The sequence below is a fragment of the Pelophylax lessonae genome (genome assembly GCF_965119305.1).
Source record: "Pelophylax lessonae genome assembly, chromosome: 3".
In the NCBI taxonomy this organism is placed as follows: Eukaryota; Metazoa; Chordata; class Amphibia; order Anura; family Ranidae; genus Pelophylax; species Pelophylax lessonae.
This window is the reverse complement of record NC_138770.1, coordinates 316,317,950-316,606,307: the sequence shown is the minus strand read 5'-3', so window position 1 is coordinate 316,606,307 and position 288,358 is coordinate 316,317,950. Positions and strand designations below refer to the sequence as shown.

Below are 288,358 nucleotides of genomic sequence, written 5' to 3'. Positions count from 1 at the left end.
TTTCTTAAAGACTTTTTTATAAATTTTATGCAGACAAATATAAAGCAGGGAAAGTTTTTCTGTTTCCATGGTAACCTCCGGGCTGATGTGAGGAAGAGAGATAGAGAGACTAGAACTAGAGGTTGCTATGGAAACAAGGCAGAGATTTGTCCTGAACACCCTTCCCCCAAACACCGCTAGCCCTCATACTCTACACACCATACTTCTCACACTTGTCACACTGCTTACACTCTGGCCATTACGTCATAATGCCATTTCCATGATCTAAATACTGCTATAACAATCATCCTGTGTCATTCTAGTGTAAGTCACAATACATTACTTCTTTATTTCCTTGCACAGTGATTGTCATACAAAATATTCTGTCTTCAACACCTTAGCAAATTAACACTACTAGCTCTACATATAGCGTTAGTGACACGCCTCCAGTCCACCCACTTACTGTCACCCTCCTCTAAGCTGTCTGTTATCACACACAGACTAACACCTTATCCAGTGCATGTTACAATGCTCACCTTTACTCCCTCTTCAGGTCAATTTGCTTGTACAGTAGATCTTTCAATTCTGGCAATCAGCAGCAGAAATCTTTCAGATTTGATGAAATTGTAAGGATTTAGCCTGCATCTTATACTATATACAAATATATGTAATTTGATCTGCAACTGGATAAAAGGCTTGGTTCACCTTTACCAAAAATTTACTTATGCAGGTAAGGGGCACCTGCAGATGAAAACAAATGGCACTTTTCCACTGCAAGTACCGGCTCGGCTCCACTCGGCCCTGCTTAGCCCTGCTTGGCTCTGTTTGGTTTTCCACTGCATGGTACGGTGTTGGAACAGTTTGGTACGGTTTGCTATTCCACTAAAGTAAAGTGGGTGGGATAACAATGACTCTCTGACCAATCAGTGGCTAGTAGTGACAAACAGTCAAGGCTGCATGCAAAGGATTGTGGGAACCACCTCTTGGAACCACAACTGAGGTGGTACTGTTTAAGCGAGCCGTACCGTTAGGTTCCATGTAGTGGAAAAGCCCTGCCGTACCGTACCGGACCGTTTCAGTACCGTACCATGCGGTACCATGCAGTGGAAAAGCGCAAAAGGGAGCCGAACCGTTTGGTTCCATGCAGTGGAAAAGCACCAAAACTGTGCGGCTTTGACTAAAGTTAGATAATGTCCTGCTATAGGTGTAGCCACCATTTAATTACCTCCTGAAACCTGGCTGAAAAACTCCCAGAGATTGCATCATCCCATCCTGTGACCAGTCAACAAATAGCGGGTGCTGCTCATTCTCCAGCCAGGTCCTCTCCTGTAGTACACCACTAGGAGTGCTGGAAAGGACAGAGCTCATCCCAGCTCCAATGATATAACAAACAAAAAAAGTCCTATGCAATGCACATCACTGCAATACCCTGTGGATATGTGAAATGACAGCCTCAGCCCGGGCTCCAGCCAGGCCACACACCCCAACTCATTTCACTCTGCCCCGGAGCTTAATCACGGGGATCCCCATCATTAAGCTCCGGGAGTGGAGAAAAATATTAGGGGCATGGCTTGGCTGGAGCCCAGGCTGAGGCTGTCATTTCACATATCCAGAGGGCCTTGCAGTGATGTGCGGCGCATAGAACCTTTTTTGTCTGTTGTGTCATCCCATCCTGTTTTGTTGCTAGGATTTGCTAAGACACCCACAACTGTTACTGCTCACCCCCACCATCACAGGAGTGAGATCTCAAACCCCATGATTAAGCTCTGGAGGCCCAGTGAAACATGTTGGGGGCATGGCTTCCCTGGAGCCCGGGCTGAGGCTGTCATTTCACACATCCTCAGGGTCATGCAGTGATGTGCGGCGCATAAAACCTTTTTTGTCTGTTGTATCATTCCATCCTGTCTTGTTACTTGGATGTTGCTAGGACACAACTGTTTTTGCTCACCCCACCATCACAGGAGTGAGATCTCAAACCCCACACATGTGTGGTCCACTATCTCCTCCATCGCAACATTGCTAAACTCAAAGTTACTGCAACAGAAGTTAGAGAACACAAGCGGTGTCTTAGTAACAAGGCAGGACAGGATGATGTCATCTTTGGGAGTTTTTCAGACAGTCTACAGGAGTAACATAAATACCCACCTGCATAAGTAGTTTTTTAGTAAAGGCGGACTAAACTTTTAGGAAAGAATCAAAAAAAATTTGACCCAATGTAACCAATTTGGTTTTAGCTAACATTTGTTTTATCTGAACTGGGAAAATGAAGAAGGGTGTATTTTTGGTTGATGAGGACAACCCCTCCCCATTCACACTGGAGCATTTTTTGTAATCCTTCCCTAAGTTTGACTAGGCTCAAAATGCAGAACTCTATTTTTTCTAATTGTCCCCGTTCATCTTTTTAATACTCATCCTACAATATATACTCTATGTTCACAAAAGTACAGGGGTTAACTTTGAGTGTATTCAGACTTTTATGCCTCCATAGAGGGTGTACCTGTAAAGCAATTCTAGAGGTGGAAGGGAATTTTTCAGGTGCAAAAACACAAGCTTGTTGCACATTTAAAGACACTGCACAAAAGGTGACCTCTACCCATGCCACATCCCGAAATATACAATATAGACAAAATAACGCAGAACCTAGTCCTGCAATAGATGGACTTTACTGACAATAGCATGAGACCAACTTAATTTTTTCTATAAAAGTATCACAATACTTTACCTATACGTATTTTTTAAAATACATTTCCTCTCCTTGCCTAATCCATGAAACAAATGTCTGAAGCTTGATACATGTGCAAAAACACCTGCACAAAGCTTGTAAAACACCCCCCAAAATGCTGCAAAATCACTTGGAATACACTATGCCTCAGGTGTAAATGTAGGCCAAGTCCAACAAAATGTTTGGACAGATGAACATTCCTGCAAAGAAGGTCCTGTAAAGCAGCGCGGTCCCCAAGCTTCCCTTCACCAGGGACCAGCATCGTCAGCGCAAATCCCTCCACAAACCGGGGGGGGGGGGGACAAGGTCATGGGGGCTTATAGGGGGTTGATACAGCCTGTCATCTCGCTTGTAGCTCAAATGCGCAGCTTCATATATATATAAAAATTTAAATTAATATGTGCAATTCATAATTACCATCACCATCAATTGTAAATAGTGAAAATAAAAACAAGAATAAAAATGTATAGAAATAAATAAAAATAGAAAGTGTCCATGTGCACCAAGAACAAAAAATCTTCTGCTCCTAGTGAAAGTAATGTCCAAGTCAGCTTCATCTCCATGCACACAAGAGGCTCTTACCAGAATGATGTGACCATCAGATTGTAAATGGTCTAATGCGCATGAAGGGTTTGTTTTGTCACATTTTTGGAGTTAATGATCCAGGTCGCTGTTATATCTGCCAGCTATCACCATAGAAAAGTGCACGGCCTGTTACCTCAGGGGGAATTTGGGGTTTGTGTACAGCCTGTCAACCAGTGCTGTATGACCCTGGCCTGGTTCTCCTTCCTCCCCTTCTTCTCCCTCTTATTCTCCATAGGTAACGTGACCACAGAGACGGAAGAGAGTAGTGGTGCTCAGAGAAGGGGAGTGGGCTCTGGTGGTGACAGGGTGGCGGTGCATGTTCTAGTTCGCTCTGACGCCGCCAACCACCTGTTGTGTGGCCTGGCCTCCAGCAGCCAACAGGCCAGAACCAGTCCGCGACCTGGGGGTTGAGGACCCCTGCTGTAAAGGACCTAAACAAAAAGTGCAGAACTTCATGAAGCTATGAAGAACCATGCATGGGAGAGTGATATATTACACTAGTTAGCTCTGATGGCACCAACCACCTGTCACGTGGCCTTGCCTCCAATAGGCCATGGACCAGCACTGACCTGCAGCCTGGGGGTTGGGGATCCCTTTTGTAAAGGACCTGAACAAAAAGTGCAGAACTTGATGGAGCTATGATAAACCATGTATGGGAGGGTGATATATTACACTAGTTAGCTCTGATGCCACCAACCACCTGTCACTTGGCCTGGCCTCAAATAGGCCATGGACCAGCACTGGCCTGCAGCCTGGGGGTTGGGGACCCCTGTTGTAAAGGACCTGAACAAAAAGTGCAAAACTTGATGGAGCTATAACGAACCATGCAGGGGAGGGTGAAATATTACACTAGTTCGCTCTGATGTATCATAGGTGCTCTTGTGGGGCAACGTTGAAACTATTTACTGCTGACCACCTGTCACGTGGCCTGGCCTTCAATAGGCCACAGACCGTCACCAGCCTGAGCCCCTTTGGTTTGAGACCCTTGCTGTAAAGGACCGAAACAAAAAGTGCAGAACTTTATGGGGCTATGACAAACCATGCATGGGAGGGTGATATGATACAGGCAAATAGGCTGTTCATTTTGAAGGATAATTTTCCCTTAGCTTAGTGAATGATGTGAAGCTCTGCTGACTTCCATCGTGTACAGACAAAATTGGTGTTTTTTTTGTATGATTTCCATTACACGTTACTGGGTATTTTATGCAAAGTGAATTTTCACCACATTTACTAAGCTAAAGGGATAACCAGGCTATTTGCCTTTAGAAGATCTATTCCATAGCGTGCAGCAAAAAAGAGCTATATTGCTGAAGCCATTCTCGGGATTATTTTCTGCACCTATGTATTATAGGTGCTCTTGTGGGGCAACGTTGAACCTATTTACTGCATTTATGTAATTCCTTTTTATGTTTTTATGACTCTATTATTCTTTTTCTGACTGTATGTATCGTGAATTCTTTCTCTGCATACCATTTCTAAACCCTCCTTACAACTCACCTTCTCATCTCACTCTCCTCTCTCCCTTTCTCAGTCTTCCTTTTTTTCCCCTCACAACGCCCACGCTCTCACATTCCCATAGATTCGCAGTCTCCTCCCTTTTAGATATCTTTTTTCTACCTACATTTCTGCTTATTTTTTTTTCTTCTATATTGCATCTTAAAGCTTCTTTCATATATCCCCCACCGTTAAATATTTAGTTCCCGGTAACGTATGCATAGCTGCACTATCTGCTCCAAAATCCATGTGCAGCACAACTGCATGTTCCCTGGCCAGATGCCTGGAAGTTATAAAGAATCCTAATGAGTTCCACATATACATGGATGATTTAGAGAAAGGATAGCCATGTAGTTAGAAAGACAGTGGGCTTTACTATCTCTCTGGGTCCAGGTCTTCTCTGCATTATAAGCAGCCTCTGCAGTGTGCTGTGAGGGTGGAGGGAAAGAAAAGCAAAAGGGAGGACAGAAGGAAAGACTAGCTGGGGGAGGGAACATTGAGGTGCTGTTCACTGATAACATAATTAGTCAATGACCGATCCCTGCGATGTGCAGTGTGAATACGTGTAATGCATTTCTTTATCTATATACCACGTCAAATCACAAACAATGCTGGAGGCACCCAGTGACGCATGCACGAGTAAGGGAGATTGCAGACTAGCGAAACAGACACTAACCAATATGTACATAATATAATAGAGAACCTGTGGCATGCATGTTTTTCCATGCAGCATACAAAAATGGCATTAGCATGACCCTTTTGAGATTGGGTCCAAGTGTTTGCATTGCCTGTATACTTTAGTTGACAGTACCCATATTGATTACAAACACCAAATCTATTCCTGAGTTTTGTATGTTCTATGGTGTGTGAGCAACTGGTTCATTCTGTCAGCCTAGAAAATGATTATTTTTATAATCATCCTTTATTCATAAACTACCAATGTGTTATACAGCACTAAGTCATTAATAAAATGGTAAACATTAGATCTTAGATAAAACAAAAACAGTGATATGGCACATACTGAGAGAAGAAGCAGAATATATCAAAATTTGCCACTTGCTATATTAAACTAAAGAAGTGCATATATTTTGTATAATATACTATACTAGAGTTCCTCAACCAGGGTTCCATGGAACTCTAGGGTTCCTCCAGGGGTTATATAAAACAGTTGTATCTAGAAGAGTCCCCACACCAAATGCAGTGAATCCTAGAAGCGCACGTCACCACTGTGAAAAAGGAGGGGGTCCTGCTTACCAGATTGTGTTGACCCTCAAATTATAGAAAAGTCAACACATGTAGAAAGCCTCTTATGACGTCTATTGATGATGAAACGTGTAAGGCGGAACTACATGACGAAAGCACGCAACGCAGTGGCCATCATTGTTTACAAGTCCTGTCCTGGACCATCCCATTTGGGTGTGTTCATGAGTCTGGCCGTCCATCCCCTCTCTGACATACTGGCGCATTGCCCGCCATTGGCCGCGGCATCTGCCAGTCACTTCGGAGATACCTGGACTTGCCAGTCTGTGCGCATGCCAGTGGCGGCCGTGCATAGGGGGCGCCAGGGCGCCGCCCCCCCTAAAAAAAGGGGGAAAAAAATGACAAAAAGAACAATAAAGTTATGAAGAAAAAAAAATTGGTTCGCCGGCCTATGTGGTAGCTAAAGGGGGGGGGGGTGGGGTTTACGACCCAGAAGAGGCGCCGATTGGCTGCCTTCTGGGGGCGTAACCTGGGCGCAGGAAAGAGCGCTTGGCCACCCCCACCTTCGTGATATCCTGGCTGTGATTGGTCCAGTCTCCAGCCTGGACCAATCATCATCCAGGACATCCGATTGCTGACGTCGCAATGGGGGCGGTGCCGATGCGTGCGTCAGTCACGCACCGTCACCGCTTCCTGCCGCCCGGACCGATCGGAAGACAGAAGACTGAAGAGGACGAGACGAGCAGCGCCGTGGACGGTTCCCAGAATCCCGCCGCCGTCAGAAGGTAAGTGATTGAAGCCGACCTGTGCCATGCCTGTGCCATCACCTGTGCCATCCCTATACCATCACCTGTGCCATGCCTATGCCATCACCTGTGCCATGCCTATACCATCACCTGTGCCATGCCTATACCATCACCTGTGCCATCACCTGCGCCATGCCTATACCATCACCTGTGCCATGCCTGTACCATCACCTGTACCATGCCTGTACCATCACCTGTGCCATGCTTGTACCATCACCTGTGCCATGCCTATACCATCACCTGTGCCATGCCTATACCATCACCTGTGCCATGCCTGTACCATCCCCTGTGCCATGCCTGTACCATCACCTGTGCCATGCCTATACCATCACCTTTGCCATGCCTGTGCCATGCCTATACCATCACCTGTGCCATGCCTGTACCATCACCTGTGCCATGCCTATACCATCGCCTGTGCCATGCCTATACCGTCACCTGTGCCATGCCTATACCATCACCTGTGCCATGCCTATACCATCACCTGTGCCATGCCTATGCCATCACCTGTGCCATCACCTGTGCCATGCCTGTACCATCACCTGTGCCATGCCTATACCATCACCTGTGCCTTGCCTGTGCCATGCCTATACCATCACCTGTGCCATGCCTATACCATCACCTGTGCCATGCCTGTACCATCACCTGTGCCATGCCTATACCATCACCTGTGCCATGCCTGTACCATGACCTCAAAGTCACACAATTTTTTTACCGCGTTTTTTGCCGCGAAGCAATACCTATTACATTTTTCTTTTTGCGCCCCCCCCCCCCCCCAAAAATTTTGAGCACCAGCCGCCACTGGCGCATGAGTGTAGTTTCCCGTGCGCATGCTCTATGCGCCTTGGTCTTCTGCACGTGTGCATACGGGACATCGGCCCCAGGCACGTCATTTGACGCAATCGTCACATGTGGCACTGGGGTGGAGCTTTCCCCGATAACAGGCTGCACACTTCCTTCCGTTACTCACTCGGGGATGGGACACACCGCCGTGCTGATCATCAGGTATCTTTTGAACCATATTGAATCTCCTTTACCATTTACTTATCTATACCATACCTGTACCCTCTTACCGACATACCTTCCTTCCCTTCTTTTATTGACAGCATAAGCCTACTTTCATCTATTTCCGCTACCCAACCCTCATACTCCCTTATACACCTCTACATCCACCTTCAAGTCACTAATCCTAAAATATAATCCTACAATAATATGCTTGTGCACATATGGATAATTATAGTTTTTCCTTATATACGACATGTTTGGTGTTTACCAATATATTTCACACACGTTTTGCCATGTATGCACATCCTATTGTTATCTTAGATATTCCTATATACATTTTGTTTATTATTGCATCTTTACCCCCTTTTTTTATTCATTTTTGATTTTTCCATGTATGCTATATATGTACGGTATGAACACTACTGTTGCCATTTTTCTATGGCAACATACATGTTACCGTGCATGGATATACATCTCTCACAACTCTCTCCTTAGTATTGATTTCCACTCTTCCTATATACATTTCAAGATATTTTGACTATTTCCTGAGTCATTACCTCTTGATCTCTCACTCGGCTAAGGATTGTTATCTCCCACCCGTCCACCTTGTCATTAGAACTGTTTGGATGGAGCTTTGGGTAAGATCCCCCTATATATACATGAATATTTTATTATCTCTATACCAATATCTTTACGATCTAACAATTACTTATAGATATATATTTATGCACTTATACCTGAATCATTATACAGATTTATCTTTCACATTACCCCATCTAGACCCTATGTATGGGACCTCCAACTCCCTGAGCATTAATATATTTTATGGCCTGTGTTCGATGATTTGCTCCCGTGCTCGCCCTGGGGGAGTACCTACCTTATGATCCGCGGCCCATCTACCGACCTGTGATTTACACGCTATCCAGGTGTGTTATATATGGTCCAGGCTCCTCTGTATGACCTTTTTGTACTTTATATGTAAATATTTCTTCATGTATGATATCTATATATATATATATATATATATATATATATATTTATGTATAATTTATCGATTATATTATTTTATATCTTATTCTGACATATATATGTTTTACTTTTCTTGTTTAGTAGCATTTTGATGTTCATACAACCCCTCAACTGTCCCTAAGGAAGCGGTTATTCCACGAAACATGTCGGGCTAGGTTTTGGGCATCTTCGTCTACTACATTGAAACTAACCAGTATTATTGTCATCTGGTTAGCTTAGGGTCTGTATAGATTTTCTATCACCCCCTCCATATAGGAAACGATTTTGTTATTATTGTTCTGCTACTTTTTGGTTTCTGTTCTTGTGTTTTACTATTCATCTGTAATACTGATATTAATACTAAAACTGATATCTGTGAGACCAGAAATACAGTATACATTTTTAATCTATGTTGTTTAAATTCAATAAAAATTATATTTTTTATATTTCATGTCTATATATACATATTAGTCTCATGACGGTACCCCTCTAAAAAGTCTCCCCCTCGCCCACCCCTCTTGTCTTCTCTATTCATTGTTTACAAGTGGATACGCTTTTATCCTTTTATATACATGTGAGTGTATATCTTTGTTTTATTCAAATAAAAATTGTTTAGATCTACTACACCATGTCAGTATTTTCACATTTCTGAGGTGTGTCTGTTTACCTCCCGGCTGGGAGTGCAATAAGGATTTGGAGAGGAGGTGAACTATTGCTTCAACTCAGATGGCACGGTGGATTTCTGGTCCAGCCATGGATCGAACACATTGGCTACATATTTGTGGTGACTTCTCTGTCAATCTGGTAAGCAGGACCCCCTTCCTTTTTCACAGTGGTGACGTGTGCTTCTAGGATTCACGGCATTTGGTGTGTGGACTCTTCCAGATACAACTGTTTTTTATATATGGACATTCCTTTATTGGACTGATCATTGTTTATAGTGGCGCTGCACCCTGCTGTTGATATATTGTTATGGGTGTACAATCTTTCCTATTGGTGCTGGCTGCCTATGTATATTCATCCATTTAGTTTTAATACTGAGCGCAGATATTATTTGTTCATTTTTGCTCCAGAGTTTCCCTGGAGCCTCCTTTCCCAGTTGACGCCTGTTATGGGGAAACGCATTGGGAGGATCCAATTCTATGATGTTGTTCCGCACGAGCAGGCTGGTGCCAATCGCCGTTGTGCTTGGTAGTGTTTTTGCTTTGCTGGTTTTAAACTTTGTAAATGTAAGTGCAATTTTTTCTTTTAATAAATGTTTTTTAAAACGTATTACACTATGAAGTCTTCTTTTCTATGGACATGTGGGGAGTGATTACCAGTCAGCTTTCATTTGCCTGATACTATTGGATTACCATATTTATGAACAGTGGAATGGAATGAGTCTCCCTTTTGCTGCTGAATCCTTAGGATGCACCTCAAGGGAGTGAGATCTCTGTAATATAAGATCATATATGTCTGGTATTATATGTGGTGAAGGCATTCATCTGAGCACCGTTTGTCACATCCTGTTTATGACAGCAATACGCACTGGATATTCATCATAGGGATTAAGTCCTTTTGTTTGGATGCATACACATTTTACTTTTGGATCACATTAACAATATTGATTTATTATATTGGTTATTTCAGTTTATTCACTTATGGTTTTGATTATTAGAAGAGTGTACCAGTTTACTTGTTTATACTTATATTGATCCAGAAGTTGCTAGGGGTTCCTTGAGCAATGAGCAATTTCTGCCTCTCAGATAAGTTCCTACTGACACCATTGATCTTTTTTGCTGTCTGTAAGGGGGTAATTTTTCCCCAGTGACCACAAGTGTAAGGAGAATTCTTCCCACTGACCATCACACTAATTTATCTTGAGTTGTAGATATAGTCATTTGTAGCAGGGGTTCCCTTAGACTGGAAAATTATTTCAAGTAGAGACGTACTAGAACCTTCAGGGCCCCAGTGAAAGAAATCATGAAGGGCCCACTGATCCCAGGGCCCTTTACCCTTTTCCAGTGTTATCAACCCCCGATTACTTTTTTAAATCTTTTACTGACAAAGCATGAATAATTTACTGACAGAGCACATTTTTTACTGACAACCTAAAATATGACAGAAACTCCTATTAAAACTAGGACAATCAATATTAATCCACTTCAATACAGGGCACTTTTACCCCCTTGCTGCCCAGGACAATTTTCAGCTTTTACAGCTGTCGCACTTTGAATGAGAATTGCACATTCATACAAATCTGTACCCAAGCAAAATGTTTATCATTTTTTTGAGAAAGATTATCAGTGCAGATACCTCGTCAGGAAAGTCCCTTATCGGCTCTCCTCTACTCACATGCTGTCAGCGTGAGTAGAGGAATGCCGATAACCAGCACTTCCTAGTTACACTGTGATCACCTTTGATTGGTTACAGCTTATCACATGGTAAAGAGCCTATGTCATTGGCTCTTTACAATGATCAGAGATGCAGTGTGTCCAAGCGACACACTGCACCACCGATCTCCGTGCTGCAAGTGCCATGCTCTGAGGGATGTCATATGACGTCCAGTCTGAACGGAAAATCTACCGCCCGGCCGTCATTTTGCTATAGGCTGGGTGGGATATGGTAAAAAACTAAATTCACCATTAAGGAAAATATAATATATGCACATATTTTTGCATTTATTTTTTTACCCACAGGAGCCTGCAAAGCATTACACCTGCGCTCAGTAGATGAGTGGCTGGCAGGTGCAATGTCAAGCTCCTGCAGACACTTCCTTTTTCAGGTAGAAAGATGGAGAAAGTTTCAAAGCACTATGCTGATCATCGGGTGAGGGGTTTGGGGTGCTTAGCAACATATTACACCTTAAATACGGCTGTAACATATAATATGTCCGAAAAGGTAAAATTAGACTTTAAACCATACAAACAATATGTAAACACTAACGATACTCATTACAGGTAGACTGCAGGCTTTGCAATGAAAAATCAAAATGTGAGCAAGACTAAGATTATGAAAGACTTGAGACCTAATGTATAGAATGCAGGGTCAGGAGTAGCTAACAAACAAAACAACATATGGAGTGCAGCAGTCAGAATGAGCGCTACATTCACATTAGAGTTCTCCCTTACATCAAAGTCCCCAGCATTCCCCCTATAAATTGATTTCCCCCCTTACATCCTTGTCCTCAGAGTGCCACCTTACATCAGAGCCCCCAGAGTCCAACCTTACATCAGAGCCCCCTTACATCCTCCAGAGTGCCTCCAAAGTGCCCCCTACATCAATTCCCCCCTATATCAGTGCCTTCTTATATCAGTGTCCCCAAAGTGCCCACTTACATCTATGCCTCCAGAGTCGTCCCTTACATCCTCCAGATTGACCCCTTACATCCTCCAGTGCACCCTTAGTAGAATTAAGAGGGTACTTTGGAGTATGAAAGGTGGCTGTAACAGACCATCCAGCACCCACCTTGGGTGCTTCCGTCAGTATATAGCTTCCTCCAGTCTGGAACCAGGAATCAGGTATTATAGCTCAGCACTGCAAACTGGAAGTGGAACTCTGTGTTGCTGCCAGCCCTTTAGCTGGGTGATCGTTACCATTCCGATGCTTGGTCTGATGCTGGGGGGGGGAGGGGCCGACTGCCCCGGCTCCCTAGAGCCGTGGAGACGCTGTAGGTGCTAGGAAGGGGCCAGGCATGCTGCCCTGTTGCCATCGCTTTAGCTGAGAGTAGGAGCTTCACTACATCAACCTGTCACTGGGGAGAGGGGCCACCTGCCCTGGCTCTCTGGAGCTCTGGAGTTGTTGCTGGTGCTTGCAGAGGTTGGTAGCACTCTGCCCTGATGCCAGCACTTCTGCTGGGGACCCCATATCATCTGCTGATGCTAGCACTTCTGCTGGGGACCCCATATCATCTGCTCCGGCTAACTGTTGGGTCTGCTGTTGGGGAGGGAGGATGATCACTTCCTCTCCCAGGCTGTGGATCTGCCTTTTGAGACGAAGGACGGCTTCCTCCTCTCCTGAGTTCTTAAACTGCCACTGGGAAGATGAGCCGGCTGCTCCATCTACTCTCCTCTCATCCAGCTGCAGGGATACCATTTCTCTAGTACTGTTTCCCAGACTGTGGATCTGCTGTTACATAGTTACATAGTTAGTGAGGTTGAAAAAAGACATCAGTCCATCCAGTTCAACCTATGATGTGTGTGTGTGTTTGCTTTTAACCGTACATTGTATACCCCTGTATGTTGTGGTCTTTAAGGTGCCCATCTAATAGTTTTTTGAAACTATCAATGCTCCCTGCTGATACGACTGCTTGTGGAAGAGAATTCCACATCCTTACCGCCCTTACAGTGAAGAACCCCTTACGCATTTTAAGGTTAAACCGCCTTTCCTCTAGTTTTAGTGAGTGGCCACGTGTCTTATTGTATTTCCTTACTCTGAATAGTTTGTTCCTTATGCTAGGGTCGCCAGTACAGTATTTGTACATTGATATCATATCCCCCCTCAAACGTCTCTTCTCTAGAGAGAATAGGTTCAGTGCTTGTAGTCTTTCCTCATAGCTGATGTCCTCCATTCCCCTAATTATTTTTGTTGCCCTTCTCTGGACTCTTTCCAATTCCAGCACATCCTTCCTGAGAACCGGTGCCCAGAACTGGACAGCATACTCCAGATGTGGCCGGACCAGAGTCTTGTAGAGCGGGAGAATAATCTCTTTATTTCTGGAGTGAATCCCCTTTTTTATACATCCCAGTATTCTGTTGGCTTTGCTTGCAGCGGCTTGGCATTGCATGCCACTGCCAAGCCTGTTGTCTACCAGTACCCCCAAGTCTTTTTCCATCCTAGACTCCCCCAGAGGTTCCCCCCCTAGTGAGTAGCTTGCTTTCTGGTTTCTGGCCCCCAAGTACATTACTTTACATTTATCAACATTAAACCTCATCTGCCATGTAGTTGCCCACCCCGTTATTTTGTTCAGGTCCGCTTGTAAGGTTTCCACATCCTGCATAGAAGATATTGGCATGCTTAGTATAGTATCATCCGCAAATACTGAGATTGTACAAGATATCCCCTCCTCTAGATCATTTATGAATAAATTAAACAGGATTGGTCCCAGGACCGAACCCTGGGGGACCCCACTTTCCACACCCGCCCAATCCGAGTATTCCCCATTAATCATCACCCTCTGGACTCTCCCCTGGAGCCAGTTCTCTATCCAGGTACTCACCTTATGGTCCATACCTACCTTCCTTAGTTTGTACAGTAAGCGTTTGTGGGGAACGGTGTCAAAGGCCTTTGCAAAGTCCAGATACACCACATCCACAGGCTTACCTTTATCTAGGTGGCAGCTCACTTCATCGTAGAAGGTTAATAGATTGGTTTGGCAAGAACGATTTTTCATAAATCCATGCTGATTACTACTAATTATATTGTTTTCATTACTAAAGTCTTGTATGTGGTCCCTTAACATCCCCTCCAAAATCTTGCAGACTACAGATGTTAGGCTGACAGGTCTATAGTTACCCGGGATACACCTCGGCCCCTTTTTAAATATAGGTACTACGTTGGCCTTTTTCCAATCTGCTGGCACCATACCCGTCTGTAAACTATCCTTAAAGATCAAGAATAATGGTCTGGCAATCACCTGGCTGAGCTCTTTAAGAACCCTCGGGTGCAAGCCATCCGGTCCCGGTGATTTATTTATGTTAAGTTTCTCAAGTTTAGTTCTAAGTCTATCTTCTGTTAGCCATGGGGGTACTTCCTGAGGTGTGTTGTTTAGTTTGGCCTTACAAGCTGGGTTCGTGTAGCCCCCCGATTCTTTTGTGAAGACTGAAGAGAAGAAATTACTTAACACTTCCGCCTTTTCCCTGTCCTCAGTGGCCATATTTCCTTTGTCATCTTTTATGGGGCCAATGTGTTCTGACCTCGCTTTCTTACTGTTTATATACTTAAAGAACTTCTTGGGGTTCTTTTTACTCTCTTCCGCTATATGTCTCTCGTGTTCTATTTTAGCCGCCCTGATTTCATCTTTACATTTCTTATTACACTCTTTGTAATGCTTAAATGCTGCCAATGACCCCTCAGCCTTGTATTTTTTGAAAGCCTTTCCTTTAGCACTAATATGCATTTTTATGTTGGAGTTTAGCCACCCAGGGTTTAATTTTGCTCTTTTAAATTTATTTCCCTTTGAAATGCACTGGTCAATCCCCTTGTTAAGTATGCTCTTGAAGCACTCCCATTTTTCCTCCGTGTTCTTTGTTCCCAGGGTTCTATCCCATTTGATATTTTCTAGCAGCGAGCGCAGTTTTGGGAAATTGGCTCTTTTGAAATTCAGCGTCCTTATATTACCCCTCTGTTTCCTATTACTGTAATTAATACTTAAACTTATTGACCTATGGTCACTGTTTCCTAAGTTCTCCCGTATTTCTATATCCATGAGCAGGTCTGTATTGTTGGTAATCAGTAGGTCAAGTACCGCACTGTTTCTTGTCGGTGCATTCACCATCTGACCCATGAAATTGTCCTGCAAAACATTTAGGAACTGCCTAGCCTTGGCTGAATGCGTGGTTCCATCTGCCCAGTCTATATCTGGATAATTAAAGTCCCCCATTATAATGAGATTTCCCATCCTAGCTGCCAATCCTATCTGTAAAATGAGGTCCGCCTCCCCCTCCTCCCTCAGGTTGGGGGGCCTATAGCATACGCCCAATATTACCTTCCCCACTGTGCCTTCCCTTTGAAGCTCTACCCATAGGGATTCTGCCTCGTCCTTAGCTCCATTATTAATATCATCCCTCATATTTACCTGTATACTGTTCTTAATATACAGACATACCCCTCCCCCTTTTTTACCTTCTCTATCTCTGCGATAAAGGGAATACCCCTAAATGGTCGCCATCCAGTCATGAGAGCTGTCAAACCAAGTCTCAGTTATCCCCACAAGTAATTTGAGGAATGATTCAGTATTGGGCCCCCTTTTACCTCCCCAGCCTCAGGTTATTTACAGGGGTGTCCCTCCCTTAAGGTTGCAGATTGCCCCCAACATTAGGGATCCCCCCAAAAAGGTCTCCTTTTTTCAGCAAATGGGAGGCTTTTATAAATGTAGGAGGTGCACTACCTGCCACCTTAATGTGGAAAAAAAGAGACGTGTGGATACCTTTCAATCTGGCTCCACTGGAAAGGTTTTTAAAATCAAACCATTTATATCCTGCACCACCAGGTACGTGGTTTACTTGGTGAGATGTCCTTGTGGCCTGGACTATGTTGGCCGCACTATCCGAGAGCTTCATGTGAGGCTCAAGGAGCATGTGGCCAACATAGTTAAGGGCTTTCCCAAACACAGCCTTTCTAGGCATTATGCTGAGTGCCACAATAGTGATCCCAGTGGCACCCTATTTTTGGGCATTGACAAATTTTCAGGACATTGGAGGGGAAGTAATTTAACAAGAGGGGTTTCCAAACTCGAAACGAGCTGGATTTATAGACTCAAATCCTATACCCCCCTGGGCCTGAATATTGAATGGGATTTAAATGCCCATATCAGTAATTCCTAGATTGCCCCTTATTTTTCCTTTATTTTCTCTTTTTATTTTTCTTTGTTTGCTGTGCTATTAATGGATATTTTTATGCATAAGAATTTAAATGTTTTTTAACATACTAATTCATTTTATTGTGTAGCATTTTAAACGTTTCTATGTGTGTCATTTTGTTGTATTATTTTTGTATATGTATGTGCTTTTTGAGACCTCCTTGTGCTTGGGCTGCTCTGAACTTGGGGCACCACAAGATGGCGCTGTCTCCCCCGGAGTCACGGCTTAACATATGCGATCTCTATGTGCCTTTTGGTATATGGAGTATTTCCCCTCTTTCTGGTTCATTCCATATATTGGGTTTTGTTTTCACAAAGGTAGCGGAGATTTAATATGGTGAGTCTCTTTTGGATGTTTTTTTCCTTTCTCTTCTCACTGTGTGGTTCTCCCCTTCCTTCCTTCCGGTCTGAGCATTGTTTCCGGTCGTGTGGAGCGCATACCTCACTTCCGGCTGCTCAGTTCCGGTGGGCGGCTCTCTCCTCCACTATAGAAGGCATTGGTGCACCCTGTAGCCACACCCCATGACGACGTCCAATCGGAGGAAACGTACGTCGGGTGGCGTGCTGGGTAGCGCGTGCCGGAATCCCTGGAGGAGACAGGACGGCCATAGGTTTGGTGGTCCACGGACAGAACGCCCTATAGATATCTGGAGGTCTCTATGCTCAATACTACATGCGAGATACATCATGATGTTTGTGAGTACCATACCTCTTTTTAGAATAAAGCATTTTTAAACAGTCTACGCTATGAGATGTTCCTTCTCTCTCTGCATATTGCATTCTACTGTGAGCATATCAGGAACACACTGGAGAAGCCTTCACCTACCACTGGTTATGCGCAATTTTTGATCTCTGTCATGGGGATCAACAGCTTCTGGTAAGAAGTTAGAATTACTGGTGTTGGAGTGCTGTCTGGTGGCGGTTTTCTATCCTAGAAATCACTTTTTGAATGAGGAGTTGGATTCATATGGACTGTCATCATATTGTTTTATTCACATCTTCAAGTGGGACTGTCATGACCAAGGGTTTTTAGCGCTACAGTTTTGCTTTTATTTTATTTTAATCTGCTACAATTCGGATTAGTGTGGCTGCTGGACCCAACTATATTTGCTGTTTTTACAGTTATTTCATTTTTTCTTTAGCGCAGCAATTTTATTATTTTGTTTATCCCCACAAAAATCTAAATCCTCCTCAAACATCAGCAGCTCCAGCTCTCCCATCTTGTTGGCCAGGCTTCTGGCATTGGTATACAAACCTCTTAATTTTGAGCGGCTACATATATCCTCATTTGATGTTTTTAGGCTGCTCTCATGATTTTTCCCCATACCCATCCTGGGTATAGGAGCTCCGTACATCCTACATCTGTACCCTCCCCCCCATCACCTAGTGTAAAAGCCCCTCTAGCTTTTTGGCCATCCTCGCACCCAGTACGGCTGCACCCTCCCCATTTAGGTGCAATCCGTCCCTACAAAAGAGCCGGTGGCCGACTGAGAAGTCAGCCCAGTTCTCCAGGAACCCGAAACCCTCCTTACTACACCAGCACCACTGTTGAGGAGGGAGGATGACCACCTTCTCTCCCGAACTGCGGATCTGCCGCTGGGGACGGAGGGCAACCTCCTCCTCTCCCTGGTCCTTGGTCTGCTGCTGGGGAAGAGGACTGGATTCCTCCCCTCCCTGCATCTCGGACTACTGCTGGGGAGTGAGACCCATCACCTCCTCCCCCTGGGGAGGAAGAACTGGGGAGGAAGAACTGCCGCCTTCTCACTCTGGGCCCCTGGAACTGCTGCCGGTATGGGGCAGAAGTCTTGGCCCCTCTGTCCCATTGCCAGCACTTCAATTGGATTTGCAGACAAGGGTGGACAGGGCTGGGTAGCACTCCCGTGGCAGCAGCCTCAGCTGGAGAAGTTTCTTGTAACTCCACAGATGCTGCTGGCATGAAATCCCACATCCTTCCCAGTGGTATGGTAGAAAGGCTGCCTCTTCTCTCAGGAAGGCTGAAGCTGTTGTTGGTGCTAGGCAGAGCTCAGTGATGTTCTGCCTTGATGCCAGCTCTTCTGCTGGGAAGTTAAAATTCAGTGGCCTCGCACAAATTTTCTAGGGCTACGGATAGTTGTATGCAGAGGTCAGCAGTGCTATGCCTTGATGCCAGCTCTTCTGCTGGAGGTTCGCCGAGTTGTTCCTCCTTATCAGAAAAGTCTTTTAAATCCCCAGTCTTTGGAATTGTTAAAAATCCAGAGCACGGGCTGGCAGCACTTGGGCTCAGTGGCAGCACTTCGGGTGCAGGGGCATACTGTTGAGCTTCGTCGAACAGTCTTTAATATGCTTGTTCCAGCTCCAATTCTTGTGTAACTATAAAGTCAAAGTCACTTCTCAATCCGAGCCCACTGGGAACTTCCAGCTCCCTAAGATCTCGGATGTCCTCCTATATCCATTTTGATGCACTACCGAAATGTGGATCCTCCTGAAGCATCTCAAATATCAATCCAGGACTGCCGTAGTCATAGCCTTCTATGGGATTGCTGTTCTTCAGCCACGGACACACTTGGGTAGCATACCATTGCAGCGCCCGATACCTATCGTCCAGCACCATTTCCGTCTAGACCAGCCTATCCAGCTCTGTCAGCTATTCCTCCTGAGGATGCTCTCCTAGGAATGGTAAAAGCAAGTCCAACTGCAGCAAGTAAAACTCCATGGACGTAGGAAGGACCTTTCCATTATAGTCTTTCTCCACCTGAAGAGCCAGCCAGAGCTCTCGGCGGATCGCATCTCTCAATTCCAGGACATTCTGGGCAGAACCAGGCTCCCCGACCGGCTCCTGGAACACTTCTTCCGATATCACCTGACACTGGGTCCCGGTGGTGGTTTGGACTGCACATAGAGAGGAAGCAGATCCCATCACTGCCAACAAATGTGACAGACCGGCCATCACCCAGCTTAGGTGCTCCTGTCAGTATACAGCTTTCTCCAGTTTGGAACCAGGTAATATAGCTGAGCACCCATGAACTAGATGACACTAGCTTAGGTGCAAACTGCAACTGGAACTAACTTTATAGTAAATTCACACATAATATTTACAGTACCATGCAAGATCAGATGGGAGATTGATCACATTATTTTAGACAATTAGCATATCTAAGGAACAGCAACCATAAATGTACACAGTACGCTAATTAACAACAAATCTTGATTAGTCAGGGGATGCCCAGACAATCTAACAACAAGCCCACAACCCTTAATTTTACATGCATTTTTCATGTGCTTTCCATGCCTCCAATTAAAGTCCATGGGGCCAGAAATGCAATGAGTCACACCAAAGAAGCACTTGCACCTTTTTCAAAATCAAGCTACACCATTTTGCATTGATGCAGCATACTAAATAATGTGATTTCTATTGTGGTGCATGGCAGCACAATGGCAGACACAGGAGAAATTGCACTAATGTGAGCAATGCCCAATTAATTTATATAAAACCTTTATCCCCCTAAAAACTGCTGTAACTGCCTAAAATGTGTTAGCTGGACTTTAATTTGTTAGTATATCAAAACCTGCTAGTGCATCTAACACTACCCTCTCGATATGCTGACAATGCTGTTGTATAAAGGTCTCCCCTTTGCTCCTCAATCCAGAGTGTTAATACCCTAATACAGGAAATGTGTTGCTGGCCGGATCGCCAGGTGAAAAGAAAAAAAAAAGCTTAAGGCCCCTTTCACACTAGCGGACCGTTCAGATCTGACTGTCAGTTTTTCAGGCGGATCGGAACGGATGCCCCAGACATGTCCGCTGACATCCGATCTGGTCCGTCAAATCTGGATGCATGGAAACCCTATTTTCCATCGGTCCAGCGGATTGGATCGGATCAGATGAGAATGGACAGGTGGTCCGTTCTCATCCGCTTCCCCCATAGAGAACAGCGGGAACCTGACAGCTCTGTCTCCGCACGCAGCGCGGAGACAGAGTTGCCATCCGCCTGCTCATCCGCTGAGAAAAGCAGAGTCCGCCGGCAGACTCCACTGTGTGAAAGGGGCCTTAGAGTTCCCTCACACTGGTGGACTGTGCCAGCATATCCACCTGCTTGTCTCTCAGCTGATCCCCACTGAGCAGGCAGATGACACCTCTGTGTACACTCTGTTTATGCAGAGTGGACACAGCCGCTTTACTCTATGGGCGATCAAATGTAAACGGACTGCCTGTCTGTTTACATCTGACTGTCATCCAATCTGATCCCCCAGGCGGAGGGGGAACAAATCACCATCCGTCTGTTTTTGGCGGATAGGATCAGATGTCGGTGGGTAATTTTAGACACATGTCCAATTACATCTGCTGCTCCATAGAGGGCAGTGGATGGTCCGATCGGGTCTGCCTAAAAAACTGAGAGGCAGACCCGATTGGTCCACCTGTGTGAAAGGGGCCTAAAAGAAGAAAATTAATGCACTTACCACAGTTAAGTATTGCTAAGATGCAAAATGGTACTGTACATTTTTTCCTTCGGATGCTAATATCATGCAACATAAAAAAAACTGCAGTTACCATCATTTTATTTTATAGCCCCTCTGCTTTCAGAAAATAGGTAATGTTTGAGGGTTTAACCACTTAAGCCCCGGAAGATTTTACCCCCTTCCTGACCAGGGCCTATTTTGCGATTCGGCACTGCGTGACTTTAACGGACAATTGCGCGGTCGTGCGACGCTGTACCTAAACAAATTTGATGTCCTTTTTTTTCCCCACAAACAGAGCTTTCTTTTGGTGGTATTTGATCACCTGTGCGATTTTTTGATCATGTGCTCTACAAAAAAAGAGCGTAAATTTTGAAAAAATAACAATATTTTTCACATTTTTTTATATGAAATTCTCAAAAAAATGTAAAAATCTAAATGTTTTAACATTTTTGGCCAATTTGTTTTCTTCTACATACGTTTGGTAAAAAAAAATCGCAATAACCGTATTTTGATTGGTTTGCGCAAAAGTTATTGCGTTTACTAACTACGGGAAAGATTTTTGTCATTTTTGTTGTTTTTTTTTTAACGAGTAATGGCGGCGATCTGCGATTTTTTTGCGGAACTGCGACTTTGCGGCGGACAGATCGGACCCTTGACTGACATTTTTGACACTTTTGGGGGTACCAGTGACATTACTGCAGTAATCAGTGCTATACATATGCACTGTTACTGTAAAAATGACACTGGCAGGGAAGGGGTTAACTTTATTGGAGAGGGAGGGGTTAAGTGTGTCCCTAGGGGCGTGTTTCTAACTGTGCAGGGATGTGGCTGTGTGTGTAACAGCACAGATCATTGGTCCTACATAGCAGGACCGTTTGATCTCTGCTGTTACTCAAGGGAGAATGACAGGCGGCTTTGTTTACATTAGCCGCCTGCCTTTCTCCCTCTGTAACTGACGATCGCGAGTGACCGGTGGACATCGGGTCCGTCGGTCACTCGCACGGAGGTGTCCGTGAATGAGCGGGGGCAGGAGCGCGCCTCCGGCGGTGTGCGCTCGCCCCCTATTGGCTTACAGGCTAGTGATGTACCGGTACGTCACTTTGCCTGCACGGGGCTGACCGCCGCAGTATATGTACTTGCGGCGGTCGGCAAGTGGTTAAAGCTTTTTTTCAGGCCAAAAATATGCATTTAAACCAGTGTACAACAATTAAAAAGGCTTTGGCAGCAAAAGGGTAAATCAATTATATGTGTAGGGCTGCCCCCAGAAAAACTGCTGAATTGTTTTGTGACTTCTTTGTACACCTGAACATGACACGCCTCGCTAACCCATCATTTACCGACACACCTTGAGGTATTTAAAAGAAGTTACTCGCAGTGATAGCAAACCTTGGCACTCCAGATGTTTTGGAACTACATTTTTCATGATGCTTAACTACACTGCAGAGTGCATGAGCATTATGGGAAATGTAGTTCCAAAACATCTGGGGTGTCAAGGTTCGCCATCACTAGCCTATAGGAAGAGAGAATTAGCAAGTGCAGTTATATTATTTTTTTTTTTTTACAAAAGGTGAACTTATCCTTTTATAGATGGCCGCTGCACTTCTACATTAATGAATATTCAGTTTAACCAGAGGCGTAACTAGAACCTTAAGGGCCCTGATGCAAGAAACCATGAAGGGCCCCCCAGACCCCTGGCCGGGGCCCTTACCTTCAAGCCCAGGGCTCTTCCCACTAATCCTGGGGCTCTTTACACTCGTTGCATGGCCTTTTATTACGGTCCCGCAGCAGGATTCTTTCACAAGTTCTGCAGTGGGCCCCCTTCCTGCAATCTTGTGGGCCCACTTCCTGCAATCTTGGGGCCTCCCCACAGTGGTGCAATGCCAGGGTCCGGTCGCAAGTGTGACCTTTGCGATCCTGGAAGTTCACCCACTGGTTTGCTACCGGGCCCCCTGGAGCATGGGGCCCGGTAGCGATTGCAACCCCTGCAACCCCTGCAACCCCTGTAGTTACGCCCCTGAGTTTAACCCTGCTCACACTGCACAAGGATAATACAACAGTAAAAAAGGAAGTTCCTCAGCAGTTATCAGCTGCAGTACAGGTTACAAAAGCCAGCTTAGGAAAAAGAAAAAATACATTAAAATAGATGCTCCAAGCAGGACACACACTGAAGATCATGGAGGAACAGGAACAGGTAAATGTGAAATTTGGGGAGGGAGGGGCAATTAAAGAATAACTATATCAAATATAGTTAATAACAGAACAGAATAACTTTAACAAATAATATTTCAAGTCCTCAGTTGGAACTGAAGTCTTTTAATATATACTACAAGCAGACAGACAGGCTATTTTTGCAGAAGAGACATGGAAAATCTTGTCTGTGATAAAATCTGTCTACCTGCCTGCTCGCAGTGTTCTGTGGGATGTACACTGAGCTGTGCATAAGCAGCTCAGTTTGCATCACCAGCACGGTCCCTGTGTGCCAGCATGATTGCCTCTTGTGCATGCACAGGAATAACGTCATTTCGTACCAGCCAATGCAGATGCCTGAAGACAGCACCTGGGGAGAAGATGCTGGCGAGGGACCTGGCCCACTTGAGAGGAGGTGAGTATGTTGTGTTTTTAGTTCTGCTTTAGGCAAACAATACATTTATTATTGGCCAAAATATTTTAGAACCTAAAAAAAGCTCTTGCTGCAATACTCATCTTATCTCCCATGATGTTGCATGTGGAAGCCTGGGCCAAACCTAGTCTTAAACCTGCTCCCACCCCTATTCTAAATTATATACTAACAAGTCTGTAGAGAAAACATGTGTATATTTACCTAAGGGCGCTCCAGGCCAGTCACATGATCTCTCCAGCTGCCGGTGTTCCGTGAGAATTACCTACCCGTGAGAAAAACCTACCCTCGTCACTTCCGGTTTACGGCAGTGTGTGTAACGCGAGCAGTTACATTAAAACAGCTGTGCTGCACTATGAGTCATCTCCGCTTCTGTCCCTGTCACTTCCCTGATCTTGGCTAATAAATATAAAAGCGGCGGCGGCTGTATGAAAAGATAAATTACGGAGCCGCCAGCCGCTTTTATATTTACTAGCCAAGATCAGGGAAGTGACAGGGACAGGAGCGGAGATGACTCATAGTGCAGCACAGCTGTTTTATGTCACCGACGCGTCGGTAGGTTTTTTTCACGGACACCGAGATCAATTCAGACTAGTGCGCATGCGCACTAGTCTGATCTTCAGCTCTTCCATTAGGTCTCCGGGGCTGTGAGCATGCGCACTGCTGCGCTACTCAGCTGTTCCTGGCCGGAAGTGACGAGGGTAGGTTTTTCTCACGGGGTAGGTAATTCTCACGTTACACCGGTTTCAGGGGAGACCAGGTACAGATGCCCCATAGTAAGCTTATGAGTGATGCCATGGCACAGGCATTGCAGCTGTTGTTGGTGATCTCTTCTCTGCCCTGAAGCTGGCTCTGGGAGCCAATCACATGACTGCACCCGTCTGCCCTTAGAAGAGTTAAAGTATAACTAAAGGCAAAACTTTCTTTTTAGTTTTGGGTAGAGTGAAGAGGGATTACAATACCAATCAGTTTTTATTGCTGTCTGCCCCCCCCCCCCCCCCATTTGAGGGGATTCCCCCTCTCTATTTGTCCTGTTTTCATTTTGGGTTGTCCCCAGAAAAGTAATAGAGAAGAAATCTTCCAATGGGAACACTAGTTCTGATGACCTGGGGGTTCCCAAGAAATTTCCTTAATTTGCAGGGATTTCTTCTCATTTCCTATTTGGCTATGGGACACGAAGTAAAGGGAAATCTCCCAATGGGACATAAATGGCGAAAAAAAAATCTGAGAGGGGTTATAACCCTTTATTACTCTGTCCAAAAAAATAAATAAAAGTTTTGCCTATAGTTCTACTTTAAGTATAAACATCTTTCCTCTACAACAGGGGTCGGCAACCTACGGCACGCCGCCGCTTAATGTTCGGCCCGTCAGTTCACATGATGAATTAATGTGCATCCAGCCTGCGGACATTTTAACCACTTTACCACCGGAGGATTTTGCTGTCTTAAGTCCAGGCCATTTTTTGCGATTCGGCACTGTGCAACTTTAACTGACAATTGTGCGGTCATGCAAAGCCGTACCCAAACGAAATTTACGTCCTTTTTTCCCCACAAACAGAGCTTTCTTTTGGTGGTATTTGATCACCTGTGCGATTTTTATTTTTTGCGCTATGAACAAAAAAGAGCAACAATTTTGAAAAAATAACAATATTTTTGAGATTTTTTTATATGAAATTCCCCAAAAAAAATTTAAAAATCAAAATTTTTTAACATTTTAGGCCAGTTTGTTTTCTGCTACATATTTTTGGTAAAAAAATCGCAAAAAGCGTATTTTGATTGGTTTGCGCAAAAGTTATTGGGTTTACTAACTACGGGAAAGATTTATGTCATTTTTTTTTTTTAAACTAGTAATGGCGGCGATCTGCGATTTTTTTTTTGCGGAACTGCGACATTGCGGCGGACAGATCAGACCCTTGACTGCCATTTTTTACACTTTTGGGGGTACCAGTGACATTACTACAGTAATCAGTGCTATACATATGCACTGCTACTGTAAAAATGACACTGGCAGGGAAGGGGTTAAAGCAGTAGTATACCGCTTTTTGTGACTTTCAACTACAGGTAAGCCTATAATAAGGCTTACCTGTAGGTACAATTAATATCTCCTAAACCTGCACGGCGTTCCATGCCGGGAAGTACCGGAAAATTACTCCCGTGCACATGCACGGGAGTGACATCATCGCAGCGCCGGCCACTCACAGCGCCGGAGCCGCCGAACCCGGAAGAGACGCCGAGGGATCATGTCAGCTCCCACAGCAGTGTCCGGGGGTCTGTGTCGGGGCTTCATTCTAAGGTAAGTATTTCATAATGAGCTAGTATGCGATGCATACTAGCTCATTATGCCTTTGTCTTGCAGGGTTTTTTTTTTTTTTAGTATACTACCGCTTAAACACCTCTGCGCTTTTTATTTTTTGCGATATTAATAAAAAAAATGCGAAAATTTTGAAAAAATAACAATATTTTTTTACTTTGACAGTTAAAAAATATCCAATACAGTATATTCAATTTTTGTCATATATTTAGGCCAAAATGTATTTAGCTACATGTCTTTGACAAAAAAATTCTCAATGAGCGTATTTTTAACCACTTTAAGACCGGAAGATTTTACCCCTTTCCTGACCAGGCCATATTTTGTGATTCGGCACTGCGTAACTTTAACGGACAATTGCGCGGTCGTGCGATGATGTACCCAAATTAAATTTATTTCCTTTTATCCCCACAAATACAGCTTTCTTTTGGTGGTATTTGATCACCTGTGCGATTTTTACTTTTTGCGCTATAAACAAAACAAGAGCGACAATTTCGAAAAAATAACAATATTTTTCAAATTTTTTATATGAAATTCCCCCCCAAAAAATGTAAAAATCTAAATTTTTTTACATTTTAGGCCAATTTGTTTTCTGCTACATATTTTTGGTAAAAAAAAAATCGCAATTAGCGTATTTTGATAGATTTGCGCAAAAGTTATCGCAGCTACTAACTACGGGAAATTAACGTCATTTTTATTGTTTTTTTTTAACTAGTAATGGCGGCAATTTGGCGGCGATCTGCGATTTTTTTGTGGGACTGCGACATTGCGGTGGACAAATCGGACCCTTGACTGACATTTTTGACACTTTTGGGGGTACCAGTGACATTACTACAGTGATCAGTGCTATAAATATGCACTGTTACTGTAAAAATGACACTAGCAGGGAAGGGGTTAACTTTTATTGGTGATCAAGGGGTTAAAGCGGAGTTCCACCCTGGGAATACATTTTTTAATAAAAATACCCCCGGGACAGTCAGGGCTAGTACATTCCACAATGGCTAGCCTCTGATCTGTCCCGGGTTGCACTTACCTTTTAGGAGAAATACTCACCTTGAAAATGTATTGTCCAGCGCTGCCATCTCAGGTGTGGGCAGCTTGAAGCCAGCGCGATCCTCTTCTGTGTCCTCTTCCGTCTTCTTCGGTCCCACGATGCACTGTACCGGCCCCGCCGTCACTTCCGGTGCACGCGCGTCATCCCTCCACAGCTTCTGGGCATGCCCAGAAGCTGTTTAGAAGGGAATGACGCGCGCGCACCGGAAGTGATGGCGGGGCCGCTGCAGGCGCATTGATTCCTGGGAGAGATGACGTTCAGCTCCCAGGAATCATTGCAAAGCCAGGAAGTGACGAATCGCCGTGGCCGCCGAGGGGAGGAAGAAGGAAGTAAGGTAAGTATATTTTCTTCTATACGAGGTAGGTAAAAAAAAAAAAAAAAATTGCGATTATCCATTTGTTTTTCAGGTGACCCGGAGCGAGAAGATGGAGGTAAGTATAAATTTAGTGAAAGAAAATAGGTGCGCAGTCCTGAAGTGATGAGAAGTGAAGTGAAAGCAGCACTGAAATTTAAATTAGACGTGAGAAGATGGCAATATGGAAAACATTACCAAAGTGCGCTAACAAATAATGAACCAAGTGTTCAAAAGGTACATGGATGGTAACCGGATTTAAAAATCATGTGCATTCAGTCCAAAACAAAAGTGCAAAAACTGTGAAAAAGTCTTTCTTTTCAAATTGGAGTGAAGGTAAGGGAGTGTTGGGAGGTGGGTGGGGCCTCGTCCCAAAAAATGATCCAGAGTGATTCTCAGTGGCCTGATATACACATGTGGACACCCAGTGTTAGGAGTGGACTCTTACCACAATGTGGAGAGATGTGAGCATGTACTTGGTTGTATCTAGAAGTCCTCAACTGATCAAGCTGGCAGGGATGGCTCTCGGAATGGACCGGAACAATCAGCTGCTTCCGAAGTGGGGGGGGAATCTGTAGGCTTCCAAGCAGGGGGAGATGCCAAGACAGAGCAACCTATTTGTTGTGCCCTCCTGGCACTGGGCAATTCGGCAGTACAAAATCGTTTTTTTGGGTCTTAGGAAGATATTCTCCGGGGATCTGCAGCACCCTGTATCTCCTTTCCCCCTTTCTTTGTATTGCAGCAGTGGATGTGCATCCCAGCCTCTGTTCCGAATGCCTCTGTGTGTTACTTCCGGGTTAGCATTGACCACAATGCATTTCGCTTAACGAGCGTCCTCAGGCCAGACTGCCTGAGGACGCTCGTTAAGCGAAATGCATTGTGGTCAATGCTAACCCGGAAGTAACACACAGAGGCATTCGGAACAGAGGCTGGGATGCACATCCACTGCTGCAATACAAAGAAAGGGGGAAAGGAGATACAGGGTGCTGCAGATCCCCGGAGAATATCTTCCTAAGACCCAAAAAAACGATTTTGTACTGCCGAATTGCCCAGTGCCAGGAGGGCACAACAAATAGGTTGCTCTGTCTTGGCATCTCCCCCTGCTTGGAAGCCTACAGATTCCCCCCCCACTTCGGAAGCAGCTGATTGTTCCGGTCCATTCCGAGAGCCATCCCTGCCAGCTTGATCAGTTGAGGACTTCTAGATACAACCAAGTACATGCTCACATCTCTCCACATTGTGGTAAGAGTCCACTCCTAACACTGGGTGTCCACATGTGTATATCAGGCCACTGAGAATCACTCTGGATCATTTTTTGGGACGAGGCCCCACCCACCTCCCAACACTCCCTTACCTTCACTCCAATTTGAAAAGAAAGACTTTTTCACAGTTTTTGCACTTTTGTTTTGGACTGAATGCACATGATTTTTAAATCCGGTTACCATCCATGTACCTTTTGAACACTTGGTTCATTATTTGTTAGCGCACTTTGGTAATGTTTTCCATATTGCCATCTTCTCAAGTATAAATTTAGGGTGGAACTCCGCTTTAATGTATGCCTGGTGCTTACTAACGTGTGTGGGGGGAGGGGACTGAGTGACACAGGCACAGATCGCAGGTTCAGCTATGCTGAATCCTGTAATCTGTCCCTGCCTGTCACATAGGAGATCCGCCTGCTTTGTTTACACAAGCGGGCGGATTTCCACACTCGATCCCCAACGATCGGGGAAGAGCGGCGGTGACTCCCGCTGTGACTGAATACAGCGGGAGCGAGCCTCCGGCGGCGCACGCGTGCCACCCACAAGTGGAGGAGTCTACGTCGCTGGACGATATCGAGCCACTTTGCCGCAGTACGGTCAACGTGACCGGTCGGCAAGTGGTTAAGTAAGATCAGAGAGCAGGAAGCTGAACGAGAACACAGGAGAGACACACAGCAGCGCTGATAAGACAGCGGGAGCTTCCAGAGTTAACTTTTCAGGTGATTGGTTGCTAGGTGGTCCTAGCAACCAATCACCAGCTTGTTAATATGAAAAATTATCTCCGGAAGCTCCTGCTGTCTTATCAGCGCTGTTGTGTGTCGCCCCTGTGTTCTCATTCAGCTTCCTGCTCCCTGCTTTGTTCTGCTCTGTCTCCCTCTCTGCATGGGGCAAATTAGGAAAGGGCAGAGCTATGGGGGGGGGGGGGTCTGTGTAATAATTAGGGTGTGTGTATGTAGGGGGGCTGTGTAATATGCAGGGGGGCTGCGTAATATGTACTCACACCACTCTCCTGCACTTAGAGGTGGGCCCCGCAAAGGTATGGCTCTAGGCTCTTAGTCTTGTCAAATCCGGACAACTGCTACCTTGCTGCCCTCTTAAGACTGGGCATGTCTGGAAACACTAGAATTGAAAGATAGACAGAGGGTGCACCGGCCTAGTGCATTATCCTCAATAAAACTAACTTTATTCAATAAAAATTCATACTCACAAACATATGCTTGACAAAGGCACATCTACTCTATACAACTATAGCATCCACAGTCTTGCATACCAGATGTAACGTCCTCCAAAGGAGGATGTCCAAATGAGGACATCACATCTGTTATAAGAGACTCTGGATGTCATAGTTGTATAGAGTTGATGTGCCTTTTGTCAAGCATATGTTTGTGAGTATGAATTTTTATCGAATAAAGTTGGTTTTATTGAGAATAATGCACTAGGCCGGTGCACCCTCTGCGTATTTTTCAATTCTATTTTTTAATTCTAGGGAAAGTGTAATATGCGGTGGAAGGGGGGGGGCTGTGTAATATGCAGGGGGGCTGTGTGATGTGCAGGGGGGCTGTGTAATGTAAAGGGGTCCAGATTATATATATATAATATATATATTTAGGGGTGGAAGACCCTGCAGCGATGCCAGAACCACGAGGGAGTAAACCTGCATGCTCTCTCAGGGTGAACTGGCTTTGTATTAGTGAAGCACCTTAAAGTGAGGTAAACCTGTACTGTTGTTATTACTATGTTAGGATTATCATTATCTTCAATAATTAGCAGGTGCATGCGGCCATCCATGCATTCACACACATTGAATTCGGCCCTTATGTGGAAAAAAGGTTGCTGACCCTTGCTCTACAAGCTAGTTAGTATAGGACTTAGAATGGGGTAGGGAGCAGGTTTAAGATTAGAAAGGCTTAGCCCGGACTTCCACTTTAGTTCCATATAGAAACTACTGAATATGTCCTCAAAGGCAGTGTAGTATAGGTCAACATTCCTGAGCAAACTGCAAGGCAATGTACAGATCAATGTGATAAATATTTTATTACAGATACCCATGATTCTGCACTGCCCCACTTTCCTTGGTATTTGTAGTTTTAAATCTTCATATGTAACATTTCCCTACCAACTAGTTGACAATATGATTTTTGTAAGAACTTGATAAACAGAGAATTTGGGGCCCTAATGCATTCAAAATAAAACTCTGTAGAGCTCCCCAAATGTTTCATCACAAATTTGCTGACAGACCTCAGAAGCAGATGCACAGAGATCTCTTTTGAGAGGCTGCCCTTGTAAGTTTGTATTAGGGTAGCTATACAAGTGTTCTAGGGGTTTTATTCAAAAAGGCACCTATCATTTAAAATTATGGCTCAAAAATTTTAAATGGAAGAATCAGTGGCTGAAAATGTACTGAAAATCAGTTTGACTGCCAGGCAACACGCATTTCCAGCTGAAGGAGATCAGAAATTGTAGCCTTTGTATTTATTTCAGCAAAAGCTTCCATTAATCATACTTTTAGCCTGATCTAAGATGAACTACAGTATATAGCTCTTATGAAAATAATTAATGATAGTAGACATACATTCATACAGTATAATAGTAATTATACCCAGAAACAGTACAGCTAAACTAGGCACAGTAAAATAAGAGAAATCCTACAAATTGGTGCAAAAGAAGCAGCCCCACAGGGGTACCACCTAAATTAAATTCCCACAAGAGACATTATTTCTGTGTAGCCAGATCTCCATAATATAAAGTATGACCTTATGGGGGTATATACCGTGTTTCCCCGAAAATAAGATCGGGTCTTATATTCATTTTGGCTACAAAAAAACACACTAGGGCTTATTTTCAGGGGATGTCTTATTTATTTACGGTATGTACAAGGACAATCCTAAAGTGGTTGCAACCCTAAAAAAAAAAAAAAAAAGAAAAAATAGAATATCCTGATCCTTTAACCACTTGCCGACCGCCGCACGACTATCTACGGCGGCGGTCAGCCCCTCACAGGCAAAGTGACGTAGGGCTACGTCACTAGCTTGTGAGGGTCTAGGGAGCGAGCGCGCGCTGCCGGAGGCGCGCTCCCGCTCCCGCGTGGTCACGGACCCCCCCGCGCGTGTGACCGGTGGACCCGATGTCCGCCGGCCACTCTGCGATCGGCGGGGGAGAGGGAGAAAGTCAGGCAGCTTGTGTAAACAAGCTGCCTGTCATTCTCCCCTCTGTATGAGAGATGATCATATGGATCTACTATGTCGCTTCTCGGCCTTTTGGCTAAGATCAAGTGTAGTATCTGTTCTTATCAGTCGGTATGGACCCTGAGGGTTAGTATCGGCAGGGGCTGAAATGAACCGGGGCGCTCTGGACGTAACTGGAGGACCGGGAAGTAGGCACTGTCAGAGAAAGCCGGATGGGTCCGTTGCCTTCTGATTTGAATAGGTCCGACCCTATCAGTTTGAAGGGAGCAAGAAAGCTGGGAAAAGACAGTTAGTATTGCTCCTGGATGTAATTGGTGAGGAACGTGGATGGCGGTGGGCAGGCCTTTCCTCCTGGGTTGAATCTGGCCTTGCAAAAGGCTTGTCCCCAGTTGTAGGCAGGCTCTCCCTAAGCTGTACATGTTCCAAACCTCCTGGTAGGTTAGGGCTACGCTCGGTCTGGCCATTGGGCCGGGGTAGAGAAAGCCCGTAGTGTATGTGCCCCTGGGGTGGCAGCCCAGGGGTGCCTTAATTCTCACTGGTGAGGGGCAGCTCGCCTTGAGTTTTTCGGCACCATGGTCACTGCACCTACGCACACTTTTTTAAGCACCTGCCTCTTGGGCAAGGCCTTTTGGCTTCGACCAGAGGAATTTTTATTCCGGCCGGAAGGCCTGCCTTTGTTTTTCACTTAGGCACTAATTCACCTCTCCACTTCCCCTCCCCCACCTTTTTGTTTGTGTGTGCCTTTTCTTTGTGGTTTGTCACTTTTCTATCACCTTTTTTCACTTGGCACGACTTGTAGGGTGTGGGTCCTCGGGCCCTACCTTGAGTCTTGGGAGGGGGTGGATATGGCCTTTTGGCTTGGTCCGCCCTCTCTCATGGGGTCTCCCTTCGGGGGAGCCCCACTTAGTACTCGGTGGGGGCTGTTTCGGCAGTCCCCCTGAAGAACGGGGTCAGTCTGGTTCCGGCCAGACAGACCATGAGTACCTCAAATCCCTGTCAGGAGTCTTGCGCCCCGGGGGATCGAGGTTCGGGTCCTACCTCTTCGGAGGGAAGACCATTTGTTCGCACACCCTGTGCACTTTTTGTGTTCCTCACGTTTGTGTGTGTGCACTTTTTTATGCACCGGGTGAAGTCTTTTGAGTGTGTTTCACACGCTACGGGCTTAAAAAGATATACTATGTAGATCCGTTGATCACTCTGCATACAGCTGAAGCCACAGCCAATCACAGTTAGAATCACGCCCCTAGGGACACACACAGCCCCTCCCTCTCAAATAAAGTTAACCCCTTCACTACCAGTGTATTTTTACAGTAACAGTGCATATATATAGCACTGATTACTGTAGAAATGTCACTGGTAACCCCAAAAGTGTCAAAAATGTCAGTCAAGGGTCCGATCTGTCCGCCGCAATGTCGCAGTACCGCAAAAAAAATCGCAGATCGCCGCCATTACGCGTTAAAAAAAAAAACAACAAAAATGACAAAAATCTTTCCCTTAGTTAGTAAACGCAATAACTTTTGCGCAAACCAATCAAAATACGCTTTTTGCAATTTTTTTTACCAAACATAGGTAGCATAAAACAAATTGGCCGAAAATGTTAAAAAATTTTGATTTTTACATTTTTTTGGGGGGGAATTTCATATAAAAAAAAGGGAAAAATATTGCTATTTTTGCAAAATTTACGCTCTTTTTTTGTTTATAGCACGTGATCAAAAAATCGCACAGGTGATCAAATACCGCCAAAAGAAAGCTCTGTTTGTGGGAAAAAAAGGACGCCAAATTCGTTTAGGTACAGCGTCGCACGACCGCGCAATTGTCCGTTAAAGTCACGCAGTGCCGAATCGCAAAATACCCCCTGGTCAGGAAGGGGGTAAAATCTTCCGGGGCTTAAGTGGTTAAACATGGGTGTCCAACCTTTTGGCTTCTCTGGGCCACATTGAGTGTAGAGAAATTTTCTTGGGCCGCATATAAAATATACACTATAGTTAACGTATATAAGTAATAAAACTCTGCCGTGCCCTTCCCGCGCTGCCGCGCCCCTTCCCCCAGCACTAATTTAAGACAACTAGAGGACGATCAAATGAAATGGAATCAGTATACAGAGTTTTACTTCTTCTGAGAGATATTAAAGGAACACTCTAACCACCATGACCAATTCAGTGATTTGAAGTGGTCATGGTGGTAGAAGTCAGAAACACGGCACATGTTGGGATATTTACAGTTATATGCTGGGGGATAGTTGCACCCCTAGCACATATGACTTAGGCAGCCAGAAAATTTAATGTCCTTATTCATACATGTATGAACAAGGACATGACATATTTTGACAAAACACAACTAGTTATTAAAAACAACAGTTTACACACACTAATGCACATACTTTTTCTGCTTATTTTGTAGACTGCTGGTGGGTAATGCTGGCAGGCACTGCTGGTGCGGTTACTGCTGTCGGTAATACTGGTCATGCGAGTACTGCTGGAGGAAGCAGCGGCTGCAGTAGAAAACGTCTCCCGCAGCAGCCGGGAGATCACACGGTGTGTGTCCATCCAATGCAGCCTAAACAGTGCCCATTCAATGCAGCTTCACCATTGCGTGCCCATCCAATGCAGTCTGATCAGTGCCCATCCAATGCAGCCTCACCAGTGCAAGCCCATCCAATGCAGCCTCACCAGTCCGTGCCCATCCAATGCAGAATGCAATGAAGAGAGAGAAGAGCCGCAGAATTTCACAGAGCGGGGAACTCCCGCTGTCATATGAAGCCCCGCCTCCTGGACCAGCTCCTATGATAGACGTCACCAATATGCTGTCTATCATAGGAGCCGGTCCAGGAGGCGGGGCTTCGTATGACAGTGGCCGCTGGGTAAGCAGGAGATCCCCGCTCTGTTTGTAATCCGGCTGCGCTCGCCCCCCCTCCTCCCCTCCCCTCCCATCCAAGGCAGCCTCTGCTTTCAGTTAGTTGAAAGCTGCTGAGGCCGTGCCCCCGACTCGACTTCCTTCCTCCCAGGCAAGAAGAAAAAAAAAATTGTCAGGGGGCAGTGGGCCGCACTGCCTGCGGTTCCGGGCCGCAGGTTGGACATGCCTGCTTTAAAGCATGATAGACAACACAGTCCTTGTGCTTTCTCTTCTACCCCTCTCTGTTTTAAAAAAACCTGGAATAAAACCATAAAAAAATTTAAAAAGTCGCTGTGTCCCCTGTCTTCTCTTCCCCTCCCCCCTGTCAGCTCAGGAGTCAGCATTATGACATTCTGTAATCCCCAAAGGTTAAAGTCATTGTAAAAGTATGTGATCTGTTTTTGTAAAAAGATTATATAATATCCAGTGAGTCTCCATTTGTATGCGGCGCTGTAAATAAGGTATTTTCCACAATAAAGTTACAAAAGGAGACACACTGCACATTATATAATCTTTTTACAAAACGGATTACATGTTTATACAAGGGTTTTAACTAGGGGTTATTTTCGGGGTAGGGCTTATATTGCAGCTAAGCCCAAAAATCACGCTAGGTCTTATTTTTGGGGGTAGAGGTTATTTTCGGGGGAAACACGGTACAGTGTTTTGTTTGAATTCATTTTGAATGATTGTATTCATGACTAAGCTGTTTGATAAGAATAACGTGGTTATTTACAATTTGATTTTCCCCATTTGGCAAAAAGGCACATTGTAAAATGTACACATATTTGTTACTTTAAGTGTTACTAAACCCAGGCGCCTGCATTCACTATATCTGGTCTCCTACAGTACACAGAACATGGATAAGCAATAATTTTAGTAAATATAAACTGCTAAACACCTTTTCTTATTAGCAGTATACAGCAGTCTTGTGACTTCTATCAGTGTCTGCTTAATGCGTGTAGGAGGAGTTTCATTCTACTCTGACTATCCTGTGAGGCTGCAGGACCCCTGACCCTCTGCCTGGACAGAGCTGATTGGCCCCATGCTGATCACATGCACTCTCCCAAGAAAAAAAGAAAAAAACTCTAGCAATACACACCAAACTGAGCATGTGCAGAGTGACTCCAAAGGCTCTGTCGTATCAGGAGATGAATTGGGGACTGTGAAAGGTGAGGATCAGAGAAGACAGGATCAAACAGCCTTATTACACAATGCAGAGAATAAACCCCTTAAGTTCTACAGTGAGTATAATAAACATGCTTTACTGCATATACAGACTGATTTTACTGTTGTGGGTTTAGTAACACTTTAATACAGTTTTATCCTTTAGATTTAGTAGGAATGTTCTAGTCATGTTGTGTTTTTGTGTGCTATGTATTATTTTAGTGTATTTGTATAAAAAAAAAAAAAAATTGTTTTAAAAAACATTTTTGCAACTATCAAGCAATATTTAAAATCAGCAACACCAGCTTTTTCTCTGTGGGTCCTGTACTTTCAGAACGTGTATTGGGGTATTTTACAAATTGTCAATGACCAATAAAAAAATTTGGGGAACCTGATAAAAATGTGTAAAAAAATGGACTGGACATTTCGGGTTAAAATGGAAGAGCATGGCCTGGCAGTGAAAGGTTTAATCCAAATCTCCATCAACGCCTATACTTACAATCCTTTTTCTTCTTCAACTTGCACCATTCACCTGCTGGGAGTGAAAGCAAATCCCTTATGCAAGCTTCATAATGCTAGAGTCATAGACTACATGTTCCATTAACTTTTATGGACGAACTTGACAGGCAGTGAGTGATGCGGGTCAAGTTAATTTTGCTGTAGATGCGACATGTGTACAGCCGTCTCCAGTTGTATAGTATTTTTTTAGGGGGGTGGAAAAACCATGGCTCAAACGCCTGTTTTTACTGCCCCTTCCTGCCTGTCTAAACGAGCCTTAAAAAGGAAGTAAACTCTGCCCCTCGAGCGCTCCTTATCAATGCAGCCAGTATGTTCACACCTTCTATTACATTCTTCCAAGCTAGTAACCCCTTGTAATGTTTCTTACTTGTATTTAGTGCAGTTTGTGCGTTCCAGGCAAGGTACCACAACAAGGCTACGTGCGTTCCAGCTTGACACGTTTCGTCATCGGAAGTGACACCTTTCTTGCCATATGGCATTAGAGATCAACAACATCTGGTGAGTGTGCATTCTTCCCATATTCCTATCCCACGGAGGGTGTCACCATCACTACTCTTGTTTGGCCTACAGCACCTTATACCTTTGCACTTGTGAAAAGGACTCATGCACTGCTGCACCTTGAAGAGACTTTAAGCTGCTGGCAATCATCATTTCTCTATCGCTCATTGACAGACGTAGTCTTCTTGATTCTCAAGAGCTGGGTTATGTTGTCTCCGCAGGAGTAGGACTAGGCAGAAAGACAAAACGTTCTGGCTCCACCTTAGGGGCAGTCCCTGAGGGTATATCCTCCCTCTCTCTGCTACAGGGAATCAGTTTTTTTCTGTCTAGTCAGGAGTAAGGACCTAAGTTCCTTGCTGGGATCTTTTGGTCCTGGCAAGAATTTTTTTTCTTTAGAAAAAACATTTTTTAGGTAGTTTTTCTCCAGTGTTTTTTTCCTGTGAGATCTTCAAGCAAAAACGCCGGACTGGGCGACACTTGTGGTCACCCCAGCCGGCCTACGAGCGCGCGCAGACCATTGCATTGCGCTTGGTCGGCCGCGACACATTCAAGTAAGTATGCGGGGCCGGGCGACGGGCTGGATGTTGAGATCCAGTGGTCACCCCGGTTTCTGCCTACGAGCGCGTGCAGACCAGAGCTCCGCGCTGGGTCGGCCGCGACGGAGTCCCAGTGGAGGGACTGACCTTGCGAGTTAAAAGTCTCGCTTGGACGCCAGGAACCAGAGAGTCGAGGCGTCCGGAGTGGTCCACAACCCCCCACCCCGGTGGAGAGGGTATTGTGAAGAGAGGGTGCCTGTCGGTTTGGTATGGTGAGTAAACGTTCCCTTTTTTCTTTCCTCGTTATGAGGCAGTATGAATTATGGGCCCCTCCATACATGGTCAGTATATATCTGACACTAAAAAGTCCCCCTTGTAAATACAGTATGTGTTTGTGGGAAGTGGACTTGGTTTGAGAGCTAACACTCTACCCAGCAGACTGTAACATTACAGCAGACATAGGAGGTATAATCCTACCTTATTTGTAGTGTATCTCCTGTAGATCCATATATCGCCACTTAGCAGAGATGCAGGTGGATGTGCTGGGAAAACGATTTCGGCGGTCCGCCGCCATTTTGCCGTAGACCAAGTGCATGTATGTCCTCAGGTCACGCCGGCCGCCATGTTTTTGGAGTCTTATGTCTCTTGTATGGGGGCGGCCATGTTTCATGAGCCCAGCTACCTCGTGGAGAGCTGGGAACGCCGGAAGGCGTACACAGGGGGCGGAGCCACGTCCTTCTACCCGGGAAAAAGCAACAGCTCCTTCCAGTCTGTAAAAGACAGACGCTGACTGCAGTTGGTTGGAAACTTCACTGCATCGGTTGGTGAGCCTTGGGGGTCCCTCTCTCTCTCTGTGGGGATCGAGAAGCAGGTACTCTGAGGGGCGCTATTGCGCTAGGGGGAGACACATAAAAAAAAAAAAAAAAAAAAAAAAAGTTTTTTTGTTTTTTATGGCAAAGGTGTCCTGAATTAACATGGACCCTGCCACTCATGTATCTCCTCCGGATCCCCTCGAGGGGTCTGCAGGATCCTCCAGCACCCCACTGACGATTGAATCATTGTCAGCTATTATGGAAACTTTTGTGTCCCGGGTGGAAGTGGCTTGTCAGGGACAGGGCGCAAGAAAGCGACCCCCGCCTAACCCCTTATTATCTGAAACCTCGGATTCAGACTCTGAGCCTATTTCTGCAGTTGCAGGTACTTCATCTGGGATTGGTGTCTCGGGTACTGTCTCTTCAGACAGTGAGGAGGATGTTTCGGCATCAGCCATAGCCAGAGAGGAAGCGTTGGTAAACGCACTCATTGTATCTGTTCAAGAAACCTTAAGATTACAGGGTATTCCGTCGGAAATAGCTGAAACTGAAATCCCTTTTGGGAATAAAAAACGCATCAAAGTGGCAAAGGTTTTTCCATTGCCCAAATGTTTTGGCAATCCAATCGAAGAAGAATGGCGTCTGCCAAAACGCACTTTTACTATTTCTAAACGCATTAACAGGCGTTATCCGTTTGAGGAAACCCTCATTAAGAAATGGACAGAACCACCTGTGGTGGATTCACCAATTGCTAGATTGAATAAAGCCACGGTTATCCCTCTAGAAGACGCTCCGTCTTTTAAAGATCCAGCTATGTCTCGCACCATGTTTTCCTTGATTGGATCAGCTTTCAGACCTATAATAGCTATTGGTCTGGTTTCGCAGGCTGTAACTGAATGGACCAAGTGGTTACGCCGGGACTTAGAAGAGGTCCCTCAGGCGGTATCAGATTTGTTGGAACAAATGATACAGGGGTTACAGTTTGTGTGTGATGCGGCGTTAGACGCCACTCCATTATTGGCGTGAGCATCAGTCTCAGCAGTGGTTCTCAGGCGTACACTGTGGCTAAAAGGTTGGTTAGCCGACCAAGGTTCCAAAAAAGCATTGGCTAATATCCCCTTTTTTAGGAGAGCGTCTATTTGGAGCCAACTTAGTTGAGATCATTAAGGATCTTACGGGTGGAAAGAGCACCTTTTTACCGCAAAATTTTAAAGGTAAAGGAACTCGTCAAAGACGAGGGCCTTCTTTTTCTGCTCACAAGAGGTTTTTTCGTCCCGCGGGTGAAAAAATTAAGTCCGCCAAAGCTCCTTCAGGAGGCTACAGGGGTCGTTGGTCGGGCAAGCAAAAGCCCGCCCCCTCCAGACCTGAAGATAAATCGTCCAAAGCCTGAAGGTGCGCCCCCACCCATAACTGGGGTGGGGGGACGTCTTCGTCGGTTCCCGGATCCATGGCTTTCCAGAATCCCGGACAAGTGGGTTTGCGAAGTCATAAGGTCAGGGTACAAGATCGAGTTTCGATCTCTCCCACTGGCGCGATTCTTCCCTTCCAATATTCGACTATCCCCGGATCGTTTAGAAGATCTGCGGAGAGCAGTCACGGATTTACTACAACAAGGAGTGGTAGTCCACGTTCCTCGGACAGAACGTTTTCAGGGGTTTTATTCAAACCTATTTACAATACCCAGGAAAGAGGGCAAAGTGCGTCCAATTCTGGACTTAAGGGCACTCAATTCTTTTGTCAACATAAGAAAATTCAGAATGGAGTCCATTCGCACAGTAGCAGCCTTCCTGCATCCAGGGGATGTCCTAGCGTCCATAGACATCAAGGACGCATATCTTCACATTCCCATTTTCGCAGGACATCAGCGGTTTCTACGCTTTTCCGTAGAAGAGAACCACTATCAGTTTGTGGCGTTACCTTTCGGTCTCGCCACGGCTCCTCGGGTCTTCACGAAGGTGTTGGCCCCAATGTTGGCACTACTGCGCCAAAGAGGCATATCGATTCTTGGTTACCTAGACGATCTTCTGCTTCATGCAGAGTCTCCTCAGACCTTGCTACAAAACATAGAAATTACTATGATTTCTTTACAGGAATTCGGGTGGCTGGTGAACCAGCAAAAGTCATTTCTGGTTCCCACCCAGAGGCTCGAATATCTGGGTCTAATTCTAGACACAGTCAGGACAAGAGTTTTCCTTCCGGTAGGGAAACTCTGAAAGATTCAATCAGCAGTCCAGTTGTTACTATCCAACAGCTGGTCTTCCCTTCGGACTTGCATGAGGGTTCTGGGGTTGATGGTGGCTTCCTTCGAAGCAGTCCCATTTGCCCAGTCCCATACCCGAATTCTTTAGCAAGAGATTCTTCTCAGATGGAATCGGAATCCGGAATCCCTGGACAATCAGATCCGATTGAGCAAACAGACCAGAGAGTCTCTGGTCTGGTGGCTTCGGTCTCCGATGCTCAGCCAGGGAAAGTCATTTCTGCCAATATATTGGACGATAGTGACCACGGATGCCAGTCTATCCGGATGGGGAGGAATTCTTGGTCAGTTATCTGTCCAGGGACTTTGGTCCCCGGAAGAATCCAGGTTGCCGATAAATGTATTGGAACTGAGAGCGATCAGACTTTGTCTGATTCACTGGACCGAGCAGCTCCAGGGCAGCCCGGTTCGGATCCAGTCGGACAATGCCACGGCCGTGGCTTATGTCAATCACCAGGGGGGCACCAAGAGTGTCCGAGCGGCCAAAGAAGTGGCTTGCATTCTTCGCTGGGCGGAACGATTTGTTCGTTCCGGTGTTCATTCCGGGGGTGGAGAATTGGCAGGCAGATTATCTCAGCCGTCAGACTCTGGATCAGGGGGAATGGTCCCTCCATCCAGACGTTTTCCACCAGTTGTGCCTACGGTGGGGCACCCCGGATGTGGATCTGTTGGCATCACGATTCAACAGGAAAGTACAGAGATTCGTGGCTCGCTCCCGCGATCCTCTAGCAGAGACCGCAGACGCACTGATCGCCCCGTGGGGGCAATACCAGCTAATGTATGCCTTCCCTCCTCTCGCGTTACTGCCAAGACTTCTTCGCAGGATAGAGGAGGAAGGAATTCCAGTAATTCTGGTAGCTCCGGACTGGCCTCGTCGAGCTTGGTACGCCGACGTGGTCAGACTGGTGGCGGACGTCCCGTGGAGACTTCCTCTGAGGGAGGACCTACTGTCTCAGGGACCGATCTTCCATCCTGCTTTACGATCGCTGGCTTTAACGGCCTGGATATTGAGACCCAGGTGCTGAAGGACAAGGGATTGTCAGCTTCAGTTATTCCTACTCTAGTTGAAGCAAGGAAAGCGACTTCCAGAATGATTTATCATCGTACATGGAAGTCCTACATTGCATGGTGTGAACCTCTGGGGTTCCGTCCACGGTCTTATTCGGTTAGTCGAATATTAGCTTTTCTGCAACAAGGGGTTGAGCAGAAACTGGCCTTGAGTACTATCAAGGGTCAGGTCTCAGCATTAGCTATCTTCTTTCAGAAGCCTTTGGCTACTCATTCCTTGGTGCGGAATTTCATCCAGGGGGTGCGACATTTGGCTCCGCCAGTGCGCGCGCCGTTACCACCCTGGGATCTTAATTTAGTATTGTCGGTTCTTCAGAAACCTCCCTTTGAAGATATTAGGGAGATTCCTCTACCTACGTTGTCCCAGAAGGTGGCCTTCTTGGTGGCTATCACTTCTGCACGCAGGGTGTCAGAACTGGCCGCTTTATCTTGTCGTTCCCCATATCTGGTGGTTCATAGAGATAAGGTGGTTCTTCGTCCGAATCCATCCTTCCTACCAAAAGTGGTTTCAGAATTTCATCTGAATGAAGAAATTGTATTACCTTCCCTGTGTCCTAAGCCCAGTCATCCTCGGGAGTTTGCTTTACACTCCTTGGATGTGGTCCGGGCGATCAGGGTATACTTAAAAACGACAGACTCGTTTCGCAAGACGGATTCACTTTTTGTGATCCCGGATGGACCCAAAAAGGGGTTGCCTGCATCTGCCGCGACCATTTCCAAATGGATCAGACAGACGGTGGTACAGGCTTATTCTATTAAGGGTCGGGAGCCCCCGTTCCCTGTTAAGACGCACTCCACTCGGGCACTTAGTGCGTCATGGGCCTTTCGCCATCAGGCGTCAGTGGTCCAGGTGTGCAAGGCGGCTACCTGGTCGTCGGTGCATACCTTTACAAAACATTATAAAGTTGATGTAATGGCATCATCTGATGCCGTGTTTGGCCGCAAGGTTTTGCAGGCCGCCATTTGAGGAGACCAGTGGTCTGCCTCTAGGGTTTTTTCCGTTGGAAATTTTTCTTTTGAGTCTCATTCTTTGTTTATAATGAGCCTTTAAAAATTTTAGTTTGGCACCGGTTGGGCCTTCTAGATTGGATTTTGATTTTTGTCAATCCCACCCCTCATTTGTGGCACTACTTCTGGATGTCCCAGCTCTTGAGAATCAAGAAGACTACGTCTGTCAATGAGCGATAGAGAAAAATGGATTTTTGTAAGATCTTACCGTAAAATCCTTTTCTCTTAAGCTCATTGACAGACGTAGTACCCGCCCCTCTATCATTGAGTTGGGTTGGGTTAAATTCTCTGTTACTGCTTTAGAACAGAACTGATTCCCTGTAGCAGAGAGAGGGAGGATATACCCTCAGGGACTGCCCCTAAGGTGGAGCCAGAACGTTTTGTCTTTCTGCCTAGTCCTACTCCTGCGGAGACAACATAACCCAGCTCTTGAGAATCAAGAAGACTACGTCTGTCAATGAGCTTAAGAGAAAAGGATTTTACGGTAAGATCTTACAAAAATCCATTTTTATTCTGATACACTTTATAAGCATTTGGACAATTTTAGCATTTTATATATATTTGGACAATTTTTGCACTACCAACTGTTGCACTTTATTTTATGGTATATTTTACACACATATATAGGTATCATTAATTACAAAATTGGGGAAAGCCCCTTAATAGAAGAGAGGCGAGACCGGGTGACAAGGGCTGTCCTACTCAAGATAAAGGGGGAAGAAATCTTCCCAGAAATAGATACAGCAGAAAAAGAGAGAAATAGAACGTGTGAGGGCAAATGGGATTTTTAATTGGTATTTAGCTCTGATTGATAGGATGATATATGAAATGGTAGGAAATGTATAAAAACTTTATAAATTTTATTCCAAAATTTAAAATACCAGACAATAAGGATATTAGACATACAATAAACAGCATAAATAATATCAATACAGGAGTACATGTGAAGGATCTTGTGCATTTAATATATCTGAAAGCAAGGTCCATAAAGACATGGATGAGCAAGTTTGGGGTGAAGGAGTGGAGACTGCAAACCAGGCCTTCTAGTCCACATCAGTGCCTGACCTCACAAATGCGCTTCTGGAAAAATGGTAAAACATTCCCATAGACACACTCCTAAACCATGTGGACAGTCTTCCCAGAAGAGACAGTCTTCCCTACGGACTAAGTCTGGAATGCCATTAAAGTTCATGTGAGTGTAAAGGCAGGCGTCTGTTAGATATTTATTCCAAATTCATAATTCGGCACTTATTGGAATTATATTATATTCACAGCAAGCGTGCTAAATATATTTGATTTTATGATTAATCATAATAATAATATGTGTGAATGACCTTGATCTGGTGATTAACAATAAGGTTCTTCATCTGAGCTGAGGCAGTAAAATGTCAGATAATTCTGGGGTATGTAGCTAGTTGGAAGATGACATATAAGGTATCTGGTATAGTATGTCATGGAAGTCAAGAATAGGAGCCATGTAATACTAGGAATATACATATATTAGTTTAAATAATGTTAGGATTAGTGTAATCCCAGTCATAATTAATCGTATTTGTATGTATTTCCTTAATGTTATACAAGTCGTATAAGTTGGTTATATATGTTACTTTTGTGTAAGATAAATAGTGGTTATATGGTTTAACATGACATCAGCCACATTAGACGTTACAAGAATAGGGTGTTACACGTGGGCTTGTCAATCAAAGTCCATATATGACTTTGAGTTTAGTACATAGAATAACTGAAGTTAGCAGAAATAATGTATGCCATACAAGGTTTGGAGTATTGAAAGTTCATGACGTCTACATGTAAGATAAATTGCCAGGAGATTGGGAGGACTGGCCAGAGGCACACAGACACAGACTAGGGAAGATCACACACATCACTTCTTCTCCACACAAATCTATTCATAGACTTTTTTGACAACTTAAGCAGGTGTTTTGCTCTCTGAAACCTAGAAACGTCATTTCCTGCTTCTAACTGTACTTGAGATTTTCACTGAAGAAGGACACAGAATAACACACATGTCTATACAACCATGATTTCAAGCTGGACACATTTTTATCAGAAGTATTGTTTTTTTTCCTCATATTTTTACCTACACTGAACTGAACTGTTATACCTTTTACATTGTATTGTTGATGCCTAGTGTGTTTGAATAAACTCACACTTTGTTTTTAAGTCAGTCTGGCTATCAATGCTATTCAAAACGAAACGCCTAAAGATATTAGAATATTAGAGATATTCTATATTTTACAGTGTCCCAATACTTTTGATAATATAGTGTATGTTCCCTTTCTTCTTTTACTTCCTCTCTTGTCACCTGTAGCCCCCCCCCCTTTTTTTTTTTTTCTTCTCCTCCTTTTCGTTCTTGTGTGTTCAGTTTAGGTTTTGTTTATCCAAATTTTAGTGGACTAGTCTACACCCCAGCACTTGAGCCCTAAGGATCAGACCCTGTGTTGACCCCCGGCCCTGGTCTAGGGGTTATTGTTGTTTGACAGTTTACATCCTAAAGCACATTCTATGTGTGCGTTTTTATGTTGTGCCTCCTGCTCATATCCCCTACATGGGAATATTACAGCTGTCATTTTTCTTATATTTCAATAAAAATATTGTACCAAAAAAGACTATACATTCCCATAAAGAAAATCTACCATTTTATGGTATAGGGGCTGCCATTGTTGACCTTCTTACTATGTGCCTGACTATTATACTGTATGGCTTGAATTCTGAGACACTGACCTGGAACAATTCCACATATCAGAAAAGTCAGAGTAAAGTCATCACAAGGCCTCATTTGCATACTTGCCATTAAACAGACAGCATTAAAAAGGCTCACGGTGACAGCCAGGCCAGTTGACATTATCACAAGGCAGCCTCCATTTTTTTCTTTAAGAAAAAGCTACTGTCTACTTGTATTCTGATTCTAAAGTGTCCATGACATCAGTGTACTGAGTTCACTAACAAGGTGATGACCCAACCTACGAATAAAGATACTGTACATTTTTACAGATCATACATTTTGCAATGCAAATAATCATGTACAATTGCCTAAGTATTTGGGGAGCTATCTTTTTATTACTGTAATGCAGTCAAGCTGCATAAGCAGTAAGTGATGTGTTGTGTTTTTTTTTCCAACTAGTGCTCTGCAGTCTTTGTTAAAATTGCTTTTGCTGGCAGTACCCTGGAGATCCAGACTCAGCACAGAGTGAAGCTGTCCTGCATGCCCACTTCAGTGATCCAATTAACATCACTGCTCAGGAAGCATGAGTGCTGCTGATTGGAGCACTATGCAGGGGTCATGTCCAATTGCTGGAGAACCGGGCCATTGAGCAGCAGTCCGAATCTTCAGCATTTTTGCCTATTTAGCAATTTAGCCTAATTGGGCAATCATATTAGGAATTTTCATTGCCCAGTCCAATACAGGTAAAAGCCATAACCTTCAAAGCAGGAGAACCAAAGTAGGAGCAGAGGTTTATCTTATTAAAAAAAAAAAACAATTTGTCATTACAATAAGATATGTTTATTAAAATTTAAAGATCTCCATAGTTACCGTAAATGTAGCATACTAGCTGTGCAGTTTGAGGCATCTGAGAGTCAGGAGCCTAACTACAGGGGTTGCAATTACAACCCAACCCCATGTTCCAGGGGGTCCATGTGGCTCCCCTGTACAGGGCTGCTGATAAGGCAGTACAACCTGTCCTGTTGTACTGGGCCCAGGCCCCATCAGCTAAACGGGGGTCCAAGGGCAGCTTTATTGGTGATTTATCCCTAAATTATTAAATAGATTTTACTAGACCACACCCCCACTCCTACTAGCTTACCAGAGCCTAAAATACATTTCCCCCGGGCCCCATCAGCTCAACAGAGGGGCCCAGGAGATGGGAATAGAACAGGGACTTTTCTCATTTGTTGGGTGTAGGCGAATAAAGTCAGTGCTGCTGCTCCACTGCACCCCGGGTTGGGGGTGGGGGGTGTAGGTGAGGTTGGGGGGCCCTTGTCAGGAAGGCTGTACAGGGCTCCATGATTTCTAGCAGGGTCCCTGCCCCTGCACACCAGGATAGCAGGGGTGGTGAAGGTGTCATATAAAGAAACCGATTCCCTCCATTTTCCTCCTGCAGCTGCTGAAAGCCTGCCTCTCCTCTGTCCCTACATCATGTATTCTGCGGCTGCAGGAGGAAAATGGAGCAGATCAGTTCCTCCATATGCCACCTCGGCTGCCTTCCCTATCCAAATTCTGCTGTCCTCAGGCCCCTGTGTGCCCCCCCCCCCCTGCAGCGCTGCCAGCAACCTCCTTCTTCTCTCCCCCCAGCTGCTGCTAGGGACGTGTCAGGTTTGAGAGCCGGGAAGGGGCCGGTAAATATGTAATTTACCAGACCCTTCTTTTTCTAAATGGACAGATTCAGTGATCACTACCAATCACTGACTCTGTACATTCATAACTGAAGCATAGTAAACTGTGTTGAATGAATGGGAAACTCTGTACAGAGCTTTTCCTGTCCATTCATTCTGTGCAGCTGATACTGCAGAGATGGAGATTGAGGGCTGGGCAGCAGAGCCCTGGGGATCCTAGTTAAGTCTCTAATATGAGTTGTAATTTTTTTGTATGACGCAACAAGCATTGCTAGCTTTTACAAATGTAACATGCTATAGCCCAGCTGAAATCAAAGTAAAAACTATAATTGTTGGCGATGTAGCCAATAGAGCAAGTGGTTGGAATTTATGGATTACAACTGTCTGGCAGTGCTAAGATGTATTAGTTTGGGAAAGTAAAGTCGTTACTCTTACTCCTACTCTTATTTTTGTTTACTGTCTGGCAGACTCCCAAGTCTATTGCCAGGACAAGCCAATTTCAATTGTAAAATAAAAGGCAGCTGTACCTGATTGTAAGTTCTGACCAACATGGCTGCTGCATATCTTGTATACAAAGGATATGCCCATAGGTGCAAGACAGTACACTACCCTCTTATAACTCCCAATGGAGTGCCTCTCAACAGCGTGATGTGCAACACGGCATCACAGCAAGTGTTAGAAAGAGGATATAAACCCCAGTCCATCTAATTGCTCACTGGTCCTGACAGGTATGTGGGTGTGGCCTAATGCAAAAATTGAATCTGTATTATAGTTTGCCTTCCCTGATTATTCCCTCCAGGACACAACTTTGAGAACCTCATAGTGTGCAGTAAAAGCAGAGTAAGCAATTGGTTGGATGACATTTGCTGTGGTATCATAAAGAAACCCAATCTTTTTTCTTTTAGAAAATATAGTTTTTACAGTTTTTCATCCTTTATTGCATCCAGTGTTCTTGATCTCCTACAACCTCTCTGCAGCCACTTCCTATCTATGTGCCCCAGCAGTGGCTAAATATGATTGATAAAGGTGTTTCAGGGTGGTGACAATAGGGTACTATTCCTACAAAAAGAGCATTGGCCCACCTGCTTATAGTCAGTACCAGGTGCAGGGCTTTTTTTCAGCTGGAACTTGGTGGAACTCCGTTCCACCACCTTTGGCTCAGGCCCTTTGCTCCCTGCTCATCACTATCACTCATAAACACAGAGGTCTGACTTTCTATGTTTTCCAAGTGCAGTATGGAGACAAGGAGATGACGGTGCCTGGGATGCAGTGCGAATCCTGAAGCCCCCACTGGATGATCTCCTTGCAAGTGATGATATAGGTGAAGCCATCTACAGTGTGAGGGGAAGTACTAGAGAAGAAGAGGGGTAAAAGAGAGATGTCGATGGGGATGCAGAGCTAAGCATCTGTGGAAGAGGGTTGCACTCTGCACTCTGTGTGTTGCCCACCCCTGAACTCTGTACGCGGCACACCCCTGAACTCTGCACTATGTACGTAGCACACCCCTGAACTCTGCACTATGTTGGTAGCACAATCCTAAACTCTGCACTATGTACTTAGCACACTCCCGAACTCTGTACGTAGCACACCCCTGAACTCTGCTCTATGTGCTTAGCACACTCCCGAACTCTGTACGTAGCACACCCCTGAACTCTGTACTATGTACTTAGCACACTACCGAACTCTGCACGTAGCACACCCTTGAACTCTGCACTATGTGCTTAGCACACTCCCGAACTCTGCATGTAGCACACTCCTGAACTCTGCACTATGTACGTAGCATACTCCCGAACTCTGCACGTAGCACACTCCTGAACTCTGCACTATGTACGTAACCCACTCCCGAACTCTGCACTATGTACTTAGCACGCTCCCGAACTCTGCACGTAGCACACTCCCGAACTCTGCACGTAGCACAATCCCGAACTCTGTACGTAGCACACCCCTGAACTCTGTACTATGTACTTAGCACACTACCAAACTCTGCACGTAGCACACCCTTGAACTCTGCACTATGTGCTTAGCACACTCCCGAACTCTGCATGTAGCACACTCCTGAACTCTGCACTATGTTCGTAGCATACTCCCGAACTCTGCACGTAGCACACTCCTGAACTCTGCACTATGTACGTAACCCACTCCCGAACTCTGCACTATGTACTTAGCACACTCCCGAACTCTGCACGTAGCACACTCCCGAACTCTGCACGTAGCACGTAGCACACTCCCGAACTCTGCACGTAGCACACCCCTGAACTCTGCACTGTATATGTAGCACACTCTCGAACTCTGCAGGCAGCACACCCCTGACCTCTGCACTGTATACGTAGCACACTCCCAAACTCTGCACGTAGCACACCCCTTAACTCTGCACTGTATACATAGCACACTCCCGAACTCTTCAAGTAGCACACCCCTGAATTCTGCACTCTGTACATAATACATTCCAGGTCATGCTCCTGTCAGATACTGTATACTGGCAGGTTCAAACACTGCTGCTGGGTGTGGATTCACTGATAATGGGATCCAAAAAGGTGCATTTCTAAGAATGTATAGAAAGACAGAGAACAATTTGATCATAAAGCGGAGTTCCAGTCGTTTTGTGTTTACTACAAAAAGTGTAGCTGCTGACTTTTAATAAACACACACTCACCTGTCCCACGATCCAGCGCTGTGAGGGTTACACTCGAACCCTCAGTTCTCTCTCTCGCCTGTTCCCAGCACCGGCATCACAAGTGTGGGCACCAGGCTTTGACAGCCTGCGACTTCACAGCCGGGGGTGCGCTGCACACGTGCGAGTTGCGATGCACCTCCTTAATGTCTGGGCAATCTTCTGGGACGTGTCCCAGAAGATTGCAGGGAGGGAAGGGGAGAGGAGAACTTCCACTTGAGTCGCCTAGGTGGCCTGAGCGGAAGTGGGCGCTGCGTACCTGTCAAAACTAGATACCCCTTCCCCCCTCCACTTCCAAAAACAATAACATGCCAAATGTGGCATGTAAGGGAGTCCTTAAAGCGGAACTTCCACTTTGGGGTGGAACACCGCTTTAAGTACATTAATTTTGCCTCAATGATTTCCAAGATTCAAATCTGGATTTATCCAATGTTAAAAGGTGAGTAAAATTCAACAGGATAAAGTTAGCCAGATCATTGGTGACCAGCATCATTCCTAAGGTACTTAATTTGGTTCACCCATTGGAGAGGTAGGGTAACATCATGATCCAATTGTAAGATAGGGTGAATCAGGAGGATCTGCTCTAATTTACTTTTAGCCCCAAAAAACCTATTCAGCCCAGAAAGGTATCTGGAATGGTCAAGACAGCATGAAAAGATAAATAGGGGTCTTGCAAAAAAAGGAGCCTGTCATCAGTGCATAACGCTACTTTTTCTTCAAGATTATGGAGATGGAGCCCTTTGACTGTACAGTAATTTTGGATAGCCATAGCTATAGGCTCCATCAGCAGGGACAAAAATTGTTGGGGACAGCGGGCAACCCTGATATGTACCCCATATTGTCAGTGCAATATTTAATAAGAGAAACCTGGCTCTAAAACATCTCACTGAGATTTGTGATCATTGATTTATAGTGTATATGATTTGAGGTTTTAAGTGGGGTACCAGAGGGTTCAGTCCGAAAACCACTGTGTTTAGATAATTACGAGTTTTGCATCATAAGGTCCATTCCCTGTGTGCAGATGTTGCAAAGCTATGTAAAAGTTTCAAAACTATGTAGATTAAAACAGTCTATGTAAGATGTCTGTAGTTTACAGATTGATGGGTGATTGGGCAGCTACATGATGAATGAATTTCAGCATGGATAAATGTAACATTAGCCATCTGGAAGATGATATGTAAGGACACATACTGTATAATCTAAAAGGGTATAACTGGTTGAAATAATGTATTTTGAGATCACAGATTTATTTCCTTACAGAGGTTCTTCAGCCTTGTTAAAAAAAAAAAAACGAAAAGTCAGCAGCTAAAAATACTGTAGCTGGTGACTTTTTAATAAAAAGACACTTACCTGTCCAAGGATCTTGCGCTGTCATTACTTGGACCAGTTCTTTGCCATTCTTCAGGTCCCAGACGCCGCCATGTTTACTGTGGGAAGCCAGCTGTAACTCCTTGCGGCTTTACAACCGGCTCCCCGCTGCATATGTAAGCGTAAAGCTGCGGCTTGTGAATGGCCCAGCACCCTTCTGGGGACCTGTGATATACTGTATACCAGAAGTTTGCAGGCGGTGGTGGGGAGATGAACTTTGCCTAGGCGATTTGAATGGAAATGGGAGCAGGTACCTGTCAAAACTCCCTAAAAAACCTACAAAAGTGAGAAAGGAGGGGTGGAGGAGGAGATAAAGTGGAACTTCCCTTTCTAGTTTCACTTTAACTGCCTACAGATGGAAAATGGGTCCTGGCAGGCCCAGGCTGATAATTTAAAGGCAGCACCATTTGCCAGGAGGTCTGTTCTGTGATAAAGGACTATGTCGAGCAGTCCTAGTCAAAACCATTTATTTTAAAATGTAAATCCAATCACTAAAATATCATATACACTTTAACATGTTAATATTAACCAGTTCTGGACCAGAAGGATTTGCCCCCTTAATGACCAGGCTATTTTTTGCGATCGTTAACTTAATTGAAAATTGCGCAGTCGTGCGACGCTGTACCAAAATAAAATTGATGTCCTTTCCCACAAACAGAGCTTTCTTTTGGTGGTATTTGATCACCTGTGCGATTTTTAATTTTTTGCGCTATAAACAAAAAAAAGAGTGACAATTCTGAAAAAAAAGAAAAAACAATATTTTTTACGTTCTGCTATATAACATTCCCAATAAAAAAAAATTTAAAAATCTACTTTTTTCATCCTTTTAGGCCAATTTGTATTCTGCTACATATTTTTGGTAAAAGAAAATCGCAATAAGCGTATTTTGATTGGTTTGCACAAAAGTTATCGCGTCTACAAACTATGGGAAAGATTGATGTCATTTTTATTTATTTATTTATTTTTTACTAGTAATGACGGCGATCTGCGGTTTTTAGCGGGACTGCGACATTGCGGCGGACTGGCATTTTTGACACTTTTGAGAGGACCAGTGACATTACTACAGTAATCAGTGCTAAAAATATTTACCGTTACTGTAATAATGACAACTGGCAGGGAAGGGGTTAACCTAGTGGCCTAGGGGAGTGGCTTGTAAAATTACTATAGAGACCTGTGATCCTATATAGAAGGATCACAGGCACTCTGTGATCATTTCAGAGAGAAGAACGGTCGGCTGTGTTTCCTCTCTCAGCGGGGAGCAATCGGTGCCACCAGCCCCGTGTATTGGCATCCCTGCTGCCAGCACCACGTAAGCACCCGACATAGTACTACGTCGGATCACGCAGCCAAGCCATCCTGCCACAGTAAAAATGCGGCGGGCAGTCTGCAAGTGGTTAAAAAATAACTTTGTTACATTCTTAAATCTTAATTCTTTTAAAAATATAACCTGTTGACACTTGTTTTGTCATTTAGGGCTTGTTTACATTTGTGGCAGCCCTTACCAGCTCTCTGAAAAGCAATCTGCAGTGGATAACTTTTCAAAGTTCTTTTGACAGGTGGATAGGAGACATCCTTACTGTTGGCTTTAACTCTGTAAGCCTTTGCCACTGCATTGCATGCATTTGCAGCGTGACAGGTAAATAATGTTTGCCATGGCATGTGTACAACCCCCTTGGGCCGCTGTGTTGGGTTAAGAGTGGGTGTGCATGCATGTAGACAGGAAGTCACTCTAAGGCCCCTTTCATATGGGCACCTCTATGGAACGGATTCCACTTGATCAGCGGGGTATCGTTCCATTGATCTCCGCTGAGCAAGCGGATAACAGATCCTGTCCGCTCCACTGTGCAGAGCAGACACAGACACAGTCCCACTCTCCTATATGGGGAGATCGGATGGAGATAGACCGCCTGTCTGTTTTTATTCAATCCTATCCAATCTGCCAGACCACCATCCGTCTGAATTTCGTGGACAAGATCAGATCGGATAGTGGCAGATGTCAGCGGACATGTCACTGCTGACATCCTCTGCTCCACAGCAAAGATTGGAGGGTCAGATCAGCTCCGCCTGAAAAACTGAGGCGGGCCTGATCAAACAGCCCCTATGAAAGAGCCCTTAAAGTGGAGTTCCGACCTATTTTGCAACTTTAGTGATTCCTGGAGTGCTCGCTATGCTGATCAACAATTGGGCATTTTCAATTTTTTTCGGGGGTCCCTTACCTTATTTTCAGGGCATTTTTTATAGTACTTCCTCCTTCTCCCCCCTCTGTGGCCACAGCCACCGACATCACTTGTTTGTCATCACTCCCAGGAGGCTGGAATCAGGAAGAACTCCCAGAACACTCCCTGGAATCAGGAAGAAGGACACAGCAGATTACACTGCGGCTTCAGATGCCCACGTCTAAGATGGCCGCGCCCAGACAGCGTTTTTAAAAGTAAGATTTTGACTAAAATCCAATACTATACACCTTGTAAGTATGAGAATAGGGGTTCTGTAAAGGGCGATGGATTAGTATTATAAGGGTATTTTTAGTTAAAAAAGGTATTTGAGGCCGGAACTCCGCTTTAAGCAACTGCAGGAGATTATCAATGCCGTGGAACAAAGGATGAAAAAGGTGAAAACAAATGTCTTACTTTTTTTATGACACACAAGCATTTTAGCAGATTAAATTTCCTTTAGGCCCTGTTCACACCTGAGCGTATTTCAGCTCGTAAAACGCTCATCTCTGAAGTCTCTAAATGCCCAGAATCCTCTTAATTTCAATGGCCCCTGTTCACATCTGAGCGTTTGTCACCTGAAGCGAAACGCCTGAAGCTCAAAAAAGTACATGAGCTTCTTTTTGGCAGATTACAAGCGTTTTTGTTAGATGTCAATGCCTGCCTCCAAACACCTGCAAAAAAACGCTTGAAAAAAGCCTGAAAAAATGCCAGAAAAAAGCCCAAAAAAATGCCTGAAAATGGTACGCTCAGGTGTGAATGGATTAATTAGAAACAGAAAAGTGACAGCAGAAAAAGACTGAGTAGTCCATCGAGTCTGACGATTTTTTTCTTTTGTTTTTTTTGTTTCGTTTTTTTCATTAACTTTACAGTCTGAGCATAGATCTATGTTTATCCCAAGCATGTTTGAAGCTTTTTACTGTTTTCTTGGCTTAAATGAAACGACTGTGTTTACCTGAAACTTTGACTGCCTTGACTAGGCTCCAAAGCAGTTAGTATAGCGGTATAGGGTAGTATAAAAGTGGTGTGAGTGCCTGTCTATTATCTTTGCCGTGGGCACAAATGGATGTAATGCTGCCTCTTGACTTTTGTCCTTTTATGCATTTGAACAGTGGTATTCCTCCAAAGAGTGAATGCCTGCTTCTGTGAAGCGTGTACCAAATTGAATAGCTCAGTTGTGATCTACTGTATAAGCACAATAGATATTCTCCTGATACAGAAATGCTTCTTTCATTTCTTGTGTGTATTCATATTCAGTATGGGGCATTTAGTTACTGTGGTGAATGAATCTCACTTTTCAGTAAATGTTTTTATCACATTTGGTTTTATGGTTTTATTCTACAGTATCATTTTTTTTCCATTTTCAGTTATTTACTTTTCATTGTAGCTGTATTTACGGTGCACTCGTGTATCACTGTTATAATGGCCGGGTCTGGCATTTTAAAAGAAAGGAAGAAAAAAAAGACGTCCCTGCAAAGCAAGCAGTTATTACGTGTCCTACTGCCCCATGCTAGCGAATTCCCCTGTGTTCAGGATCCAAGCCTGCTGAAAGATCTTCAGGACTGTGTCCGGTAGTGACATAGAGGCCATTGGAGGAAACCACAGGGGGAATGCTGAACATTCTTACGTAAGCTTACATTTTCAATACAGAGGAGTCCTGCGGTGTGGGCAGTGGAATAGGCAAGTATTAATTGTTTTCTTTCTTTGCAGAGATGTCTTTTTCTCTTTTTTTTTATTCTTTCTTTTTCTCTTTTTTTTTTTTAAAAAAAAAAAAAAAATAGAGACAGTCACATTGAAGAATTGGAACTAATGCCGTTAAGTCGTGACCAAATTTTTTTTTATCATTTTGAAACGAACACACTGAAATCTCTGGAGGTCAAAGGGGCACAGTGTAATAAGTTGTCTGTAGCATTTGAAACACCTTTTTTGTCCCTTTAATCACTTCTGGACCGAAAGGTTTTACCCCCCTTAATGACAAGGCCATTTTTTTGCGATACGGCACTGATACGGAACTGACAATTGCGCAGTAGTGCAAATAAAATTGATGTCCTTTTTTTCCTCACAGACAGAGCTTTATTTTGGTGGTATTTGATCACCTCTGTGGTTTTTATTTTTTGCGCTATAAACAAAAAAAGAGCGACAATTTTGAAAAAAAAAAATGTATATATTTTTTACTTTCTGCTACAAAACACAGCGAAAAAAAAATTAAGAAATCATTTTTTTTCCATCAATTTAGGCCAATATGTATTCTACTACATATTTTTGGTAAAAAAAAATCCCAATAAGTGCATATTGATTGGTTTGCACATAAGTTATCGCGTCTACAAACGATGCAATATTTTTATAGCATTTATATTTACATATATATATTTTTTTTTTACCAGTAATGGCGGCTATCAGTGATTTTTAGCAGGACTGCGACATTGCGGCAGACAAATCAGACATCTAACTGACACTTTTGACACTTTTTGGGGACCAGTGATCAGTGCTAAAAAAAAAAAATGCACTGACACTGCACTAATGACACTGGCAGGGAAGGGGTTAACATCAGGGGCAATCAAAGGGTTAAGTGTGTCCCTAGGGGGTGCTCACTAACTGTGGCGGGGGGTTCTCTGACTGGAGGAAGACAGAAATTGAGCTTAGCAGGAACACAAAATCGCTGTCTTCCTCCCTGTCAGAACAGCGATCTGTCGTGTTTACATGGGGCAGATCATCGTTCTTCCTCTCACGGGAACAATCGCAAGTGGCCGGCGTTGAGTGACATCCTCGCTAGCCAATCACGGTCTTCGACAGTGCGATCGCACCATCTAGTGTCTAGCGAACGAAACGTACATGTAAATTGTTTTGCGCAATAGAGCCACACTGCCGCACTACACACACGGTGGGTGGCCGGCCGGCAAGTGGTTAAGTGTGATTATGAGATGTGACCCTAACACAGAATGACAACATCAATTCTATATCATAAATTCATGTGGAATTGTGTACATAGTATTTAATGCTACAAATTACTGATAGAGAAGTGTCACTGCTCTCATGTATATGAAAATACCATGTCATCCAAGTCAGATTTCATTACTCCGGGTATATATGGGTGGGGCTTACTGCGCTCATGTGGGGAATAGAGAGAGCGCTAGCTAGTGCCCCCAAACAAGGGCTGAGGCTGCCGTTTAACGCAAGGCTGCCATTTAACACAAGGCTGCCATTTAACACAAGGCTGCCATTTAAGACAGCACTCCAACTTAAAAGCGATGCTTGTCCAAAAGCACACAGTTAACACCTTTTAATGCATGGCCCAACTTCTACACTCTTCACATTGTTCACTACTTACATCAAATCCTCATTACACTCTATGCACTAAAGATAACAGTCATCAATACACTTCTTAACTCTTTATATTGTGCAGCATTTCTGAACCGGTACCACTGAGCCTTTACTGAACTCCTCTAGCCCAGTTATTAGTCACCTCGCTCCCAGTGACATTGATTCAAATGTTTCACATAAATACTAAGAAGGAAGTTTCACTCTGTACATACCCCATGCTTACTCCTGAAGCTGCAGTTTATCTTCTGTGACCCTCAGACTGGGTCCTTAGGATTCCCCCTACTGCCAGTTCGGACCCAATATTAGGGAAGGAGCCTATGCACAAAAGCTTCTTCACTACACGGCCCTCCATCACCTTTGCCAAGTCACCTCTTATTGTCACTCAGTATAAATACAACTGTTCTGTGAAGTCCTCAGAGGTTTGTTAGAGAACCTTAGTGAACAAACAGCATCATGAAGGCCAAGGAACACACCAGACAGGTCAGGGATAATGTTGTGGAGAAGTTTAAAACAGGGTTAGATATACAAAAATATCCCAAATTTTGAACATCTCACGGAGCACTGTTCAATCCATCATCCGAAAATGGAAAGAGTATGGCACAACTGCAAACCTACCAAGACATGGCCATCCACCTAAACTTGTCTGAAATCCAAACTTGGGTGTGACCGCTCTAGGTGAGGCAGTATCAGGTGCTGGTCGGATCCGTCATCCGGTAACTAGATATAATAAGGAAAAAGTTACCGCACACCGAAGGTTGAAATCAAAAAGGAGTGATTTATTCTTCATCAAAAAAACATCAAGAAATCAAACTGTGAGACATGGGACAAAAAGGTAGACTCGTTTCACGACTAAGAAGGTCTCTTAAGTGACTTGGTAATGAGTAAGCGACCTTCTTAGTCGTGAAACAATGGGGGAAGGTCCCTTCCCCCATTGAATAGATCCGATCCCCTTAGTGAGTGACTTGACTTCAAGACAGTTCTTACTTCTCCTACCTTAGGCTGTCTCGAGTCCTCCAGCCTCTCTCTCCACAGTCCCCAGTCCAGTCCCCCCTGCAGAAAAAAGAATATATTCCTACCTCCATCCAGTTCTACCGCGCTGCACAGTGCCCAGAGTCTAGTAGTCTAGACTCTAGTAACTCACAGTCCCTCCCCTAGCCAGGGCCCAGAGAGATCACTCCGCGGGCAGGTGTCTCTCCTCTCTCGCCACCACCACTTCACTTGAGAGCCGAGCGGGAGGCGGGAATCGGGCCGAGCCGAGGGAGGGCAGAGGCGGCAAGGCTCTGCCCCTGAGCCATCGCATCGGGTCGGGAATTGGTCGTGACTTGTGAGTCTCAGAGACAGTGAGACTCGAGTAAAAAAAGTCAGCGGAGGTGCGGGTTTGGAATGGAATGATTTGTAACATTTTTATAATTGTAACTAGTAACTATGCAGCACATAAAACAAAATATCGGAGTAAAAGTATTAAACACTTCAAAAATATGTACTGAAGTAAAAGTGGAAGTAGGAGAAAAAAAATTATACTCTAGTAAAGTACAAATACCGCCTTTTAGTACTTAAAGCGGAGTTCCACCCAAAAGTGGAACTTCCGCTTTAGGGAGTCCTGACCCCCCGACATGCCACATTTGGCATGTCATTTTTTGGGGGGGGGAGCGGGTACCTAGTTTTGACAGGTACCCGCTCCCACTTCCGCTCGGAGCGCCGCGGCGCCCTGAGCGGAAGTTCTCCTCTCCCCCTCCCTCCCTGCAATCTTCTGGGACACGTCAGAGGTCCCAGAAGATTGCCGGCCAATCACGGCGCGCAGCGCGACTCGCGCATGCGCAGTGGGTACCCGGCTGTGAAGCCGCAAACTGTAACAGCCGGGTGCCCACAGCAGTGATGCCGGCGCCGAGGGAGAGGATCGAGGCTTCCGCCGGCCGCATCGCTGGACCGTTGGACAGGTGAGTAAATGGCTGGAACTCCGCTTTAAGTACAGTAGTTCTACTTTGTTACTATACATCTCTGGTGGCGCCATTGGCTCCTGTTGCTGTCAATCAGTTATCTAGCCAATCAGGGGAGAGGAGGGCGGGGTCGGGTTGGGACTCAGTGTCTAAATGGACCCAGGGAGCTGTGACTCAGCTCGGGTGCCCCCATAGCAAGCTGCTTGCTGTGGGGGACCTGAACAAGAGGGAGGGGCCAGGAGCGCAGAAGAGGGGCCCGAGAAGAGGAGGATCCGGGCTGCTCTGTGCAAATCCACTGCAACAGAGCAGATAAGTATAACATGATTGTTATTTTTATATGAAAACAAAGGAGACTTTACAATTACTTTAAGGTTCTGTCTCCCACCTCCACCCCCTCCCTCATACATAATTGCAAAAGAAAAAAGTAAATCCAGGGGATCCGATCCATATGTGCAGACATGCCGCAGGGTTCTGCCAGGTCCCATTGACCACGCAAAGATCCCCAAGGCATGTCTGTGCATGCACCTGCACCAGATCTCGAATCAAGATGGTGGCGCTTGAAAATATCAGTGTAGGAAGAACTTTGCCTGCAAGCAAGACAACGATTAATAGATTCTATGCACTAGTATGTTTTTTATTATATATACAGTGTTAGAGATATAAAATGTTGTCTTTGATAGGGAGGGTGTAGGTCATCTTTAAATGTAGTGGCTGCATTTGTTTTCTTTTTTTTCTCTCTCTCTCTTATTTTCACCAGTAATCTGGTCAGTAAGTCTGTTATTTCTCAACATCCTTTAGCAGACCAAGCTGTCCAGTAAAAAGTGTCATCAAGTGGGTTGAGACAAACCGTTTACCAATGACAGGGGTGCTTACAATGGTCAGTTTATGTTATTTACACTATATTATCAAAAGTATTGGGACGCCTGCCTTTCCACGCACATGAACTTTTATAGAATCCCAGTCTTAGTCTGTAGGGTTCAATATTGAGTTGGCCCGCTCTTTGCAGCTATAAAAGTTTCAACTCTTCTGGGTAAACCCCCCACTGATCAGTGCTTGCAGCCAATGACTGAAAGCTTTGATTAGATGCAGATCATCTGCTTGTGAGACTGGCTTCTGTTTAGTCGAGGAGCTGCACAAATGGGCTGAAAGTTGGCTTGTAACTACTGAGCCGCCCATTTTCAAAAGATTGTCGGCCCGTGTGTACCTAGCATTAGAGCCAGTTTACTCACTGACCAACAATGAATTGGTTTTAACTAGGGATTCACCAATACCAGTTTTTGTACAAGAACCGACATTATTTCTCAAGTATTCCCCGATACCAATTACTGATACCTATTTTAGTGTCAGTTGTTTTGGACCATGGGTCTCCAAGCATTCTAAACAAAGAGCCAGTTTGCTGTCCTCCAGACTTTAGGGGGCCGAACTGTGGCCAGAGGGAGTAGAAAAGGGAGTAGAAATTGTCCCGGCATCAGTGGTAAAGGAGTTGTAAAGGCAGAAAGTTTTTTTTATCTTAATGTATTCTAAGCCTTCTGTGTGCAGCAGCCCCCTTCATACTTAGCAGAGGTTCCTCTCTGTCCAGCGATGTCCAGCCGTCCAAGATTCTCCCTCCTGATTGGCTTAGACACAGCAGCGGCACCATTGGCACCGCCCTAAATTTATCCCAAAGGTGTTCTTTTGGGTTGAGGTCAGGACTTTGTGAAGGTCAGTCAAGTTCCTCCTCCCCAAACTCACTCACCCATGTCTTTACTGACCTTGTTTGTGCACTGGTGTGCACTCATGTTGGAACAGGAAGAGGCCATCCCCAAACTGTTCCCAAAAGTTGGTGGCATGAAATTGTCCAAAATGTCTTGGTATGCTGACGCCTTAAGAGTTCCCCTTACTGGAACTAAGGGGCCAAGCCCAACCCCTGAAAAAAAACACACACCATAATCCCCTTTACCCAAATGATTTGGACCAGTGCACAAAGCAAGGTCCATAAAGACATAGATGAGCGAGTTTGGGGTTGAGGAACTTGACTCGCCTCAACCCAATAGAACACCTTTAGGGTTAATTAGAGCGGAGACTGTGAGCCAGGCCTTCTTGTCCAAATCAGTGCCTGACCTCACAAATGTGCTTCTGGAAGAATGGTCAAACATTTCTATCGACACACTCCTAAACCTTGTGGACAGCCTTCCCAGAAGACTTGAGGCTGTTATAGCTGCAAAGGGTGAGCCCACTCAATATTGAACCCCACGGACTAAGACTGGGATGCCATTAATGGTCATGTGCGTGTAAAAGCAGGCGTTCTAATACTTTTGGTAAAAAAGTGTATGTGTGGTCCCATTTTGACAGCAGGATTTCAGATCTCATCAGGTGAAATTCAGGTGCCAATTGTCAAAGTACAATGGAAATTGCACCTGAACCAAAAATATCAGTAGTCCCAGTTCACACATATGCGATGTGGGAGCCCTGAATCCACTGCCGCATCGCATTCAACTTGCAGGCAGTTCACACTGCTATATGCGAATTGCTGGGGGTGTCAATACAAAGTTAACGACACCCCCAGATCAGTTCACATATCGCAGTGCAAACTGTCAGTTTGGACCAGGGCTGTCTTACCGAATAGGCACGCTGGGCAGTTGCTCGGGGGCCCCACCTTCCCAGGGGGCCCCACTTGCCCAGCGCCCCAGCCAAGCATTAGTCCCGAATCCCGCCGGAACTTAGCAGGTGGCAAGCACCTGTCGGCCCTGTGCTGCTGTCAGGCCACTTGGGCCGTGGAGGGGGAGCCCACGACTGCAGGAATGCCTGTCCACCTCCACAGGAACAGGCACACACAGGACAGTAGAGTCTGTCTGTGTTTGTTCACTGGACCCAGCCGCTGAACTTGGAAGCGGTCATTAGCCTGGCACTGCTGTACCAATAAATATCGCCTTATCGATAATTTGCATTTTTATTCTCGTGGGTGATTGTTTAGGCAGGGCCCCAGTGCACTGCATTGCCCGGGGGCCTCTAATGCTCTTAAGATGGCACTGGTTCGCACATGAATCGGATCGCATAGATGTGAACACCCATGAGATCCGAGGGTCCTGTACAAGTTGTGTCCGAATCTGATGCCAATTCAGCCATACAATCTGTATGGCTGAATTTGCATCGCACAGACATCGCCCGTGATTTGCGCTCCGAATCACATGCGATATCTGTCATCGCACTTATGTGAACTGTTGCTCAGTATGAAAGCATTTGCACCAGTGCTTAGTATGGACACTGAAACTGGTATTGGTGCAATGCTAGTTTTAGCAGGGGTTTCCCCATACCTGATCATTGTTTCAAGGGCTCCTCTAGCAAGGGATTTCTAGAGACGGTGCACAGGGCTTGCATCCAATCAAGTGTCACCTTTAACTAATTTACAGCAGGACAAGCAGAGAAAGGCGATTCCTGATTGGCTAATAACTGCTAAGGATTCCTGTGATCATGTCATATTCATATATAGTATATATTCTATGTTGACATGTCATTGTGAGGGGATAAAGGTGATGGAATAGAAATGAGAGGTGTGGATCATGTGTTCTATGACGATGTATGCAAATGATCTCGGTGCCCGTCCATCAGAGCCCAGCTAAGTAGGAAGTCCCCGGACCCCAGCCTAGGATATTCTCCTCCCCGCCCGCCCGGTCCTCTTCTCTGGGGTTTGTTTCTGTGAAGTTGATTCCTTGTTTGCTGCAGTGTCATTGTTATTCCGCACTCGCTTCCTGATGTCACACACCCCCCTCCCATGACGTCACCTGCTTCCCTTTATGATGTAGAATCTCTTAGAGTCTCCTCAGACGCCTAGAGAAGGAGCTGGAGGAGCGCAGCTAACAGCGATCTCACCGTGCCCACTGCCCATCTCTGCCATCCATCCGCATCTGCAGGATCTACACTAGGATCCCTCATCGCTGTGTACATCCACATCTCTGTGCTGCAAGACTTGGAGCTGGTGCTGCCAACATGTCTGAGATTCTCCCCTACAGTGAGGATAAGATGGGGCACTATGGCTCAGACACCGAGGTGGGGCAGATCTCCTTCAGCTGTCGTCTTCAGGACACCAGCGCCTTTTTTGGGGGCAACCAGCAGAAAAGACCCCCAAAACTGGGACAGATCGGAAGAGCAAAGAGAGGTAAGAGGATGAGGTGTTCAGAGCCCTATCAGACCCATACATCTACTCCACTGGATTTACATCCCAACATTTACCTTCATTCCAGCCTTTCTTTTATCTTCTAACTGCTCAATAATCTATAATCATCTCTCACTTCCCTGGTGTGCTTCTTCAACTCCCTGCTCACCTCATTATTCTCCATTTATGGTCCCCTCAATCCCCTATCATCCATCTGTGTTCCCCAAAATCTGGCAACCCCCCATGGCTTTTTCTAGATCCCCATCTTTCATGGATGTTCACATCTGCCAACCTCCATCAGTCTTCCATCCTTTATCTATGCACCATTCAATATTCTCTCTGCCATCTATGATCCCCACAATCTTCCACCCTCAATCAGTCTCCCATTCTCCATATATGTTCTCTTTAATGATCTCTTGTCCTTCTATGATCCCCACAATCTCCTACCCTCAATCAGTTTCTCATTCTCAATAAATGCTCCCTTTAATGTTCTCTCATCCTTCTATGATCCCTACAATCTACCATCCTTCATCAGTCTCCCATTCTCAATATATGCTCCCTTTAATGCTCTCCTCCTTTCCATGATTCCTACAATCTACCATCCTTCATCAGTCTCCCATTCTCAATATATGCTCCCTTTAATGCTCTCCTCCTTTCCATGATTCCTACAATCTACCATCCTCAATCAGTCTCCCATTCTCAATACATGCACCATTTAATACTCTCACTTCCATCTATGATCCCTACCATCTACCATCCTTCATCAGTCTTCCAATCTCTGTATATGCTCCATTTAATCCATTCTTTTCCATCTATGATCCCCACAATCCACCATCCTCAGTTAGTCTTGCATATTCTATTTATTCTCACTTCAATCCTTTCTCCTCTGTTTATGAACCCCACAATCTACCATCCTGCATCAGTCTTCCTTCCTATATCAATGCACCCTTTAATATGCTCTCTTCCATCTATGATCCCCACAATCTACCATTATCTATCAGTCTCCTATGCTCTATATATGCACATTTTAATCTATTCTCATTCTCTTCCATATGTGAACCCCACAGCCTGCCATCCTCCATCATTCTTCCATCCACTATAAATGCTCCCCTTAAACCTTTGTTTTTCATTTATAATCCTGACAATCTGATTCTTTCTATCTCTCTCTCTCTCTCTCTCTCTCTATATATATATATATATATATATATATATATATATATATGCTTCCCTGAGCCCTCTCTCTTCCAATTATGATACCCGTAATCTATAGTCCCCATCAGTCTCTTCAGTCTCCCATCATCTATGTATGCTCCCATCAAACCATCTATGATCTCCTCAATCTACTTTCCTTTATTCATACCCCCCCCCCCCCCCACACCTTCCCCGAGTCTCCCATTCTCTACATAGGCTTCCCCCAATATTCTTCCATTTATATTACTAACAATTTACCATCTTCCATCAGTCCCTCCAGCCTGTGATCTTCTATATATGTTTACCCCAATATTCCCTGTTCCTTCTTTATTCCAAGAACCAACCATTGGCTGTATATGCTCCCCTGATTATTCTATGTTCCATCTGTAATCCCATAACCTTCCATCCTCTATAAATCCCTTTAGACTTCTATCCTGTAAATATGCTCCCATCAATATTTTTATGATCTCATAACCTTCCTATTTCTATCTGGACCGCCAACCTCCTATCCCCTATATATACTCCCCTCATTATTCTCTGTTTTATCAATAATTTCTCATATTCTCTGTTCTATCTCAGATCCTAAAACCTACCATCCTCCATCAGTCTCCCCTGCCTCCCATCACCTAAATATACAATACTTCATTCAATCTCCTTTCTTTTTTTCTAAAAGCCCCACAGTTTACTATCCTCCAATAATGCCTGTAGTTTCCCATCTATCATCTATTCTCCCCCAAATCTTCCATACTTTGTCTTTCCCTGTCAATCCCCATTCTTATTTATCTTCTCATTGTCCATTCTTTCAGTTCTTCAATCACCCTTCTTATCTTCAATGATTCATCTATGCTTCCTCCTGCCCCCCATCCTCCAACTATGCCCCCATGTTAATCCCCATGTCTACTCCCCTCAATCCCCATACTTCCATAAACCACTCATTGGATCTCTCTCCATGTCTCTCCCCAACATCTTCTTTAATTAATTTATTTTTTTTGTGTTCCTGTTTCTTTGTAAAACCCTCCCACCCCCCCCCCCCCCCCAAAATGAAATGTTGCATATTTTCCAGTTGATATGTATGTGTGGTTATTTTTCTGTTCATCTTCCTGGCTGCATGAAGCAGGCTGGTCTGTCCACTTGTGTCTGTGGGTGTAAGTGATTTCATTATGTAGAGTGTGTGACTTCATTAAAGAAGCTCTGCTACTTTTCTCTGGACAGATTAGATATATTTACAGAGGAAATCTATATTTAGATGAAACCTGCCTGTGTTAGAGAGGTATTTCCACACATTTACACGTGTAAAGGAGAAAAGAGTACATGATTCAGTATGTGTGTCTAGCTAGAATCTATAGACTCCATACAAGTTTATGGGTCTGTAGGTGCAAACTGCATTAATCAGAGAGGAACATAGGCACACAGAACATTGGGACAGGCTAGCCAGATAAATGCAAAGAGATATTCCAAAATATTGAGCTGGATGAGATAGGTAAGCAGACATATTTTTTATGGAAATGTACCTAAAGTATACTGGGCATGCTGGTGCCATCTATTGCTCCCACCTGGAGGTAGATTTCCATTCATCTTTAGAAGAATTTCCATAAACTGCTATCCCCTTTTTGTAGAAGCCTTCTAATGTTAATAGATTCTATAATTACTAGAAGGTACAGGATTTAGAATGTGCACTTTGAGTTTATACATCTATGCATATACTACATATATTTGTAAAGATCTTGATAGATCAATGCCAGACCCATTTTATTTAATGACATGCAAATTTCTCTATTTACTCTGAATCATCATGATGTCATAGAACTGTTACAGGGTCTCTCAGTCCAGATCCTCAGACTGCATGGTTTCTGGCAGGTCACACGGGGTTGATCAGCATCAGGCACTATGAATGGTGTGACTTGTGACCATAGCTATAACAACATTCTGCTGTCAGCTAGATACTACTAGAGCAACCTATTCTTTTCCAAGTCCCAGCACTCCAGGCTGATGCATATATTCTGCTGTCAGCTAGATACTTCTAGAGCAACCTATTATTTTCCAAGTCCCAGCATTCCAGGCTGATGCATACATTCTGCTGTCAGCTAGATACTTCTAGAGCAACCTATTCTTTTCCAAGTCCCAGCACTCCAGGATGATGCATACATTCTGCTGTCAGCTAGATACTTCTAGAGCAACCTATTCTTTTCCAAGTCCCAGCACTCCAGGATGATGCATACATTCTGCTGTCAGCTAGATACTACTAGAGCAACCTATTCTTTTCCAAGTCCCAGCACTCCAGGATGATGCATATATTTTGCTGTCAGCTAGATACTTCTAGAGCAACCTATTCTTTTCCAAGTCCCAGCACTCCAGGATGATGCATACATTCTGCTGTCAGCTAGATACTTCTAGAGCAACCTATTCTTTTCCAAGTCCCAGCACTCCAGGATGATGCATATATTTTGCTGTCAGCTAGATACTTCTAGAGCAACCTATTCTTTTCCAAGTCCCAGCACTCCAGGATGATGCATACATTCTGCTGTCAGCTAGATACTTCTAGAGCAACCTATTCTTTTCCAAGTCCCAGCACTCCAGGATGATGCATACATTCTGCTGTCAGCTAGATACTTCTAGAGCAACCTATTCTTTTCCAAGTCCCAGCACTCCAGGCTGATGCATACATTCTGCTGTCAGCTAGATACTTCTAGAGCAACCTATTCTTTTCCAAGTCCCAGCACCCCAGGCTGATGCATACATTCTGCTGTCAGCTAGATACTACTAGAGCAACCTATTCTTTTCCAAGTCCCAGCACTCCAGGCTGATGCATATATTCTGCTGTCAGCTAGATACTTCTAGAGCAACCTATTCTTTTCCAAGTCCCAGCACTCCAGGCTGATGCATATATTCTGCTGTCAGCTAGATACTTCTAGAGCAACCTATTCTTTTCCAAGTCCCAGCACTCCAGGCTGATGCATACATTCTGCTGTCAGCTAGATACTTCTAGAGCAACCTATTCTTTTCCAAGTCCCAGCACTCCAGGCTGATGCATACAGGTACATTCACATGTTGAGCCTGCTACAGGAAGATCTCCATCCCTCCTGCTGAGATATTCCCTGTGTTACATCTTGGCTGCTGGACATGCTGCTGTCCAAGGTGCTGATCTTACTGCTGCAGCATACATGTGCGTAGGGTTCTATCCAACCCTTGTGTGAGTCAACGCTTGCATTGATCTGTTTATTTGGGCTGGGGAGATGTTTATTTTCAAATGCAATTTAGTAAAGCTATTTCCTTCTCTGTTTTGCAGTTTGATAAAACAGAGACAAATTAAAAAACGTAAGGGAAAACATTTATTTTTTATCATAAATATAGTGTATGGATTAGGTGGTAATACTGTCTCATGTATCATTGTTTATAACAAATGTAGAACATTTATTTAGGGGATTAGAATTAAGAACACAGCAGTTCAATTTGTGAGAAATACCATGTTAAGCTACAGTTTTTTTGAAGCAGTGGCAAAGCTTTTACATTTTGTGGCAAAATTAAGGCCAGATTTTGATGTAAATGTTTTATAACAAAATTAAGATTGTTTTTTTTTTTTTTTTTAATACCAAATATATAAAAGGGAGCTTAAATCCAAAAACAAAGTTGCAATGCTCTAGTGAAATTCCTGCTTTTCCCCAGAACATGAGCATTAAAGTGAGGGAAAAGTTGCAGCGCTGACATTATTTTATGTTAAATGATAATGATGTAACACAGGTAATCAATCCATTTTTAATAATATTTGTGTACAATTATTTTGCCCCCAGCTCAAAATATCTTACTTTGAAAGGAATTATTGCAGTAGCTTTAAAGCAGTATTAAACCCAAAAACATAAATTTAATTTATTGCAGATTACTAATTCTTAGATGTGGTGGCTGCATTTGTTTCCTTTTCTGGGCTTACAATCTTTTATTTTCACCTGGCGATCCAGCCAGTAAGTTTGTTATTTTTCAACTTCATTTAACAGACCAACCTGACCAGTTAAAGTGGCAGTTAGAAGGTTGAGACATTTAGCGCTGTCAGGAGTGGCTACAATAAGCAGCTTTTATTAATTTAAAAGAGAAGTATGGGGTTTGGTGTTTTTCCCCTCTAAGTGGATGTAGCATCGGTTCGATGCTACATCTGTCCCCTGGCGCCTCTGCACTGAGAACCGAGCAATCAAACACTGTTAATCGCTCGGTTCTGACAGCTCCCTAAGCAGATTGGAGCACTAAGCTGTGGAGGGGCGGGGAGTGGCCGGCTCAGGCTCTCAGTGGTTCGCTGAGAGGCTTAGTGGGGTGTCGGTCCAGGCATCTGGCAGGTCCCAACTCTGTGGTCGTGATGATGCGGCGCCTGGACTGACATCTGTGACGCTCGGTTCTGACAGCTCCCTAAGCAGATTGGAGCACTAAGCTGTGGAGGGGCGGGGAGTGGCCGGCTCAGGCTCTCAGTGGTTCGCTGAGAGGCTTAGTGGGGTGTCGGTCCAGGCATCTGGCAGGTCCCAACTCTGTGGTCGTGATGATGCGGCGCCTGGACTGACATCTGTGACGCTCGGTTCTGACAGCTCCCTAAGCAGATTGGAGCACTAAGCTGTGGAGGGGCGGGGAGTGGCCGGCTCAGGCTCTCAGTGGCTCACTGAGAGGCTGAGCCGGGTGTCGGTCCAGGCATCTGTTGGATCCCGACTCTGTGGTCGTGATGATGCGGCGCCTGGACTGACATCTGTGACGTCAGCAGAGAGCGGACTTCAGACCGCTCTCTGCTGAAAACTGGTCACTGGAGTGCAGAACGATCTGCACTCCTGTGACCAATAGGAGATGTACAGCCAAACAAGCTTTGGCTGTACATCTCCTTTAAGTAAATCCTTTATCCCAAAAGGGAAAGGGAAAAAAAACTGTTGCTGTAACTACTTAAAAAGTGTTAGTTGGAGTTTGGCTGTAATTTGTTTGACAAATCCAACTAAATCTGCTAGTAAATCTAACACTATCCTCTTCTCTGACTGATGATGTTGCTTTCTAAGGGCGGCTCCATTGCTGCTCTATCCAGAATGGAGACAACCTTAGGGCTCGTTCACACGTGTGGCTCACATAGCATTTGCCAGGCGGTGAAGAGGAAAAATATTGCCTCCTCATCTCCTGTTTTAAACCTCAAAATGCTGCAAAGCTATGCCACAACCATATGCATTGCAGGCAGTGGCTGAACAACCCCATTCTCTTGCATGGGTCACATTCAGTGGCAGCACCACCTGCCAAGTGCAACAGGCCACTACTGCAAAGTATCATGACTGCAGCACTAAGTGGCTACATTGTTTTATTTAGTTGGGTGGTGGGGGGGGGGGGGGGTGATAAAACCTGCTGCTCAACTATTTGTTTGATTTTATGCCGCCCAGGTGAACTAGCCCAATGACAAAATGGGGAAGATTTACTAAAAGTGGTGCACACAGAATCTGGTGCAGCCATGCCTAGTAACCAACCAGCTTTTGTGTTTTATTGTAAAAGCTTCATTGACTAAGCTGAAGTTAGAAGCTGATTGGTTACTATGCACAGCTGCATCAGATTCTGTGTGCACCAGTTTTAGTAAATCTCTCCTAAGTGTGTTACTGGCTGGATCACCATGTGAAAATAAAGGGTAAGAAAAAAGAAAAACAAATGCAGCCACCACAAGAACTGGTAAGCTGCATTATATTACATTTTTGTTTTTGGGTTTGATGCTTCAATCAAATAGTTTTAGTGATCTGGATGACCATTTGTCTTTTCACCTTACCCATGTTAGTTTTTAGACCTACTCTTACTGTCTAGAAGGCTTTAAAAAAAACATACTAAATATATGACATATACAGTATCTCACAAAAGTAAGTACACCCCTCACAGTTTTGTAAATATTTTATTATATCTTTTCATGTGACAACACTGAAGAAATGACACTTTGCTACAATGTAAAGTAGTGAGTGTACATCTTGTATAACAGTGTAAATTTGCTGTCCCCTCAAAATAACTCAACAAACAGCCATTAATGTCTAAACCGCTGGCAACAAAAGTGAGTACACCCCTAAGTTAAAGCATCCAAATTGGGCCCAAAGTGTCAATATTTTGTGTGGCCACCATTTTTTCGAGCACTGCCTTAACCCTCTTGGGCATGAAGTTCACCTGAGCTTCACAGGTTGCCACTCCTCCATGATGACATCACGGAGCTGGTGGATGATAGAGACCTTGCCCTCCTCCACCGTCCGTTTGAGGATGCCCCACAAATGCTCAATAGGGTTTAGGTCTGGAGACATGCTTGGCCAGTCCATCACCTTTACCCTCAGCTTCTTTAGCAAGACAGTTGTCATCTTGGGGGTGTGTTTGGGGTTGGTATTATGTTGGAAAACTGCCCTACGGCCCCAAGGGAGGGGGATCATGCTCTGCGTCAGTATGTCTCAGTACATGTTGGCATTCATGGTTCCCTGAATGAACTGTACCTCCCCAGTGCCGGCAGCACTCATGCAGCCCCAGACCATGACATTCCCACCACCATGCTTGACTGTAGGCAAGACACACTTGTCTTTGTACTCCTCACCTGGTTGCCGACACACACGCTTGACACCATCTGACCAAATAAGTGTATCTTGGTCTCATCAGACCATGGGACATGGTTCCAGTAATCTATGTCCTTATTGTGCTTGTGTTCAGCAAACTGTCTGTGGGCTTTCTTGTGCATCATCTTTGGAAAAGGCTTCTTTCTGGGACGACAGCGATGCAGACCAATTTGATGCGGCGTATGGTCTGAGCACTGACAGGTTGACCTCCTCCACCCCTTCAACCTCTGCAGCAATGCGGGCAGCACTCATACGTCTATTTCTCAAAGACAACCTCTGGATATGACGCTGAGCACGTGCACTTAACTTCTTTGGTCGACCATAGCGAAGCCTGTTCTGAATGGAACCTGTCCTGTATGGTCTTGGCCACCATGCTGCAGCTCTGTTTCAGGGTCTTGCCAATCTTCTTATAGCCTAGACCATCTTTATGTAGAGCAACAATTCTTTTTTTCAGATCCTCAGAGAGTTCTTTGCCATGAGGTTATGTTGAACTTCCAGTGACCAGTATGAGAGAGTGAGAGCGATAACACCAAATTTAACACATCTGCTCCCCATTCACACCTGAGACCTTGTAAAACTAACGAGTCACATGACACGGGGGAGGGAAAATAGCTAATTGGTCCCAATTTGGGCATTTTCACTTAGGGTGTACTCACTTTTGTTGCCAGCGGTTTAGACATTAATGGCTGTGTGTTGAGTTATTTTGAGGGGACAGCAAATTTACACTGTTATACAAGCTGTACACTCACTACTTTACATTGTAGTAAAGTGTCATTTCTTCAGTGTTGTCACATGAAAAGATATAATAAAAGATTTACAAAAATGTGAGGGGTGTATCCTATTCAAAGAGTTTTGCCTAAGTCAGTTTGTAAATCCTTAACATGAACATTTTAAATATAGTTTTAAATATACATTTTAGGCCTGATTTATGAAACATGAAGCAGCTAAAACTATTTTCCATAGGAAGTAATCAGGTTGTTCCAACGTACCATTAAAAATGAAGAACGGTGATTTCTCTGCTACAGTGGCTTCATGTTTTTTTTGTTCCAGTTTTCATATATCGAGTTCTATGTGTACGTAGTTAGGAAGATATGTCTGTTTACACGTGTATGCATCATCATGTTATGTGTGTGTGCATCGCTAGACTACGGCCAGCTGCAGTGTGGGAGTGAATGCACATGTTGTTTTGCTTGCTTTCCTAGGCCTCGCCTCCTCCACATCTTGCAACTCCTTGCATCTCATTTCTCACTTTAGTCTCCTGTGATTTTGTTATCCCTCCCTCCCTCCCTCCCTCACCTCTCTTGGTGCTCTAGTGTTCTGATCCCCAACCCAATGTCTCTCCCTCTCCTCAGTTGTTATTGAAGATGACAGAATAGACGAGGTGCTGAAGGGGGTGTCGGACAAGTCTCCCTCCGGAGTATAAGGTGTGGAAGTGGTTGCTCTCCAGCGCTCACTCTCCTCCCTGATTTGTAAGCACTTTTGGCTGTGCATGTTTGTGGACATGGAGAAGAAGGAAAGGCTTTGAGGCTGCTGGCAAATCTCCACCCTCCACCTTGATCCAGACCCTCTGCAGGTCTCCTGATGGTGCCATCCGGCTCCCCACTCCACTCAGTCCTCGCCAATGACCTCCAATGTGGAGATATCCATTTCAGCACCTTCCTATTTCCCTTGTCACTGTCCCTCACCCTGGGCTCTGGGGGCAGTGATGAGTCTCAACTCATGTTAAAGCCAACCCTACAGTGCACTGGCTGCTGTTGTCCTTAGTACCTGCCTGTGTACCAAGAAGGTGCTTGTTGACTGGAGCACCATGGAGTTTGTGCCTATCAACTCCAACCCTTGCCAGGTGCTGCCTCCTCCTCCTGCCTCACAGTGTACACCCCAGGGGCTGTAGGTTGTTAGAAATGCACTTTATTCTGACAATATGTGTCTCTAGTGAAGTAATAATCTTTAGCTGTGTGTGTATTTGTGGACCCACAGGGAACCCACCTGCGCAGCTGTGTTTATATATCTATATATATATATTCATGTATGTCATGTATATATAGGTATATATAGGTTGAATTGTGATTATTAATGCCATATCCCCTCCAGTTCATCAATAAACCAGGATCAGAACAATAATAGACTGGACAACCATCCATTCTTCCCCATTTTGCCCCTCATGATCAAGATACCAGCAGGTCGGAAGCAGAGCAGCTGGAGGGCGCAGAGCAGGCACAGGCCGTCCTTTTGCTGTCCAAACCCAAGCAAGACTAAGACTTTATTTGCTCCATCTCTTGCATGAGCTTCCGAATTCATCCTGGACCCCCTCCCCAGCACGCTCCTTTTTAAGAGGAACCCTTTACATTTGTATTTTTTATAAACAACTCTTTGTTAATAATCTGAATTCTGATATATGCTGGTGATTGTGCAATGTCACATCAGAGACACAGCCACCTTCTGGATGCAGAATGATTGTCAGCCGGCTGGATGGCAGTTTAAGGCAGTCACTGGGGGGGTGCCCTTATCAGGCATTTATGTAACATACTGCTGCCACCACCACGAATGTGTGAAAACTGACCCAGGTGACAGTGACATGCGTACAATCAGTATGTGCTGACAAGATTCACATCAATACGCTGCTTGCTACAAGATGCCTGTTCCATGTCAGCTCTTTCTCCCTAACTAATGTATTATACAGTACATGTTTAAATACAAAAAATGCTTTATATCCAGCTAAAATTGTTATATATAGATATAAAAAAAATATATATTATATATGTGCTAGCTTTACTTTAGTGCACATGTAGAAATATGCTGCACATTTCATGTATAATAAAAAGTTTACATTCGTACTCCTTTCTGTAAATATTTGCATTCTGCATATGTAGCAATTTTCATTTTTTACATTCAGAATTTCAAACCAGAGATATGGAATGTTTGCACATATTTCTACCTTGCGCAAGATATTTCATTTCTATATAATCTACCCTTGTTTATCACCCCCTTCTACTGACTAATGTCTGAACTGGCACCTCTGTAGATCTATTACACCACTCTTCTTCCAGGCGGGGTTCGTTTATAGGCAGAGCCTACTGCATTGAGTGTCGTTGGGCTAAACACTTGCTATCCACCATGTTTTAGGAACATTCTGTGAATGCTGATCTAGACATCACCCAGTAGTTGGTAATATTCAAATCCTTATGTTTCCTAAAGCTGCTTCCAGAAACTGATGGAACAGGGCATTTTTTTTACAGTAGATCTGCAGCAGTAATGTGTGTTTTGACGACTATATGCTCATTTGAGTTAGGGCTTTATTTAGAATTATTTTATATGTATAACCCTATTAACCTTGATTGCATTTTACCAGCAAAAAACAGTTACTTGTGAATAATTTTACATCTTTAAAAAAGTAAACTTAATGAGACAAAGGCAAACTGGGAACATGTATCTGTTACCATATTTTTTATAATCGTTGATAAATGTCGGTTCTTTAGACCAGCTAGCTGTCTGCTCACGTAATTTTACCATACTTACCTATGCTAGATAAAGCAATGATATCCTATTGATAAATCTTTCAATACAGCTCTGGTGCTTCATCAAAGGAAATCAAAATACACTTGACTGCTGCAGATACCCCAAACTGAATGTTGTTAAGATATATATATGCAGTGGGGTAAATTTACTAAGACTGGAGCAGACGGAATCTGCAACAGCTGTGCATGGCAACCAATCAGCGACTAGCTTTCATTTTCAAAGCTTAACTGAACAAGCTGAAGGTAGATGCTGATTGGTTACCATCCACAGCTGCTCCAAATATTGTCTGTGCTAGTTTTGCTAAATGGCCCTAATAAATAATATATTATGGGTACAAAATTGCTCCAAGAATTTACACACTGGGGTATTTACAGTGTTATAGCCTCTGTACAGATACATTAAGGAGATACTTATCAAGTATAGTCACTTGATAAAGGTATGCATATGTCACATATTCTGGTGGTGGCACCTCCATTCTCTGTCTAGAACTGCTGGTGACCATGAAAGTTAACAAACTAAACAGTTTGGTTGAAGAATGTTTTACTGATATTTGCAACCAAGGGATGGTTTCAGGAATCCTTGCAGTCTCTGAATGTGAGATAACAGCTGTTAACCGCCTCTTTCAAGGGACGTAAATAGTTGTGTTTTTAATTTTGTACCTTTTTTAATTTCTTTTGTTCTTTTTCTTCTTGTTTTTTTTATTTATTTATTTATTAAAGCTTCTTGAAACCTTTGCATGGACTTAGGACTTAGTAATAATACACCATTTTCTGAATCCAATAAGGCAATGCTGTGCCATTCTGAGAATGACTCATTGTACATTACTACCATTACAATTGTATTTGGTGAATAAATAAAATAAATAAACAAACTAACTGATCACCAGCAGGGTGCAGATTTGTGTGTTTCTCTTGGGTTTTATGTTGAATTGTTAGTTATGGTAAATAAATAGTTTGATTAAAAAAAAAAAAAAAAAAAAACGCTTTCTATACAGTCAAAGAAGCGCATTCAATATTACTTTTTAAGCATCAATACATCTAGCAAAAATACGTTGTTGAGAGGGCAGGTAGCGGGGCTTCCCCTGGGTTTTTAATAAGCTTTGTTAGTGCTGTAACATTATCTACAAAGATTGGGTTTTCATTGTGTGCCTGATACGTGATATGTTGTAGGTATGATACATGATCTATGTATGACGCTCATGTACATGATCATAAGGGGAAATTAAAGGCTATAGTAGAGGATGGCTTGGAAAGAAATGTGTTAAATGGCTCCAAAAAATAGATTTGGACTTCATATTTATAAGGCACACTGGACGTTTTTACAGCTGCTGTTTTTGGCGTCAGACATTTTTTTTCTGCAGCCAATAAACTCCCCAGCATTTTATCCTATGTGTCCATGCACACATAGGCTGTTATCAGCAGTTTTTGGCGTCAGACCTTTTTTTTCTGCAGCCAGTAAACTCCCCAGCATGTTATCCTATGTGTCCATGCACACATAGGCTGCCATCAGCAGTTTTTGGAAGGGGCGTTTTCTGGCTGTAAAAACACCTGAAAACTAGTGGGTTTTGAGTGACGAAATGCTCTAACGTCAATAAACGCAGATAAATGCTGATAAACGCCAAGAAAACGCTGCTAACTGGCGTTTTTTGACTTTTTTGATTCCATTGCTTTTTTTAAGCCTTCGGTTTCAAAAACGTACAGCATTCCTGTGCACATCACATGTGATGTCTGTGCGATGCGATTTGAACCATATATTTTGTATGGTTCAAATTGCATCACATTTGCAGCAAAATGTTTATAAAGCTGGATACACACTATACAATTTTCTTTAGATTTTTTCCTTTAGACTTACCAAAACCATATAATATGAGGTCAGACCTAAACACTTTCAATTTGTATGCAATCAGGCAGGCCCTTGCACTACATAGAAAAGGTAAATCTGAAGGAAATCTACCAACGAAAGTTGTATAGTGCGTATCCAGCTTAAGACCCTTTTTTCGCCACAGCTTAATCGCATTGCATGGGCGTGAACACCTATGCGATGCGATTCTGGCAAGCACATTTTGCAATCTGTTCATTGAACATGAAGCCTCCGTTGACATTGTGCAGATTTGGCATGCGATTTGTCATGTCGAATCGCATGTCAAATCGGAGCCTATTGCCAGCAAGCAGCACCGGTTCACTCTGATGGCGGATTTGAAATCATTCAGCTGAACGCACACAATTTCAAACTCACATGTCAATACGATTTCGTGGGCGATTTGACAGACATCTGTACGGGTTCATGCACAGATGTCTATTGAAATCGCTCTGAAGTCACCAAAAGTAGCTCAGAAACTCTTGGGAATCGGTGTGGCACCGCAAAGTCACGGTTGCACCAATTCGGACAGTGACGTTGCCGACAATAGGCTTTGATTTGGCATGCGATTTGACATGTCAAATCTGCCCAATTTGAAGGCGGGCTTAATGTTCCATGAACAACACCCAGAAAAAGATTGCAAAATGCAGTGAGCTTGACAGAATCGCATCGCATGGGTGTGCGATTTTGATGCGGGGGAAAAAAGGTTCCACATTTGCACCAAAATGTTGAAGGACCTTTTTTTCCCCGCTCCTAAATCTTATCGCATGGGTGTGAACAATTCTGGCAAGCATTGTCTGGCAAGAATTGCATTGTGGGAAAGTGGGAGCTACTAAAATAGCAGAGAGGTGATTTTTAGCTAAAAACGCCAAAAAACGCTGAAAAACGCCAATGCAATAAAGCTGAAAATGCTGAAAAACTCACTACAAAGTTACTGGCGTTTTTATAACGTCCAGTGTGCATGAGGCCTTACTTTTGTTAACTAAACAAAAATGTATAAATTGCTGCGCAACACTTTTGCCTCTCAAATTTATTACCCCTGCTTGGCTCTTGTGAGTTCTCCAATAATGAATTAAATAATAAGTAAATAAGACTACTATAAATCAATCAAAATGCTCAAAACAATCAGTTGCATTCATCTAATAATACATGCACTAATTTACATTGATAAGTAATAATAACACTTATTATCTTTGAAGTGACAAGAATAATATAAATCACATAAACATGTCCATCACGTAAGTTCCTTCAATTGTGCCTTCTCCAAAGTGATGAAAATACTTCTTCTTTAATCCTGTTCTAGACCTGTTTATGTGGTTTGTATTATTTTGTTCGCTTTAAGTATAATAAGTGTTATTGTGACTCATCAATGTAAATGGGTGTACATATCATTATTTGATGAATGCAACAGTGAGATTGGTTGTTTTGAGCATTTTTGTTGATTTATAGTATTGTTATTTACTTATTTTTTAATGTATTATTGGAGCACTCACAGTAGCCAAGTGTAGGGGTAATAACTTTAAGGCTACATTCACACCTGAGCATAGCGTTTTCGCGCGTTTTTTTACAGCGATTTTTACCGCGATTTACAGGCGTTTTTTGTGCAGGCGTTTTTAGATTGAATAGGGACCAATGGAAAACGCCTGTAATCTGCCCAAAAAGAAGCTCATGTACTTTTTTGAGCGTTGGGCGTTTTGCTCACAGCGTCAAAACGCTCAGATGTGAACAGGGGCCATTGAAATGAATAGGATTTGTCTTGTTGGGCGTTTTGAGAGCTGATCCTAGAGCAGAAAAATTCTCCAAAAACGCCCCAAAATGCCTAGATGTGAACGGAGCCTAAGACACAAAGGTGTTGTGCTGCAATTTTTATTTTTCGTTTAGTTCATATTGATGTGTGAACACATTATAGTGCAAGCAGCAACAACTTAGCAGAGGTCAAATCTTTAATAGTAGGTGTGTGCAGAGAATAATTCTACTTATCGTCTCTATTATTATTGTTAAATGAAACTCCAGCCAAACCTTTTTTAGTTTTGGAGAGTGGAAAAGAGCTAGAACTTTTTCAGATTTCTTTTTATCTCTCCTTATTGGGAAGAATGGAGGGATACAGTTATTTCCCATTTTATACAATAACTTATGGATAATATAACAATCTGGAATACCTTCACACACACATTAGTATGTAACGAATTTATTACATTATTATTATTACAATGCTTTTCTGGCCCAAAAAGTTATGGGTTTCCATATGTTTGTTTCATAGGACTGTATTTTTTAGATATGCACCAAGTTTTTTAGCTTTAGTTGTGTTTTTCCTTACACGCATGCAAAAAAAGCATCCGGAGTGCATCCGAACTGTGTTTCTATGGTGTGAACTGTCCCTTGAGCAGACACAAAACTGGATGGGACTGAAAAAAGGTTTTGGTATAAACTAAATGGACTTGTGTCTTTTTTTCAACCAGACTATCTAGGTATTTATGTGAGTTAAGGAGCCTATGTAAAGGCTTTTTCCCAGTGCCTTTTAATATTTTAGTCTGCGGTGCAGGTAAAACACTAAATTGGGGATTTATACTATGTCAATAGTAATACAGCAGATACATTTATAGAGGAGTCTAGAAAATATAAAGCCCCGTACACACGTACCGACTGTTGGCCGTAAATATTCGGCCAACGTCCGATCGGCCGATTGTCGGCTTGTTAGTATGATGCTTCCAACAACCGACTGCGACTTTTCGGCCGAACAAAATCTGGTGTGCAGGCTATAAAATTTTTGTAGGCCAACAAAGAACGGCCGATTGTTCGTCAGTCAGTACAGATTTCGGCTGACAAAAAGCAGATGAGCAAGACTGGGCATGCTCAGAGAAGAAAAAAAAAACACGGAAAGTTAACCATCACATGACATCACTTCTGAAGTTGGTTTTTGTTGGCCGAAAAAATTCGTGTGCAGTCTTGAGCACTTTTCAACCAACAAAACAGCACCGGACAAAAGACGGCCGATCGTTCGGCCGACAATCGGTACGTGTGTACGGGGCTTAAGCTAGCACAGTCTTGCCTATCATTGGTGGTGCTGCTTCTTCCTTTCACAAATACTATGGTTTGTTGCTCGGTTTTAGGGGCCTATCTTGCAGATCCAAGTTTTGTTTGCCTGTGATTGTAAACTTGGGTTTTGCTGAACATTTGCCTTTGATGTTTTAAAGCAGGGGTCTTCAAACTATGGCCCTCCAGTTGTTCAGGAACTATAATTCCCATCATGCCTAGTCATGTATGTGAATGTCAGAGTTTTACAATGCCTCATGGGATGTGTAGTTCTGCAACAGCTGGAGGGCCGTAGTTTGAGGATCCCTGTTTTAAAGGAATCATTTTGCTAGCATTGGCACAAACTGCTTAAGCCACTAACTTCAGCAAATAGGAATGTTCCCTTAAAGGAATGTTCATTATGGGACTTTCTGGATATATTCTGTAAACACAAGTCAGGCTATATTCCACCCATTAGGCCTTATGATTGCACAATTGACTTGATTCTGAGATCCAGCATCCCTAAAGGTCAAGTTTAGTCTTCCTGAAACCCAGGTGATGTCAGAGTACATTACAGAAAATCTTTTAAAGGGATTCATCAATAAGTTCTCATCTCCTGCTGGAGTGGTGTTCTTGTTTGTAGAAAAAAAAAGACAGTTCACTCTGTCCATGCATGTATTTCGCGGGCTGAATGCTATCATGGTTCAAAACCAATACCCACTGCTGGTAGTTACTGAGTTGCTTGATCATTTCCCAGGGGAAAAAATAAATAAATCACAAACCTTTGTGGTATCTACAATAAGATTTTTAGAAAAAATAAAAGAGAAATGAGTGAAAAACTTCATTCAACGCCAGGAACAGACACTATGAATAGATAGTGACACCCATTGGTCTTTGTTTTTCCCCACCAATTTTCCAATATATTGTCCATAAAGTCTTCTATGGCCTTCTTTATGTCCATGTAGTCATCTACCTTGATAAAATAATCTTTCCCCTGGATCTTCTTACTGACCGACATCAGACACTTTGAATACATGGTAATGCCCATTGGCTTTTGTTATGCCCCACCAGTTTTCCAATTTTTTGTTCATAAGATCTTACATGACCTCCTTTATGTCTTTGTACTGTTGTAATATACCTTGACATACTAATCTTTCCCCTGGATCTTCCCATTGAACAACATAATTTCTGCACAGTCCTTTAACATTTTTGTAACAATGGGCTGTACACCAAAGAGAAAAAAAAATGCCCCTTCAAGTGGCCACAAGTACCTTTCCTACGCTACATGTTTTTCTAGGATGGTCTTTTGATAGACCCTGAGAAGGGCACTGTGATCTCCAACTAGCCCTTGCCTACTGATCTTAGGACTACTGAGCACATTCTAGGCTTCATGAATTATCAGTAATTACTAAACAACTTCTCTGTACTTGTTGCATCAGTTGCCAGGATGCTAATCCCAAGATCACTAGTCTTCCTTTCTGGTCCTGCTCTCATAAGACTGGACATTTCCAAGTCCTTCTCCATTGAAGTTGATGCTTCTTCTGTTGGCTATTCTTTTCCAGCCACCCAGTGGGGATAACAAAAACAAAAAAGGAATGGCGCACACAAGAAAAATGGCACCACCAAAGGAATATATTATTACAATAATATGGAAGAGTCCAGCATAAAATATCTAAAGTCCAAACTCAAAAGTCCATAAAACTAATGGCAGGTGGCCCAAAAGTTGAAGCAATCTCTGGAAAAGTAAAAAGAAAGAGAAGAGGGGAGCAACTACTGAGTATAGTATTAGGATGTGTTTTATTATAAAATCACAAATGACAGCTTACATAATAATAAAATAGAAAAACTCACTCTCTCTGAAAATGGTCTCCATATGGTGTGTGTGACTCCTGCGCCAACAGATAGTATACTTGTTCAGGGATCACGCTAGAACACACTGGTCTCTTTAGGCAGGGAAGATGTCACGATAGAAGGACAGCAGGGTGTGGCTTTGCATTTTGGAGCTTGTACAACCCCTTTCTCAAGCAATAGCAGGAACAGGAAGAGCCTCCATTTTATCGTAGCTGGGGAACGTGGAACAGCAAGGTACAGCAATAATCAAAACAAGGCTTACTAATCCAAAGCTCCAACCTTATAAAAAACACCATGACAATATAAAAAAAAAAAAACTACAAACAAGTAAAATAAGAGCTGACTATAGATGTTGAGTACTTACTATGCAGTATATCTATTGTTTTTCCTTTTAACCAATTATTGACCATAATGGTCCACCAAATAATTGATGTAACGTGTTAGCAATAAATAGTGGAACAAAACTTGATATACAATATAAATGCATGCTATTCAATTCATGTGCCTAGTAAATAAAGATATAAAAATTAATTAATTAATAAAATATTAACTAAATAGCTTGTGTATGCAAATTAACTTTACATAATCATGAAGATATAATGATTTGGAGTGTGTATTATGAACTACTGTACAGGTATCCTGTCATCCCTACTGATAATCAATGGAAGGGGTTTATAAAAGCATGTTGATTCCAGAGGATAGAAATGCAATGTTATAATATAGCGCTTACTTCAATTTCCTCATTTAAACCCCCAGGGGATAATGTGTCCAAAGTGTATATCCAAAAAGTCTTCTGTTGGCAAAGCTTCTTAAAATGTTTGGCCCGGGTGGAGACTTCTTCCAATAGCTTTTATGACCCACACCCAATTGGATTCTTTCTAGGATCCCCTAGTCCCTCTAATATGACTCTCATTTCTTGGGAACTAAAAGGTTCCATTTTATTTGAGACTTGCTGTCAATAGAATTTCCTTAAAAAAGGAATTGGGTTCAGACAGGATAAACTGCAGTAGGTTACTCTGTGACCGAGACAGAAGAGGTGCCTTTTCCCTTCTTCTCACTTCATCTTGCTGCCACAATTTGGAAATTATGGTTTGCTCCAGAAGTTCAGACTCTAAATCTCTTTCTTTGGCCAAAGCTTTAAGTTCAGAGAGATCTAGCTTTGCATATGTGCCTTTTGGTTTATGCCAATCATCGGTTTCTAAGATATGAGCCAAATCCCTTTTTGTAGGTTAATATTGGGCTGTTCTTTTGTGTGCTCCATGTAATTTGGTTCATATGCTTTTGTGAAAGGATCTCTTAAAGCCAAACTGGCAACCACAAGGTGGGGGGTCCTCCTCTAAAGAGTAACTGTAGTAAATTTGGCAGTACTATTTTTAAACATCTCCGTCAAGCCAATTACATTTGCTAATTTAGCTTCTGTCTCCCATATGCAAGCCTTTACTGCACAGTGAGGGGGCCATAATCATGCAGAAAAGTTTGCCATAGTTGTAAATCAAAAGTCCCTTCAAATTTTAAAGGTTTAGCTGTTCCTTTTGTCCATTCTACCCATTTATCTAGGGACTCAGTATAGGCGGAACCGTACCTTCGATAATACTACACTCAGAAGGCAGCCCCCCATTCTCTTTTTTTGTACCCAGTGGGGATAGATTAGTCCTATCTATCATCTCAAAGCAAATTTTCCCCGGCAGAGAAAAACTATTCTATTGGAGATCGTGAGCTTCTCACCATTGCCTTGAAAAGAGTGGTGATACCTTGTAGAAGTCGACTCAATGGATTTACAGACATTAAGAACTGCGCGTGCTTGAATCCCAGAGAAGTTTGGTGGCTTTTTGTTCTTTTACAAATGTAATTGAGTACAGCCAATTCAAGAGCAGATGATCTGCCCCCTTCATTTGATTAGCAAGACTCAAAAAGTTCTCGCTTACATCTGTGAGTCATTTACCCTTCGGAGTAGAACTTTCATACCTGTGTACTCAAAAAATAAAATAATATGCTGGGCCCATAATTCCAAGTTTTCTGGACACTCAGGAGTTCACAAAACCTACTTGTTTGTTTCCTGTCTTAATTGGTTACTGGGCCTTCACGAGAATGTGGAGGAGTGCTATAGGTCTGCCTTTTCTGTCCCCTATTCCCAAAGAACTCTGGTACCATATCTCTATGGATTTTATCACTGACATCCCTCCATCAAAGGGTCTACGGTAGTATGGGTAGCAGTAGACAGATTTTCATACCTCTCTCTACAGTGCCTTCAGCAGCAGGTTTGGTACTGTTTTTTATTAGGGAGATCTTCCAACTCCATGATATACCAGCCAGCATAGGGGTTGATTTACTAAAGGCAAATAGACTATGCACTCATTTTCCCTAGATCTTAGTGAATTGTAAAGAATATCCAATCAGGTGCAAGAAAAAAAAAACAGCATTTTTGCTTTCACTTGATTGTATGATGGAAATCCGCTGAGCTTCACCACATGTACTAAGCTCTTGGAAAAATTAGCACAACTGCATTTACAAAATGCACAATCTATTTGCCTTTAGCAAATCAGCCCTTGGTGTCTTACTGCAGGATCCAGTGTACATTATGGTACTGCATGGGCCTCTATAATTCCTTGAACAGATCTTTATAGTTCCCTTTAGACTACCATCCACAATCCAACAAGCAAACAGAGAAATAATAAGTCTTTTGAGCATTTCCCTTGAGCCTGGACAACTGGGTTGCCCTTCTCTCTTAGGAAGAGTTTAATTGTACAAATCACCATGATGTCAATATCCAAGAATCTCAGTTTTATGTTTTTTGGCAAGCAACCTCGACAGCCCTTGCCCATGCCATGTACTCCTGAGATTCTGGCACTAGATGCCATGCAGAAGAAAATAAACCATATCTGGTTCTATTTCCTGAATAAGCTCAAGAGATCTGCAGTTAGACACAAGAAACTTGCTGACTGGCATTGGCAAAAGGCACTAATTCTTCTACATGGGTACAGGGTTTGGCTAGCTATGAAGAATATACATCTCAAAGTCCCCTCTATGAAATTTGACCTACATTACATTGGGGCTTCACCGAATGAATCAACCCAGTTTGCTACAGACTTTCCTTTTCTTAACTCCTTCCATATGTCTCTAACCAAGCCACATGTTTTGAACATTCTTCATCCTTAGCTACTCCCTCTGCCAACCCATCTCAGGAATATGAGGTCCGTCCAAAACCAACTGTGATAAACTCCAACAGCTGATTAATTGGAGGGGCTTTGGTCCTGGGATACTGCTTTGAATGTGTCAGCTTCTCACCTGGAGAGCAGATTTCATCTTCACTACCTGTTGAAGCCAGGACCTAGGTAAGTGGGGAGGCCCTTACAAGAAGAAAGGGCCTCACACTCACTGATGCCTCATTCTAGTACCTGATCTTTCCCACTGTACAAAGCTACTGGCATTCAGCCTATCAGAGGCCGGTGGTGTCACAGCCAGTCTTGAGCCTTGTACTGTCCTAGAGGGCTAGCTCAGGTGTCGATTTGTGTCAGTATGCCAGGGGCCAAGCCCACCCTGTGTCTCCAGAGAAAATATCTTATATAAACTTCGTAATACAGGCTATGAGTGAGAACCAACTAGGCAGGTGTTCCCTCATCACCAGCAGGTATGTTCCAGGATCACCATAATATAGACAAAAGGACTGGGGGGGCAGTACAGCAATGTATGAATGTATAAACCAACTAGTCATCAGTTAGGATATGTTCCCTACACATCAAGATTTCATTTTCAGCTTTGACAGGGATGTACTTTTAAAGTCTATTCTCCCTAAACACATAATTGCTAGGCCAATTTAGGCAAATGTTAACATAAACGGGGGAACTCCCATTATTGTATCCAGCTAGATTCAGAGTGGGGCTAAACACCCAGAAACCTAGTACTAAAAGGCAGCACTGCTTACCATTACATCATCAATCGGCACCATGCATAAAAATTTTACTAAATTAATGGTTGTTTTAATGGATGAAGAGTTTACTATGATGCAAATCACTATAACCAAAGTAAAAATACATTTTAAAATTGGTAGTGCATGTATTTTACTTCTGTTCTTTTTAACAAAACAAAAAAAAATATTTTTATTGCCAAGCTCGATGTAAAAACGCTCACCTGTAAAACTTTGTATTTATCACTATTTCTGTAAAACGTTTAAAGATCTGGTTTGGAAAAACTAAAGACACAACGGGGGGAGATTTACACAAACTGGTGCACACAGAATCAGGTGTAGCTGTGCATAATTATCAGCTTCTACGTTTAATTGTCAAAGCCTCCGCTGATCCCCACTGAGCAGTCCTGCTCTCCCCTATGGGAAAATCGGGTGAAAACGGACCGTCTGTCCTCCAGACGGATGGAAAATAGGTTCACTGTCTGTCTGGATTTGGTGGACAGGATCGGATCAGATAGCGGTGGGTGTCAGAGGACCTGATCGGACCGCCCCTGTGAAAAAGGACCCTTAGAAGCTGTTTGGTTATTATGCGCAGCTGCAGCAAAATCTGTATGCACCAGTTTTTGTGAATCTCCCCCAGTATTTCCCAGGTAGATCCAATCAACAACAGGGATTCGCTCTTCATTTTGGTCAATGGATTAGACCTAAACCAGAATGAGGTTTAGCGTTTGTACTTCCTCACTGCTCTTTGGCTTCTTCAGTGTGTTCTTTGGCTGATGGTTTACCTGATGCAGGTTCTCCAATGACATATTTTAGTATTGACTCTGGTAGGTAATACCATCTCATTTAAAAGCATTAGTTAATGATTATACACTTGCTCAAACACAGTGCACACATGAGCTGACCAATTTTTTTCCATAAAAAAAAAAAAAAACAGTATAATAAATAATTTGTTAATACATACAGTATTCTGATATACTAGGGGTAAATTCTAAATATGTGCAGGTGCCTATTGCCTCAAACTTTTTCAATCCTTTGAAACAAGCAAAAGTCCTAATGATAAATATTTCACTATATAAATGACCAAACAGATCTTCTCCTTAAAATCTTGTAACTTATTATTGTTGCCTGTTGTAGGCCATACACACAAGAGTTTTTTTAGAGTAACACAAACTTTTGATTAATGGTAATGCATAGCAAGCGAGTGAAATTTTGTTTTCATGCACAATTCTTTTTTTTTTTTTTACAATGTTTTTAATATCTGCGTTTAATTTGAAACCTGGTTTAGAAGAGTGCTGCTATATTAATTTGTTTTTAAAAGTAGGTTCCAAAAATCATTAAAGAAGTGCATTTATGACCTCCTTCCTATATGTGAAAAAAAAAAGGAAATTTTACTGATCACCGATAAAACTCTGATTCAACATGTAGTAGCCCACCAATGACAGGTTTTGGCCAAGTCCCTTGGAATCTAGGTGATTTACAACATGATAAAAAAATTCCTTCTTGAAAAATACAGGCTGTATGATGGTGCAGTGTTAGACATTCTGCTGTTAGGCACCTTCTATTCACCTTTCTGCATTTGAGATTACTAATGATTGAAATAAAAGGAGCCCATAATTGCTCAGTTCAAATGCAATAGCAGCTTGAAGTTCAAAAGTAATTGCAATTTCTGTATTGTATTTTTTCTGCTATACAGCCTTATGATATTGCCTAAAGTGTTACTAAACCCAGGAGCCTGCATTTACTATATCTGGTCTCCCAAAGCACACAGAACATGGAAATGCAACTATTTTGTAAATATTAACTGCTAAATACCTTTTCTCATCAGCAGTATATAGCAGTCGTGTGACTTCTATCAGTGCCTGGTTAAAGCTTGTAGGAGGAGTTTTCATACTGCACTGGCTGTCCTATCAGGATGTAGGACCCCTGACCCTCTGTCTGGACAGTGCTGATTGGCCCTATACTAATCACATGCACTCTCCCAAGAAAAAAAAAAACTCTCTAGCAATACACACCAAACTTAGCATGTGCAGGCTAACTCCAGTGACTCTCTCTTATCCGAACATGTTATGAGGACAATGCAAGAAGAGGAGGATCTGTGCATACAGGATCAAACAGCCTTTTTACACAATGCAGAGGAGTAACCCCTTAGGTTCCACAGTGAGTATAACAAGCATACTTTACTGCATATACAGACTGATTTTACTGTTGTGGGTTTAGTAATACTTTAAGTCTAGTACATATTATACCTTTTTTTTTCGTTCAACTCTGTGGACTGAATGGAAAAAGAAACTGAAGAGCTTGGTAGGAGATTCTGTACTAACTATCTGATACATACAGTGATCTCCCCACTGAGCTATTGTGTTCCGACAGGGGGACGATCCCCCCACGATCCCCCCCCCCCGCTTGAACACTCTGGTCAGCGCTCTCAGGCATTTGGCTGAAAGCACTGATTGGCTGCTGCGATTGGCAGACCTTTTTCAGTCATATCCCTTCGACAGAAGCTGGACATGCTTCTGTCGGAAAGGCTAGCATACACAGGAGCCAAAAGTCGGCCGTTTTACATTGAACCGGCAGATACCGTCCAATATTCGGCCCATGTGTGCGGGCCTTTACATAGGGCAAAAGTATTAATATTTGATGTGGTGTATACCTATATCACTCTAGCAATTTAGCATTATGAGTGACTGATACATTGTTGATTCTGTATCCCTGATATATAACTAGTTTATAGACAGGAAAAACTCAAACACATAAAAATTTATAGTGGATACTGACAAATTATTGGGAATGAGCCTTATCTATAGAGAATCTGTAAGAAAAATTGTGAGGGATCCCAAGCTTTTAACCAATGGCATCCTCATTTTCTGCTGGTAGGGCAGTTTATAAAATTAAAGAGGGAAGCAGCTGAATGATTCCTTAGGTTGACAGGGTTAGCAGATTTTCTTTAAACATTTTCTTAATTAAAAACCATGCAGTAAAAAAGCAATGCATTTCCTAAAGCCCAACTATAGTTAGAGCACCACTCCATTCCTGCACCTATTTTTGAACCATATTTAGTGGTATACTTGTTCAAGGTGTCTTCTGTGTGTTCAGGAACTTCTTCCTCCCTTCTCCAATGGTGTGTGGTTCTAAACAGCGACGGTCATGTAATAAAGTAAGTGACATTCTCCGCAGCATTCTCCTGTGAGCCCAGGTGGGCAGAATGATGCTTCCCTAGGGATTGTGTCCCTAAAGCGGAGTTCCGGCCCAAAATTTTTTATTTTTTTTATAAAAATACCCCTAGGACAGTCAGGTCTTGTGCATTTAAGCAACGATAACCTCTGAACTGTCCCCTGCTTAGTGTACCTGTAAGAAGAAAAAAACTTACCTTCAAAATTTCTTGTCCAGCGCTGCCATCTGCGGTGTGGGCAGCTGAAGCCGTAGCGTCCCTCTTTGTGTCCCTCATCCTGGATGTCGAAGTCCCAGAATGCCATGCTTGTCACTTCCGGTGCAGGCACGTCATACCGCAGCTGGTTCTGCGCATGCCCAGAAGCTGTTCTAATTCATTCAGCAGGGAATGACGCCCCTGCACCAGAAGTGAAAAGGGACACCGGTGCAGGCGCTCATTGATGGCGCTCATCTCCCAGGAGTCAATGCAAAGGTGGAAGTGACATCGGGGGCTGCAGCCGCATAAAGAGGAAGAGGTAAGTGAAACAAAAAAAAAAAAAAATTATCCAATTCTTTTTCAGGATGTTTTCATCAAACTGACGGTGTAAAGTTCAAAAAATAGGGTGGAACTCCGCTTTAAAGCCTTGGGCTTACACGGAGTGTGTTGAGTAACATTGAGCCTTAATCCACCTGGAAAACACTAACATTAAATAACTGAGCAAAGTATCTGTAGAGGACAAAGCCGAGATAAAGTATTTATTGCAGCCCAAGTAACATATTTTTCTGACAGTTAAGCCTCGTACACACGCACCGATTGTTGGCTGACCGATCGGCCGTCTTTTGTCCAGTGTTGTTGTGTTGGTTGAAATGCGCTCTAGACTGCACACAAATTTTCTCGGCCAACAACAACCAACTTCAGAAGTGATGTCATGTTCTGGTTTACTTTCCGTGTGTTTTTCTTCTCTGAGCATGCCCAGTCTTGCTCATCTGATGTTTGTCTGCCGAAATCTGTACTGACTGACGGAAAATCGGCCGTTATGTTGACGGCCAACAAAAATTTTATAGCCTGCACACCAGATTTTGTTCGGCCGAAAAGTCGCAGTCGGTTGTCGGAAGCATCATACTAACAAGCCGACAATGGGCCAATCAGACGTTGGCTGAACATTCACGGCCAACAATCGGTGCGTGTGTACGAGGCATTAGATAAATGTGGCACACAAAACATGCAAAAATGTCTACTGCAAATAAGTCTTTGTAAAACATGGACTACAAATGCCAGCATTTCACTTTTCACAAGGACTTATTCTTTCACAATTGTGGTTGCAGTGGACGTTTCTACATGTTTTGTGTGGCACATACACATTCATTCTATTGTGTATTACAATATTCACTATTTGTTCATATTATTTAAAGAGACAGCACACCCTTTTTTTTTTTATATATAATTGTTTTATGTTATCTATACAGACATTTAGGTGTGCAATGTCTTTTGTCTTGAAAGACTGTTTAATAATTGATTTTCACGTTTCATTTATTTGTTTAATTGCACACTAAGCGGGGAGATGTTATTTTACTTAAATAACTATAAAGTGTTACAGCAAATAAGGCTCCTATTGTTGTCAGTTGTACAGTAAAATTCATACAATTCCAAAAAATTATGGGATATTGTGTAAAATCTAGATTAAAAACAGAATGCAATGTTATAATAACAAATAGTGCTGTGTTATCAATTATTAATACTCTATACGAAATGAATAAAATAAATTTATAGAATGTGTAAAATTATAACATAACATAAAAATAAATATTTTGGACCACAAATTCAAAGTGTAGATGTAAGTGAAATGTGAAACCACTGTGCACTTTCAATATTCTATCAGTTACGGTATTCAACAGTCATTAAACCACTGTCAAATTACACAAATAAGTCTCCAACTATCACTTAGGATACCTAGGATACCAGTCAGCACCGACCCACGCTAGTCAGAGGGGGTTCAGGGAAGGCATATGTCAACCATGGCTCCCAGACTTGAAGGAACTTAGCATGTGTGTCGTTAAGAATACTAGAAATTTGTTTATTGACCATCATGGCCGTCAAACCTTTTTTCACTTCCTGAAAAGGGGCTATGGGTTTCTTTCATGCCTGAGCAATCGTCCTTTTAGCCGCTATAAACAGGTTGCCAATTTTTGCCAACAAGTGAATAAACCTGGGATAGGGCAATGTAACAGCGCGGATTTAGCCTCTTTACGAACATTCAAATGGAACAGAGAGTACAACAAACCAAACACTCTGGACTAGAATCTCACCAATCGCGGGCAGGTCCACTAAGTATGTATAACATCCCCATGATGGCAGAGCAGCTTTAGGTTTCTTCAGGGATGCCTTGACAAAATGCCTAAATATTGCCCAAAAAGTTTATACAAGCCAGCAGATGGGTCAAGCCTGCCTTTTAGTTGCACAAAGCCAGGGTGCACTGTTACAACCTTCCAGCTGTCGGTGTCTTAACAACCAATGATGTCATCAGTTTATAAGTTCATAAATAACGTGTGTTCAGACTGGTCAGGTGGGGTAAGTGGGGTCCCCAAGGCTCTGTCCTGGGACTAATTCTCTTTAATGTTTTCATAAATGATATAGAAGGTTGATATAAATAGCTCAATCCCAGGTTTTGCTTACGACACAAAAATAAGCAGGGCAATAACTTCACATCAGGATATAACAGACTTTAAAAAAAGACCTAAAAAAATAATGGGGTGGGCAAATACATGGCAAAGGAGATTTAGTGTTGAAAAATGTAAAGTAATACACTTGGAGGCTAAAAATATAAATGCAAAATTACTCACTAGGGGGAGAAGCCTCGGGTGAATCCAGGATGGAGACAGACCTGGGGGTTTAGGTAAAAGACAGACTGAGCAAAAGCATGCAATGCCAGGATGCAGCAAGCAAAGCCAGCAGACTATTAGCATGCATAAAAAAGGGAATTTACTCCAGAAATAAAACAATAATCCTGCCACTTTATAAAATCCTGGTTCGGCCACATCTAGAGTATTTCTTCTAGTTCTAGTCACCAATCCTCAGGAAGGATGTGCTGAAATTGGAAAGAGTCCAGAGAAGGACAATAAAATCAATAGGTGGACTGGAGGACCTCAATTATAAAGAACGACTACAAGCACTAATCTTATTCTCTCTGGAGAAGAGACACTTGCGAGGGGATATGATAGCAATATAGAAATACCTCAATGGTGATCCCAGCATAGGATGAAAACTATTCAGTCTCAGGGAGTGTAAGAGGACACAGGGCCACAAAATGAGACTGGAGGAGAAGCAGTTTAACCTTATGCTTTGTAAGGAGTTTTTCACTGTCAGGGTGGTAAGGATGTGGATTTCTCTTCCACAATTGGTGGTGTCAGTGGGGAGTATTGATAGTTTTTAAAGACTCTTGGACATGCATCTTAGTGAACACAACATATAGGGATATGAAAAATTATTATCAATATTGATACAAATACACCTACACAGGTTTAACTGTATGAACCAGCATCAATATTCAACCTTACGAACTATAAGGAGATAAGGAGGATGTCAGGCACCTTCTTAGCATCCTTTTTTTTCCCACTCTACATCAGCACTGGGGTTATGTTAGCTGATTGAGGAAGAGAAAATGAGGGAGAAGAGAATGCTAGAATACTAGTTAGTACAAGGGTGTACAGGTGTATCTTCTATGGAAGACCAATGCAGCCCATAGATAAGCGGTTTAAACACAAAAAACTGACCTGATTCCCCCATCTACACATTCAAGGTGGATGGGGGAATGCTTCCTGCTGTGTCATTGTATTCTGAGAGCAGAGAGACCTCCTCATTGTCAAAATACACTGATCAGCATTGCCGGCATTACTGATCAAGTGGAGAAAATCCAACAGGGCGGTTGTACATAAGTTGATCGGTAAACCAACTTATGTACAACTACAGTGCCTCGACATGGATTGAAATTTGGCTGATTCCTACTGAACCAGACATATTTCAATCCATAGGAAAAGAGGGGGTAGGGGGAATGGCGCTGCCTATTGGTGAGGTATATAGACTGTCGAATGACAGGTGAATGTGGCAATAGATAAAATATGGTAAGTGTATATATAGGTGTATAAAGTGGGTATATAAGAAATATCAGTAGGTCAAGATGGCATATGCGTAAACGTCCACTATAAAGTGACGTGTGCAAAGATGATGGATGTAGTATGGATTATAGATACCACAAAATATGTATAAAATGTAAACAGTGATAGAGTAAGTATATAGGTGGGCCAAAGTGACAAATGCATAGACGTCTCTATAAAGTGACGTGTACAAATATGATCATAAATATAGACTCCACAGAATATAAAATATATAAACTATAAAAACAAGTGAATAAGTGCAAGTGGCTCAAAGTGGATCAGTGAATCCAAGTGACATGTGAAAAAATGTCCAAATAAAGTGGCAAGTGCAAATATGACCATAAATGAATAAAGATTCTACCAATAATGGATGAGCCAATATAAATAAATATAAGAGTGCCAATAAATCAAATGAATATGTGCAAAACGTGGCCACAAGTGATGAAAAATACAAAATATACAATGATACGATATAAATATAAAGTGACTGGTGCATGAATGTCCAAAAACTGGGGTGCACCAGTACCAACCAGGGTAATGGTGTACCTAAAGAAAAAGTCCAGTAATAGGTATGAAATAGTCAATGATAAATAAATAAATCGTGATAAGCGATTAAAAACTTCAAAAAAGTGATTCAAGTGACAATCTTCGTGTAACTATACACAATAGGTGACCCCGTGGTGGGTGGTGAGGTGCTCAGTTACCCCTCAGGTAAACAGCACATTCACCAGAGATACCCACCCCACACAGGGGTATAGAGCGGGTATATGTATGGGTGGTAGATCCTGACTTCCTCTCCAGGTCTTGGATGGAACGTCTGGGGAGATCCCTAGAAGGTCCAGGTGCAGAGGATCCCAGGGGTATGGTGATAGGGGTCTAATGGGGTCCGTGATATGGGGTGTCCGCTCCAGATATCCACAATGTATTATAGGGCAAGTGTTTAAAAGATGGAGGAAAGGCACATAGTGTAAATCTATTGATACTGTTTATTTCAAAAGACAGGGTAAAGGGTACTCACATAGACACAATGAAAAACGAGCAGGGAAACCGAGCGACTGAAGCGCAGTGCGGTCCACGACTCAATACAGGAACCGGAAGGGATGCGACACGCTGTACGCGTTTCGTAATTATACGTCCTCAGCATATTTCAATCCATGTATGGCTAGCCTAAATCACCTCTAAGGCTAAGCGTCCTACATGTGTGAATTTTTGCTGCATTATGTAAATCTATTTGTTTAGTTTTTTACATTTTAGAATGAGGGGTCTCTAGATTGTGAAAAATTTAAAAGGGTGTCTTGAGAGAGAAGAGGTTGAGAAACACTGACAAAGAACAGCCAGAGGAGCCAAAGTAGCCAGCAGAGCACAATTTATTTAACACACCTTGAAGTGTCGGTTAGCAGCGGCACATGGAGCGCTGGAAGAGAGTGAATATTAAAGTCGTCACCTGCCGGTAAGGTATTAATCTTCTTCTTTAGCACAGTTATTTCAGTTCACCACTTGTTTACTCGGGCTATTCTTTTTTTTTTTTTTCAATAAAAGCTTTATTGAACAACTGTAATAAACATGTACAGCATTAACAATAGCAATAAGACAAATGGTATAACTGTACAACATGTACATAAATTATGACATCAAGTAATGTTGAATCAAAAATTAGTGCAACAACATTAAATATCTACATCAGCTCAAGAGGTACAATGAGGGTATTCGAACACGATACCCTCTCTCAGAAGAGGCAGGACCGAAAGATAAGTGCCTGCCTCAATGAGGGCCACTAGGGGGCCGTGAAGGAAGCGAAGATAAGAATTATAGAAGAAGAAGAATAAAGGGAAAGAAAAAGGAAATGGAAAAAAGAGAGGGGGGAGGGGGAGGGGGAGGTGATGGAGTATTATTGACAGGTGGTACTTGATCAGATAGCTAATTTTAGAAATGTAAACAGAAGGTCCTGGTGGGGTATGAAAGTTGGTTATGAGATTACTAATCCTCAATCAGTTTTTTGAAATCCGGGGAAAGAGTGAATATCAACCATGGTCTCCACATGTTATGGAAAGGTCCACTATTTTCTTTTTTGATGGCCAGAGTTTCCTCCATCTCATATGTGGAAGTTACCTTGTCTACCCAGTTTTTAGTCGTGGGAACGGATTTGGAGTTCCAATATACAGGTATAAGAGATTTGGCCGCGTTGAGTAGATGTCTCGTTAGGGACTTTTTGTATGACCTATATGAGAGTTTGTTGATGTGTAATAGGCAACTGGCTGCATTAAATTCTAGGGTGGAACCAGTGACAAGTTTGATCAAAAGCACAATTTTATTCCAAAAAGTTTTGATTAGGTCACAGTTCCACCAAATATGTAGAAAAGTGCCTGTGTGAGCTAGACACCTCCAACATCTTCCAGAATACTGTGGAGACCATGCCTTCATCTTCGCAGGGGTTATGTACCATTGCGTGCGGATTTTATATGATGTTTCTTGAGTTTTTGTGCTCAAAGAGCATTTGTGTGTAAATACACAGGCTTTCTCCCATTCCCCGTCAGAAATTTTGCGTGATAACTCGTGTTCCCATAATTTCTTATATTTATCGACAAAATTAGACGACGGGGCTATAAGCCACTGATAGGTCATCGATGTCGTTTTCGATATTGGGGTCTGTCTCTCACATATCCTCTCAAAAGCAGTTAGTTGTCTAGCCCACGGAGTTTTCTTTTTAATATTTTGAACAAAGCTATGCAGCTGGATATAATTCCATTGGTTCATAAAGATGTTTTGGGGTTTTAGGTTGTTTAGGTCATGAAGAGATAGGATTTTTTGATCACGAATGCAGTGTTTAATGAGCAAGGGATGGTCAGCAGAGCATGTTATATTAAGACCCGGAACAAAGTCTGGATTGTGGGAAACCGGGGTTAGAGGGCTCGGGTTAGTGGATATATTGTGTGACTTCGCCAGCTTGTGATAAATGGTGAGGGTGGTGTTAATTAGGGGATGGTGTCTCACTTCAGGAGGGAAGTTGTGTGGGTCCGTCCATAGCAGGAATTGAGTAAGGTACCGAGAGCAATGCCTCTCCAAGGCCACCCAATCCTTTTGACTTGAATGGCAGTGCCAGTCGATCGCTCTAGTGAGGTGAGTGGCTTGGTAATATTTATAATAATCCGGTACCCCCATACCCTCATTGAACTTGGGTAGTTGCAAGTATTTCAGTTGTATCCTAGGCCTTTTGTTGGCCCATATAAATTTCCTTTGAATAGTCGTCAGTTTCCTGAAAAAGGAGGAAGGTATTGTGATGGGTAAAGCATGAAAAAGATAAAGTAGTCTAGGCAGGATGACCATCTTTAAGATGGCTGCTCTGCCGAACCACGAGAAGTGTTTGATATCCCATTTACTCAGGTCGTTGGTGATATTTTTTAGGATTGGGATAAAATTAGTCTCATAGAGGGCATCTAGAGTTGGAGTAAGTTTGATACCTAAATATTTAAGTGAGGTCGAATCCCATTTGTAGGGGCAATTAGATTTAGTTAATTGTTTTATTTTGTCGGGGAGTGAAATGTCCATGGCTTCTGATTTGGAATGATTGATTTTAAAGTTCGATAAGTATCTGAAGGTGCGGAAATGTAAGTTCAATTTTGGAATGGAGATATGTGGCTGTGATATATAGAAGAGGAGATCGTCTGCATAAGCAGAAATTTTGAATTCTCTGTCTTTAATGGTGAAACCATGTACATCCGTATCTCTATTAATATGCCTAATTAATGGTTCTAGTGCCAATATAAAGAGGATGGGCGACAGAGGACAGCCTTGTCTAGTTCCATTCTTTAGATGAATAGGGGCGGAAAGGATGTTATTCACCTTTACTTTGGCTGTGGGGTTAGAGTAAAGGGATCTTATCCAAGATAACATGTGGCCTCTCAGTCCTACGTGTTCGCATATCATCAACAGATAGTCCCAAGCCACTCTATCGAAAGCCTTTTCTGCGTCGGTTGAAATTAGCAGACCTTCGATTCCTAATTTATGGGCTCCGTGTATTAAATTCAGGGATCTGATAGTATTATCCCTAGCCTCACGTCCTGGCATAAAGCCTACCTGTTCAGGGCCTATAACCTGTTGTAATAGTGGTCTCAACCTGTTTGCCAAGATTTTCGCTAACAGCTTTACATCCAGATTTAGTAAGGATATCGGTCTATAGCTGGCGCAGGTAGTCGGATCTTTATCCGCTTTCGGGATCACTGCGATGTGAGCAGTCAGAAAATCATGTGATGGCTTATGCTGTTTGGTTAGTATGTTCAGTGCGTTTGTCAAGGGGGCGGTCAAAGATGCTTCAAATATCTTGTAATATTGAGACGTTAGTCCATCTGGACCAGGGCTCTTCCCATTTTTAAGGTCTAGGATTGCCAATTTGGTTTCTTCTGGGGAGATTTCTTTTTCTAATGCCTCTACGTCCCCGTCTGAAATCTGGGGAAGGCCACTGTCAACAATATATTGTTTCATAATTGAATGTCTGGAACCTATGAGGTCGCTGGGTCTGTTCTGAGGGGGCAGATTGTAAAGCTTCTCATAGAAAGATCGGAAGGAATCCGCTATTTTTCTCGAGTCGTGTGTTAGTTTATTAGAGTTGTCCTTTAGTGACATGATATGTGTGGAGGCTTGTGTGTCTTTTAACGCCCTTGCTAGGTATTTGCTTCCTTTATCCCCAAATTCGTAGTATATTGCCTTTTTAAAAAAAAGGGATCTTTTTATTTTGTTATTTAAGATTTCGGATAAGGATTTCCTAAGAGATAATAGTTCTTGGTGGTGTTCTTTGGTTAATGACATTTTGTGTTGAGCCTCAAGGGTCGAGATTTTTGTGATCAGGTCATGCATCTGTTGCTCCTTCTCTCTCTTTCTCCTGGCCCCATATTTAATAAATTCACCTCTCACCACACATTTGTGGGCTTCCCACAGGGTCATGGGAGATATATCAGGGGATTTGTTTTCATTGAAGTAATTTGTGATTGTTGTTTGAATTTCATTTTGTATTTTAGCGTCTATCAAGAGAGAGGGGTTTAATCACCAATTGAATACTGGTTTGCAATGTGTGGTTGAGGAGAGAGAGAGCGATATCGGAGCGTGGTCAGATGAAGAGATGACCCCTATATTAGCATCCAGAAGATTGGGAAGGTCCCTCTGAGTAATGAACAAGTGGTCTATTCTTGTGTATCTATTGTGTGGCGCCGAGTAGAAGGTGAAATCCCTGTCGTCCGGGTATAGCGATCTCCATGAATCCACCAGATTCAGTGATCTTAGTGCATTTTTGATTTTTTTTAGTGATTGGTATTTAATACATGAATGTCCTGAGGATGTGTCCTGGAGGGGGTTTAGGGGGACATTAAAGTCTCCACCTAAAATGATACAACCTCTGGCAAAACTTTTCAGCTCATCAATAATTCTTGAGCAAAAGGACACATGTGCCTTATTTGGGAAATATACATTCGCTAATGTGGTTGGACGTCCGTACAATGTACCAGAGAGGAACAGGTACCTGCCATCTGGGTCTGAATGTTGATTGTCAACTACGAAAAGGTGCAGGCGACTCCTTTAGTCTTGGTGTCGGAGCTGGATGCCTCATATATCTTAGTGTAATTTTTGTCAGTCAGGGTAGGGATCCTAGGTCCCTTGAAATGAGTTTCCTGTAAAAACACAATTTGAGCTTTTGATTTTTTTCAGTTCATATAGCAGCTTCCTCCGCTTTTCCGGAATATTAAGGCCGTTCACATTATGGGAAATTATCAAGGGGTTCTTTCCCAGCTGCGAATAAACCTATTCTTTAATTTTTTTGCACACACTAAAATTTTAATTTTTGTTAGAAATTACTTAAAAAATATATATATTTTTTAAAAGTAGAAAATTGTGTAAGTTGCAATATTATGCCACATATTATTATTATTATTATACAGGATTTAATTAGCGTCAACAGTTTGCGCAGCGCTTTACAATGAGGGAAGACAATACAGTTACAATACAATTCAAAACAGGAGGAACTAGAGGACCCTGTTTGTTGGAGCTTACAATCTAGAAATTTTCGCAGCTATTCATCAAATCCATATTTTCAGGAAAAAAATACACTAAAATTAATTTTTAATTTGCTAACAATTTGTGATAAAATCTAAAAGATGGGTTGCATCGAGCAAATAGATACCAACAAGTAAAGCTTTGAAATTGTGCACTCCTGAGGCTCCGGGCATGGACTGAGTACTGGAAGGATGTTTGGGATTATCCTATGCAACAACTGGTCTCAGCTAAAGACAGAATAATCCAATTCAAGATACTTCACAGGGTTTATATTACACCTCAAAAGTTGCATAGGATCTACCCAACACTCCCGGCCACGTGTTGGCACTGCCAGGAGGACCTGGCATCTTTTATCTATGTTCTCTGGCTGTGTCCAAGGGTCCAATCATTTTTGAAGGAAGTCTCTGAGTGTATACACAAATGTACCCTAATATCTGTGCCTACAGCGTATGTCTGCATTCTAGGCTTAGTTCACCTATTGGCAATGTCCAAAGCAATGATTACACTAATAGGTATATTATTTTATGCTCACAAAGCCATCCTGCTTACATGGAACTCGCCAACAGCACTAACAATTAACTTTTGGAAAAATCTGGTTAATTCAGCTACACCATTTTACAAATACACTAATGAGTCTAGGGGTTGTCCAAAAAGGTTTTCAAAAATATGCGATATCTGGATTGATTCTTCCACAACTGCCCTTCCAGGTGACGCTTGGGGATGACTTGCCTCATACCATTTTTATTCTTTCCCTGACCTTAGAGTTTGGCCTACTTTGTGGAGTAAGCCTGTCCACTACTCTTTCTGATTCTATAGTAACTTACAAGCAGTACTTTGGATGGACATTTATTTGCCAACAATTGCCTTTTGCACCTTCTTTTCGTATTTGTTTTTTTTTCCAAACGTATTTGTTGTTTATGTAGCTGTAAAAGCCTGGGTATGCCCAATAGGCTTTTTTTTTTGTACCTTTTGATACAAAAGCTGAATAAATCAAAATAAAAAAAAATGTAAAAAAAAAAAAAATTGTGCACTCCTGTGGAATTGCAGGAAAAAAAACTATGGTACAAAAAAACGGACGAATGGGAGAGCCCGTGAACCCCTGAGGGAGGTGGGTCAGGGAGGCGCACTTTGAGAGCCCAGTAAAAGTGATCTAGAGCTGGCTGGATCACTTTTATTAAAATGCCCTTCGCAGGCTGTTAAAGCTTGTACCAAGCTCACATCTGCAGCAGCTGTGAGATTGATTTAACCGCTTATCATTATAAACATATCATGGTAGGCAAGTTGTTAACTTTGTCTAGTGACAGGCTCACATTAAGCAAGATGGCGATACAGAATCTGAAGGGTGCAACTGAGAAGCAGTGGCACAGGAAAAGTGCCAAACCCCATCAGGGATTAGATTAGTGATTTGCAAAAATGTGCTTATAGTTGCTTTTATGTTTTATTTAATAGTAGGTCCTCCTTAACCACTTAAGCCCCGGAGGATTTGGCTGCTAAAAGACCAGGGTTTTTTTTGCAATTTTTTACTGCGTGATTTTAACGGACAATTGCGCGGTCGTGCGACGCTGTACCTAAACTAATTTGACGTCCTTTTTTTCCCACAAACAGAGCTTTCTTTTGGTGCTATTTGATCACCTGTGCGATTTTTTGATCATGCGCTATAAACAAAAAAAGAGCGTAAATTTTGCAAAAATAACAATATTTTTCAAATTTTTTTATATGAAATTCCCCAAAAAAAAAAAAAATTTAAAAATCAAAATTTTTTAACATTTTCGGCCAATTTGTTTTATACTACATATGTTTGGTAAAAAAAAAAAAAAATCGCAAAAAGCGTATTTTTATTGGATTGCGCAAAAGTTATCGCGTTTACTAACAAAGGGAAAGATTTTTGTCATTTTTGGGGTTTTTTTTTTTTAACGCGTAATGGCGGCGATCTGCGATTTTTTTGCGGTACTGCGACATTGCGGCGGACAGATCGGACCCTTGACTGACATTTTTTACACTTTTGGGGGCACCAGTGACATTACTGCAGTAATCAGTGCTATACATATGCACTGTTACTGCAAAAATGACACTGGCAGGGAAGGGGTTAACTGTATTGGAGAGGGAGGGGTTAAGTGTGTCCTAGGGGCGTGTTTCTAACTGTAAAGAGACATGGCTATTGGTGTAAAAACAAAGATCAACGGTCCTACATAGTAGAACCGTCTGATCTTCATTTTTACACAGGGAAGAATGACAGACGGCTTGTTTACAAAAGCCGTCCGCCTTTCTCCCTTCACCGATCGTGAGTGACCGGTGGACGATCGGGTCCGCCGGTCACACGCACTGACTTGTCAGTGAACGAGCAATTGGCTTGCAAGTCAGTGACAGGCGAGTGACGTACCCCTACGTCACTCTGCCTGGCCGGGGCTGACCGCCGCAGTATATAGTCGTGCGGCGGTCGGCAACCGGTTAAAGCCCAACTGAACCTTCAGTTTAAAGCTGAACTATAAGAAAAAAAAAAAAGTCCCTTTATGGTGGGTCTCCCCCCCACCTTCACACTGCAATAAGCTAAATATATTCCAGGTGCATCAAAACAAAAGTATAGTCTTTCACTAGTGTTGCATAGGCATGGCAGTCCATTGAAATGAATGGACTGCCCTGTCTGCGTTTCCGCAAATAAAGGTGCATGCACCATTTAAAAAATGCGGCCGCAGGGAAATCACATGGTGTTTTTCCTGCAGTTCCCGGAAGCGCACACGTTCTGCGATTTTACATGCGTGGGGATGCCTTTCAGAATGAATGGCAGCCCTGAGCATTTTTGCAAAGCAGTTTGTTTCCACTGTAAGTGGTTTCATGAATTCCTGCAGCCACATGCAGAAGTGTGAGCCTAGCCTTCCAGTTTGGTTTCTTGAGGAAAGCAGCCACAGCCTGAGTAGAAAATGTGTTTCTCTGCCAGGATGCTTTGGAAAAGGACCCTTGCCCGTGGTGTGGAAGCAGCGGTCCCTTTACAGAGGTCTGACATGCTTAGTCAGAACTAGAGCTCTTCAATCAGAAGGAATCTCAAGATTTGTTGATCGCAGAACTCTAGGTTTGACTCATTAGGGGGGTGTGACAGACCCCTGCAGAGAGACCACTACTTTTGCACAGAGTTCAAGGGTTCTTCTCTGAAGCTTGCTGGCAGGGGACAGGCTTTCCTACTGTGGCTGTACCTACTTTAACAAATAAAACTGCTTGTCAGTATTCCCCTGCCGATTTTGAGCATACCGTATGCTTTGGCACTGCCCCCTGATTTAAGTGTTTTGGCAAGAGGTGACCTGGACTCTTAGTAACATTACCATACTTCAGGTACCTATCACTATCTCTGTGTGCTTACTGGGCTTGGTGGAGTAGTTGGCCCCTATTATCAGTCACTTTGTTTTATGCATTAAAAGCAATTTTGCTACATTGGAAAAATAAAATGACTGCCCCATCACTAGACTTTTGAACACTTTAATAAGGCATTGCCATTTTACAAAGCTACTTACCTGAACATAGACTGTCTCGAAAAGTGTGGGTGCTGGTTGCTTTATGGTACATTGCTTTGGGTTTTGGACAGCGTACTTGTAGACTTTTGCTGTCAAACATTGGTCGTTATGTGGATATTAAAGTAATTGTTATGTGACACTGCTTTTTTTCAGAGGTTTAAATCTATGGTCTGGTTATCACTCCTGGGTGGTATTGCACTAGTGGGAAGGGGGGAGTGAGGGGGGAGATTTCGGGATTTTGTATTGTGTTTGTATTGTTGTACCTTATTGCAGGTGGCACCAGTAATTGTGTTTTGTGTGATGTTGTTGGTTACTCGGGTACCCTGTTTTGTATCCTTAATTGCAAACTAATAAAAATGATTTTTCAACAAAATAAATAAATAAAACTGCAAGTTTAAACACCTCTGTTTTGATGCACCTGTCATGTATTCTGCTGTCTCTGCTCCACAATGCTGGAATACTGAAGAGCTGCTGATCAAATATATATAACACTTAGAGTCAAACCATTCTCCAAGAAATACAGCCCTGAAGAAGTGGGAGGCAATTCCACTGAAACGCACTAGCTCTATTGTATACTTCTATCTTCAATAGACAACTACACTGCTCAAAAAAATAAAGGAACACTTTCTAATCAGAGTATAGCATCAAGTCAATTAAACTCCTGGGATATTGATCTGGTCAGTTAAGTAGCAGAGGAGGTTGTTAATTTAATTAACACCAAAGCAGCTAAAACCGATTAACAAGTGCACTAGATGGGCAACAATGAGATGACTTCCAAAAGGAATGGTTTTACAGGTGAAGACCATTGACGTTTTATCCCTACTCCTGTTTTTCACTAGTTTTGCATTTGGCTAGGGTCAGTGTCACTGCTGGTAGCATAAGGCAATAGCTGAACCCTATAGAGATAGCACAGGCAGTCCAACTCTTCTAGAATGGCACATCCAATACGTGCCACTGCCAGAAGGTTGCTGTGTCTCCCAGCACAGTCTCAAGAGCATAGAGGAGATTCCAGGAGACAGGCAGTTACTCTAGGAGAGCTGGACAGGGCCGTAGAAGGAATTTAACCCATCAGCAGGACTTGTAACTTTGTGCAAGAAGAAACAGGATGGGCACTGCCAGAGCCCTACAAAATGACCTCCAGCAGGCCGCTGGTGTGAATGTCTCTGACAACACAATCAGAAACAGACTTCATGAGGGTGGCCTGAGGGCCCAACATCCTTTAGTGGGCCCTGTGCTCACTGCCTGGCACTTTGGAGCTCAATTGGCATTTGCCATTGAACACCAAAATTGGCAGGTCCGTCACTGGTGCCCTGTGCTTTTCACAGATGAGAGCAGGTTTACCCTGAAGACATGTGACAGACGTGAAAAGGTCTAGAAAAGCCATGTCCGACGTTATGCTGCCTAAAACATTGTTCAGCATGACTGGTCTGGGGAGGCATATCCATGGAGGGATGCACAGACCTCTATAGGCTAGACGCAGTGTTTCTCAACTCCGGTACTCAGGGCACTCTAACAGGCCAGGTGTGCAAGAAAACTGAAATACATCACAGGTGATATCATTTGCTGCTCAGTGATTGCAGTATTCTAGTCTGCAGCTCCCCAAGGTAATACTTAAAACCTGGCCTGTTAGTGTGCCCTGAGGACCGGAGTTGAGAAACACTGGGCTAGACAATGGCACCCGACTGCCATTAGGTATCGGGATGAACTCCTCGGACCCATTGTCAGACCCTACGCTGGTGAAGTGGGTCCTGGGTTCCTCCTGGTGCACGACAATGCCTGGTCTCATGTGGGGAAAGAATGCAGCCAGTTCCTGGAGGATGAAGGAATTGATACAAATGAATGGCCCCCATGCTTGCGTGACCTAAATCCAATAGAACATCTCTGGGACATTATGTTTCGGTCCATCCAATGCCGCCAGGTTTCACCTCAGTCTGTTGAGGAGCTCAATTATGCCCTAGTCCAGATCTGGGAGGAAATACCCCAGGAAACCATCCGTTGCCTCATTAGGAGCATGCCCCGACGTTGTCAGGCATGCACACAAGCACATAGTGGGGCCATACAAACTACTGAGTACCATCTTGAGTTGCTGCAATGAAATTTCAGCAAAATAGACTAGCCTGCTGCATCATTTTTTTCACTTTGATTTTCGAGGAGTCTTTGAATTCAGCCCCCTGTAGGATGATAATTCTCATTTCCATCAAATGATGTGGCATCCTTTTGTTCCTAATACATTACCCAGTCCATATCAGTATAGATATCCAGCATGATATTTTTCCCCATTGAGATCTGATGTGTTTTCAAAGTGTTTCTTTAATTTTTTTGAGCAGTGTATAAAAATTATCAAGTGCAATTTTTTTTTTTTTTACATTGGGCATTCCTCACCAATCACCCAAGCTGATTTAAGCTGAGAGTTCAATTGGACGTTAACTTTAGAAGATGTTTATTATCAATGCGTAAAACATTTATTGGGAACACATTTTTAATTGAACGTTGCATACTTTACATGATACAAAAGCAATGCATAAATGAACAGCTACCTGTGAATCTCTACACAAAACAAAAAAAATGTTTATTGCAGCACCTCGTTCTTGCCTTGCTTGCCTGACACCCTTTTGGCCATGGAGAAACAATAAAAACCCCTTTGCCATCCCATATAACCCTTGTTTGTTACAAAAGAGCAAGCTGTTGCACAGAGTGTAATTTGATTGATCAGTGCACTCAACAGCCTCTCTCATCCCTTTTTACCCAAAATGAACCCTTGAAATCATTTTCAGGTCTGGGGGAACCCCTGCTAAGATTAGTCCATCAGGGGTCACTAGGAGAATGCCTCCAACATTGGTAATCAGTTGGATGAATGCCTAGCCTCCCCCCTTACAGTGATGGTTAGAATGACACTCCTAGGTTGAGTTCACACTGGCATTAAAAGCAGGCGTTTGAGGGGCGTTAAAAACACCCCTCAAATGTCTATGCAAATAATACAATGGACAGCACATAGTGCTGTGAACATGATAAAAGCATGAATCGTTTGCGTCGTGTGTCTTTGCCTCAAAATTGAAGCTTCATGTCGAGTCAGGAGGTGATTGAAGCCCATTCAAGTCTATGGTAACGCTTAGCAAAGGCTCAGGCAGGCATTTGCAATGCAGTTGCAATGCGGTTACAGGGCGCTAAAATTTGTTTGTCGCTTTCCATCGTGGAGCCCTTTTAACGCACCTTAACGCTCATCAAATGCTTCAAAATCGCGCATAGGGCATTTAGTGAGTGTTTTTAATGCTTGTAAAACGCCCCATACTAAAGCTCATTAACGCCAGTCTGACGCCATACAAAGGCATAGGAGTGTTTGTTAAGCGTTAGAAATTTAGTCAAGTGTGAACAAGCCTATACAGATAGCCAAAAATAGAATGCTTGTCATGCTACAGGCTCTGCCGAATAGGTATAAACCTGGAAATGTAAGGGGAACATAAGATGGGAGGTCAAAGAGCCACATCTCAAGGAACCCCTAGAAATCTTTTGAGGAACAGTATAGCCACATGGAACCCTGGTTGAGAATAACTGGTTTATGCATTAGCTGGGAAACTTTATCCAACGTTCAATGCAAGATTTTTCTTCTGCTGTAGAACAGAAGATTGCATTGGAAAAAAGTAACTTGATATTAAACACAATAGTCGGCTATTTTTCTTGTGAAGGGCATTCTGTCAAATCTTTAAAACCAGAGGGTTATAGATTTCTCACATTAGGAATTGTGAGAAATGAAAACTGCACCTTACTAACCATTGTATTTTGAGCTATTGATATAAAAATTGTTTTTTTTCCCACCACAAGTAAAACTATGGGTGGGCTGGGGTGGCTTAGAATAAAGAGGGGATAAAGAGAAAAAGGAAGATCTGTTGGAAAATCATTTTCTTTTTACATATATGAACAAGACATACATGTGAGGATACTTGTAAGAAACAAGCTTGGGTCCAGTGGCTGTCTATCACTGGAAATGAATCAGACATGACAGCACATATTAGATTGGACACTCTAGTTATATACAGTATACCAACTGTACATGCTAGGCACCACTGGCCCTATATCAGCTGCTTACTAGAGATGGCAATCCACATAAAACTACATTTTGATTTAGAACGAACAATAAAAATGAGTTTTTCCACAAGACAGGTTCCAGAGGCCGTACTTATGATGCTAGGTGATAACAAGGCTGTGCACATATGAGTTTGCAATTTGTACCAGTTACAAGACTGTCCCATTAACTGTGTAACCCCCATTTGAAAGACTAAAGCCCCGTACACACGCACAGATTGTTGGCCAACTGATCGGCCAACTTTTGTCAAGTGTTGTTTGTTGGTTGAAATGTGCTCTAGACTTGCACTGGACTTTTGTTGGCCAACAAAAAACAACTTCAGAAGTGATGTCATGTTCTGGTTGACTTTCCGTGTGTTTTTGCTTCTCTGAGCATGCCCAGTCTTGCTCATCTGATTTTTGTCTGCCGAAATCTGTACTGACTGAGGAACAATCGGCCGTTCTTTGTTGGCCAACAAAAATTTTATAGCCTGCACACCAGATTTTTTTCGGGCGAAAAGTCGCAGTCGGTTGTCGGAAGCATCATACTAACAAGCCTACAATCGGCAGATCAGACGTTGGCCAACAATTTACGGCCAACAATCTGTGCGTGTGTACGGGGCTTAACTTTGCTTTCTGTTCCATTGAAAAGAAGTCACCATGCCAGGAAGTGAGAATAAATCTCTCCAGTGTGAAAACAGACACCAATAAATAATCAAACCTTTCAATGTGCTTTTAAGGCCAGGTTCTCAACCCACGAAGCTGGGTCAATCTGTGCGTACCAGAGCAACCTGGAGTTATGGCACCCAGACTGCCTAATAGGAAATTTCACAATTTTTTATCCCACTGTAGTGCAAGCAGGCAGTCTACATGGTGTGGTAATGCTGCACTAGATTCAAAATCATTCCAGCAATGTTGCTTCATCATCACAAAGCTGCATTAGATGGACTTCACTGGCAGGCTAAACAGGTATTTGTGGGATTTTGCAGACAGCCTGGGGAAAAGTAAATGGTAATTCTGACAAGCCTTTGGGTAAGCATTTAGGAAATTTTCTTTAGCATATTTAAATTGAAGGTTGTGGTTAACAGTTCAACTAAGATCTGGTTTAACATATAATTCCAGTACCTTGACAAATGAAATTTTTTTACATGTGCTTTAAATGCACTTATTTTACTACTCTCACTCCCCCCAGAAGCGTGGTCACATACAGGTACACTTAACCATAGGGCCCCAATACAGCCTAGCTGACAGGGCTGTCACCAAAAATTTTCATAGAGCTAGTCAGCCAATCAGGAGGAGGAGAGGAGATGACTCCAATACATCCAGAGACTTGTTCCAACAATTAGGTAGACACAGAAGTAAACCCTGATCAGCCAATTAGAGGCAGGCCAGGAGGTGACCACAATTACATATCCAGAGCCTTATGGGTCATAAATACTATACGATTGTCTTTAGATTTTTTCCTTTAGATTTACCAAAACCATATAATATGAGGTCAAATCTAAACACTTTCAATTTGTATGCAATCAGGCAAGCCCCTACACTACATAGTTGAAGGTAAAGCCCCGTACACATGTACCAATTGTCGGCCGTAAAAATTCGGCCGCCGACTGATCGGCCGATTGTAGGCTTGTTAGTATGATGCTTCCCACAGCGCATTTTCGGCCGAACAGAATCTGTCGTGCAGACTTTAAAATATTTGTTGGCCGTCACCAGAACGGCTGATTGTTCGCCAGTCAGTACAGAATTCGGCCGACAGACAGCAGATTTGCAAGACTGGGCATGCTCAGAAAAGAAAAAAGACAAGGAAAGTTAACCATCACATGACATCACTTCTGCAGTCGGCTGTTGTTGGCCGACAAAAGTCGTGTGCAGTCTTTTGCAGTTTTCAACAGACACGACAGCCCTGGACAAAAGACGGCCGATCGTTCGGCCGACGATCAGTACGTGTGTACGGGGCTTAAATCTAAAGGAAATCTAACAACAAAAGTTGTATACTGTGTATTCAGCTTGAGTCAGCCAGACAGAGGAGCACTAGTTATGTTATCTCAACAGCATCAAAAAGTGGAGTGTAATGAAGCTGCTTTTGTGACTGCTCCCCATATGAGATGGGAACCCCCAACCTGGGAAGATGACCCCAAAGGACTCCCAGGCACCATATATTCCCTTATAGGCTCCCTCTGGAGGGCCCTCTTTAGTAAGCACAGAATCCAAACCCTAATCAGCCAATTAGAGGCAGGCCAGGAGGTGACCACTATTACATAGCCAGAGCCTAAGCCAGACAGAGGAGCACTAGTTACAATATCTCAACAGCATCAAAATGTGTAGTGTAATGAAGCTGCTGTTGTGCTTGGCCCCCACACCTGATGGGAACCTCCAACATGGGAAGATGACCCCAAAGGACTCATTGGCACCATAGATTGCCTATATGCTCCCTCTGGAGGGTCCCCTTCAGTGAGTGATGAGAACTCAACTGTGCTATATTCACAGGGCAGTGTACAGTACCAGCAACTAAGAATTGGGGCATTCCCCTGTCACTTGAAGGCCAGGTCAAATCCGCTCACTGATCCATTCCAAGCTGCTGGGTGAAAGCCACGTATGGGGCCAATGCAAGTCTGATGGATGGGACCCCTGATCAGAGCATGGCTCCTTCTACCCACATAACAAAACAAAGATGAGCTAAAGCAGCCAGCAAGAGTGACTGCTATTGGACGGGCACATATGGCCAGTTAGGGGGGGAGGAACCACAACAAATCCTCCTATTTCAAAGTGTAACCCATGCCCCCTGCTGATCCGATGGGACTTAAGCCCCGTACACACGTACCGATTGTCGGCTTGTTAGTATGATGCTTCTGACAGCCGACAGCGCATTTTCAACCGAACAGAATCTGTTGTGCAGACTTTAAAATTTTTGTTGGCCGTCACCAGAATGGCCGATTGTTCGCCAGTCAGTACAGAATTTGGCCGACAAACAGCAGATTAGCAAGACTGGGCATGCTCAGAAAAGAAAAAACACACGGAAAGTTAACCATCACATGACATCACTTCTGCAGTCGGCTGTTGTTGGCCGACAAAATTCGTGTGCAGTCTTTAGCACTTTTCAGCCGACAGGACAGCACCGGACAAAAGACGGCCGATCGTTCGGCCGACATTCAGTACGTGTGTACGGGGCTTTAGGCCCAGTACAGACCTTTTTCCGTCATGCCCTTTGACAGAAGCCAGCCGAACAGCTTTACACAAGAAGTACTAAGACAAGAAGTGTGTTACGGAGCAGATCACCAGGTAAAAATAAAATAAAAAATATATCTAAAAATAGAAAACGAATGCAGCCACCACATTTATTGCGAAGCTGCAATATATTCAATTTTTGCTTTTGGATTGCATATTTACATTTTTTTGGGCTATAACCTTTTAAGACACAACGTACAGTAGAACACAGTAGGGGTTTGCAAGGTTGATGGAATACAGAGAGGCTTCTTAATGAGCTATGGCTGATCTGCAGTGATCCTACTGAACAAGTGTGAAGCAGGTTATTGCCTGTGTATATCTTTGCAATAGGTTTCTAATACCTTAACTGTGTGCAGAAACCAGCTACCAAACTGAGTAACAGTCATTGCAGAAGCACACCCACACAACGCCTGATGAGTGGTTATGTAATATTTCAGCTGTAAGATATAAATATCACTAGGACACCGAAGTTTAAATGTACAGTATGTTGTCTGTTTGGAGATCTGGGGTGTAATGCCCAATTTACACCCAGTTTCCCAGATACATGGATCACACTAAAAGCATACAGGTGGTATGACTTCTTTGTCCTGTTGTGAATGTTAAAGAAGAACTCCAGTCAAATAACTAATACACAGTTGACATATATATATTGTATGTGAACGGTTTTATCTGCCTAAGTATTTAAAAATATGTTTAGCCAGTATTGTGGATCCAGACACCCCTGCTAGAAATGACAGCTGGGTCCTGAACTCTTGCTGCAGACTACACTGAAGGTAAAGGGAAAGCACTGCCTACATTGCTGATAACATCTCAACAGTTGCTATGCAGAGAATGATTTAAATATAGAAATTACTAATTTAAAAGTATATTAAAAAGCAAAGTACAGTGAGGGGAGTTTATCAAAACTGGAGCAGACAGATTCTGGAGCAGCTTGCTCAGTTAAGTTTTAAGGCTCCATTCACATTTGAGCATTCTGCGAATGCACGCAAAGGCAAGCGTTTTCATGCACTCATGGAACACGTGCAAAATGCATGCTGCATTTACAGTGGCAGTCATTGTTAATAGCCAACACTCATGTGAGAAAAACTTGCCAAAAACTGCACCTGAAAAAAAAAACTGGCTTAAAAATAAAATATAGAAGCTGATTGGTTGCAATGCACCGATGCTCCAGATTCTGTCTGCTTCCATTTTGATAAATTCACTTCAATGTACAGTAAAACCTTGGATTGCGAGCATAATTCGTTCCGGAAGCATGCTTGTAATCCAAAGCACTCTTATATCAAAGCAAATTTCCCCATAAGAAATAATGGAAACTCAGATGATTCGTTCCACAACCATGTATTCATAAATCCTTCAATTTATAGTCCATATAAAAAGATTATAGCATTGTGATAGGTTGTGTAACCATAAAATGTCCATCCACAAATAGCTGCTTCCACAAGGGGATTGGAAGCAAAATCCAGAAGGAGCTCCAGGGTAGCAATATGGTTACATTTAATGAAGGTACAACATTTAGCAATTCATGGTTGATGAATAAAACAGGCACATCTAAGTATGCAGGCATCCGGGGTAAAGCTTTCCACATAGACTATCTTCTGCACCGCCGGCTGCTAGTCTGTAATCCTGACCGGGAAGACCACCCTGCAGTAAAGCGATCTGAAAGCGAGGGGCAGCATGGAAGGGATGACGTAGATGATGGTGCGGAGGATGGTCCTATGTGGACAGCTTTACCCCTGCTAAATGTTGTACCTTCATTAAATTTAACCATATTGCTACACTTAGAGGCGCCTCTCTTCTCTTTTATACTCCGCTGTGACTTGAGGCTACTTGTATATCAAGACATTGCTTGTATATCAAGTCAAAATTTATTTGAAAATTTTGCTTGTCTTGCAAAGCGCTCTTAAACCAAGTTACTCTCAAACCAAGGTTTTACTGTATTTGTTTTAAATTGTTGATATTGGCAGGTTACTTACTAAAAGCCAGAGTAGATTGGCTACTACAATCACTCTGCCTAGCTAAAAAGGGAGCTTTTTCTTTTTTCTTTAAAGTGCCTTAAATGCAGCCAGCCCCATCCTGCTGACGTTGTAGAACCGCTCACATTGTGACCAGTCTTGTCTGGTGGTTGAATTCATGAAGTTTGAACCTCTCACTGCAGACTGACGAGCTTCACCCATATCCACTCGACAGAAGGTGAGATCTGCATGAGGCCAGTAACACCAGGCTCTGATGTGCAGCTAAACCGAGTGTGGAGCTTAATTGTTTGCCTCCCTTCCACCTGCCAGACCACAGTGAGAGATTCAAAACTTCATACCGAGCCACAATGTGAGAGGTTCTACAAGTTCAGCAAAATGGCGCTGCTATGGGGGCAGACACAGAAGAGGTGGAGTGGAAAGTGCTGGCAGAGAGGACTAGATGAGGAGGTTCAGGGCTGCTCTGTGCCATGCCATGCAGGTAAGTATAAACCCATACGTGACGTCATGGTGCTCATGCGCTCAGAGCTCCTCCCCTGGGGCATGCTGTGGCACATTCTGCAACTACTGTGTCCACTAGACACAATTGATTGTGATGCTGGGTATTGGGCTACTGTAAGTGGCCCAGATACCAGGTGATTGCTGTGCGATCCACAAGTCACCACAGCATCACAATAGTAAATAAGTCATGAATGAAAGCCATTCACAACAGTTCAAACAATTGCTGTTACAGTGATCATCACTGTACCAAAACTGGAGTGATCATCACTATAACAAGCAATAGCCGTGTAAAAAAAAAAAAAAAAAAAAAAAAAAAAAAAAATCCCTGTTCATGCCCCCAAGAGTAGTACAGTGTCACTGAACTACTCTGATGGCAGTACATAAAAAAAATTAAATTTTTTTTTTTTTTTTTAGTACTGTTACCAGTCAGTATCCTTGATCACCACCACACCAGTCATACAATGACACTGTGCTGCACTGGTCACAGTATGTAAAAGAAGAAATTGTGAAAAACACCCCAAATTTTATTTAATTTCTTAATTTTCCAAAAATTGTGACAAAAAAAATGACATATCTTGGGACTACGACAAATTCACTGGTCATGAAGGGGGTAAAACCTACCGGTGGTTAAGAGTATCCATAAAAAAGGATTTTTATAGTGAAATATAAAAAAGACCTCTACCTATGCCACATCCCAAATAGTATTAGAGTGTATACCGTGATCACTAATCCTTTCTGTGGATGGTGCGAGGCAAAGAAATGTTAATCCAATACTTAATGCCTTGTATCAGGGTAATGGGGACACATATATCCACCCTGTCTTGCTAGAGCGGTCTGGCTGGTGTTCTAGAAAAGGATCCCCCAGCTCGATATTACTGCCTCACAGCCAGATCCCGTCTGTTCAGACAGAAACATTTATTTGCCTTGCACCATCCACAGAAAGGATTAGTGGTCACGGTATACACTATTTGATACCTGAACGGCAGAAATCACGTTATTAGAGACAGTTACCTGTTGGCAAAGGTGCATCCATAGATGGGATACTTTGTGGTCCCTGTGTCTGCCCAAAAGACATGCATGTTATGACCTGCTACGGTTTCGCTAACCTTGCTAATAGGATTTCCTCCTAAATTGGTCTTGAGGAAGCTATGCATTATAGCAAAACGCGTCAACCAGCAGAGGAGACACAGTACATAAAACACCCCCCTTTGGGAACTGACACCAAAGATAGGTGAGCTAGGCAGGTGCTGTACTAGAGCCTCACCCTAGATTTCAATGTTTTCCCATTGATATTATTGTATGTTTGTTGTTTTTTTGGATGTCATGCTAACATCCTGTTTTATTATTACATTGCAAAATAAAATATTTGATACTTTTATACTAAAAGTGTGTTGGTCTCATGCTAATGCCACTAAAGTCTACCTGTGGCAGAACTGGGTTCTGCACCTTTTTGGATTTTTAATGTGGTTTTGTAAAAGATCTGTATCTTTTTTAACACCTTTAAACTTCAGTTTCAAAAAACTAGTTTGTGTTTTCAGTAAATTGACTAGTGTGGAAGGGGGGGGTCCATCCATCAACCAAGTCTATTGTTTTGTGTACCTGTGTTCCTGATTTGAACAACTAAAAAGGTCTGACTCATCAATGTTTGTAATCGGTTTAGGAGTCTAGGGTCTATCACTGCATTGCAATTTCCTCTTCCTATTGGATAGGAAACTAAAGCCTTTTTTCTGGGTTGAAAAAAAAAAAAAAACCTGTCAGCTCTGGTCGGAGCCACTGTGCTAACTATGCAAAGTTACTAACAAACTCTTGATTGTTCTGGGTAGCATTAACATACTTAAAATGATTTTCCTACCTAAATTTAATTATGCATTCCGTAATTGCCCTATTTGGCTGAAAAGTTCCTTCTTTAGAAAACTTGAGCGCTGAGTGAGCTAATTTATATAAGCAGGTGCTGTTCAGGTCTACCCTTCAGCTGATGGTTAAATGTGGTGGGTTGGCCCTTTCTAACTACTTAGTCTACTACTGGGCTGCTCTCAAATGTGGCATTTGACCTGGGCTGGTCAAATGTGGCAGTTTGTCTTGAAGCAGCTTTATTAGGATATCTTATGGAGCTTAGTAATCTGGTCTACAGAGGTTCAGCGGCGTATCCATCCCTCCTGCTTCCAACTAGAGTCAGGTTAAGGGTTTGGATAGCTGCCAGATCACTTTTTTGATCGTTGGTCCCCTTAGCTTTCTCTTCCCCACCTCAAGATGCTTTCAGACCTAGGCCCAGGTTTGGACCAAATTTGATATTCAGAGACTGCATGACCATATGCCCAGATCTGCTAGATCTGGATTACCCCAATGGATGTACTTCTGATATTTACCAACTACAGCATGCTGTACTTTCACAATTCCCAGACTCACTCACGTTCTGAACTAATCTGATTGAGGAGCTTTTGGTGCTGGAGTTGCTGACTAAACCTTGATCTACACTTTATATAGCCCTGCTTAGTGCAGAGTCTTCCAAGATAGATAGGTTGTGGGAACAGTGATACACAGATATACCAACTCTCGAAAGGGAAACATGGGGGGGGGGGGGATGCTTTGAAGACAGTTCCAGGCTGGTTATAGCATCCAGGGATACATTAATTCAAACAAAGTTCCTGCATAGGGTGTACATTACACCACAGAGGTTGCACAGAATCTATCCACAGCCATCTTCTAATTGTACTCAGTGTCTCAGCGGAGGGTACATATTCCCACATGTTTTAGGCATGCCATCGGTAGCACAGTTTAGGATGGCAGTATCTTTGATCTCACCCCGATCTGACACTTCTACAGCTCTCCCCCCTGCACTCCAGAGTTAGCGCTACTGGGCATAACTGATGATGAGCAAAGACCTAAATACACTAAGCTACTTATTGTAATTTGCAAAAAAAAAATTTAAATCGGCTTCCCCCTCCACATTATCCTCTTGTTAATAAATTAGGAATTACCTATGTATACATTTACATATTAATAAAAAATTGCCCCAGAAATATGAAAAAAAAATCTGGCAACCATGGCTGGAGTGTTGAATGTTTGTCCCCTGGAGGGACGAATTTTATACTAGTATTCACTGTTGGTCATATGCAAGTCTGTATAACTTTTGTATTAATTTTTTGTACTTTTATGCCTTGTTTTATGGGATAATTTATCTTTTTTGCCATGTATCACTATCTGGATACCTGTTATCTATGTACCACTTATACGTTCAAAAAAGAGCAATTCTAGTTGTAAAAACAAAAAAAAAAACAAAAAAACACTATGCTAAGTTATTACAGCATTCTCCACTGTTGAGCTGTTGTGTTCTGACAGGCAATTTCTTTCAGATGTTTAGGCCTGGGACACAGGGAAGGCAACACAATGTCTTCATTCAAATGAAAGTCAGACAACCTTTGGAAGTAATGACGAACAGGGTCGAAGAACCACCTTATCCCTGTTACTCACCAGGGGTAAGGTGAACAACAGGATAACTCCGCAGTTCAAACACCCTGCGGGCTGAAGTGAAAGCTACTAAAAAGGCCACCTTCTGGGACAATGTAAGCAGGGGAATCCCCCGAATATTTTCAAAAGGAGGCTTCTGCAGAGCTGAAAGCACCAAATTAGGGTCCCAAGCCGGCAATGGAGCCCGCACTGGAGGAACCAAAATGTTGGACACCCTGAAGAAAGGTACGCAGCTGGAAGTGTGTGCCCAAAGGTAATTGGAAGAAGACCGCCAAAGCCGGTAGGTGGGTCTTGATGGTACTCAAGGCATAGTTCTGTTCAACCCCCCACTGGAGGAAGGTTAAGATCCGAGCCACCGAGAAGGAGAGGAGGAACCTCAAGAGACTCACACCAGGCAATGTAAGTCTTCCACGTACGATGGTAGATCCTCCTAGAAGTAGATTTAATAGCTTTCAACAGGGTAGGAATCACTGACTCAGATAAAACTCTATCAATCAGCACATGGCGTTCAAACACCCAAGCCGTCAAAGCCAGTGACTGTAAAGCAGGATGGAAGATCAGTCCTTGGGACAGAAGATCCTCTCCGAGGCGAAGCTTCCAAGGAATGCTGACGACCAGCTGCACCAGATCGGCGTACCAAGCCCAGCAAAGCCAGTCTGGAGTCACTAAGATGACCGAAATGCCTTCTGCCTCAATCCTGCGTCGAAGTCTGGGCAGAAGCTTGAGACGAGGGAAGGCGTAAATCAGACGATACTGACCCCACGGAGAAACCAGCGCATCTGTGGCGTCTGCCAGAGGATCCCTTGAGCAAGCCACAAACCTCTGCACCTTTCGATTGAGCAGAGACGCCAACAGATCCACCTCAGGGGTGCCCCACCGGAGACAAAGCTGATGAAAACACCTCTGGCTGGATGGACCACTCCCCATGGTCCAACGCCTGCTGACTGAGATAATCTGCATGCCAATTTTCCAACCCCCGAAGGTGTATGGCGGAGAGGGCTGGAATGAACCGTTCTGCCCACCTTAGAATGCAGACTACCTCCAGAGCCACCAGGACACTTCTGGTGCCCCCTTGGTGATTAACATAAGCCATGGCCTTGGCATTGTCCAATTGAATGCGCACTGGACAACCCTGAAGACGATCCGTCTAATGATCCAGACGCAGTCTGATCGCTCAGAGTTCCAAGACAATGATCGGTATTTTTCAACCGTCTGGATCCCCTGAGCAGAATGCTTGCAGAGGATGCCTCCCAAGCCAGACAGGCTGGCATCCGTGGTGACCACTGTCCAATACAAGGGGAGTAAGGATTTTTCCAACCGAAGCAATGGAGAACGAAGCCACCATATCAAGGACTCCCCGGCTCAGGTGGATCTGATTTTCCAGAGACTGGGGAGTCTTGTCCCATTTAGTAGAATTTCCCTATTTAGGGACCTCGTATGGAACTTTGCAAATTAAACCGCCTCGAAAATAGACACCACCAGGCCCAGCAACCGCATGCAAGTCCCGAGGGACGACCATTTTTGGAGTTTGTCCAAAGGAAGGGTCAGATAATCCAGCTTCATGGAGGGAACCAGAGCAGACTTCTGAAAGTTCAGAATCCAGCCCAACTCCTGCAGAGTTTGTATTGGGATCTCCAGGTTGTCCACCAGAGCAGAGGGAGACTCCGGTCGCAGGAGGAGATCATCCAAGTAGCCCAGTACCGCGATCCCCCGTTTGCGTAGCAAGGCTAGCACCGGGGCTAACACTTTCATGAAGACCCGAGGAACTGAAGCGAGACCAAAGGATAACGCCACAAACTGATAATGCTCCTCTCCCACCGCAAACCGGAGAAAATGCTGGTGACTGGCACATATTGGAATGTGAAGGTAGGCATCCTTGATATTGATAGAGACGAGGAAATCCCCCTGACACAGGGATGCCACCACCTTTCGAATGGATTCCATTCTAAACTTCTGTACGCGCACAAAGCAGTTTAGCGCCTTGAGGTCCAGGATTGGACACACTTTGCTTTCCTTCCTGGAGAACAGGCTTGAGTAAAAACTCTGAAAACATTCCAAAGTCGGAACCGGGACAATCCCCCCCCCTTGAAAGAACAGGTCGTATACCAACCCAAACAGGCCCTGTATGCAGTCTGGGGACAGGAGCAAGTTGAAAGGAAAAAACCTTCCCGGGGGACAAGAGCAAAACCCGATCTTGTAGCCGGACTGAATGACTTTGTGGACACACTTGTCTTGCACTAAGGAAGTCCATGGGTCCGGAAACCAGCGAAAACATCCCCCCCAACCCCCTTCATGCTGAAGAAGCCTTGTCCGCGGGTCTGGAGAAGCTCGATCTTGGCTTGCCAGACCAGGTTTCTTTGGATCCTCCTAAAGAGGCCCTGAAAGGCTTTGAGCCCTTATCAGTCCACCCTGAGGGATGAAAAAAAAACTTCTTATGAGCTGAGAAGCTGATTCGCAGACCAGCACTTAAGCCAAAAGACATGCCGAAGGACCATCACCAAAACAGAGAGGCGAGCCATCACGGCAATAGTGAATACCGGCCTCATTGCTGAACCAGCCAAAGTGTACATATGGCATGCCACAGCCTCTGCCTTTCGAGCAGCCGGATCCTTAACCTCCCTGGCGGTATGATTATGTCCAGATTTCTGTGCTAAAAGCGGTACATTGTTTTGCACGGAAATCTGTTTTACATTTTACAACTCACCTTCCCCTGCGATTCCCCGGCCGTCCTCCTCCGCTGTCCTCCCGCTGTGTGCTCGGCCGATGCCAGCACCTGTCTTCCAGTTCCCCTTCCCTGCGTGCGTTGCGACGCAGGGGGTGGAACCGGCGACAAATTCGGCATCAGGTACGGAAAGTGACGACAGCGACGATTATGAGGTCTCTTTCTGGCACATAGCTCTGTTGGAAATTCTCAAGAATCATTTGATATACCTCCCAAATTCCACAAGCTGTGCCAGAAAGAGACATCAGAATCGTCGCTGTTGTCACTTTCCGTACCCGATGACGAATTTTCCTACGAAACACTATCGCTCAGTTCTTCAAATAACTTTGTTTCGCTGTCGCTGTTTTCCAGTTTGTCTAAAAGCACTTTTGCGCAAAAAAAAAAAAAAAAACGCTTTTTGGACGCCATGGTTGTTCAAAATTCTCCAGGCACAAAGCACTGGAAAAGCACATGCAGGGTACTGGAAAAGTGTCCAGGTGCAATCCTGTGTTGAAATGGCATGATACAGTGTAATCCGTTAGGATCACAGCTTTGTATCATGACATTTAGTGTATTTAGACTTATTGAATTTGCCACCGGTTCCACCCTCCTGCGTTGCAATGCTCGCAGGTAGGGAACCGGAAGGCAAGTGCCGGCAATCGGCCAGGCACAGAGCGGGGAGAGACAGTGAGGATGCCGGAAAAGGACAGCGGGGGAGCACAGGGAAGGTGAGTAACATTGCGGGGTAATCCCGAGTGTGGCTCGGGGTTACCGCTTTTGGTACTGAAAATTAACCCCAAGCCATACTCGGGAATACCAACAGGGAGGTTAAAGGCCAGGGACTCTTAAACCGGAATCATGGTCGCCTTGTTTAATCTGGAAACCAGAGGGTCCATCACCGGCGGCACAGTCCACTTCTTAAGAAGGGACTCCACATAGGGGTAAAGCCTAGTACAGTGCATAGGGACCCCATGGGGATGCTTTGGTCGTCCCCACTCTTTAGCATCAATTCTGTCAAAATAGGCAGGGAAAGGAAAATCCTTTGCCGTTATAGATGGCTTGTGAGTGCCAAAGGGTACCTGCGCCTCTGCCATAGCTTCAGCTGCTTCCTCCATCTTCAGGGTCTCACGCACAGATACAATTAGTGCATCCACCAGCACCTTTTTATGCACGGTCACAGATGTGGAGGAATCATCCTCACTATGAGGATTCCATGCGCGGGGTTGCAGACCCAGAAGGGTGACCCACGTCCGCGGCGGTTGAATCAGATTCAGGATCTGATGAGACCGATAGAGGCAGGGTGCGCTTTTTGCTAGCCCGTCACCCGCAAGCCACCTCCAGTCGGGACACAAGGGTCTCCAGGACCGCCGTCAGTGTATGGATGGATGATTGGGACCCGGAGGGCCACGCAGCCTCAGAGAGGGGGATCAGGTGGGGAAATGTGCTCCAAAGACTCCATGAGTCACCAGGGGGACCCCACAAAAAAGTGTAAAACACTGCTAAGGGACAACCCCCACCACACTGGCAACACCACCTGGTCGCCAGGCACAAAGCTCCGAGAGATCCTCATCAGAGAGGGAGAGAACCCCACCAGACTCCCCACCTGCAGCCACCAGGATAATCTGCACTACACGTGCCGCGAACAGGAAGTAAAATGATCCAGGAGTCAGCACCAGGGGACAAGGAGGGGCTCCCACCGCCGATAACGCAATCCACAGGGCTCCACTGTCATTGTAAAGCACAGCAAAATGGCCGCTGGACTACACAAACATTTGGCCGCCATGTATAGAACACACAGGCAAAATGGCGGCCCCACGAGGGATACACGGACCCAGAATTGGGAGACCAGGCCTCAAGGACAGATCATGCACCCCCCGCACAGCTGATCATCCGGTCGTCGGCAGCACACCCCCTCGGCCCCCATCACCAATCAGCGCCCTGCCCCCACCCCTGGAAGTGGCCAGACCACCCAAACAGCCTCAGCGTATGTGGAAAGGGGGGCATGATGAGGGACTCGGCAAAGGGGTGGGGTGCCTGCGGGAAGGAAGGGAACCCAGGGGTCAACCACCCCAAGAAAGGGGCCCACGTCCACCCCAAAACCCTCTGGGGGAGAGGGGGGACAGCTACTCACCATACCAGGAACCAGACGGGCACCGCTCCAGACATAACCCCTCTCCATCGAAATGGCTGTCAGTCAGGAGGAACTCTGCGACTTGGGCTGAGACCCGGTCGTATGCGAGGTGTTTAACTTGCAGGCCAGCCCCCATCCAATGGGGTTATGTCGTGGCTGATCTAGCATGAAGCACTTGGGCAATAGATCATATTGAATACCAGGAGCTGTGTCTGTCAATGAACGAAAGAGAAAATGGCAGCCTGGATGACAAAATAAGTGGAAACCATCAAGATGGCAGAAGGCTTCTGTGGAATGCAGAGCAGACAGAAAGTGACATCATCAGCGCCTCGAAGGGCCAGAGCTATGCATTTCAAGGCCGCAAATCCTCTTTCTCAAGCTTCCCATACCAGATGCATGAGCCAACATCTTTAAGACTTAAAGTGGAAGAAAACCCTACTATCGTTTTCAGCCAAGGAAGACGCCATTTTGGCCTCCTTTTAATTTTCAACTGCCATAATTAAAATAAATGCGGTCAAAATAAAACATGCACATGTGATCAGTTATGGCACCAGCCAGCTTGGTTGCGAGCACAATCAATGTGACAGTTACCATTCCTGGCAAGCCAAGAATGTAAATTTTTGAAACTGTAAAAATCATGGGTTTACTTCCACTTTAAAGTGGTTGTAAAGGCACAAGGTTTTTTTTCTTTATGCATTCTATGCATGGATGTAAAAAACCTGTGTGCAAGAGCCTCCTCTCGATCCAGCAATGTCCATGACAGCCTTGCCTCTCCGGGGACTTGCACTCCTGATTGGCTTTTTGCACCAGCCGGAGCCATTGGCCAGTGAGCCAATCAGGAGACAGGGGGAAGGGCTAAGCCACAGCTGTGTGTGTGAAAGAACACAGAGCTGCGGGGGTTGGGAGTGTGTCTGCTTCAGTGCCCATACAGCAACCTGCTTGCTGTGGGGGCACCTGGCAGGAGCAAGGAGCGCCAGTGTAGGATGCGAGAAGAGATGGATCCGGGATGCTCTGTGAAAAACCACTGCACAGAGCAGGTTAGTATAATAAAACTAAAAAAAAAAAAAAAAAAAAAAAAAAAACACACAATATCGCCTTAAGCTGACAATAGATTTTTTTTTTTTTCAGCCAGGGGAGCTGAATGAAAAAAAGACCCAACAAATTTCTCCATCCACACAAGGGAAGTGGGTCCACCTCGCTAGAACATTGTATTCTGACAGTGGGACTCTTCATTGTCAGAATACACTGAGCAGCAGCTACAGCTCAACAAAAATGTTTTCAGCTTGTTCAACAGAAGTTGATCTACAAATCAACTTCTGCCGAATGTGGATGGACACACACAGATTGAAACTCAGCCGGTTCCTGCTGAACCAGCCAAATTTTGACCCATTTAGACATGTAGATGGAAAGATTATGAAATTCATTTTTTTTTTTTTTTTTTTTAAATGGAAAACAGCATAGTGTACAACTTTTAATAGAAATAAATCACCATTAACTTAAAACATTCAAAGAATAAAAAACATCATATTTGGCATTTACAACCTCCTTGGGCATTACAAAAAAAAAAAAAAACGGCACAGTTAATACAGTTGTAGAGGATACAATCTTCTGTGTTTACAGCTATTATGTCATTTGGCACAAGACATAGGTCTTCAGGGATGGCAAAGCAATGTACTGCAAGTTTATACTATCGTCCTGTAATCCTGCAGGATGAAATGTAATAAAGTTTAAAGAATATATGACTGCTGTTGTCCTATTATTTGTAAGAGAAACAGATCAGAGAGAGTGCAAGTAGTACATGCCTAGTTTAATTCCAGGTAGGCCTCTTTTTCCCCAGGACATTACTCCTTATGCTGGATTCCCAAAAAATGACCTAACATAATATAGTAACTAGAAGCTTATAAGCAAGATGGTCCATACTCAAGATGCCAAATATCAATACAGGATTTTTTTGTACTCCAGTGTAAAATTATTTTTTTGGAATTCATTGAAGAACACAGGAAGTTATTCAGTCAGTCAATTGCCTTCAGGTTACACTGCCACCTATAGAAGGATTGGAAACTGACATGACATCAACATTACTGCGACATGCATTTAAACTGATGTCGACATGCATAAAAACGGATGTAAAACAGATGTCTCTGCAAGGGAAATCTGTGCGGTTTTCCCATCAGTTTTTATGCACATATGGTGTGAACAAATCCTTTGACAAACCAGTATTTCCAGGACTGCCCATGAGATTTAGGCACCTCCTCCAACAGAAACATGGAATGACTAGGTCTGTACTATGGTGGAAATATAAAAACAACACGCTACATAGAATATAAGCACATAGGGATCTGCTACAAAACCATATGTCTAGTGACTTTCCACCACTTTCAGCCTTGTGTATGAATGAAGGAAACACAATAAACTGACCAGCTCAACAGAGGGACTTCCTTTTAAAGCAGGGGTGGGGAACCTACGGTTCGGGGGGCGTATGCGGCCCCCAAAGTAATTTGGTCCGGCCCCCTGTGCAGCTGAGTCTGTGTCTCTCTCAGCTGATATGTCAGAATGGAACCGATGCTTCCTGTATAGTTCATGCTTCGTTATGTCAGTCTGAGTGAGTCACAGGCAGAAAGCTATCAAATGCACTCCGCCTGTGACAAATACAGGAAACATCACCTCTTCCTCCAGCGTGGCGCTGCTACACTTCTCCTAGTCAGCATTTCCCGCCAGCAGTACTCACAGCAGTAGCAGCCAGAACCAGCAGTACTCACAGCAGTAGCAGCCAGAACCAGTAGTACTCACAGCAGCAGCAGCCAAAACCAGCAGTACCCACAGCAGTACCAGCCAGAGCCAGCAGTACCAGCCAGAGCCAGCAGTACTCATAGCAGAACCAGCAGTTCCAGTCAGAGCCAGCAGTACTCAAAGCAGTATACCAGCCAGAGCCAGCAGTACCCACAGCGGTACCAGCCAGCAGTACTCACAAATGTACCAGCCAGAGCCAGCAGTACCAGCCAGAGCCAGCAGTACCAGCCAGAGCCAGCAGTACCCACAACAGTACCAGCCAGAGCCAGCAGTAACCACAGCAGTACCAGCAGTGCCCACAGCAGTACCAGCCAGAGCCAGCAGTACCCACAGCAGTACCAGCCAGAGCCAGCAGTACCCACAGCAGTCACCAGCCAGAGCCAGCAGTACCCACAGCAGAACCAGCAGTACCAGCCAGAGACAGCCGTACCCACAGCAGTACCAGCCAGAGCCAGCAGTACCAGCCAGCAGTACCCACAGCACAGTACAAGCCAGCAGTACCAGCAATACCCACCAGCAGTACCAGCCAGCTGTATCCACCAGCAGTACCAACCATCAGTACCCGCCAGCAGTTCTTTTCAAAACTTACCACCACAAAAAGTCGACTGCGCTCCAGACTGACCGACGCAAACCTGGAAAACCAGTTGAGAGTAGCAACATCATCAATACCAGCTAACATCACACACCTCACCAAAGAGAAGCAGTTGCAGCCATCACATTAGGGGTGAGTTAATTAAATGTTTGAAAAAAATATAACAGGCAAATTTTTAAGTTGATAATTTTGTACGGCCCCCGAATGATTTTATAAATACCCAAATGGCCCTTGGCAGAAAAAAGGTTCCCCACCCCTGTTTTAAAGTGTATTTTGCAATATGTTTCTTGTTCCTGTTGGAGGAGGCGTCTAGATCTTATGGGCTGTCCTGGAAGAAGATTTAGGAAAATTGTTTTAAGCCAGCCCAGGATAACCTCTTCCACTTCCAGCATGCCTACATTTTGTAGCAAAGCAGCACTAACAGCATCATCATAAATGGAGGGATGGGGCCTGTGTTCTTCAGACGCCAAGGAAGGAATTTTACAGTGAATACAAAAAAAAAAATCCTTTTTCTGTCTTGCCCATTGAAAAACACAAAGTGTGGAGGGGAGCGCATTGGAAGCTTTATCCTCTCCAATCTCTGGCACTTCACTCACTGCTGCATTGACTCCGGTCAGAAGGAGCAGGGGCCTCAATAGCTGCTAAAGGGAGAATCTTCTTATTCCCCCCTTCAGTAGCAGCTTGCTGAGAACAGAAGTGAACAGTTGCCTGCTAAGAACACACCTCTGTCTCAAAGCTGTGCTGCTGGGGAGTTAGGGCAGACTGGCCTTCTTCCTGTCCCTGCTTGTCTTGCGATATATCACGACTAGAGAATGGGAAGGAGAAGCTAACTTCACTTCTGACAGGTGCCACACTGAGAGGATGGAACTGAGTACACAGAAGGTGGAAGACAACTCCGCCCTAGACCTCTCCTCCTCAGAACCCACCATGCACAAGAACCCCTTAGCCTACTCCCTCCCATTGAGCCCTCAGCCCCCCCTTCCTCCTCTAAATCCCTTTAGATACACGCACCCAACAGAGGTCAGTGATCTAAGGACTACCTGCCAGGTCTCTATGCCTGGATGCAAATGGCAGAATGTTTTTTTTACCTTAAGGCATTCTCTGCATTAAAGTAAAAAAAAAAAAAAAAAAAAAACCTTCTGTATCCGGGTCCTCTCCAGCCCCCACTAAATACTTACCTAAGCTCGGTCTCGATCCAGCACTGTGCCTGTGAGCAGCGGCTCTCCCCTTACTGGACGACCACCATTGTCACCTGCTGCTGTCAATTACAGCCTGTGTGGAGAGAGGGGGTGGGGCCGAGTCACATTGTGTCTGCCAGTGGACACAGAGCCCAGTTTGGGACTAAGCCCATACAAGTTCCACCATAGCAAGTTGCTTGTAAAGGGGCATTCGGAAGGCAGGATGAGCCAGGAGCACTGGTGTTGGACCCCAGAAGAGGAGGATTTGGGCCACTCAAACCATTGCACAGTGCACAGAAGTTGGATAGGTTTGCTATAAAAAAAAAAAAAAAAAAACTACAACCATTTGTTTTAAGTATTCTGTGACCAATGGATCAACTACAGTAGTAACAAGGGTTCCTTCTAATGGACTTTGTCCAACAAGGCAGGGATTGGCAAAGCACAGACAAGACAGGATAAAGAGCAAGACGCCCCAGTGAAGAAAAAAATAAATAAAAAAAAGGAGTTTTAGAGTGGGCTTTCACCTGCTATTCAGTTGGGTCCTTAAAGATTGGTGCATCCTCCACTGGAAAGGTTGATGGTTTGTTAGGGTAGAACACTGCCAGATCCACACTGGGGGCAACCCACTTTACTTTTTTTTAACAAAGTCCTCTTCAAACTGATACAAGGCTAATCAGCCTTTGGTAAGAGCAAAGATCTAATCAGGGTGTTTGCAATGTTCAAGACCTGGAATAGCAGATACACTTGTAAAGTCTTTGCAGCCCTGCGGGCTTTAAAAGACCCAAGACTGGGGATACTTCTGGTAGAAGGAACAGGTTGATCCTTCAGTTTCTAAGTTGTGCGCTTTTCATTATTAAAAACGAAAAATGGTCACCTAACAAGAATGATGGCAGAATACTGTGACTACTCAAGGGCAATCTTCCTTGGAAATGACTGGAGTGACATTCTCAGCAGCTAATGGCTCACAGGCTGCAAAATGATCAAATACAGAATCTGCAAGAGAAGGCAAGCATTTGTGGCCTCTGAGTTCAGAGCTGGTAAGAAAACTAGGTGATCTGGGCCATAAAGAGCTGGAGAAGTCTCTGAACCTGTGACAGACTAGTTGCAAAGGTAAACATGACTTTGGGCTACAGAAATCAGTTGCATGCAGCACCTGACCTATTCAGAGATTGTGAGATTAAAGCGGAGTTCCACCCAAAAGTGGAACTTCCGCTTTAGGGAGTCCTGACCCCCTGACATGCCACATTTGGCATGTCATTTTCTTGGGGGAGGGATCGGGTACCTAGTTTTGACAGGTACCCGCTCCCACTTCCGCGGCGCCCTGAACGGAAGTTCTCCTCTCCCCCTCCCTCCCTGCAATCTTCTGGGACACGTCAGAGGTCCCAGAAGATTGCCGGCCAATCAAGACGCGCAGCGCGACTCGCGCATGCGCAGTGGGTACCCGGCTGTGAAGCCGCAAACTGTCACAGCCGGGTGCCCACAGCAGTGATGCCGGCGCCGAGGGAGAGGATCGAGGCTTCGGGCAGCCGCATCGCTGGACCGTTGGACAGGTGAGTGAATGGCTGGAACTCCGCTTTAAGGCAGCCCTTACAGCGAGCTATTCTATTGATCGCTTTAAACTGATGTGCTGCAACTGCATGGCAGTTAAGCAATGTAATGCTCAGGGTAGGAGGTGAAGCCTCAGGTACTAATGAAGACAGTGAATAGCAGGAAAGAGAGGACAGAGCACACATGCGACACTTCACCCAGCAGATTATATCATCGCACAGTGCCACAGCATAAACTCCTTCTGCAATGGAGTCTTTAAAGACAGAGCAAACACTGGACCTGGAAACCACTTGGCAGCCAACTTTTACCAGAATACACAGAACTAATTCCCCAACAGTCATGCCAAGCTAGCCCTGCACACCCAGTCCAGTGAGGTCTGGACATAGCACTCCACTCAAAAAGCTAGGGTAATGACGGCTGCAATTGAGAGACCAGCTCTAGCAGCAATGTCTAGTCTTTATGAAAAAAAATAAAGGTGAGCTGGAAAAAATAGGTTAGTCGTTTTCACAGCCTAGCTGAAGAAAAAAGGTCTATTTGCCCAGGACACCAGCCTATACCGTAATATACTCGAGTATAAGCCAACTTTTTCCAGCACGTTTTTTATGCCGATAAAGCCCCCCTTGGCCTATACTCAAGTGAGGGTCCCACTTACCTGTTCTCCGGTGCAGTGTGCATGCGCTGCCGCCGCTCAGAAAAGCCCGTTCACGTTCAGCTATTCCTGGGCAGACGGCGCATGCGTGGAGACGTGTTGGCGCCGGCCGATGCCATTTTTAAATGTAAGGCGCCTCACCGAAAGGTAAGTGAGACTCCTCCGCAGCCCCTGCATCTCCTTAGGAGATGCAGTGCTGCGGGCATGGTACAGGAGATTCTGCTGTGCTATGCCAACAGCGCTGCATCTCCTGTACTATGCCCACAGCCCTGCATCTCCTGTACATTTCCAGCAGCCCTGCATCTCCTGTACCATGTCCACAGCCCCTGCACTATGTCCGCAGCCCCTGTTTTGGGTCTCGTGGTGGTCCAGTTGCTGCTGCATTTCCCACCTTTATACCCGAGTCAATAAGTTTTCCCAGTTTTTGTGGTAAAATTAGGTGCCTCGGCTTATATTCGGGTCGGCTTATACTCTATATACTGTAAATAAACATGCATGCTGATAATGGCAGGGTTTATTATGGGCTGGTCTAAAATTATTTGTCTGCAAATGTTAAATGCTCCAATAAGTGTCAGTATAACCTAACTGTGAATGACTTCCTGTTAACCACTTAAGCCCCAGCCCTATTTCGGACACTTTTTGTTTACAAGTTAAAACCAGTATTTTTTCCTAGAAAACTACTTAGAACCCCCAAACATTACGTATATTTTTTTTAGCAAAGACTCTGGAGAATCAAATGGCAGTCATTGCAAAACTTTTTGTCAAGCGGTATTTGCGCAGCGGTCTTTAAAACGCCATTTTTTTGGAAACAAATTGAAAAATCACATTTCACTGCATTTAAAAAATACTAAACAGTAAAGTTAGCCCATTTTTTTTGTATATTGTGAAAGATGATGTCACGCTGAGTAAATAGATACCCAACATGTTACGGTTTAAAATTGCGCCCCCCCGTGGGATGGCGACAAACTACGGTCAATAGAGATCTCAATCTGCGACGCTTTAAATTTATTTAACGGTTACCAGTTTAGAGGTAGAGTGTAGCTCTTTTTTTTAAATTATTGCGCACGCTCTGGCGATTGCGGCGATACCTCACATGTGGGGTTTGAACAGCGATTTCATTCGCGGCTCGACTTGCGTATACGTTTTTTTTTTGTGCGCGAGCCAACGGTGAATTTTTTTTTTTTTCCTATTTATTTTTTTTAAACATTATTACAGGTTTTTTTTAAAAAAAAAAAATCTGATCACTTTTATTGCTGTCACAAGCAATGTAAACATCCCTTGTGACAGCAATATGTGTGACAGGTACACTTTATGGAGGGATCGAGGGTCTAAAAGACCCTAGACCCCTCCACTACACTTCCCTGTATGCAAAACGCCGAAAACTGCATTTTTGCATACAGCCGTTTTTTAAATTTGCCGCCTTTTGCAGCACAATAACCCGGAAGTGACGTCATGGACGCCGCCTCCGGGTTACGTCATCGGCGCCCCGATCGATGCCGTTTCCGGCATTCATCGGGACTCCATCCAGCCGGCGGACGTGCCGGCTGGGTGCTCGGGGCTCCCGGTGGGACGGGAGCCCCGGGCAAAGCCACGGAAGGCGGCGGGAGGGGGGGGGACGTCCCCTCCTGCCCCCCCGGGTAACGATCGAGCGGCTCCCAAGCCGCATCGGTCGTTACCGACGGAAAGCCGACCGTCGGCTTCAAACCACGGTACCGGGATGATGCCTCTAGCTAGAGGCATCATCCCGGTATAAACCCGCAAAGTGTACCGACGTATCGGTACGTTACTATGCGGTAAGTGGTTAAAGAAAACGACCTCAATACCGGGCACTTTTACCCTCTTCCTGCCCAGGCCAGCTTTCACACTTTGAATGACAATTGCGTGGTCATGCAATACTGTACCCAAATGATTTATCATTTTTTTCAGAGAGATAGAGCTTTATTTTGGTGGTATTCAATCACCAATGGGTTTTTTAAATTGTTTGCAAAACGAAAAAAAAAAAAAAAAAAAAAAACTTTTTTTCTTATTCATTTACAAATAAGTACTTTTTCTTCTTCACTAATGAATGCTGATGAAGAGGCACTGATGAGGCTGCACTATTGGGCACTAAAGGTGCTGCATTGATAATCACGGCAATGATGATCAGGGTCCTGATTATCAGAGTAAATGGCTGTACCCTGTCAAAATTGGCTCTCCTATCCTCATGCTGTGTCAGTGTGAGGAAAGGAGAGTTGATAACCGGCAAGACTGTTTACATGTGACCACAGCTGTGATTGGACATAGCTAATCACATAGTAAAGGGCCGCTGTGATTGGCTCTTTACCCCAATCTGATCTGCTGGGTCAAAGGGAGGCAGTGATCGCAGACACTTCCCACTGCATGTCCCAAGGGGTGTGCGAGAAGCGCGTTCTTTAAAGGATGATCAAAGGCGCCCTCCCAAAAATGAAGAGCTGCGCTGTAGCTGTATATCTGCTATAGCATTGTGGACAAGTGGTTAATTTACTTTCAGGAGATGGGGGTACTGCCAGACCAAATGCACTAACCCTTTAGTAAGTGAAGTTAAAACTGCATACCTTTTCTAGGTCAGTTACATAAAGTACTGAAGCCATAGTAACAGCATGACAGCCATTAAAGTAGCATTGTCAGAAGAGGTCAGCAAAAGCAGCCTAAATGCTCAGTACAGATTTTGTATCATTAACTTTGCACAGGAAGAAGTTCACTTTGCCAAATCATATCTGTTGCTGGCATTGTAATCTGAATGGTTTAAGTAGAAAGAAAACCACCCAGCACCACCATGTCCTGGGCAATCCCTTTCAGAATTAACCACACATTGGATAACTAGAAAAAGGGTTCATAAGGCTAATAATATTACACCCATTACAGTAATAAGTACATAAGTACAGTAATAAACCTCTAAAAAATTCAGATAAAAAGGTAAATAAGCAGTATTTTCTTTTTTTTGGAAGAGAGTAACAGCATTTTTATGATAAAACAAGTAGTTCATTGATTGACTTTCTCGCCCCAAGTGTCTCTTTTATAACAAATTATAGTTTGAACTACCGTGTTTTAAAGTACGTCAACTATTTTTCCTACAATAGATTTAACGGCAATTTTTGTAGAATCTTGCATTGAGAATAGTTCTGTTTTCTCTTCTACCTGAATGTGAACAGTTCTGTTTCCTTTTCATTACCCAATACAAGGACATTTATTGCATTTAATGCCAGTTATCTGAAACTGCCATACACATTCATATCTGGATGTTTCTTAAGAAGTCCTCATCTTCATACGCAGATATTGTTGGCACTATATCTGGGATAACACGTGGCTTATAAAGACTTTGTCCTCTTTCAATATCATAGGGTGTCATCTTTCCTCCTTTCAGCATAGTGTACAGAAAATAATGGAAGTCCCTTCCATAGGTGTCACATGACACAGACCAGCCATACTTTAGTTGTGCATAGTGTCGGGTGCGAAAATGAGGAGGGGAGAATGTGACTGAGATGAAGCATCCGCCAGGGGTGAGAACCCGACTAACCTGAGAGAGAAAACAGAACATTTAAGTGAACAACCATACAAATAGACAATATCAAAAATTAGAAATAAACCACATCAAAAGTTACTAATGAGACAAAATGGTAATGTTAAGTAAGCGAATCATAACACTGCCAATATGAAACAATACAGGTGTCACAACAGTATGGTACTCTGTAGAGAAGGAAAAGCATTTGTGTCTGTCCAACTAAAAAGATGCCTCCAGGCAGCAGTTTCCATGACAACCTAAGCAGACAACACTGACTTTGTCTCCATGGAAACCTATACAGCCACAGTTTTCTGAGTAATAGGAGCCCCACCCTCGCTTAGTGAAAAGGTCACAGGTCATTACCACAAGTTGAAAATATAACAGGCTAAGTGCTGTAGGATTTTAAAGTGTCCTTCTAAAACCAGTGTATAGAAACTTTACAATGGCAAGTAGAATGATATACAGTAAAACCTTGGATTGAGAGTAACTTGGTTTGAGCACATTTTGCAAGACCAGCAAAAATTTTTAAATACATTTTGATTTGATAAACAAGCGATCTCTTGATTTACAAGTAGCATCATGTCACAACTGAGTATAAAAGAGAAAAAAGGTGCCTCAAAAAGTAGCAATATGGTTACATTTAATTAAGGTACAATATTTAGAAACTCACATGGTTAATGAATAAAAGAGGCACATCTAAGTATGCAGGCATCCGGGGTAAAGCTGTCCATAGACTTTCTTCCACACCGCCATCAATGTCATCCCTTCCACACTGTGCTCCATAAGCACTTCAAGCCTCACCTTCAGATCGCTCTACTGCAGGGTAGTCTTCCCGGTCACTATTGCAGACTGACATCGGTGAGAGACGATGGTGTGGAGGATGGTCTATGTGGACAGCTTTACACCAGATGTCTGCATACTCAGATGCGCCGCTTTTAATCATCAACCATATTAGTTGCTAAATGTTGAACCTCCGTTAAATGTAACCATATTTCTACACTTAGAGTCGCCTCTCTTCTCTTTTATACTCTGTAGCTCCTGCTGAATTTTGCTTTTAATCCCCTTGTGGAGGCTGCCATTTGTGAATGGACATTTTATGGTTACACAACCTATAAAATTGCTATAGTCTTTTTATTTGGACTATAAACTGAAAGACTCATGAATAAATGGTTGTGGAACGAATCATTAGCATTTCCATTATTTCTTATGGGGAAATTTGCTTTCATATAAGAGTGCTTTGGATTACAAGCATGCTTCCAGAACTAATTATGTTCGTAATCCAAGGTTTTACTGTACCTGCATATGCTAACTGCTAGGCAGACTCAGTGGCCATCATCATGCCTTCATTGTAGATTTGTCAGTTATGCAAATAGTGAATGTGCACACACAGCAACAAGTCATGGGCCTAAAAGCACAAACCGTACTTCAGAGAACATGGATCCCTTTTCAAAAGAAATGTTCCTTTTATACACACACACACACACACACATTATGAAAACAAATCTAGAAAAACGAAGCTCAACTGTTCTTTCAATAATTTAATATACATTTTCAATACTACAAATATATAAACAGGAGGCACTCCCAAGTCTTCTTGTTTCAATTTTTACTTTTATAGTGCAAGAGTTACACAACTATTATATACAAGCCAAGACAGATGTAATTGTGGGGTAGATTTACTAAAAACTGGAGCACTCAGAATCTGGTGCAGATGTGCATTGTAGCCAATCTGCTTCTAACTTCAGCTTGTTCAATTAGGTTTTGGCAATAAAACCTGGAAGCCGATTGGTTTCTATGCAGAAGTGAGCCTGATAAACCCCTGTGTGTTGAAGAACCTGAACTGGAGATCTAGATATGAGCGCGAGAGCGAGATATACATATACATAAAATGAGAGAGAAGAATATGCAACTACATAACATTACCAGGAAGTCTCTTCCTGCTTCAGGAGGACTTTCTGAAGCTGGAAATTAAAGGTTACAGAAATTACATACAGCACTCCTAATTGTTTAGTGAAACAAGATAAAGGCGCTCTTCTCAGAAATTAGCAAGATTCAAATTCAGGACTCCAGGGATCAATTAAGGGTTAATTATTTCTCTTCTACTATCAGTTTATGGAAGAGAACGTGGAATATCAATGCTGCAAGAACATGCAGAGAGCTGCTTATTAGGAGGAGAGAACATATGGTCATGTTCTGCACACTGGACACCTTTACTACACTAGCCAATTTAAATTACATGGGGATAAATAAAAATACCAAAAGAAAAAAAATGAAATTAATAGTTATAATTGTATGGAGAATCAACAAATACAGTAGTCTTCAGCAAAGCTTACAGCAAATCAGTTACAATACTTACCATTAACTGTACATCAGACTGCATGAAGAATAATGTAAACATTTTAAAATCAAGCGTTTTACAACATACTGGCCAAAAAATAGGAGTATGAAAACTGCGGAATGATATTTAAAATGTATTTTCTGTACTAAATAGTGATAAAAGTTCAAAAAGGGAATGATGATGCTCTATGTATTGTTAAACATCGCCACCTAGTGCACAAAACAAGAAAGAATGAAAGCAGAAAAAATAAAAATAAAGCAAAGTAGAAAAAAGGTAATCCAGTTATTTGTTCATTAAAAATAATTTACAAAGCAATTTAAATTTTAAAATATAGCTTGTACAAGAAATTGCACCTGCAAAAGGACTCAGGGACAGAAAGCCATCAGAATGACAGGTCTAAAGTATTACACAATGGTTTATTCTAAAACCAGGCACTAGGTATCTGAAGGACAAAACCGAGTGATGTTTTAAAAACACAGCTGGGTGATGTTTATCTGATACATTTTTATAAAAATATTATTACCATGAAAACAATGTTAGAACTCTGTACCTAACAGCAAGCACAACATAGAATTCAACCGATAACAGGAAATAATGGTAAAAACTGTTAAAAATGTTTCTAAAAGGTAAAATTAAAAACACGAACACACACACACACACACACACGATTAGAATTACCTGCACTGTGCATTGGCTTTGCAGAGCAGCCATGATCCTCCTCTCTTCTTGGGTCCCCTGCTGACACTACTGTCGCCTCCCCCCTGCCAAGTGTCCTCATAGCAAGCGACTTGCTATGGGGGCACTTGTGCCTGCTCACTCCCACACTGGCTGTGTGTCCATTGAGCAGGGCATTGGCCCCAGCCCTGCCCCCCTCAAGGCTGTGACTGACAGCCTTGAGGGGGGCAGGGCTCAACAAAGATCTTTCTTACAAAGAATTGGAATGTATATACTGCCACATGCACAAAGGCTAAATCAATGTTAATATACAAGAGAATAACTATAAATTACTTTCCCGATGGTACCTTACTCCAGCCATCCTGCACAAGATAAACTCCTCATCAACAAGAAAATGCTGGAGGTGCACAGGTTGAACTCGATGGACTGTTGTCTTTATTCAACCTCAACAACTATGTAACAAATCGATCCACCAGTGGTCTACAAGTTTGAGTTATAGAATCTATACCCAAACACTTATCGGAAGCAGAACGCTTCACTCGATTATGCCAACATGAAACTTTTTGGATCTACACCCTGCATTCCCTTGCGCCCAATGGTATGAATGAGGAACCAGAGATTAGTACCATCCTATAATTAATCTATAGTCGTAACCGGACTTCATAAACATTTGTTGTATTACCTTTCCAGGTACCAATTTACTATCATTTATATAGTTAGTTTATTCAAGACGCCTCACTGTAAATATTATTCCTAATGTACTATTTATTGCCCCGAATGATTTGTAGTATATGACTTTGATATATTTATTTAATTGATTCCCCTTCCCTTTTCTCCCCCCCTTTCTTCCTTTATTTTCCTCTTTCTTCCTTTCTTTCTTCCTTTTTTTATCTTTACCCATATGTGTATATGCATTTCATATACACATTATTTACTATCATTTATTCCTATCCATCAACTATTCCACCACATTAATTTTTATTTTTATTCTTTTGTATTTTATTGTTTTGCACAGTCTGTTATTAGCTTGGATCGTCCCAATATTATTTCTGCTACTGTTTAAAATTTTGTTAAGCTCATTTTCGCTTTAATTGCTTGTTATATGCCCACTGTTTGGGGTGTATATATACTTCCCATCCTCCACACTTGAAAAAGGAGCGCGCATGCTCGGAAACGCGTTGTGTTCCCTTTTGCCCGTTGGTGACGTCACGCGCTGTCACGCTGCGGTCCAGGCTGGCTACAGTCAGCTGACCTGGAAGACCAAGAGCACAGGCACTCTCTTCACCGCTCAATCACGATCCCAGCTCCAGCATTGGATTTCCTGACATACCGCCACACGGATCAACTATGCACTGCACTGACAAGCTGATTATCCTTTACTCAATATGAGTGTATATTTGTGCTTTTTATCTATTATTAAACTACTGCACTTAGAGGCGCTCTTCTTGTCCTTTTTTTTATCCTCCTGATGTACAGAGTCAACTTCACTCTTGTGAAGAGCTTTTGCCCTTGTTGCATGTTACTGCTTACACCCATTCGAAGCCCATCCATCTTCTTTTCATGGACTCACTTATACTTTGGATTACATAACAGGACTAATAAAAAAAATCTATATATATATATATATATATATATATATATATATATATATATATATATATATATATATATATATGTCTTGTTTTATTTATACCTACAATCCAGTTTTTACTGCCCCTTTATGTAATAGTTACCTTGAGCGCCATATATTTCTATTCTCTAGCTTTATTCAACCTGGCCACTGGGGAATCCACAGCCCACCTGGTATCCACAACCTCCGCAAAGGGATAACGGCTTGCAAAAACGCTTAGGCACTGCCAGCATATGCTTAATGCGTCGCCATTGTTCATCCACAATAGAGTGAAACAAGTAGGGCTGCGGAATATAATCAAAAGATCGATGCATCGCGATTCGACCCTTCGCGATTCTGCATCGATGCGGGAACCCTGAATAATCGATTCCTGGCTCCTCCCCCCTCCCTCCCTCCACAGAAGTGTCATTGCTGGATTAATATGCAGCGGTGGCCTGGCTGCATCCGGCGCTGTTGCCCTCTCATTGGATGGTGTGTAGCCTCAGGAGGTGGGCGCAGCAGCACACCAACGGGCCGCCCCAACCACGCTCTCCCCCTTCCTCGGGATTTGTAGCTCTCACCTCCCCCATGGGCGGGTGTAGTCCTGCTCAAAGCCGACACAGACATGGCTGCAGCTATCATCACATCCCTCGGAAGAAACAGTCTGCTTCAGGAAATGAGCTGCGAGGGGAGGAGGAGGAGGGGTGCACTGCTAGGAGTGCTCGGAAGATGAGAGACCAGCCTGTCATGCTAAAAGTAAGTGAGGAGTGAGTGCAGCATAGAAGTGGCCCATCCCCCACCTCTGCTGTACCTCCAGTCCGTGTACTACTGTGCCTATCACATTGGGGCTTTTTTCTGTCTAGTTCTTCCTAAGATTTCCCTATAAACTTTCCCACCTGGAAACATCCACTTATCTACAAGTAGTATACTTGTAGATAGAATGCCTTCCTTTTTTTTTTTTTTTTTCCTTTCATTGATGTTGTTGACCTGCATTCTATCTAAGTTGCTACCAAAAGACTCAGCAATGATTTGTTAAAGTGATACTAAAGGGTATTATTTTTTTTCTATAAAATAAAAAAGCTATCATGCTTACCTGCTGGCCGTCTCTTGTACCATGTCTGCAGTCTCTGCCCCTCTCCTGTAGTGCGTCTGTAGTCTGTGACCCTCTCCTGTAGTGCGTCTGCAGTCTCTGACCCTCTCCTGTAGTGCGTCTGCAGTCTCTGACCCTCTCCTGTAGTGCGTCTGCAGTCTCTGACCCTCTCCTGTAGTGCGTCTGCAGTCTCTGACCCTCTCCTGTAGTGCGTCTGCAGTCTCTGACCCTCTCCTGTAGTGCGTCTGCAGTCTCTGACCCTCTCCTGTAGTGCGTCTGCAGTCTCTGACCCTCTCCTGTAGTGCGTCTGCAGTCTCTGACCCTCTCCTGTAGTGCGTCTGCAGTCTCTGACCCTCTCCTGTAGTGCGTCTGCAGTCTCTGACCCTCTCCTGTAGTGCGTCTGCAGTCTCTGACCCTCTCCTGTAGTGCGTCTGCAGTCTCTGACCCTCTCCTGTAGTGCGTCTGCAGTCTCTGACCCTCTCCTGTAGTGCGTCTGCAGTCTCTGACCCTCTCCTGTAGTGTGTCTGCAGTCTCTGACCCTCTCCTGTAGTGTGACATCTCGGACCCTCTCCTGTAGTGTGACAAGAGTGTCCTTTAAAAGCAAATGAAAATAAAAATGATTCTTTAATGCTTGATTGTTTTTTTTTTGTTTTTTTACAAAGTTTTGAAAACCGTTGGGCAGTGGGCTTGGCATGGGCAGTGGGCTGGGCATGGGCAGTAATCGTGATGCATCGTGGAATCGAATCGAATCGCGACCCTAATAATCGTAATCGCATCGAATCGTGAAGTAAAGATGCACAGCCCTAGAAACAAGTCAGAACAAGGTAATACTTTACCTGATTTGCGATATTTGCGGGAGCCAAAAAGACATCTGATGCTGTGGGTTCAGCCACCATTTTCAGAGTTTACCCCACAGAAACTATCAAAATTTTCCACCAAGGCGCTTTCTTGCGCGACAGCCGAGGAGGACAGGTCCTCTTCACCGTCAGAATGTGAAGACACCGACCCCTCAGGGTGGTCTGCGTCTGCGGCAACCATATCTGTGTCAGAATCCAAAGATCCTGCAGATGGAGGGGAGGACGGAGGACGTTTGGGGCTAGCAGCACCAGAACAAACCGACTGCACTTTTGACATCAGGCTTTGCAGAAAAAACACAATCTCTGGCTGCAACTGTGAGCCGGAGGGTCCCGCAGTCATTTTCAGGGGGTCTGCAGGTGATATTTTTTTTTTGTACTGCACTAAGTTTTCAATAAACTCGCACTAAGTTTTCAATAAACTCACTGTTTGGAAAAAAAAAAGTAGCATGGTAAAAATCTGAACAAGTACAACAATACAGGCAGTTTACATTGAATGAGTATTAGAAAAGGCAGCAGCCAAAAAGCAGGTATACAAGGTACAACCGATTAATGCTAGGCAGTACAGTTCGGTAGTGGTGCATGAAAATAGAGACAAAAAAGATGAGATGAGGGCATTTACCAGAACAAACTTATACATTAGTGTCCGGGCAACTCACTCACCTGTCCCAAATTTTATTGAACTTGGCGGGACACCCTCTGTGTTTATAGAGCAATTTATGAAAGGGAATATTGGTATTCACCTCACGTATCCACATAGCCAAGGTTGGGGGATCACTGCGCATCCAAGTCTTGGCTATCAATTTCCTGGCCACAAACAGCGTCTCCTGCAAGAATGTGGTCATCAACTTATTCATATCCCCATCCGGGTAAACATCAAGGAGACACTGTTTGGGGTCCAGCTGCAGCGGAGACCCCATCTTGTCATGTAGAAAGGCTACCACCTGTTGCCAGTAGCCCCGGAGCCGTGGACAACTCCAGAGCAAGTGGAAAAAGGTTCCTCCAGCCGCCTGGCACATTGGACAGCCAAAATCCCTATCAGGTTAGTATCTGGACATCCTAAGGGGTGTGAGGTAGGCCTTGTGTAAAATAAACGTCTGGGTAAGTCTGTCAGACAATTTCGGGGACACCTTCTGACAGGTCTCTAGTGCCTCCCCCCACTCCTCATCCTCTATAGGCCCCACATCCCGGGTCCAACGAGTCTTAAGTCCATAGGCTATCTCAGTGGAGGAGGGCTTGTGAAGCTCGGCATAGAAGAGGGAGATCAAGTGGGCAGGCTCCTGGCACTTAATCAGTTCCAAAAGCAGCACAGATTACGGGGTCGGCGGAGCTGCCAAAAACTGGGTGCGGAACGCGTGGGTCAGCTGTAAATATCTATAATACATATGGGCTGGGAGAGAGAACTGCTCCTGCATGTCAGAGTAAGACCTCAGGGTGCCTCCCGCTTGTATATGCTTCAGGAGGAATACACCCCACCTGCTCCACAATGAGGAGTCAGGAAGCGTGCAGAACTCCTGAAGTGACTTGTTGTGCCACAAGGGGGTAAAGTCATGGAGGGAGGGGCCTTTCAGTCTGTGCATCGCCACCTCCCAAACCCGGCTGTAATGAAAGAGTAGGGATGTAGGGTCTAGTCTCTCCTCCGCCCCTCTGGTACCCCGCAGTATTGCAGTCAATGGGTCTTGAGAGTGGCAGGTTCATCTAGGGCACAAAAGGGTTAGAAACCGTTCCCTGTCAGTCTTGTCTATGTGAAACAACTGGGAGAGCTGCGATGCTAAATAATAGAGATTGAAATCAGGGAGCGCCAGACCACCCAAGTCCGTTGGGTTCTTAAGTTTCCTCCAAGAAATCTTATGTCTACTCGATCCCCAAACAAAGGCCTTGAGAAGGGACTCCAATTGTTTAAAGTGTTTCAGGGCTAAATATACTGGGAAATGCCATACAACGTACAGCACTTTAGGGAGAAGGACCATTTTAATCAGATTTACTCTGCCCATTACCCCCAAAAGCTAATTTGGACCACACTTGGATTTTAGATTTTATCAGAGGGAACAGGGGTTGGATATTGTCAATGACATAGTCCTGTGGTCATGTTGTGACCTGGGCTCCCAAGTATTTAAAAACGGGGAACACATTTAAGGGCAGGGTTCGCAGGGGTCACAGCGGAAGGGGTGCCATCTATAGGGAGAATTTTTGATTTATCCCAATTGATCTGGAGGCCCGAAAATCTCCCAAAACGCTCTATAAGGGAGAGGGCTGTCAACAGGGAATCGTCTGGTCTTCCAGGTAAAGCAGGGTGTCATCTGCGTACATACTGATCTTTTCCGTAATGGAACCCCCGCGGAAACCATGGATATCAGGGTGGTCTCTAATGGCAATAGCCAAGGGTTCCGCCGCCAGGGCGTAAAGCAGAGGGGACAAGGGACACCCTTGAAGGGTCCCCCTGGACAGAGGAAACTCCGACGAGGTCCAACCATTAGCCAGGACTCTCGCTACTGTAGGAATGAATGCATGTCCGAGTGGTCAGTAGGAGCCCTGGAAGTATAGAGGTCACTAAAGAATGTGCGGAACCTGTCCGCGACAAGCTGGGGGTCAGTCAAGGGGGCACCAGAGTACGTCATCAGGTTGATCACCACTGGAGGTCGGGCTACACCAGTGGTTCTTAACCTGGGTTCGATCAAACCCCAGGGGGTTCGGTGAGTCAGTCTCGCGGGTTCGGCAGAGGTCAAGACACACACCCGACTCATATGATTCGTGATGACACGCCCCGCTCATTGGCTGCAGGTGATCACGCAACATCACTTGGCCTATCTGTGCTGCAGGGAATTTGGTGCGCCCAGTAGTGGATGGTACGTCGTGCGATTTCTTTCTTAATATTAATCCCTTCATACTATGTCTAGCAAAAAAAGAAAGTGGTCGGACGAATATGTACAATATGGATTCACATGTACAACGGAACGTGATGGGAGTCAGCGTCCGAACTGCACGATTTGCAATTCTAGTCTAGCACCGGCAAAACTAAGAGAACACTTCCTTAAGCTGCATGGAGATGGAAAATACAAGAACACAATGCTCGCTGAATTCAAGGTGAGGAGAGCCATATTTTATTTTTCCAATTAAGAAGGGTTCGGTGAATGCGCATATGAAACTGGTGGGGTTCAGTACCTTCAACAAGGTTAAGAACCACTGGTCTACACAATGAACCAGGTAGGTGAGAAGCTTCCCAGCTCGTTCGCCATGTGCAAACAGTCTTTACTTCTGAAAGAATAGTTTTGTCTTCGCTCATTCATAGTCCAGTTGGGTCACTAACTTGGAGGTCAGCTTGTACTGGGATTCATTAGCCTGGGTAGGATCCGCCAAATAGGAACTCTCAGCCGTGGCGAGGTTAGCCGTTGCCCGGGTGTAGGCCGCAGCAGAGTCCGCTTTAATAGCCTTAACACGAGATTGTAGGGTGGCTCTGGCATGTAATTTAAATGCCTCCCACACCGCTCCAGTAGAGGCAGTGTGATCGTTATCAGCAAAAAACTGACTCCAGGAGTCATCCAGTGCATTACCCTCCACCATCAGAGCCAACCACGCCGGGTTGAGTCTCCAGGCCGGCGGAGGTCTGCTGTGGGGCAAAGACAACACCACCCAGTATGGATAGTGATCAGACATGGACCTGGGAGAGAAACCCGCCTTAAGTAATCTGGGAAGTAGGGCCCGGGACAGCAGTATTAGGTCAATTCTGGACATGGTATGGTGGGATGCAGAAAAACAGGAATACGACCTCTGGGAGGGATATAGCGCACGCCATGTGTCCTGCAGCCCAAAACTCTCCAGCAGTCTGGCAAATCTAGTACTACAGGCCGGAGGCAATACCTGGGGAGAAGTGCCTAACCTGTCTAAGGTAGGATCAAGCACATTATTAAAGTCCCCAATCCAGATAGCCGGTAGAGCCAAATGTTAAACTAGGAAGGCAAACCCCTCTAACAAACACGTAAAAATACATATCTACCTAGGGGGTCGACATGAGATCCCAGAAGCTGAAAGTGGATTGACTTTGTCACAAGTACGGCCACAACTCTAGAATGGGATGTGTAAGCCGAGTGGTACACCCACCCCACCCACGGGCGTTTGAGTGACAGCTACATGCGCCCATCCAGATGAGTCTCAACCAGGACCAAGATGTCCGCACGCAGCTGTTTAAGGACATTGAAAACAGCCGTCCTTTTAATCTTGTCCCTCATGACCCTGACGTTCCACGTCAAAATTTTCAGGGTGGCCGCGCCCATTGAGTCAAACTTAAGGGGGTAAAAACCTCCAGGATCTCAGTCGTGTCCCCCCCCCCCCCCCCCACATAAGCCAGGGAAACAGTGAAAGAAGAAGAGCAACAGAGGGCACTCTATAACTAATACAGAATGCACCACCGGTACCATAACATGAACATAAATAATAGACGTGTACTTGCATAGATAAGACAGTTGCACTAAATGTAAAACTTCAGCCCCCCCACCCTGCCCTGCACCATCCCCAACACGTGCGGGCTTGGATCTCCAAAAAACTAACAAAAAAAAGAGGAGTCCCTGAGACATTCAGAATGTAGCGTGCATAGAAAAAAAGGAGGAGAAGAGCCAGGACCAGATCACATACTAAATACAACTCCCAGCAGGATCTAGTGCAAAAATGAACGGTTGGTCCAGTAGAAAAAGGGAGCACACTGAAAATAAAGAGGGAATGAATCAGGGAACATACACCTGGCACAGCAGGTGCAAGGGGCAAGAAAAAAACTTGCTGGGCAGCACAGTCCGTGACAAAATTCTACACCACAGGGGGTGTAGATAAAAAGAAAAATAGGGAGAAAAAGCAAAAGAAACATAAAAGAAAAGGGGAGAAAAAAAAATACAAACGAGGTGTAGTGGTGCTCCGCCGGAACATGCGACTTGTCTTGGGCCCTCCAGAGAAAGTTCGGAAGTGATGGGCGTCTGCGATGGACCCTGGGAACAGAGCCAGGGGCTCGCGTGTGCAGTTCGGATTGCAGACACAGTTCACTGGAACAGGTGATGTTGCAAGATAGAGCGGTTCCACAGGATACAGAGCAGGATAATCCGCACAGGGGAGTTCAGTGAAAGGGTAATACAACCAGAGCGCATCCAGGAAACAACCTAGGGGAATCAGGGGAGAGGGTCAGAGTGCACCTCATCCACGGGCTTCAAGGTGCTCTAACCAGGCTATGGCTGACTCTGGATCCTCAAAGAAGTGCACCCTGTCCTCTCCTTCCACTCGGAGACGAGCCGGAAACATCATAGCATATTTCAAGTTTTTAATGCGCAGCCTGCATTTGGCCTCCAGAAAATTTTTGACCTCCGCAGAAAAATCCGGGAAGACCGCAACTCTGCCATTGCCGATTGGGATGTTCCCCTTCACACGTGCCAGCCGCAGGATAGCGTCCCTGTCTTTATAGTTGAGAAATTTTGCTATAAACGTGCGAGGAGGTGCACCCTGGGGTGGTGGACGGCCCGATAGGCGATGAGCACGCTCCACCACAAAGGTGGGCTAGAGGGAGTCCATGCCATAGGTCTGAATAAGCAAGTTCTCCAAGTAGGTGGTTGGAACAGCGCCCTCAGGTAATCCAATAAAGCGCAAATTGCACCGCCGCAATCTGTTTTCCATATCGTCCTGTTTCTGCAGGATTTGTTGTACCTGTTGCTGCAGCCTGTCTGTAGAATTCTGTAGGTGGGGGAGGGAGTCCTCAAGCCCACTGATCCGGGGCTCAGTTTCAGTGACTCGTTCTCTTACTTTCTGCATATCTTGCCTGATCAGGGAGATGTCCACCTTGACCTCCTCTATTTTGGCTGTGAGGATCGTCTGGCAGAGCGATATTGCATCCAGTACTCTGTGTCCTGACCCGCTGCCGGCCCCACCTAAGGTCCCCGGGAAGCGCCATCTTGGGAGGAAGCTTCCTTCTCCTGCCGGCGGTATTTGTCAAGTTTTGCTACTGTTTCAGCTGATTTTTTTGGCGGAGACATGGTGCCGCGGGTGACCGGGAGGTAAGTGGAGAGAATCAGGGTTTATAGTTGCCGTAGGAGCGTAGGATTAAAGGATTAGGAGTTTAGTCCGGTGGAGCTCACCTCACCCACGTCTCACAGCATGCCGCGCCAGGCCACGCTCCTGCAAGTGATACTTTATCCTGGGACTCCATTTGCAAACAAAAAATTTTTTGTGCACTGCCCCTTCAAGACTGCGAAAAACAAGTTCTCCCTGTTATTACAGCAGACCCCAAAAACCTGAGCAATGTCTAAATATGGCAGAGCAGGAGAGGAAAAGCCTACAGGGGACCACCAGAACATTTACCAGCTCCAGATAAAAACGTGCAGTCCTGATCAGTGTCACAACGAAAAGTAACAGAAGAATAGGGAAAAGGGAAGAAGAAGCAACTCTGCCTGAAGCATAGAAAAAAACCATGCTGCATGCCAGTCCCGCCTCCAGACCACAAGAAAATGGCTGCTATACATTCTCAATGGGGAATTCCAGAAAATGGCTGCCCATACAAACTAATGGGAACACAGAGGTCATGAACCGCGGCAAAATGGTGGCCCCCATGCGGTCTCTGGGACCCCCAAAAGGGGTCCCAGAACAAAAGGCAACAAAGGGTCCCTATTCAAGGACCCCCCCCCCGACGATCCATCCCCTGCAAATGTGCCGAAAACCGGCCGCATTATTACCGTCCCCCACGGAGAAAACCCACAAGGAGGGGGGGGGGGAGCAAGGGGTACGCCAGTTAGACTTCCGGGGTGCCAGGGAACCGAGGGAGCCCCTAAGGTCTGACTATTCCAGGGAGGGGCCCGCGCCCAACCCATGACCTCCAGGGGTAGTGGGGGGACATGTTACTAACCATACTGCGGTACCAGGGGGGGGCGCCACTTTGAAACAGATCACCTCCCAATCGGGATGGTGGTGCTGTTAGCCAAGGGGAGGCTGCGACTCAAGGCGTTCCAGGTCATCTGCGTCCCGGCGAGATGATCCACTCGCAGGCTCGTCCCCATCCATGGGGGCACTGTCGTGGCAAGGCCTAGTACTGGACTATAGCCTGCTCACGCTCGCAGGCCAGGCTGGGAGACCTTAAGGATCTATATTAAACAGCGTGAAAACCACAGCCGGCTGTTGCTTGTAGTTCCTCTGGATCTTGGTCCTCAGAAACTAACTAGAGAAAAAAAAAAAAATCACAAACTTTCCCTGTTACATCTAAAACTGAAGTCCCAGCAGGGAGCTAGGTCCTATCCCCGTCACTAAGCAGAACAAACTGTTTGAGTATAGCAGAGCCTGAGGGGTTAAGCCTGCTGGGACAGCCCCTATAGGCATGGACAAGCTTTTTCCCGCCTAGTACCTATTCCTAGTGGGAGGAGCATAACCCTATAGTCTATGATTAAGCAGAGCTGTGTCTGTCGAACGATAGAGAAAAAATTTTTACTATCCAGAGTTAAAACCACAAGGGCAGAAGACTTAATAGATGGAAACATGAAAAAAATGACTGAAGAGCCGCACTGACATGAGTTTTTGAAATCACGATTTTCAGATGAAGTTGTACATTTTCAAAGCCGCATTTAATGAGAATGAGGTGTAAACTTTATGCTCAAATTCATTTTAGTGTTTTTTTTCCCCTGAAAATATAAATTTGTTAATTTATATTGTTAATTATTTGTACAAATACTCTGTGACAAAGAATTGCAACCATCCTCCTTGATTTTTTTTTTCCATCCTTTGATTTTACAAGGCCTCTGTGTTCAGAAAAAAAATATTGTTCTGGGGCTTCTAAGTTTACATTTTTCACAGCAATGTTGGCTATAAACAAAAAAATTGCTCTAGAGGGGGGAAGTGGTTTGCAGGGGTCTCCAAAATATGGCCCTCCAGTTGTTCAGGAACTACAATTCCCATCATGCCTAGTCATGTCTGTGAATGTCAGAGTTTTACAATGTCCCATGGGACGTGTAGTTCTGCAATAACTGGAGGGCCATAGTTTGGAGATCCCTGGGTTAAGGAAAAGATCACATATTCTTACCTCACTCAGCACTTCATCTACCAAGTTAACAGTTGCTGGAGTAATGTTCCAAGGGTCTTTCTCATCCACCATCATTGAATCCAAAGTTCCTTTCTCAATAACCAGGTCAAAGCTTTCTTTAGGAAACTGAAGCTGTCGAGCATCCATCACCATCCAGCTCATTTCAGGAATGGTAGCGTTTCTCTCTGTCATTTCCTTTATGCAAATTGGTGAGTAATCAATGCTGATAATGGGGCTCACACCTTCTGCATACAGATCAGCGCTCAGTGAACTAGTTCCACATCCTGTGAAAATGAAATTAAGTATTTAATATACATTGAACAAGATATAGTGTAAACAAAGGACCTGATATTTTTTTATTTTAACAGTCATCCTGGAAGAAGAAAAAAAAAAAAAAAAGAAATGGTCAGGCATTGCGCTGTAAGCGCGACTTTCATCGTCTATGCAGCTTGGATCCCTAATATGTAGAACCACATTTATAAATGTATTTTATTACACTAGTATGGGCCCATGGACAGAAATTGATTCTGCATTCTACAAAGAGCATGCAGTTTCATATATAAACTGCCCATATACCTATGAAGGCAGCTGGCTGTTCAGAGACAATTTAACTCCACAGAGGATCTCTTGGCTGGCTGACTGGCCAGCCTATAAACGCACCGTCTGGCTGAGCATATATGAATATGTCCATAGAATGGAGGAGTAGCCAGGACCTCCCAGCACCAGGATTAAACTAAACCTTTCAGAAATTTGGGTAAACCATCTAAAAGCTTCAGTGAAATGATCATATAAAAATGATGAGAAAATTTCAGGTAGATGAAGTTATATAGACAGATCTAAACCCATAATCTCCCTATTGGTCAGCTAAGCTTCCCAATACATTACATTAACAGTTTCAAAAGTGGGGTACACATTAAGAAGATCAGGCGAACGATGGTCCGATTTTTCTCATATCACAGCAAAGTCGGAATAAAAGAAGGAAATAATGTACAAGAATTTTCGTACAACAAAGGCTTTTTCTTGTTGTTGGTTTCTAAACATGCATAGTCTGATTTTTCTTGTATATAAATCATATGAAAACTGTTTTTCCCTTTAGAAATTTTCGTTCAGAAAAGTCAGAATCGGATTTAGATAATCGTACAATCCTTCCTGGACATTTTAGGGCCCATTCACACTAGGCACTGCATGTGAATCGCACAGGAACGCTGTGCGGTTCATTTGCTTCACATACAGTTCTGTGAAGTGCGATTTCAGCCCCATTAATTTTGCATGTGCTACGCTATTTTTGATACTTTCATACCATGGGATTTGGTGCAGGCAAACAATGCGTTTGCATTGTCATTAGCTTGAACTTACCCCTGCAGCAAATCGCAAGGGCTTTTCGATCTGAATGTGGTGCGGAAACGCAGCACTCCCACACTGCATTATCCTAGGTTACTATCTCTGTTTTTTTTTTTGCGGCCTACATTTGTGCGGGCACAGCAGCCCATTCATTCAACTCACTCATTTCTCACTAAAAGGGCGCATGCACCTATTTCAAAACACAACCCTCAGGGAAAATTGCATGGTCATTTTGAACGGACTGCATTTCTACATGTGTGGGGGTGCCAGCCAGAACGAATGGCAGCCCCGCACATTTTCACTGCGTGTGGTTGCGGGAATCTCTGCAATTCCTGCAGCTACATGCATGGGTGTGAACCAAGAAATATGGGGTGAACAGACCCTTAAGCCTGGTTCACATCTATGCAGTTTGCTTTTGATCAGTCTCTGCAGTGAATTTTTAAAGTCATTTGCATTTTTTATGCCTTTTTTATTTTTAAAAACATCGGTCACACTGAATCAGACTATTTCAAGTGAAGTCGCACAATTTCAAAGTTGCATTTCAGCGCGAATTGGAAGACGCACAGATGTCTATGCAAGTCGCACCAGAACTTGCAAAAGTAGTACAGGAACCACTTTCAAAATCAATGCGACTCTGATAGTGGAACCAACATGACCGCTTCCATTGTGGACAATAGGCTAGGTTCACCCTTGTGCGATGACAGACATTTCATGTGATTCGCACTGCATTGCTGTGCAGATCACATGCGATGTGATTTCAGCCAAAATGATGCAGGAGCCATTCTTTGGTCTGCACAGGAATTGGATCGCAAGTGTGTTCACACCCATGTGATCCGATTCCTGCACCATTTCACATTTCACACTGCGATCTACAAACCAATCTGGGGGTGTCATTACCTTTACATTGACACCTCCAGCGGTTTGCAGATCTCAGTGTGCGATTCAGGTGCGACACGGAAACTGGGACTGAATCACAGGGTTTCCCGAACGGCACCAGTGTGAACTGGGATATAGGTTGTGACTGGTCATGCAATTTGAAATTTGGGAGATGGTCACACTGGGAGGAAAAGGTTTTTGTTGATAGGCAGACTTAAAAAAAAAAAAAAAAAAAAACACTACATGAGTTTCCGCAGCATATCTGTTGAGCCCTGGTTCACACTTAGGCCCCTTTCACACTTGTGCGACCTGAAAGTCCTGTGACTTTGACTGGAATTGAAGCAATGCCTGTGTGAGTCGCATCAAAGTAGTGTAGGGACTACTTTGAAGTCGCACAGGTATGAACGGTACTCATTGGAAATCATGGGATACAACTTGTCATGCAATTTTGCAGTCCCAAGTCGCAGGACAAGTGTGAAAGGGGCCTTATGTGATGTGGGAAACGCAACAAATCTTGTGCATTTCCCGCATCGCAAGGTGTCCATGCAATCTGCTGCGAATGTCAATGTTATCTTAACGTATGACAAAACACGTTGGGAGGAGTCTGGTCACGTGACGTCGCCATGCTGGGTAGTCGGCCATACAATCGGGTGGAATCATTACTAATACCATAAGGACTTACATGTGTTTTTAACACTTCTGTTAGTAAGTACTTTGGATCTTTTTAATAAATTCTTTGTGAGTAATGCTGTGCAATAAGGTTTCTTCATGCTTATCCCTACATGCATATGCTGTGAACAGGGCCACTGATAGGGGGGGGACCACCAGCCCTCTTGTAGGGGGGCCCACACAAGAGAGGGGGATTAGTGATGGACAACAAATACATAAATCTTCCTCCAGCACCTGAATCTAATCTGTCCCTCTCCCTGCTATCCGCTTTTATCTGTTGAGAAAGAGACAGTTGTCCCTCACTAATCCCCCTCCCTTGTGTGGGCCCCCCCTTCCAGCACTTATCTCTGCTCAGGAGTTTATTTGTAAATTGTAACTTTGTTTCTCTCTCTCTGTCTCTCTGATCACTGAGCTACAACTGGCCAGCCTGTATATGTTTTTCATCTCATCTTCTTATTTATTTAACATAGTTTTTTTTAGATTTAGCAGGAATTATGCGAGTTATGTTATATTTGTTATTGCTAATAGTGATTTTGTTGTAATTTTAGCTAAATATATCTTTAATATTTTCTTGGGGGGGCCCTGCCAGGTAGTCTGTACGGGGCCCGCGATTTCTAACAGCAGCCCTGGCTGTGAAAGTCTATCTATGATGGATCGTGTCAGCATGTTAGAGATTCTTCATCTCATATGAGTGGAGAGTTGGAATGGAATACTTCTAAGCTTAACTGACTACTTTTGACCCCAGTAGTTCATCTTTTAGGGTAAGGATCAGTGTGAACCTTTCCTTTGGTGACTGATCCTTCCCAACACCCTTCCTGTGTGGATTTTACATTTTTGGATTATTCTTCTTAACCACTTGCCGACCGCCGCACGACTATCTACGTCGGCGGTCAGCCCCTCACAGGCAAAGTGACGTAGGGCTACGTCACTAGCTTGTGAGGGTCTAGGGAGCGAGCGCGCTCCCGCGTGGTCACGGACCCCCCCCCCGCACGTGTGACCGGCGGACCCGATGTCCGCCGGCCACTCTGCGATCGGCGGGGGAGAGGGAGAAAGTCAGGCAGCTTGTGTAAACAAGCTGCCTGTCATTCTCCCCTCTGTATGAGAGCTGATCATATGGATCTACTATGTAGATCCGTTGATCACTCTGCATACAGCTGAAGCCACAGCCAATCACAGTTAGAATCACGCCCCTAGGGACACACACAGCCCCTCCCTCCCAAATAAAGTTAACCCCTTCACTACCAGTGTATTTTTACAGTAACAGTGCCTATATATAGCACTGATTACTGTAGAAATGTCACTGGTAACCCCAAAAGTGTCAAAAATGTCAGTCAAGGGTCCGATCTGTCCGCCGCAATGTCGCAGTACCGCAAAAAAAAAAAAAAAAAAAAAAAAAAAAAAAAAAAATCGCAGATCGCCGCCATTACGCGTTAAAAAAAAAACCCAACAAAAATCTTTCCCTTAGTTAGTAAACGCAATAACTTTTGCGCAAACCAATCAAAATACGCTTTTTGCGATTTTTTTTACCAAACATAGGTAGCATAAAACAAATTGGCCGAAAATGTTAAAAAATTTAGATTTTTACATTTTTTTTGGGGGGAATTTCATATAAAAAAAAGGGTAAAATATTGCTATTTTTGCAAAATTGACGCTTTTTTTGTTTATAGCGCGTGATCAAAAAAAAAAAAAAAAAAAAAAAAAAAAAAAAAAAAAAAAAAAAAAATCGCACAGGTGATCAAATATCGCCAAAAGAAAGCTCTGTTTGTGGGAAAAAAAGGACGCCAAATTCGTTTAGGTACAGCGTCGCACGACCGCGCAATTGTCCGTTAAAGTCACGCAGTGCCGAATCGCAAAATACCCTCTGGTCGTTTAGCAGCCAAATCCTCCGGGGCTTAAGTGGTTAAAGAGGTCTTTCAATATAGTTTGGACTTTACAGTGGCTTAAGCGCTGCATTTATGTGCCATTTCCAATGTTCTTGGCCAGGAGAATTGTGCTAGCAGCGTTTGACATATTTGCAAGATAGTACTGTATTTAGTTTCTAAGGCTCCATGTACACGGGACGCTGGAAATGGCCGTTTAGGAGCAGTTGGGCGTTTTTTTCAGAAGCCCCTGAACCCATCTACATTTTATCTTATCTGTCCATGTACACCAGGTCGTTTACAGTCATTTGCAGGCAGTTGCGTTCAGGGACTTTTTTTAGAACGCAATTATTTGCGTTCAAACGTGTGTTTCCCGACGTTTCAAACGCACAAACGCGTCCGAACGCGATGACCCGCGTTTAGCGTTTTTCCATTTTAAAGGGGAATAATTTTTTTAACCTCTAGGAACGGTTCTAAACGCAAACGCCCGCAAACACCGCTAAACGCCCGCTAAACGCAGGTACAAACGCGACCGAACGGACGTTTCAAACGTCCTAAAAATTCCAGCTTTCAAAGGGACTTTTAACAACATCCCGTGTACATGGAGCCTAACAAGCGCAGGTGATTCGTTGGTTTTTAACCACTTGCAGACCAGCCGCCACATTTATATGGCGGCAGGTTCCCACGAATCGCCATACCTGTACGGCGGTCCACAGGAGCGATGGATCAGCTTCCCCGCTGACGAGTGACCGCGCGCCCCCAGGATCGCTCCTGCGGACCACCGTACAGGTAGAGCGATTCGCTGGAACCTGCCGCCGGGGGCACCTGCGATTGCTCCCTGTGAAGAGACAACGGCAGTCTGCTGTTGTAAACACGGCAGATCGTTCTCTCTGGAATCAATGCAGAGCTCCTGTGTTCCTTCTATTTAGGAACACAAGTCTCTGTATTGATTTCACAAGGCCATCCCCCCTCCCCCACAGTTAGAAAACACCCCCTAGGCTCACCACTTAAGCCTTTGATCGCCCCTCGGTTAACCCCTTCCCTACCAGTGTCATTAGTACGCCCCTGGGTTAACCCCTTCCCTACCAGTGTCATTAGTACAGTAACAGTGCATATTTTTAGCACTGATTACTGTAGTAATGTCACTGATCCCCCTAAGAGTGTCAAAAATATCAGTTAGGTGTCCGATCTGTCTGCCACTATGTCACAGTCCCGCTAAAAATCGCTGATTGCCGCCATTACTAGTAAGAAAAATAAATAAAAATGACAAATCTTTCCCCTAGTTTGTAGATGCGATAATTTTTGCACAAGCTAATCAAAATACACTTATTGGGATTTTTGTAACCAAAAATATGTAGCAGAATACATATTGGGCTAAAATGATGAAAAAAATGTTTTTATTTTTTATTAGGAATGTTATACAGCAGAAAGTAAAAAAAGTTTTTTTGTTTTTTCAGAATAGTCACTTTTGTTGTTTATAGCGCAATAACAATGCACAGGTGATCAAATACCACCATAAGAGCCGGTGTAACGTGAGAATTACCTACCCCGTGAGAAAAACCTACCCCTCGTCACTTCCGGCCAGGAACAGCTGAGCAGCGCAGCAGTGCGCATGCTCACAGCCCCGGATACCGAATGGAAGAGCTGAGGATCAGACTAGTGCGCATGCGCACTAGTCTGAAACGATCTCGGTGTCCGTTAAAAAAACCTACCGACGCGCCGGTGACATAAAATAGCTGTGCTGCACTATGAGTCATCTCCGCTCCTGTCCCGGTCACTTCCCTGATCTTGGCTAGTAAATATAAAAGCGGCTGGCGGCTCCGTAATTTATCTTTTCATACACCCGCCGCCGCTTTTATATTTAGTAGCCGAGAGCAGGGAAGTGACCGGGAAAGGAGCGGAGATGACTCATAGTGCAGCACAGCTGTTTTAATGTAACTGCTCGCGTTACACACACTGCCGTGAACCGGAAGTGACGGGGGTAGGTTTTTCTCACGGGTAGGTAATTCTCACGGAACACTGGTTCACATTAGAGCGATCCGACTTGCCGGGGCGACCTCACAAGTCGCGCTGCGCTGCTCGCACCGCGACCTCGGAGCGGCCGGCACGGACTTCATAACATTGAAGTCAATGCAGGTCGCTCCGGGTCGCCCCAAAGAAGCTCCGGACCCTTTTTCTAAGTCGGAGTTGTGTCGCTCCTATTAGAACGGGTCCACAGCTTCTTTATGGCAGGCGACCCGTCAGGCGACCAGGTCGCCCCAGTGTGAACCGACTCTAAGAAAGCTCTATTTGTGGGGGGGGGGGGGGGGAACATCAATTTTCTTTGGGTACAGTGTCGCACGGCCACGCATTTTTCCATTAAAGTGATGCAGTGCCAGATCACAAAAATGACCTGGTCATTAAGGGGGAAAACCTTCCGGTCCAGAAGTGGTTAATTAATGACACCTTGAAGCAAAACGCGCAACAAAAAAAAAACAACACCTAGGCATGAACCAGGCATCGCTTTTTGAAATCGCAGGCAGAATCGCCAACATTTCAAAACGCCTTTGGGTGAGCGCAGACCGATTCCCCTCACTTCCTATTGCATCTCCCCAAGCTGCTAATGATAAGCGCTATTATGGCACCCATGTGGATAGGCTTCGGTGCTGTAGAATGGAAATGAATAGTAGTACAAAGTATGTGTACCCAACACCAGTGCTCGCAGGCCAGGCCTCAGCTGTCTCCTGACTAGGTGAGCGAAGTCCTCATACGGACCGAACCACTCGTGTCCTCCGGACCTCTCCCGCTCATAGCGAGTATCCCAGTACCCCGACTCCTTGTACATTCCGGACACGTGCAGCTTCCGCCGGTCTGCACGCCCTCCCTGATGACGTGAGCAAAGGGCGGGGCCAGTGTTTGTACACCGGAGTCTCCCGTGCCGTTGTTCCGTGAGAATTACCTACCCTGTGAGAATTACCTACCCTGTGAGAATTACCTACCCCTCGTCACTTCCGGCCAGTAATTCTCACGGAACACCGTGTATACACGTGGAATATCTAAAGGCACAGCACACGTCATTACACCGGCGCCGCTCCGGCTTATCCCCCACTGCGCTGCCTTCTGTTTCCGGCCAGGCCGGTGTCTGTGTGCAGATGTCTCCGGCTGTAGGAGTCCGCAGGAGAGGGGGCCCCCCTGGGAGGACAGCCGGGGCCCTCTCCGGTCTAATGGAGGCGCTGCGGCGAGGACGGGAGAACTATAGGCAGGTCCTGACTGACCCCGGGTACACGGCGCTGCTGGGAGTGTTCCTGTGCCTGCTGGAGCTGGGGGTGACACATTGGGTCATCCAGAGGGTCCCCTGTAAGTCAATGGTACTCCTTATATGTACATGTGTTGTGAGCTCAGCCCTGCACTAATACATCTCTCCACAGACACTGAGATAGACTGGAGAGCCTACATGGACGAGGTGGAGGGGGTACTCAATGGGACCTACGACTACACCAAGCTGCAGGGGGAGACCGGACCCCTCGTGTGAGTAGGACACCCTGCATGCTCCAATACTGACTGGACGCACCCGTACTCGTGTAAACACTAGAGATGGATTCCGGGAGTGTTCAGGATTTGACCCACCTCCCTGATCCCGCTGGGAAGCCGAATCAGCTAATCACAAGCAGTGAGACATTTCCTGATCTGTGCAACTGGGAAGTCTCACTGCCTGTGATTGGTGGTGTGCAGTGTCGGCTTCCTGGCAGGTGGGTTTGGACTCGGGTCCCAAACACTCCAGAGGCCATCTCTAGTAAACACCAATCACTGCTGGCACATGTGCATGCATGTACAGTGTATTTTCCCCAAACACAGTGCTGTCCACCTTAGGGTAATACACTGTACCTGCATGCCTGGGTATGCACCAGTGAAGATGGACTCTGGAGTGTTCGGGATCGTAGTCCCAACCCACCTGCCCGATTCACACCAGAAAGCCTACACTACACATCACTAATCAAAGCAGTGAGATGTTTCTTGGTCTGTGCAACTGTGGACTGGGAAATTTCCTGCTGCCTGTGATTGGTGGTGTGCAGTGTCAGCTTCCTGGTGGGTTGGGACTGGGATTCCCGAACACTCCAGACCCCATCTCTAGTAAACACCAATCACTTCTGGCACATTTAGATGTGTGTACAGTGTATTTTCTTCAAACTCAGCGCTGTCCACCTTAAGGTAAGACACTGTACTCGCATACCTTGGTACGTATCAATGCAGATGGACTCTGGAGTGTTCAGGATCTTAGTCCCAACCCTCCTGCCATGAAGCTGACACTGCACACTGCTAATTACAGGCATTGAGACATTTTCCGGTTTGTGCATCCGCAGGCTAGGAAACGTCTCGGTGCCTGTGATTAGCGGTGTGCAGTGTCGGCTTCCTAGCGGGATCGGAAAGGTGGGTTGGGACTCAGATCTCGAACACTCCAGAGCCCATCTCTAGTAAACACCAATCACTTCTGGCATGTTTACATGCGCATGCATGTACAGTGTACTTTCCCCAAACACAGCACTGTCCACCTTAGGGTAATACACTGTACACACACGCCTGGGTACACACCAGTGAACAAGCATTTACACAAGTGCAGCCATATATGGCTATTCAGGTCAAATAACGTAGTTGTAACCCTAAGGCCCCTTTCACACTATGTCAGTTGTCATCCGTTTTTCGTCAGTTGTTATCCGTCTTTCATCCGTTTTTACATAGAGATACATTGATGTCCGTTTTTCATCTGTCAACAGATGGATGAAAAACGGACAAATGGACAGCGTGTGTGAAAGGGGCCTAAAAAAAAAAAAAAATGTGCCTGTCTCTTTAAAGCATACGTTGTAGCACAGTGCTTTTGCCAGGTCAATTGTCCCTTTCTATATTGTACACTACCTGGCTAATACTACCTTCCCCTCTGTAAACTGACCACCTTTATAATGGCTGCTGATCTCTGATAAATATTTCTCCCGTTTATTTGGTGGCAAGCTGGGGGTCAGCACCGGAGACTGATCCCTGATTATATTCACGCCTGAGTGTTACACACCCTCTGTTGTATCTGATCTCTGATAGTGTGGTCAGTTTAAATTCCTCTGCCATTCAGCTATCTCCTCAGCGTCTCTGCATCTCCCCCTCCCTGTCAGTTCTGTAGTCTGTGTGTGAGCCGATCTCTTCTCCTCTAATGCCTATGTAATTCTATTCCTGTAGCTGCTCCAGTGCTTGTAAAGAAACATGTATTCATTACTTTGATCCTCTCGGTTTTGGATCCCTGTTCAGTATAGAGTGTGTGTTTTGCTAAAATTATAATGCTAAATACCGGTACCTTCATAGCAGGGCCCTGCTGTGCAGACTTGTGACCTCCCTCTGCTAGCTTGCATTCATCATAGGGGAATCATGCTCTTCCCACTGTGCTCTCTTAGATCAGGAAGGGATACAGAAGGAGGTCACATGACAGGACAGCAGGGCTATGCAAATAAGGCATTTAGCATTATCATTTTAGAAAAAACACATATTGTACTGATAAGGGATTTAAAACAGAGAGAATCAAAGTAATTTATACATGTGACTTTACAGCTTTGTTAAAGCGGATTTCCAGCCCTTTCTGTGCTTATTAAAAGTCAGCAGCTACAAAAAGTGTAGCTGCTGACTTTTAATAAACACACACTCGTCCCACGATCCAGCCATGCGGCCACCCAAACCCTCGGTTTTCTCCGTTGGCTCTCCCCGGCATCACTAGTGTGGGCACCTGGCTGTGACAGCTTGTGGCTTCACAGCTGGGTGTGAGTCCTGCTGCGTGTCAGTGGCGTCTCCAGCGTTCATATTTAGGGGGGGCACATGGGGGGGAATAGGGACAAAAGTAGGGGGACCAAGAATAAAATGCAATTAAGCCGTCCACTGATTACAGAGACTCCATCATAGCCTTGCCCAACAATGGGCATCAAAACGCATAAACATGAAATATTCTGAACAATTTATCAGGAAGATTTCATGTTTATGTCTTGGATGCCCATTGTCAAGAATATTTCATGTTTATGTGTTTGATGCCCATTGCAGCAAGCACTTAAACATTAAATACTCCTAACAATGGGCATCAAACTCATAAACAGGAAATATTCCTAAAAATGTGTCAGGAAAATTTCATGCTGATGCGTTTGATGCCCATTATCAAGAAACAATGGAAACATGAAATATTCCTGACAGAATTTTACAGCTGGACATAGCAAACTTACTGACATGTATTATACATGTTTGCCATGTTCTGCTGTAAAATTCTGTCAGTGTCAGTTCACATTGTGACACCCCCGCATTTGCAGCCAGAGACACCCCCGCATTTGCAGCCAGAGACACCCCCCATTTACAGCCAAAGACACCCACACTCCTTGGCAGAGATTCCAGAAGTTCAAGCAGAAAAAAAGCCAGCGCACATACCTGTCTTGCAGAGCAGTCACATGGGTTGTGACCAGTTCCTCTCCACTTCCGGCACTTCTCTGTACTAGGTGACCAAACAGGCACATGTTCTGCTGACATCACCAGGGTCCTTCTACTGGGCAGGAACTATCTACTCTGATTGAATTCTATTCAATGAATAGGCACAGCGAGGGAGCCTTTTGCCGCAGCTGCGCGGCGCCTTGCCTTTTAAACAGCATTTTAATTGGGGGGCACATGAAGGGGGCCCAGTGAAATTTTGGGGGGCCATGGCCCCCTCTGCCCCCCCCCCCCTAGTGACGCCACTGCGTGTCCTGAATGGCTGGGCAATCTTCTGGAACCTGCGATGTGTCCCAGAAGATTGCAGGGAGGGAAAGGGGAAGGAGTACCAGCGGATTGGACGAAAAAAAAAAAAAAAAAAACCTGACCGCTCAGGCTGGAGCTGCTGTACTAACAATCCAATGTTAGTACAGCGATCTCCTCTGCTGTTCTATTGTGTCCTGACATGGGGACAGCCCCCGCCAGAACACTTCGGTCAGCAGACCTTTTTCGGTCTTGTACCTTCAAAAGAATTAAACTGGCTGCAGTACACAAGGGCCAAACGTGGGCTGGTTTCTATTGAACCGGCTATGTCGCCTGACATTCGGTCCGTGTGTACAGGGCACATATCTTTGTACATGGTGACCACATCTCCCCAGGGATTTTATGCTTGACAAGTTTTAAAGTGTGTTTAACTTTACAGACGAATAGTAAAGATCAAGTAATACTGGACACTTTCCCCACTGTACTTACCTTGGGGGCTGTGGAGCAGTCATTACCCATGCAGCAACTCCAGCATTCCAGGAATCTGGAATCCCTGCTCTTCTCTGTGCACCTTCTTCCAGGACAGAGATCAATTCTGATTGGTCAGTGCTGTCACAGCAAATCAGTCTGTTCCACCCAAGAAGCTGCTTCATGGAGGAGAGGGAGAAGAGTGAGAATTTTAGATCCCCAGACCACTGGACTGGCTGTGTGGGCACTGACAGCTCAGCAGTCCCAGAGGCAAGTACAGAAGAGACCAGGGGGGTGGGGAGAATTTCCAGTGTTAGTTCACCTTTACATTTTTCAGTAAAAGGGAACTAACCCCTTAAAGGGGTAGTAAACTTAAAAGAAAATCCGTCTGCAAGATGTCATAATGTGTTGTATGCATCTCATACTAGCACATTATGAAAGACTTGCCTTGTAATGAAGTCCTTCAGCAGCACGCTGTCATCGATGACAGGGCTTCCATTTTCACCAGGTCTTCATTCGGGGTTCGTGGGCTGTAGCCACTTGAATGACTGAGCCGAAATGACGTCGCTGCTGCAGCACACAGCTCCGAAGAAACGTCACAGGTATGCCATTCTTTCAGAGTGCATGCATCGGTGACATCCACGGCAGAGAAACCCGCATCCAATTCACACATATATGAACCCAGCCTCAACGCTGTCCAAGGTTTAAACTATTCTGCAAATGATCATAAGACAGAAGTACAATTCTAAATGATCATTTTCACAGAGGAGGTTTGTAATTGTACAAGCTTCAATCACCAGAGTGCCCTAAGTAAATGTTGCAGGCCACCCCAGAGCTGCCAGAATCTCAGGGAGCGAGAATGAAGCTTGGTAAAATCTCCTGCCACCATCTCTTTGGTTGGCGCGCTCTGCAGAATTGTTTAACACAGTGGCTAAGTAATTAGCACTTCTGCCTGTACGCATTAGGGTTGTCGGTTAGAATCCCAACCACAGCACTACCTGCAAGGAGTTTGCATGTTCTCCCTGTGCCTGTGTGTTTCCTCTGGTACTTCAGTTTCCTCCCACACTCTAAAGACATGCTGGTAGATTAATTGGCTCTTGGCCAAATTGGCCCTAGTATGTGTGAACAGGAGTTAGGGACCTTAGGCTGTAAGCTCCTTAAGGACAGGGACTGAGGTGAATGTGTAATACATGTGTGAAGCACTGCCTAAATTCATGGCGCTATACAAGTACCTGAAATACAATAACTTATTTTATTATTTTAGCGATTTAAGGTGTGAGTGGGGATTAGGGGTAGAACTGGGCTGACTAGGTGTAGCTGGTGTGAGACATTTGGAATCGTGGGGGGCTGAAACTGACTGATAAGTGGGGACAATAAAAGAAGCAATGCCAGTGTATTGTAATGTCTGCGTTAAAGATCTGTTTTGTGTTACTGTATTGGAACAGGTATCCGGCTGGATTTGTATACCTTTTCAGTGCTTTATATTACGTAACTGAGCAAGGGAGCAACATTAGACGGGCACAGTATATCTTTGCAGTGCTGTACCTGCTCACACTGTTCCTTGTGTTTCGTATCTACATTGTCACCAAAAAGGTAAGGAGCTGTGCGACAGTAAATTTGTTCAGGTTTTTTTGAGGGTGATATCATTTTTTTCTAATAGATATGTATAATATATCAGTGTCTAAAACCTGTGCCATTTTTATAAACTGAGAAAATGGGATAAATCCTGCTCTTAAAGGGGCACTTGATTTTGAGGTGTTATGATTCTCTGTCTCCACATTTGTTTGTAGTTTTTAATTTTGTAATACATAAAATAAAATCTTTATATTGTTTTAACTTTTGTAGTTTTGTATCAAAGTTTACATTTTTTGATTATACTAATACATGTCACTGTGTTACTAGGTACCACCCTATGTATTTTTCTTCATGTGCTGTGCTTCATATCGCATCCACTCGATCTTCCTTCTTCGGCTTTTCAATGACCCTGTGGCAATGGTCATCCTATTCCTTTCCATCAATCTGATATTACAGGACCACTGGAGCTTGGGCTGCTTTTTCTACAGGTAGGCAGCTGCCAGCTGGGCAACAGAGTACCTAAAGTCTTTGTTTCTCCAGTTGTCTATCCAGGACCACATAGGAGAGTAGGCTCCACCTCCAGTAGGCAGGAAACCCCAATCTTAGATCCATAAAGGGCGGTCACCATCCCTCTTCCCTAGTCTTTGTGTTTCCTTCGCTGGAGGAGGAGGCAGGTGTGGAGATCTAATCTCCCCAGAACCTAGGGGCTGCCTGGGGGGTATCTGGTCTTGGGGCCCCCAGGCAGGCTGAAGGGGAAGCTGAAACCAGCGCTTTCCTCCAGGATAGCCCAGGGAGGGCCGGATGCTCTCTGCGCGGTCCGCCTGATGGGGAGAGGAGTCTCTGCTGGGCTGGATGCTAGGTATGCTCCATTACATGCTGGTAGGTTAATTGGATCCTGTATAAAATTGGCCCTACTATGTATGTATGAATGTGAGTTGGGGCCTTATATTGTAAGCTCCTTGAGGGCAGGGACTGATGTGAATGTGCAATGTATATGTAAAGCGCTGCGTAAATTGACAGCGCTATATAAGAACCTGAAATAAATAAAAATAAATAAATATGCTAAACGAGCTCGGCAGGGGGTAGGCGCGAGGCCTCAATTTCCGGCCTTTGGAACGCAGGAGGGGGGGCGAGGCTTCCAGCACATCACTTCCGGGGGGGGGGGGGGGGGGGGGTTGGGAGTGTGGATGCTGGAACTCTGAAGGTTTATTTGAATGCTGGCCACCAGCAGCTGGCAGTCCTGGATCCACTAACACAAGTGCAGCAGTGTAATGCTGCAGAATGACAGACCCATGGAGACTGCAGAGCAGAGTGTCAGTGGTGCTGGCCCAGCTCAGGTAGGCAAACACTGGGGTGACTTAAGGCCCATACACACAAGAAAATTGAAGGAAAATTTCGTCCGACGACCAATCTGCCGATTTTCGGATTGTTAGTATGGTGCTTTCGACAGCCAACTCAGACTTTTCAGCCGAAAAAATCCTTATGTGCAGGCTATAAAATTTTTATCGTCCGTCAACACAACGTCCGATTTTCGTCTCATTAGTACAGTTTGACGGAAAAAAAAATCTTAAGAGCAAGACTAGGCATGTTCAGAGACGACCTACAAAACAATCCAACACATGACATCACTTCTGAAGTAGAATTCTGTCGTACGGGAAAATTTGTATGAAAATAACCTCTTCACTTTCCAAATCAGACTAGCATGCCACAAAAAACGGACGACAGATTGTTCGATAGTCTGATCGTGTATACAAGGCTTTTAGCCTACGGTGCTGGTGAGGTAGGAGGAGGGCAGGGGGCTTCCCAGAGGTCCCCCCCCCCCTTTAGTGTTACCGGATCCACCTTAGGAGCATGAGAATCCGGTTATGACTGTTAGGGGGTTCACAGGGGTGTTGGTGAGGGTGCACCTATTCATGTCTAGTACGCTTGACAGCTTTTTTTTCTTTTTTGTGTTTTCCCTTCTCTTCTCTTGTTTCAGGCTCAGCCAAAAGAAGCAGAGAAGGGGGGGGGGGGGGGGGGAGAGAGTTGCCCGGCTTGTGCATTCAAGTGTAAGGAGGGATGGAACAAACCGCTCTGCAAACCTTGTATAGACGAGTTGGTATACAAGGAGGCTACAGGGACGTGTAAGGATTTGATTTTGGGCATGAAGAAAGAAATGAAGGCAATTAAGTCTATGCTGTAGAACGTTGAGACCCCTAAACAGCCAGCTGAATTACGTCTCACTTCTGCTCCAGAGGTGGGCGACCAAACCTGGGGAGGAAGATCCAGATTCTTTAGCTGAGTGAAGCGGCCTCGTCCAAAGATATTCCGGAACAAGGGACTAAATCGCCTAGATACAGGCTCTCCTTTAAGGAGGTGGATGCCTTGTTGGGTGCGATTTATGAAACCGTGGACATTAAGGAAGCACAGGTTTATCTGTCCCTCCATCATCAGATGTACCAGAAGGTAGGGTTTTTCAGATGTACCAAGGCAGGGTTTTTCCGGTACACGGCGCTCTATCAGACTCTATCAAAAGGGAGTGGGTGGAGCCTGAGAGTTACTTTTTTTCCTAAAAGTTCCAAAACTGGACCCAGCTTTTTCAGTGCGCTAAGTCAATGGACCTCACGTTTGAGGACATGGGGGTCCTTAGGGAACCCATGGACATAAGAATGGAGGTGTTCTTGAAACGATCTTTGGAAGTAGACATGGCTAACTTAAAGCCAGCAATGGCCTCAAAAGTGGTAGATCACAATTTAGAGGTCTGTTTAGACCAGCTAAAGGCCCATCTAGAAGGTGGGACTTCACAGAAGGAATTCCTTGATTCCTTACCTATGTTACAAAAGGCCGCAGGTTATATGGCAGATGCCTCAGCGGAACCTTTCAAACCCTCGGCTAAAGCCACAGCCCTCAAATTCTTCTTGACTGACTTTTTGGTTGAAATCCTGGTCAGGGGATCTGGCCTCAAAAATAAGACTTTTGTGGCATCCTGTTAGAGGGGACAGGACCTAAAGAAGTTCTTAGGAACGAAATGCGGATAAGAAGAAAGCCTTTCTAGTTAAAACTAAGAAGACCCCAGAAAGGTGTTTTTGGTTTCTTGCTGCCAAAGATCGCAGGGGCATGCCCTTAAAGCACCAGCCACTAAGAAGCAGTGGGGGAGGAGAAAACAGAGTTGGCATCCTTTTTTCCTCTCCTAAGAAAACCCCAAAGTCCCAATGACTTGGTCCTGGAGGGAGGAAGATTGGGGCAGTTCCTCCCACAGTGGTTGTTACCCCAAAGGGTTCATACTGAGGATAATCAGGGAGGGCTATCAAATTCAGTTAAAGGGCACTCCGTCCGCAAAGGACGCTTGTAACCTCCCCTCCCAAGAATCCACAGAAGGCGACAGCCCTTCTGTCTCAAATTGGCGACCTGGTGCACCAGCGGGTTCTCACTCCGGTTTCGCAGCAAGAGACAAACCAAATTCCCCCTAATCTTGAACTTGAAGTCTCTGAACAATTGGGTGGTCTACAAGAAGTTTACAATTGAAACAATCTTTACGGCAAAATCTATTCCCCCCCCCCCCCAAATTGCTTTATGGCTTCCCTCGATTTGAGGGATGCTTATTTGCCCCTCCCGATCCATGAAGAATCGCAAACATTTCTGAGAGTGGTAATCAAGTGGGGGAAGAAGGTCCACCTTCTTCAGTTCAGGGCTCTGCCGTTCGGCCTGTTTTCATCCCCCAGGATTTTTACGAAGGTCCTGGCAGAGGCACTAGCCCCCCTGAGTCTAAAAGGGATCTCTGTCATCCCATATTTTGGACTACCTTCTATTTTTTGCCCCCTCGTCTCCCCAAATACAAGGGGACCTGCGGGGTTGCAATTCCTTGGTAAACAGGGAAAAATCTAACCTGACCCCGGCACAGGATCTATGCTACCTGGGATACAGGGTAAACTACGTAACGCAGAAAGTCTCGCGAACGATGGAGAATGTAGAAAAGGTAAAGGCTACAACTGCTTTCTTTCAAAGCAATCTAGCGGTATCTGTCCAAACAGCCATGTCAGGTCTTGGTCTCTTGGCAGCAATGATCCCAGCGGTTCCGTGGGCAAGTGCCCATTTCAGGTGTCTCCAGGCCATTATCCTGGTAAACTGGGACGGGAGACAGCAATCGCTGGACGAGACCTTTTTACTATCTCCAAAGGCCCAGCGGTGTCTGTGGCGGGACGAAGAAAACCTCTTGCAGGGTCTTCAGTGGTCCCTTCTAGTGTCTGTTTATATCACCATGGGTGCCAGTGCTTGGGGGTGGAGAGCCCACTGGGGGTCAGAAGTGGCCAAAGGGCCCTGGTCCAGAGCAGAGTCCCAAAGATCAGCCAATTGGAGAGAGTTGCGGGCAATTTGGGAGGCTGAGGGCATTCGCCAAAAAGTTGAGGGATCCCCACGTACAGGTCCTTTCGGACAGTAGTGGCAGTCTCTTATATCAACAAGCAGGGGGGGGGGGGGGGACACAGTGCCATTCCTTGATCCGGCTGGCGGGTGCCATTTTTACTTGGGCCGAGGTAAACCTGAGTTAAATTTCTGCGCTAACTTGAAATGTAAGTGATCAAAACATATGCATAAATGAAGCAGTGAACAATTGTTGCAAATAACTTTAACACAACATCCGGGTTAAAATATCATAGTGTTCATAAGAAAGATAAAGAAAGTCCAAATAAGATGTGCAGAAATTGAAATTCATCCACTGCAATAATGTGACTTCTCCTCAATCCGTGACAAAGGTAAAGACCACGCTATGCGCTTACCAAAAGGCAGATGTAATAAAGCCCATCAATATGCATAAATGGTGCGCCTCCTGTCTGCTCCAATGGGCAACAGTGTGACCCCTCTGGCTGGTTCCACCTGGCGGAAACCCCGGTCAGGAACAACACCGCAGCACAGACCACCTAAGTCCAACACTCTCCAGCCAGCATATGGATGGGCTTTATTACATCTGCCTTTTGGTAAGCGCATGGCGTGGTCTTTACCTTTGTCACGGATTGAGGAGAAGTGACATTATTGCGGTGGATGAATTTCAATTTCTGCACCCTGCACATCTTATTTGGACTTTCTTTATCTTTCTTATGAACACTATATTTTAAACCGGGTGTTGTGTTGAAGTTATTTGCAACAATTGTTCACTGCTTCATTTATGCATATGTTTTGATCACTAACATTTCAAGTTAGCGCAGCTTTATTTTTATATTTGCTATTTGGTGTATTCCCACTTCAGCTGCAGCTTTATTTATATTGATATTTCATATATTTTTCACTGTTTAGCACAAGCTTAATATTATTTCAGAGTGTGTTTAGCGCGGTTATTATTTTATATATACTTTGTTAAATTTCTGCAGTCCACCTCAGAAGAGTGGGCAATTGTCTGGCGGACTTTTTAAGTCACCACCAGGTACACGAATCAGAATGGTCACTGAACAAGGACGTCTTCCAGCTAGTGGCAGAGAAGTGGGCCTTCCAGAAGTGGATCTATTTGCCAACAAGACAAATGCCAAGGTATTTTTCATTGGTAGGAGATGTAGGAGCCAGGGGGATAGACGCCCTGGCCCAGAAGTGGGCATTTCCCCTGTGCTACGCCTTTTCCCCCGTTCAAACTTCTTCCCCCTATTCCTTGAAGTTTACAAAAGAACACCCCACAATGATTCTGGTGGTCCCATACTGGCCAAAGAGGCCATTGTTTTCCACGCTGTTGCACCTGGTGTCAAGCCTCGCCTCATCCTACCTGAGAGGGTAGATCTACTGTCTTAGGGACCGGTCCTGTTGCCAAAAGTACAGGACCTGAATTGTCTCAGACACAGGGTTGTATTCACAACCCTATCTAGTAGGAAAAAGGTGACCCAAACAATTTAAGTTTTGGAAAATCCTCTGTTCATGGTTGGACACCAGGAAGATGTCCGCAGGTATTCCAGCCATCTTGATTTTTTACAAGATGGAGCAGACCAAGGGCTGGCTATTGGTACGTTTTAAAAGTTCAAGTGAAGGCCTTTTTTTTTTTTTTTTTTTGCAGCCCCTGGCTTTTGAACCTCTAGTCAGAAGGTTCTTTAAAGGGTTAGCCAGAACTAGGCCCAGTCCTTTTAGAATTCAGCCAAAATGGGATTTGACAATCGTATTGCAAGGTTAGATAAAAGAGAAAGAGGAAGACCTGTTCCTAAAGTGGGCTACTCTCAAAACGGCCTTTTTGGTTGCAAATTCAACAGCCAGTCACATTAGTGAGTTGCAGGCACTTTCTATTAAGGGGCCTTGACTGAAATTTTTTGGGGACAGACTGGTAATGCGTGCTGATCCAGGATTCTTGCCTAAGGTTACCTCTAAGTTCCAGAGGGCTCAGGAGATTGTTTTGCCTTCCTTCAATACGTCTCCAACTAATCCTTAAGAAGCAGAATTCCACCAACTTGATGTGAGGGCCTGTGCCTTGCGTTATTTGGAATTGTACGAAGGCATTAGAAGATCTAATGCCCTATTTATTTTGCATTCTGGTAAAAAATTGGGTTCCAAGCAAGAGCACAAATGCCCGGTGGATAAAACAGGCAATTGTGGAAGCTTATTAAATACTGAAGGAGTGCCCTTTTTCCCCAATGGCTCACTCCACGTGGGAACTGTCAACTTATTTGGCTGGGCGACACTAGAACAGATTTGCCGAGCAGCTATATGGTCGAGCTACTCGATATTTATTAAGCATTATAGACTAGACGTTCTCGCAGGGTCAAGCATTCAGGAGAAAAATCCCCCTATGCGGTAGTTCCCCCCCCCCCACCAATATGGTAAGTTCTCGTTGATCCTCTCCTATGCTGTCCAGGACAGGCGACTGGAGAAAACTAGAGTTAGACTTACGGTAACTCGGTTTCTAGGAGTCGTCCAGGACAGCAGGGATATGCTGTTATAACTTTGGATGAGTGTCTGTCTGTCTGTCTTTCTTTGTTGTTTCAGAAGCCATTCCGGGGAAATTCTCGGATATAAGACTGGGGAAGAGGGATAGTGACCACCCTTTATAGATGTAAGATTGGGGTTTCCTGCCTACAGAAGGTGGAGCTAACTCTCCTATGCTGTCCTGGACACCTAGAGTTACTGGAAAGTCTAACTCTGGTTTTTTTACTTTTGTTAAAATGAACACTCCCCCAAAACATGTAGTGACCTTTTATGTAGATGCACATCACTGGCTTATCATAGGAATTTCTGTAACACAGTGGGTAGCAATGTGTATAGAGATATGTGTTTATTCGTAGATTTAGTTATTAGTAAATTGTAAGCTTCTGACAAGCGTTGCATACAATTTCTATTAGGAAGTAATATCGCTCATTAAAACGCTTCACTTAATACTTAAAGTGGTTCTGAACTCAAAGGGTTTTACCTTCGATGCATTCTGGTCCTTTTCCTTCTTCCCGTGGTGAAGAGTGAACAATTTGATGTGCAGCACTTGTAATGCTGATCATGTCAGGCACAGATGGTTAGTATAGTGGTTTAGCTGTTGATTTTAGCGGCGTATCTAATGGTCAGCAGTCATCTTAACTCATTCAATTGTTATTGTATGTCTTACAGTTGTTCCCTTTTCTCTTTTCTTACAGCCTAGCTGTCTCTGTCAAAATGAACATACTTCTGTTCGCTCCAGGATTGCTGTATCTCCTCCTCTGCCGATTTGGACTACTGCGCACAATTCCAAAACTATTTATCTGTGCTATTCTACAGGTGAGAGCCCACTCTTATTCAGAGTGTAACCCTAAAATGTCAGGGCTAGTGCATTTCAGAATGGATAGCCTCTGACTTGTCCCAGGTTGCACTTACCTTTTTAGAAGAAATACTTACTTTGAAAATTTCTTGTCCAGCGCTGCCATCTCAGGTTTGGGCAGCTGAAGCCAGGGCCTCCTCTTTGGTCCCAGAATGCCCTGCACTGGCCCCGCTTGTCAGTCCCGGGGCAGGCGCGTCATCACTGCATAGCTTCTGGGCATGCCCAGAAGCTGTTTAGCAGGGAATGACGCGCCTGCCCCGGGACTGACAAGCGGGGCCGGTGCAGACGCATTGACTCCTGGGAGCGATGACGTTCATCTCCCAGGAGTCCATGCAAGGAGGAAGTGACAGCGTGTGGGCCGTGTCCACAGAAGGGAGGAAGAGGAAGTAAGGCAAGTATATTTTCTTTAAAAACAATGTAAGTGAATTTAAAAAAAAAATGTATTAACCAATTGTTTTTCAGGTAATTTAGAGCAAGCGGAAGGGGAAAAGTGCATTTTTAGGGCGGAACTACGCTTTAATTGGATGAGGGCATATTGAATCTAATCGAACTTGCTTTAAAGGAGAAGCACAGCCAACGCTCATTTGGCTGTACTTCTCCGGTGGATCACAGGAGTGTAGTTCGCTCTGCACTTCTGTGACCAGTGTCGTCACAGAGGCGTTTAAGGCTGTGGAAAGATCACAACAATATGGTCGGGATCCACCCACAACTGTCACTTGGCCCAGCCTCCCAGCAAGCCTGAGCCAGCTGCTTCCTCACCCTCTAGAGCTCAGCACTCCAGTGAGTGTGGGGGGGCAGGGCAGACAGCATTGATTGATAGTCACCAGCTCACGGAACTCTGAGAACTGAGCAAGCCGGTGGGGGACAGATGCAGCATTGCCCCAATGTTTAGGTTGAGATCTATAACTATGCAGCAGCCTTTCTTACCCCCTTAACCCCCCGTGACAGCGGATGGGAGTTCCCCTCCCTTGCCAGTCGCTGTCATGTTTTCAAATTGGCTCAGCTGTGCAGGGCTCCATCTGCACAGCTCTACAAATCATTCACAAGGATGTGTGAATGATCGAACTACAAGTCCTGCCTTCCGCTGAGGCAGATGGCTTGTAGTTTTCGATGGACTGTAAGAGCGCTGAGTGCCCTCAGTCGTTCACTCTTCCTGCAGCACTGAAACTGACAGTTTGTACAGAGGTAGGGGCACAGAGCTGTAGGAAGACCATGCAGAAGCCTGACATTGCACCTGTAAACTACAGGCTCCTGAGAGCGAGAAAAAAATGCACATCCTTTTTACCTCCAAAAATGTATGTGCTAAGGGGAACCTAGCCTTTAAAGAGACCCTGTCAGTTTTCCAATTCTTTTAAGCCACCCTCAACCCACATATACTCCATCCTATTTGTTGCTTTGCATTCTTAAAGTATCTCTGTCTTGAGAAAAGTATGGGAGCTGCCAGTGCTGTCCTCCTGAAAATGCAAGTTGCTTAGCCATGGCTGACCTTTTGAGTCAGAGAATTTAACACAGGGTATGCTCCGCAGGAAAGTGTCTCTGAAACCCATGGTCCCAAGAGTTAATAAACAGTCACCAGGTTACTCTGTGTACAAGTCAGTCAAGTCAGAAATGCCTTCTATAATCCACATAAACCTTTGCAGCTTTGTAATTGTAGATCAGGGAAGTATTTAAACTTTGACTAGAAAAAAAGAAAAACTCAAAGCATACTAGATTGTGCAGATAAGACATTTATTATTAATAAAATAAAAATTGCACTCACAAAGCATGTATAGGCTAATCAGAGGGCTGTCTCTATGAAGAATGTAGTTAAAGCGGAGTTCCAGCCATTCACTCACCTGTCCAACGGTCCAGCGATGCGGCCGCCCGAAGCCTCAATCCTCTCCCTCGGCGCCGGCATCACTGCTGTGGGCTCCCGGCTGTGACAGTTTGCGGCTTCACAGCCGGGTACCCACTGCGCATACGCGCCGTGATTGGCCGGCAATCTTCTGGGACCTCTGACGTGTCCCAGAAGATTGCAGGGAGGGAGGGGGTTCGAGCGGAAGTGTGAGCGGGTACCTGTCAAAACTAGGTACCCGCTCCCCCCCCCCCCCCCCCCCAAAAAAAGTGACATGCCAAATGTGGCATGTCAGGGGGTCAGGACTCCCTAAGCGGAAGTTCCACTTTTGGGTGGAACTCCGCTTTAACTGTAGTCCACACCCTCTCGCTATTGCCTGGCTTGTGAGGATGTATAGGCCAGACTGAATTCCAGATATCTATGTGCTCCAGCCAAAACAATAGAACTAGCTACGGTAATAGACAATAGCTTCTGTGTAAACTTGACACCTATGATGCTGTCACTGAAATGTTTCATGGATCCGCCTGCTCCTCATAGTGGCTGCAGCCTTTCAAAATATAACCCCCCCCACTGTACAGTAACTCCACCTACACACAGAACAAGACATGTTGCAAATTCAAGCAAATGCTTCCTTGGCGTCAACAGCAGTGTCCTAGACTCTGTCCATCCAGTCATATACAGAGAAAGGTGAGCCAGTGCTTACAAGGGATTCTCAGCTTTGCACACATAATTACCTCACATGCTTAGCCTGCACAATGATGGGCTGAAAACCAATTGGCATAACTGAAGCAGAAAGTAGGTAAAGACACCAAAGTGCCCTGGACTATTGGGAGGATTACAGCTAGGATAACAGAAGTGTCTGCAAACTACAAAGTGAAACAAAATACATCATGCAGAGAAAGTAATAATAAAACACAATAGCAATGGTACAAATAGTGCTCAGCATTTATATAAAGCGACTCGTAACTTTAAAATGTTAAACCGTGAGGGAGCATATAGTGTAAGTATAAATCGGTAAAACAAAATGCTATAGAATGTAAAAAAAAACATAAATGCATGAATATCTGGAAAGGGTATGCATTTCAATGTCTGTGTTTAGACTATATGGGGATAAAGTATTCAACAAAGATCCAGTGGGTCTTTCTTATACACAGTCCTCTGGTATTGAAGCAGTTTCAGCTGATACAGCTATAGGGAGAAGATTCAAAGACTGATCATGCAATCTTTTGTGATGTAGGAGCGCTGAACATTATGCAGATTCATTATAATGCAATCAATAGGTAGTTTACGGACCTAGAGGATGCTCACCAGCAACTGTGGGATCTTGCTGGACCCCCAGAGGAGTGTATTGATGTTTTGCAAGAATGGGAGCGCCACATCAGCCTGTACAGACCTCTTTTAAAAAGATTTTTATTTTGTAACCACCAACGCATTTCGGGCACTCAGGACTCCCCCTTCATCAGAGCTAAAAACTAGACAATGAAAATACAGAACTTTTGTATGGTCTTTGTCTAGTTTTTGGCCCTGATGAAGGGGGGAATGCTGAGCCCCTGAAATGTGTTAGCTGTTACAAAATATCTTCTAACACCTTTCTGCCCGGCCTATAGAAGAATGACAACCGAGCGGGGGCTCCATTGTCCTGAATTGATGTCATTCAGAACAAGCCACTGTGTGCGTCCCTGGGGCTGCGCAGTGTGGCGATTGGTGGTGCGGTGAGACTGCATCTCTGGTCACGGTAAAGAACCTATGACGTAGGCTCTTCACCATGTGATCAGCTGTGTCCAGTCACATCTGATCACAGTGTAAATAAGAATTACCCCATTCGCACTGACAGGGCGTGAGTAGAGGAGAGCCGATAAGCCGCTCTCCTGACCGGGTGGGGGGGGGGGTGTCTGTGCTGATACAGTGCCTTGTGAAAGTATTCGGCCCCCTTGAACTTTGACCTTTTGCCACATTTCAGGCTTCCAACATAAAGATATAAAACTGTAAATTTTTGTGAAGAATCAACAAGTGGGACACAATCATGAAGTGGAACGAAATGTATTGGATATTTCAAACTTTGTTAATAAAAAAACTGAAAAATTGGGCGTGCAAAATTATTCAGCCCCTACTTTCAGTGCAGCAAACTCTCTCCAGAAGTTCAGTGAGGATCTCTGAATGATCCAATGTTGACCTAAATGACTAATGATGATAAATAGAATCCACCTGTGTTTAATCAAGTCTCCGTATAAATGCACCTGCACTGTGATAGCCTCAGAGGCCCGTTTAAAGCGCAGAGAGCATCATGAAGAACAAGCAACACACCAGGCAGGTCCGAGATACTGTTGTGGAGAATTTTCAAGCCGGATTTGGATACAAAAGATTTCCCAAGCTTTAAACATCCCAAGGAGCACTGTGCAAGCGATAATATTGAAATGGAAGGAGTATCAGACCACTGCAAATCTACGAAGACCTGGCCATCCCTCTAAACTTTCAGCTCATACAAGGAGAAGACTGATCAGAGATGCAGCCAAGAGGCCCATGATCACTCTGGATGAACTGCAGAGATCTACAGCTGAGGTGGGAGACTCTGTCCATAGGACAACAATCAGTCGTATACTGCACAAATCTGGCCTTTATGGAAGAGTGGCAAGAAGAAAGCAATTTCTTAAAGATATCCATAAAAAGTGTTGTTTAAAGTTTGCCACAAGCCACCTGGGAGACACACCAAACATGTGGAAGAAGGTGCTCTGGTCAGATGAAACCAAAATCAAACTTTTTGGCAACAATGCAAAACGTTATGTTTGGTGTAAAAGCAACACGGCTCATCACCCTGAACACACCATCCCCACTGTCAAACATGGTGGTGGCAGTATCATGGTTTGGGCCTGCTTTTCTTCAGCAGGGACAGGGAAGATGGTTAAAATTGATGGGAAGATGGATGGAGCCAAATATAGGACCATTCTGGAAGAAAACCTGATGGAGTCTGCAAAAGACCTGAGACTGGGATGGAGATTTGTCTTCCAACAAGACAATAATCCAAAACATAAAGCAAAATCTACAATGGAATGGTTCACAAATAAATATATCCAGGTGTTAGAATGGCCAAGTCAAAATGGAGAATCTGTGGAAAGAACTGAAAACTGCTGTTCACAAACGCTCTCCATCCAACCTCACTGAGCTCGAGCTGTTTTGCAAGGAGGAATGGGCAAAAATTTCAGTCTCTCGATGTGCAAAACTGATAGAGACATACCCCAAGCGACTTGCAGCTGTAATCGCAGCAAAAGGTGGTGCTACAAAGTATTAACTTAAGGGGGCTCAATAATTGCACGCCCAATTTTTCAGTTTTTTATTTGTTAAAGTTTGACATATCCAATAAATTTAGATCCACTTCATGATTGTGTCTCACTTGTTGTTGATTCTTCAAAAAAAATTAGTTTTATATCTTTGTTTGAAGCCTGAAATGTGGCAAAAGATCGCAAAGTTCAAGGGGGGCCGAATACTTTAGCAAGGCACTGTAATTAGTGCAGCCCCACCAATGCCCATAAAGGCTGCCCATCAGTGCCACTTATCACTGCCCATTAGTGCTGCATATCAGCGCCGCAAATTGGTGCCACCTCATCAGTGAAGGAGAAAAATGACTTATTTACAAAATTTTCTAACGAACTAAAACATTTATTTATTTTGTTTTGTTTTTTTTTTTTTCTTCATATTTTCGGTCTTTTTTTCATTTGTTTCACAAAAAATAAACTCAGTTGTGATTAACACTAAAAGAAAGCTCTGTCTAAATAAAAAAAAAAAAAATACAAATTTTGAAGCATTGGATGACCACGCAATTGTCATTTAAAGTGCGACCGCACTAAAAGCTGAAAATTGGCCTGGGCAGGAAGCGGGTGAAAGTATTGAAGTGTTATTGTATTGAAGTGGTTAAAAGGTACCGACTGATGGGGCGTGCCCATGTTTTAAAAACTTCAACCATTTCATCACAAACCGTAATCCTATGCTTACTGAACCTAGATCGCAAGAAGTCCTTGCGTGATCTACATACATGAGCTTGCAACATTACATCAAACCATTGACCTCAAACGAGGAACAAATTGGTAAATTGATTGCTAAAGGGATTGTGCCCTCCTCCTCTCACTGGTGAACTTTTTTTTTTCTCCAGTGTGTCCTAAAAGAGTAGGCACACAATTTTAATTTCCCACACCTATAAGACCCTTTTTAAGGTCAGACTGGAATGTGAACTATTGCTCGCAGTCATATTCTTTATGGATTAGGGTTTCAAAGATTTTCGGGGGTTTATTAGGTAAGCAGGATTCTAGGAGGAGGTCCCACTTTAAAATCTTCTAGTTGGAATCAAGGATGTGACTGATATTCTTGGCCTTGGTATTATATTGGGTACAAAAACAAACAAAATGGGCTTCGACCACGCAATGACAATTTTTGACAATTTTTACATCATAATCTAAATATCTTTAGTGTAGTATTTAGGGGCCCTAGTTCATTAAAGGGTAACTCCAGTTTTGTTGGGGAAAAAATGGCATATTCAATTGCTATACAAGCCATATGTAATTGAATGTTATTGAAAACTACCTTTCCTTTTCAATCTGCAGCGCTGTAATTTTCTCTAAAGCTCAATGCAATACGGCAACTTGGAGATCTTCTGTACACAGATGCTTTACAGAACTTCCCCAGAAATTTAATTTCCTGATTGTGTGATTGGCTCACTGATTTCCCCAGAACTCTGCACTAAGATACAAGTCAGATTTTAGGCATATTCCAACAAAAATAGTTTTTGGTGAGATACTCCCAAAGGATTAATCCCTTCTTAATGGGATGCTGTCACTGTAGTTTTCCATATTAGAATACTTCAAGTGCACCAGCTGATTTAATAATGAAAACGTCACTCCAGTTCAGAGTCACTTTGCACATTGACATAAACATTCAACTTTTTGAGCAGAAATGTGTAAGAATATGCAACAAAATTTGATAAAATCTTTGCAATGTACATTTATCACCCAGGGGAATTTTTATTCTTTAAGAGCATGATTGCAGCCAATACAGCTTTCTCCAGGTAAGTTTCCCCACCTTTACGCTAGGAGTGAGGAAAGGGAAACCTGTGTAAATTCTGAATTGCTCTAGTCCGAGTTTAAGGCTTGGTTCACACTTATGCAAATTGGATACGGATCTCTCAATGGAGCTGGTTCACACACTAAAGGGTCCTGTGTCTTTTGGTTTTAGGTCTGAATTCAGGCAAAAATTTGGATCTGATTTGCACCTGAAACTTAGAACAGGAGCGTACCAGATCCCCTGCTGTAAGCTGCGGCCGCAGCTAGTGTGAAACCAGCCTAAAGGGGAATGGGTACTCCCATCCAGATTTGTCAGGGTGGAACACCAGCAGTACTATCCTCTGGGAGAAAGGGGAGAGGGTTACATGCCCTGCCATACCTGGGAAGTACTGGTTATTTTCTTTAGTCTGGGAAACAGAATGAAGTAGCGAAAAGGTGAATATATGCTGTTGTCGAGGGGAATGAGCCGCATTCCTAACCATGCTTGGAATTATTGGGTAGTTTCCTTTTTTTTGGCAGCTGGAGTAGCGAAGTGCAAAAAATGAAGTATGTGCTGCTGCGGAGGGGGATGCAATTAACCAGTTACTGTCCGCCCATAGATTTACCGCTACAGGGCAGCTGTAGGAGCTCTGTCCGTCAAGGAACATCAGAGAAATGGACAGTAGAGAGAAAAGTGGAGGTACACCACAACCCACGGACTCTGGATGAGCCCCAAAGAGACCATCTCACGGGGGTGGTAGGCCTAGGAGTGGGATTTTAGAGGTGAAGCTTGCCAGGTGTATGATAGATAAATAATAAATCAAGCAAAAAGTAGTAAAATATTAGAACCCTTCTTGGGCGCCGGGGCGGACTTGGCTGGTTCAGGCATGATAAGGATTAATGTGTTCTCTCCGCTGTGTGCAGGGACTGTGGGACACACAGTCCCTGCACACAGCGGAGAGAACACATTAATCCTTATCATGCCTGAACCAGCCAAGTCCACCCCGGCGCCCAAGAAGGGTTCTAATATTTTACTACTTTTTGCTTGATTTATTATTTATCTTTCATACACCTGGCAAGCTTCACCTCTAAAATCCCACTCCTAGGCCTACCACCCCCGTGAGACGGTCTCTTTGGGGCTCATCCAGAGTCCGTGGGTTGTGGTGTACCTCCACTTTTCTCTCTACTGTTCAATACAGGGATGTGGTGTATGTTTGCTGGGTCTATCGGCAACTTAGGCTTGGCATTTTCTCTATATATCAGAGAAATGGATTTTATGGTAAGTCAAAATTCATTGACGGACACAGCTCCTGATATTCATAACCATTGGGGTATACTGCCCCCTACAGAAGTAGGACACTAGGCAGAAAAGAATTCTGGCTACACCCATGGGCAGTCCCAGGGGGTATACTCCCTCTCTCTGCTATAGCCAATCAGTTTTGTTACAAGCAGTGTCTGGAAAATAATAACTCCACAGAAGGGTGGGTGCTGTGTCCGTCCATGACCATCAGAGAAAAGGATTTAACGGTAAGTCAAAAATCCAGTTTCTCGCTTTTGTTCACTGACACACAGCTCCTGATATTCATAACCATTGGGACATCCCAAAGCAGTGTCAAACACGGGGGTTGGGAACAACAAAAATCCCAAGGCTAAACATTAGCCAACCAGGCAACAGGAGCTCAACCAAACAGCTGGAGCCGACCTAAAAAAAAAACCACACCCTCAAAGAGGATAAGGTCCTCCTAAACAGCAGCCTGCAAAATCTTGCGGCCAAATGAAGCATCCACAGATGCCAACACATTCACTTTAAAAAACCTTGTAAAAGTGTGCACCGACGACTAAGTGGTCGCCTTGCAAATCTCCAGGAGGGACTAAGCCCCCTATTAGAGTGAGCCTTGACAGGGAAAGGAGGAACCTGACCCCTGATGGAAAATGCCACTTTGAATATCAGCAACTTTGAAAAGGTGCCTGCACTACTTTGATGCGACTTTGATCCAGAGAGTGTAAAATTCGATCAAAGCTGCACTTAGTTGCACTCTAAATCGCACATCTTAGGGTCCTTTCACATGGGCTTTCCACCCGGCGGACTCCGTTTTGCTAAGCGGGGATCAATCCCCGCTGAGCAGGCGGATGACTGCTCCATCTCTGCTTACTTTGCAGAGACTAAGCTGTCAGATCCTCACTCTCCTCTATGGGTGATTGGATGAAAACGGACCTCCTGTCCATTTTCATCCAATCCTCCATACGGATGGAAAATAGGGTTTCCATCCGTCTGGATTTCATGGACCACATCAGATCGGATAGCAGCGGGTGTCAGCAAAGACATAGAGGTGCATGGAGCATCTGATCAGGTCCGTCTGAAAAAACTGACAGGCAGACCTGATTAGAAAGCCCGTGTGAAAGGGGCCTTAAGAGTCGCAGTAGTGGAAACGTAGCCACTAGTCTAGAGTGTGACTTTGGGTGCAGCTTTGATCCAACTTTACACACTCTGGATCAAAGTCGCATCAAAAGTTGCATCAAAGTTGCATAGATGGGAACGGGTGCCGTTGAAATAAATGGGCTTGTGTGTCCAAAGTCACATGACAAGTCGTACTAGTGGAAACAGACTTAGTGTGGTTGCCTGTACTATGATCATTGTAGACTGTGACCTGAGACCCCAGAGCACTTCCAGCTACCCTGGCAGTCCCTCCCGCGTGTCCAGCATCCCTCTCCTATGGTAGTCTTCATTCAAAGCCAAAGCACAGCTATACTGTATATTGCATCACCCCCCTCCCCCCCCCCCCACCCCCTCTCTTCTCGGGTCCCTCATTGCTGCTCCTGGCCCCTTCCTCCTATCAAGTGCCCCCACAGCAAGTAGGTTGCTATGGGGGGGGGGGAGCACCAGAGTCAAGCTACAGCTCCGTGTGTCCATTCAGACATGGAGGTGTTGTTTGGCTCACTGACTGACAGCCACGGGAGCCAATGGCACCGTGACTATATCTCAATCAATCAGGAGGGAGAGTCCCAGGACGGCCGAGGGACTTGTGGACATCGCTGGATAGAGATGGGGCTCAGGTAAGTATTAGGGGTGCTGGGGAGGCTGCTACACACAAAAGGCTTTTTATCTTAATGCATAGAATGCATTAGGATAAAAAACCTTCCTGACTTTACAACTCCTTTTAAAAAATAGAATTAGGAATAAAATCTGAAAGGATTTTGTGACTCGCTTTCCATACCTATCTCTGATCTCCTAATCACAACTTTGACAACATGTTTTAAGTACTATCAAACAGTCAGGCTTGTGCTGAAGTCAGATTCCAGAGAGCAATTTTTGTTCTATGCTTCTCTTTTTACACTGTTATTTAATTCCACAGGTGATCTTGGCCCTCCCGTTTCTGCTAGAAAATCCTACTGGGTATCTTGTACGATCCTTTGATTTTGGCAGACAGTTTCTGTTCCAATGGACAGTGAACTGGCGGTTCCTCCCAGAGCATGTGTTCCAGCACAGGGTTTTCCACCTGACACTACTTACAGCTCATCTGGTTGGCCTTGTACTGTTCTGTCTTTACCGCTGGCACAGGTAAACAATGAAAAGTGGTCTTGGGTTTTATTTTAAGAATGTATTTTTCAAATAATTTTACTGTTTTATTACCTGCAGGTCTGGGCAGAGCCTTCTTACTCTTCTGAAGGATCCAGCACAAAGGAAACCCCGTTCACAGCAACTTTCAGCAAACAGTATCCTTACAAAAAGTTTACCTGTATCTAAACCCAAGAACAAGCAATTAACATATATCCGATTACCAGTTCTTGCATGTGGTGGTTTTTTTTTTTTTTTTAAGCCTTAAAGCGATTGTAAAGGTAAAAAAAATGTAAAAAGACAAATATATCTATGCTTATTCCGTTGCTCAGAGTGGCTGTAAACCTCTTTATTGTTGGGTCCCCGGCCAGCACTCCTGGCCCCTCATCTCTGTCCAGTGCCCCTAGGAGGGCACTCATGCGTGCACTCTCCTGAACCCGCGTCTGCATCCATTGACACAAGACTCAGCAGTGAGGGAAGAGAGAAGTGCTGCAGATGTGCTTAGTGCTGGATCGAATGAGGGTTCAGGGAGGGGGGATACTGGTCCCTAAACATTTTTTACCCTAATGCAAGGAATGTATTGGGGTAGAAAATGTTTAGACTTTAGAATCACTGTAACATTGTTTACCTGGTGATCCTACCAGTAATACTTCCTGTCCTGGGATGACAGCGCCCACTTACTGAACTGTATGAAGGAGCAGAGCTATTGCAGGAGAGGATGTGCATTAGTACTACAAAACATTTAATCTTTGTAACATAAGGTAAGAAATGTTATGTATTTCTAAGGTGAACGAGGTAGGGCCAATAACATCATCTGAGATTTCTGTGTCACCTCACTACAGAAAGTTAGAAACACGGGTATTTCTGGCCTGATTACCAGGTATTTTATTTGCAGCCTTAAAGCCCTACACTGGAATTAAATCTCCCCCCCCCCCCCCTAACTAATCATTATGTTAAAAAAGAACAAAAATCCTATCTAAAATCTAATTTTACTTGCCATGCCGTGGTCACATAATGATCCAGCCTGAGTCTTCTCTTCTGCTCACACATAAAAGCACATAGCTGAAAGCCAGACTCCCTAGAAACTATAATCCCTCAAACCTTATACCTGCCCATAATGCTTAGTATCCTTGGGAGAATGTACATCTTACTCCATTCTCCTTCTGAATTTGAAGATCTCTTCTCAATAGCAGCTGGTAAATCTTATGCCAGACATTGAAAATCCCTCGCCAGTTAGCTATGGTGCACAGAATTTCCCAGTTACTTTGTGTTGTTCTCTGACAGTCGGCAATGACAAGCCATCTGTGTTCCAGTTGCCACAGAACTCTGCTATTCAGGTCAGGCCAGTTTTCTGTGAATGCCTTTGCTGAGTTATCAGAAACACAGCTGAGGCAGTTCTGTTAGCAGGCTATTGCTGTGCTGAGAATGGAGCTCTGTATATTGCTTTTGCAGTAGCCAGGCTATTTACTTATTAGGCCTCTTGCACACGATACTCCTGTTTGAGCATCTCCTTTTGGCCTCTTGCACACAATTCTCCTGTTTGAGCATCTACTTTTTTCCAGACCTTTTTTCTTGTATGTATTTGCAAGTATTTGCGTGTATTGAGGCTTAAATTACTGACCAAAAATGCAGATTTTTCTATTTTTGTTCTTACTGAAGAATACACAGCGCTTGTTTACGCGCCTGTGTGCATAGGCACATTACAATTAATGGGCTGTATTTTAGCTCAAAAAGCTGTACTGAGCATTTTTAATCCGCAAGATGCCCAAACAGGAGTATCGTGTGCAAGAGGCCTTATAGTGTGCTTATGGCATGAATATTTCTATAGAGATGTGTTGGGGAATCCCTCCTCTTTTATTATTGTTAGTGGACCGGTCCAAACAGCCTTTCATAATCCTCTCCTGTTGTCAGGTATTGGTGATGTATTTCCAGTGGGGTGTGTGCATATGACCCTAGACTGCTTGCTGTATTTCTCCTGTAGCCAAAACTTTGTTGTTGTCACAGATGTCCCATGTGTTTCTTCACTGAGGCAGCTTCTCCAATCCCTCTCTTGCACACAATGGCCATCTAAAGACCAGTGCTGAGATCCTCCACAGATGCAGCCTTCTCTAGCACAGCTTCTGGCATTCAGATGCCCTCCTGTTTTTAATATAGTGCCATCTGCAGTGACTAATGGTCACAGCGCCATTTGTGCTGTTTAAACTGATGCCTACTGTGGGTTTTTTTTTACAGCTCCTTTCCTAAATGAGCTTACATTCTTTTATTTTCAGCACAGACAGATTTCCTATTTTATAATTCTCACAAGTATCTGTTGGACCCACCTGCATTAGAGGCTACAGAGAACAGTGACTGCCCCTCCAAGCTGGGGATTAAGTGGGTGTGATTTGCTTCAACTCTTAGCTATGTAGTAAAAGGTGGAGAAATATTCCTGGGATCTTCAAGTCTGGCACGGCTCTGCCTTGTCGGCTGACTCTGTGTCATAGTAGTACAATAATGTACTCCTGTGACCCCACAGCGAAGTACAGCAGAAAAAGGTTTGGGCATACATCTCTTTTAGGGAGACTGACTATTCCTGTCAAAAATACTTCTTTATGAACTAATAAGACGTTAGAAGGAGCATTCCATCTACTCAGTGGTAATAGCCCTTCCTTTGCTTGAGACTATTTTTATTTCCTGGACTTAGCTGACTGGTCTAAATTGTTAAAGTGGAACTTTATCCATAACAAATTGATAAAAATGTTTTTAGCAAGGAACCTACATTCCATGATAATATTTATGCTACCATAATTTGTGTGTGTTGTAAATTGCTTAGGAAAAAAGGAAAACCCTCAAGTGGTGGGACGGTATAGGCGACTGGACACCCAAAAAAAGACAATGTTTGTTCAAAACGTAAAACACTTTATTGATTTCACATTAAAAATTCCAAAGATTTGAAGTATTTTGCAAAGGGTAGGCAAATGCTGATAGACTCATACCAAAAAAAGACTGAGTGCTGTAATGAAATCCAAAGGTGCTTCAACAAAGTATTAGTTTAAGGGTGTACACAATTATGCATGCAACCACATTTTATTTTTACTTCCCGCCACCTCAAATAATTTAGTTTGTTGTTCAACTGAGTTTTATAGTTTAAAGGTCACTTTAAAAGGTGAAAAAAGTTCTGAAATGATTTCTTTGTCTCTTTTTACCTCACAGATACCTGACAAATTAAAAGGGGTGTGTAAACTTTTTATAGCCACTATAGCTATACCTCCAAAAAAAGGGGGGGGGCAGCCTGAAGTGATCTAGCAGGACTTAATTTTCTGACTAAAATTCCACTTTAAGTAAATAGCAGGCAGGTGGTGACCACTGCAGCAAGTTTTGTGTGTCACATGGTGCTGGATGGTAGCCTTGTTTTGGGAACTAACCCTTTTTTTTTCTTTTGGCACAGAAGTCTTTGTTAAAACTATTTCTGGGTGACAGTCTTTTCAGCTGCTCGCTGGACAAAATCATTAAAAAAAAAAAAACACTATTCCCAAGGTTTGCTCTACCACTATGCTCCTCGGGCATTGGCTTTGATGGCTTGTCTGTTGAATCCCAGGTTCTAAAAGACTAGGCATAGGCAGGATAACAGAATCCACGTCTCAAAGCTCATAAATCTACTCCCTGCAAGCTTTATCATTGAATGTGGAAGGCTTATTTTCATTGGTGTGAAATTTTGCAGGTTTCACCACGTGCCTTTCCTCCCTTCAGTTTGGGGTAGAACTGCCTTTAGCATCAGTAGGGTCAGGTGTCCACCCCAGCTGGGTTTTTTTTTTTTTTTCTCAATAACATCTTGCTACTAATTTGTACTTTTTGCAAGGGGTTGCACACATTGCTTCCTCTATTCAGCCCCACTTTAACTGGAAGTTAAACCCATTATTGGTGTTGCAGAGACCCCCCCCCCCCCCCCTTCAAACCTCTGTGTTACATTTCATTTATGTCATCCTATAAGGTAGCCTTTCTCCCTCAATAGTCTGGATGTAATGAGGGCTGATAGGATTTACCTCTTGGACATAACAATGCCACTGTATTAAAAGAGCTATGAGGGTGACACCCACTGGCATAGTTACAGGGGTCACCGCCCCTGTTACATTATTCCCTGTCACACTGTGTCATCAGAAAAAGTAAACGCAGAGGGTCTGGGCTGGCCAGGAGTGAAGTCTTTTGGTGCAGACAAGACAGGGCGCTGTGGCAAGGGATAGACTACCATTCCCATGATGCTTTAGGTCGGTGAACTGTCATGGGAAGTAACACAGGGCTCGTGGCCAGTCTGGACCTTCTGAGTTTTCTTTTTTTTCCCCAGTGATAGGGCAGGTTAAGTGGAGAGCAACATCAGGAGTTCAGGAAGTGGGCAGCAGAGAAGGGAGACTTCTATAGCATTCAGTGGAGCTGAGAGTCTGCATAAGGTAAATGCCTGAAGACTGCACAGGAAATGCATTTTGATTATTCAGCGACTGCCTAACAATGTTTTTTTTTGGTGGGTGCTGTAAATGCCTGTTGTATGTACACTGCAGTATTGCCTCTGGCTGTCTCACAAAGCTGAGGGAGACTCATTCTAGAGATCTGTGTTTTACCACATGTGATGCCACTGCATAGGCAGACAGAATCCTGACTCAAATTTGTAAGGCTGAGACCTAGTCTTCTATTCAAACATCGGAACCAGAGAAATGTAAGCACCATCAGGGTTCCCACACACAAGGGCCAAATCCCAAAATCACTGCAGCTGAAGCCCTGCTGTTCCCACACAGGCACACTGAGGATACAGAGAAAGGGTTCAATGAACTTACTGTTTCCACAAGTACGTCTCTCTGGTGGGTACACTCCCTAAGGAGTCTTCAGGGACAGGTTTTCACAATACTGGTGCATGGTGGCCCTTGGATCTATAAAGCACTCTGAATAATACAAACAGGTGTCTAGGTGGGTACCTTCTGTAGCACGCAGTGTTTAAGGACAAATTGCAGGCCAGCCTAAATTCTTACTCAGCAGGGGTCTATATGTGCTTTCTGAGGCAATGTCAAGGATCTGTAAAGCTGCAAAATGAGCCCTTCTGGCTTTGTTTGCCAGTTCCCAATCTCCTGAAGGCAGAAGCATAACCCAATGTACCTGAATGACTTATTCCTGTGGTACTTAGTGTAGAGTTAGGGAATTGCCTTTTTGAACACATGAGGGACACTGCTCTCTCCCTCTTTTGGCTTCTAACTACAACTGAGCAGGTGTGTGGTTAGAGGGGTTATAGCTTCTCAGGGTCTAGCATGCCCATTTCTTCTGTAGACTGCAGTATAAGGCCCCTTTCACAGGCTGTCTGATCAGGTGCACCTGTCAGTTGTTCAGGCAGACCTGATTGGTTGGACCCTCCAGTCTTTTCTATGAAGTGGCGGATGTCAGCTGCCACCTGCCCCCATCCAGTCTGCCAAAAATAGACGATGGTGGTCCTACTCCCCATCCGTCCATTAAATTGGCAGGCGGTCCTTTTGTATCCTATTGCCCTGTAGAGGAGTGTGGGACTGTCTGTTCTGCATTGCAGAGAGATCCCCTGCTGAGCAAGCAGATTCTGGTTAGTAGAGGTGCCCATTCTTAACTACATATAGAAAAAAAAAAAAATTGCATGTGTATACGTTTGTTGCAAAAATGTCAGATCTGGATTGCATCTGCATTCACTGCGTAAGCATCAATGAAATGTCATTCAACATTTTAGCAATTGAAATTTCCACCCTTGTTAACCTGACCTTAACATTAAGCTAAAAATGTACGCAGATTCCCCCTGCCCTGCTGTGTTGCAGTATAGAAATTGAAAAGAAAAAGTTAAATTATGCTCACCTTGAGCTTTACCACTCCTCTACATATTGTAAACATTGCACCAATGCGATATATTTTAAGCAGATGACTTTAATTATATCTGGCATGGGGGTGCAAATTATGTAAACGTTGCATTGGAAAAAAATTAAAGAAAAAAAAAATGCATTAAATAAAAATGTCAAATTTACTACCAAGCTTTCTCTGTCCCAAAACAAATTTATGTAAAATACATTCAAGTAGCCTACAGAACCTAAAAGTTAAAATGTGCATAACCAAGACATCACTAGAGCAAAAAAAAAAGTTTGAGTCTTGAAGGGATTTATAGACAAAAGTGGTTAATAAAAAATGTGGCCCACAATGGACTCTGAGAAAATGATTTTACAGTGCGTACAAAAGTTTTATTTGAGGGTAGTTAACTGGTTGCCGACTGCGCACAGTATATTTACTGCGGCAGTCAGCCCCAGCCAGGCAGAGTGACGTAGATCTACGGCGCTCGCCTGTCACTGGGTTTTGAGCCAATAGCGCGCCTGCCTCGGCTCGTTCACGGAGGAGTGCGGGCGTGTGACCGGCGGACCCGATGGCCGCCGGTCACACTACGATCGTCGGTAGAGCGGGAGAAAGGCGGGCGGCTTATGTAAACAAGCCGCCTGTCATTCTCCCCTGTGTAAAAATGCAGATCAGACGGTTCTACTATGTAGAACCGTTGATCTGTTTTTACACTAGGAGACCTGTCCCACTACAGTTAGAATCACGCCCCTAGGACACACTTAACCCCTCCCTCTCCAATACAGTTAACCCCTTCCCTGCCAGTGTCATTTTTGCTGTAACAGTGCATATATATAGCACTGATTACTGCAGTAATGTCACTGGTACCCCCAAAAGTGTCAAAAACGTCAGTCAAGGGTCCGATCTGTCCACCGCAATGTCGCAGTACCGCAAAAAAAAAAAAAAAAAAAAAAAAAAAAAATCGCAGATCGCCGCCATTACTCGTTAAAAAAAAAAAAAAAAACACCAAAAATGACAAAAATCTTTCCCTTTGTTAGTAAACGCGATAACTTTTGCGCAAACCAATCAAAATACGCTTTTTGCGATTTTTTTTTTTTTTTTTTTTTACCAAACATATGTAGCATAAAACAAATTGGCCGAAAATGTTAAAAAAATTAGTTTTACATTTTTTTTTGGGGGGGGGGGGAATTTCATATAAAAAAAAAGTGAAAAATATTGTTATTTTTGCAAAATTTACCCTTTTTTTTTTTTTTTGTTTTATAGCGCATGATCAAAAAATCGCACAGGTGATCAAATACCACCAAAAGAAAGCTCCGTTTGTGGGAAAAAAAGGACGTGAAATTCGTTTAGGTACAGCGTCGCACGACCACGCAATTGTCCGTTAAAGTCACTCAGTAAAAAAAAAAAAAAAAAACGCAAAAAACCCCCTGGTCAGGAAGGGGGTAAAATCTTCCGGGGCTTAAGTGGTTAATGATGCAAAGTTTGTACAAAAAAAAAAAACTTTGCCAAGATTTAATTTTAAAAGAAAGCAACATATTTATAAGTGCAAACAAAAAATACAGTTCTAAAAAAATCTACCTCTGAGTGATGGTTGAACATCTGCAATCCATATAAGTAAGGGGGTCTATTTATAAAAGTTTTTAAACAAGATTCCCATAACCCAGTGGTTCTCAACTCCTGTCCTCAGGACCCACTAACAGGCCAAGTTTGTAAGATAACTGAAATACATTGCAGGTGATATCATTTGCTGCTCAGTGATTGCAGTATTCTAGTCTGCATCTCCCTAAGGTTAAAAATACCTAAAATCTGGCCTGTTAGTGGGTCCTGAGGACTGGAGTTGAGAACCACTGCCATAACCAATTGGAAAAATGTGAATTCTGGGTAAAAGGTGTTAGAAACATTAGAGGTAAATCTACAGATTTTTGCTGTGGTGCAGCATACAGACTAAGTAAAATTAAAGCATAACTGTTTAATAGAAATTTTATTTGAATTTAAAAAAAAAAAAAAATTTAAAACTGTATTCCAAACAGTAAATTGGATTTTCTTTTTCGATACTTGAAGATTAATAATATAAGTGGATAATGAATCAAGAGTTTATAACAATTTCCATGAAAGTGGCAGAAAATGAGCACCCTGAAGCCCTATTTTCCTTAACTTTCCAAGAGATTATCTTTGTCCTGTTTTCCAGTAACTTCCTGGGTGTAACCTTCAGTCGTTCGCTGCACTACCAGTTTTATGTCTGGTACTTCCACACACTGCCATATCTTTTATGGTGCACTAACACTAGTGCCTTGCCAGGACTTGCTAAGTAAGTATGCTGACACTTAAAAAGTGTTTTTCGTTAATTGACTGATGTTAACCACTTTCTTCAATTATTTCCAGGATCCTTATCCTTGGCCTTATTGAGCTGTCCTGGAACACATTTCCCTCTACCTCTTTGAGCTCGGGTGCTCTTCATATTTGTCACGGAGCCATTTTGCTGCACTTGTGGTTCGGAGTTCAACCAGATGAGACAAGTCCCTTGGAATCCGCACCACCCACACGGACTCTTCGTAAGAAGAAGGACTGATTTCCTTATCTGCATTTCTGAAAGTCCTGTTTCCCAAAACTTTAGGGTACAAAGAACACTTCTAAGGAGTGATTGTCTCAAGGAAAATAAAAGTATAGACTTTATATTTTTTTAAGTTAATAAACATGGAAACTGCCTCATCTCTTATTAAACAGCTGTCTTGCAATGGTTTTGATTTAAGGAAAAAAAAACTGACTAGCACCCACATCACAAAGGGTCCCAGCATCAGTCTGATGGGCCAACAGCCCGTGTTGGGTAATTGTATTTATTTTTTCAGTCTTCAAAATTGATTCAAACATCACCCGGCTTGTAGCAAAGCATATTTAAATTAAGGTTTTCATCCCAGTGACGAAGGAGGAGGAAAAGTTGACGGGCAGCCCCTTTTAAAGCTGGCAACTGTAACCCATCAGGAAATGTCTGTGACCGAAGCCATCCCTCTGCTTTGGCTGCCAGAAGTTCCCATTCTGTGAAGAAGCCTGCACAGCGATGCTCAAGCCATGCAAGAGCCACAGCTGTAGCCCAGGAACAGCCTTCAAGATCTGGGTCCAGTTCTGCTCCTGCCTCTGAAGGACATGGCGAGGTATCGCATGGGTCAGTTTCAGATCCCCGTCCACTGTCTGCTTGATGACAAAGAGCTTCAGGGCATGATGAGGCGTAGACAGGGAGAAAAGAGTTCTCTTGTGTCGCTGGGACTTCAGGCTGAGACCCCCCTTTACAGTTTTGTCCTTCTCCTTTAAGACAGTCCCCAGCCGCTGAAGGGAAAGGTTCAGACACAGGGCTTAGGCTACCGCGATGACTGGAAAATGGGGAAGTGCGAAGCAGGCGTTGAAGTGAGATTTGCACTACATTGGAGAAAGAGCTGTTCAAGCTGAAAAAACCCTCTGCAAACTGCAAGCTTATCTATATGAGAAAAATATAGAACAATTTGTGTAAGTAGGAGGTGATAGTATTAATTGTATTTATTTTTAAAACACAATTACTCACCAGTGGTAAATAGTCTTGTACTACAAGATCGATGTTTGGCTCTTTATCCCCAGTTAAGCATGGTTTGAGTGGAGACAGCTTACCAGACATGCTACGAATTTTCTTCTTTCCCACACTTATCCTGCATGTTTTAGAATAGATTTAAATTACCAATAAGGCATTGCTGCAGTAATCTTGAAGAATAAGAACAACTGTTACCTAGAGGTCAGGGACACATCTGAAGACTTCTGTGAGCCAAAAGAGTTGGGGCTTTGTCCTGAAATATAGAGCTATGGTAGTAACTGGCTATTTTAATCATAAAAATGTATATTATATTATTTTTGAGACAAAAAATTTCTAACCCAAACCTAAGTCATTTGTTTTATTTAATCAGGCCTATTGTATAATGTATACTCACCGACCACTGTATTAGGTACACCATGGCCCCCCTTTTGGTCTTCAGAACTGCCTTATTCTTTGAAGAATGTTTCCAACACCTTGTTAAATCTATGCCACAGAGATTTTGGTCTATATTGACATGATAGCATCATGCAGTTGTTGCAGATTTCTTCCACCACATCCCAAAAGGTGCTCTATTGGCTTGAGCTCTGGTGATTGTGGAGGCCATTGGAGTACAGTGAACTCAATGTCATGTTTAAGATGATTTGAGCTGTATGACATGGTGCATTCTGCTGGAAGGAGCCATCAGAAGATGGGTACACTGTAGTCAAAGGGATGAACATGGTCAACAACAATAGGTAGACCGTGGCAGTTTAAACTATGCTCAATTTGGTACTAAGGGGCCCAAAGTGGGCCATGAAAATCAGCAGTTTTTTTTTAAATATTCAGACCAGCCTGTCTGGCACCAACAACCTTGCCACGTTCAAAGGCACTTAAATCCCCATTCTGATGCTTGGTTTGAACTTCAGCAAGTCATCTTCACCATGTCTGGATGGCTAAATGCATTGAGTTGCTGCCCTGTGATTGGCTGATTAGCAATTTGTGTTACCAAGCAATTGAACATGTCTACCTAATAAAGTGGCCGGTGAGTGTACATGTAATACACTCAGAAATTTCCCCCCCAAACATAGGGCCATATTCATCACACCTGTGTGTTTTAGGTGTGATGCTTTAAAAAAGAAAACATACTGCATCTTTGATGTGCTTTCATTAAAAAATGCATGTTCTATCGAATGTGAACTGGGCTCCTAAAGTAAGCCAGTTAGAATTAAAAAATAACTTCTTTAACAAACCAGACCCAATTTGAGCCTGCCACATATAAGCAAGAAGTAGTAAAAACATCTTTTGGGAAATGTAAAACCTAGCTCAGAAATTAAAACTAAGTTCACATTCTTGTTGATTAAAAATGAATGAAAACCTCATTATAAAAACTCTGCCCTTTCTTCACCTACAGGTTTTTATAGTATTGAACACATGACATAGGCCTAAACTGAGGTATAGCAGGGCTGTATTAGAACATCACACCAATTTCGGTACAACTGAATGAGACAGCATGCCATTTGCTTTATAGACAGGATTGTATTTTAAACTGTGCAGACCACTAAAGTGAAATAAATGTCCAAAAGAAACAAGAATAAAATGCTCTCTCTTTCGTTCATTGACAGACACAGCTCCTAAACTTCTTAACCATTGGGTTACACTGCCCCCTACAGGAGTAAGACACTAGGCAGAAAAAAAGTCTGGCTACGCCTATGGGCGGTCCCAGGGGGTATACTCCCTCTCTCTGCTAGAGATACTCCGTTTTTTTTTTCTGCCTTGTCAGGAGTAAGGACCTAGATCCTTGCTGGGATTTCTGGTCCTGGCAATTTTTTCTTTTTATATAGAATTGTTTTCTCCTGTTTTTTTTCCTGTGAGATCTGCAATCAACTGCTGGACTGGGCGACTGGCTGGATAATCTAGATTCAGCGCCCCCCCTAGTCTGGCCAAGGAGCCCGCGCAGACCTCAGCTCCGTGCTAGGTTGGATGTGACATAGCTCCACTGGACGGGGCTGGCCTGGGAGTTAAATGCCTCGCAAGGTCACATACGGCTGAGTCTCGGCCCGAGTCGCAGCGTTTCTCCTGGCCGACAGACCCACCCCCCCCATTTTGAGGGAGAGGAGGTTGTGTCTGGAGCAGTGCCCGCCTGGTTCCTGGCATAGTAAGTGTCTGTCCCCTGGAGGGTTTTGGGGTGGACGTGGGCCCCTAGGCACCCCCTCATTGGTCTAGTGGTCTCTGTGGGCGATATCACCACCCCCTCCTCCTTTACTGACACTGGGGCTTTGGGGTGGCCTGGTCCACCGCCTAGGATGGGGGCAGGGTGTTGTGCTGGCAATGGGGGGGGGGGGGGTTACCAGCGACCGGGCAATCGGCTGTTGGGGGAGGGGGGTTGTACCTGACGGGTGTTCTTGCCTATTTTGACAGAATTGTTGCTAAAGAGTGGGAACGGCCAGAACGTCCCCTTGTGGTCCCCAAGCATTTTACTATGTGATACCCCTTTGAAGAGTCCCTTATTAAGAAGTGGACTGTTCCACTGGTGGTGGACTCTCCGGTTTCTAGATTGAACAAGGCAACCATGATTCCGGTTGAAGAGTCCCGGCCTTGAAGGATCCGGCTGACAGGAAGGCAGAGGCTGTGGTCTGCAATATATGTACACTCTGGCTGGTTCAGCACTGAGGCCGGTATTCACCATTGCCCCGGTGTCACAAACTTTGACCAAATGGTCTTAAGCTTTTACACCATGACATGGAGGGAGAACGGCTCCCCCCAGCCTTTGCTGAGCCGGCAGACCAGGTGGTCCAGGGGCTGCAGTTTATATGTGATGCCTCTTTGGATGTGGCTACCCTAGTGGCTTGGCTCTCTGTTTCAGCAGTGGTCCTTCAGTGTGTCTTATGGCTTAAATGCTGAACTTCTAAGAAGGCCTTGACTGATCTTCCTTTTCAAGGAGATCACCTGTTTGGAGCTACCCTGGATGGCATCATTAAGGGTCTCACGAGGGGGGTGGAAGTACTTTTCTGCAGGCTACTAAGGGCAAGCACCCTCTTTGTAGACATGGGCCCTCCTCCTTGGCTTAGAACGTTTTTTTCGTCCTACAGGGGCAACTGACAAGGGATCAAAGCCGTTCAGGGCCTCCTCTGATGGATTTACGCGAACTTGGTCTGGCAATTCAAAAAACAGGCTTATCCAGACCCGTGGACAAGGCTCATTCAGCATGCAGATGCGCTCTCACCCTTATCTGGGTCAGGGGGGATGTCTTTGCTGGTTTCCAGACCTGTGGACTTCCTTGGTACAAGTGGGTCCAGAAAGTCATACGGTCCGGCTACAGGAGTTTCGCTCTTACCCACCGGCAAAGTTCTTTCCATCCAACGTACGCCTGTCCCCGGACTGCTTAGGGTCTGTTTGGGGCGGTACAAGACTGGTTACTTAAAGGGATGATTGTCCCGATTCCGACATCAGAACATTTTCAGGGTTTTACTCAAACCGGTTTACAGTTCCCAGGAAGAAATGCATGGTGCGTCCAATCCAGGACCTCAAGGCGCTGAACTGCTTTGTGCGGGTGTAGAAGTTCAGAATGGAGTCCATTTGCATGGTGGTGGCATCCCTGCATCAGGGGCATTTTCTTGCCTCTATCAACATCAAGGATGCTTACCTTCACATTCCAAAATGTGTCTGTCACCTGAGCTTCCTCCGCTGGTCGTGGAAGAGGAGCATTTTCAGTTTGTGGCGTTACCCTTTGGTCTCGCCTCGCCTCTTCTCTCGGGTCTTCACAAAAAGTGTTGGCCCCGGTGTTAGCATTATTACGCCAATGGGGGATCGCGGTACTGGGCTAATTGGAAGACCTCATTTTGCTAGCGGAGTCTCCTACTTCTCTGGTGGAAAACCTGGAAATCACCATACGAACTCAGAGTTTTGCTGGATTCTGAATTTTCAGAAGTCTGCTCTGTTTCAGTCCACAAAGCTGGACTATCTGGGTCTGACTCTGGACTCCGCATTAGCCAGCGTGCTCCTACCTCTGGACAAACTCCAGAAAGTGCAGGCTGCGATTCGTCTCCTGCTGTCCAGCAGATTGTGATCCCTCCAGACTTACATGTGGGTGCTGGGCCTGATGGTGTCTACCTTTTGAGGCGATTCCGTTTTGCGCAGTTCCATACGAGGTCCCTGAAAAGGGAGATTCTGGCCAAATGGGACAAGAATCTTCAGTCTCTGGACCATTAGACCTGGCTGAGCAGGGAACGATAGAGTCCCTGGCTTTGTTCTCTGGCTGGGCAGATCCTTCCTCCCCTTGTATTGGACAGTGGTCACCATGGATGCCAGCCTGTCCACCTGGGGAGGCGTCCTCAGCAAAAATTCTGCTAAGGGGCTCTGGACACTGAAGAGTCCAGACTACCAATCAAGGTCTTGGATCTCGGAGCGATCAGACTGTACCTGAAAAATTGGAGAGATGTCCAGGTGCGCATTCAATCGAAAAGTTCCACAGCCATGGCTTATGTCAATAACCAAGGGGGCACAAAGTGTCCTAGCGGCTCAGGAGGTAGCCGGCATGCCAAGGTGGGCAGAATGGTTCGTTCCAGCCCTCTCTGCTTTGTACGTTCCCAGGATGGAAAACTGGCAGGCGGATTACCTCAGGAGTGGTCCATTTATTCGGAGGGTTTTCATCAGTTGTGTCTCCGATAGGGCATCCCCGAGGTGGATCTGTTGGCGTATCGGCTCAACAGAAAGGTGCAGATGTTTGTGGCCCGGTCACGGGATCCACTGGCGAACACCACAGACGGCGCTTGTGGTCCCGTCTGGTCAGTATTGTCTGATTTATGCTTTCCCTCCTCTCAAGCTTCTGCCAAGACTTCTATGCAGGATCAAGGCAGAAGGGATTCCGGTCATCTTAGTGGCCCTGGACTGGCCCCGCTGGGCTTGGTACGCTGATCTGGTGCGGCTCGTTGCCAATGTTCCTTGGAAGCTTACTCTCAGGGAGGATCTGCTGTCCCAAGGACCAATCTTCCATCCTGCTTTACAGCCGCTGGCTTTGACGGCTTGGCTGTTGAACGCTAGGTGCTGATGGATAGAGGTTTGTCTGAATCAGTGATTCTAACCCTGTTGAAAGCTAGGAAATCTACTTCTAGGAAGATCTAAAATCGTACGTGGAAGACGTACATTGCGTGGTGTGAGTGGGGGGGGTTGAGCAGAAACAAGTCTTAAGTACTATCAAGTGCCAGGTGTTTGCCTTAGCAGACTTTTGCCTCTGCTTCTAATGGCCCTTGGTCACACACTCCCTGGTGCGTGCTTTTCTTCAGGGAGTTCAGCACTCGGTTCCTCCAGTGCGGTCTTTGTTACCACTTTGGGACCTCAATTTGATGCTTAGTCCTCCAGAAGCCTCCCTTTGAGAATCTTTGGGAGATTTCCCCGCTTCCACTGTCCCAAAAGGTGGCTTTGTTGGTGACTATCACCTCTGCGCGCAGGGTGTCAGAATTGGCGGCCTTGTCCTGTCGTTCACCTTACTTGGTAGTTCACAGAGATAAGGTGGTTCTTCGCCTCTTTCAGTAGTTCCTTCCAAAGGTTGTCTCTGATTTTCATTTGAATGAAGACATTGTGTTGCCTTCCCTGTGTCCCGGGCCAAAACATCTGAAGAAAATTGCTTTGCATGCCTTGGATGTGGTCCAGGCGATTAGGGTGTACCTAACAGCTACGGAGTCTTTAAGGATATCAGACTCACTATTTGTGCTCACGGATGGGCCTCGGAAAGGGTTTTCCGCTTCCCTGTGACCATTTCCAAATGGATCAGACAGACGGTGGTTCAGGCCTATTCCATCAAGGATCAGGTTCCTCCTTTCCCTGTCAAGGCACATTCTACTTGGGCCCTCAGTTCCTCCCATCATCAGGCGTCAGTGTTTTGCAAGGTGGCCACCTGGTCGTCAGTGCACACTTTCACAAAGTTCTATAAAGTGGGTGTGTTGGCATCTGCGGATGCTTCCTTTGGCCGCAAAGTTTTGCAGGCTTCTGTTTAGAGGACCTGGTCCTCTGAGGGTGTGTTTTTTCCAGGTGGGCTCCAGTTGTTTTGGTTGCGCTCCTGTTTACCTGGTTGGCTTTAGTTTAGCTTTGGGAATTTATTTTCGCTGTTCCCACCCCTCGTGTTTAACACTTCTTTGGGACATCCCTATGGTTAAGATCAGGAGCTGTGTCCATCAGTGAACAATGGGACTTTTGACTTACCATAAAATCCATTTCTCTGATGTTCATTGATGGATACAGCACCCACCCCTCTGTGGAATTGTAATGCTTTTGACACTGCTTGTAAAAAACTAAGTACCTATAGCAGAGAGAGGGAGTATAGCCCCTGGGACTGCCCATAGGCGTAGCCACACTTTTGTTCTGCCTAGTGTACTACTCCTGTAGGGAGCAGTATAACCCAATGGTTAAGAAGGCATCAGGAGCAGTGTCAGTCAATGAACATCAGAGAAATGGATTTTACGGTAGGTCAAAAATCCCATTTTTACAGTTTGTGCATTTCTTATGGCTCGGCGCTTCCCTGGAGACTGGCCAACAAATCACAGTGTGGTAAATACAGCCCCAGTAAACATACCTTCTTGGATTCCCAGCTTTTCCATGCTATTCTCAGAGGGTAGCCTAAGTGGAGATGATGGAGTGACTGGAGGTCTGCCTGTGACAAAGGGGTAGACAAAATGTAAAGGGTTTATATAGGTTCAGCTTGTTTTTAAAAACACGTCATGTGCAGTGGTTTTGCACATAGTAGCCCTGATCCTCCTGTTCTCTAGTGCCCAACTGATGCTCCTGGCTCCTCTCCCCTGCTGCGTGCCACTATAGCGAGCTGCTTTCTCTGGGGGCACTCATGCATGCTCAGCCCTGCCCCCTGCTCCCTCTTCACCCAATGGTTCCTGCTGCTGTGTCTCAGCCAATGAGGAGGCAGAGGCCTGAGAGAGCTTCTGCTCCCATGCAAATTGCTGGATTAGGTGAGTATCAGGGGGGCTGCACACTGAAGGTTTTTTACTCATGCATATCACATGCAATGTCTGTGCAGTGCGATATGAGCCCTACATTTTGTATGGCTCAAATCGCATCCGCACCAAAATGGTACAGCACCCTTTCCCCCCCCGCACCAGATTCACATTGCATGGATGTTCACACCCATGCCATCTGATTCTGGAAAGCGCACTGCATTTTGCAAGCGGTTTTGGGGTGACGTTAATCTAACATGGACGCCATGCGATTGCAATGCGGAGCGGGAAACGCACAGGATTCACTGCATTTCACACATTGTATCAACGTGAACCAGGGCTCAATATGAAACATCTGGAACAACTGATAATCACCCACCATCCACTGAACTCAAAAGTGCAAGCAATTTGACAAAGTCGTACATAATTTGTGATCAGCTATAGGTGAGCTACAGTGCATTAAATTAGTTTCATGACAGCCTTTACCCTCATTGCCATGCCAGGTAAAGTCACAATCTTCTTTCGACCCATCACAGATCATTTGACACTTTCCACAAGGTTTTAATCAGAGTTCACTTATAATCCAAATAATCCATTTGAGTTGCCTAAAAACAATAGTGTGCATGTACAGTGTATGCAATGAGGTTTGCAGTTAGAGGCACTTGTGCTTGTTTCTTGTCAGAAGTGAAGCACAGTGTTCATTCTTAAGGCCCCATTTACACCTGTGCGTTTTAGGTGCAGTGCATTAAAGAAAAGCCCTGCTTGCTGCATCTTTGATGCTCTTTCATGAAAAGTCATTTTTCAATGGTAACATGCCCTCAATGCACCGCATAGATGTGAACCAGCCAGTGTTAATTTTGGCAGCAAATTTCAATTTAGTTTTAGTCTTAGGACTAAAATGGCATTTTAGTTTTAGTCCTATTTTAGTCTTCTGCAAGTGTTTTAGTTTTAGTCGTATTCAGTCGACTAAAACTCCAGTATATTTTAGTCGACTAAAACGCCCTACATTTTAGTCGACTAAAACTCATTTTAGTCATCTATAATCAAATGGGTGTAGTTCAATTGTAATTTGTAATGCATTATTTAAGCATTTCTCTACAATTTCCAAACTCATTATATACTACTGCTGGTCCTGGAGTGAAAAATCTAATATGTTATTATTTATGCTTTGAGCATGCACCAGTGTTAATTTTTGGCAGCAAATTTCAATTTAGTTTTACTTATAGTCTTTTGACTAAAATGCCATTTTAGTTTTAGTCGTATTTTAGTCTTAAGACTAAAATGCCATTTTAGTTTTAGTCGTATTTTAGTCATCTGAATTGTGTTAGTCGACGAAAAAGTTTTAGTCGGTTTTAGTCGACGAAATTAACACTGGAACCAGCCCTTATGTGTTTTTGCTGACTGCACTAAAAAGGAGTTCAGAAAGCTAGTCCCCCCAGATCACATAGCTGAAGTTTTCTCAGAAGACCACAGACGGTACACGGGCAAGAGAGGAGTGGACTCAGAGGCATGCATATTTAAAGAAAAAATAATAAATTAGGAAACATGATGACTGGTGCCAGCAAACAAAAGACCAGGGGCATTAACCTAGGCCTCACGACACCAATGTCTTAACTGCTTGTGGAGTTTGGGCTTACAATGTACCCCATGAAAAATGAAGTACACTGTACATGCTGTCCCTTTTCCTCTGCTATCACTCTACCTGCTCTTGCTGGCTAATCCTAGCTGTCAAAATGTCAGTGGAGATTTGCTCTCTATCCTAACAGCAGCTGTGGTTGTCAAAACTGAGTTGCTGAAGACTGGTGGAGTCTTTGGCACCGTATCAGTGCGGGGGACTTGGTTATTAGAGTAATGTCATCTGACAAGAAACATCTTAAAGCTTCAGGCGATTTGGCCGTCCCTTTGGCATTTTACTAAAGTGTCAGAGGGCCGTCCAATCCAGATTCAGTCACACCACCATGGTATTTTACATCACTTATCCAGGAAGAACCAGAAAGTTTTGCTGCAGCAAGAGAGGAAGAACAGATTCAGTCCTTGGCAGAACCTTATGTCCCCGCCTCTCCAGCATGTCAATGTCCGAGAGTGGGCACTTCAAAACCTGCGTTACAGGTCAGGGACTCCTAGGCTCACCAACATATTGGATAGGTTTATATTTAGTGCAGGGATCCTCTGGCAAAAAAAAGTGAACGTTCTGTTGGCTCCATGGAATCTGTACATGTTGATCTATGCCTTTCCCTCACTGAAACTTTTGTCTCCTCTGCACAATTGAGAGGCAAAGCATTTGGTGATCCTTTTTGCTCCAGAATAGCTGAGGGGGATAAGGTATGTCGACTTAGTAAGACTTCTAAGAGATGTACTTGGGCCCTGCCAGACCTTTCAGATCTACTGCCTATGGGCTGATCTGCTAGTCTGCTTCTGGTTCACTGGCTTTAACATCACATCTTTTAAAGCTAAGGGAGGTGACCATCAAACTTGGAAGGCATACTTCCCTTGGGGTGAGTCCATGGACTTTAACCCGTGGGATAGCTCTCTCCTTCCTACTACTGGGTCTGGGTATACATTGGGCTGTCAGCACCATTAAAAAGGTCAAGTTGTTGCGTCAGAGATCCTTGGCTTCCCAAGGCTCAAGGATTGGGTCCCCCTTTTAACTTTTAAGGCTCACTCCACTAGGGCAGTGAGCACTTCTTGGGCTTTTAGGCATCAGGCTTATTTTTCCCTGGTGTGCAAAGCTGCCACCTGGTCTACTGTTCACTCATTCTCCAAATTCTACCTGCCTCATATGATGTCAACTTTCAGTGCAAGGTCCTTAGGAACTGTGGGCTGCCTGCTCAAAAAGCCACCCTGTTGTTCACGTTGGGCCGGTTAGTGGTTGTTTGCTGTGTTGCTCACCTCTCAGGTGCGTGAATTTTAATGTACTGGACATTGAAGTCTGTGTCCCTCAATAGACAAGAAAAAAAAATTAGGATTTTGTACTCCCCATGAAATCTTTTTTTCTTGAACCCCATTAAGGGACACAGGTTCCACCTCTGTGTTTTTGATCATGTTCTTGGTACTGCTTTGGAATTAAACTGAGGACAATATCACTAAAAGAAAGTATTGCTTGTCCTAGAAAAAGAATATATGTATTACTATATCATTACGGATTACAAAGTTATTGGAAAGTCAAAAGGCCCATAGCGCACAAGGGTATGCAGTTGCAAGAGCTGAACTGGTTAAATATTTAAACTTAAAGTAACATTAAAGACATTTTTTTAGCTTAAATAAAAAAAAAGATGTTACACTAACTTGCCCTGTGCAATGATGTAATGTTGCACAGAGCAGTTCCTTACCTCCTAATCCGGAGTCCCCTATCCGACACTGCTCTTTTTCTCCATTGGGTGCCCCTCAGCAAACACGACGCTGAGAGGGCTCCCGAGCCAAGCTGTGTGTATCCATACAGTACACACAGTGCTGGTAAAACCCGTCTCCTCTCACGCTTCACAGAAGTTTGACTGACAGCAGCAGGAGCCTATGGCTCCTATTGCTCTTAGAGTCTCCTCTAAGGCCCCTTTCACACTTGTGCGACCTAAAAGTCGCGCAATATTGCCTGGACTTGAAGCAATGCCTGTGTAATCTTGAGGTCTAGGGACCTCAAAACGCATCAAAGTCAAACCAAAGTAGTGCAGGGACTACCTTGAAGTTGTTGGGACTCGAAGTCACACAAATATGAACAGTACTCATTTGAAATCATGGAGTATGACTTGCCATGCGACTCTGCAGTCCCAAATCACAGAACAAGTTGCACAAGTGTAAAAGGGGCCTAAGAGAGGGAAGACGGGTGGGGGGGGGGGGGGTTGTGTGGTGTAGTGAGGTAAAAAAATAAAAAAAATAGACTTTAGTACCACTTTAATTGTGCTACCTAAGAACAGACACTACAAGACACTTAGATTCTGGGAGATGGACTTTGGGGCTAAGCCCCACTAACTGCTAAATCCCTCCAATGAAAGTGCCTCAGTGTTAGTAATAATACACTTATTCAATGGTAGATAGCAGCTGACAGGACTTGAAGCCAGGACCCAAGCAGCAAAGTTCAACTACTCTCAGAAAGGCACACAGAGGAATGTTTCCTGGCTAAGAAATGGAGTAGTAGGCGACATATGCTTGTTAGCATGAGTATTACTTGTTTGAAACACAACAGATTCACTTTTGGGTGCCTATACAAGGCCAGATTATCTGCAGAGATGACATTTTAGAGGCTTTCTTCTCCAATAATGCACCATAGGCTAAAACCTATTTTCAGGTATAGAATATGCAGACAATACATGGGTCATGTGGACACATGCATTTTGCTCTCCTTTTTTGATTCTATTGTAACAGGAAAGCAAAGCATCTAAGTTTTCCAGCTGGATGACTTATACAAAAAAAGCCTTGAAATAGGGAATCTAGGATCAACATTGGTTTACCTCCACTTTCAAATAAGTCATCCGTATTTTCAGAGCCTCTGTTGTCTCCAGCATTCCATCTTGTAGAGTTTAAGCTGCAACTTCTTCTACTTTGCCCCCCTAAATATAAAACCGTAAATTAACCTAAAAAAAATGAATGAAAAAGACTTCATAAAATGCACACGTTGAAAATCACTGCACACCTCTACACACAATGTTGTGTCCTGGGAGTACTTCCTGAGTACTGGAATCTACAGGGACATAGCAGGTAAAAGTTGAGGCTTGCGAACAGGATTTGCTGGATTGCATGGCTTTTAGGCGAAATCGACGAGAAGAGCCTAAAAAAAGTCAGGAGTTTTACTGTGAGCTTGTCAACATCTGTGCTATATTGCCGATTATATTAAGCCACCAATTACATCACATGAGGCATTACTCACTGTGTTCGATGTCAGACTCCCTCCAGGCCATGTCCTCATTGTCCCGAATCACAGAACGTGCAGCTAACTGGTGCAGGTTGCAGCACCTTTCACACTCAATATGGTTTCCACCATCTTCAGCAGTGCACAAAAGAGGCTCTAGGTTTACAGTTGTGTCCCAAGAGTGACTTTTCCCACCAATATAGCCATGGATCACAGCTCGACACTGCCAGCCAGATTCACTACTCCCTACAGACACTGCGTTTGCCCCTTCATTTGCAGGTGAAGCAGAGAAAAGATACTGTGCATCGACCAGCATGTCCCAGTCTAGCTGTGCAGGCGATGGAAGTTGACCTGTAAAATGTAGAACACAAATGTTTAGATTCAACTTTAATGTTTGTTTAAATGAGAAGTCTGGGATTCAAAAATAAACATTTATACTCCCCTAGATGCTGCAGCTGTCCCATGCTGGCTCTATACCAAGAACTGAGCGATCAAAGACAGCTCATTGCTCAGTTCTCGGGTCCTCTCTGAGAACAGCGGCAAATTTAGGTAACCACTCTGTGCTCTGCTCCTCCAGCACTCACTAGAGCACCAGATTGTGGAGGGAGTGGACATTCACCACTGTGCTCAGAGTGAACCCAAGAGCTGAGCGATAAGCAGTTGTTGATCTTCTCTGTGTAGAGCCAGCAGGGGACTGCTGAGAGGCTGAGCCAGCTGCTGGGCAGGAAACTGGGCAGATCCCAACATTGATGGGATCCCTGCAGAGCCTGGGCCGGTGTAACGTTAAAAAACCATACCCCGTGAAGAAACCATACCCTCGTCACTTCCTGTGTGAAATAGCTGAGCAGCGCAGCAGTGCGCATGCTCCGAGCCCCGGAGACGTAACTGAACAGCAAAGTTCACAAGTGCTCATTCTCAGAGGGTAGGAAATAATCACGGCACTGTGTGAAATGTTATACTTGCGGCGGTATAATTAAAACAGTTCGGCTGGAGCTGTTTTAATGTAACGGCCGCAAGTGTAAGTACCGTGAGAAATCCATACCCTCCGTAGCTGCACCGGAAGTGACGAGGGTATGGTTTTTTCACGGAACACCGGCTCTTTGACATCAGGCTATAGCCTGTGGTCAGCTACATCTGGGTCACATGATTGCAGAACTAAATGCAGTCCTGTGACCCACAGAAGTATGGACAAAAGAGCTTAACCACTTGCCGACCGCTCACATGGAGCGTACTGCGGCAAAGTGGCTCGTTATCGTCCAGCGACATAGACCTACGTCGCTGGACTCCTCCCCTTGTGGGCGGCGCGGGCGCACCGCTGGAGGCTCGCTCCCGCTGTATTCAGACACAGCGGGAGTCAGGCCAGGGGTGGAGAGGTGGTGATCACTGCCGCTCTTCCCCGATCGCCGGGGATCGAGTGAGGAGATCCGCCCGCTTGTGTAAACAAAGCGGGCGGACCTTCTATGTGACAGGCAGGGACAGATTATAGGATTCAGCATAGCTGAACCTGCGATCTGTGCCTGTGTTACACAGTCCCCTCCCCCCACACACGTCAGTAAGCACCAGGCATATATTTAACCCCTTGATCAACCAATAAAGTTAAACCCTTCCCTGCCAGTGTCATTATTACAGTAACAGTGCATATTTATAGCACTAATTACTGTAGTAATGTCACTGGTACCCCCAAAAGTGTCAAAAATGTCAGTTAGGGGTCCGATCGGTCCGCCGCAATGTCGCAGTCCCGCAAAAGAAAAAACGCAGATTGCCGCCATTACTAGTTAAAAAAAAAAAAAAAAAAAAAAAAAACAATAAAAATGATTAAATTTCCCGTAGTTAGTAGCTGCGATAACTTTTCCAATAACCAATCAAAATACGCTTATTGCGATTTTTTTTACCAAACAAATGTAGCAGAAAACAAATTGGCCTAAAATGTTAACATTTTAATTTTTACATTTTTTGGGGGGGAATTTCATATAAAAAAATGTGAAAAATGCTGTTATTTTTTCAAAATTGTCGCTCTTTTTTTGTTTATAGCGCAAAAAGTAAAAATCGCACCGGTGATCAAATACCACCAAAAGAAAGCTCTATTTGTGGGGGGAAAAATAACAAATTTAATTTGGGTACAGCGTCACACAACCGCGCAATTGTCCGTTAAATAACGCAGTGGCGAATCGCAAAATATGGCCTGGTCAGGAATGGGGTAAAATCCTCCGGTCTTAAAGCGGTTACAAATACGCTCATTGAGAATTTTTTTGTCAAAAGACATGTAGCTAAATACATTTTGGCCTAAATATATGACAAAAATTGAATATATTGGATATTTTTTAACTGTCAAAGTAGAAAAATATTGTTATTTTTTCAAAATTGTCGCTCTTTTTTTTATTAACTACTTGCCAACTGCGCACAGTATAATTTACTGCGGCAGTCAGCCCCGGCCAGGCAGAGTGACGTAGGTCTACGTCGCTCGCCTGTCACCGGGCTTTGAGCAAATAGAGGAGTGTGACCGGCGGACCCGATGTCCGCCGGTCACACTACGATCGTCGGTAGAGCGGGAGAAAGGCAGGCGGCTTATGTAAACAAGCCGCCTGTCATTCTCCCCTGTGTAAAAATGGAGATCAGACGGTTCTACTATGTAGAACCGTTGATCTCTGTTTTTACAATAGTAGACCTGTCCCACTACAGTTAGAAACACGCCCCTAGGACACACTTAACCCCTCCCTGTCCAATACAGTTAACCCCTTCCCTGCCAGTGTCATTTTTGCAGTAACAGTGCATATGTATAGCACTGATTACTGCAGTAATGTCACTGGTACCCCCAAGTGTGTCAAAAATGTCAGTCAAGGGTCCGATCTGTCCGCCGCAATGTCGCAGTACGGAAAAAAAAAAAAATCGCAGATCGCCACCATTACTCGTTAAAAAAAAAAAAAAAAAACACCAAAAATGACAAAAATCTTTCCCTTTGTTAGTAAACGCAATAACTTTTGTGCAAACCAATCAAAATACGCTTTTTGCAATTTTTTTTACCAAACATATGTAGCATAAAACAAATTGGCTGAAAATGTTAAAAAATTTTGATTTTTACATTTTTTTGGGGGGAATTTCATATAAAAAAAAGTGAAAAATATTGTTATTTTTGCAAAATTTACGCTCTTTTTTGTTTATAGCGCATGATCGCACAGGTGATCAAATACCACCAAAAGAAAGCTCTGTGGGAAAAAAAGGACGTGAAATTCGTTTAGGTACAGCGTCGCACGACCGCGCATTTGTCCGTTAAAATCACGCAGTAAAAAAAAAAAAAAATAATCGCAAAAAAAAACCCTGGTCAGGAAGGGGGTAAAATCTTCCGGGGCTTAAGTGGTTAATATCGCAAAAAATGAAAAGCGCAGAGGTGATCAAATACCACCAAAAGAAAGCTCTGTTTGTGGGAAAAAAGGACGTAAATTTCGTTTGGGTATGGCATTGCATGACCGCGCAATTGTCAGTTAAAGTCGCACAGTGCCAAGTTGCAAAAAGTGACCTGGACGTAAAGCAGGAAAATCTTTCGGTCCTAAAGTGGTTAAGCCATACTTCTCCTTTAAACATACAACTATTTTCAGGTATAACATTGGGATGAAAAAGGTCTGTACTCCAAAGTGCACTAACAGTGAAAAGACATCAAAACTAAAATTGGGTAAATAGGGTGAAAATAATCCATCATTCATTGAATTTGATGAATGAGAGGGTAAATGGAAGTGCTTCTGCACCACACTTAAACCCCATGCAGGAATTCTTTCAATGCGAAAAAGAGGTTTACATGGAAAACAAAAAACAATCGTTCTTGGGGCTTTGATGCTTGGGCAAATAGTGAGGAAGAGTGCCCTATGCATTGGTTATGAGATCTTTGCTGAATGGAAGAAAGTTAAGGATTAGGTGAGCCTGCCTTCAACAAACAGCACATGGCCCAATGCCTAAGCTTATAGTAACATGACCAGCAGAAGCCAGAACAGATTTTCCTGACTATTTCAGGCTGTTACCCTGACCGTGGACTTGCTTTTTCCACAGAAATTTAAAATAAAAAAAAAAGTTTCAAAAGTATGCCCTTTCAAAGTGTAATCCTTTAACGCTTATATTTAATGTGCATTAATATGAAGATAATAGGATTTTTATATACACTATTTTTTTTTTTTCCTTGGACTCCATTGATGGACAGAAGGTCTTTCACCTTTGAGTTATACGAATGGCTATGGGACGTTTGGACACTGGCAAACAAATCTGTAGGTTAACCCCTTCTTCTATTGTCCCTTTTGCTAATGTCATAGAAGGATGGATGCTTTATTCTGCTTATCTGTGCAAAATACTAACTTTATTTTTGCTAGAACCCCCCCCCCCCCCCCCCCTTAAATCAAGACTCTTCACTACATTACATCTGGAGCTGAACTCTGAGCCTGAGGAGAGCTTCACCAGATAGCTGCAATCTAAGTTGTGTGCAGACTCCGTTGGGTTCCATGTTAGGCGTTGTACAGATTCTGCTCTGGTAACATGTTAATCGCAGAACACATTCTAGATACAAAAACGATAAACTATCAGCGCAAAGCCGTGTAGGAGATTCACATAAAGTGCAATAATGATTGAAAAATCAATGTGCATAAAAAATCAATGTGCATAAAAATAACCGTCAGCATACACTAATCGTGTCCACACATCACAATCAAAGTAATATAAATAAAAACGTGATGCGCCAGATGTGCACAAAATTGTCGCTAAAGTGACCGTATAAGCAATAAAAAGGTGTCCAAATATACAGTTCAAAAATAATGCCGTGCTCAAAAGCAATTATTAATGTGTTCAAGTGTGCATATATCATAAAAGAAGCCTTGATCCCGTGAGAGATGATAATAAACACCAGTGTGTTAGATCCCTCTACCAGAAAGATTGGCCTCTCACCTCAACATACGACCCAAACGGGCCAGCATTAGCCTGTATGAAGATAATGGACTCCAGGAATGACTCTCCAGCCTTTCACCTCCGGAGGTCGTCGGGACATGCAGTAAAAATATAAGGCAAAAATCTAGTTCTCTCTGCTTAAATATAAAGTAGGCTTTATTGAAGATAGGAAGGTAACTCACATTTGTCAGGCACTCAGCCGTGCCTGCTTGTATGGAATTCATTGTATAGCTCAACCCGAGAGATGATCGGCGTCAGGCACGCAGGATCCGCCCCCTAATACAGATTCTAGATACAGATCCGCTGGCATTGCCTCAGCCCTTGCTCTCTTACTGAAGACTTACTCAGTGAGTGGACCAGCTGGGCAGAACACCAGGAGCAACCTTTATTACATAGGTCATTGAACCCCTTATGTACCCACTGCAAAAATCCTTTTTCCTGGAGTCCACTGAAGGACACAGGAAATCTTTCACATTCGGTTTACATTGCTGCCTACTAATTTGGTAGTAATAACAGAAGACTGGGAAACCTCCAAGATAAGCTCCTAAGGTAAAAAATGAAGCAACTCAGACATAATGTCTGCAACCACCGAGGCTGAAGATAAATCATCTATAGAGCGCAACCAAAAAAAAAAAAAAGGCTCTGGGCTGGGGCATCCAGTACAGTGGGACTGTCTCCCCAAGTACAGAATTAGACTTATTGGGGTTTATTTACTAAAGCTGGAGAGTGCAAAATCATGCTCATTTCTGCATAAAAAACAATCAGCTTCCAGGTTTTATTCTCAAAGTTTAATTGAAGAAGCGGAGGTTAGAACTGGATTGGTTTCTATGCAGAAGTGAGCCTGCTTGTGCACTCTTCAACTTTAGTAAATAAACCCCGTTGTGACAGTGTAGCAATAAGGCTAAAACCTAAAAGCTCAGGGTACGTGGCAAGGCCTAAGATACTCATTAAACCAAAACAGCTGGTAGCTGGTGAGAGACAGAAGGACAGAGGTGACCAAAGTCACTGTAGGCAGCCAGCAGGGATGGATCAAAGAATTTAAGTTTCATAAGGGTCTTTTAAAGCTGGCAAAGCATTAGGGAGAGGTTTCCTTGGGACTGTATGGAAGGAAAGAGCTTAGCGTGTGTTAGTGCGACACTCCACTCAGCAGATGATGCCAGCACATAGTTCGACAAAACCAACTCCTTCCATGGTGTCAACAGGCAGGAACACTGAAAAGGCCACCCGACCCAAGTAACTTAAGGTCGGTAATGCTGATTAGCAGCGAGTCAGACAGGACAAATGTATCAAAGTCAATGGCTTTGAACCTGGAAAGCGCTTGGATGGATCGTTTACATAATCCACTTAAGAAAAAAAAAAAAATTATATTATATATATATATATATATATATATATATATATATATATTATTTTCATGTGACAACACTGAAGAAATGACACTTTGCTACAATGTAAAGTAGTGAGTGTACAGCTTGTATAACACTGTAAATTTACTGTCCCCTCAAAATAACTCAGCACACAGTCATTCATTTCTAAACTGCTGGCAACAAAAGTGAGTACACCCCTAAGTGTAAATGTCCAAATTGGGCCCAAAGTGTAAATATTTTGTGTGGCCACCATTATTTTCCAGCACTGCCTTGACCCTCTTGGGCATGGAGTTCACCAGAGCTTCACAGGTTGCCACTGGAGTCCACTTCCACTCCTCCATGATGATATCACGGAGCTGGTGGGTGTTCGAGAACTTGTGCTCCTCCACCTTCTATTTGAGGATGCCCCACAGATGCTCAATATGATTTAGGTCTGGAGGCATGCTTGGTCAGTCCATTACCTTTACCCTCAGCCCTCAGCTTCTATAGCAAGGCAGTGGTCGTCTTGGGGGGGGGGGGGGAGGGTGTTTGGGGTCGTTATGTTGGAATACTGCCCTGTGGCCCAATCTCTGATGGAAGGGAGGGGATCATGTTCTGCTTCAGTATGTCACAGTACGTGTTGGCATTCGTGGTTCCCTCAATGAACTGTAGCACCCCAGTGCCGGCAACACTCAAGCAGCCCCAGACCATAACACTCTCACCACCATGCTTGACTGCAGGCAAGACACACTTGTCTTTATACTCCTCACCTGGTTGCCGTCACACATGCTTGACACCATCTGAACCAAATAAGTTTATCTTGGTCTCATCAGACCACAGGACATGGTTCCAGTAATCCATGTCCTTAGTCTGCTTGTCTTCAGCAAACTGTTTGCAGGATTCTTGTGCATCATCTTTAGAAGAGGCTTCCTTCTGGAATGACAGCCATGCAGACCAATTTGATGCAGTGTGCGGCGTGTGGTCTGTGCACTGACAGGCTGACCCCCCACCCCTTTAACCTCTGCAGCAATGCTGGAAGCACTCATACGTCAATTTCTCAATTTCTCATAACCTTTGGATAGGACACTGAGCATGTGCACTTAACTTCTTTGGTCAACCATTGTGAGGCCTGTTCTGAGTGGAACCTGTCCTGTTACACTGCTGTATGGTATTGGCAACCGTGCTGCAGCTCAGTTTCAGGGTCTTAGCAATCTTCTTATAGCCTAGGCCATCTTTATGTAGAGCAACAATTATTTTTTTTTTCAGATCCTCAGAGAGTGCTTTGCCATGAGGTGCCATGTTGAATTTCCAGTGACTAGTATGAGAGAGAGAGAGCGAGCCATAACACCAAATTTAACACACCTGTTCCCCATTCACACCTGAAACCTTGTGATCTCATTGTCATGTTCAAGAAACCAGTGGTGAAATGATCTGAGCTTTGTGAGATGGTGCATTATCCTGCTGGAAGTAGCCATCAGAAGATGGGTACATGGGATGGACATGGTCAGCAACAATACTCAAGTAGGCTGTGGTGTTTAAATGATGCTCCAATGGTACTAAAGGGACCCAAAGTGTGCCAAGAAAATATCCATTACACCACCAGCAGCCTGAATCATTGATACAAGGCAGGATGGATACATGCTTTCATGTTGTTTAGGCCAAATGCTGACCCTAGCTGAAATCGAGACTCGTCAGACCAGGCAACATTTTTCCAATCTTCTATTGTCCAATTTTGGTGAGCCTGTGTAAATTGTAGCCTCAGTTTCCTGTTCTTAGCTGACAGGAGTGGCACCCAGTGTGGTCTTCTGCTGTTGTAGCCCATCTGCTTCAAGGTTGGATGTGTTGTGCGTTCAGAGATGGTATTCTGCAAACCTTAGTTTTAACAAGTATTTTTTTGAGTTACCGTTGCCTTTCTATCGTCGTGAACCAGTCTGCCCATTCTCCTCTGACCTCAGCAAGGCATTTTTCTCCAAACAATTGCCCCCACTGGATATTTTCTCTTTTTCCCACCATTCTCTGTAAACCCTAGAGATGGCTGTGTGTGAAAATCCCAGTAGATCAGCAGCTTTTAAATACTCAGACCAGCCCATCTGGCACCAACAACCATGCTACGTTCAAAGTCACCTAAATCCCTTTCTTCCCCATTCTGATGCTCAGTTTGAACTTCAGCAAGTTGTCTTCACCACGTCTAGATGCCTAAATGCATTCAGTTACTGCCATGTGATTGGCTAATTAGCAATTTGTGTTATCAAGCAATTGAACAGGTGTACCTAATAAAGTGGCTAGTGTGTGTATATAGATCCCCATCTATAGCTCTTTAGTTCAGGGTAGAAATGTCAGCAATTTAAAAAACAAATTTCTGTGGGTTGGCAGCCGTCATCCATCAAAACCAATGTACACTTACATCTCAGGACGATGATTGACGATGGATGTACATTTTTTTTTTTTTAAATAAAGGACTTGACAAAAACGGTGTTGTGTTTCAATTTGTATTTGCCATTTTTATGGGTGAGTGAGTAGGGGTATATTAAAAGAAACTATCAGCGCAAAAATGTGATAAAATACCATAAATCCTTATATCCTAAAAATACTGTGTGCCAAAAAATAATTAGTGACTGGTATCCGGCTGCTCACACCAAACTTGTGCTCACTCTTCACAATCAAAACCAAGTATCAAACATAAAAAGTGTTGCGCCAGAAAAATTAATACAAGTGCACATACAAATAGAGATATATAGGTGAAAAAAAAAAAATCACACTCTCTAAAGCAGGCCATAGACGATTCGAATTTCGTTCGAAAATCATAAATGGCAGTGTTATCGAACGATTTTCGTATCGTTAGTGTGGTATGTAAAACGTTCGATTTTCGTACGACAGCAAAAATTCACATATCCAACATGTTGGGTTTTTTTTGCGAAAATCGGCCGAATTTCGTATCATTAGTGGGGGAGTTGTATGATTTCGCCTAACAAAACAAAGAACAGTAGGGAGTGTGTCCGGTAGAGATGTGGTTAAAAGGCACCAAAAATAGTGTTTTGTCGTACGATTTTCGGCTCACATTGATGGTACACTCGATGATGTGCACGAGTGACGCTTTCGTTTATCGAACGATAAATCGTACGAAATTCGAATCGTCTATGGCCTGCTTAGATCAGAGAAAAAGTATTTAGAAGGTGCAAATCATATAATGTGCAAATGAAGTGACAAGGAGAAAGCCCATTAAACAAATCCCATAATCCAACTGATATAATAAACACCTACGTGATCGTGTCAGGGTCCCTTTCACCATCTAGAGTGGCCTCTCACCTCACTCTTTGACCCGAAAACCACCCCGGGTCTAAGACAGCTTTTTCCTCACTTGGGAGTTAAGATGTTAATCCCCATAGGGGAGTATTTCCAGGGTCCCAACTCCGATCTCGTATGGCTCGGTGTATATAAGGGGGTAAACAGAATAAATCTAGTGCTCTCTGCTTGAATAGTAGGATAAATTTATTGAAAGCAGCTGCGCTTACATTAAGAAGCACTCAGCAGTGCGTTCATGTGAATCAGTTCCGCATAAGGCAGGGATGTGACGTCCGATATGCAGGCCCCGCCCCTATACGCGTTACGTCAGTGCTCGCTCAGCTTCGACTTCCTCGGTAGGGGTTTACCGAGGTGGTCGAAGCTGAGAGAGCAATGACGTAACTCGTATAGGGGCGGGGCCTGCATATCGGACGTCACATTCCTTCCTGAGATTATGCGGAACTGATTCACATGAACGCACTGCTGAGTGCTTCTTAATGTAAGTGGAGCTGCTTTCAATAAATTTATCCTACTATTCAAGCAGAGAGCACTAGATTTATTCTGTTTACCCCCTTATGTACACCGAGCCATACGAGATCGGAGTTGGGACCCTGGAAATAATCCCCTGTGCGGATTAACATCTTAACTCCCCAGTGTGGAAAAAGCTGTCTTAGACCCGGGGTGGTTTTCGGGTCAAAGAGTGAGGTGAGAGGCCACTCTAGATGGTGAAAGGGACCCTGACACGATCACGTAGGTGTTTATTATATCAGTTGCATTATGGGATTTGTTTAATGGACTTTCTCTTTGTTACTTCATTCGCACATTATATGATTTGCACCTTCTAAAGACTTTTTCTCTGATTTAGAGAGTGTGATTTTTTTTTACCTATATATCTCTATTTGTATGTGCACTTGTATAAATTTTTCTGGCGCAACACTTTTTAGGTTTGATGAGTGAGTAGGGGTACTAGGTACTCCTTACTTCACATGGAGGGAAGGGAGATCAGGAACTGGGGGCCAGCATATTGTTGTAGGGGGCTTCCAGATTCTGATAAGCCTCCACAACTACCATGTCAGGGTTGTGAGGAAGAGGCTCCTGTCCTCATCAACATGGGGACAAGATACTGTGCCTGCTCCTCTCACCATTGAGGGCATGTGGCCTGATATGGTTCGGGGGGGGGGGCTGCACCCTCATCACCCTCTTTCTTGGCCTGCCAGGCTGCATGCTTACATAAGGGTCTGTTATGGATTTTACGGGGGACCCTACGACATTTAAAAAAAAAAAAAAAACATTTTGGACATGGGGCCTGCATAAAATCCATACCAAGCCCAAGGGTTTATTATGGATTTGGGGGGGACCCCACACAATGTATTAGCTTTTTTGGCATGGGCCTGTAATCTATACTAGTCCCGAAGAGCCTAGTATGGATTTGGGGTGGGGGTGTATGCCAACACCACACCATTTTTCTCTTTTTCCACTGACAGCTCCTTTGTTTATATTCTGTTGTCAGCCAAGAATCTTCAGCTAACAGGGATGAGTCATGGTTGTTAGGATGTGTGTGGGCGGACGTAAAAACATATTTAAACAGAGCAGGGCCATCTTTCCGAATGGGCACGCTGGGCAGTGGCCCGGGGGCCCCATGCAGGGTGGCAATTTCCCCCAATCGGATCCCCTCCAGTGTAATTTACCTGGTGGCCGGGCCCCCAGACCTGTTTGTGCCTCCACCCGCCGCTTTAGAAAGACAGAAAGGGTAAGTACTAACTTTTTTTTTTATGTGCAGAAATTTATATTGTCTTTGTATGTTCAGAAAGCCAAAAGATCTGCATGTCACTTCCATTTTGTATACAATTGATGCCCAAATTAATAAGGATATCAGTGCATTTTATTTTTTTTTCGTTTTTTAAAAAATATTTATACATTTTTTTTAGCCTTTTTTTAAATTATTTATTAATTTATTAAATTTTTTATAGCCTTTTTAAAAAAAAAAAATATTATTTATTAATTTATTGTTTAAACGCTGATTTTGTTGGAGGTACCAATAAATATAGCTTTATTATTTATAATTTGCATTTTTATTCTCGTGGGTGATTGTGTAGGCGGGGCCCCAGTGCACTGCATTGCCTGGGGGCCTATAATGCTCTTAAGATGGCACTGAAACAGAGTACAACCAGTGGGGTACAGTGTTAGCCAGCACCACAAGGGAAAAAGATTTGGGGGTACTTATTTCAGATGATTGCAAAAAAAAAGCAAACACTTTGACCAGACAGTTGTAAAAGCGAACAGAATTCTAGGATACGGAACTAGAGGAATCACCAGCAGGAGGAAAGAGGTTCCAAATCCCCTATAGACATCTTTAGTTACACCTTATTTTTAATATGTCCAAATTTTCGAGATCTCACTTACAAAGATATTGATGAGACAGAATGAGTCCAGAGATGGGCAAGTCTGGAGGAAAGAAGGGGTAAGGAAGACATGATTGAAACCTTAAAATACATGAAGGGGATAAATCAGGCACAGGAGGACAGTTTTTTCAATATGAAGCCAAAATCAAGAACACGGGGACATGACTTCAAACTAGCAGCAGGAAAGTTCAAAGCTTATCTTAAAAAAGTATTATTTTAGCCCCGGTTCACACTTATGCGATGCGGGAAGGCTACGAATTTGCAGCCTGTTCCCGCATCGCAAACGCACCCCTGGCAGTTCACACTGCCATATGCCATACGCTGGGGGTGTCAATGTAATCTTAACGACACCCCCAGTTTGATCGCATATCACAGTGCGATGTTGCAGTTCGCACAGGATCGGATCGCACAAGTGTGAACCACTGTGCGATCCGATCCTGACGCGGCTGCAAAAAAGGGTCCTGTGCGTCTTTGCTGCGGTGTGCGGTGCGAATTTAGCCATACAAAGTGTATGGCTAAACTCGCACCGCACAGCCGATCGCATGTAATGAAGGAGCAGTGCGCTCCGACATTACATGCTATCGCCGCAGCCGCACATGTGTGAACCGGCACTTACAGAAAGAGTAGTTGATAAAGACTTCCAGCATGGGTAAGGGAGTCAGTCAACATTAAATGTATTCAAATATGCTTTGGACAGACATAGATCTATACTCCCGACAAAAATCTCTCACACACACCAGCACATTTGCAATAATCCTATTCTTTGGCAGAATATTCACTTACAGGAATCAGTGAGACCTTCACTGCGTTTTCCACGACCTTCCTCCTCTGACTCTCGGTTTTGTGAAACTTTATCCAACACAGTGCGTAACCGAAGCATATCCAGTTCTCCATGTGGAGATGAAAAGCTGCGACCAAACATGGTTGCCTGAATCAAGGCTTTCCTTCTGACCAGCTCCTCTGAACTCTGGGTGACTGAAGCCTGATGGAAATAATGGTACAGAAAGGATTGTTATTATATTGGATTTATATAGCGCTGACGGTTTACGCAGCACTTTACAACTTGAGGGTAGACCGTACAAATACAATACACTTTAATACAGTAGGAATCAGAGGGCTCTGCTCGTTAGACCTTACAATCTAACAATGGATAGCTTTAGTACAGGGTAGAAATTGACTTTTGATATTAAGCAAGCAGAAATTATTATTATATATAACCAGAGATGTATAGTAACTAAGTAGAACTACTTCACTACTGTACTTAAGTACCGAAAGGCGGTATCTATACTTTCCTAGAGTAGAATTTTTTTCTCCTACTTCCACTTTTACTTCACTACATTTTTTCGATGATTTCAATACTTCTTCTCCAGTATTTTTTTTTGTGCTGCATAGTTACTCGTTACTATTATAAAAATTACCACTGCCAGAACAGTAGATTGCAGGTTTCATGAAGCTCAAAACATGTGTATTATCAGCGCATACGAAAATAAATGCTACTGTATGTATAAATAAAAGCTGCATTTGAAATAATAAAAAACAATATGATGTTCAAACTTTTGACTTCTTCAATAACTACATAACACAGTACTTGTACTTTTACTTTCAGTACTTGAGTAGCAATTTTTTTTTCAAAACTACTGGTACTTTTACTTTCAGTACTTGAGTAGCAAAATAAAAAAAAAACTACTTGCAATACTAAGTACAAAAAATGTTGAATACTTTAGTACTTCTACTCAAGTCACTTTTTGATTGAGTACTTCCACTTCTACTCAAGTCACTTTTTGATCGAGCACTTGTGCTTTTACTCAAGTATGGGTTTCGAGTACTTTATACAACTCTGTAATATAACCAAAGAACACATTTTTATATATATATATGCAAAATATGGTAGTGATATTTTTACCTTGCATGAAGGAGTGATGTTTTTGTTTGATGCAGAAACACCTTCACTCTGTGTTACAGTCTTCTGTCCTTGCTGGGAGACTTTACCATAACTGGGGGTCAAACATTCTCCAGGAACAGTATCCCTAGAACCTACAGACTCACTGCTGGTGGAACCATGGCTAGGGGCACGAGTGCGGTCACTGCTGGAGGGCTGGGTCAATGCATGATTTGGCTCAGTGCTGACGGAGCAATGAGTGAGGACATATTGATCCTGCACATAGGAGGAGCGTACTATGCGTCTTCTAATGTCACTTACATGAGCTCCATCTCCACCTAAATGAAAGAATATGTAACATTATATAAGCAGTGGACAATCATCCATGTTTGTGTAACATATTTAGAAATAGCATAAAAAAAAGGCTGTGGAGAGGAGCAGAAGAAGCCACCCACACTAATAAACAAATTATCAGTAGTCAATGCAATCTCAGAGGCATTGCTTGTCTGCTGCTACACTGAGCTGTCCTTTCTCCCATCAGCATTGACCATGTAAGCTGCTATGACATTAGATAACACTAGTATGATGATTCTGCCATTAGTTGTGGAGGATAGCCTTGTGTCTATGCATGTATTAATGTATGGATTTATGACATATCATAAATACTTGCATAAGGGAACTGAGGCCAATTGGTTTCTGCATGCTCTCTTTTATTCCTTCAAATACATCACAGTTAAAGTATGACTGAAGGCTTTTGTAGGACAGTCTAAACAAGTACCAAATCCAGTTATTGCGTGATGCATAAAGTTAAAAAAAAAAAAAAGTGCAGATTCACTGATAATTAGGTGCTGCTGCGATTTTTTTTTTTTTTTTTATGCAAGGCTAAAGTTCTACTTTAAGTCACAAGCATTGGTGCACACACAAAAAAAAAAAAAAAAAAGTATGGTTTACCAGTAGTTTCTGGTAACAAGCAAGCTAGACAGTACCCTGCTTTTAGGAGGTATTTTAGAAAATTTAGGTCATTAGGCTTTTTCTACCCCGATTTGGTTCAGCAATTTTGCTTCGCTAGAAAAGAAACAGTATTTCTCAAAATGTGGTCTCCTGGCTTTTTTTGTTCCTGGTGTTTGTACTACTGAAATACATGTATAATGCTGTCAGTAATTAAGAGTAAAGCAATACAAAGATATTTCTCATGAAAAGATTATAGGTGTATCTCTGCATTACTACTTTTTGTTTGAGCAGTTTTTTTTTTTTTTATCAAACAATCCGTTTTTTTTTGTGGTTACAAATTGTCTGAAAAACTACAATAAGATTGTTTGTATTCACCATAAAAATGATTTTATGAGAGTCCATCGAGGGACACAAGAAACCTTAACCATGTGTTGCACTGCCACCTACAGGAACATTAGACACTGTTAAAAAAAAAAAAAACACAACACACTATAGGCCGACTTTAGGCCAGCTCAGAGTATAACCCACATAACTACCAATCATAAACAGTGGGGTTGGACACGTGTTCCTCAATAGGCTCCAAGAAAAAGATTTTAAAGTATAAAAGTGCAATTTTCTCTTTCTCGTCTATTGGGAGACAAAAATTATACTTTGAAGTTTGGCTGTGCCTGCACTGCATGGGTTAATTGCTTGTTTAGGTCTTATCTAGAGCAAACGAAAAAAGAAGGACATACATACTCAATCCTCTTCTCCTCTCTGCTGCTAGATTGGTCTCTGCAACCTCTTCTCCCCATGCTTTAGTGGTCTAGGATCCTGATGCCATCGAGACCAAAACAGGGTCCAAAGCCCTACACTGGACATGTTGGTGCTGAGTTACAGACTACAACCGGGATGTGGGGGAGCAAAGGATCAGTAAGTAAAAGTGTTTCTCCTCTCCCCTGACAAAATAAGGGGTAATTTTAAATTTTCCCGAAGCCGAGATTTAACCTAACAGGCCCAATGTGAACAAAAAGAAAACCTGGTGACTTCAGAAGGACCAACACTTGAAGCTGGCACTGGATGAGGTGGCAAGCGCCATCTGGCAACAAAAACGTAAGAACAAAAGCAATTGGTAACCTAGCATGGGGAATAAATGGCTGAAGCCAGAGACAACTAGAACATTTTCACATAATTAGCAAAAAATGCCTGACAGGCACTCCCAGAATATCACGCTTGAAATGAGCACACTGGACAGGACCAGAGGACTAAAGACAGATAACTTCATGACAAAAAGGTACAAGAGCATGAGAGCAAATACACTGTGGAGTCCTTTGATGTTTAAACTATGTACGAGGGATGAAGAATTTCTGACCACATAGGAACCAGCCTAGTCATGAAGACATTTAGACAATTGTGAATCTCTGCATGTAGGAGTCATGCCTGTTGCTGTCAGTCTTGCAATGCCTTATGGGATTTGCAGATTAACCATAGCTGGAGTGCTAAGCTTCTTCAGCACGTCACTTGCTGAAGAAGCTCATTAAGGAGCGTAACGCGTACAGGTGGATGGAGCCACTATTTTTCTTTTTTTTTTACGTGTATGTATCAGCTGGGAGAACTGATGATAGGCTTGTGTATCACATTGCTATGGGAGTATTTTTATCCCTGTGTATAGTTTTAATAAATTATTTTAAGCAGAGAGCACTATGGTTTTTGTTTATTGTTTTTTGGCCATATACAGGTCCCTCTCAAAAAATTAGCATATTGTGATAAAGTTCATTATTTTCTGTAATGTACTGATAAACATTAGACTTTCATATATTTTAGATTCATTACACACAACTGAAGTAGTGCAAGCCTTTTATTGTTTTAATATTGATGATTTTGGCATACAGCTCATGAAAAACCAAAATTCCTATCTCAAAAAATTAGCATATTTCATCCGACCAATAAAAGAAAAGTGTTTTTAATACAAAAAAAAGTCAACCTTCAAAAAATTATGTTCAGTTATGCACTCAATACTTGGTCGGGAATCCTTTTGCAGAAATGACTGCTTCAATGCGGCGTGGCATGGAGGCAATCAGCCTGTGGCACTGCTGAGGTGTTATGGAGGCCCAGGATGCTTCGATAGCAGCCTTGAGCTCATCCAGAGTGTTGGGTCTTGCGTCTCTCTCAACTTTCTCTTCACAACATCCCACAGATTCTCTATGGGGTTCAGGTCAGGAGAGTTGGCAGGCCAATTGAGCACAGTAATACCATGGTCAGTAAACCATTTACCAGTGGTTTACTGAGCAGGTGCCAGGTCATGCTGAAAAATGAAATCTTCATCTCCATAAAGCTTTTCAGCAGATGGAAGCATGAAGTGCTCCAAAATCACCTGATAGCTAGCTGCATTGACCCTGCCCTTGATAAAACACAGTGGACCAACACCAGCAGCTGACATGGCACCCCAGACCATCACTGACTGTGGGTACTTGACACTGGACTTCAGGCATTTTGGCATTTCCCTCTCCCCAGTCTTCCTCCAGACTCTGGCACCTTGATTTCCGAATGACATGCAAAATTTGCTTTCATCCGAAAAAAGTACTTTGGACCACTGAGCAACAGTCCAGTGCTGCTTCTCTGTAGCCCAGGTCAGGCGCTTCTGCCGCTGTTTCTGGTTCAAAAGTGGCTTGACCTGGGGAATGCGGCACCTGTAGCCCATTTCCTGCACACGCCTGTACACGGTGACTCTAGATGTTTCTACTCCAGACTCCCCAAGGTCTGGAATCGGTCCTTCTCCACAATCTTCCTCCGGGTCCGGTCACCTCTTCTCATTGTGCAGCGTTTTCTGCCACACTTTTTCCTTCCCACAGACTTCCCACTAAGGTGCCTTGATACAGCACTCTGGGAACAGCCTATTCGTTCAGAAATTTCTTTCTGTGTCTTACCCTCTTGCTTGAGGGTGTCAATGATGGCCTTCTGGACAGCAGTCAGGTCGGCAGTCTTAACCATGATTGCGGTTTTGAGTAATGAACCAGGCTGGGAGTTTTTAAAAGCCTCAGGAATCTTTTGCAGGTGTTTAGAGTTAATTAGTTGATTCAGATGATTAGGTTAATAGTTCGTTTAGAGAACCTTTTCATGATATGCTAATTTTTTGAGATAGGAATTTTGATTTTTCATGAGCTGTATGCCAAAATCATCAATATTAAAACAATAAAAGGCTTGCACTACTTCAGTTGTGTGTAATGAATCTAAAATATATGAAAGTCTAATGTTTATTAGTACATTACAGAAAATAATGAACTTTATCACAATATGCTAATTTTTTGAGAGGGACCTGTATTAATGATTGAGATTCCTGGAAGAGTCCAATCTGGTCCAGGAACATCTTGTGGAGGAGCACTCCAGTGGTATCCAGAGACATATTAACAGGTGATTGTGACTCTGTAGTGGGGTCACTAGTTGGAGGTGAACAGACATGCCAGTTAGAGGTGGTGGTCAAGGAAGTCACTGAATCACATATGTTTTTTTGAACACTTTTTAGAAATCGCACAACAGTGGAATTTTTTATTTATACGAATTGGGACTTATAATATTGATTGTGCTACACTTGATTTGTTATAATGTAAAATTTTGCTATGGGCCCCATGAATTGAAGTTACCCCCCTAGTAGGCACATGTCCTGACTGACCACTGAGGCCCAAGAGTCCCTCTGGGGGGGGGGGGGGGGGGGGATGGTACATTTTATTGATGCCATGCTAAATGTTGGACTTTCAGGTTCCAAAAATACATTTACCTTGTGAGAAAACAGTGACCAGGCTGTGGGATACAGCTCTGGCATAGAAGCAGGAACAACGACTCCCTGGTGCAGAGATCCAAAAAGGGTAGAGGTAGGACTGCTAATCTGTACAGTGATGCAGGAAAGTAGAAGGCAAAGAGCTGAAGAGAGGGCTAGGTCTGCAAAGTATGTAATCATGAATGATCACTCTCTGCACCTAAATGTCTTAATGGCAAACTAACTTTGAGTCTGCAAAGTTTACCAACGTGCTCTGTAGTGGTGAAGTGTAAGGCTCCAGAAAACTGCTCTGCACCCTCTATTAGGAAAGGATCCAATATCACAGCAGAGAGATCTTGACCGTTCTGCTATGGTTTGGAAAATTGAGGCAACAACCAGAATAGTGCATGGACTGCCATCAAGAACTGGGAGGGATTCCAACAACTGATCAGCAGAATCCTTGAATGTAGAACTCCCTTCACTGCCTTAGTAATTTTCTTGTTAATGTAGGCCATTGGCAGATCCTCAGTGGGCGTAAACTATTGTTGTTTAATAAAATCCCTTCCAACAGGCAAACAGGAACAAATCTAGCAAATGTTTTGGGGATGTCAAAGACACCCCAGGCTGTTTCCAATCCCCACTGAGAAATACTTGGAAAAAACACAAGTGCACTGAAAAGTTTTTTGCAGCTGTAGGAGCTCTTGAAGACTATAGATTTGAGACGGCAGGGTGATCCTTCAGATGGGAGCATAATTGGAGCCTCTAAGGTCAGAAGCGTTTAAAACCTGGATAAATTTGGCCACAGAATATTGCTTGCCTGTATAATGGACTCCAGCCAACAAGGAGGGAACTTGGCCTTATTTTGTGGAGTCATAGACATTCATAAATGTTCATGTTAGAGGAGTATGAGTTGGGTCACCCATTAAAGCGAAGCAGCTTAGAAACGAACATGTTGTGTAGCAGTAAGGCAACTAGGCTCGGGGTATGAGGCAAGGCCTCAGTTACCTCTAGAATCCAGCCAGTTGATGATTGGCATGGGTCTGATGATCTGAATAAAATGAGGTAGCTCCAGGAGATCAGCCCAATTGGTCTTTCCACAGAGTGAGTCACCAGACAGGGCAAGCTCTGAGGCAATGTCAATGGCTCTGGACCTGGAAAGTGTCAAGTTGTTACCAGAACTGGGTCTGAAGAGCACCTTTCATGAAACCAAGTTCCTGAAAGTCACTTCCAGGTTGAAGGTCAGTGATTGCAGCGCTGCTATTTAAGATAAATAAAATAGTAAATAAATAAATGAGTGTTCATAAAAAACAGTTATCCTGAACTGAAAGTGGTAAATAAACCATCAATGTAAACCATCAATAAAGTGCCATTCAGTGCAATTACTGTGCAAAATACCAATACATATAAAGTGCAGATATTACAATGTAAAACTCCAAAAATGCAAACTATGTGCAAACAGTCCATAAAACAGTTCTTTGAGGTAGCAGAAACTGGATGCTTATTCTTGCGACTTCGGGGTATCCCCCTTAGGGTATCTACTTACCACTATGTGGTGATTTTGAAGCAGATTAAAGTAGAGTGAGCTGTTGTTTCTCATTTGTCTCCTGCAAAGCTGTTTGGACTATATTGGAAGCGATCCTTCTTCATAAAACGGTGTTCTCAGGTGTCCTCATAAAAATAAAGAATTGCTGGACATAGTGAGGACTGTTTAAAATGTATATTTATTGAGTTAAAATACAATGGGATACTCACAAACATACAGGCTCTTTCATGTTGTATGTGCCTATACTAGGTACGGTGGTGTACCGCTCCTCAGCGTTCTCCTTCCCGACCTGAAGTCACGTGGCTGCCTCTCGGCCAATGGCTAGACGCGTTTCGCTGTGAACACAGCGTCATCTGTAGCTGGCTAATTAGAGGTGCCACCAGTGTTATAAAGCCGTGCTAAGCTACCCTTCCGGTGTGTTGAATATTAAACTGTACTTGTTACATTTGATAGTTTCTGACTTTGCTGGTATCATGGATCTGATACAATGTATCTTTTATTGGTCTATTCAGATTATGTGTTATATTTGATACACATTATTGCTGGTTACCTTTCTAAATATTTTTGCTTGCCCCCTAGTGGATCTATATGGTATATAGCTTTTATCGGATCACTTTTACTACTGCCAATATCTTATTGACTTATTGTGAACTTGATTCTGCGTTCTCTATGTTTAATATTGATTCCTCATTGGGATATTTTAAATATTATATGTAAATGTCATGTATTCATCACTAAGTATAACCTCTATTGCGATATCAATACCAGATATATGCTAAATAAATAAGTGAATAATTATAATTAAATCGACCCCTAGTGGTCTTAGTGGGTAACTACTACCACAATTTATGTTGTAGCCATACATACGCCAATTTATAACCGATTAGTAACCAATAAAGTGCTACAATCTTTCTATAAATAAAATAAAATAAAACAGGAACAACTATGTATTTATGGAATGTATGAATATGGATCTCAGTTAATATCAACTAAAAAGATAAATTATCTGGATAAATTATTTAAAAAGTTTAAAAATCATTTATGAAACAATTAATATCTATTTCTACGTTTAAACCCTTTGGTGGCATACTTCCTAATTTGTGTATCCACCATGTTTCGTTCTGTGAGATAGCTCTTGTCATATTTGTGCCCCTCCAGTGTTTGACAATGGTATCTATCCCACAGAATTTCAACTTGCTCGGATCTTTGTTGTGGCAGATGCGGAAATGGTTGGACAAACTATGCTTTTGGAACCCATTTTTAATATTTTTGATGTGTTCTCTTAATCTGATTCGAAGTTCTCTTGTTGTGCGTCCCACGTACTGGAGACCGCACTCCCATTCTAATAAATACGTAACATGTGTGGTTCTACAAGTAATGAATTTATCAATTTTAAAATGTTGCCCAGTAACTGTGGATTGGAATTGTGTTTCCTTTCTTCGCTTGTTGTTTTTTCTGCATGTGCGACATATGACACAGTCGCCGCATCTATAATATCCTTTTTGGTCTAAAAATGTATTTAATTTTCTCGGAGGGTCTGGTATATTTTTTGCCAGTTTATCCTTTAAAATAGGGGGTCTCCTATAAATAAAATGTGTTTTTTTGGGTAAAATTTTGCTAAAAGTTGGATCTCTCAATAAAATAGGCCAGTGTGTTTTAAAAATATGTTCTAACTGTTTATATTGTTTATTAAACTCTGTGCAGAAAGCCATTTGATAAGATTTGTGCGTTTTTTGTCTTGGTTTTAAGAGTTCCTTTCTATCAATTTTTAAAACTTTTCATTGAATCTGCTGTAAAATTGTTGGTTTATACCCTTTATCCTTAAATCTTTTAATCAATACCTCAGACTGTGTAAGATAGTCTTGCTCTGACTTACAGTTTCGTTTAATCCTAAGCAGTTGTCCTTTCGGTACTGCTGATAGCCATTTGGGATGATGGTTGCTGTTTGTTGGAATATAGCTATTCCTGTCAGTGCTTTTAAAAAATGTTTTTGTAGCCATTTGGTTCCCTGTTTTAAAGATAGTTAGATCTAAATAATTAATCTCTGACTGATTTATAGTGGCTGGAAAAGAGATTTGATATTTGTTGTCATTCATACGTTCTATGTACTCTGCAAGAGATTCTTTTGATCCCTCCCATATAATTAAAATATCATCTATGTAGCGCTTGAAACCACGTAGCTGTGGATGGGGGTTCATAAAAATATATTCCATTTCCCACTTACTCATGAAAATATTGGCTACTGTGTGTGCGTACTTAGCCCCCATCGCTACGCCTTTGATTTGTTTAAAAAAGTGCTTATTGTGCCAGAAATAATTATTGCACATTGCCAATTCTAAAATGTCTAGGATAAAATCAATTTGTGCTGGGGGTAGGGATTTATCTTCTTGCAGAGCCCATTTCACTGCTGTCAGAGCGTCTTTTTGCTTAATATTAGTATATAGTGAATTCACATCCACACTTGCTAAAATGGTATTGTCAGTTGTACTCAGGCTTTCAATGTAGTTAATTGCATCTTTGCTGTCCTTGAGGTAAGATGTAGTTTTTTGTGCAAGGGGCTGTAAATGGTAATCTATGTATTCTCCAACTCTTGCGAATATGGATTCAATTCCATTTATGATCGGATGTCCTGGCGGTTTGATCAGTCTTTTGTGAATCTTTGGTACCTGATATATAATAGGCATTTTGGGAGCCTCGGGTACCAAATATTTCAATTCTTTTTTATTGAGTATGTCATCTTTATAAGCTTTTTTTGTTTTTTTAATCAATTTAGCTTTTAATTTATTCAGTGGATTGCTCTTTAATTTGATATAAGTCTCACTATCATGAACAATGCGATCCAACTCTTCTATATAATCTTGTTTATCTAAAATCACAATTCCTCCCCCTTTGTCCGCTGATCTTATTACAATGCTTTTCTTTTTTTCTAATGCCTCTATGTTTTGTTGTAACTTCTTGCTGCCAGGGACAGGGTGAGTCGAGATGTTTTCGATGTCCTGTTGTACTAACAGTTTAAAAACATCTAAACATTGGTTATTGCTGGGTTTCGGGTTAAACGTAGATTTATTTTTTAAAGTGCTATGTGTGACTCCCGTTGGTGATGATGTGGTTGTTTCTTTAGTGTCATTTTTATTAGCAAAAAACTTTTTTATATTCAATATATTACAACCCACCCCCCTACCCACAAAACACAGAAAGAAAAGGAGGATGCAGAGGGGGGAAAAAACAAAAGAAAAAGGAACAACTAGGAGCAGGAATCTATAATTTGAGTAAAGAAACTTTTAATGATGAGGAACTCCGTATACTTGATTTAGGATTAAAATTTGCCCCTCCTAAAAATATAAATAAATTTCAAGCATACATTGATGTGCATAAATTCGTAAGAACTTTGAATATAAAAAAGTTTTTTGCTAATAAAAATGACACTAAAGAAACAACCACATCATCACCAACGGGAGTCACACATAGCACTTTAAAAAATAAATCTACGTTTAACCCGAAACCCAGCAATAACCAATGTTTAGATGTTTTTAAACTGTTAGTACAACAGGACATCGAAAACATCTCGACTCACCCTGTCCCTGGCAGCAAGAAGTTACAACAAAACATAGAGGCATTAGAAAAAAAGAAAAGCATTGTAATAAGATCAGCGGACAAAGGGGGAGGAATTGTGATTTTAGATAAACAAGATTATATAGAAGAGTTGGATCGCATTGTTCATGATAGTAAGACTTATATCAAATTAAAGAGCAATCCACTGAATAAATTAAAAGCTAAATTGATTAAAAAAACAAAAAAAGCTTATAAAGATGACATACTCAATAAAAAAGAATTGAAATATTTGGTACCCGAGGCTCCCAAAATGCCTATTATATATCAGGTACCAAAGATTCACAAAAGACTGATCAAACCGCCAGGACGTCCGATCATAAATGGAATTGAATCCATATTCGCAAGAGTTGGAGAATACATAGATTACCATTTACAGCCCCTTGCACAAAAAACTACATCTTACCTCAAGGACAGCAAAGATGCAATTAACTACATTGAAAGCCTGAGTACAACTGACAATACCATTTTAGCAAGTGTGGATGTGAATTCACTATATACTAATATTAAGCAAAAAGACGCTCTGACAGCAGTGAAATGGGCTCTGCAAGAAGATAAATCCCTACCCCCAGCACAAATTGATTTTATCCTAGACATTTTAGAATTGGCAATGTGCAATAATTATTTCTGGCACAATAAGCACTTTTTTAAACAAATCAAAGGCGTAGCGATGGGGGCTAAGTACGCACACACAGTAGCCAATATTTTCATGAGTAAGTGGGAAATGGAATATATTTTTATGAACCCCCATCCACAGCTACGTGGTTTCAAGCGCTACATAGATGATATTTTAATTATATGGGAGGGATCAAAAGAATCTCTTGCAGAGTACATAGAACGTATGAATGACAACAAATATCAAATCTCTTTTCCAGCCACTATAAATCAGTCAGAGATTAATTATTTAGATCTAACTATCTTTAAAACAGGGAACCAAATGGCTACAAAAACATTTTTTAAAAGCACTGACAGGAATAGCTATATTCCAACAAACAGCAACCATCATCCCAAATGGCTATCAGCAGTACCGAAAGGACAACTGCTTAGGATTAAACGAAACTGTAAGTCAGAGCAAGACTATCTTACACAGTCTGAGGTATTGATTAAAAGATTTAAGGATAAAGGGTATAAACCAACAATTTTACAGCAGATTCAACGAAAAGTTTTAAAAATTGATAGAAAGGAACTCTTAAAACCAAGACAAAAAACGCACAAATCTTATCAAATGGCTTTCTGCACAGAGTTTAATAAACAATATAAACAGTTAGAACATATTTTTAAAACACACTGGCCTATTTTATTGAGAGATCCAACTTTTAGCAAAATTTTACCCAAAAAACCACATTTTATTTATAGGAGACCCCCTATTTTAAAGGATAAACTGGCAAAAAATATACCAGACCCTCCGAGAAAATTAAATACATTTTTAGACCAAAAAGGATATTATAGATGCGGCGACTGTGTCATATGTCGCACATGCAGAAAAAACAAAAAGCGAAGAAAGGAAACACAATTCCAATCCACAGTTACTGGGCAACATTTTAAAATTGATAAATTCATTACTTGTAGAACCACACATGTTACGTATTTATTAGAATGTGAGTGCGGTCTCCAGTACGTGGGACGCACAACAAGAGAACTTCGAATCAGATTAAGAGAACACATCAAAAATATTAAAAATGGGTTCCAAAAGCATAGTTTGTCCAACCATTTCCGCATCTGCCACAACAAAGATCCGAGCAAGTTGAAATTCTGTGGGATAGATACCATTGTCAAACACTGGAGGGGCACAAATATGACAAGAGCTATCTCACAGAACGAAACATGGTGGATACACAAATTAGGAAGTATGGCACCAAAGGGTTTAAACGTAGAAATAGATATTAATTGTTTCATAAATGATTTTTAAACTTTTTAAATAATTTATCCAGATAATTTATCTTTTTAGTTGATATTAACTTAGATCCATATTCATACATTCCATAAATACATAGTTGTTCCTGTTTTATTTTATTTTTTTTATTTTATTTATAGAAAGATTGTAGCACTTTATTGGTTACTAATCGGTTATAAATTGGCGTATGTATGGCTGCAACATAAATTGTGGTAGTAGTTACCCACTAAGACCACTAGGGGTCGATTTAATTATAATTATTCACTTATTTATTTAGCATATATCTGGTATTGATATCGCAATAGAGGTTATACTTAGTGATGAATACATGACATTTACATATAATATTTAAAATATCCCAATGAGGAATCAATATTAGACATAGAGAACGCAGAATCAAGTTCACAATAAGTCAATAAGATATTGGCAGTAGTAAAAGTGATCCGATAAAAGCTATATACCATATAGATCCACTAGGGGGCAAGCAAAAATATTTAGAAAGGTAACCAGCAATAATGTGTATCAAATATAACACATAATCTGAATAGACCAATAAAAGATACATTGTATCAGATCCATGATACCAGCAAAGTCAGAAACTATCAAATGTAACAAGTACAGTTTAATATTCAACACACCGGAAGGGTAGCTTAGCACGGCTTTATAACACTGGTGGCACCTCTAATTAGCCAGCTACAGATGACGCTGTGTTCACAGCGAAACGCGTCTAGCCATTGGCCGAGAGGCAGCCACGTGACTTCAGGTCGGGAAGGAGAACGCTGAGGAGCGGTACACCACCGTACCTAGTATAGGCACATACAACATGAAAGAGCCTGTATGTTTGTGAGTATCCCATTGTATTTTAACTCAATAAATATACATTTTAAACGGTCCTCACTATGTCCAGCAATTCTTTATTTTTATGAGGACACCTGAGAACACCGTTTTATGAAGAAGGATCGCTTCCAATATAGTCCAAACAGCTTTGCAGGAGACAAATGAGAAACAACAGCTCACTCTACTTTAATCTGCTTCAAAATCACCACATAGTGGTAAGTAGATACCCTAAGGGGGATACCCCGAAGTCGCAAGAATAAGCATCCAGTTTCTGCTACCTCAAAGAACTGTTTTATGGACTGTTTGCACATAGTTTGCATTTTTGGAGATTTACATTGTAATATCTGCACTTTATATGTATTGGTATTTTGCACAGTAATTGCACTGAATGGCACTTTATTGATGGTTTACATTGATGGTTTATTTACCACTTTCAGTTCAGGATAACTGTTTTTTATGAACACTCATTTATTTATTTACTATTTTATTTATCTTAAATAGCAGCGCTGCAATCACTGACCTTCACTCATTTAAAGCACTAGCACTTTCCTTGCAGCAGGCAGCTAATTTACAAGCACTTAATTGATTATTATTCCACACCCCATAAGCGCGAGGTCCACAGTCCTGACACTTCCAGGTTAGCCCCACAACGTTCAGTCCAGTGGCGTACAGGCGCAGCACTCTAAAGGCCAGGCAAATGTACATAGCTGCAATTGTACAGACCAGATGTGGCAGCAACATACAGAAGTATCTTTACTAAAGAAAAAATGAAAAAGAAAGCAAGAAAAAAAAATGTTCTTCTATCTAGGACACTAGCAAAAAGTGAGGCATGCTGGATATAGACGCTGGGCTGGCCAACATTTTATCTGTTTGCTAGTGTTCCATCCTCCTGTAGGTGGCAGTATAACCCAAAAAGTTAAGATTTCATGTTTCCCTCAATGGAGGAAGAAAAAACCAAACTACTGAAACGGATGCTAGGGACACTGGCGTAAACTGTATATACATACAGATGCTTTCACTTCTCTCTGGATCTTCACTCCATGAAAACTCCAATGAAATTTCATGTGAAATCTCCTGCAGAGCTCGCTCAACATCCTCCACAGCAGCAGACTGGTTCAGGCAACTTGCATCTGTCGTTCCTGAAGTCTGAGATTCTTCATGAGACTGGAATACAGAACTAAGTGATCCTCCTCTAGTTACACGTGCCTGAAACACAACAGGGTAACACAAAAAGTACCACACACAACCAATGAAGTTAATTAAACTTAGCTCATTTCAATTGTGATTATTCTCACCATTCCTTTCTTGCTGCGGAAACTGGCAATGTTATATAAAGTGCAGTAGCTAATAAGGCAATCACCAGGGTAGAGTGGAGCAATTTCATTTGGTGTGAGCAGAGCCTCCATGGTCTCTGGCATATACCAGTCTATTGTGATGTCACTCAGAGCTGGCTCCAGTGCTTTCTTCAATGCATTAATCAGCTAGATAGGCAAGAAAATGATCAACTGGTAAACATTATGTCAAATCGTATGCAAAAATGAAATCTACAGCGGGATTTAAAATGGTGAGCGCCATGATCATGTTCAAATATCAAAAATTCTAACCGCGATAATGTGAAAAATAAAAAGCTGCAACTACCAGTGTGATATCACCAAATAAACAATATTAATAAACAGGCTGCGCTAAGTGAGTATACATACAGTATGTGATGTGATCAATCATAAATCACTAGTAATAAACAAGAAATGTGGTCAAACTGGCATAGATCACAACTGATATTGACATATAGATGTGATCAAAAAAATGTGCACAATTATAAATAATCCAATATCCAAAAAAAGTATAAAAATAGTCAAAATGTACTGAATGAACAAGTGCAATAAATAAAGTCTCTGATAAAAGTCCAAGAACCCAGTAAAGGATGTGATATAGAGTGAAATCCAAATATGTAATCCACCACAAGTGCTTGATCCTCCAATATAAAAGCTGCTTACCAGATATTGGTAAAATTGCGACTGTAAATTCTGACAGGAGAAACTCAATGGTTTCACACGGACAAAAGGGGGGTGGCCAGGTATCCCAATATTGTCACCCTAGGACCAGCTCTATTCCGCTCCCACGCTCACCAATAATAAGCCATCGTCTGTATGATAACCTGGGAGCGTTGTCGTTCTCCTTGCTTTGTACTTTATATTTTGTTATCCCGGCAAACACGGTAGGTTGCCCAGCACACACGGTAGGCTGCACGGCACACACCGCCGCCTCCGGCTCTCTTCTCATCTGAGGCACCTGAGCTCAGCCACCAGCACTAGATGTACTACATGTTCAAATATGCTTCAAGTAAAACGATTACATTTACTCTGGTTGGACAGTTTGTATGGCAACTTATGCATTCAATTATAGGATGTATGCAAGGGCAACTTTTTTTAGTTTATAATTTTGATAGAGTGTAGATAGGCGATTACCTCTGCCATGAGTTGTAAAAAAATTTACAACTCAAGTGTTATTGTCATTCAGTACCAAATATCTACTTTAAAGTGGTTCTAAAGGCAGAAGTTTTTTTTTTATCTTAATGCATGCATTAAGATAAAAAGCCTTCTGTGTGCAGCAGCCCCCCTCAGCCCCCTACAACTTACCTGAGCCAGCGAGGTTACGAGAGACTCAGCTGTCCGGGACTCTCCCTCCTCATTGGCGGAGACACACAGCGAGTGCCATTGGCTCCCGCTGCTGTCAGAAGTCAGTAGGCCAATAAGGAAAGAGGGAGCAGGGCCGAACCGCAGCTCCACGTCTCAATGGACACACGGAGCTGTAGCTCGGGCGCCCCCGCGGCAAGCTGCTTGCTGTGGGGGCACTCGACAGGAGAGAGGGGCCAGGAGCGCTAAAGGGGGACCCAGGAAGAGGAGGTTCCGGGCTGCTTTGTGTAAAACCACTAAAAGCTGGTAAGTTGCCCCTTTTTTTTTATTTTTTATAACAAACAAGACTTTACTATAATTTTAAATATGTTCATGAATCAGTTTTATTACACTTACCTTTGGCTGGAGTCTTTCACTCTCACTGACCAGCTCCACGGTTCCCCTTGTTATTCTGCAAACTTTCTCAAGAAATCTGTGGCACGTGCTTGAATCGAGTCCAAAACCAAACACCCTGCATACATGCACAATATTAGTATATTGTAGTATTGTACTAGAAACACCACTATGGGGCAGCATAGCAACAAAACTCAGTAATACTATGATGCCACAATGGGCTAATAAATTTGCTTTCAGCGCATATCATACCATAGCCATTTAAACCACATATGAGGCTTTGCCTGGAATTGCACCCCAAAAAAAGCTGGTAATGCATTCTTTCACTTTTAATTGCAAAACATGCCTGATAAAAAGGAATTGCATTGAATACAGGAAACCCAATAGCTCTTTATCATCTAGGAAGGCAGTTGAACAAAAATGAAAATTGTGTTTGTTGACAATGCATAATGAAGTGCACAGTGCTTTTAATTTTTAGCTTGGTTTTACTCAAAAAATGGGAAACTGCATCCTCTGCGCCTGTTATTTTGTAGGTAATATCCAGGCTCACCATTAGTGCAAATAGTAAAAGTACATTTTTTGCAAGAAATATATATAGTCTAAATAAATGATCTCACCGTGTAGTTCTTGTGTGTCTTCTAATCAGCTCAAGAATCCTGCTCACATTAATAAAATCAGTATCTGTGATGATAAGTAGTTGTCGGGGATAACCTCGATGCACAGGATTTTCCATAATCCGACCCAGCACAGAAAACAGGTTACTGGTTGTCCCACACAACTTATTGCTTTGAATGAAATCACAAGCCAGCTCCAATGTGTCCTATAAAGAACAAAACATTAAGAATCCTAAATGCTGACTTCAATTTTGTCGAACAAACCTAATTGTGTGGACCTAATTTTCTAGCTCAATTTCAATTAATGTCAACAAAGAAGGTCTATTCTAAATTCACACTAAAGAAAATCTCCACCTTTATTGAGAAGAAAACCCATTCCACTCTGGGTGATCTATGTACAGTGCATCCAGAAAGTACTCACAGAGCTTCACTTTTTCCACATTTTGTTACGTTACAGCCTTATTCCAGAATTATTCATAATGAATTATAATTCATTATTTTCCTTAAAATTCTACAAGCAATACCCCATAATGACAACATGAAAGAAGTTTGTTTGAAATCTTTGCAAATTTATTAAAAATAAAAAAGTGTAAAAAAAACACTGGTACATAAGTATTCACAGCCTTTGCCATGACACTTAAATTGAGCTCAGGTGAATCTGGTTTGCACTGATCATCCTTGAGATGTTTCTACAACTTGGAGTCCACCTGTCGCAAATTCAGTTGACTGGGCATAATTTAATAAGGCACTCACCTGTCTATATAAGGTCCCACAGTTAATGCATGTCAGAGCACAAACCAAGCCATGAAGTCTATAGACCTCAAGACAGGATTGTATAAAAGGCACAGATCTGGGGAAGGGTACAGAAACATTTCTGCAGCATTGAAGGTCCCAATGAGCACAGTGGTTCCCATCATCTGTAAATGAAAGAAGTTTGGAACCACCAGGACTCTTCCTAGAGCGGGCGGTTCGGCCAAACTAAGCGATCGGGGGAGAAGGGCCTTAGTCAGGTAGGTGACCAAGAACCCAACCGTAACTCTGACAGAGCTCCAGCATTTCTCTGTGGAGAGAGGAGAACCTTCCAGAACAACCATCTCTGCAGCACTCCACCAATCAGGCCTGTATGGTAGAGTGGCCAGACGGAAGCCACTCCTCAGTAAAAGGCACATGACAGCCCACCTGGAGTTTGCCAAAATGCACCTGAAAAACTCCAAGACCATGAGAATTAAATTCTCTGGTCTGATGAAACAAAAATTAAACTCTTTGGCCTGAATGGCAAGCGTCATGTCTGGAGGAAACCAGGCATGGCTCACCACCTGGCCAATACCATCCGTACAGTGAAGCATGGTGGTGGCAGCATCATGCTGTGGGGATGTTTTTCACTGGCAGGAACTGGGAGACTAGCCAGGGGCTAGATGAATGCAGCAATGTACAGATATATCCTTGGTGAAAACCTTCTCCAGAACACTCTGGACCTCAGACTGGGGCAAAGGTTTATCTTCCAACAGGACAATGACCCTAAGCACACAGCCAAAATAACAAAGAATCGCCTACAGGACAACTCCGTGAATGTCCTTGATTGGCCCAGCCAGAGCCCAGACTTAAACCCGATTGAACATCTCTGGAGAAATCTGAAAATGGCTGTGCACCGATGCTCCCTATCCAACGTGATGAAGCTTGAGAGGTCCTGCAAAGAAGAATGGGAGAAACTGCTCAAAAATAGGTGTGCCAAGCTTGTGCCATCATACTCAAAAGGACTTGAGGCTGTATTTGGTGTCAAATGTGCTTCAACAAAGTATTAAGCAAAGGCTGTGAATACTTATGTACCAGTGATTTTTCTTCGTTTTTCATTTTTAATAAAATTTGCAAAGATTTCAAACAAACTTCTTTCATGTTGTCATTATGGGGTATTGTTTGTAGAATTTTGGAGGAAAATAAAGAATTTATTCCATTTAGGAATATGGTTGTAACATAACAAAATGTTGAAAAAGTGAAGCGCTGTGAATACTTTCCGGATGCACTGTACATTGCAAGGATTTTAAACACACTTTGTTTCAGATTCCAACCTTTTGTTATTCTGAAGAAATCCCCATTTGTTTGTCTGTGTCCATGTGCAAAATTGTGCATGGGAGTGATTTCATAAATATTAATCAGCTGCTACACTTGCAAGGCTCTAATGGAGGAAAATCGCAGGGTCTGCGTCCCTTTAAATAGGACTTCTCTTTGAGAGTCTCACCAAAAATGACATTTTTGTTGCAGGGGATGCCAAAAATCTGACCCGTGACTTAGTGCAGACTTCTGGGAAAATCAGTAAGCCAATCACACAAGCAGGAAATTATATTTCTAGGGGGGGTTCTGTACACCAGTGGCACCAGGGACCGGTTTTGTGGAAGAAAAAAATGTTTTTTTTGGGGGTGGGGGGGGGGGGGGCGGCTGTTGATTCTTCAATAGCGCTTTATTTTTATTATTACATTGTGATATATGATGAAATAGTTCAACTCCCCATAATGCAAGATCAATGAGAGCCCTGAACTTGCAATCCTGCAACTAGACAGCGATATGGTGCCTGCCACCAGATGCACCATATCGCTGAATCCTGCCACCAGATGCAGCATGTCACTGCACCCTGCCACAAGACTGCAGCATGTCACTACACCCTGCCACCAGATTGCAGCATGTCACCACTCCTTCAGTGCGACCCAGTCTCAAACAGGGCACGGACTGGCACTGGTCCATATGAGGGTGTTGGAGACCCCTGCTTTTTACCATCCGTGTACAAAACGCCTTTACGTTGCCATATTGCATTTTACAGAAAATTACAGTGCTGCAGATTAAACAGGAATGGTAATTTTTAAGAACATGAATTAGGAATTTAATTAATTATAAAAATTACAACATGACGTGTGTCACATTTGTAAAGGCTATATTTTTATTTGCCACTTTTTTCCAATGAAAGTGGAGTTACACTTTAATTACAGACTGGAATGAAGCTACATGTCAATCAAATGCCTATAACCCCAACACAGTTTAATACGTGTAAGTATTATGGTTGGCAGGCAGTTGGAAATCATTCAGACTAGAGATGTTTAACAGCAATCTTCTCCCAGCAAATTATACAAGGATGCTGGGTACAGGAGGTGGTGTATGCCAGCGCAGGTTATGGAAACTGGAAAGTCAGAGTAAGAATTATCTAGCAATTATTTTTTTTTTTTAAATGTAGCACTCAGTACCACCCTGAGCTCCCCCTTTCTTCCCTCACTCACATTACTGCATTGCCTGCTTGCTGGAAATAGGGCCCTGCAGTCACCTGTGCCACATGCTATGTTCAGCAAAACGCGAGCTGGCAAACTCCTCACTGCCAATAGAAGCGATTCCTACAACAAAAGAATAAGGCGGCTTAGGAAAACAGTGCGAATTTGTCTGAAGACTCCTGGGTACAAAACACAAAATTAAGGAGATGATGCTGTATGGCAACATGAAAGCTGGGAGAGCAGCTTTTAACCAACCAAATTTGCATAGTTGGTATGGAAGCTTCATCCTAATTTAATAGGGCAGTGCCAGGATCAGCAAGAATGTAGAAAAGTACAGATAGTCTAAAAAGGAGTGGAGTTACACTGCAAACAAAAATTTCATTTTAAATTCATGCATTTTATCTTTAATATATTTTTTTACTGAAAAATAACTCCAATGCCAGGTTTGATATACAGTTCGGTCCATATATATTTGGACACCGGCACAATTTTCATACATTTTTAAACACAGCCCCCCCCCCATTTTTAGGGGCTCAAATGTAATTGGATGAATTACTATAATCATAAATAAAAATGTTAATTTTAATATTTTGTTGAGAATCCTTTCGTGGCAATGACTGCCTGAAGTCTGAAACCCGTGGACATTACCAAGGACTGGGTTTCCTCCTTTCTGATGCTTTGCCAGGCTGATGCTTTGCCAGGCTTTAACTGCAGCTGTCTTCAGTTGTTCTTTGTTTGTGGTTCTTTCTGCCTTTAGTTTTGCCTTCAGCAAAAAGTGAAATGCATGCTCAATTGGGTTGAGATCAGGTGATTGACTAGGCCATTGCAGAATAGTCCAATTTTCCTTCAAAAGCTCCTGGTTTGCTTTTGCAGTGTGTTTTGGATCATTGTTCATCTGTACTGTGAAGCGCCGTCCAATCAACTTTGCTGCATTTGGCTGATTCTGGCCTGACATTAAATCTCTAAACATTGCAGAATTCATCTGGCTGCTTCTGTCTTCTGTCACATCATCAATAAACACCAAATGACCCAGTGCCAGTGGAAGCCATGCATGCCCATACCATCACACTGCCTCCATCATGTTTTACAGAGGACGTTGTATGCTATGGATCATGAGCTGTTCCAAGCCTTCTCCACACTTTTTTCTTCCTGTCATTCTGGTACAGAATTAATCTTCGTTTCATCCACCCAAAGAATGCTTTTCCAGAACTGGCCTGGCTTTTTTTTTTTTTTTGGCATTTCCAATTCTTCAGGCTTATGAATGGTTTGCACCTTGCGGTGAACCCACTGCATTTGCTCTCGTGAAGACTTCTCTTGATTGCAGACTATTACCATATTACGCCCACCTCCTGGAGAGAGAATGTCCTTCACTTGTCTGGATGTTGTGAAGGAGTTTTTCTTTACCATAGAGAGGATCCTGCGATCATCCACCACTGTTGTCTTCAGTGGAAGTCCAGGCCTTTTTATGTTGCTGAGCTCACCAGTGCGTTCTTCTTTCCTTAGAATGTACCAAAGTGTTGATTTGGCCACTCCTAATGTTGCTGCTATCTCTTTAATGGATTTGTTTTGTTTTAGAAGCCTTACAATGACCGGTTTCATTTGCATGGACAGCTCCTTTGAACACATGATGTAGGTTCACAGCAACACATTTCAAATGCAAATATTGCACTTAGAATCAACTTCATACCTTTTACCTGCCTAATTGATGAAGAAATAACGAAGGAGTAGCCCACAGCTGGCCATGAAACCGCTTTTGATTCAATTGTCTGATTATACTTTTGGTCCCTTTAGAAAGGGGGATGTCTATTCTTAAGAGCTGTAATTTCTAAACCCTTCCTCCGATTTGGACGTACATACCCTCAAATTAAACCTGAGAGTCTGCACTTTCAGCTCATATTCATTATTTAACTATAGCTTGAATATCTTTTGGTAAATACTTGAAAAAAAAATCTAAAATTGTGCCTGTGTCTAAATATATATGGTCCTAACTGTATGTGCAGAAATTAGGACATTTTATAGACAAAATAGTCCAGAAGACAAACCATCCCCGCCACATAATATTCAGGCATTTGGGGTGAACTTACTGTAAAAGAATTCATGCAAAATGACTGCAAAAAAAAAATCTGGGATGCAAACTGGACACTGAAACTGGGGAAAAGTATGGGTTAGGCTATGGTCACATATATGCGAATTAGATGCATTTTTAACCACATCCAAATTTGCATAACATGTGATCGTGACCGGTTCTCAATGGAGCCCGTTCCCACGTCTGGGATGGCCATGGTGCGGTTTTGAAAAGGGTTCTGTGCATTTTTGGGTCCGGTACAGGTGCTAATATAGGCATAAATTCACACCTGAACTGGTGAACAGAAACACTCTGGACTGCAAACCGCAGACAGACCTATGTGAACCCAGCCTAACACATGTAGTGAAATACAGCAAAGAACTGCTTTAAAGTGGCTGTAAACCAGGGACCTCCAGATGTTGCGGAAATACATGTCCCATGAAGCATTGTAAAACTCTGACTTTCACAGACATTACTAGGCATTGATGGGAATTGTAGTTCCTGAACAACTGGAGGGCCATAGTTTGGAGACCCCTGCTGTAAACCCTTCCATATACCCAGTGAAATGACTGGTCTCAGGTGATACAGAGAGATGAAAAAAAATCTTCCTACAGAAGTTGTACCCGTTTAGCTGCAGTCTTCTGTTCAAAGTCCAGTATTTTTAAAGCTTGTCTGAGCGGTCAGAAAAAAAAAAAAAAAAAGGGAGGTGGAGAGAAGAAATCACACTATGCAGAGCTCTGTGAGGAGAGCTCAGAGCTGATGATTGGAGGGAAGGGACAACCCCCCCCCCCCCCACACCTTTTTCTCTGGGTGTCCGAAAAACTTGTCAGAAGTGATTCATGCCAATGGCAGGGAATGAAGCAGCAGACAGAAAAGTCAAGTACATACTATAGAGGGATATGCTTAGTTAATTATTCATGTCTGAGCTTTTTAAGTGAGAACCACTTTAAAGCATTTTGCTTGCCAGTGTTCAAACCTCCTGTAGGCAGCAGTATAATCGTATAACCCAAATGTCCAAGAATTACTAATATCCTGTATTCCTCAATGGACGATAAAGAAAATATATTGACAACATTGTTTCTAGAGGTTGTAAAATCAGTATTTTACCAATTTCGGTTGCTTTGTCCTCTGGTGCTGACCTGCTGAAATGAAAATTTCAGTTTTATTTACCAACTGCTCAATTGTACTTATCCATGGGGTACAATAATTTAAATTTTACTAATATCACCTTCTCACTCAATCTCAGTCTACTGAAAATGTGTTACATGAAGCATCATGCAAAAATAAGAAACTATTATTTAAAGCGGATATATGGAAAAAAAGTAAAAAAGTCCTCCCTTACAGTAGGGCTGCGACCACACTGCAAGGGTTATTTAGTCATTTATGCCAGGGAGATTGGGTAAAGCAGTTTTACTTGCCTGATCCTTTGCCCCCACTAGCTCCTCCATACTGGTAGTCTGGTCACTGCAGCCTTTTCTTCTCTACACTAAGGTCCTCCAACATCATCAAGATGCAGGGACTATAGCCCAGCACTGGACGTGAGGATGCCGAGAAACAGCCCACTGATGGAGCATGGGGGAGCTCCAGGACCCGGAAAGTAAAAAGGGCTTTTTTACCATCCCATAGGCTAAACTAGTATTTAACCCTTGCAGTGTGAGTGCAGCTGCACTACAAGGGAGGTCTTTTACTTTTGCCGGAGATAGGCTTTAATAAAGATTTTTTTATTACTGGCCAGAAAGATGACCTTGTTCCACCCCAAGCTGCCAGGGTGTGGAGACACTCTTACAGAAAGCAGATTTAAACCCCAACTTCAAAAGCGTAGCTTGGCTCTCACCCGAACATTGCGAGATGGTTCTCCCATCAAATGGACAATGAATATGACTTCACGAGTAACAGTGGGAAGGTCAGAGCTCAGAGTACTGAGGGCAGTAAGGTCCGGACAGAAGTTCAGCATCAGGACTGGATTGAAGTTAAGATCTTTGTGAAACCTCCTTCGTACAAAGTTAACCTATTGGAAAGAAGAGAGCTTTCCTTTATTCATACCAATTATTTAGCACCTTATATGCAGTATGGCAACCTCAGCCTGTTAATCAAAATGTACCCACCTGTCTTTCAGGATCACTAGATTTCTTCATGCCTTTGATGAAATCTTTCCTTTCTTTTATGTGGGCCTCATATTGTGAAAAACTCTTAGTGCCACTCTCCAAACAAAGGTGGGGGAGATGGGGTTCTGCAAATTAAATTTTTTTTTAAATCTCTTTTACCACTTTAGTATACTGGTTTTAAAGCCATTTCATAGTGCATGCATAATAAGTAATGTGTGTTACACTTAAGGGCTCTTTCACACGGGCACTCCGTATGTCCGCAAATCATCCTATTTTTTTGCGGATGATTTGCGGACATAATGTAAGTCAATGGCATTGCGGATGTCAGCGGAATACCATCCGCTGACATCCGATTTTCTTCCTTTTAGTTCTGTTCCGTTTTTTGGAACGGAACAGAACCATATTTTTCCTCCGTTCAAAAAACGGAAAGGAAGGAAAATCGGATGTCAGCGGTGTCATCCGCAATGCCCATAGACTTACATTATGTCCGCATATCATCTGCAAACGGATGGGATGATATGCGGACATACGGAGCGGATGACACAAATGTCATCCGCTCCGTGAAGAAAAAAAAAAAAAAAGTCCCGCAGCGGAGAAAAACAGCGGATCGGCCGTGTGAAAGAGCCCTAAGTGTATTCCTGACATCTCAAAGAATCACAGCACTCATTCTGACAGTGCCTTAATGTGTTTCTCTTTCCAGTATTCAACGTTTGTAGGCGGCGCATAGAAACACACTGAAATGATCCAGGGAGGATGCAGATACGAGGAGTAAAAGCTTAATTTATTGTTTAAAAGAAGGATCAAATCAGGTGGCGGCTGCAGCATTGGGAACACTTTACCTGTTCCACACTAAAAACGGGTGGGACATTTAACATGTTCCCAAAGGTGAACTTATCCTTTAAGTTCATTAAGAGATACAAGGATTTCTGGGCAGTTTGGTTATACAGCCACCTACAGGAGGCTGGACCAAAACAACAAAAACAAAAAAACAAAAGTAAGGCCAGCCCCCATATAACCCCACCTACAACCATCATGCTTTAGTTTGGTGTGTAAGCAGTAGAAGAGCAAAAAATACAGAGCCCATAACTTGTGTCACTCAGTAGGGTATTATGGCAAATACAAAAAACTTTTTTCTTTACCATCCATCGAGGGACACAATAATTCTTAAAAAGTCACAATGTCCAAAAGCAATCCAACTGAAGGGTGGGCAGTAGCCACTGAGAGATTCAACAGATTTGGAGATCATATGACTTTTGCCAGTGGTTTACTACCGCTTTAAGGGCTCGCCCCCCTGCTCCTCTTGCACAATTGCCACTTTTGAAGATCGCATGGGGGGGGGGGGGTTGGGGGCAGGTACCTGATTTTGACAGGTACCTGCTTCCCACTTCTGTCTTCCTCCCTCCCCCTGCAGTCTTCTGGGACACCGACGGGTCCCTGAAGACTACATCCACCATTCACAATGCACAGAGTGACTCGCACATGCTCAGTGGGCACTCGGCTATGAAGCCGCAAGCTTTCCATGGCCAGGTGCCCATAGTGAAGATGCCAGCGCTGCCGAGGGAGGACAGAGGATGAAGACAGCTGGGCTGAGTGTACCGCTGCATCGTGGCACAGGTGAGTGGCTGTTTTTAAAAGTCAGCAGCTACAGTTTTAGTAGCTGCTGACTTTTACATTTTTGACAGGTGACTGGAACTCCGCTTTAAGGCCTCAAGCACACAGGGCGTTTGAAAAAAACGAGCTGCAAAGCCAGTTCTGATGCCAGGAAAAAGCAGCTTTAAAAATTAGCTTTTAGAAATGTTTTGTATTGGCGTTAACATATGTTTTAGCCACATTTAGCAGCGTTAACATTTGGCAGCCTTTCTCTGCCCTCTATTTTCCAACCTAAAATCCAACTACTACAGCTTAACCATTTACTTTCAATACATTTTTATTGTTTTAAATGCATAGGAAAAGAATACACAATAAAACAGTGTAGAGAACATCCGTTGTGGAGTACATGGGTACAACTTAAAAACACAACAAGTGACACAGTCTCCGCAGGGATTCATAATAACATTCAATATTTCCAAGCGATACATTGTTTGCTACATCCCCGGCCAGTCTGTCCGGGCTAGGCCCGGATCCGCCCCCTCCCAGCGCCCCGCAGGGGAACACACTGCGCCGAGTGGATTGGGGCGGACGTCCAGACCCCAGCCCATCGCCAACCCCCGGCCTCAGGGGAACCATGTAGCCGCAGTATTGTACCAGATAACAGAACTATAGTGCATAGTAAGGCCGCGCACTGTCAAACCCAACGGGATCCCTAGGGGACCGCGTCTTTGAAAGTATGGATCAACAGCGGTTCAGGAAAGGAAAAATAGAAAGAGAGAATAAGAAAGTCTGGGAAGGAAAAGGGGAGAGTAGGGGGGGTAGAGAAGGAGTAAGATATGGGGGCAAGGGGAGGGTGGTGTCCAGGTTTGTCACAAAGAAGCCAAATAGCCGTGGAGAGGGGCTCCCAGAGGAGCTCCCCATGAGAGTCTCACATGCTACTGGGGTCCCGCCAGATATCTCATCCCAGGTTTTCTTAAACAGGGGCAATTTGTCCTGGAGGACAGCCACCATTCGCTCGTTCACCATGATCCAGGTTAATTTAGCTTTGAGAAGTTCCAGTAATATCACCGGGGATCGCCATGAGCGAGCTATGGTAATCTTGGCTGCCGTAAAGATGAAAGCGACCAAGCGTTTAGTGTGTTTTGGAGCCATAGTTATTGGCTTACCCAGAAGCGCTTGGATAGGGGATTTAGGCAGGTTAACGCCAGTGAGTGAATATATGAAATTGTATACTCGGATCCAAAATCTGCGGACCTTAGGGCAGGTCCACCAGATATGCATGCCCGTGCCAGGCTGACCGCAGCCCCGGAAGCACAAAGGAGAGGCCTCCCGGACCGCCGCTGCCAGCCTGACAGGGACCATGTACCACCTCAGAAGAACCTTATAATTGGCCTCTATCAGAGAGGTATTGATTAGGAATTTTGAGTTCAGTACCGCCAGCTGATTCCATTCTGCCCTGTCCATCTCCTCCCCCAGGTCTGCCTCCCATCGAACCATGTATGGTAGTTTAACATCATCATCATGTAACACTGTATATATTGTAGAGATAAATCCCTTCTGTCTATCAATATTGGTACAAAGGTACTCCATTGGAGTCGAGGTAGTTATATCGCTGAAGCTCTTCAGGGAGGAAGCATAATGAGAGATTTGAGTATAACGGTACAATTCCCCCTCTGGAAGAGAATATTTGTCCTTCGATACAGTTTTGGAGAGAATACCCCTACTATCACATAAGTCAGCTAGACGAAGAAGACCCTTGTTGGTCCACCAAGCGAAGGCTAGGGGACAGAGGCCCGGGGGAAACCACGGATTGCCCAGTAGGGGCGCCAGTGGGGCATGAGGAGATCTGAAACCATGTCGTTTCGCCAGACGATCCCATATTCCCAAAGACAGGGACAGGGTGGGACACAGGATCAGCTTAACCATTTAAAGCGAAGTTCCACCTAAAACCAAAAAAATACATAAAAATACCCCCGGGACAGTCAGGGCTAGTGCATTCCACAATGGATAGCCTCTGAACTGTCCCGGGTTGCACTTACCTGCAAGAAGAAATACTTACCTTGAAAATGTATTGTCCAGCGCTGCCATCTCAGGTGTGGGCAGCTTGAAGCCAGCGCGATCCTCTTCTGCAGCCTCTTCGGTCCCACGATGCACTGCACCGGCCCCGCCGTCACTTCCGGTGCCGCAGCGTCATCCCCGCAAGGTATGAAGGCGCCTGAACCGGAACAGACGTCGGGGCCGGTGCAGGCGCATTGATTCCTGGGAGCGATGACGTTCAGCTCCCAGGAATCATTGCAAGCCAGGAAGTGACGACTCGCCGTGGCCGCCGAGGGAGGAAGAGGAAGTAAGGTAAGTATATTTTCTTCTAAAACAAGGTAAGTAAAAAAAAAAAAAAATATTGCGATTATCCATTTGTTTTTCAGGTGACCTGGAGCAAGAAGATGGACGGAAGTTACATTTTAGGGTGGAAACCCACTTTAAGCCCCAGGCCTATTTTTGACACTTTGTTTAAAATCAGTATTTTTTGCTAGAAAATTACTTAGAACCCCCAAACATCATATATATTTTTTAGCAAAGACTCTGGAGAATAAAATGGCGGTCATTGCAATATTTTTTGTCATACGGTATTTGCGCAGCGGTCTTTCAAACGCCATTTTTTTTGGAAACATTACGAAAAATCACATTTCACTGCATTTAAAAAAACTAAGCAGTAAAGTTAGCCCATTTTTTTTGTATATTGTGAAAGATGATTTCACGCCGAGTAAATATATACCCAACATGTTACGGTTTAAAATTGCGCACACCCGTGGAATGGAGACAAACTACGGTCAATAGAAATCTCCATAGGCGACGTTTTAAAAAATTTTAACGGTTAGCAGTTTAGAGTTAGAGTGTAGCTCTTTTTTTCTAAATTATTGCTCACGCTCTGGCGATCATGGCGATACCTTACATGTGTGGTTTGAACAGTGATTTAATTTGCGCTCGACTTCCATATACGTTTTCTTTCGCGCGCGAGCTAACGGCGACGGGGGCGGCTAAAATTTTTTCTTTTTTCATATTTTTTTAATTTTAACACGTTTTAAAAAAAAAAAAAAAAAAAAAAAAAATATGATCACTTTTATTGCTGTCACAAGCAATGTAAACATCCCTTGTGACAGCAATATGCAGTGACAAGTACTCTTTATGGAGGGATCGAGGGTCTAAACCCTAGACCCCTCCACTACACTTCCATGTATTCAAAACTCCGAAAACTGCATTTTTTAATACACCGCCTTTAGCAGCCGAGTAACCCGGACGTGACGTCATGGACGCCGCCTCCGGGTTAAGTCATCGGAGACCCGATCGAAGCCGCATCCGGCTTCGATCGGGACTCCATCCAGCCAGCGGAGGTGCCGGCTGGATGCTCGGGTCTCCCGGTGGGACGGGAGACCCGGGGCAAAGCCGCGGGAGGGGGGGCGTCCCCTCCCGCTCGCCGGGGTAAAGACCAATGCGGCTTCCGAGCCGCATCGGTCGTTACCGACGGAAAGCCGACCGCCGGCTCTAAACAATGGTACCGGGATGATGCCTCTAGCTAGCCGCATCATCCCAGTATAACCACGCAAAGTCAGCCGACGTACGGGTACGTCACTTTGCGGTAAATGGTTAACAATGTCTGACGTGGCCTAACGCTGTATGCAGCATCAGGTGTTTTTACAGCCTAACGCTGCTGCTCCAGAAAAAGTTAAAAAAAAGGTTTGGACAGACATAGCATGTGCAGAGAATAGACCAACTGGTCCAAAACAGGAAGCTTAAGCTGGACACTCCTAGCCTTTGACTTCAGGGAAAAAGGGAAGTCCATGATAAGATACGCTGTTACCCAATTAGATAACTGCAATGCAAGAGCCCTCACAACAGGAGACCTACAATTGGAGAGGAGAGAAAAGAAACCCCCCAAAGCTCACAAAAAATTAAGGGTTAGCAAGAACACCCATATAAAGGGGTAGGCAGGGATAAGGACGCACTGTAAACTACACTGGTGTACAAGAACATCAGGAACAGAAGGGTGAGTAGGAGTCTTTCCAACCAACCATACGTATGTGCTTTAAGTGTGATACGTTACACTGCAAACTTGCCTAACCAGTTATCAAATACATGAATCTAGGAGTCATCCAACCTACCCCTGTAAAGGGCAGATTCGTCCATCAGATGAGTGGTAAGAATCATAGTAACAGTACAAGAAATATTCACCTGATGGAGAAAAAGAAAAAAAGAGAAAGGAATCTAAGGAGACTTCCTCAGAAGGCAGCAGATTGGCCACAGAACTATGTATGAACCTCACTAACTATAGATCAGATTTTCACTATCCCTCTTAGGGCCAATCTGTGGAAGGATGTAGTCCTGCATGCTGACTGTCTATTGGAGTACAGGACCGTCCAGTGATGGATAATTATTGGAAGGAAGGAAATAAGGAAGGAGGGGCACTAATGTACAGAACTCTGACTTTTAAAAGTGGGAATTCTCAGATAAGGGGGATCTAGCAGGCTGGGGGGTCAGCAACCTGTAGATCGCAGTCCAGGCTTGCTGACCCACCATCCCAGAGCATCAAACAGAGTACAATGCAGAGGGACTACTTGTAAAGCTGGAGCTGAAGTATGGAGCAAGAGCCTCAAATACCGATACCTCCTCTTCTATGCGGACGGATACCAACTGCACTCCACCTCTTATCCTGGCTTGAGGTCTCCAGAATGGTGCCAGCAGCAGGAAAGAGGAGATCTTCAGGTCACAGGGAAGCAATACACTGAGCATAATATAATAATAAGTATAGGGCTGCTTTCACACTGATCTGCTGTGGTTTACCTGTACCACGGGTGCAGTGTACCTGCAGCTTTCCTGTGGGTTTGCCATAGACTTCTATTATATCCTGCTGGTTTAGTGCACTTTCTGAAAGCGCACCAAAACTCCTGCAGGATATAATAGAAGTCTAGGGCAAAGCACAGCTACCCCAGGAAAGTTGCAGATGCACTGCGCTTCACCAGCGGTACAGGTAAACTGCAGCACATCAGTGTGAAAGCATCCTTATAGGGGCTCAGAACAGTAAGGGTTCATTTACATTTGCAGTTGGGGAGTGGTAAAGCCCCATAGTTAAGATGTTTTTACAACCCCCCCCATCCCAATGCACCCCCCCTTAGCTGCAGTGGCCAGGGGTGTACACATGTCACAGCCATAGCAGGAGTTAAACGCCCTGTCATGATTGGCGGGTGTAGCAAGTGAATGAGGCCACTCTGCAAGTGCCATGCAATCTTGTGCACTACAGCAAACAAGCGGTTAAAGCAGGCAGTGTTGTGTCACTTTCTCACCTCCTGCTTTAACTCCTTGGAATCCACAGAAGCATATAGTTGCGGGGCGCTTGCAGAGCAGCCCCATTTACTTGAATGAGTCCAGAGTGGCAGGTAGTAGCACCCACCAAAAGCAACAGGGGGCTTAATTTCTTTTGAAAAATGTGTACATCATTTGGCTGCTGCCTCAGCAGCTAAAGGGAGTATGGATTGGGGGCGGTAAAACTGACTCAACCTCAAGGTTTTACCGTCCCCTAACGTTAAATGTGAATGAGCCCTAAGGGTGCTGCTGCTGAATGCAACTAAGGGCTCATTCACAAGTTGCAGCAGGCACTGCTGCTCCTCTGAAAAGTGATGTGAGCGTGTTTAACAGGTGGTGAGGAGGCATATATATTGCCTCCTCACCACCTGATTTAAACCCATGATTGCCATGCAATGCACGCGATTGCAACACGGTAATATGGCAATTGGAGGTTGAGGAGGCAAAACTGTGCCCGGTGATCGTTGAATTCTCCCATTTTTTTCAGGTAGAGCTCTCCCTCTTTAAAGGTTGCCTATCTCTGCAGTAGGCAATACCTTGACCCCAGGAAAGAACGTGTGATTACAAATGACACACTCAATGTTATTGGGCAAAGGGGAGTCCCCAAATCTTATTGGAGATGGAGATGAAGATGTTGCAGCATCCAGATGACATCCAGTGAAGGTTGGGTTGCTAAATCCAGCAAAAAGTGTCAGAAACTTCAGGAATAGGACCCTCTGGGGTTGATTCACTAAAACTGTAGAATGCAAAATCTGGTGCAGCTCTGCATAGTAACCAATCAGCTTCCAGGTTTTGTTGTCAAAGCTTACCTGAACAAGCTGGATTTAGAAGCGAATTGGCTACCATGCAAAGCTGCTCCAGATTCCAAGAGAGTTTTAGTAAAATGTCCCCCTTGGTGATTCACAAACTGTGAGAATCTAGGAAACCAACTCTCTTCAGCAAAGGTCTCCTGAGCATTCCACAATGGGGATGACAGGAAAAGGCATTGGAGTGGCCATACCTGCTAGTATTGTGTGCAGGGTCTAGAACTTCTGGAGGACACTAAACAGTCAGATCCTTACTAAGAAAGGGAGCAGAAGGGACTGATCACTTTTGACCTTGCAGGTCAACAAGTTTGTCAGGAGAGAGATTGGGCTGAGGAGAGTCAAGTACCACAGGGCAGACCTTCCCAGCAGGGAAGAGTGTGCTTTCAAGTGGGATACCACTCCCAAGGAAAGATTTCTACCAGATTAGGAATCCGAAGTCTCAGGGTGTAGGAAACCCAAACAAACCTGGAAAGAAGCACAATGAGGTACACTAATACAAGAAGCATGATGAGGGTCAACTTAGGGAGGTGACCCTACCATAACAGAGTGGAGGTTACAGGAAGAAAAGCCCGATTCTCAAAACTGTGAGGAGATTACTGCCAAGGGACCCAACAGGATAAGCAAACAGCCCCGCTTGCACCAGAGTCTGACATGGCTTTGGACCTAGAGAATGCTCTGGCTAAAGCTGGCCATACATTATACAATTTTTTTTTAGATTTACCAAAAACAGAATATGAGGTCAAGCCTAAACTCTTTCAATTTTTATGCAATCAGGCAAGCCCTTGCACTACACAGTTGAAAACAAATGTAAAAGAAATTGAATAAGAAAATTGTATAATGTATGGCCAGCTTTACAGATGCATACACACAATAAGAATGAATAAAACAACTTCCTGTCCTCAAAATGTAGTGTTCGAAGGATTACAAGTTTCCAATCTTCCAGTCATGACTGAATGGCACCACCATGCTTTGCTGCCCTAGGGCTGAGCATAGTACAAAAAAAAAAGCAACAAACAGAGGGTGCACCAGCCTAGTGTATTATCTTTATATACCATTTAATAATTCATAAAAGCCGATATTATACACAGATTAGTTTAACAAGCGTATCAGTGAAATAAAAGCCACAACTGCCAAATCTTCTCTGATATTGAAGCGATGTACCTTAAAATATATAAGCCACATTGGACCTGTATGGCTTCTTTCCATGCGGTTGATAAAGTGCTGCAGATTTGGTGGTCGTGTAATACATTTGTTAAATGTATTTATTGGTTTTACAACACAATGTAAGAAAATCAAAAGCAACCACATAAAATCACCTGCACAGGGACTAGAGAATGATCAGATATTTCAGAGAAATCCAAAAGAAACATGAACATAACAACCGTTGTTAAACAACTTTGTGCAATTGGAATAATATCAAAAGGGTAATAAATGCAAAAAGGAAAAAAAGAAAAAAAAAAAAAAAAAAGGAGAAGAAAACCCATATTTCACGGCCTACTTGCAGTCGTCCTGCGGGTGGCCCAACTCATGTGACCAAGCTCAGAGAATGGCTTAATTTATTTATTTTATTTTATTCACTTTTATTGCTGTCACAAGAAACGTAAACATCCCTTGTGATAGCAATAAAGCATGACAGGTCCTCTTTATGGGGACATCTGGAGTCTATAAGACCCCAGATTTCTCCTCCACCCTTGAAAGCATGAGATGAAAAAAATAAAATAAATAAATAAATAAAAAGGCTGGTTTACATTCTCCCTAACCAGAAGAGACGAAATGCAGGATTGGGCAACTACTCCCTCTGCTTCTAAAAGCGATCCAACGGCTAATCGGCCGCTCAGGTTGTTTTAAGCAGAAGGGGAATCGCTGGCTGCATATTGGAATCCCGGAGTTATGGCTGGCTGCAAGTTTGAATCCCGGAGAGATGGCTGACAGCTGCAGCCATGGCCCTGGTATAACTACGCACATACACACATATGTATATGTATGTATGTATGTATGTGTGTGTATATATTATATATACACACACACACACGTGATTGTGGCAAGTGGTTAAGGTCATTAGGACATAAGGTCATGAGGACAAGGAGGACCTCTTTACATCTGGGAGGATGTATATCTTCATACAAGGAAAAGCTTGTTCATAGGTAGAATTGTGAAAACAAAAAATAGTTATGACTAGCTCAGTTGCTCGCTTTAAAAAAAAAAAAGAAAAAAAAAAAAAGATTAAAAAAAAAAAAAAAAAAGAAGAGCTGGATGGATTCCTAAATGCACAGAATATAAAATTGTATATTAATACTTATAGGTAATAAAACCAGAGATTGTTGATTCAGGGAATATCCAATTGCCTTGGGGGATCAGTAAAGCTTTTTTCCCCCGGGGGAAGCCGCCCCTGCTGGGAGAAGACAGCATTTATTGCTAGCAGCTATAACAGCCGCTAGCAATAATCAAACGTAAAATCCGACAGGCTGGTTGAACCAAAGTTGTTCAATCAGCTTGGGCACATTCAGCCTGCTAATACATGGTTCAAATCTTAGCTGGCTCCTGTTGAGCTGGCCAAGATTTAAACTGCCTATGGCCGGCCTTAGCTAAAATCCAATTCAGAGCCAAGATCATTCAAACATAATTATGAAGCTCTGTGTGCTTGGCCAATGTCGAAATCACAATTTTTCCCATTACTTACCACTAGGGTGCAAGATAACTTCCAAAGCACGGTCACATTTATATTCTTCTGCCAAGCTAATCCAGATGGAGGAAGCCGAGAGAGCAAAAGGGCTTGCATCAGCACGAAGAGCATGGGATGGACTCTCTATACCTGTACAAGGAGAGAGGCATCATTACATTTTCTCTGAAATGGAGGGCCATATAGATGTAGCTAATTATTAAAATGCGTTAACTTAATCTTGTGTCAATTCTACTTTTAGTTATAACATTTTACAAACAAAATATTCACCTGCTAGAAGACAAGGTCCCTGAACTTGTAAGTGGAAGGTAAACTGATAGCGCTGTGGGTTAGTAGCAAGGCCGGTGAGAGCAGTAGACAGAGATCGGGGAAGTGCAGAATTCAGTAACTGGGAAGGAGAATCTGGAATTAGCAGCCAGGAATTTCCCACTGCTCCACTCACACCACCAAAACAACTGGCTGGACTGTAAAACAAAGAACACAGAAATGTCTTCAAAGTGCATATATCCCTATACTTACATAGATGTAAATAGATTACACACACTTATCTAATTATACAAGAAGAGTGCTCTGTAGGATGCATGCATCAGTAAATAAAAACTAGCACTTTTAAATCTAGAATGGTCAATAATCGGTTTTCTAAAGTACTGAGAATTTGCCCAGGTGGTCTTTAGATTTTGGCCCCTTTCACACAGGTGATCAGATTAGGGACAGCCTGTTCGTTTTTCAGGCAAACCTGACCAGAAGGTCCATGGATCCTTATGGACATATAAAACTCTGGTCCGACCACATCTGGAGTATTCTGTAGTGTTCTGGTCACCAATCCTCAGAAGGGATGTGAAGGAGCTGGAGAGAGTCCAGAGAAGAACAACTAAACTGATTAGGGGATTTGATTATGAAGAGCGCTTACAGGCGCTTGATTTATTCTCCCTGGAAAGGAGACGCCTGAGAGGGGACATGATAGCAATTTACAAAAACCTCAACGGTGAGCTCAACATAGAAAAAAAAAAACTGTTCAGTCGCAATGAACGCATGAGGACACGAGGCCATGCAATGCGATTAGAGGAGAAGAGATTTAACCTTAGGCTACGCAGGGGGGTTTTTTTACAGTAAAGGTAACAAGACTATGGGATTCTCTACCACAAGTGGTAGTAACTACGGGGAGTATGGATACTTTAAAAGACTATTGGCCATACATTTCAGGGATCAAAACATTCAGGGGTATGGGAAATAATTACGTCCACATACGCCTACACAGGTTGAACTGGATGGACTATTGTCTTTATTCAACCTCAACTACTATGCAACTATGAAAGGTGGGTGTAAATGAGGCTACTCCAGGCAACCCACAGAAACTCTGCACTGCAGAAATTGAGTCATCTGCCCACTCTGCTCCACTCAGCAGGGGATCTGTGAGCTGATTGGAACGTAAACCACTCCATATGAAAGGGGCCTTAATGTTAAAAGAACTGATAAAAAAGGGGTATAATGAGGACTGTTACTTAACAGCTAAATATTTGAAAAAATACATTTTAAAAGTGGAAAATATAACCAATATGTTGTTTAAATTGCCTAAACCATACAAAAAAACTTTTTTTTCTAACGTTGTCCATCAGACTACTTCCACTTGTGCAACTCAAGACCAAATGTCCCATGATAAGCTATTTATATTTCTGTAGCAGAACAAAATGCTGGAAACATTTTAAAAATACCTAATATCAAAGACCAATCAGACTGTTTAGTGTTTGGTTTTCATTTTGAGCACTACAGCAAAACAAAGGTTATGACTGCATGGTGGTGGTAGTGGTAAAAGAACAGATAGTACAGAAGTTAGGAGACTCCAAATACAGGGGAGGGATACGACAGCTTTTGCATTAAAGAGGACACCAGAAAGCCCAGTACACAGAACACACAATCACCATAAGCACAACCTGTCGTCACAAAGACCATCCCCATGCTCGCTAGGATCCCCTGGACTCAGGGCCAAGGGTGTAAGGGTGGAGTTGAGGGTCACACGCACAGTTCCTCCAGGAAGAGTCTGCAGCTCTCTGCAACTTTGCAGAGTCACACTCACTACTGAAGAGGGATGTACAGCTCCCACACTGAGCACAAACACATTGTGTGCCGTGTCTGCGTCCAATACAAGGTGACCTAAAAACATGAAAGAGACAATGAGAACTGAAGAGTTGAGATTTCTGCAAATAAGAAAACATGCCAAAAAACAGAACTGACAAATAAATAAAAAGTTAAAATGTTATGTTATAGGAAATAATTAGAAAGGGTAATTGTGCCTAAGCATTATCATGAACAATGCACTTTTTGTCTTAGCATACCTGCCTAGCAAAATCTTAGGCCACCTCTGACTGCTACTTATGGCACTTTTCCACTGCAAGTACCGGCTCGGCTCTACTCGGCCCTGCTTGGCCCAGCTTTTCCACTGCTGGTACCGCATGGTACGGTGTTGGAACGGTTCGGTACGGTATGGTTTTCTTTTCCACTAAAGTAGTACTAAAGTTAAGTGGGTGGGATAACAATGGGGTGGGTGGGATTCTCTGACCAATCAGTGGCTAGTAGTGACTGCATGCAAAGGATTGTGGGAAATGGTACCGGGTATGGTATCTCTTGGAACCACAATCGAGGCGGTACTGTTTTTGAGAGCCGTACCGTTCGGTTCCATGCAGTGGATAAGCGCCGCCGTACCGAACCGTTCCTACACCATACCATGTGGTACCAGCAGTGGAAAAGCACAAAAGCGAGCCGAACCGTTCCATGCAGTGGAAAAGCGCCATTAGGAGATTTGGAATGGGTTTGGTGAGGTCACTACAGTGCTGCTCATGGTTTTCCTTGCTGGAGGCTCCGATATGGGGATGCAAAAACCTGACTCTTCCACCAAGATGGCCGCTTATACACAGACACAGCAAGTTATGGTAAGTCAGTAATGGGAAAAGATCAGCTGCTGAGGAACCTCAGGCAACATTGGGGACTAGTATTTTGCCCTTTGCCTTCCTTTTTGGGCACAACCCCCAGAATTGAGTTCCACTGTAAAGGCAAAGTTCACCTTTTGAAGCAAGTTACATATTACACATGTATATAGTACTAAGTGTAACAGGCTCTAGCACCCCCTGCTGTAGCTCCCCCCCCCCAATTAATTCAATCTGTGAATGAATGAACTACAAGTTCCATCTTCCACTGCTGCAGATGGTTTGTAGTTCTCAAAGGACTGCAAAGGCACTGGTGAGAACTCCTGTAATTCATTGACACTTCCTACAGTTTTAAAGAGAAAGCCTGTACAGTTACAGGCAAAAAGTTATAGGCAGTGTCTGCAGGCACCTGAGATTAAATCCCCAATCTGCTGATCACAGATGCAATGCTCTACAAGCTCCTGAAAAAAAAGAAAGAAAAAAAAAAAAAAAGGAAGGAATAAATGCACATTATTTTTTCCCTGAAAAACAAAAAAAAAACATGCGCAATTATTTTTTAAAAAGGTGAACTTAACCTATTAAAGCACATTCTGGATTAAATATATACAAAAAAATAAAAAGGAAATTAAAAACTGAGCCCTGCACTAAAGTGCGGACTATAGTGTCAACAGTGTTTCCAAACACTTGTGGTACTGGTGTATTTATAAAGTATTTCCTTTAAAAAGGATAGCTCATGGCACAAATATACCCACTAGGCAATACAATTCTAGCTGCATATTCAACATGACATTGGAGCTGGTTTATGAAAAGTGGAAAAAAGAAAATAAAGCTAACAATGGGAATTTTTGCCTACAGAAAACTATTAAATGTTTCACCTTATATTCCAGAATAAAAATATTTTGGCTGGTCCATATTGAGAACTCCCAATTTTTTAATTTTCTCCAGTTTTGAAATTAAATCACTCACTTTGTCCATTATGGTGATGTAAGCAATCAAAACCACAATTATTAAACAAGTATTAGTAGCTTTCAAATGAAAGCAGTTAAAAAAAAAAAAAAAAAAAAACATTTGGCAGCTACAAATACTGTAGCTGCTGACTTTTAATAATAGGATCCTTAGCTGTCCAGGGATCCAGTGCTGTCCTCACTTGAGCCGGCTCTCCAGCCATCTTTGGGTCCAGGCATCAGCAGGTTCACTTTGGGAAGAAGGCCATGACTGCTTGTGGCTTTATATACGGCCTCCCACGAGAAGCACTACACTTTGTAAAACGGTCCTGCAGCTTTCTGGGACCTGTGCCATGTCCCAGATGACTGCAGGGAGAAGGGAGGGGGGACTGAAAGTGGGAGCAGGTACCTGTCAAAACCAGGTACCCAACCCCCCAAAACAAAAACATAAAAAATTGCACCCACAGCACATAGATAGTCCAGCCCTACTGTTTTTCATGGTACAATTTCACCCTACACTGTTGTAGGTTACATTAAAAAAAATCCTACTTGTGCCAGTTTACCTGCAGTCTTCATAAAGTGCACAGTTAATAAGAATAAATAGTAGCACACACAAAGAAGATCCTTCCCACTGGAAAATACATGTTAAGATGCATAAAAAAACACATGCATTCTTCAAGTTTATGTAAACCTCAATAAGTAACTTTTTATTTTGCTCCCGATTGGTCTGCTAAATATACCAAAGCCTAATGTTTTACCACGTTAAGGGCAAATAAATGCCTTTTGATTCTGCAAGAAATCTTGATAAGTTTCTGTGCCCTCTGCCAACTTATCGTTAGCATTCTTTTAGTCTAACTCTGAACTTTTTTTTTTGTCCCCACTTTGTTTTGATTGAAAAAAGCAAAAAGAAAGAAAGAATGGCAAAGAAATGGCAAAGTGCGTATAGAAACGATTATAGAAAGGTCTCAACCCTTGTCAAAATGGAGAATAGCATAAGCATTAAAAAAAAAAAAAAAAAAAAAACAAAAAACTGAAGTATAAAGCAGGGGATGCATTAATCAACAAGTGGTGGAGGAGTGATTCCTGAAACAGTGGGACCGCAGTTTGTACCAACAGACTGGAAACAATAGGTTTAAGAAACATTCAATGTAATGGCACAAGCAAAAAAGGAGATTACTCGAAGAGATTCTAGCACAGCTAATTGTGGGGGAGGAGGGCCAATCTCCCATCCTTTTTATTGAGAAGAGGGGGGGAATGTTCTAATATTCTATACACTAACTGAATTATGGTGACAACACTGCTCCTCCACAGATCCAGTACAGTAAATGAGTGTTGTTGCCCTAGGACAGAAAGTGCATTACTGGCCAGATCACCAGCTAAAAATGAAAGGAAAAAAACCTACATAAAATAAGGTTAACACAGTCACCACATCCAAGGACTAACAAGCTGAAATATTATATATATAAAAAAACTTTGTTCTTGAGTTTAGAAAACAAAAAATTAAGCACAAAGTTGTAAGGAAAGTCTAAGATACTGCCTCAAGGAAGCCATTAGATGTGTTCTGATTAACACCTGGTTCAAAAGTTCACCGCCTTGGATGGACTTTTTTTCTATTTCAATCATTTTGTATTGTTTTTCACCAAAAGAGGAAAATACAACAATACTTTCCAGTAGCAAAGTGTACAAAACAACCATACAAATTAAACATTCAAAGAAGTGCTTAAGAGCAAAGTGTCCGCTACAACAAGCCAAATGAATGCACGTGGGAAATTCAGATCTAATCCTTGGAAGGACTTTTTTAAACATTTAATAGTTAAGAGCATCAAATACAGCCAACACATTTCAAGAGCAGGCTCCCCCCTTCTTCAGGGCTTGAGCAATCTAGGTTAATAAAATTATATATTACAGAATAGTGATGTAATGTATTTGTATTGCATTTTTGGATGAAAACTGTACGATCTGGTATTGTAGGAGGAACATTTTCGTATTTGTCCCTTTGGATAATTTCGGACAAAAGCGGTTTTCCAAACTATCAGATTATCGCACGATCGATTCAGAGGCGGTACTTTTTGTATGATATTCTGATCGTGTGTACTAGGCTTTAGTACACACCCAAGCATTTACAGTCAGGCAAGTGCTTCCATTGTCACCATCAGAGACCAGAAAAGGGTCCATCTATACTATATTTCAACAATGAATCTGCTTCTTTCAAGGAAAAAAAAAAAAAAATCACTTTATGGTTGATCCAACGGAACCAAAATTTCCCTTTTATACACACACACACACACACCTTTTATTGGGTATAACAATACATAACGATTGCATATTTTTTATTTTATAGTGCAATAATTGATATTGTGTCCAGATAGCCAAAGAAATTACCACAGGGCTACACTTACAAAATTGTTCCATTAAAAAAGAAAATGCACTAACAGATGTCGAAAAGCATCTCCATGTTTACACACTTGTTCATTTTAAGGTTTTAAAAAACAGAAATCACAGCAACTCAACAATTTTCTATATTGTTTTAATAAAATCCACTTTTTTGGCTTGCAATAGGTCTGTTAGTGTTTAGCAAAGAGCATGCATCTTGCAATAATCAGTTAAACAAAGATACAGGCAGATGTGTGTCTCGGAGGCCATCCTATATGTATCTCATATGAACTGGATGTAATGGATTGGGTGGCTACTTACCATTGGGACAGTAACCTGGTAGGGACTCCCACTGACAATGAAAGCAGCAATCTTCTATTCTACTCCGACTCTGAACCTGTGTTTGAACCTTCCTGTTGCCAGTCACTGCTTCAAAGCTTGTCACCACTTCCCCTTCCTCCAGAAGATATATAAACATGGCTACAAGACACAAAAGGCAGGCCACAATAATTATTGATCGCTTTATCAACTCACTTGACCAACTGTTCATGATACATTAACATTCTTTATGCTCCATCAATATGAATAAAATAACGACAAAGAACCTAGTGATTTATGGATTGGACTGATGGATAAGCTCTCGCACCACATCCCACTTCCCAATAGTCAAATTACCTGAGGAAAAATCAATTGTATTGAAAGCCGATTTTTCTGGTGCGTGGAATGCACAAATATATAAAAATCCAATTTTTTAAAAATTCTTAAATTTAAGTTCTAGACAATAAAATCAAGCTGTCTCTTTGCTGTGATCTGATAATAGGAAGCCGCTAACTTCCTGAGGAGACAACTTGCCAAAAGTATCAAGAAGACAACTGCCCATATGTTATCAACAAACATTTAACAGGATTGGTAGTAACATGATGGCTGCATGTCAAAGTGGAACTCTTCATCTCAGCAAATCAAAATAGACGAAGATCAGAACCCAGAAGACTAGCCAAATAGGTCAGCTGCCAGTGAGGAAAGTCCAGGACTCCATTTTAAGGAGTGTAAATATTTACAGGGAGCAGGGCTGCTGTTATAAATCACAGGGCCCCATAAATCCAACCTGATAGCGCCCCCCCCCCCAATCTTCAAATAAACACAGTTTACTATGCTTCAGTTATGAATGAACACAGTAAGTTCATTCAGGAAAGGAAGGGGCTGGTGAATATGACATTTACCAGACCCTTCCCCTACTCCATCCTGAAGGATCCTTTTGTGTGCTTTCAGCTGCTGCCAGGAAGGAGAGAAAAGAAGCTGGCAGCATTGCAGGGGTGTGGGGGGAGGGGGGGGTTTCACACAGGGGGCAACGTATGGTTCAAAGGGAAGGTGATGTTTACGGCAGGGGGGGCCCCAATTACTGGAACCGATCCTCTGTATGGCTCTCTCTGCAGCGCTGAAACCCAGTGAGAGGGAGAAGAGAAGAAGCCAGCTTTAAGAGCCATACAGGGGATCAGATCTAGTAATTGCCCCCCTGCCATACCAATCACCCTCCTTGCCCACATCAGATTCACCCTGCTGCCCCCCTCCCCCCCCCCCCCTGCTGGTCTGGGCCTCCGTACAGGAGGATTGCTGGTACCACCTTATCCAGGGCCCTGACAGGGACAGACTACTGTTGAATAGTCCCTATGTATCCAATACCTTTATTTTTTTTTTAAGACTTAATAAGATGGATTTTTATTCATATCAGGTTACCTTAGAAGTCTATATATATTTCGAAGCACCGGAAAAATCCCAAACAACTTTTTCTATCTCTGGTATAATGACAAATAACTAATTAAAATAGAACAACTATTCTAAATCCTGACAGCCATCCTGTAAATCCCATTAATGAACATTTAAAATGTAATCCATCAATTTAAGAAGTTTAAAAAATGGGTTCAAAATGAATTTATTGCCAAGACCCTTTTCCATGTTAAAGTGGATGTAAATTAGTGATCGACTGATATCGGTTTTTCGTTGCCAATATCGATATTTTGCCGATCGCATAGCAGTATTGGCCGATATTTTCACACATGTAAAATTTTGCAAAAAAAAAAAACCAAAGATTTCGACACAAATCTCTTAGGCCCCGTTCACACTGGGGCGATCCGACTTCCCGGGGATACCTCACAGGTCGCGGCGCGCTGCTCGCACCGTGACCTCGGAGCGGCCGGCACGGACTTCATAACATTGAAGTCTATGCAGGTCGCCCCAAAGAAGCTCCGGACCCTTTTTCTAAGTCGGAGCGACTTGTGTCGCTCCTATTAGAACGGGTCCACAGCTTCTCTATGCCAGTCGCCTGACAGGTCGTCCCAGTGTGAACGGGGACTAACTAAGCATGTAAATCTTTATTTACTAACATTTTTAACATTAGGGCTCGTTCTTCACACCTTAGCTGCATAAAAACTGTTGGGAAAGCTTCAATTGCAGGGACATTTGCATTTCACATCATCTGATTGTGCATTAAAGCGGAGTTCCGGGCAGAGAAACGTTTTTTTTTTGAACATACCCCCGGGACAGTCAGGGCTAGCACATTCCACAATGGCTAGCCTCTGATCTGTCCCGGTTCGCACTTACCTTTTCGAAGAAATACTTACTTAGAAGTTTTCTTCCACAGCGTTTCCATCTCGGTTGTGGGCAGCTGAAGCCGGCGCGGTCCTCTTCTCTGTCTTCTTCCGCGTCTTCGTGTCCCAGAATGCGCTGCACCGGCCCCTCTCGTCACTTCCGGTGCGGCGTCGCCAGGAAATGACGAGCGGGGCCGGTGCGGCGCATTGATTCCTGGGAGCTATGACGTTTAGCTCCCAGGAATCATTGCGAGGCAGGAAGTGACGGGGAGAGCCTCTGCGCTGGAGGAGGAAGCTGTCATAGGTGAGTATTTACGATCGTCAATTACAAGGTGAGTTTTAAAAAAAAAAAAATCTAACTATCCAATTCCTTTTCAGGTTAGGCTGAACTAGCGGACGGGCACAAAAAAAAAATATCGTTTTTGTGCCCGGAACTCCGCTTTAATGCATAATAAAGTGCTGCAGTAGTGAACTCACTCACTGCAATAATTTTAATTCACTACTGCAGTGTAGTCAGTGCAAAGCTGCTAGAAAAAGAGCATGGCAACAGCTACACAGTGGATTGGAATGGAGTCGGTGGAGGACTACCTCTGCACAGTATGGCACTCACTGCAACTACTGCAGTCAGTGCAAAACTGCTAGAAAAAAAGCAAGGCAACAGCTACACAGTGGATTGGACTGGAGTCAGTGGAGGACTACCTCTGCACAGTATGGCACTCACTGCAACTACTGCAGTCAGTGCAAAACTGCTAGAAACAAAGCAAGGCAAAAGCTACACAGTGGATTGGACTGGAGTCAGTGGGCTACCGCTGCAGTAGGGCACTCACTCTCTGCAATCATTTTAAATCACTACTGCACTACTGCAGTAGTGATTTAAATTTATTGCAGCAGCGAGTGGTGCTCTACTGCAGCAGTAGACCACTGGCACTGACTCCAATCCACTGTCTAGTTTTTTTCTAGCAATTTTGCACTGACTGCAGCGCAGCACAGTCAGTGCAAAAACTGCTAGAAAAAATAGATATAGACACAAGCTAGACAGTGGATTGGACAGACACTACTACTACTACTACTACACTTTCAAATCAATACTCCCAGTTAAGTAGAACAATATTATAATGCAGAAAGCATAACATTTCAGCATGTTCACCAGTTAAACGGCTTATTTTCTTTTCATAAATTGCTGCCACTTCACTAAAAAAACGCTCACTTGGTACTGAGGAAGGAGGAGCAGAAAGGTATTTTATAGCATGAGAAGCAAGTCTTTTGTAGCGTGCCTCATTTTCTTTCCATCACTGAAGAGGATCACTTCTTCTGTCAATTACTGGTTCCTTCAAATAGTGAGGAAGTTCATCATCGAGGCTCATTATTGCAGATTCTGATGAATCGGCCCCAATAAAACGCTGAACATTGCATCTATTTGATCACAATTCATTTTCTCTTCTGTCCTTTATCTTTTGGGACATTTTTCTCCTGCATCCTGCTCTTCCACATCAGAAACCTTCTCTTCGTCAGGAATCTCCTGCACCTTCTGTTGAATATCTTCTGTCAGCCATTGTTTTTCCTTGACCAATACATCATCAGAAGAGAAAGGATGGTTCTTGTATAGAGGATCCAAAAGACATGCAAGCACAACATTTTTATTCTGCTCATGCTTCTCAAACCTTTTGGCGAGGCTGTCCCTCATGGCCTGCCTACATGCTTTGATGCCACGTGTGTTGGGTCCTTCATTCTGTTGAAGAAGCATCTTCAGGACTCTCACACATGGGATCACAGAGGAAACAGATGAGTCGTAATCACTCACTTCAAGTGTCACTTCCTCAATGGGTAGGAGTGTCTCAATGTTGGCTACTATGTCCCACTGATCTGCAGTAGGACAAGAATGTCCTCCAAGTCCATATTCACCAGAATATATAGCGAGAGCTCGCTTCTGCTCCAGCATCCTCTGTAACATGTGTAGCGTTGAGTTCCATCGTGTTGGAACAGCCTGAATCAGGTTGTTTTTGGGTAGGCCAAGGTCTTCCTGAATGCACCTCAGTCGCTGCTTGGCAAGAACAGAATGGTGGAAATGGCCTGCGCACTTCTTCAGCATGCTAATAATGTCCAGCAAAGCTTTCTTGTTTGACAGACCATAATTTACCACAAGTTGGAGGGTGTGTGCCATTCAACTGAAGTCTGGCACTTCAGCAAGTCTCATACCTTTAACCATGTTCGCTCCACTGTCTCGTAGCACAAGCATCACTCGGCCTTTTGGGATTCCTCATTCTTCTAGCATGCCTAGAAACATTTCTCTAATGTACTCCCCAGTGTGGGATCCTTGAATCACTTTTGTATTCAACACCAAATGCCTTTTTGTCCATCCACGGTCAATGAAGAGGCATGTAAGACTCATTAGTGATTCTGTTTGTCCTGACCAGCTATTACTCGTCAATGAGAGTGAGTTGCCAGCGTTCTCTGGTTGCAGCATAGTCTTTACTTTGTCAACGACCTTTTGGTGAATCTTTTGCAGCATTTCAGTTTGATAAAATTTGTCACTCTTCAGTGTGTACCTTGGCTCAACTATGGACATCAACCACTTAAATCCAGAGTCAGACACCATTGTAAATGGCTGGTTATCAGTGACCATCATCTCTGTGATTACTGTCTAGCAGTTGGGATCTTCCATTAGAATTTAGCCACCAGTTTTTTTTCTGAAACATATCTGTTATTGTTGCCTGGGAAAGTGATGTTTCACCTTGTGATTCATTTTATTTTTTCTGTGCTGCATTATACAATTCAACATGATGAACTCTTAGATGGGCCCAAAGATTAGACGTATTTTTGGTTTTTGCAGTTATTGATCCCATGCTTACATTGTTTTTGCAAGTGTTGCACAGTGCTGCTGATTTTCCTGGAGAAGGAGAAGAGAAATAGTCCCAGACGACACTTTTAATTTTTCTATCTCCATCCATCTCCATCCACCTCCATTGAAAAAAAGAAAGACACTTATATAGGCTTAAACAAAATGGCTGGCTGGCACCCTGTGGTGGGTGGGTGGCTGGCTGGCACCCTGTGGTGGGCACTGGGTGGCTGGCTGGCACCCTGTGGTGGGTGGCTGGCACCCTTTGGTGGCTGGCTGACACTGGCAGTGGCACCCTGTGGTGGCTGGCTGGCACCTGGTGGGTGGGTGGCTAGCTGGCACCCTGGCTGGCACCCTTTGGTGGCTGGCTGGAAGTGCCATCCTGTGGTGGCTGGCTGGCACCGTTTGATGGCTGGCACCCTTTCATGGCTGGCTGGCACTGGGTGGGTGGCTGGCACCCTTTGGTGGCTTGCTGGCACCGTTTGATGGGCGCTGGCTGGCACAAGGTGGGTGGCTGGCACCCTTGGTGGCTGGCTGGCACCCTGTGTGGTGGCTGGCACGTACAGGCCCAGGGCCTGTGGCTGGCTAGCTGGTACAGTCAGGAATCAGGACTCAGGCAGGGCCTGTGGCTGCCTGGCTGGTACACAGTGGGTGTGTGGGACTGGGTGGGTGGCTGGCTGGCACTGGGCAGCTGTGGGTGGTTGCGGCGGCTGTGTTACAGAACGTGTTTCTGTGACTAGTCACTGATTTTGAAGAACTACTAGATCACTCACTGCCCCGACCGACTGTGCAGCATGCAGACTCCAGTGTGGCCGCGGCGGGTAAAACACACTGTAAGGAGGCTGAGGGAGGCGGCCTAAGAGCTGCCCAGTGCGCAGAGGTGCGTAGCGCAACATACGCAATGACGTCACGAAAATAGCGGCAATATCGTTAAATCCAAAGGCCGATTCAGATATTATCGGGGAAAGTACTATCAACCCCCGATATATCGGTGTTGCCGATAATCGGTCGATCTCTGATGTAAATCCTCACCTATACCCAGTGAAGTGAACAGCCTCCGAAGATATACAGAGATGAAACAAATCTCCCTACAGAAGTTTTATATCTGCTGTCTTTAGCTTGCTACATCCTTTAGAAAGTGCACATCATGTTAGAAACGTTCTCTTCCTGTTCACCACTGGGAGTGTAGTGAAGCCTTACACTATATGACAGCTGATTGGAGGAAAGGCACACACCCCCACTCCACATAGGCAGAGGAAGGAAGGAATGTGCTGTGAATAGACCAGCTCTCTTCTATGTTTCAATGTTTTTATTAAAGTTTTTTTTTTTTGGAAAGAAAGCGTTAACAGTGCACTAGGAGCCAACATGGCTCAAATACTTCGCATGTATACAGTAAATATCTCAGAAAACAAGACATACATTAGTGCCAATGCAGAAAAACACAAAAGCAAAATGGGTAGTCAATAAGACTATAAACCTAAAATGTAAACTTAAGTTAGGCATCCAACCAACAGTGCGAAAGCATAGCGGCACCCAGACAGACAGCGCCCCCGCTATTACATCCTACAGGACCGACGGTCCGGGCCCGACCCCTCAATGGCGCCCCCACGGGAACTCACTGCGCCCTTCCAGAGGGGGCGAACCCCAACCCCTATAGCAAACCCTCCACTAGTGGGGGGCACAGCCTGTCGTCCGTGCACCGTCAGAAAAATATCAGAAATTAAGAAAAAAGAGAAAAAATAGATAGAGGGAAAGGGACCAGACTGGGGGAAAAGGAGGAAACTGCAGAGGAGGGCAGCAGGAATGGAAGAGGGAGAGAGAAGAAAGAGACATCAGCGGCTATGGAGAAAATAGAAGGCCGAGGGTCGACATCCAGGCCCCGCCCGCCCCGCCGGGGGAAATCCCCCCCACAACAACCCAACCAATGCTACCAAGGCACCCGAGCACCCCTATGAGGGGCCCGCCAGGTACCTTATCCAGGGGTCCCAAGTTTTATCAAACATGCGCATCCTATCATTCAATATTGCCACCATTCGTTCATTTAACATGATCCAGGTCAGTTTGGCTTTCAAGAGCTCAAATGGCACCACGGGGGTGCGCCACGAGCGGGCTATGGCTATTTTAGCGGCCGTGAACACAAAGGCAATGAGGCGCTTAGCGGGCTTAGTTGCTCCCTCCACTGGTTTACCCAGAAGGGCATTTTGGGGGTCTTTCGCCAAATTGACTTGAGTCAAGGAGTAAACAAAATTGTAGACTCGGATCCAGAATCGGCGGACTTTCGGGCAAGTCCACCACGTGTGGAGCACCGTGCCCACCTGGCCACATCCCCGAAAACAATTGGGGGATGCAGTGCTCACCGCCGCTGCCAACCTGACCGGAACCATGTACCAACGCAAAAACACCTTAAAGTTTGCTTCTATCAAAGAAGTATTAAGTATGGATCTAGAGTTAAACTGTGCTAAAGCACTCCATTCCGCCCTGTCCAGAGACTCTCCCAGATCCTCCTCCCAGCGTAACATGTATGGCAGTTTACTGTCATCTCCGTGGAGTATATTATAAATCGTAGATATGTAGCTTTTTTGCTTGTCTAGTGTGCGGCAAAGATACTCCATTGGTGTGGAGGTAGTGATATCGCTTTTTCGCCTAAGGGAGGCTGCGAAATGGGAGATCTGGGCGTAGCGAAAGTACTCCCCCTCAGGGAGGGAATACTTCTCCTGCATTTCGGATCTGGTAAATAGTCCTCGGTGGTCGCATAAATCCGCCAACCTGAGAAGCCCCCTGTTTGTCCACCAGTCAAACATTGCCGGGGTCAGACCCGGTGGAAACAAAGGGTTGCCCAGTAGGGGCGCCAGCGGAGCATGGAGGGACTTAAAGGAGTGCCTGCCCGACAGCCTGTCCCAAACCCCCAGGGAGTGGGAGAGGGCAGGACAGAGCACCCCCGGTCTGTCCCTAGCTCTTAACCACAGCGCGTGGTGGATCGGAATCCCCAAGTGGGCCGCCTCCATGCGCATCCAGATCGGGAGAGGGTCCCGGGAGTGGAAGCGTACCAGTTGGGCCAACTGAGCGGCATGGTAATATTTGCTCAGTTCCGGGACCCCCAGTCCCCCTCTGAGTTTAGGGGTATAAAGAGTCCGTCTATTGACTCTGGGCCTCTTGTCCCCCCATATAAACCGGATGACCGACCCCTGAAAATCCTTAATATCAGTCATATTAAGCATTATGGGTAGAGTGCGAAATAGATACAACAATCTAGGCAATATGTTCATTTTCACCGAATTCAACCTACCGAACCATGACGGGGGGCTAGCAGACCAAGTAGCAAGATCTTCCCGTAGTTTTTTATATAAAGGTGGGTAGTTACAGGCATAAAGGGTGGTTATTGAGGCCGTGAGATGAATTCCAAGGTATGGCAGTGACCTTTCTTGCCATGCAAAGGGAAAGTTGTCCCTGAGGGCAGATAGGGTAGTATTATCCAGTGTTAGGTTCAGAGCCCGAGATTTGGAGGGGTTTATTTGGAGACCTGAGATGGACGCAAACTCCGCCATGTCCTTAAGTAAATTGGGGATAGAAATCAGTGGGGCCGAAAGGTACATCAAGATGTCGTCCGCAAATAGGGCGCACTTATGCTCCACCCCCCCACATTGTAAGCCCTTAATGTCCGGGTTGGATCGCAATTTAATGGCCAATGGTTCCAGGGCTAAGATAAATAAGAGCGGGGATAAAGGACACCCCTGTCTAGTGCCCCTCCTAATGTGCAAGAAAGGGGATCCGTAACCCTTAATAGACAGTTTCGCAACTGGGTCACTATATAACGTGCTTACTAGAGATAAAAAGTGTTGTCCAAAGCCAAAGCGCTCCAGTGTCTGGAAAAGATATTCCCAGGACAGGGAATCAAAGGCCTTGTGAAGATCGAGGGACAATAGCATGCCCTTTCTGGGGCCTACGTTATCCCAGTTAGATTGGAGGGCTGAAATCACGTCTATCGCACGCCGGGTCTGGTCAGGCGCCTGTCGGCCCTGCACAAAGCCGGCCTGATCAGGATGGATATATTCCGCCAAAAAAGTGTTGAGCCTAGTCGCCAGCACCTTCGCCATAATTTTAAGGTCAACATTGATGAGCGATATCGGCCTGTAGTTGAGACAGTCCCCATGGTCCTTGCCCGGTTTTGGCAGCACATGGATATACGCATTATTTTCATATGTCGGGATGGGGGTCCCTGCCCTAATAGAATTAAAGTAGGAGCAGAGATGGGGGGTCAGGGTCTCGTGAAACTTCTTATAATAATGGCCAGAGAAACCGTCCGGTCCCGGCGCTTTATTAGGGTTGATGGATTTGATTGCTACCAATATTTCTGTGGTAGAGAACTCCCTGTCCATAATCTCCACATGGGGGGCGGAAAGGCTAGGGAGGGAGATATCCCGAAAAAAGGCCTCTACCGCGGACTGTCTAAGCGGCTGCGGTTGGGAATAGAGCTTTGTGTAAAAGTGATAAAATTCGTTGACCACCAATTTGGGGTCCTGTGACCGGAGACCAGACCTAAGCCTCAATTTTGGTAGTGCTGGGGAATAGAGTCTCGGGGCCAGTTTGCGGGCCAAAAGTGTGTGCGGTTTATTGCCCAGTGTGTAATAGCGATTCCTCGACCAGCGAATGGACTTTTCCGCTTTAGTGGTCAAGCTAAAATTAAGGGCCACCCGTGCCGCGTCAATTTTGTGTCTGATGTCCACCCCCGGATGTCTCTTCTGCTCCCTTAGGAGGTCCCTCAGCTCCGCATCCTGACGCAGTATCTCTCCGTCGCGTTCCCTTTTTTTCCGGGAGGCAATCTGGATAAGCTTGCCTCTAATCGTCGCTTTATGCGCCGCCCATACCATGGCCGGGGATGTATCAGTCGATGGGTTGTCCAGAAAATATTGATGTAAGCAATCGGTCACTTCCTTAAGTATAAGGGGGTCATTCAGTAGGGAGGCGTTGAGCCTCCAGGCTGAAAATTTAGGTTTAGTCCACAAGTCAGAGACGGTCATCACTACGGGGGAGTGGTCAGACCACGGGGTGGGAATGATTTGTGCCTTTAGTACAAACGGAAGGAGAGCCGACAATGCAAAGAGGTGGTCTATACGGGCATACGTCTTATGCGCATGAGAGTAGTGGGTGAAATCGCGCGTCGTGGGATGATCATTCCTCCACACATCCACCAATCCTGTGGAGTGCAATAATCTAGCCAATTTAACCCCCAGACGCGGGGCATGTTTCAGAGAGGCACGCAAGGCGTCCGACCTATCCATGACCTGGTCCAAGGGGACATTACTGTCACCCCCAAACACTACATGTCCCATCGCACGCGGCATCACCACGCTCAGCATTTCCTGGAAGAATTGAATTTGCCCCACGTTCGGAGCATAGTAGGAGACAAAGGTTACGTCGTGCTCATTTATCCTGCCCTGGACCATTAGGTACCTTCCCTCCCTGTCTCTGATCACCTCTTTAGGTGTGAACGGGACCCTCTTGGCTATACAGACCGCCACCCCCCGTTTCTTATCTTCGCTATTGGACATGTAACAGTTGGGAAATTTGGCGCTAAGTTTTTTGGGTGCTGAAGTGCGAGGGAAGTGGGTCTCCTGTAATAGGAGGACATCGATTCCCTGTTTATGGTAGAACTGAAAAGCCTTTGTTCGCTTCACCGGTGCGTTAAGGCCCTGGACATTATGTGTCAGAATTTTAAAGTTACTTGGCAAGGGGTTCGTCATTGTGGTTCGGTAGGTTGTACCCGCCTGAATGTCATGATGGATGAGCCGCCTCTCCTCCCCACCTCCGGGAACGAGCCATCGGGGCCCGGATGTCGAGTAGTCGCCATGTCAGAAGGGAAAAAGAAAAAGGGGTTAGAAGAAAGACAGTAAAGTAAAAAAAAGAACACAAAAGAACAAAAGGTCCCCCGCCTTCCCCCCCACCGCCCATACGGCGGGAGGGGGGGGGGCGTAGGGTATGCTAGTAGTACCAACAATTTACACAGTGTAAGCTGGTTGTGGGGTCCAGCACCCCATGTATATTCGCGAGGTTGTTCACTGCACATAGCAGCGAGCAAGGTCGCGGAAAGTGGCATGCGGAAGCAACCCGACTCGCTTCAATCCATGCCATAGAACCATGTCACTGCAAGAGGAAAAACATAGTGAAACCATAACTTCCCAAATCTCCAGTTAAACTAATGGGAGTCCCGTAGATCCCCTGATAACCCCCCGCCACCGACCAACCACAGCATGGCCGACCGGCAGCCAGAGGGAAATAAAAAAAAAAAAAAAAAAAAAGGGAAAAACCCCAACATTCCCATCCCAACAGGTACTGCAACCCTATATTCCCCTTGGTGGGGAGGCAACAGCGTCCGTGTCTCAACAGCAGAGTCCAGAGACCCCTGAAATGCGATCAACAAGAGACAGCATAATAAACCTGGAACGGCTGTCATAAACAAAAGGAACCCTCGAGTTCTGGAATCCAAGTTCTCAGCGAAGGCTTGCATCAAAAAGAGAAAAAAAAAAAAAAAAAATTTTTCCCTTCTTTTTGCCTTTTCTTGGTGTAGTGGTAGCCGGCAGACCAGCACAGTCTACAGGTAGAGTCCAGTCAAAAAACAAAATGTAAAATAAAGATGAAGGCATGAACGAACAGAGCAGTTTGGCCCCTCGTCAAAAAAGAAGTAGAATGAAGTGGAGTAAATGAGCCGCAGCATCTCACGGCGGGGTGCGTTGTTTAGTGTTACCCCTCTTGGCCGGCTGTGACCACAAAGGTGATAGTGGTCGGGATGGCTCTTCCGAGGAGCCCCGCGGGGATCTGGCCGGGGGGGGCTCTCGTGAAATAATTCCCAGCTCCAGAAGGACATCTTCGCCATCATGAAAATTGGAGAATGAGTAGGATCTACCCTTAAATGAGAAAGACAGTCTGAACGGGTAGGACCAGCGGTACTTGATCTGGCGATTTATCAGATGAGTCAGTAGTGGTTTCAGAGTACGCCTTTTTTGTATAGTCGCCTGGGATATGTCGGCGAATATCTGCACTGGGTGATCCAATAGGGTGACATCGTTGCGGTAGCGGGCAGCTGCCATGACCTTTTCCTTGATCCTGTAGAAATGGGGTTTCACAATGATATCTCGTGGTAACCCATCCGAGCGTGGTGCTGTCAGGGCCCGATGGAATCGATCAAGCTCTAAGTGGTGCGGGGAAATTTCGGGGATGAGGTCAGTCATTAGTGTATGGATAGCTGGTTCCAGATCAGTGACCGACTCAGGAAGTCCTCTAATTCGAAAGTTATATCTGCGAGATCTGTTTTCAAGATCCTCAATTTTAGCCTGGGCATCGACTAATTGGTCCTGGAGTGTGACTATTAGCCTGTGGTTTTGGTTGACTCTCTGAACTGTCCCATCCATTTTGGATTCGATTGAATCAAGTCTGCCCCCAATTTCTTGGAAGTCCCCCTTCATCCCTGCAGCAATGGTGGCACAGGCCTTAGAGAGTTCCTGCTGTAGCAAGGCCGAGAACCTGGCTATGAGCACAGAGTCCCCTGAGTATGAGGGCTGGGGAGGAGGGAAAGCTGCAGAGCTGCCTTGGCTGAGAGCTAATTCTGCTATGTCTGCCATTTGTCTGTCCATAGAGGATGATGGTGACACTGCCCCCTCCACTTCCCCATCAAGTGAGGCCTGATAGGGGGAGAAGCCATGGGACGCAGCCTGCGGGGACCGGGTGCTGGCCCCCTGGGACTGGGATGAGAAGGGATCTCCTACCTCCTCCGTCCTGGAGACTGCTGGCGAAGGATGTCCTGTGCGGTGGGGGGATGAGGTGACCGTCCCCAATGTTGGCGAGGTTGGTGGTTTAGCAACGTGAGACTTGGCTGGAAGCGGGCCGCCTCGTGCCGCCGAGCCGCGGGTCGCGGCCATCTTGGATTGCTGTGGCAGGCAAGGAGAGGACAGGCGCTGCTTGTTGGAGGGCTGTGCCGGCGTGGAAGACTTTTTCTTGCCCGCTCCGGTGTTCCTCCTGTGCATCCTCCGCTCCCCCGTAAGCTGCTGCCGCTCCGCAGCTATTCTCTCCGGTCTGATCGCCTAATTATAGCTATGAAGGCGGCGGGTTGTGCGGAGCGCGGTCAGTGCATGTCCTGATCCGGCGCCGCGCGCATGCGCACTACCAGCTCTCTTCTAATCTACTTATAGCACCCACACTGACACAAAATTCAGCCTGGTTTTATTTCAGTTGAGGGAGAACTTCTCAGAATTTATCATGTTGAAAACAGAAGAATGGAGCAGGAGAAAGCCACTTAGAAAGGTACTTAGTGCTTTGGAAAGAGATAAGAAAACACTGCAGACATATTTGCCTAGGTCAAATTTCATAAATCAGGTTTACATCCAGTTTAAGCTGGCCATACACTGTTTGAAATTTTGCTGGTTCAGCAGGCAACTGCCTAATTTCGTTCAGCATGTGGCAGTACCTGCTCGACAGAAAATCAATCGTTTGATTGACTGTCAGAGGGACATATTACAGCATTTTCCTCAGTCAGTTGCAACAGTGTATGGCCAGCTATAGGCTTTATGTACACTGGAGCAGCCGTGTTTAGAGGAGGTTAAACCTCCCTCTCCTGAATACAGCAGAATCGTGTTCAAGATAGGAACGTTTTGGCCAAAGACCACTGAACGTGGCAAGAACTTGTGTAAACCTCGGTACCGGTGTTTAGCATTTTTCCGCAGCCGGCGTCCAGGGGAGGTTACTGTACATGAAGCCTTTTGCTGGGTTACCAGAATGCAGTGAATTAAGAACAGAGTGAGATAGAGATTATATTTGTATCAAGCAGTGGCGGCTGGTCAATAAGGGGCGCCGCCCCCTCCAAGGCTAGTCACAGTAAAATTAGCATAAAAAAAGTGTACCTTTATTATTGCAGCGGGGCGCCGGACACATTGCTGGCTACGGGGGGGGGGGGGGGGGTTTAGGCATCATGTGCATCTTTTCTTTTGATGCGATTGGCCATCCTTTAGAGTGTCCTCGGGGCGCACTTTGATGCGCCCCGGACACTCCCATTCACGATTGCCGTCCTGCGATTGGTCCAGCCTGGACCAATCAGGACATCCGACATCATAGGGGCGGTGCTTGGGCCGGGCGTCACAGCCTCTCAATGGGTTCAGCGTGACCATGAAGGGGAGAGGAGCTAGAGGAGGCAGCTGCTGCAGGCCACCCCCTTTGTGAGCCTGGGTAGGAGGAATGACGAGGCGGCTGCATTTAGAAGAATCAAGCTCTACATTTCCTTCTGCATCCTCTGAAAGCCTGTAGGAGGGGGGAGGAGGAGAAGCAGGCATTCTGAGGCTGCAGAAGGAAATGCAGAGCTTGATTCTTCAAAATGCAGCCGCCTCTACTGCTCCTCTTATCCAGTGTCTTTCTACTGACCCCCAGTGCTCTGACCAGCCCCAGGGCTCTTCAACCGAACTGATCTGCAACATCCCCCAGTGCTCTCTGCCCCCCCAGGGCTCTCCTACACCCCCCAGGGCTCTCCCAAACCCCCTACACCCCCAGGGCTCTCCTATACCTCCCAGGGCTCTCCTACACCCCCTACACCCCCCAGGGCTCTCCTATACCCCCCAGGGCTCTGCTGTAGAGTCTATTGATGCTGGCTACTGGGAGATCTATTATTGTTGTTTGGGTGGTGCTATTGTTGCTGGAGGGGGAGGTATTTTGAGAGTCCATCTTTGCTGTGGGATCTATTGTTCTGGGGGATCTATTGTTGCTTTAGGGGATCTATTGTTGCTTCAAGGCACTGTACCTTGATTACTGAAGGCCTTTTTCACACTTGTGTGACCTCAAAGTCACGCAATTTTTTGCCGTGTTTTTTGCCGCGAACCAATGCCTATTACATTTTTCTGTTTGCGCCCCCCCAAAAATTTGGAGCACCAGCCTCCACAGGTATCAAGTCTCAAAAGATTAGGGGGTCCTGATTTCACCTTCCTTTTTTATATTCTCCTCCATGCCACCTTGTCAATTACCTTTGCATATACTGCAGTAGTAAACCCAATGAACTATAACAATATCTAATTACAGAAATAAAATGATTCACTCATTTTAACCTGATACAGTATAACTTATTGCTGAACAGCGGCAGTCATACACATATATAAGCAATTGCTTGAGCACGTTTATTAATTATACGCAAGTAACATAGCGTGGATATATATATATATATATATATATATATATATATATACACACACACACACACACACACACACACACACACACACACACACACACACATACACACACATACACACCCACACGAGGGTACTTCAAAAAGTTTCCTTGCTTTTTTATTAAGGATTTAAAAAACAGATCACATTACTTTTCTATATAGTCACCTTCCTTTGCAATGCATTTTCCCAGCGTCATACCAACTTTTTATTGCCATCAGCAAAACTCCTCCCGCCCTCGCCGTTTCCATTTAAGATATACAAGTGTGGAAACTTTTTAAAGACCCCTCATGTGGGTGGGTGTGTTTGTTTATATATGTGTATCGTTTTTAAAAAAAAGGGGTGATACAACTTGCTATAACAGGGAATAAAAAAAATACTCAGATCCCAAAAAGCAATTGAATCCACATCACTTTGGCATTTCCATGAACCTACCTTGCATAGTTTCACTACTAGTGTTGCGATAGGTGAGGTGAGCACGGAGCCCCAGACTGTATCCACTGGCACAGGCATTGACACATGAAGCCTCTAGGGGGAGCTGCACCCAGGTGCATGTATCAAACAGGCCGGGCATTCTGTTGCTGGTAAAAAGGTCTTTTTATTACCTATTAAATGAATAGAAAAAAAAATAAATTATGAAATATAATCAACAATTTTTTTTACCAGTCCTCAGGTCTGTAAATGCTTCATGTAGTATATATGTATACATAACAAGTAATGGTAATTAAAGCGGACCTTCACTCTTTTTTCCAACGTTCCTCCCCCTGCCTTCTCCCCCTCCTCAAAGCACAACTGCAAAAAAAAGAAAAAAAAAAATGTATTATACATTATTATATATATTAAATATGTATATGAATTCAAGATGTCAGTGCCCAAGAGGAGCAGTGTGGGGAGAACGTGCCCTACTTGCAAGACAATGCTGGACTTTGTGGATTAGTAAGGATGTTTTTTCTTACTTTTATACAGGGAAAGTTTAGGATTTCAAAACTGTATTGTCCATAGTAAGGATAGAAGTCATTTTTTTGATTTGGGTAGAGTGATGAGGAGTTAGAACGACTTTAAGGTTATTACTCGATGCAGAATAGAGTAGAAACCTGCCAATGGGGGCAACTGTTCCTGTGACAACTGTCTAAGAGGGGGATTCTTCTCACAATAAAAAGATTTTCTCACTTCCGGTTTACACTATAGGACAGGGAGTTCAGGGAAACCTTAAAGCGGACCTTCAGTCATTCTTTCCATCTAATAAATCTTCTGCTCTTGTTGTATTAACTTTGAAAAGAAAAACATTTTTTTTTCTGCTAGAAAATACCATATACAGCCCACCTCTTTCTTGTCTGGTAATTAGCCCTAGGCTAATAACATCACGCACAGCCCTCTCTCACTCTCCTGAAGAGTTTGCCAGCCAGGGAGGAGGGGTGAGTAATAGGAGAGCCAAGGAGAGATGCAGAGCTGGAGGGGGCTGGATAAGGGTGGAGATAACAGGAGACTGCAGAGATCCATGATTATTTATCAAGAGAGTAGAAATGTGCAGCCAAGCAGTGGTGTGAGTGTGTCTGTCTGCATATGTGTGTCTGTGTCTGTCTGTGTGTGTAAATCCAGGAAGTGAACAGGCAGCAGCTTCAGCTTCCCACAATTAAAATGGCCGCAGCTAGACTAAGTCTAGGGAGAGTTCTGCAGCATTTTTGGCAAGTACAGAATCACAGTATATATAAAATAATATGCAAAGTGGTTGGAGGGAAGCTTCAGAATAGTAAACATGTTTTATTACAAATTATGTGAGCAGACTGCAGTTCCTCTTTAATGAGACACCGATAGAAAAAAAAAAAGAAAAAGGAAAAAAGTACTGACAGAGGCTTTAACCCTCCCCTACTTTATCTAAAATAAGCTTCTTTTTAATGTCACACTGTAAATGTAGGCCCAGGCCTGTCCTGAAAATCACCCAGGTAGGCAACCCTCCCTAACCTAGCTACGTAGCAAGGACTTGATGGCCATTGGTTGCATGCCTCCCGCTTCACAGGAACAAGCACTCTGGCGTGTTCAAAACCTGCACTTTCTCTCCCTCTGATGCACAATGCGGAGCTCAGCCACTGCTGCAGTAGAGGGAGACAGAGTGCACAGCATGGGTATCGAATCAGCCAGAGGTCTCATTTATGTGAAGTGGGGGTGTCCAACATCAGGTGGTCATATACCTGAGAGTTTTTTGGACAGGCTTTGGAGGGATCACTGATGGCCAACAGGTATGGCATTTAAAAGAAGCTTATTTTTTAAAACCTGAGCAGTGTTTTTCAATGTTCTGGGGACTCTGTACTGTAGGGTTGCACTGATACTAAACATTTGTACTCGTGCAAATGCTCCGATACCTCAAACTGATACCTTTGCTGTACGACTTGAGCCCATACAAAATGAATGGCCTCAAATCGCACTGCACAGAATCGCATGTGATTTGAACAGGAATGCGGTTCGATTCCTGTCTGAATCACATAAGAGTTTCCCCCAGGCTTGTCATAGTGACTTCAGCCTGGGTTCACACAGGAGCGGTGCTGGAAACCGCATGCAGTTTGAATTGCATGCAATTTGAAAAGGAATGCAGTGTGATTCCTTTTCAAATCGCATGCAATTCTTTGCAGTGCGATTTGAGCCTGTTCATTTTGTATGGGCTCAAATCGCACCACAAAGGTATCGGTATCAGCGAATACTTGAGCACAAGTATTGGTACTCTTATGCCTTGTTTCCACTGAGTGGTACGGTACGGTTCGGAACGGTACACCTTGCGTTTCCACTGCCAATAGTACCCTTTCATGATAGGCGTGGTGTAGCAGGAAAGCTGTGATAGACGATTCTCTGTCAACCAATCAAAGTTCTGCAGAGTGTAGCTCCACCCTGTTGGTACGGTACTAATGTGCTTGGTACCCCAACGAAAGGGTCCCAAAAAAGTGGTAAGGTACGGTTCGGAATTAGGGTACCATTCATAATGGAAACGGCATAAATAGCGTACCGTACCGAACCGAACCGTACCAGAAAGCTCAGTGGAAACGGGGCATTAGTGCCGCTTCACACTACTCCGACTTGTCAGGTGACTTGGTCGCCTGACAAGTCGTGCTCCATTTTGTGCAATTGGAACCGTTCTAATAGGAGCGACTCAAGTCGCTCCGACTTAGAAAAAGGCTCCTGCACTACTTTTGGCCGAAGTCGGAGCGACTTGCATTGACTTCCTTTATGTGAAGTCCGTGCAAGTCGCACCAAAGTCGTGGTGCACGGCGACTTCATTAAGTCATCCCGAAGTCGTGTCGTCATAGTGTGAACCGACACTTACTTGCCAATAAAAAAAATGGCAACCCTACTGCACTGCATGGCAAATTTGATTGTAAAGGTGGACTAACCCTTTAAGCTAGGCCATGGATTGCTCTTCAGAGGATGACACCAGTGTTAAAAAAAAAAAAAAAAAAAATGGGGGGGGGGGGGAGGAGGAGTCAGTACAGGTATGACAGACTGCTGCATCTTTGTGTGCTTCTACAATGATTTTTATGCTCTGTAAACTAGGGAGAACAGGGAGAGAGAACATGTAGAGTTCAGACAGAGTTTCAGCCAGGGCCAGATTAACGTAGGGGCTATTGGAGCTGCAGCTCCAGGCCCCTACCTTTTATATAGGCCCCGGGTTGGCCATATTCACTGTTACCGCTCTTCTGTCACTTGTAAACACAGAAGTCTGGCTTCTATGCTCGCTTCCCCAGGCAGCTCCCTCAGAACCTCCCCACACAGTACGAAGGCCGGACAAGGAGGGACAGTTGCCGATGCATGGATGTGTTTATGGGCTTCAGAGACAGCATCCCATGTGGAATTAGGCATGCATGGCTGCACCCTTCCTCCTCTGGGTGCATGGCAAGGCACGGCCCTTAAGGCCCTTCAAAATCCTCAGCACCAAGCCCATGATGCTCTTAATCTGGCCCTGGTTCCAGCTCCTCCTGTACAGTATGGTCAAAGTAAAGGCTGCAAAGTGGCCAGAGGCTCATAGGACTACTTAAAGAAGATTTTTTTCTTACACAAATTTTTGCACTCTATCGTACATAAGAAATTGATGTTGAAGGTCGGTACTATAAAGTAAAAGTAGAGTGCACTCCTCCATAGGCCATCTGTGTTTGCCCAGACCCTAAGCTGTATATTAGCAGGCTGCAGTTTGCTGGTCCACTTTCTGGTTACCTAGCTGCTGGGTAATTTAGGATTGCCAGGATAAGCGTCTATGTTTGCCAGAAGATTAATCATTCATCTGGACACTCACATGTGTGTATAAGTAAATGATACTACACAGAACACCTAAGCTACTGTAGTATTCTAAACATTAAATCGGCATTCAGTAGGGAACATTAGAAAGAATGTTACTTTGGTGGAAGAGAAGAGATGCAGAGTAAGCGATATGTACTGAGAGGCCTCCTCCAAGCAGCTGGAAATGTCTCTTGTAAGCATCCATGTTAACTCTTGAAATACTTGTATATTTTCTACTGGCAACGTTTACCTCCATGCAAGTCACCGAATTATTTTACATCAAGCAATAACAAAAAAAAAGTAAGCGCCGGTTCACATACACGCGACGCTACTTCCCGGGGCGACCTCCGAGATTGCGGTGCGAGCAGCGCGCTGCGACCTCGGAGCGGCCGCCACGGACTTCATAACATTGAAGTCTATGGCGGTCGCCTCCTGGTCGCCCCAAAGAAGCTCCGGACCCGTTTTCTAAGTCGGAGCGACTTGTGTCGCTCCTATTAGAACGGGTCCGCAGCTTCCCTATGGGAGGTGACCTGCGGCGACCTGTGAGGCGACCAGGTCGCCTCACAGGTCGCCTAAGTGTGAACGGGGGCTAAGGGGCCAACCCCATATATTAATTCTCCCATTTGTCCTTTCCAGTTAGCAATGTGAAAAGGTGCTAAATTGTTCTGAGAAACAACTAGACTGGCTTTCTGTCACAGGCAATGACCATCTAAGTCACATGTGTCAAACAAGGCCTGCGGGCCGATTCCAGCTCCCCAGGCCATTCCATGTGGCCCTTGCACCTTTACTGCAGCTGCAGCGCCCTCCTGGTCTCCATCTCAACCTTGTGTCAGCAGTCGGCAGCAGAGAGGATGACAGAACTTTTCTTCCAGATCCTGAGCCTCTGTGTGCAGCTGCATCACCCCCCTCATTTCCATCTCCACTGGTCCCAGCATCCAGCTGACTCCAGCCCTCCTCAGGTCCTCCTTCAGACCCTGCACCTTCTGCTTCTCAGCTCCACCCCCGCTTCTTCCTAGCAGCAGCATAAGATAGGGGGGGTACACTGTGATGTAAGGGAGGGTGGGGGGGACTCTTGACATCTGATGTAAGGGGGGGTACTGTGCTCTGGATACAACCGGCCCTTTGAGGGCAACCATAATGCTAATGTGGCCCATGATGAAATGGAGTTTGACACCCCAGCAATCAATGTAAAAGCGTAAAGTGGTTTTAAACCTCAGACATGAAATCTGAACATAGCATATCCCTCTATATTGTGTACTTGTCTGAATTAAAAGAATTAAAGCCGGGTTCACATATTGGATGCAGGCTTTTCCGCATCCAATTCGCATGACATGCGAGTGTGGCCGCCTCTCAATGGAGTAGATTCACACAAGTCCGGGGCGGCTGCGGTCCACATTCCAAAAGGGTCCTGTGTGTGTTTGGGTGTGGTTCAGGCGCAAATTCAAGCAAAAATTCACACCTGATTCACACCTTAAAGCGCGTTACCCTAAAAAAAAAAAAAAAAAATGGATCTTGTTCCTTTAAAGAGGAAGTAAAAAAAAAAAAACGAGAAAAAAAAAGCCCTGTAAAGAGAAAGGCATAATGAGCTAGTATGCATCGCATACTAGCTCATTATGTAGTACTTACCTTAAAAGGAAGCCCCCGCCGTGCCGCCACCTCAGCGACAGGACGGCGACATGTCCTGCCGTCCCGCTTCCGGGTTCGCGTCCTCCGGCCATCTGATTGGCCGGAGGCGCGATTACATCACTCCCGCGCATGCGCGCGGGAGCCGCCGTTCACGGCACTGAGCTCTGAAGGAACGGCACGGGTGGCCGTTCCCTCAGAGCGCCTGCGCCGATGACGTCATCGGCAGTTTGCGCTGTAAATATCTCCTAAATGGTGCAAGTTTGGGAGATATTTATAGCACCTATAGGTAAGCCTTAATATAGGCTTACCTATAGGTAAAAGTTATACAAGAGGGTTTACAACCACTTTAAAGCACTAATAACAGCACAGTGCTTGTGCTGTGTAATTTGGCCCTTTGTATCGTCTAAAATACCTGGCTGATCCTGCCAATTTCTACCCTCTCCCCTATACACTGACCACGATTATCATGGCTGCTGAGGCATGACATTGTGGTCAGTTTACATGCCTCTGTCCTCCTCCCCCTCCTCCCCCCTGCCTGTCGGCTCGTACCAGTCCCCTTCTGCTGCTGAAATACCTTTATCATTTTCAGGCAATCCCCAGAGTTAGATAATGCAATATCTCTACTGTAGGGGCTTTATTTAAAAAATGCAGTTGTATACCTTATTTCAGAGCACCCAACTGATGTCAGTGGGTGATTCTCAGCCCCTCCTACTGTAGCTGTCAGATCAGGAGAGGGAATGGTGGGCGGTCACGTGAGCGCTGAGCGGCATTCTAAAATAAGGTATACAACGGCATTTTTTAAATAAAGCACATACAGTAGAGACATTGCATTATCTAACAACAGGGATTGCATGAAAATTATTAAGTAGGTTTACAACCACTTTAACTGGTGAACAGGAATGCACCGGCCCCTATGCTGGGGATCACTGCCGCACATATGTGAACCCGGCCTTAGTGTCACTTCTGTCTACTGCTTCATTCCTCTGCTATTTGCATGAATCACTTGCGACAAGTTTTCTGATACCAAGAGAAAAAAAAAAAGTGACAGGGCAGGGACTTCCAACTGATTGACAGCCTCAGCCCTGCTCCTGTGTGCAGAGGGGTGTGTCCTTTCCCTCCAATCAGCTCTCAGAGCTCTCCTCACTGAGCTCTGCAGAGTGTAATTTTGGCTCTCCATCCTTTTTTTTTTTCTTCTGACAGCTCAGACAAGCTTTAAACATTTAGCACTTTAAACAGCTGTAAAGAGAAGACTGCAGACAGACAGATACAACTCGTGTAGGTGGATTTGTTTAATCCCGGTGTATCACCTGAGGATAGTTCCCCTCACTGGGTATATGTAAGGGTTTACAATCACTTTAAAGCTATTAAGAAGTACAACCATAGCTGTGATACAAAAAAGTGGAGATAAATAAAGAACTTTTCAAATTTGAAGTAAATTGTATCCAAGACAAAATTCAATTTGAAACAATTCTGCAACAGATTCATACACACTTTACCAACAGTTACTTGAATCTGTCACAAAGTGTCATCTGTTGTATGAACAGGAGACAGAGTTCTAGTGAGTGTCTAGGAATTGCAGGGAATATGTGATGTCAGCCAGGTAAAAGGCTAGCAGTTGTCAGACTTTGGGTGATCTCTAACCCCCCCGATTACCTTGGCAATGGCACCCACCCGTAGTTCTCTGCTGGCAGGTTTCCTTTAAAATGTTCAGCAAAAAAAAAAAAAAATGAACAAATGCGGTTAGGAAGTGATGAATGGGAGCGCCAGATTAACAAGACAGTAACCGGCAGAACAACAACCAGATGTGCCAATCCACAGCTTCAGGGAGCAAACACAACTTTGATATTAGCAAGGGGAATCCAGCCAAGAAAGATCTATGCAGCATTAAAATTGCATTAGCTCTGTTGCGCACAAAACCGATAGGTGAACGTGTTGGGAGGCAGCATTTGTTGGGTAAGCAGAGAACACGAATATAACAGACATTTACCGTAAATCAAGCTAGGAGATGTAGCAAAAAACACAAGAAGGAATACAGCAGACAGAATCTGGAGTAACTGTTCATGGCAACCAATCAGCTTTTATCTTCAGTGTTCAGTTAAAGTGGTAGTAAAGGCTTTTTCATTTAAACCTATAGGTAAGCCTATAATAAGACATACCTGTCGGTACAGTAAAGATCTCCTGAACGCGCATTGTTTAGGAAATATTTCGTTTAGCAGCGCCGGTGAAGTCATCGGCGCACTACGCTTTCAATCGATGGCATGCCATCCATAGAGAGCCAATCGAGTCTATGGATGGCATGCTGTGGTGTGATGTCATCATGGCTCGGCCAATCAAATGGCAACTGCCCATGAACTTGGAAGAAAGACCAGGTGAAGATGGAAGCCCTAAAGCCCTGTTAGCGGTGGCAGCACACCCAGGGCCGCTATTAGGGGGGACCACCAGTCCTATTGTAGGGGGCCCAGGCGCACAGGGGGGCCCCAACAGCACAGGGAAACAGTGTGGTTGGGCAGAGGGGCAATTACAGAAGGAAGCCCTGTGCAGCTTTCTGCAGCAGCTGAAAGTCAGTTTCTCCCCCTCCTTCCAGCTTTCAGCTACTGCAGGGAGATACATAGATACAGGGCATCATTCCTGTAATTGCGTCTCTGACACCAATCCCCCTCCCTGTTCTGCCTGCATTTGCGTCAAGATCCCCCGTCTCCCGGTGTGCCCCCCTTACACTGTGCCTCCCCTCCCCCCGTAGCACTGCAGGATCCCCTGTCCTGTAAAAAAATACCAAATTGTAAAAAAAAATAACAATCAAACATTGTAATAAATTAATTTAAAAAAAAATGTAAAATAAAATAATTGTAAACATTTTTGAAGTTTTTAAAATAAATAACTTTTTTTTTTTAAATGTAAAAAAAAAAAAAATTAAAAAAAAAAAAAAAAGAGCTGCGGACAGAACCAGAACAGTGAACTTGTGTATATAATGATTTTAGTGTATCTTTAGTGAAAATATTGTCTTGATATATTTGGGGGGGGGGGGGGCTGCCAGGTAGGCTGTACAGGGCCCCGTGATTTAACAGCAGCCCTGAGCACACCACTGGGAGGTTTTATTTTCAGGTAAGTCTTTCATAAAGTGCCAGTATGTGACACATACTAGCACATTATGACATTCATTTGCAGGGAGAAGATTTTGTCGTTTTTTTTGTGGTTTATTACTGCTTTAAGTTTTACAAGTTAAAGCTATAAGCGGATTGGTTGCCATTTCTAGCTTCTCCAGTCTTCGTAAATTACCCCTCATGGTGGCTATACACATAACGATTTATGATGTGACCATATGATTGATTTATTGTCTGATCAGAAATAGGATTTAGGCTGGACTCACACTTATGCGAATTGGATGTGGGTTTCTCCGCATCCAATTTGCATGACAGGAGAGTGTGACTGGCCCTCAATGGAGCCTGTATACACACCTCTGGGGCGGCTGCGGAGCGGATTGCACAGGAGTCCTGTGGGTTTTTGGCTCAGTTTCAGTTTCAAATTCCCAAAAAAAAAAAAAAAATTGGGCCTGATTCGTCCCTGAATCAGAAGACAGGGACGCACTGGACCCTTGCTGTGAGCCGCGACCAAATTCAGAGTGAACCCAGCCTGAAAGATCTTTCAACGTGCTATATGCCTAATGATCATATCGAATGATCAACATTGCTATGATCCACCCAAACTGATCAGAACAGTTTTGATTGAATCAGTTGGTTTTGGGCAGAAAAAATGATTTTTGATAACTCATAGATCCAAATTATATTAACTAATACTGAGAAGGATTGTTCGATCAGATCATTAGGTGTATGTCCACCATCACTAGGGTTGCCACCTCATCCCTTTAAACCAGAACACATAATTACACAGGTTCTGAGGCTGATTAAGGTGGTAATTAAACTCATTTAGTGCCTTTTGTGCATTATATTAGCCTCAGAACCTGTGTAATTAATATGTGTCCTGGTTTAAAGGAATGAGGGGGCAACCCTAATGCCTCTTACACACCATCAGATAATCGTATGAAAAAAAAAAAAAAAATCACTTTGGAATTGATTGCACGATAATCTGATCGTTGGTACACAGCTTTTGATGGGCAATCACAACAACATTTTGTCCAACAAAATCCAAAAGGGACAAACACGAAAACTTTTGTTGTACGATAGCCTAGCAAACGACAATCGTTTAATCGGTACAGTATGCGTTCACTAAAAAAATTGATAGACAAAGACCACGCATGATCAGAAACACGAAAATAACCCGGAAAAAGCCTGGCTGCCATTGTTTTTGGTTTGCACTATCCGATACGTAGCTACGCAACCAGGAAGCTTTTCCAGAATCGTACGTTTAGTACGCATTGTTGAATTCGATACTATATAATGCAACAAAACGCGCACGATAAGTCGTCTGATTATCTGATCGCGTGTGGCTGGCATAACCATCTCACACAAAAATAAATAAACGAATCTGGATCCTTTCCTATATACAAATATTACATACCAAATCAGAAGTCAGGGATGGCCGTCTGTATAGGAAGGGAACGCTTCCAATGTCAGATCCTGAGCCAATGCACCTCTCTAAATCTCAGAAGCAAAAACAAGATTGTTACAATCAACAGTAGAACATGCAACTTCTAAACATGGCACCTGATCACAAAATAAAACACAAAACAAAAGTGATCCCTAAAGTAACACACCAGTACCTCCTCTATCAGCAGATGACACTGATCTTCCCATTGGATCTGCACTGACACTTCCCACCTGCACTATAATCTGCCCCAATCAGCATGGACATGAGAAATAGCAGGGGTCCAGGAATCAGGAGATCTGGGGGTCCTGACATGGACTCTGTGACCCCTGACCTATCAGATGACACAGCCCGGGTATATGGGATGCAGGCAGCCGCACACACCTCCGGATCTGCTCGGTGCCGGCCGGCTGGGTCTGGGTCGGTGCCAGTACTGCAGAGAGGATCGGTATGATGGATGGAAGGAAGGGTGCGGTCCCCCTGTTCTCCGATGTGCAGATCGTCTGTCTTCTGCTGCCTGTCTACTTCTGTGTGCCCTCGGGGTGCTGTGGGTGCCGGTACCACCTCCTTCCTCCCCCCTCCCTTCCTTCCTCTGGACTGCATGGAGAATGGATCAGTCCAGCCTTGTGTCAGCTTCCCCTTAAATCTGCATTGTAGTCTCAGCTCCCAGTACATGAATTGTATCTACAACTCCTCTCTGCAGCCCTCATTTACTGCCTCTCCACCGACTTTTTTTGGAAGGTCATTAGAAGTGGGTGTGGCTTGTCCAACTATACAAAGATTGGTGTCAGAATATGGATGTGTTCTTGGTGTATTTTGGTTTTGTGCTGCCCCAGGCAAGACTAAAAAGCAGGCAAGCCCCCTCAGCCGCGGTATACTGTTCTTGTCTCGGGGTCTGATGAGGCCGCGGCTTCCTCATCAAACCCTGACACCTGATTCGCCCAAGTGCCATATATAGAATTACTGCCCGTGATCTGACGTTCGCGGTGATACCTCACGTGTGGGACGATTGCTGTTTGCTTGCGTAGGGGACCATCACGCGCGTTTGCATGCGAGCACAGGAGGGAGGGGGCACTTTACGTTTTTTTCTTAATTATTATTTTATTATATATTTATATATATATATATATATATATATATATATATATATAATGTTTATTTTACACTGTTGCTTACATTTTTTTTTTTTTTTTATTACTTTTATTGCTGTCACAAGGAATGTAAACAACCTTTCCACAGCAATAGGCATATGACAGGTACTCTATAAGACCCCAAATCCCTCCTCTGCATTTAAAAGCATTCATAACACCAAGAACAGTGTTTCTGAATACTTTAGACTTTTAAACAATTGGCGCTGATGGTTTCCGAATATACCGAAAGTGATGTCATGTCATCACTTCCAGTTTACTGTTACTGGCAGCCGATCAAAGCTGATTCCAGCCTTGCTTGGGCAGATGCGCCAGCTGGTCACTCAGGTCTCCCAGTGGGATTGGAGGGCCAGAAAGGGCAATGGGGGGGGGGGGGGTAAGACGACACACGCTGCTTGTGATAACAATCAAGTGGCTAGTATGCTGCTCCGGTTGTTTTTACAAGAAAGTCACCCGCCGGCTCTAAGAAACGCTACCGGGGTGATGCCTGGCATCATCCTAGTACAACTACTCAAAGGACAGGAAATGCATAAAAGGCCACCTCTGCCCTTCTGCCTGGGGGCATGCTGCCCCCCTGAAAAATGCCACCCAAAGCAAATGCCTTGTTTGCCTCACGGTAGATACGCCCCTGCTTAGTGTAGCATAAGGCTGGGTTCACACTAGCTGCGGCTCAAAGCAGGGGTCTGGTGTGTCACTGTTCTCTGTTTCAGGTCCAAATCAGGTCAGAATTTTTGCCTGAATTCGGACCTGAAACTGAGCCAAAGACGCACAGGACTCTTTTCCAGTGCGGTCGGCAGCCGCCTCAGGCTTGTGTAAACCCGCATCCAATTCGCATATGGCCCATTTCACACTTGTGCCACTTGTCCTGCGACTTGGGACTTCAAAGTCACATTACAAGTCATACTCCGTGATTTCCAATGAGTACCGTTCATATCTGTGCAACTTCAAGTCAAAACAACTTCAAAGTAGTCCCTGCATTACTTTGGGCCGATTTTAATGCGTTTTGAGGTCCATAAACATAGGCATTGCTTCAAGTCCAATCAAAATCTCTGTAAAATTGTGCGACTTTTAGGTCGCATAAGTGTGAAAGGAGCCAAAGTGTGAACCCAGCCTAAAGGTAAAATATTGGCTCATTCATACCGACATCTACAACACTATACTTTTGTACGCATCTAAACGCAGCACTATGAGGATCAATGAGGTCATACACACATCTGCATCTACAAACGAAAATGCGCGCTGCGTTTAGGAAACCGGTGCAGATGTGAAAATTGTACTCATGTATGTGTGTAAAGCTGGTCATACATGGTTAGAAAATTGTTGGAAAAAGTGTTTGTTACATTTTACTTTTGAAACATTAGTGGGCGAATTTTCGATTATCGAAATGCAAAGTTTTATGGCAAAAAAGAACCGCTATGTCAGATTTATTTTTAGCCGAAATGGTCGATTTTCTTTTTTGTATAATGAGTGTTTATTCAATTTTAAAAGAACCATACAAAGTAAATGAAAAAAGAAAAACAACACGAAAGTGAAAATATATAATATCTGCGGAGGACTGACAGTAAGGCCCCATTCACACTAGTGCGACTTGTCCCGCGATTTTGGACCGCAAAATCGCATGACAAGTCGTTTCCCATTATTTTCAATGAGCCCCATTCATATTAGTGCGTTTTGAAGTCGCACCGACTTCAAAGTAGTTCCTGCACTACTTTTCCATGATTTTAATGCGTTTTGAGGCATATAGACTTGCCATTGCTCTCAAAATCGCGGCAAAATCGCGGCAAAAATCGCGCCGCGAAATCGCGGCAAAATCGCGGTAAAATTGCGTCGCATTAGTGTGAAAGGGGCCTAAATTTGACAGGTACTGTGAATTAACAATACAGCATATAAACAAAAACAAGGCAATCACACATACTCCGTAGTAACAATCGATTTTCTGAACAGTAGTGGAATCGATCGAAAACCATAAAAAAAAAAAAAACAGCAGTGCATGCTCGTGTTAAACTGTCTCCCCTGGATCATGTATTAGATCATTGAAAAATGTACCATTCAGATGGTTATTGAACGATAAGATGATAACTAGGCGTCATACTGTATATACAGAATCTCACAAAAGTGAGTACACCCCTCACATTTTTGTAAATATTTTATCTTTTCATGTGACAACACTGAAGAAATGACACTTTGCTACAATGTAAAGTAGTGAGTGTACAGTTTGTATAACAGTGTAAATTTGCTGTCCACTCAAAATAACTCAACACACAGCCATTAATGTCTAAACCGCTGGCAACAAAAGTGAGTACACCCCTAAGTTAAAATGTCCAAATTGGGCCCAAAGTGTCAATAGTTTGTGTGGCCACCATTATTTCCCAGCACTGCTTTAACCCTCTTGGGCATGGAGTTCACCAGAGCTTCACTGGTTGCCACTGGAGTCCTCTTCCACTCCTCCATGACAACATCACAGAGCTGGTGGATGTTAAAGACCTTGCACACCTCCTTCTGTTTGAAGATGCCCCACAGATGCTCAATAGAGTTTAGGTCTGGAGACATGCTTGGCATGTCCTTCACCTTTACCCTCAGCTTCTTTAGCAAGGTAGTTGTCGTCTTGGAGGTGTGTTTGGGGTCTTTGTCATGTTGGAATACCGCCCAGAGGCCCAGTCTCAGAAGGGAGGGGATCAGTGGCGGCCTTTGCATAGGGGGCGCCAGGGCGCCGCCCCCCCCCCCCTAAAAAAAGGAAAGAAAAAAAAGATTACAAAAAAAATATTAAGTTAAAAAAAAAATCCCGGTCGCCGGTCTCAGTGGTGGCTATGGGGGGGGGGGGGGCTTTACGACCCAGCAGAGGCGCAGATTGGCTGCCTTCTGGGGCGTAACCTGGGTGCAGGTCATAGTGCTAGGACACCCCCACTTTCATGATATCCTGGCTGTGATTGGTCCAGTCTCTAGCCTGGACCAATCATCATCCAGGACATCCGATTGCTGACCCCGCTGACGTCGCAATGGGGGCAGTGCCGGTGCGTGCGTCAGTCACGCACCGTCACCGCCCGATCTCCTTCCCGCCGGACGGATCTGAAGAGCCAGAAGAGGAAGACAGAAGGGGACGAGAGGAGCAGCGCAGTGGACGGTTCCCGGAATCCCGCCGCCGTCAGAAGAAGAGGACTCAAGGAGAGGAGCAGCGCCGTGGACGTCTCGCAGGCAGCCCAGGAGGAGTGCAGGTAAGTGATTGAGGCCGACCTGTGACCTCACCTGTGCCATGCCTGTACCATCACATGTGCCATGCCTGTACCATCACCTGTGCCATGCCTGTGCCATGCCTGTACCATCACCTGTGCCATGCCTGTACCATCACCTGTGCCATGCCTGTGCCATGCCTATACCATCACCTGTGCCATGCCTATACCATCACATGTGCCATGCCTGTACCATTACATGTGCCATGTCTGTACCATCACCTGTGCCATGCCTGTACCATGACCTCAAAGTCACGCAATTTTTTTACCGCGTTTTTTGCCGCGAAGCAATACCTATTACATTTTTCTTTTTGCGCCCCCCCAAAAATTTTGAGCACCAGCCGCCACTGGAGGGGATCATGCTCTGCTTCAGTATGTCACAGTACATGTTGGCATTCATGGTTCCCTCAATGAACTGTAGCTTCCCAGTGCCGGCAGCACTCATGCAGCCCCAGACAATGACACTCCCACCACCATGTGTACTTGGATGCACTTTAACTTGAGGACTCACTACACAGACACACTCCACTGACACACTATAATATACTGCAGTAAAAGTTCACTAACGCACTTCAATTTATTGTAGTAAAAGTTCTCTAACGCACTTCACTATGCTGCAGTAAAAGTGCACTAATGCACTTCAATATATTGCAGTAAAAGTACCCTGACACACCTCAATATACTGCAGTAAAAGTGCACTAATGTACTTCAATATACTGCAGTAAAAGTGCACTAATGTACTTCAATATACTGCAGTAAAAGTGCACTAACACACTTCAATTTATTACAGTAAAAGTGCTCTGACGCACTTCACTATGCTGCAGTAAAAGTGCACTAACGCACTTCAATATATTGCAGTAAAATTACCCTCACGCACCTGCTTCAGCTGCAGACTGGCCGTCACATGACACGCACCACATGACTTCCTGGCTGAGCAAGTGCTCAGAAGAATTGCTGGTTTGTCTTCAGCTTCCTGTACCTGAGTTCCTGTTTGATCGTTTACCTGCTGTGACCCGGATCGACCCTGACCTACTCTGATCTTCTCCTGGACCCGACCTCGGCTTGTTTCACGGACTTTGTTCCTGCCTCCTATGTTTGACCCTCTGCCTGCGACCTGGATTCACCTTCAGTCCCCTGTGCCTCAACCTTCTGCTTGTGACCCAGTCTTGCCTCCTGTCTCCAGTGCCTTGACCCCCAGCCTGTGACCTGAATTGTCTACTAACCTGTGTTTGACGCTTAGCCTGCTCTCGACTTTCTACCTACTTATTCTGCTGGATTCTGATCAGTCTCTGCTCCAGTTCTACAGGACCTCCACGCAAGCTCTACACTGCCTGCTGGTAGCTTGTGCCTCTTTGTGTCATCCACCCTCTGTATCACCACCAGAAGGGCGGAGTGCACTTAGTCGCAACAGCGAACCACTCTCAGAATCTCGGCCTCTGTGAGTACCTCTATTCTGATAATACTGCAGTAAAAGTGAACTAATGTACTTCAATATACTGCAGTAAAAGTGCACTAACGCACTTCAATATACTGCAGTCAAAAGTGCACTAATGCTCTTCAATATACTGCAGTACAAGTGCACTAACGCGCTTCAATATACTGCAGTAAAAGTGCACTAAGGCACTTCAATACATTGTATTAAAAGTGCACAAACACAATTCAATATACTGCAGTACAAGTGCCCTGACACTCTACACTGACACACTTCAATATACTGCAGTAAACCTCCAATCCAATATCAATACTGCAATTGGCTGCTCTGAGAAGGAACCTTTTTCTAGTGTGGGGTAGGACTATGAGCAATGAGGCATAATTGGACACAGTCATCATTACTTTCTTCATTAATGGCTCTGACAGTGTTCTGTGCTCTGATTAGCCAAAGCCTTCATTGTTTCAGCCAATCAGGGCTATCAATGCACTGTGCAGCGCACAGTGCATTGTGGGGCATTTGGCGGGCCAAACAAATGACCAAATGCCCGACAATTCGGGTGTTTGGTGAATGGGCGAACAGCCAATGTTCAGGCCAAACTTATGCTCGGCCTGAACCATTCGTCCAACATTACTTAGATGCCGATTTTTGGATTCTGTGTTACAGATCTAAAAGCAGCTCATGTTTATGCACCTGTGTTAATGGCGTGATTGAAAACAATCCAACTGCATTCAGATCCGTAATTAAAAAACATTTGTATATGTGTTTTTTTTTACAGCCGTGTGAATGAGGGCTAAATGCATGTATACCTTTATGCACATATTCGTGTAAAGTCATGAAAATAATTATACATATCTAAACGTGAGTACTTTAGGCACATATTTCACACAGGATTTTCTGTTACCTCTGCCTGTGCAGAAAATAAGCATTTTGTCCTGGTGAATGAAGCCTAATGACTAATGTATTTATGCCCAAAAATGTGGCATTTTGATCAGTAAACTTTTCTTTTTATGGATCTGAACGCAGGTGTACTTTTTTCCATGGGCTCATTCATCCGTGCAGAGGGTAACGTTTATGCGGAGGTGTATGCAGCCAGCCTGTTAAAACGCAATGGCTGCTTTGACAGCGCTCTTTACAGCCTCATTTACATGCAGCCTGTAACCTTAGCCATGCATCAGTCTCGCACGGATGCAAGGCTGCTGTTAGAAATCACAGGGGCCCCGGAAAGCCTACCTGGCAGGGCCCCCAACCCCCCCCCCCCCAAATTTATCAAGACAATATTTTCACTAAACATACCCTAAAATCATTATAAGCGGACACAAACATAACAGAAAACCTGTGTGAATTAGCCCTTTTTTAATTGTTTTTCAATTATTTTTTTTTATGTTAAAAATTTTCACAAATATTTTATCTTTCAATTTTTTAAATGACATATTACAATGTTTAATTATTATTTTTTTTACAATTTATTTTTTTACAGGACAGGGAAGCCAGCAGTGATGCGGGGGGGGGGAGGAGCTTCACAGTAAAAGGAGGGCACATGGGAAGGGGGACTCAGAGGCAGGCAGATCGGTGTCGCAGAAGCAATTCCAGGAATGATGCCCTGTGTCTGTTCTCTCCCTGCAGCAGGTGAAATCACCTGTCTTTGATTTGAACATGGTAGGCTGCACGGACTTGAGCTTTTCAGGCGCATAAACATGGCCTGTACTGAGCAGTACGCCCGTGTGAATTCTGCCTACATCTGTGCATCAATCCCATGGGGATGTGTGTGATGATCTGTGCAGCCGTCAACCTATCATGGATTTTAACAGGCTAGCTGCATGCATAGACCACCTATCTCTTCAGGATGGATAAACATGGCCTCTGCACGGGTGTACAGATCCTAGTAAATGACAAGCAAACACAAGGGCGCACCGGCCTAGTGCATTATCCTTTTGAAGGTTTATTAAAAAGAAAGGTTAAAATACTCACAAACGAGTTCTTGATAAAAGCATATCAAACAAGGTACGCAGTCCTCAGCATTGAGATCCAAGGGTGTACCGTCCCCTGAAGCTGCAAAGGCTAACGCGTTTCGAGGCTTAGCCTCTTCTTCAGAGCCCTGAGACTGCTGGGGAGAAATACCCTAGGGCTGGTCCTGGACATCCACATACAGCCAGGGGGTGCTGTGAATGCCAGTTACCCCCTAGAGGGAAGAGATTTCTGGTGAGTGAAGCACTAAGAGGGGGGCATGTGTGGGGACACCGGGCACACAGCATGAGCTTGTGGAGCTCTCTTTTGCCGCAACACTGTATTTAAGTGTTTTCACTCTGACTAATTAGCAAGGTAGGGTCAAAACATATTATATTAATTTGCAAAAAGTGGAAGTGGCCCTGCTATGCAAGGGGAAGGCCAGTATTTAAGCCTATTCAAATCCTATATGCACAGTGTGCTATAAAAAATATACAGTTATTCATAATAAAATGTGCAAATAACATGTAAAGTGACCAGTGCTGCAAGTGATAAATCCTTATGTGCTTGGAAAAATAACAATAAACAATATTTCAGAACTCATATGAACTAACTAGTGCTATAAACAATAAATCCTTATGTGATTAAAGAATGATTACAATGCATCTTATATCCTGTTACCAATGATCCAAAATTCATATAAAGTGACCAGAGCTCCAAATAATAAGTCCTTATGTGATTAAAGAGTGTCAAAAAATATTGTATCCCCAATACAGTGTTCCAAACATCAGGTGTCCACACTTATAAATCCTTGTTATTGTCCATAGCGTGAGATCATACAATATACTACCATAGATTCAACAAGGTGTTGGAAACATTCCTCAGAGATTTTGGTCCATATTGACATGATAGCATCATGCAGTTGCTGCAGATTTGTCGGCTACACATTCATGATGCAAATCTCCTGTTCCAATACATCCCAAAGGTGCTCTATTGGATTGGATTGAGTTCTGGTGACTGTGGAGGCCATTGGAGTACAGTGATCTCATTGTCATGTTTAAGAAATCAGTTTGAGAAGACTTGAGCTTTGTGACATGATGCAATATCCTGATGGAAGTAGTCATCAGAAGATGGGTACACTGTAGCCATAAAGGGATGGAATTGTTAAGAACAATACTCGGGTAGGCTGTGGCTTTTCAATGATGCTCAATTGGTAATAAGGGGCCCAAAGTGTGCCATGAAAATATCCCCCCGACCATTACACCACCAGCCTGAACGGCTGATACAAGGATGGATGGATCCATGCTTTCATGTTGTTTACACCATATTCTGACCCTACCATTTGAATGTCGCAGCTGAGGCAACATTTTTCCAATCTTCTATTGTCCGGACCAGCCCGTCTGGCACCAACAACCATGCCACGTTCAAAGTCACCTAAATCCCCTTTCTTCCCCATTCTGATGCTTGGTTTGAACTTCAGCAGGTTATCTTCACCATGGTTAGATGCCTAAATGCATAGAGTTGCTGCCATGTGATTGGCAGGTTAACAATTTGTGTTACCAAACAATTAAACAGGTAGACCTAATAAAGTGGTCGATGAGTGAACATTCGTGCTCTTGTAACTGCTTGCAGTAACTTTCATTGAACCAGGTATGACAGAGGGGCTGAGATTGTTCTTGGAGATGAAATGCAGAAGATAGAACCCAAATTACCAAGCTGCTCCTGCAGGGGCAGTTCTACACTCTCTTTTATTATGGTTACATTTTACTGATTATGCTCATATACTATGTACTAAGACCCAAAAATGATGTCCTATGGTAAAATGTTAAAAAAGGCTGGTGTAACCTTTTCTTCTTAAAAATCAGAAGCATGATATCTCAAAGATTTCTGATTGTTTTGGTGAGTTGTGTTGCACTTGCTTGCTTTGTGGCAATCTAAATAAAGGCAGTGTGGTGTTAGAGATTAGAGAAGAGATGAAAGTGATTTAGTCTCCATGTTACAGGTGAGTGTCCCCCTCCGCTCCCAGCTACATCTGCTCTAATTACTGTGAAAGTTTCCTGTTTATGACAGAGGCACCTGCTGCCTAGTGACAGACTCGGGTTACAGGATGGATGAAAGGACTTTGTTATTTACCAGCTCTCTTCACTGGTCCTTGCACACTGGACTGGCCTTGCACAGAAGTAACAGAACTAAATGTCCTGATGCATGTAATAATGAGAGGCCTACATAATCCAGGGTGACATTACTGACACCGGGAACATAGTTCTCCAAACAGTTCAGAAACGCTAATGCCCTTTTTGCTGTGCGAATTGTCATCTTGCACTGAAATCACAGGAATCGCCCACTTTTCTTCTCCTCCCCCCAATCTCCTTGTATGCTTTATGAATCTCCTTTCTTTTTTTTTATCTTTATTTTATTTTCAGAGATGGGTAACAAAAAGTGAACATTTACATGAAAATTATTTGGTGCCCCTGTATCAGAAACCATATCTATTCAAACAATTTCACTTATATAAGTGACCTTGAGCAAGTCCCCTTTTGTACAGATTGCCTGCTGTTTTTTGCGATACAGGAGTTGATTTACTAGCATAGGATTTTTTTGTCAAAGCTTAAAGTGGATGTAAACCCTCACTTATACCCAGTGAAGTGAACAGATTCAGATGATACACAGAGATTAAACAAATCTCCCTACAGTTTTACATGCATATCTGCTGTCTTCAGCTTCCTACACTGTTTAGAATGTGAACATCGTATTAGAATTTTTTCTTCCTGTTCCAGCACTGGGTGTGGAGTCTTGGCATACACTGTGTGACAGCTGATTGAGGGAAAGGCATGCACACTCCCCCCTCCACATAGGCAGAGGAAGGAAGAAACATGCAGAGCTGTACTGTGAATAGAAAAGCTCTCTGCTAATCTATCTCTATGCACCAACCCTGACACAAACTTCCAGTTGCTTTTAACTCCTGTATTGGAGAACTTGTCAGAAGTTATTATGCTGATAACAGAGGAATGGAGCAGCAGAAACACACAGGACTTTGGAGAGAGATAAATAAACACTACAGATATATGTGCCCAGGCCAAACTTTATGAATGGGGTTTACAACAACTTTAACTGAACAAGCTGAATTTAGATTGGCTACCAAGCACAGCTAAACCAGGTTTTGCACTCTTCGGCATTAGTAGATCAACCCGACAGTTTACTTTGCGGTTTTGAGTTTTTACACCGTTTACATATAGGCATTGCACAGTAGTATATTTTTTGTTAAACAAGCTGGATATAATTCTTTGTTTTTATCTTTTTTATTTAATCACTTGTGGACCGACCGCCCACCCGAAATATACTGCGGACGAGCAGCCCGTACAAGCAAAGCGATTTACTGGTACGTAGCTACCTGTTTCCGGGTTTAGGGCGTGCACATGTGCACCCTCTCGTCGACAATGGCTGTGATTGTACACAGTGGGTGTCTGTCAACATGGCAGGGAACTGCTGATTGGCTGTGTCTAATTTACAGCCCAGAGCGTTGTGTTGACAATCAACACAGGGCTTTGTACAGAGGGAACAATCTGTTTCTTATCCCTGCTTTGCAGGGATAAGAAACAAAGAAATTATTTGTAAAAAGCAGCACACATTTAACCCCTAGC

General features: G+C 43.9%; 4 protein-coding genes across 4 annotated transcripts; 2 read left to right on the top strand and 2 right to left on the bottom strand.

Moving 5' to 3' along the window:
- Positions 1 to 62,095: 62,095 nt before the first annotated feature.
- CAMK2N2 (calcium/calmodulin dependent protein kinase II inhibitor 2) lies at positions 62,096 to 74,483 on the top strand. The gene is made up of 2 exons (XM_082251192.1): positions 62,096 to 62,319; positions 71,435 to 74,483. Exons 1-2 carry the CDS (start codon positions 62,151 to 62,153, stop codon positions 71,503 to 71,505), a joined length of 240 nt encoding a protein of 79 aa, XP_082107318.1. The 5' UTR covers positions 62,096 to 62,150; the 3' UTR covers positions 71,506 to 74,483.
- A 54,513-nt stretch (positions 74,484 to 128,996) lies between these two features.
- Positions 128,997 to 151,591, bottom strand: EEF1AKMT4 (EEF1A lysine methyltransferase 4). The gene is made up of 3 exons (XM_082251404.1): positions 151,433 to 151,591; positions 144,003 to 144,286; positions 128,997 to 129,416 (listed from the first exon to the last, which is right to left on the bottom strand). The coding sequence occupies exons 1-3, from the start codon at positions 151,569 to 151,571 to the stop codon at positions 129,129 to 129,131; spliced, it is 711 nt and encodes a 236-aa protein (XP_082107530.1). The 5' UTR covers positions 151,572 to 151,591; the 3' UTR covers positions 128,997 to 129,128.
- Positions 151,592 to 151,874: 283 nt separating this feature from the next.
- ALG3 (ALG3 alpha-1,3- mannosyltransferase) lies at positions 151,875 to 184,197 on the top strand. The gene is made up of 9 exons (XM_082249906.1): positions 151,875 to 152,083; positions 152,155 to 152,254; positions 157,384 to 157,531; positions 157,841 to 158,001; positions 165,079 to 165,199; positions 175,454 to 175,659; positions 175,738 to 175,814; positions 183,640 to 183,784; positions 183,859 to 184,197. Exons 1-9 carry the CDS (start codon positions 151,879 to 151,881, stop codon positions 184,043 to 184,045), a joined length of 1,350 nt encoding a protein of 449 aa, XP_082106032.1. The 5' UTR covers positions 151,875 to 151,878; the 3' UTR covers positions 184,046 to 184,197.
- Positions 184,198 to 184,256: 59 nt separating this feature from the next.
- On the bottom strand, positions 184,257 to 267,132 carry VWA5B2 (von Willebrand factor A domain containing 5B2). The gene is made up of 21 exons (XM_082249902.1): positions 266,974 to 267,132; positions 251,240 to 251,398; positions 246,600 to 246,831; positions 244,951 to 245,144; positions 244,681 to 244,812; positions 234,250 to 234,374; positions 233,979 to 234,152; positions 230,092 to 230,202; positions 226,832 to 227,034; positions 226,218 to 226,332; positions 224,484 to 224,669; positions 224,196 to 224,394; positions 210,646 to 210,959; positions 209,526 to 209,724; positions 196,811 to 197,143; positions 196,577 to 196,711; positions 196,395 to 196,493; positions 191,580 to 191,657; positions 185,228 to 185,285; positions 185,030 to 185,150; positions 184,257 to 184,945 (listed from the first exon to the last, which is right to left on the bottom strand). Exons 1-21 carry the CDS (start codon positions 267,110 to 267,112, stop codon positions 184,337 to 184,339), a joined length of 3,915 nt encoding a protein of 1,304 aa, XP_082106028.1. The 5' UTR covers positions 267,113 to 267,132; the 3' UTR covers positions 184,257 to 184,336.
- Between the last annotated feature and the right edge of the window lie 21,226 nt (positions 267,133 to 288,358).

Excerpts from the sequence above, each read along its gene's own strand:
- CAMK2N2 (XM_082251192.1), top strand. The coding sequence starts at position 62,151 with ATGTCTGAGATTCTCCCCTACAGTGAGGATAAGATGGGGCACTATGGC. Across the intron at positions 62,320-71,434 it reads GATCGGAAGAGCAAAGAGAG|TTGTTATTGAAGATGACAGA; the intron begins GTAAGAGGATGA and ends CCCTCTCCTCAG.
- EEF1AKMT4 (XM_082251404.1), bottom strand. The coding sequence starts at position 151,571 with ATGTACAAGGAGTCGGGGTACTGGGATACTCGCTATGAGCGGGAGAGG. Across the intron at positions 144,287-151,432 it reads CCTGCGAGCACTGGTGTTGG|GATGTGGAACTAGTTCACTG; the intron begins GTACACATACTT and ends TCATTTTCACAG. Across the intron at positions 129,417-144,002 it reads TAGATGAAGTGCTGAGTGAG|GTTAGTCGGGTTCTCACCCC; the intron begins GTAAGAATATGT and ends TTTCTCTCTCAG.
- ALG3 (XM_082249906.1), top strand. The coding sequence starts at position 151,879 with ATGTCTCCGGCTGTAGGAGTCCGCAGGAGAGGGGGCCCCCCTGGGAGG. Across the intron at positions 152,255-157,383 it reads GGGGAGACCGGACCCCTCGT|GTATCCGGCTGGATTTGTAT; the intron begins GTGAGTAGGACA and ends GTATTGGAACAG. Across the intron at positions 175,660-175,737 it reads TGTCTTTACCGCTGGCACAG|GTCTGGGCAGAGCCTTCTTA; the intron begins GTAAACAATGAA and ends TATTACCTGCAG.
- VWA5B2 (XM_082249902.1), bottom strand. The coding sequence starts at position 267,112 with ATGCCCGGCCTGTTTGATACATGCACCTGGGTGCAGCTCCCCCTAGAG. Across the intron at positions 244,813-244,950 it reads GGGACCTTGTCTTCTAGCAG|GTATAGAGAGTCCATCCCAT; the intron begins GTGAATATTTTG and ends CTCCTTGTACAG. Across the intron at positions 210,960-224,195 it reads AGAGAGAAGTGAAAGCATCT|GTGGAGATGGAGCTCATGTA; the intron begins GTATGTATATAC and ends TCTTTCATTTAG.